Here is a 288,358-nt window from a genome sequence, read left to right as displayed (position 1 = left end):
TGGATACATTTTAGTAGTATAGGTAGCTAGGATCCTTTAAAATGAAGAAAAACGAATTTAGAGTGTTCCTTTATCCCAGGGAAGTACACTCTTCAAGTTCAGTCTTCAAAAATTTAAGAAAACAAACAGCCTGTAGCTGGTGAAGTTACCGACCTACCCTCCCCTCTGCTCACACTAGGCTTCCCTGAGGAGCTTTGCATTGAACTGGGGGTATGCTGCAGGGTAATGGATAGCCTCAATGGAGGGGAAGAATACCTCATCCGGTTCTGTTTGATCCAAAATTAATGGCATAGAAAATCCATTTCACTCTGTTACGAGTGGGAATTTAATGATATTCAAAGTATGTGGGGATTAGAGGAATTAGAGTAACCACTGTATTTTCTTTATGAGATATATTTTCAGTCAGGATTTCCAGAGGTAGAATAGAAAATTCATATGGCGTTCACAGAATCACAGAATTGTTAAGTTTGGACAAGATCACTAAGATCATCTAGTTTAATCACAACTAACTTTATTAATTCTGTATATGTAGTGACTGAATATTGAAGAATATTGTTATGAGTAAGCCATCCTTAACATAATCACTTCTGTCATTTTTGAGACATTTCTTTGCTCCTGTGTTTCATTTGTTCTTGTTCCTTGGGTATATTAAGCCACTCATCCAGGAACCCATCTGAAATTTCAGGCTTATGCCATGCAGCAAGTGGGTGGCAAGCATCCTGTAAAAGTTAAACCACAGGGAGAGAAGATGGAGCTATATATGTGGGGATTTGTGTGTGTGGCCCATGACTAACAGAAGGATAACAAAGACAGGTGAAGCCTTTGCATTTGCAGTCCTCCTCTACTAGGGCAGTCAGTGCCACTTAGCGCCCACTAAGTGCTGCTGCCTCATTTCTGGCAAGTCAGAGGAAGAAAGGTTGCTTTCAGCCTTTCTCCACACACACATACCTGCTCGTGGCAAGCTGTAATCTAGTAGTTTCTTTATTACAAAAAAAAAAAAAATCAAAAGCGCCCTGTGTTTTTTTACATGATAACTGCAAATGAAATAAATGAAATGCTCATTTACATCTCTGCATAGCATCAGAGCTTCACACTGCTACATGAGGTTAACACTGGGAACTGACTGGCTTATTCCTACTTTTCAAGCTAAAGCCCTGTCAAAGTATTCAGAAAAGTATGACTGCTGTCTATTTTTATTAGCGTAGCTTAAGCAAATGATTAAAACACTCTGAATTCTAATTAGACAATGACCAAATGGTAATCTGACAGATGGAACACTTGGATGGTTGGATGGTCATACTCAAAGAGTTGCAGTCAATATCTCAATGTCCAGCTGGAGATCAGTGATGAGTGGGGTTTTCAGAGGTCAGTAATGGGTTAGACACCATTTAACATCTTTGTTGTTGACGTGGACAGTGGGATTGCTTACACCCTCAGCAAGATGGTCATGACACCAAGCTATGAGGTAAGGTCAACATACTAGAGGGAAGGGGTGCTATCCAGGAGGGTCCTGACATGTTTGATAGGTGGGCCTGTGCAAACTTCATGAAGTTCAACAAGACCGGGTACACATGCGTTGAAGAAATTCCAAGCACAAATGCAAACAGGTGCACAGATTGTATCGACAGAAAAGGACTTGGAAGGGTTGGATGATGAAAAATTCAACACAGGACAACCTGTAGCCCAGAAAGCCAACCTGGGTTGCATCAAAAGCATGACTAGTTGAGCAAGGATGGAGATTGTTCTCCTCTACTCTGCCCTCATGAGATCCCACCTGCAGTACTGTATTCAGCTATGGGATCCCCAGCACAAGAAGGACAAGGAGCTGTTGGAGAGAGTCAAGAGGAGAACCACGAAGATGAGAGGCTGAAGCTCCTCTCCTCAAAAACTGGTTGAGAGAGCTGGAATTGTTCATCCTAGAGAAAAGATTCTAGGGAGACTTTATAACAACCCTCCAGTAACTAAAGAGGGCCTGAAGAAAAGCTGGAGAGGAACTTCAAACAAGGACATATAGTGGTAGGACAAGAAGTAATGCCTTTAAACTAAAAGAGGGTGTATTTAGATTAGATGTAAGGAAGAAATTCCACTGGGAAAAAAAAACACTGGGTGGTGAGGCACTGAAACAGGTTACTTGTGTAACATATTTGTTCAATTGAAAGTTTGATAGAGCTCTGGGCAACCTGATGTACTAGAAGGTGTTCTTGTCAACAGCAGAAAGGCTGAAACTAGATGATCTCTAAGGTCTCATCCAACCTTAACCAGTCTATCATTCTATGCTGAAACACCTAGTCACTAAAACAGCTTCAGCAACTAGATGGACATTTGAGCAACTTGAGGGAGCCAGGTAGGTGCACTTAGACTGCTCTTACACGGTTCTCTAAGTCATCAAAATTCTGTGAACTACAGATGTGGAGCTGTCACACAAAAACATAAAAGGTGAGACTTTTAATAGAGATCTACGAAGCGTATAAGAATTTTATTTGTAGTTTCAGCTTCTTGGGGCACATACTCTCAAGAATGATAGCTAATGATCCTGAGACCTGAATAATGCATTATCTTTTGGCCTGTAGGTAGAAGATCTAAAATTCGAATTTACTTCACAAGAGGCAGGACTGCAACTGAGAAATCAAGATACTGAAGCTTTGATTGCTAAGATAGGGTTTCAGACTGAGAAAGCAAGCCAAGAAAAGGCCATCGTCAAAGCAGAGGAGCAAAAGGTCAGTCTAATTCTCCCAGTTTAGTTCTGTTGAGCTATATTTAGCAGAAAATAAACCTTTTTAGGTGAATAGTTTTGAACAACTTCCTCTCCAGGGAGCGTGAAGTCTAAAGAATTATTATACTTACACATGTAACAGCATTTCACACCGTGATTACCACTTGACCTTTCTTTATATTATGCCTTTTCCCAACCTTTTAGCTGTTTTAATGAGATGAAAGAACAATAAATACTGAGCTCATTCAAGCATTTAATGGATGTGGACCTTGAGAATCAGACCTATTTGTAATACAGTAAAGGTCAGAAAGTCATCTCTGAGCATTTCAGATTTCTAAAGGCTTTGAGGCTCTTGGTGAATTGAACAACTCGATTGGTACAAAAGCCCATTCCAGTATATTGTAATATTGCAAGGTGCAAGCCTTGCATTTTAAGATCATAATGGAATTCCTAATTGTATGTGTCATCGATGTTGAATCTTCCTCCAGTTCAGCCTATAAATATTAGTTATCAACTTCTGTATTGGAAACAGAGGTTTAGTGTATTAGCTCTCACCACAAACTGGATAATAATGCACAGTTTCATCTTGTTTCTGAAATTTCTATCTACATAGTTTTTGAAATAAAACACCAAAGTGCTGAATGCTATAAACTGAGGCTCCACTGCTTTTAAATCTGAGACTTTTCAACTCTGGCATTTTGCTGCAAAACCTGATATCTGTTGTGTCACTTATCAATACTGCAGAGGTAAAATTTTAAAGGATGCACAGTAGCTGTTCACACCTGATTTTGAGCAACGGAAACTTCAAGTTGACAAAAACTTTGTAAACCATTTTCAGGTGCTGATGAACAGGGAAAGCTAAGTTGTTTAGGAGCAATCAAAACTTTGATTAATTTCTGTTCTGCTTTTTTAAATAATATAATGATTAGCTGATATTTAGTACATAGAGGAAGATGCATGGTGTGCCCTTGCCTTTTAAGATGGGAACCCTTCCGAAAGAAGAAACAAAGCAGGTTGCAGGTGGGTAGAGGACAGTGACATTATCTGGGGATTAGGAACAAAGATGAATCCACACTGACCAGTTTTGCTGATTTACCTCTCTCAGTTGAAGTATGCTGTTTGCATTGTGTGTTTGAGGTGCTGTGCTCATGGTCTGATTGTTAAGGGCACACAATGGAGCACATTTCTTCCAGCTTTTCTAACAATTTAGCCATCATTTAAGATCTCTATTGTGTAGAAATTATTGGTGTGAAGGGTACTAAACTTCTGGAAAAAGTGTGAAAATCTCTTTCATCTCTTTGTGGAGGGAAATAGATTTGAGAAATATATTTCTAAGCAATTTCTGCACCTTTCCTGTTTATTTTTCTCTCCCTTACTAAAAGTGAACTTGTCCTATATTTATTTTGGGCGTCAACATACAGTATGTAACTAAGTATAAGGGAAAACAGAGACAGAACTGTAATGGAATTTCTGTGACTTATATTAACTGTTTTAATGAAGAATACTGTCTTATGTAAGAAGCACTGGATACTTGAAGAGTGATACTTTTTCACCTCGTTAAATCCTTAATAAGTTTGATCAAAGGAGCATCTTGATTAAGTTTTAGATTTCTTCCTTTAAGTTCATTTTGACAACATGGGCCTCAAAGTGTCTTAGAGACCATGCAGACCAATGCAAAACTGCAAAGCTATGTAGGCATTATTTTATTTAAAAAATACACTGTGACTAAGGTGCAAACCAATAAGAATTGGAAACTTCATCCTAAAAACTACAGCAGTTTTGTTCAGCACTGTTCTTCAAGAAGAGACAAAGATTTTACTTTATTAGTAATAGTGTAATGAATATTAATTTTTAATCCTGGTTAATTCCATGGCTAATATCTGTTTGTGTCCTTTCTAATAAATGGATATATGGAAAGCACCTGAGACAGCTGTAAAAACAAATTTTCATAGAATGTTATCATATTCTATCCTATTTTGTAAGGATATTATATTCTTACAGAAGCTTACTATTAGTAACGAACAATGCTTGATTCAAATATTAACTTCTTGATCACTGTGATATCTTCTTTCTCTCTAATTAGACTTTGTTTAAGCAAGACCCAACAGGAAACATGCCTGTGAGATGAGCATGAGGTACAAGGATAGTGATGAACTTGTATAACCAACTTCAGCCCCAGGCAATTTATCCTTAGAAATATGCATGATAATTTCCCAAATATGCAATTGCAGATGTCACAGGATGCTCTTCGGGGAAGATCTACCAGTTAGATTTGCACCAATGGAACCATAATCAGCTTTTAAACTACTGGTTAAGTCAGTGCAGGAAGTTGTGAAGTGCTAAGATTTCACTTAAAACTGATGCTAAGTGATGTAATGTCACTAATCCAAGCTGCTGTTGAGCCAAAAAATCTGCTTACATTGGTATCTGCTTAATTTCCAAGCCTGAGATTAAATAAATACTGTTTTCATACAGGATATGTTCTTTTCTTTTGTTCTGCCTCTTGTTTGAGTACTATGATTTTAGATTTAGCACTGGAAGAATAAAAGAATGAAGCAAATTTACCAAAAGACAGAGGTTGTTTTGGCAAATCTGATGCATTTATCTACACCCGAAAACAACCACAGCTAATGTTTTAGTTTGTAGGGAACACAAACTAAAACAAAAGTATGACCAGAAGTGACTATTGGCTGCCTGCTGTTTTCTCTGATTTTCTATAAAGGAACCTTTTAAAAGCAAAAAAAATGGGGAGTAATTACACAAATGCTGAAACTGTCACCTGTTGTCAGGTTAAGGACACCTATATCTAATGAGAGCAAAAATAAGACAATGTTGTGGAAGCTGGAATCAGAGTAGCCTATGAGAAAGAATTTGAAAAGTGATTGTTTTGAGTATAAACTGTATTTATCAGACAAAACAGACAAAGTTTCTTGCTTTTCAGTTTGAAAAACTGAGCACTGGAGGATGACAGAGTACTCCATCATTATAATAACCCAGTTAGAGACTCTTTGTGATGACACAGGCAGTTATCTACAAACATAAACAAAAAATGATTTCAGGTATACTTATCCAAAATTATTTTGTTTCCTACCTGCTGTGTTTATGTATTCACCTCTCTCAGTCTCAGTTTGTGTTTTCTCTGCAAAAGGGGCAGTCAGCAGTATTTCCACCTCGTGCTATTCTGTTGAAAGGGCATAGCAACATGCAGAGATGCTTCCCGATTCAGAGCAGTAAGGGAGAAAGGAACCTCACATAACAAATTTTCTCTCTGGAGCAATGTGAATAAATGTGATCTAGCTACCAAGAATTTAAAATACTGTTTTAGTAGAAATACTATATACAATACAAGGCAATAAGAAATACAGAAACCTGTTGACTTGTGATTGTAGATAGTTTGTCAGCATATCCCTCTGTCTCCAGCTCTTTATCACCTTAGCTGTTAGGTACCAGACCTCCTCCTGAGCAGTTGTTTTGTATAAAACAAAATAATATGTTTTAAAATCTGCAATTGTAGCTTTCATTACAAATCATAAAATTCATCATTTTATTGGGTGGCAGCAGTCCAATCAGAAGTACATCAGAAACAGAGAGAGTGTGAGGGGATAGCCTGATGAAAGCTAAACCTGCTCCTGACACTGCTGAAGTAGCCTTAGTCCACACTTAAAAAGGTAAAGACTGGACATTCTGATGTCTGCAAAATAATTTTTCATTGTTCAAAGATAAAAAGTTGTTTCAGTGACAAGCTGCCAAACACAATTAAAATTCCATTATCTCTGTGCAAAAACAGGTACATGAATTGATGTTATGCTTCCCGTCAGCCTACTTTGTGCCTTACATACAGAATTGCAGAGGCTGTGATCATGAATATTTTGTTGTGCAATACAATTAGTGATAGCCTTCAAAATTACTGCTAATCAGAAAGTTCTGTTGAAGAAATCCACTATTGCTGCACAGACCAGATTCTCTCAATTTTCTTTATAGTTGTTTCATTACAGTTGGGAAATATTCATCTCCAAATGTGAGCGTTTAATTCAAAATGTCCATCCGAGTCTGGCTGTCTAGAGAGTAAGACAGAGTTCATCATCTATCATTCCCCTTGGCACACGGTAGCAGGATTCCTCCATCCTAGTATGATTGCAGGTTATCATTTAATTATGAGATAGTAAACAGATAATCCATTTAGAAATCTACTTAAACTTAATTGCTGTCTGACGTATACTTATATACTAAAATTATGAAAATGTTACATATAAATTAATTTCAGTGTGAGAATAGACCCACATGTGAATGTACTTAGTTCTGCTTAAAATATCCTTATGTAAGCTATAATTAGATATACTGTAGTCTATAGATAAATATTGAAATAAATCTCTACATGTTTTACTGATGTGTAGAAGGATGTTTCTAAAGCAAATACATGTAATAAAAGATTAACAGGATTATGTGAAAGTTTTTCATCAGAAGTTATTTGCAAATTTGATAATGAGGTGAGACCAACTTTCTGTCTAATGTATTTATATTGCATGTCTTTTCAAGGTGTACGGTGAAGTAGAGTCTAAATGTTGTGCACTGGTCCAGGGAAATACTGAATTAGCAATAGCTGGAGAGAATCTACAAACAATCAGGAAAAAGCTTACTGTAAGTAGTACTTTACTAATAAGCATCCTTCTCTAATGTCTTGAGACAATTCAATTTTATCTTTTTGTTTTGTTTAGTTTTTAATCGACTTTATTACTTCCTAGCTAAAGTATTAAGGATATATTCACATTAAGCATTGCTATTATTATTTCTTTTTTCCTACTGCACAACATTCTGTGGTTTTGGTGAGAGTACATGAAGCTGTTCCTAAAAAATGGCTGAGGATCTTGAAAGCCATCTAGATGTTATACCTAATAGATTAGTAAACAAAAATGAGAACTGGTACAAATAATTGGCTATGATTTTTACTATATATATATATATATGTATATGCCAAGTGTTTATATATGTTATGACCTACTGAGTTATAGGAATAACTACCAAGAAGGCCTGTCCTGTGGCATGTCAAGCTCATCTGTGCTCATGCTTGTCATTAAAATATCATCAAAACTCTTCTGATTTTTTGAAAGATCTCCAAACACATACACATGTGTACATGCGTTAGAAGTGAAAAACCTGAGTATGGACTTTTACTGACAATAATTGTTTCTATTAAAGACTGAACAGGAGACTGTTTACCAGCAAGTACCCATGGAAGGTTTCTGAGGGATTATTTGTGGTTGTTTGTTAATTATTCATTTGATGAAGTAACTGTAACACAAAGGGCTCTTGAAACAGAGACACCTTTGGTGTCTTGGGAGATGGTGGGTGAAAGGAGTCCCTTTGCTACAAGCTTATTACCCTGACTTATCAAACAAGACTTCAAATGATTCAAAAGGCGTGGCATTAACTGAATTTAGAAGGCTTTGGCTTGGCTCATTCTGATGTGATTGTTTAGACCTGGAATCTCACAATAAAAGTTATCAAGCAACAAATGAAGGCTAGTTGGTTTCATAATGTGGGGATTGTTCTCACTCTTTTCTTTAAAGGTATCAATTTAATTGAATGAAGAAGGCTTGCTTTTATTGAAACTCTTAGAAATCTGTGGATTACAGCACCTGAAAGTTTCATTCTATCAGCAATTCCCAGTTATTTCTTCTGCTATCATAGTATCCATCTTTTCCTGTTCTGGAGATGCAGATTTAATGGTTAAACAAAAATAACATTAATCAGTCTTCCTTTTCTGGTCCCCTCTCACCCCCAAAACCTCACCAGCTGGTACAACATGTCTTTTTGCCTCCTCGTTACATAGCCTTCCTGTGACCTATCCAGATTAAAGTACAGCTACCCTACCTAATTATTGTTGTATCTACATTAAAAAATATCTTGATTGATAAGTCATTTTTATTACTGCATTTTCCAATGCCAATGGATGTCTATTAAATGCAAATATTTTTGGACAGAATTCACCTTATTTTTATTATTAATTTTAATACACAGCAGTCACCTCTGAAACTCATAGTTGTTTTTTTTAAGTGTCCCTCAAAGGAAAGCACTAGTATTTCTCTGTTCTTTGTCTGGCAGTACCTCCAAGAACCCTGTCTTATTTAAGGTGGTCTTGCTATTCAGTAAGTTTCCAGCATTGAACCTAGTCCTGTCTTTTATTATTTATTTGCTTCCGCTTCCATCTCTTCATAAATTTTTTGGAGTTGATTAGCAGCAGTTTATTTTCTCAGCAGTGCTGAGTTCCTGGTAGGAAGAGTTCTGCACCACAGAAAAAGCTGCAGTTCCTCTGCAGTTATCTGTTTCCTGTGTTAGGCTAACATTCGTCACACTGCCATATATTATGAGTATTTTTTCTAACTGCTTCATAAACCCATATTACACATTCTGACAGGCTTCCTTTTGCAAGGTGAGAGAATCCAGATAACTGATTTATAGAATTGCTGATAACTTGATGTGTATTTTTAAGTAGGTCCTCAACTTCTTAAGTAACTCCTTAACTTGTGATTTTCCAGTAGGTAATACTCGTAAGAGTATGAGCTTCAGAGCTCAAAAGGCTGTTGAATGGAGAGCATTATAGCAGTTAAATTCTGTTGATGGAAAATAGTGCATATTGGAAAGAAAAAAAATGAGCTGTTCATGAATACTTCTTGATTACTTTATGTTGCTTATTAGTTGCTTTCAATCTGGTCAGTCACTGAGGCGTCAGTCAAAAGAAACAGATTTAAAGAAAAGATTTGAAAACGGTTAGAGAAACTTCCTTTTAATTACATGTTTAAATCAAGTCCTATCTGATTGCTCTGTGCCAGGAAATGATCAAAGTGCTTACAAAAGCATGGAGCATATCATGAAGAGGTGTGGATAAAAGCCATTGTTTTCCCTGAAATTAGTAACCAGAGGAAAACAAAATTTCATGTTAGCATTCAATAGAACTTAAAAAGACCTAGAAATCTTAGAAGGAAGTTGAAGCACCTGTAATTATAAGAATTCTTTGGCACTTACTTTGCAAAATTATCATTCAAGAAGTTTCAACTATATATAAACTGTATTACAGAGAGATGCAATTCCACTGGCATCTTCTCCTTGGTGTCAATTAGTACCTGTGAAGCACTGGAGGATGATAAGAGGCTGAGTCAGTCGTTCTTCAAGTTCAGCGGGTGGAAGGAACTCCACAGGATTTTTTATGTCTTTGCATTTCTGCTTTTTAAACAAATTCATATTCACCTATACCATTAAATCCAACAATATGCTTGGCTTTGTTTTAACCATGATTGTAGCTGCCATTTCATGGGACCTTCACTTCATTTTTGGGGCTTAGCTTTTTCTTCCATCTAAACGTGCATACCATTGTCAACAAGGAATAAGTTAGTCTGTAGGTTCTCATCTCTACTAAAATACTGTTATGTGACCTAGATGTGGACCAGTGTCCAATCTTATACTTAAAATCATCTTGAGTTCCTCAGCTGGAAACTTGCATTAATCCACAATTAAAAAGGCAGGATGTTCAACATGATGTCCCATGGTGAGGTCTGTTATGTACATGGACTTTTTGCAGACATCCATTTTTAGAGTTATCTGGAAGTACTGTGTAAATACTTACCAGTATCTTCCATTTTTCCAGAGAGTTTTACATCTAGCAAACTTTTAACAGCTCCATTTTTCCAGTGCTGGTTAACTTCATGATCTCCTCCACAGTATTTTGTTATATGTCCCTCTCCCCTATGCAAACTGTTCCAGGTGGCTTATATTAGCTATTTTAAAGGTGTGGTTTGTTATTTAGAGGAGCCTGTGAAACAAGTATAAAGAGAAGGCAAAATTGTGTTTATTCTGGGAAAGAATGTACATATAAAGTAGACATTTTTTAGTAACAAGTGCCTAGATAGAATTGACCTTAGCTGCTGATAACTCCATGTACACAGTCAGCATGTAGGACACTCTTCTTCCTTATAACAGCTGTATGCCTCCCTAGTCTGTAAAACCAAGAAGTCCTCTAATGCTGAAGGAAGGTCACTCCTGATGCACGGCCATTCTTGAGTTGGATACAGCCTGCAGGAAGGTTTCCTCTTGCCACCACTCTTCAAAAGTCAACCTGCTGTGCTGCCCTGTCAACTGTCTTCTGAGCGTCTAAATTTCTTCTAAGCTTGCACGAGGCCTCTACGTTCAGCCCACAGGAGAAGGTACTGCATCAGTGTAAAACCTTTCACATTTGCATCAAATCAAGCAGAATGGAAAAGAGAGATTCTGTCTGTCATTTATGAATGTTAGCTTGATAGTCCACTCCACTCTGGAGCTAAACAAATTCAGTAAGAGCAATGAATCAGTTATTCTTCTATCTTGTCTCTTTGGATTCAACACATTAAAGTGACATTCATGTTTTCTTATCAGTATCCGAACATCAATCCCTATGTTCAGTCGCTCCCTATCCTTCAGTTCTTCCCTTGTCCTTTTCCCTTCTTCTCATTTATTTGCCTGTCTCTTTCCAACCTTCCTCTATCTAATTTTCTAAAGAATAGACATTGAGGGCAGTGTATCAGTTGTCAGTGATCTCTGCTCCTGCACTCACTGATGTGCTGTGCTCCCTGACTCATAATTCAGTTTCTTTCTGTTGCTTGAGAAAGAGAGGAGAGTTGTGAATATTTTTCATATGGAAGTTTTTGTGGGCAGCAATTTTCAGTAATGATAATTGTTGCAGCTGTTGGCAATCAATAATACATCTTCTGCAGAGACAGTACAGTAAACTAACCTCCTTTCACTTTTCATGTCTTCCAGAATATATCTTTAAATGACAAATTAAATTCTTATCAAACATGGGCAATATTGTAATGAGTATTGTCACAGTAATTTTTTTAATGCCTAATATACACAAACCAGTACTAGTACTAATGCCCTATGTTTTAAATATTAACAGTGTTTTAAAGATGGTTGAAAAAATACTCCTTGGACGGTGATAACAGCAGGTCATATATTGTATGTATAAATTTTAATCTACAAGCATATACATTTGTCCATCTAGTTGAACAATTGCTATATATTTATATTAAATGAAAAGAAAAACAGATAAGGAAATGGATTTTTTTGTCACAGACAGCTATTTTTTAAGCATTTTGAGTGAAATGAAATTGAATTTCCATCCTTTGAGAGACTGCAGTTACCTTCTAAAATATTAGTGAAAATTCTGATTGTACATTCATGTATGTATTACAATAATTAAGATTATTACATGCAAAAGTGAAAGAGAACGCAAGGTAAATGTTATTAGTGTTAAAGCTAAAAAGTTGGGCCAAGTTCACTCTTGGGGGAGATGATGCAATTTACCCCATTTATCACTAGAATTCCTTTTCTACCAGTATTAGTGTGCAAGGGTACTTAAATATAATGAAAATACTCTGTGTAGAGTAATGGCTCTCTGCTCCGAATTGTGGGCGTAATTCCTGGTGCTAATCTTCTCACTAACAAGTAACAGTCCACATTACAGCATCATGTGTGAATTATCCCATAGATTACAGCAATTTCCTAACTTGCTGGGCTGGAAAGTATGGAGTTTTTATTTTTACAACCAGAAGAAACATATTATTCTTCTACTTCCATTGACTATTCTGGATTAATTTTTTTTTTTTTAGGACAAGATGTTGAAACTTCAATCACAATTAAAAAAAATAGTTCCTGTTCTAAGACTTCCAGCTGTTATAACTACATAGGTATTAACATAAAAAAATATATATATAAGATTTATTTAAGAATGCCATGTCATCCTACATGTTCTATAAAGAAAATTGAGGATTAACTAGAGCAAGTGTAGAGTCTTTCACCTAGGGGGGAATAACCGCATGTACTGATACAGATTGGGGTATGACCTGCTAGAGAGGAGCTCTGAGGAGAGAGACCTGGGTATCCTGGTGGATAACAGGCTAACAGGTCATGAGCCAGCAGTGTGCCCTGGTGGCCAAGAAGGCCAATGGGATCCTGGGGTGCATTAAAAAGAGTGTGGCCAGCAGGTCGAGGGAGGTGATCCTCCCCCTCTACTCTGCCCTGGTAAGGCCAGGTGTGTCCAGTTCTGGGCTCCTTGGTACAAAAAAGACAGAGATCTCCTGGAAAGAGTCCAGCAGAGGGTTACAAAGATGACAAAGGTCATGGAACACCTCTCTTACAAGGAAAGGCTGAGAGACCTGGGTCTGCTCAGCCTTGAGAAAAGAGAACTCAGAGGGGATCTGAGCCACGTCTATAAATATCTAAGGAGCAGAAGGCAAAGGGACATGGCTGTGCTCTTCTCAGCAGTTTGTGGCAATAGGACAAGGGGAAACCACCACAAACTGAAGCACAGGAAGTTCCACACAAATGTGCATGGGAACTTCTTCACAATGAGGGTGATGGAGCACTGGCACAGCTGCACAGAGAGGTGGTGGATTCTCCTCTGGAGACGTTCCAGACCTGCATGGACACCTACCTGTGCAACCTGGGCTAGGGAGCTGCTTTGGCAGAGGGTTGGACTCCATGATCTCTAGAGGTCCCTTCCAAACCCTACAGTTCTGTGATTCTGTGAAATCTGGAGAAATCTGGAGAAAACAGTACAGCTAAGTGAATTGTCAGTTATATGGCAGAAGTGGCTGATCCCGAGTTGAGGTGCATTCAGTAGGAAATGCCTGAAAACAGAGAGAAGGCACATTGTGGTGCTTCAAGCAGAGAGCAAAAGACAATGGTTAGAGTGTAGATCGGCACTCAGGATGTCTTCCTTCTTTCCTGTTGCTGGTAAAGCAATCCTGTCTGCCCAATAGCAAATAACTGGATCTTACACCACCAGGCTCCTTATTAAAAATTTAGCTAATAATTTTTCCAGCATTTTTTTTTCTTTTTGTTGCAATTTTAAATGATCTGGAGCACTCAGGAGATAGTTATAATGTTCTTGGTCATCTAGCATACTAAACATGATGTTCTGTGATGTCTTCAGTTCCCACAGCAACAGACCTCATTGTCACCAAGCAGAAACATTTATGTACTTAAAATCATCTTCAAGCACCCTTAATCTCTTACATTTAAATCAACTTTTGATAGGGGATTCTAATCTTATCATTTTCTTTTTTCTTTTTTCTTTTCTTTTGTCTTGTCTAAAAAAAAAAAATTATGTTTCCCAGAAGCTGTAGAAAGCAGAGAACAACAAAATCTTTCCTTAGAAATGTTAATCCTTTGAACTTAAAAGTTGCTATTTACCATTACTATTAATAAACTATCTTATTTGAAACACAAACAAATTAAACAGCAAAAAGCAACCTTAAGCTCTAACATTTAAATGGATCCCCTTACAGAATAAGTCTTGGATAGCAATCCATGTACACTCAGCTTCATTGGAGAAAGCAGTTACAGAGAAAGTTTGCCATGAAGATAATGCCAACCAAATATGCAACACTACTGAGATGGCTAACAAGTTGGTGTGGTTTATTTGAGGTAAGGGGACTTTGAATGTTGTAATTAGTGTGAGTTTTTAAATATTTGAAAAGTTCCATTAAACACGGAAGTAAACTTCGAAGATGTTGTGAGGACAAAATGCAGGGAGTGGCACCTGAGAATATGACCCTCATTAGGAATCTTTTGAACAAAGGGGAAAAAAACAGTGTAATAAAATCCCAAGAAGCAAAATGTGCTGCACCACAACTGAGGAACACTACTCTGCATTTCCTAAACTAGAAAAAAATATTACTGAATGACTGATACTGGCATGATTGCTAAGGAAAAAATCTCAATAAATAAGGCACCACATTTATCCATAACTGAGAACACATCGTGACAGCCTGGGCAGCCTCTAGTTAATGAGCAGAAAGACTGAATAATCCTCTAGGTCAGAATGGAGTCACCTTTCATCTGCCCCTTCGCTGCACTTTTGATTGTACGTAAACGGAAGGCACCAATCAGATATTTGCTGCTTGCTTCTGTTTTTCTCTTTTGCTGAAACCATTCATTTTTAAATCAGAATGAAAAGCATTAGAATTATACATATTTCATTGTGGTTATTACCTTTATTTGTAGACAAACATCATTAAAGCTAACGCATGCTTCTTCAATGGTCATTGGCCATTAAAATCAGCCACTGCTTTGCTGTGAAGTTTCTCTTCTCTCTTACACAAATCATCTGTCTTGGTTCATCCTCTAGAATTTTATTCATTCCTTTTTCACAAATAAGTGTAATTAACAGCAAATAGGAACTACAAAGAATAACTATAATACTGCACCAACGCCAACCTGAATAACTTTTTCCTAAATGCTTTAACTTGGAATTCATAATGTCATTATTACCTTTATTTACAGAAACACAGAAAAAATATTTTTGTTTCTGCAAATCTCTCAGCAGAATTTGGCAATTAAAAGGATTACATCAGTTTCTAAGAAATGCACTATTAAAATGTAAAACAAACAATAATTAAAAAAAAATCAAGAGTTCAATTGAAACAGATCTGTTTTTATTCCCTGATTCTAAGATTAGTATGCTTAGAAACATAGAGTGTGCGAATAATCTTTGCTTTGGTAGAACAACAGTGAAGTCAGTGATGTGTAGCAATGATATCTGCATATGGAAATTCTTGTTTTCCCCAAGATGCCTGAATCAGTCTCTGTAGACTAAGCCCAGCAGATCCTCAAAGCCTTTGGAGACCCTATGGAAGCCAATGGGCTTTTGGAGACTCTATGGAGTACAATGCCCTTTGGATCAGATTTGAAGGTTTATGCATAGTTAATTTCCTTTACAAGATACAAGTTTTTATTAGTGATGTTTTTGTGTAAGTTAAGGGGGGAAACATTTAAAAGGATTAATTGAGAATGTCACATCTTTTCTGCTGAGAATAAATTCTTTTTGACTAGAACAGAAGACAGTTACATTCTGAAAAGCATCAAGACTGATGATTTTGTCTATATAGCATTGACCTGGAAGCTCAACCATTCAGACTAATAAATCAGGCAATTTATATTTAATCATTAACTAACTCCCAAGCTGAACAGCTGTTCAAAATTAGAAATGGGTCACCCCGGCCAGGATGACATTACAGGCAATCTATAATGCATTAGAATAAAATTATAGTGATTTTTAACTGTCTGGAAATTTATTACACTGCATGTTCCAACTCTTAAACCCTTGTTAGCCAATGTCACTAGTGATTTATGGTGCTTGGGTGGTATGGTAAAATTACTGAAGATTTAAATAGACAATCATTCTATGTTTAGTAAATCTTCAAATTCCAAAGCTATTTTGGAGAATGAGGTGGGTGCTCTTTATTGTTTATGACTCTCCAGTCAGTGACAAGAAGAAGAGAGAATGGATAAATCAAAAAGCCCTCTTGTAAATTAATGGATCTTTGTCTTGTTGCCTTCATTTAATGATTTAAGGAAAAATCCAGTGACTTTTGTAGGAAAAAATGGCTGTCTAAAATACTTCAAAACAAAACTGTTACATATAAATATTGCTGTTATGGCTTTCTATAGAAGTAGCACTTTACTTATCCCTAGTTTGGTGGCTCATATTAATGTAACTGTGGCTTGGGAGACCTTCACGCACTGACTTCCTGTATTTTCAGTGTAAAAAATCTCAGTACTAACAGTTAAGCACTTACTTACAGATAATTCCATTTCCTCATGTCTTCTCGTTAACTGCCTTAGTCAACACTTCTGATTGTCTGAAAAACATTGAAGGAAAATACTTCATAATGTCAGCTTTAACAGTTGTTCTGTTACTTTGCTTAAGCATAGAAACTGATTTTTTAAACGGAAGAAACTATGGGGGATGCTGTCTGTTTATAAAGATTCTCTTTGATTTTGATTTTGATCAGAGCAAGAAAATGTCTGGAAAAAAAACCATTTTGATTGACATTATCACTCTGAAAAATAAGTGCCTGTACTGATAGTAGGAAAAAGACGGTTTGTTTCCCTTCTTTTTTGCTGGTCCTTAATTTACCTCAGTCATTCTGGTCTCTGAAGTATGGTTTCCTGATTTCCCTGATGCATGTGAGCAAAATGTGAAGCAGCTACTATAATATCCTGGTTCCTATTTAGAGGAAAAATGTTTCTACAGATATTTCAAACAGTACAAATCAGGTAGTCTACTCCAATTTTACATCTAGAATTTCATCAGTTTGAAGGTGACTCTAATATGCCTTCAAGAGCTGTGTAGATGGGGCACTGAGGGATGTGGTTCAGTGGGCAGGCATGGTGGTGATTGGTTGAGAGTTGGGCTGGATGAACTTAGTGGGCTTTTCTAACCTCCCCTCCCCTCCTCTCCCCTTCTTCTTTTTTTCCTGATAGCTTCCTTTCCTTACACTGCCTTTTCTGAATCCGTCCAGAAGTAATTACACTTGACACAAAGCACCACCACCTTGCTGTATCTGTCCGCACATGCCAGGTGCTGTCAGTGATGCAGTATGCCTGCCACACTGTACCTGCCCTAAGAAAAAGCACCAGTTACTTGAGGGGAGAGAAAAAAAAGGATAGGGAAAGGCACAAAAAGCTTTTAATGAAGAGTTCTACCCTAATTTTTCAGATTCAAGGGGTTCAAGTGATCACCAGAAAGCATGAATATTTTTCCAGTCTTAGAGCCTTAAGAAGTTTATCCCTCACTGGCAGTGCTTGTGTTCTTTTGTTGTTTTTTTTTTTTTAATGTGAGGATTAAATGTTCTGTCACTTCCAAGTTGTTCAAGAGGTGATATTTTCTAGTCTTGCTCTGCAGTCTGAAAATATGCATTGGAGCCATTCTGTTGAAAAACTCAAAGCATAGAAGAAAATTGTATGTGAGGAAGTTACGTCAGCATCAGTGTTTGTGTCTTTCTTCGAAGCCTTCACAAAACCACATAGTCAGGAACAGATGGAACACTTCTGGATTCATTTTCTAAGGTCACAGAAGGTGAAATTTTACTGTATAAAGTTGCAGTCTCCAGAGAGCTGTCTTGATTTGCTAAAGTCACAGTCTCTCAAAAATTTGAGGTGTTTGTTATTGGTTATTGATCATATTTAAAACTGGCTGTAAAATACCTGTTGCAGTGTGTTTTCCAGTGTATACATTCCAGTTCAAAATACTTTCCTCAGTACTTCAAGGGCAATGGTAATGAGGAGGCAAGGAAAAGAAAATTTCTTCCTTTTCCAATTCCGTGCGAAATTCTTGCTATTGTAACAGCTGTGTCATGAAGAGTGCTATAGATGCTGATAGCAGAGACCCAGTATGTTTGGCTTTTCTGCTCCAGGCAATGAATATACGACATAATCCCCTTTTCACCTTACACAGAGGAATCCAGGATAACATTCAATAAACACAGGGAGTCTCTAACCCTTGTAGTTGTCTCCACAAATCTTTCTCACTTGGTTGCTTCAGTATTTTATTCTCTGGCCTATTAAATAAGGCTCCTTGTATTTCACCAGATTATGCCACTTCATTCATTTCACAAACACTGCTCATACCGTATGGCTGTAGCATGATGTGGTGTGACAGGCATGAACTTACATCATGCATCTGCTGCTGTACACTGTGCTACGCTGTTCTAGTGTCACTGCCTTTTCAGTGCTGTCACCTTGTCTTTCTTCCTCGTCCTTCCTTCTTCCTACTGCTGTAGGTGCTCCTAACCTCTTCCAGCTTGCTCCATATTTTACATCTGCCACAAATCTCAGTGCTGTACCACAGTTAATGCAGCTGAAGGTGCATGTGAAGAGTGGAATGCTTTTCCCTATTTTAAATCACAAATCTAAGGTACAGCAGATGAGCTGAGTTGCCTGAGAACACTCAAGAAATTTACAGTTAAAGCTGAATCCTGACTTCCCAATGTCAGCACTCAGAGTTTCAATGCTACCTTTTTGCAGTTATTTGCTTTTTAGAGTTTAACCACATTGAGTTTGTGTGGAGCTATGTCTTTCTTGGAAAATCTCTCATCTTTCCAACCAAAACTTTGTGTGCAGATGAAGTCCTTTCTATTGAACTTCCTTCCACCTTGCAGCATAGCACGGTTAGGTACAAAAAATGTCCTCTTTTTATTCAGTTTTGATAATGGGGCCCTGGAAAAAAACTTAATCCTTTATTTTTTAAGAATCCTATGAATGAATGGAAACTTTTAAAAACTTAAATAGTTTACACTGTATCACTGTATTTTTTAAGACACTTTCACTGAACAGCAGTGAAATAGAAGAGCTTATTTCAGATTTGATTATTTTTCTGTAAATGGGGAAGAGCGGAAAAGAATGAAAAATGCATATAGGAGGTGATGTTAAAAATAGTTACTGTAGTTATTAATAATAATCTTTAGAAAGAACAACAACCAGTACCATGTCATGAAGTATACATTTTTATGTTAAAATACATTTATTGTATAGTGTAAAAATCTGTATTAGAAATCCTGATAACACTTTGTTTCTTGTTTTTATCCATAAGAAAGCAATTCTGCTCATGAAGGTGATTACGTTGTTTTATAAGCCAGAGATAGAAGAAATCACATTAAGCACATTTTGATACTTTTAAATAAATGTTATATGCAGGAGATATTTATGTTACATACTTTTGAGGATTCACGTCTGTCTGGTCCTTTTGGGCTTCACCAAACATGAAGTTTACTTTGGAATCAGGGTTTAGACACTTTTAGATGGAGGTATGTATTTTTCCTCCTGTGGCAACTGTGACATTTCTGTCACAGAAACTTCACTGGATGTATTGTTTAGTTCTTATTAATACCAACATGCAAAATCGGCTCAATTTACATCTATGTGATGATTTGTGTATAAAAATTTTGCATGCTTTTTGATGCTAGGGTGCATTTTTATGATAATCTCAAGTCTTCAAACCTGCACTGAGGACAATACATATTTAGGTAGGAGGAAATTTTTGGCAGAAGAGCATTTAAATATTTGAATGGGGTAGATTTTAGACAAATACTGATGATGCTATGATCTCCTTTGGTTTATGGTTTTAGAATTCAGTCTGGACATGAATAGGGAAATCTGGGATAATGTGGTAAAGAAATTGGTGGGAGTTTGCCCTGTATTTACTATGGAAAAATTAAATACTGATTTCAGAAATACCTGCTCAAGAGCATGCTTGAGCACTGAATTGGCAATATCAGAATCCGTACTCTCTAAAATTTATAATGTATGTGTTTCCTTTCTCAAATATAAATATATTTAATGAACTGAACAACTTAAATGAAAACACATTTTTTAAAACTCAAGATAAATACCATAAACTGATTCTTTCGCATCTTGAGTCAGCAGGGATCCTCTTTAATTTCCTTCCAGGAAAATCTTTAATTTTTTCAGCCCAGTTATCATTGCACTGAGTCATGCTTTCGTGCTTGGTAATCGTGCTGATTTGTTGTTTTTCACTCTGCCTCAAAGTTTGCTGTTTCTGTGATGGAGGGGCCAGACCCTGCCATCCTGATGGATGATGCTCTAAGTGCGGCATGGAGTAACAAGGGACTGCTTGGTGATCAGATGTCAGCATAAATGGTACCATTCTGACACACTGTGAGCACTGCCCTCTGATGATGTATCCCCAGAAACAGGGAATTAAGTGGACAAAGAATAAATGCAGAGCTGACTTTAAAGTCATACATCTAGGATAGAAGGGTTATGTGTGTGCTGAAAGGCTGGCTTTCATGCTCACTGAACTTCCTTTAAGTTTTGTGTTTACTGTGTGTTGGAATGCATTATTTGACTACTTGGAATACTAAAACACTGCTGCTTGTTTAGCCATAGTACCATTTTCAGTTTGAAATGGTGCTTAAAAGGAGGCATTTTGTTGTAATGTGTTCAAGTACTGAGAAGAAAATAAAAACCGAGTTGGGAAGGGCAAATCAATTTTCCATGGTAAGGTGCAAATCCTGATGGTATGACATTGCTTATTCTGTACAATGTAGTCAGAAAAACAGCACATGCACCTAAAGGAGTGGAAAATTCAATCTAGATTACTGCATTCAAGGCATGAGAAAATATCTGTTCCTTTGCAGATAAACAAGTACACTTTTAGTTCTTGTTGCTTTTACTGAATGACGCATAAGTTGACAGCACTTCCATGCAATTGAGCTGTTCATATCTTTTCTCATATTTACTTTGATTTAGGGAGACAACTAAAAAAGAGTTCAGAGAGATATCTGAGTTTATTTTACTGAATTCCAGATGAAACACAGAATTCTACAGCACAGCAAATGGTCACAGTAATGCTGCATGTTTAAAAACTGTTACTCATTTATCCTGTCTGCTCTTCTTTTTGTTCACCTGCCCCGATTATTTTCTTTACCCAAACTTTATAAATATTTGTGATTTTTACTCATACTCTGCAATACACTTCTGCATAAAGCTAGCTTGTCCTAATTACTTATCTTCCACGATTAACTGCTCCCTAATTGCTGCCTGTTGAAGCAGACGTCTTCCAAGTTATTCAGTCTAAACCTTCAGGAAAACGTTAATTGTGTAGATATCTACAGTACTTAAGTATAAAGTTAAAAAATAGTGTTAAGAAACTATCCTCCCTCCCTGGTTCCTACATCAGTTCTAGTATCATCAGTGTCAAGGTTGATCCTCATAGACAAATCATAAAATGGCTTGAGTTAGATCAAGTTCCTACCCATCTTCCACAGGCAGGGATACCAACCTCTTGATTTGGTACTAGACCAGGTTGACCAGAGCCCCATCTAACTTGGTCTTGAACATCTCCAGGGATGAAACTTCCACAGCCTCCCTTGGTATGTTTGCTTATATGAGAATTTCCAGCAATATATTTCTTCATAATATTAAGACTGATAAGAGTGTAAATGTAAATATGTTTAAATCAAAATTGTAGAACTCTTCAAATGGAAGTCTGTGAACTATTTTGTATAGTTTAACCAAGCTCTTTTAGAAAAGCTTCTTCAATTCTTTATAGAATCTTGTCCATATTTAGCACTTTTCTAATATTTGAGGGCTTTTGTTCCTTTTCTTAGAAGGTTTTATGAAGACTATTGGTACAGCTTTGGCTTGCGGAGAGATTATACTAATCAAAAACATGGCTGAATCTATTGATCCCATACTTGATCCCCTACTTGGAAGACATACATGTAAAAGGGGAAGGTATACTTGTGTAATCAGAATTTGTTCATGACAACAGGATCTACATTGCTTTGATCTGCCACTTTCTGCTTACTATTTCATAACACTCCATGAAATTATTTATTTCTTTTTAAAATGAAATAGCTAAAAACTGACAATGAACAGATATTAGTGTCAGTATTTGCATTCAACTGGATTAAAAAATCTTACTAATTCTTTAATTGGATTTGAAATACAATACAGATATGCATGAGATTCCTCGGTTAAAAGTGAAAATGCATATGTTTATATATATATATATTAAAAAATAATTAAAAAAAAGGTTAAGAAATAAAAAAAAATGTCTAAGAACAGAAACTGTCCCAGCCTCTCAATGGAAAGAAAGCAGTCCTCCAACTCAGAGGTCTGGAGATGGGTGTTCAAGTTGGAGATTCAGGTTCAAACCAGGTAATACAAGACTGATTACTGTGTCTTCTCTCTCTGAAGCTGCCACACAGGAATGGTAGACACCACCTGGTGAGCAGGCATACAACTTCTTACCTTTTTGGGGTGTGCCTATGGATCTCATCTTTCTACAATTCTCATGTTGTAAAACTCAGAAGTATTCCTAAAGCATTTATTGATGGGACTCAAATAATACTCAAAGAACATTTAGACTGCTTGTACAGATTTGGATTGTTTAGAGAGAATATATGAAAGATACATTAAATTAAACTGGACAGATCACTCAAGCTTTTTTCCCTCCTCCTCCTTCAAGAAGTTCAGGCATTGGTGTCAATACAGTAAATTTAAGTAACAGCTCACATCTCCTTGAATACATGAAGCTACTGGAGGACACATTCTTGCCCTGTACATAGTCTTCTTGAAATTATTTCTTATTGTTGCATTTCTGTGTGGTGTTAATGGCATTTGAAATAGTTAAGTAATAAAATATAGCTTTACTTTCAGAATCTATAGTGAAGAAATTAAAATAATAGTTGTCTAAAAGAGAGATCAGAGTCATATTGCATGGTATAACAAGTCCAAAGTCATGAAACAGAAGGATGTGAAAAATTGAAAAAAGATGGGTTGGAAAGGACTGGAGCCACAGTACAGTTCTGCATTCACTTAGAAAAGGTAGCACAACAGAACTGTACAAACGCACAAGCATGAAGCCATTCCAATATGAATTTAAGTTTTCTAGATGAGTATTTTAGCAGCGGTCTATGTGGTCTATGGCTTGCCAAAGATGTGGCAGGTCTCCTTTGTGAGGCACCACAAAGGAGGTATACACCCCCTTATTACCAAAGAAGGAGAGTTCTCCTTATTCTGGATTAATTTCTGTTATTTGTTTATTTTTGTAGTTGTGTCAGGCACTATTTTTTTTTCTTCCTCCTAATAAAGAAAGACTAGAAAGGTATTTGTGATAGATATGGTGCAGTCCAGCAGTTGAAGTCCATTAATAATTGGAATGTTGCAGAGTATGAAGTAATGAATACTAATTACTCCTTTCATGTCTGACAGTACCCTGTGGACCAATACATCAGTCCAGACTTTAATTTGGTTCTAGTAATGGTTTCATCAATAGTACATTAATTCTGTGTTTGAAAAGATATACAGTTGAACCTGACCCACACAGTAGATACCACTGTCATAAAATGGCCACATACTGACAACAACTGGATAATTACAAATAATTAAATCCACTGAGCTTCAGACAATCCTAATTTTAAGTAAAATATATCTTATCATATCAATCGACAGATAGCATAGCTAGGGAGATTTATCAGCTTGTGCTCCTTCCAAAGCAAATTTACTGGCCTGCATATTACAGAACTTGCTGTTCTGTGAAGCAGCTACATCAAATTCTGTTACTCCCCATATTGTTTACCAAGCTTGTCTTTGCATCAGACTCAGATATTTTGTACCACATCTGCCACTGTCTTTGAACGAAGCAAAAAAAACCTGACTCTCAGCTTTAGGATACTTCAAATACATGTATACATTTACATTTTCGTCAAAACTTTAGGATGATTACAGTGTGATTATTACTTGTTATTACTGAAAATTAGATTTCTTACTTAGTTAATAGTCAGAAGCCTAACAAGCTTATGGTGCTCAAGTTTTAGTTTAATTCGGCCTTCGGAGCTGCAAACCAGCTCAGTGGATCTTAATATATGTTAGATGGAATAGGACTGAAAAATGCTAGTATTTTTGTTATTGTAATTGTTTTATTTGAGCAGAGGGAGAAAAGTTAATTTCAAACCTTATTTGTTGCAGTACATGGTTCTATGTAAGCATAGATGACACACGCACACACAGAAGTACAAGTTAGGTACTACTTATTAGCAACATAAGCAAAAATGACTCAATGCACATACTGAGATTTACTGAAGTGAACAGCTCAAGGCATGGAAGTAAACAGGTGCTAGTTCTGTATGTTTTTTGGTTGGGTTTTTTTTTTTTTTTTGTCTCTAGTCTGCTAATTCCAGAAGAGAAGTGATGCCAAGTAATAGATTTGGTCTGGACAAACTTTGATATTTAAGGTTTATCTGTGTTATTTCCTATCCTGTATCCCCAGATCTCCTCTTTTGGAGATAATTATATGTAAACATTAACTATAATCATCATTATCATTTTGAATTGTAAGAGAGATGATAGAGGAATAAATTTATTGTTTGTAAGACCGCTGTTTGCATCCATATGAGCTGCTACAACCACTCAGATCCTCCCTGCCTTCACAAAGTAGTAGTCATGTTTCTTCAGCTGCAAGACTGAGCTATTCAGGATAGTTTAAGTTGTCTTGAAATTTGATCTATGTGCAAATGCAATTTGTATGAACAACTTTCCATTCTCATGAGGCATGACTATTATTCATGTATATGCTCAGCAAGACAGTTCCTTTGGTTTCTCTACAGGGATGATTTTCCTTCCCTTGAACGTCTCACCAGCTGTGCAGCTCTAAGGCAGCATTTTCCCAATGAACAAGTTTGACCAACTTACACAGCGTGCCTACTGAGATTGCCTAGTAACACCCCCCTTCTGCACTTGTTTTCACCTGATATGTTCAGCCACCTTCTCTACACTACTTATTGGTGTTTGCAAGTCTTTTCCAGAAGCATTCAATTTTAAGCAGCAGGAAGTGAAAGAAAGGCTTCTCTGGAAAATGTGTTTATCCCTCTTTCTTCATACCAAAAAGTACTGTTTCCCTTTCTTTCCCCATCCAAGAATTTATCAGTTATTTTCTGTTGTATTTTAAGCTGGCAAGCAGCTGAATACTGCACAGCTTTTTGCTCACTCCCTCACCTCCCAGTGTGATTTCTACCCAGTGGGTACAACTCATGGGTTGAGATAAAAATTATTTACTAAGACAGAAAAGAAAGAGAGAAATAACAGTAATGATAATAATAGATAGATTGTATAGATAGATCTATATGTGAGGGCTGCTCTGAAAGCCATGTCTCCTATTTTATTACATTGGCCCATGATGCCAGAGGCAAATGTTGGTGGTATGGCGATTGAGATTGAACCTCCCCATCAATATTCTGTTACATTTCATCACTGTGTGACAGATGGCAGCAGAGAGACAGTCTGACAGAATGGCATCTGACATGGAAGTGTATATGAAGCAAAGGTGTGGAATTGAATTCCTTCAGGCAAAAGAAATGAAACCTACTGATATTCATCGATGTTTACTGAACATTTATGGAGACAAAACAGAAGATGTGAGCACAGTGAGGAGGTGGGTAGTGCATTTCAGTATTGGCAACAATAACAGTGGATCACCTCTGCTGGTGCAGCTTTCTACAAGTGCTGCATGCACGCTCTCATTCATTGCTGGTGAAAATGCACAGCTAATGGTGGTGGTGACTGTGTTGAAATATCATGTTTTGTTGCTGATATTTCACTTTATAGTTATATGTTTTTCATTATTTTGAGTCGCACTAAAGTGTTACAAAATCTTTTTTGATAAACCTGAGCCACCTCATGATATGAATTTGTGATTGTACGCTCAACAAATTGTTTGTCTTCATCAAATACTCTAATTGAAAGTCCTTCACATTCTTTCCTTAGGCAGCACATGCACAGGGAAAAGCAGTTATTGTGCTGATAACACAGATTTTGGCAGGTCAGAACAGATGTTGCACTCATTCCTGGACCCTTCACAGATGTGATCTTGTTGCCTGCATTCGCTTCTGTGGTATATTCATTCTTAACATTTTTGCTGAAAATGAGCTATTCCTCAATATTTACACAGGATTTTTAAAGTGCTTTGGGAAACCCCTTTTGAATCCCTTAATCTACTCTTTCCATGAGAATCTCAGCAAGAAAACTATCTTTTAAACTAGCAGAGAGCTGGATCTTAGATGAATCACTCTGTATACTCCTGGCTAGAATGATGCATTAATATGGTCTTTTCAATCCGTCTCTGCTGGCGGAATAGTTTATGAAGAAAGAATTATCAAAAGTATAGTTTATCTTTGCTTATTTCTTTGGAGTTCATGTTTCACTATCCATTCCATCAAGGATTTCCATAAATGGTACCTATGCATACTGCATTTTTTTCAGAATCCAGTGATAACCTTTAAATGGATACATTTCATTAAAAAACAATTAAAAAAAAAAAGTAGTTCTACTTAGTTTCCCTATCCCTGTGTTTTTTAGTTGTTTATTATACACCTTGATCCAAGTGAGAGCAATAACATTACATTTATTTTTCCCAGATCTGACCACAAAACCTAGAATAGTAGTGGTAATAAAACTGAGTCATTATGTAGTTTTTACCTTTCAGAGATGGCAATCATGAAAATTGGTAATTTATTGCTCCTGTGAATTGAGAACCCATAAGGTAAGCAGTGTGATTCACTTAGTGAAGTTGTTTGTTGTTTTTTTTTTTCCACTGGCAAAGCAAATTGAAAGTCGTCTTTTGTCAGATTTTTCCTTCTGTCTTTTACCTCTGTGTGCTGAAAGCACAGTAAAATTGCTCTGCATCGAGCTGTAATGTTTTGTTATTTCCATCTGCAGACAATTTTGAAGGCTGTGAAGAGACGACAGTATTAGGACTGAAATCTGTGGAGCAGTACTGAGAGGAGAATACAGCTCCATCTAAGGAAGGCTGCACGTCTGTGTGGCTGGATGTGACTATAGTGCAGGCACAAGCCAGGAATGCTCGTCTCCAGTAATCTGCATCACATTAGTGCATACATTATACACACATCTAATGTTGTCCTGTAGAGTCGTGGGTTTCCCAGTACATTAAGTTATTCTTAGGAATTCAATTGCAGAACATCATAATTGGTTGCCTTTTCTTCCTGGTCCTTGGTGCAATGCAAAAGTGCTTTCAGAACATCGTTTTATTTAGCCTCTGTCTTCTGGATATGTGGATACCAGAAGTAGGCATGGATGATAAGAGTTGAAATATATACCCCTGACTCTGGAAGTGCATTTTAATATCCTAAAAAGAAATCAGTATTTATGTTTGTACAGATTTGCTTCATTCAGGTGCTGATATGGCTTTCACAAGTTGCACTTCAATATTCAGCCTTAGTAATACTGCAATCGCTTTTAAAATTGATTTGTTTTAACATAAATATGAATTCTGTAAAATTAGTTTCCATATACTTACATTCTGTTGCAGAAATGCTCTACAGATTTAGTTTTCATATTTGGATCTCCTTTCTTGGAAAAAATGTATCCAAAGCAACCATCACTGTACAGAAAATAATGTACATGCACTGACGTGGGCAGGTGACAGCTGAAGGCTACAATGCTGCTTCCTGGGCAAGAAAATTATAAACAGTCTTTCCATTCTTCTCAGTACTGTGCCATGGAAGTAAGAAGGTGAACCTTATATTCCTTCACAGTTACTGTACAGGACAGGTGGTACCTCTCCTTGAAGACAAGGGGTGAGGAAATGGCATCTCTTCAGTGAAAGATTCTTGTCCAACTGGTAAAAAGTGAACCTAGAACAACTCATTCTTTCATATCTGCTTAGTGTTGTGGGATTTTTTGCTAAACTGTTTCAAATTATAAAAACAAAACAAAACAGAAAAAACACCACTATATTTAGAGAAACAATTGTTAGAACTAACAGCTATGTGACAAAGAATTGTTTGGAAACGTTCCTGAGCTTATGGCAAGCAATGAAGACAGAAGTTTACCCCTGAGCCACAAACTCTTCAGCACAGCAGTGAATAAACTACTGATGTCTGCTGTATGTGCAAATGAAACTGACAATTAAGAAGTGCTCTGTGTATTCTTCATATAGTTTTGATGTCTTCAGTCATCATAATTTTGTTCCTTAAGCTGCAGGCACATGAGGTTTGGTTTTTGTCTGTTTCTTTTGCTGCCAAAATTATACAATACCCGTCTTTTGCCATTCAGATTTTTATGACTTTTCCCCCATTCTTGTGCAATTTATTCCTTCTCAAGTATATCCAGCTTGAAGACAAAATAAAATGTGAATTCTATAGGAATTTCCATCTCATCCTTTGCACTAAGCTGGCTAACCCTCCCTACAAGACAGAGCTGAAGACTTAGACTACCCCCATTATTTTCATTGTCACCCAGGTCAAGCTGGAAGAACAGCTGTAGACTGCAGTGGTGAGTGCTAAAAGGCCTGTCTTGGAAAACCAGAAGGTAAAACTTATTTCAATCTTTCTGTTGCTCCTGAGATTTCAATATGCCTGTTTCTACAGCTCTACAGTAATTATTAGTAACTTGAACATTAAAGAGATTTTTAAGATTTTTAATACTGTAAACTGTAGAAAGTGTTTCTATAGATTTGCTCAAATTGGTGTTCCCAGAGAACTGTGCTTGACCTAAAGCTCTACAAGAAATTAAATTCAATGTGGTGTCGTTCCCACACTTCTTTCTACTGCTCAGTTTGCTCTATGCATTGCCTTTAATTTACAGTACAGGATTAAAGCCCTCTGCAGTGCTTTGTGCTTCAATGATCTTGAGCCAGTAAGTGCAAATAAATTTCATGCCAGTCCATAGAGGATATGATGGCACTGTTAAGACCTGGGGCACTTGGTTAATAAATCATGATTTATTCCTTCAAATATGCAGTTCTGTGGTTGTTGCAGTCATAAGAAATATACAGTAATTTACAAATAGAAATACTTGTATAAGTAATTATAAAGGGGACATTGAGCAGATTGATCTATGAAAAAAATAAAAAGCATACTAATAGATATGAAAAGAATAATAGGAGTGCTTCCTATTTCTCTAATGCATCCAGTTAACTCATGCACTTCACAAACTTTACCAACAAAAATAACTGTGTTTCTTTGCTGCTTCATGCAAGGGCAAGCTGGTTCAGAGAGTTTAATGACCCATAAAAAAATGCTTGCAACCATGATGTGAAAACATCTGGCTATTTTTCTCTCCATCGGCACACTGCACACCTCTATCATGTAGGATTTTGGTGTGAGGGTAAGACTGGGGAAATCCCATGGAGGCCTGTCACGCTGTTGCTCTTTTAGAGGGTCTGTACAGCAGAGCAGATTACAATCATACTTCCCTGACCCTGCTTGCTGCTAAAGTGGGGTTCTTCAACCCGGAACTACTCTTGCTTTTTTCAGCTAAGACAGAAATTACTATTTGTCACCTCTGCCAATTTCCCAATCGTTTTGCATGGTCTGAGAAAGAAAGAGATTAGGAAAGAGCTGAAGTTCTATTCTGAGCTGACTGTACTCTCCTTGACCATGACCTTGACATTCTTGCTTTGGTGTCAAGGAAGCTCTCACTTTCAGAAATTAAATTAAATCAATGTGTGTCATCAAATGGAAAATACAGTGCACAAATTCTACAAAACAGTATTTTTACTTCTACTTTTTACTGCTTAAATGCAGTGCTTTCCTTCTCTCTGCTAGTCAGTACTGATGAAGCAGAAGAACCTCTTTGAAATCAAGTTCAAGCAGCTTGAGGACAACATGCTGTTCAGTCTGTCAGCTGCCTACTTTTGTAGGCAACAGTGAACTTTTAGAGCAATTCAAGTCAACGGCAGGAGAAATACAGTGCAAGGTAATCATTGCTGAACTGGTTTTAACAACTTGAATTCACCTGTAAAATGTGTATTATTAATTATTTTTAGCAAAATACTCCTATGAGACAGAAACATTCAAATTCCTGTCTGTCCAGCAAGTGCTGTCCACCCACATGTTCACAGCTTCTTAGTTTTGGTAAGGAATTGTCACGTAATCATTTTTTTTTTCCCTTTTGATAAGGTGCTTGAGTTAGTACTTGTAAAATAATAATCATTACGAAATTTGAACAAATGTATTCATACATTTTTACAAGGTAACAGGCGTGTTACTGAGGACAGTAATCTCCCTAATGTTTGTCCAAGCAGGAGGCTTCTTACCTTAAATATTTACTACTTTCTGAAATAGTTTTCTGGAGTACATCCATATTCTTTTTTCATGGAGATAGGAATGTTTTGTTAACTGTGTGTAATAATCATGGTGGTTTAAAAAACTGATGGGTTAGCTGTCATCCTATAGACAGCTAAAGCCAAGAAAAATGAAGCTCAAAGTAATATGAACAGAGGGCATTACAGACCAATTAGCATCTCTTTACTTCATTAGTAATAACCTGGACAGCATCAGTCCCATCTACCAGTACTCACTGAAGTTACACAATTTTCTCTCTCGATTTGGTTTCACATTGTGAGAAATAGAGTGCTGGGCCTCCAGCAGTGAAATCCAGTGTATTAATTATTATTTGTACCAGATGAATATGGTGACAATACTGTGAGTCTGAGAAAGGACAATGCTACACGACCTCCAGTTGGTTCACAACACACACAGTACAGTGCCTCATTGCTGGCTGCCTCCATTCTGATGAAGCTTTCTGACTGTTTCTCAAGCTTACCTGCCTTTTGTGCAGACATCCTGCAGGGTAAAGGAGGAAGAGTTGACAGGCATTCTCTGTGAACAATCCATTGTGGCTCAGCTTCCAAACTACTGATGCTATGAGAAATGGCTCAAAATTATTGTCTTTCTTTAGTGAGAGGGGTATGCCTGCTGAGTTAAATAAGGAAGAAGAGTGCTTCTGTTTGCAGCTCTCACTCCTGGATTGCTGAAAGTTTCCTCAAAAGCTTCTTGTCAGAAGTGATTCAACTGTTAGTACCTCATGTTTTAGTCTGCCTCGGACATCTCTTCTTAGAAGCCTATATTCATACACAAATTGATTATCTAGCATGCAGGAAAGCAAACAGAATTCTGACATATATTCAATTAAAGTGTGAAAACAACCAGAAGAAACCCTAGGAGAAATGGAAGAACCTTTTTTGATACACATTCAGTTTGCATGCAAGAACTGTTACAGTTGCAGTATTTCTGCATCTTACTTCTACAGTCTTTTTTTTTTCTATAATACTGATTCCATCCGTCTATCAATGTAAAAAAAACCTATTACCACCACCATCAAAAAAGCAACTCAGAAATGGCAAGTTTCCCAAAGGTTTGTGACAGCTTGCAGTATGAAGAGGGCCTAAAATGATGATGTTAGACAGGTGTGCATGACTTGTACTTCTTTATTTTGAAGCATAAAATGGATACATGAAGATCATTAGGTGGAATTCAGAATTATTCACTTTTTTGGTAGTGCAGTGTAAAATAATTTGTAGCCAAGTTTATGTAAAGATATTTTCAGTGCTCAAGACTTAAACTTTTGTTTATGTTCCCAGAGTCTGAGGAAAATAATCCTGATATTGGTTAGCTCATTTTAAAATTCAGGTGAATTTAGCATTCAGCACATAAATGTACAACAACTTTATATTATGCAAAAATCTTTGTCAGGTTGAGTTTGATTTTCAAGGTGATTTTAACAGTAAAAGTAAGGACAATTGTGTATGTGTGAATAAATGGTTTTGGAAAAATCTGTCAAAATCTTTTATAACAAATGTTTCTGAATACCCTTCTATGTGCAATAGATTTCAAACTAATGTTTTAAAGCAACCTTAAAATGAGATGCAAATTCTTATGTCAGAGATTCAGAAAAATCAGCCTTAGGAGTCCTTGCTGCTCTGAGCTCCCTACTCAATGAAACTTTGAGTGGAGAGTAGTTTAAGGCTGAAGTGGCTCTGAACCAAGTCTGATGGCCTTTTTCAATTTTGTACACTTTCAAGATTCTTCTAAGAAATAAAGAGGTAGAAGTGCTTGAATTGGATTTCCTTCTTTGATTCAGAGTTGAATGCACTTACAAGAGTCCTGTTGACTTCCTAAGTACTCAGTCATGAAGTGCCATTAGAGTGTGTTGTGAAAATTGCTCTTCAGTTCTAAATCATTTTGTGTTATTTCTGGAGACATGCTACAACTAGACAACCTCAGATAAAGTCATATATTCCATAGGAATTTGTGGTAGAAACAGCAATGCTTTCAAAGATTTGTCTTTGCTTTTTGAATGTATTTTTCCTCAGCCATTGTGTATTGAGATTTGTGAGGAAATCCTTTTATACTATAATTTGTCCAGTCTTCTAGAAAGATACTGCTAATCTTCATACTGCTTCTTACTATATTAAATGTTCCATACAATATTGCCACCTTCATATAGATTTAAGAAGTAGGTAAGTAATTTACAAAATTGGGTGATTGACCAGAATTTGAAATTAACTCCTGTGACCATTCCCAAACAGTTCTGCTGGTGAGAGTTTACTAGTGAAGAGGTGGTTTGTTGAAATGTGAGTTGTGGTATATTTGAATATATGTGTTTGTGATTTCTTTTTTAAAATTTTGTATCCCTTCTTTGGAATTCTGCTCTTCAACAAAGATTCAGTGGTGAGTACTTATTCAAACTTACCTCAGTTACTTTCTTGTTGTGCTGTTTTAATCTTTTGATCCTAAGTGGTGGTTTCACAGACCTGAACCTTCACACCACAGCATCACTCTTCTTATCCATTTTGATGCCTTCTGAGAAAGTAGTATTTCTGCCCAGGTGTTTATTGTGCCCACTGCTCTGGCATTTGGAGAATGAAAAGAGATCCGTCTCATTCAAAAAGCTGCCATTATCTGTCATGTGTTCTCTATCCCATTGAGAAACTGATCACCATCTGCAACCTCTTTTTGACAGCAGTTCACTTTCCTGACACTGTCACTAATGAAATTGCTTAGGCCATCACTATCAGCTTCTCCAGTTTAAGAACAGTATGGGCTTAAACTCTACATCAGGGAGCATTTTTGATTTAAGAACATATTTTCTGTACATTCAGGAACTTTGTGGAGGACGAGCACAGCTCAAGGAATGTGGAAAGTAAAGGAATGGACAGAAAAATCATGAGGAAAGCAGTTCAACCACTCCTTTGTTTTTCCTTCCATCTCCAGGAGTGAACCCTTTTGAAGTCATGGAGATCTAGGTAAGCTTCTTATTTGTTTCTGATGCAAGGATCATTCAGTCACACTTAACTAAAGAAAAAATGATCTCCCATCAAAAACAAAGCATACAGAGCTATATATGTAGACATACCAATATAAGATACTTATATATGTGTTCATATGTATATACCCATACATACATGACTGGTGTGTGAGTGTATTTTTATTAAACAGATCAAAGCCTTTTAGTACAATCTGGAATTAAAATGGAGTATGCGTTACCATGGAAAAGTTGGCCAGGGTTTATTTTCAGCAGAAGATGCAAGTTCTAAATTTCCTCCACCCCCACCATATTCATGGTAAATTGGGTGGATGAAAAGTGTAAGGCCGTAAGTGCTACAGTGTGAAGAAATGTTTAGACTGAGCATTCCTCTGCTTGGTATAATGCAGGTTTCTTTTGTACTGTTTTCTACCTTTTGACTAGATGAGGGCCAGAGGGCAATTTTCTCCATGCTCATGTAATCTTGTGCCCCCTGTGACTAAATAATGGTCATTATACAAACTATACTCAATTGTATAGAGTTCTGTCGCTTTATACTTAGGATTACTATTCCCTACAGACAATAGTGAGAATACCAGGTTAATACAGCTGTGACCTCACTGTGCTCAATTTAAACTCAGGCCTCACAAGGTGAGAGACTTGTGCATTTACCCACTGAACCAATCAGTTAAAAAACTGATGTGGTATCTACCACATGTTGCTCCCTTTTTTATAAGGGAATTGCTCTGTACCCCCTGTAAGAGTTTCTAAAGCTCAGTAACAATGCTGAGCATCTATCAAAATGTCAAAAGGTTCATTATCTTAAAATCAAGGGAACAGATTTCTGCAGGCTTTTTCTAATACCGGCAATAAGGCCACTGTTGAGAGCTTGCAATTTTGCTTGCTGAAATTGTAAGGGTTTAGTGAAGTGCTTCAGAAGAAGTAATACACATTGCACAAGTGATAGTGAAATTAATGGGGGCATTATCTTTCTTTTTCCTTTCTGCTCTGCTAATTTTCCTATCTCCTCCCCTTCTGTCATTCATTCTCCCCCTATTATTTATTTTACAGGCAAAAAGCTTCCACTATACACTCTAGAAGATTTCATATCTCTTTAAGACATGGACAGGAGATGGTCATGAAGGAGGACTTGATAAGCATGGCCATTGGCTTATTCTCCAAGTAAGTGTTAAATGGCCTCTCTGAAGGCAACTGTCCACTCAGTTGGAGGGAAGTTCTTGGGTTACAAACAAAATATGCAGGAGGTTACAGCGAAAGTTTTAAAGTGCTGCTAATCTTGTTCTTTTTTGATCGTGATTGTAACAGGATAAACAATACTAATGTACTAATAGATTGGATGCTACAGTTTTCTTAACATTACTCTTGCCCTTCCAGGAGGAGCAGGAGAGATAACTTAGACTCTGGTGTTCTCAGGAATATGCTTTCCACATGTAATTAGAAACTCCAATTCAATGAACTGTGATGGAGACCTTAATAAAGTAGGTCTGGCTCACTTATGGGAAGTTGTTTAATTACTGTTGAAGTATTGCTCATCCAAGATAGCAACAACAGCTCTTATCAGCTCTGGAGTGCTGCAAACTCTGCAGCAGATAAAAAAGAAAAAAAGAAAGAAAAAAAACAACCATGCCATGCCCTTGCAAACAAAGACTCCTGCTATAATGACAGTGTTGACAGGAGCATTGCAACTGTCACTGCTACTGAAAGAAGGTAGAACTAGGAGGAGAAGCAACAGGCATGAAACAGAAGACATAAAATTCCATCTGAACTAAAATAAGGAAAATCTTCTGTACTATGAGGGAGACAAGCACTGAAGAATCCTCCTTGAAGATCTTCAGGAATCTGAACACGAGTCTAAGCAACCTGCTCTAGGAGAGCTGCCTGAGCAGTATGTTGGACCAAATGGCCTCCAGAAGTCCCTTCCATCCCCAGCCATTCTGTGATTCTGAGACTCCGTCTCTCCATTTCATGCTAATGTAACTATTCCTTTGTCCTGAAATCATAGGAGAAATGCATATCCTAGCGCTGATATTTAGAAGGTGATTACAGGTGATTTTCTCCTCATCTGGATTTAAACTCAGCAACACACATTCAGTTGTCAGCAACAAATGAGGAAACGGGTTGGACTCTGGGTTGACTACTGACTGAAATAATATCACCAAAAGGCCTTGACATGCCAGATAGTCTGCAAACACATGCAAGCTGACTTCTTCATTCACACTGCAGTTGAAAATATTTTTTAACCAGATTTCATAGGAGTAAGCTACTTCAGATGGCATGAAAGTGCCCTGGCTTTTTCTGTTGAGAGTATAGAAGTGCCATGAGGGCAAGAACAGAGTCGATTTTCAGATGTATTACAGAGTTTTCCTGGGGACTAAACAAGAAAATGGGATATGGTAGAGATCCTAAACAAACGGCATTGCATATCTGAGGTCATAGGAATAAATGGGAAATAAATATATCACTTTGCACTTTATAAACAACTTCTCCTACCTGTCAATGACATTCCAATCTCTTAGTATATTGAGAATATTAAAGATTCTGAATTCTGTCGTATGACACATTTTTTTTATGTGGGAAAAGCTGTAAACATTTCCCTTTGTCTACCACTTCTTCAGTCATGCTCCTGGTATGTATTGAACATGTTTTATCTTAGGCTCCATGTTCTTCAGGGAATTGAAGTTACATTCAGGTGCTCTGCCACTTTACACTTATATTTATATATGAGTAATACCATCATATCACTTAAACCTAAGTTTATAATGATTTTGTTAAGTTCAAAATCAAGGCCTGGAACTTATCCTAAATATCTAGGTACAGATGTTTGTTAAGGCAGAAAAAAGTTATGTTTATTGTACAAGATGTACCCAATGGTGCATTCTTATGGAAACATTTGGCAACGCTCTTCCATTTGGTGATGCCCACTAACTTTACTCAGCACTTAATTATTGCTAGATTAGAACATATCCATCTTCCCACAAAGTGAGTTTGTGCATCCAGATATTCTGGCATTGCTTCAGTGCTCCTTGTATGAATTCTTGTAGTTAGGCGTAAAGAAGGGAACTTATGAGCAAGGGTCACTTACTGCTCTTGTCTTCTGCTCTTTTCCTGTGTGAGAATTGCTTGATTGGTGGGAGAAGTAGGCAAAGGAAGAGGTAGGAATGTGGAAGACAGAAGCATCCCTGGATGTGCTCTGCCTACTTCCCTCCAAGACCCTGATTTCCTTCTTCTGATGAACTTATAGACAGATCTTCACATTTGGCACGAGTCAGCTGTGGAGGTACTGGAGTAGCAAATTTTATGTCAGCAAATCATACCGTGATAAAAGCAAACAAAATTATCTGGGTTTTTTTTTTCATTTAATAATGCATCCAGGCTTCCCAGGACAGCAGTCACAGAACCAAGCTGTCAGAGTTCAAGAAGCATTTGGAGAATGTGCTCAGCAATATGGGTTGAATTTTAGGTGGTCCTGTGTGGAGCCAGATGTTGAACCCCATTATTCTTGTCGTCCTTCCAACCCATGAGATTTTTTAATACTATTAGCATGCCTTTATGTGTACATAGGATACACGAAAACAGAAGTTGGATGCAAGCAAGTTAAGAGTTACTTCTAAAGGAAACTCCATCAACCAGTACCTAAAAAAGCAGAGCTGTGCATTAAAGGAGCTGTGTCACAGCCGCTCTGGCTACAAAGGCATCAATGATAGCAGCACAAAGCGATCTGAAAGATTCTTGGGAAAAGAGGAGAATGGCTTTGGCTTAGTGACTAAACAGACAACTTCTACTGATGTGATGTTTTTCCTTGTTTTTATAACATTATAATAATGCTTTTAATGGAAAGCTGAAAGAAAAGACTAGACAAAAATGTTAATGATAGATATTTATAGATGTGGATCAGATCCCTTCTGAGTTCTCTTTTCTCAAGGCTGAGCAGACCCAGGTTTCTCAGCCTTTCCTCATAAGAGAGGTGTTCCATGCCCTTTGTCATCTTTGTAACCCTCTGCTGGACTCTTTCAACACTTTCATTAAATGTCTAACTTGCAAATTTTCTACCTGGAATAAAGTCTGTGGGTGGTTAATGCAAATAAACTACAGTGGTTTTTATTTTCAAGCCCTACTTAAACTCCCTACAATTATTGCTTTCTGTTGTGCAACAGTTGTAATTCCTAAGGGACACTTGTCAATAAAATGTAACCATCAACAATTTTGCTTCTGGGAAATACTGCCACAACTATGCTTCATAGTTGTTCATCTTTGTTTCTCTCTCTCTTCTGATCCCCAGGCCTGTGTGCACTCCCTTTCAGCAGCTGAGGCAGGCACAGCTATCAGTAACACTGCCAGGCGTTAAGTGGATAAATGTATTCCTTTTTTTTCCCTTTGGCAGGATACCCTTGAACTGTGTGGCAGAGAACAGGAATTTAAGAGCATCCTATTTTCTCTTGGTTATTTTTCACACTCATGTTGCCAGCAGAATCATTTGGCCTCCCAGGCTGCAATCAAAGAAAAAATACCCATTCAGTACTAGAGATCTTGCTGTTTGCATCAGTGTCCCCTGCAACTATTTAGACACTTTCACAGAGGTCAGACACAGTGGTCAGGTAGGCACACACCAAGGTTAGTTTGACCCAGTCAGCTCTTCATATTGAATAAAGGGGATACAGTTTTTCTCTGAAACTGTTATTTAAATATCTGGCATGATGCGGTTCTGTTGCTGAGCAGGAAAATAAAGCAGATCAAAGCTTTTTCTTATTTTTTTTTTCCTAGTGGTGGATGCCTGAACTTTGTAATATAGGTCAAACCAGTTCCACATCAGTAGCAAAGGGGGAAAAAAATGCCCTTCATTATGTTAACAAAAACAGTGGTTTACATGTGCATATATGCCAAATTCATTAGGCAGGTAATGAAGCATTTGCACAAATGTAATTACATAGAGCAATTCTGACAGTTCATAACACTGCATTAATAATCACTACAATTAGTTCTGATGATGGAAGCAATTTACAGCACGTCACATGTATAAATAATGGTGCATTTCCTGCATGTGTCATTATTATGTATTAAGGATGCCACCTTGTTGTGACTTTCTCAGTAATGTTCCCCTTGAGTTGAAGTTAAGGGTAGATGAGTGATTTTATTTCTGAGCTACAGCATATTTTACACTTGTATAGTTTAAATACTCAGTTGAGGTCATTTATGTAAGTTCCATAAATGCAGTGTCTAAATAATTCCAATAATTATTTATTGCTGAATAATGTGGCTAGTACTGAATAGGTCCTCCTGTGGTCATAATTTAATGAAATATAAGAGATATTTATAGCTTTAAAGAAAAAAAAATAAAGAAATATTACCCCTTGGTGATATGCTTTCCTCTGCATCTCCTAACTTATAATTACTCTTAGAAATTAATTTTCCTTTTTAATTTTTCCCCTACTGACCTTTTTTCAGCTAATAGAACATGAAAATGGTTTTCCTTTCTGCGGTACTTGGTGTCACATTGAAATAATTGCTTAATTTTATATTGATGATTTAATAATGTTTCCCATTTAGAAAACAAGTCTATAAAATCAGCTGATTCCAACCCTTAGTTTTCTTTGCTAATAAATCTTACTGCTCTTTAAGCTTAGTTCTTTTCAAACCGCAATTCATAAGCTTGATAATTAATTCTGCTAATTAAAGAGAGGGAGGATTCTGATGGCAGGAAAGACTAGAAAGGTCTGTAAGAGCAAGAATTACTTCAGCTCTCCCTTTGGTAATAACGCTTATTGGCCTTTTTCATTGTAGAGGTTAGTGATTCATTACACTTCAGATTTATCAGCATTTTTTAACATAGATATTGTAGAGAGAAGAGTGAGAAGTTTTTCAAAATGTAACTTCATATGCATATACACATGTATGTGTGTGCATTTATATATATCACTATACCTCCTAGTTTGCTACCCTTTGAGGACAACGCTGTCTAATAGATGTAGGATTGACCAGTGTAGCAGAAATGCCAAGTCAGGGCTGAAACCAGTGACTGAGCATCTGGTGGGAAGGCAGAGACAACCCAGGGGAGTTCAGGTGCAAGTGACGCACCTGAGTGACTGGAAGGGATGCAGCCAGGATCCATCCCTTCCCATACCTCATTTAAGGGTTGGCAGTGGAGGCAAGGGTATTTCACTGGAGATTCTTGTCTACCTGAAGCCTTCCAAAAGAAAGCAGATTTTCTTCTTTTGTTTCTGTGGCTGTGGCTGTTGTACTGGGGTTTGTTCTCATTTGCTACAGCCTAGGATTATGCTACCCTGCTATTATTGCTCTACTTTCCACCACATTATAGCATAACAACTGAAAATAATAAACTAGGAAACATTAGCTTGCCCATCATCTACTGCAGTGTCCCATCTCCATTGCCATTGGCATCAGTTTGTGCTGTGAATGAATATTTAACATTCTTGCATCTCAGTTGGGCTTAACACACTTTCCCATTGCAAAGATGAATTCCACCATACTCACCTCTGACAGCTGAGGTGAAGTGCAGGATGCCTGATCTTACCTCAGCGTCCCACACTTTCCCTCCCCTGTCTTGACCCCATATACACATCCATGAAGTTGTTTGGTGTTGAAGGGGATCGAGCTCTGGCCTCTCTGTATCCATCCAGTGAGAAATGGCTCAGGCCTTTCTGGACAGAAACAACTGCAGATATGTAAGCCCGAAGAATTTCTAATACAAAGCCCTGATTTTTCTCACAGTAGTAAAAATATCCTTCTTAGATCATGCACCTTGATTATCCCCGTGTAATCAACATTTCTAAGGGTGTGTGACTGAATGAGCCTGTATGGAGTTATAATACTGATATACTTTTCCAGAAGACAAAGGGAAACCATCATTCCTTGAGATAAATATATGAAATTTTAAAAGTATTAAATGTGTTTCTATTGCTGACAGAGAGGAGTGATGTTATTCTCACTGCAAAGGTGTTCCATTTTAAGCCAAAATTGTTGGGTGTTTTTCACAAGGACTCTCTGCTTTGGCTTCACATCACCAAGGTGTGGCATTGCTCATTACATCCTGGTAGCCTTTTTTTTTTCCCTTCATTTCTTTCTTTTTTTTCCCTTCCATTTTCTTCCAACCAATTTAAAAGAAAGATGGATTCAAGTCTCACATATTCCAATTGAAATAAAGTTGCAGCAAGCATATTGGAGTAGCTGCAGCTATTTTACGTGTTCTGTTCTGTCACATCATGCAATATTTAAAGCCTATAATTAAGTTTTTACTTGAACTGTTGGGAGGAAAATACTGCCCCGCAGGGCATAAAGGTTCCTGTCTGGAAAGGCTTCATCACAAACTGGCATATTTTGCAAACCAAAGGGTAGCAAAAAAGAAGCTTCAAACTCTGTGAAGCCAAATAAAGCAGAGAGACAGTAGTTCCTTGAATAAAATATGTTCCTACTGTTAATCACAAACTATAACAGCAACATTATGGATAGAGTTCTACAATAAACATAAGCATTATGTGATGTGGCAGTAATGGGATTAATATTAATTCAATTTTTACTGAAGTTTTTCAATACATCCCAAATTCAAACGAAGTAGAATTTCAGTTACTTGGTGTTTCCTAGTGAGGCAATATAAAAGGCTGCAATCAGATACAAGTTTTTTTATTTCTTCTCTAAGAAAGGCACAGTGGGTTACCTTCCTCTCACTCATGAGGATTATGTTTTTAAAGATCTGCATGAGAAAATACATTCACTTGTTAATGAGTTCTCTTATATTATGCAGTGTTTTGAAAATGTACTTTTCTCCTTAAAGCTTTTTATGAGGAATAAGTTAGAAAATATGACGTTAGGCTCAGATGATACTGCTTTACAGCATCAGACAACTTTAGTCATAAACTTGATATTATTGCTCAGGTATTTATAGGTACCTATTGCTGGACTGGGGAGAAAAAGAAAAAAAAAGAAAAGAAAAAAGAAAGCCAGGAAATCTGTGCTTCAGTGTAGTTATTTTTTAAACAACAACAAACTCCAGTGAGAATATTTAACTATGAAGCTTTTTGGAAGGAAGTGCCTTTTGGAATCCTTTTTGGAAGGATTTTATTCTGTTTCTCATAGTATTTATTCTGAGCAGATTTGATTTACTCTTTTGCAAACTGACGTTGTTTCAAAATCTAACTATCTTGAATAGATTCTATGGAACAACTTGGGTTATCTTTTTGGTGGCCACACCACCAATGCCTGAGACTGCAGGCTCTGCTTCATACGCTTGCCAGAATTCATCACCCTGTCTGTGTTAATAACTTTTAATATACCAAAACCTTTTGAACGTGTACATGAAGTTTTTTAAACTTGAGGTAAAATCATCTTTCAGGACTGGAGCCTTCTGGAGTACTCCACAAGCTTTCTTGTCACTGTGGTCCCACCATACCGAAACTTTGTCTGTATGTTGTGGAATAAATTACCTGACTTGAAATGAGCACAGTGATTCATCAGCCGAAGATTTTATCTGCAAGGGTTTGTGACTTGGCACATAGCTTCTTTAAATACTTTTGCAAGCATTTACTTGGCAACTTGGATTCAGTGTTTTGTAACACTGCTTAGTATAGCCAGCCTAGTCACTTTATGGTTCAGCGCATTTAGCTGTTTCCATATTTTAATTATTTTGTTTGAAGGTGTAACTATTTAGAAAAGTCTGGACAGATATAAGGATATGCCTTTTATTAAGCTGAACTTTAGTTGATAGATACCTCAGATACAGCAGTCCAGAGTGGCACAATCCTCAACACTTAGATTTAATTGCTTATCTGTCTTCTTCTCTGGATAAACAATAGCATGGAAACATTACACATTTGCTTCCATTTTCCTGTTCCCAAAACAGGGAGAACAGAATGCAAGAGTGTGCATCATTTTTCATGCCCCTCTCACACGCCTGTTTCTGGAGCTGCAGCTTTGTCAGATCACCACTGGCTGATGCATACTGTGTGATTTGAACTTTGCCTTTGAGTTTTGGCCCCAGACAACAGAGCATACGGAGCACCGGTGAGTCTGAGGTGCAAAACTGCCAAGTCTGCTTCTAGTCAGAAGCAAAGGGCAGACATTTTAAGGATACAAAAAGAATGTTCTAACAAAAATGTTACTTTCAGTTCTAAAAGCCTTTCACAGGAAATACTTTCATCTGTTTTCATATATGAACATTCAAATAGGTAGATCTCTATGAAGTGTGGATGAAAATACAGATAAAAACCAATGCTGGCTGATTTCCCTCTGCTGCTCTACTAGTCATTTCAAAGAATTTACTGCACACAATTTGCTGAAATCACTCGAGAGCTTTTTCAAGTGCCCTTTCCAGACTTGTTATTTTTCTTTCTCCAAAGGTAAAAAGCCTTTTTGGAAGAAAAAAAGAAAAAATTAGCAAGTCATGTAGGTGTAGGCCATTTGCAGAGCCTGACTAGCTTAGGGAAAGTGCACTTTGCACTGCCATAAGGTTCCGGGCAAAATGAGTTTGCTCGCATCTTCCCATCCCTAACGAGTAGGTTTTCATATGTCAAAGAGCCACATGCGGATTAACGCAATTGGAAGGAACTGTTCTGAAGAAGAGGCCCAAGAGGAAGTTGCCATGGAGATGAAGAGGCTAAACACTACTGTACTTGTGACCTCCACCAGGCTGATTTCTCCAAATGACAGCGGAGGTCGCAGGGGCACGCCGGGGAGCTGGCTCTGCCTGGCCCTGCTCTGCATCCAGCCCCTGGGTGAATAAAGAATGACTGCTTCCCGTTTAGGCAGTCCATTAACCTTCACAAGCCTGAACTTTCATTCGAGTAATTGTAAAATAAGTATAGGTGGTGAAACCTGAGGAGAATCACTGCTATTTGTGTGGCCTTTGGAAAGTTTAGGGACCCAACCCTGAGTGAGGATCTGCCGCTGTTTCAAGGAGTGAGATGATATCTTTCCACGTTCTCTGCTGTAATTGGAAAATGTTACAGCGCTGGTGAAAACAGAAACTCGTGCACTGGCTGATGGTCAAATGAATGCAAACAGGACAGATACACATCTCCATTCTGTGTTCGCTGGGGATATTGCCTTGCCTTTTATCCACCGGTGTTGCTGCTGAATTCTTTTAGCTGTAAACTCTTTTGCGAGGTGTGTTAGAATTAAGCAGTACAGGTCAGCTTTGCTGTACCTCATCTGGAGTACAACACAGGGACACAAGGGTGGTGGGTCCACCCTTGCATGCCCAGCTCCAGCAGTGCCAGCACAGAGTTAAGTGCCGCAGCCTGATCACATTGATCTTTCGCTTGAGGTGAATAACAGAGCTCTTTTCAACACCCAGGCACTGCTTCAAAGTGGTGTCTTAAGGCACAGCCTATTGTGCATGAGGTTAGTTGTGCCGGCTCCAATGCAGGTAAATGGCTGGTTGGAGAGCCAAGATTACTTCAGAAATAAGTGCTTCCTGGTATTATTTTGAGCAGCAGTTTGTTGTCAACTGTTCTAAATGCCAAAAGCCTTTAAACTTTATTGTGATTTTGTGGAGAGGACCCTGAAGAAAATGGCTCCTGTGAAAAGAAGCACTTACAGTCAGAAATAGTTCACAGCAGCAATAACTTTCAAGTCTAGCCTAAATCTCAGACAGGTCTGTGTCAAGTTCAGATAAACTCTGAATCCAATCCTAACAGCACAGGAGCAGGGAGACAGGAAAACAAGTATGACTGCTACAGCTTTTATCCTGCTCTGTCATCAGTCAGAGGGCAGGACCCTGTAGGGGACCTGCCTGTTCTATCTGAACAGCATGGTTAATAGCAGCTAGTTCAATACTGAGCTGCTTGATAACTTTGTCTTCCCTCCTTTGAAAGTCACCAGAGTCCATCCCATGGAGGAAAAGCAGTAAGACAAAACCTCATGCAAGACACCTGTGTTTGGAGAGGTGTAATGGAGTAGCACGCTTTTCCTTTTTAATCCAGCTCCCGGGTGTCAACATCTAGGCAGAAAAGAAGGAACATTAACACATAAAGAAATATGTGTTGTTCTAAAAGGCAAACACTTGTACAGAAAATGGATTGGGATCACTACTTTTGACAAGCCAAGCATTGCTCAAATATCATCACTTTGGTTTCTCTTCAGATCGTATAAATCTTTCAGCCCCTATTGAATTTTAATGTGCAGAGGAGCAACCACGAGTGCCTTGGAATTTTCTGAGGCTCCACATTGGTGAAATTTTTTAGGCAGAGCTACTAAATGAGTTTTTTGCCTTGGTCTTCACTGGTAGCCAGAATTCTTGTATTTCTCATGTCCCTGAAGCTCACATCCCCAGGCCTCTAGGCAAGAACTGGGGGAGTAAATACACCCCCCTGCTGTAAGGGCAAAGCAAGTCCAAGGCCACTTCATGAGACTGGATGTATACAAGGGAGGCCAGATGACATGAATCCCAGGTCCTAAAGGAGCTGGCTGATGTGGCTGCTGAGCTGCTATCCATCACATTTGAAAAGCTGTGACTGTCAGGTGAAGTCTCCTGGGACTGGAAAAAAGGAAATGTCACTCCCACTTACAGGAAAATGAGGAAGGATGACCCAGGGAATTACAGGCGGTGAGCCTCACCTCTGTGCCTGGGAAGATCATGTCACAGACCCTACAGAGGACATGCTAAGGCACATGATGGATCCGAGACAACCAGCATAGCTTTACCAAGAGAAGGTTGTGCCTGACCAGTCTGATGGCCTTCTGTGATGGAGTGACAGCATCAGTGGACAAAGGGAAGGTGAGTGATGTCATCTACCTGGACTTCTGCAAGGCCTTTAACACTGTCCAGCACCACATCCTTATCTCTGAATTGAAGAGATACAGATTTGAAGGGTGGACTAATTCAATGGATAAGAATTGTTTGGAAGGCTGTAGACAGAGGGTTGTGTTGAGGGGCACTATGTCCAGGCAGAGGATGGTGACGAGCAGTGTCCCCCAGGGGGGTCTGTCTTGGGACTGGTGCTCTTCAACATTGTCATCAATGACAGTCTAGAGTGCACGCTCAGCAAATTTGCATATGACACCAAGCTGTGTGGTGCAGTTGATGCCTCAGAAGGAAGGGAAGCCATCCAGAGGGACTATGACAAACTTGAAAGGTGGGCCTGTGTGAACCTCAAGAGGTTCAACATATCCAAGTGCGAGGTTTTGCACTTGTGCTGGAGTAATCCCAGATATGTGTAAAGACTGGGAGAACTCCTTGAGAGCAGCCCTGCAGAGAAGGACCTGGGAGTCCTGGTGGATGAAAATCTGAACATGAGGCATCAGTGCACTCCTGCTGCTCAGGCGGCCAATGGTATCCTGGGCTCCATCAGAACAGGATTAGACAGCAGGGACAGGGAAGTGATTGTCCCTCTCTACTCTGCCCCTGTGAGGCCCCATCTGGAGTACTTTATCCATGTCTGGGGCTCCCAGTACAGGAAAGACATAGAGATGTTAGAGAGGGTCTAGAGAAGGGCAATGAAAATGATCAGAGTTCTGAAGCACCTCTCCTACAAAGACAGACTGAGAAAGCCGGACTTCTTCAGTCTGGAGAAGTCTGCAAGATTTCATTACAGCCTTTCAGTATTTAAAAGATTATAAAAAGGAGGGGAATCAAGCTTTAAATGGGTAGGTAGAGATAGGACAAGGGGAAATGGTTTTAAGCTGAAGGAGGGAAGGTTTAGGTTGGTTGTCAGGGGGAAGTTCTTTACAGAGAGTGGTGAGATGCTGAACAGGCTGCTCACAGAGGCTGCAGATGCTCCATCCCTGGACATGCTCAAGACCAAGTTGGATGGGGTCCTGAGCAACCTGGTCTTGCACCAGATCTGGAGGTTGGTATCCCTGCCTGTGGCAGATGGGTTGGAACTCGATGTTCCTTGGGGTCTCTTCCAACTCAAGCCATTCTATGACTCCATAAAGTTATGAATGTCCTGGACAATATTCTGGAGATGCTTCCTGAATTTAACATGGCAGAAATCACGTGAAATAATATTTCCAGGAGACCCTTTGCCTCTGCTTGCCTTTAGGAGTAAGAGGATAAACCCCCTTCTTTCAAAGATCCAAGTCTCTTGAACAGCTGTACCTTGGTCTCAAGGAAACTGTCTTTTATTAATTACGTTGTTGCTGTTTCTTCCCTTTGAAATGAAAGAATAGCTGTTCTTTTTGATGCCAGTATGGTTTTTATTGTTCTCCAAACAAAGGGGGAGTTGATGCTTTTTCATTGCATGGAAGAGCTGCAATCCACTCTTCTATGATTCTGTGCCAGACACATGGCTAAGATAGCTCACTCACACACACACAGCCTTGTCCACTGGTTAACAACGGCTAACTGCAAACTGCATCTAGTAGCACGCAGTTATTCCAGTGAAGAAGTCCCATTCAATTTATTATTTGTCTAAAACTTGCCTTAATGCAAGTTAGTTTTACATTAAAGTGAGTTCTGAGGAAGTGCTTGATGTCTGGACAAAGGATCTTGGGCTGCCAGCATCAGGTGACTCTGGCTTGCTCAGTCCTCAGTTCTTTCTGACAGGTAAGCAGTTACAGTTATGAGGAACCAGGCACATTTTTTCAGTGCCTGATATTTGATTCAGCCTTTGCTCTTAGCTGTGTTCGTGCTGCTGACTGGAGTTTTAAGTGAAGTTTAAACAAAACTTAAGCTGAACAGAAAAATCAAGAAATGACCAAAAAAAAAAAAAAAAAGAAAAAGACAGGAAAACTAAGACTGAAACATCTTGGCTGTAATTATGTGCTACGGATGAACAGCACTTTTCTCCAGTAGCAAGTCTCTAAAGGGACTCCTCTTTAATGGGGGCTCCTAGGAGAGTTGTCTCATCTTCGAACTCCTATCGTCCAAGTTCTTTTGCCATAGATAGATAAACTCACTGGTCTCAGAATAATTGCGAACAGCACACTTCAAATTCTGCGTGGCTATCAGTGGCACCCACTCAGATAACTCTGCTATCCAGGCTGAAAGGTGACCAGGCTGCCATCATTCCCCCAAGATGTGAAATATCTCCCCTTATACACAGAGGCAGAAGAAAGTTGGGTTGAGGTCCTCAAACAGTGCTTTCTGTCACATCACTCTCCAAACATTCAGTTCAGAGCTTTTTTTCCTGTCAAGAGATTGGGGGATATAAGGACCATAAAAAAGTTAAGTATTTTAACACTGGCTTGTTCTGGGACTCAACTAGAGAGGAGCAGTATGCCAGACTGTAGACAGCAAGGCAGTCCTGCTCCCTTGACAACAAGCTGGAGGTTTGTTTCTTCTGTAGGATGCAGAACTTCATGTTTCTAAACAACTGCATTAATGCTGTTTTTTTGCATTATTGGCCAAAGGGGAAAAAAAGAAACTGATAAAAAAATCAGTCAGTCTTAGGCTTGTACACAACAGGCCTGAGAGGGCCACGTTAACAGTTCTGACATCAAGATACTGTTCAGTTATTGAACTAATGTGATTGCTATTTTAAAAGCTGTTATGCAGAGCATGACATGCAGGAGCAACTTGCCTTTGACTAAGATGTGCTTGACTGGAGACGGTACCAAAGAAGACTGGTCTCACCGGAGGAAAGAATATACAGCAGCAGGCAGTCCTTGGAAGAAAACCAAATTTAAATTGCTCGATCTCAGTAAGCAATCACAGGGACTGTAGTTCCCTTCTTTAAGTTCCACCAGGAGCTGGAATCAAGTGCTGTGGTCCTGTGAAGGGTGTCAAGGAATTTCACAGATAGTAGTGGATTGCTAGCATTGGTCTGTTGCAACTTTATGTTTTAATGCCACGTTGATGTCCTAATCACTATCTATAGTGCAAGCATTTACACTACTGTTAACTGAGACTAAATGTGGCTGACACTGTAGAAAAGCAGCAGTTTTGATCTAGTCCAAAGACTTCTTAGATTTCAGTCTCTGTTACTGATCACCTACAAATTTACTTCTGCTCTTATCAGATATGTTGGATCAAGCCTCTATTCAACGTTGGATTTGGCTTTAGGTTTTTGAGGATCTTTTTTCTAACAACTAATTGCAAAAAGCATCTTTTTTTCTTCTTTGGGCACAATGTTATCACTCTGCTGAGCTGATCTAACCAAATTCTTTTTGTTTGCCAGAAGGCAATACATACTTGTTGGGGAAACATAACAAGAAACAAGGAAATACTTGAGAATCCCTGTATTAGCACTGAGGTAAAATGGTGCAGCCAGATATGAAATGTATGTGCAGCAAGTATCGTTTTCATCTGTTTCCATGGAGTCAATTAGTGCAGTAGATGTAATGCAGCTCAAGATCTCCCTAATGGAAACAGTGTTCACCTGTGGAGCTCCCACATATTTTTGAACAATTTATAGAGGATAAACAAATAGTGTACATTGCACTTCTGGCATTGTATTCTCTTAATAGTGTAGTGCCTAGTTTAGGAATGATAATTAAGGCCTACAGCCAAAAGGTGATTTTAGTTTTAATCTGGAAAGGCTGTCAACTAACTTACAGCCAATCAGAAGAAAGGTGCATGACTTCAAAAGGGAATCAGGGAAACATAACCATTACTCATACCTTTCACTAGATCTGAATGTAATCAAATCACAGCAACTCCTTTGGAAGAGAATTACAGCTTCAGAAGGTAAGACAAGGTGAGGGTCTGGAGCAATGACAAGCATGTTAATTCGACTGCTGCTTTTAAAAAGATAAACTGAATTTTTCAGAAGATACTTTAAAAATACTCATCCTCTTCTGGTGAGCTGCTGTTTCTTTGTGTTGATATTTGCAAGCATAAGCTTTCCTTAAGTCCCACATAAACATTCTTCAGATCCACTATAACGTTTTCTATGCAGGTTCATGTTAGAACATCACAATAAGCAGCTGTTTAAAGCTCTACATTTCTAGTTTAGCACTACAGAACACCACTTAAACTATGTGCCTGCACTTGTTTATTTTAAGTCCTAGGTGTGACATTCAGCTGGGGACCACAGCTGATGAATTGATTCCATCAATACCAGCCCTTTTAGTAAAATTTTTTACCTTGAAAAACAAAGGAAAAAAAGGATGCTTATGAATACCCAATTCATAAAACCAAAATCAGAGGGCCAGCTTACTTTTGTACTTCTAATCTGAAAAGCAAACAGAAACCAACAAAAAGACAGGTGTAGCTTCTCCCTTGCCTGCTTAGTATTAATCTTTCAATAATACATGCTGCTCTGATTCTACTTCATAGTTAAAACAAAAGGAGGTAAGTAACTTTCACTGAGAGCTAGAGCAGCTGATTTGTCTTACACAAAAAAAACATCCCTTAGTATAACAATTAGGTATTATATGTTATTTACTCATCCTTCAAATGTTGTGTTCATGTGCTTTTCCATGTACTTATTACTCATCTGTTACCATTCCTCCATCATACTGATTAAGGGAAAGTAAACGGGAAACATCACGCTGCCTGACCACAGTTTGACTCATAAAATCTTCTCCTTGGTTATTCTTTATTACCTCTACATAAAATGAAATATATATCTTACATGAATTTTAACATAAACGTACAACAATACAAACGTGTTGCTTAAACTTGTTTGAAAGCTTGGTTGTGTGTATAAAAAAGATACAAATATGATCTGTACTTTAAAAAAATCCTCAACTCTGTGGTTTAAACCAGTTAACTAGATTTGTTATCTATAAGGTGGCTGGTTCAGGCAGCAGGTACATCACACAGGAGCTGCTACTAAGCAATTCATTTTCTTATGGGCTTGTGTTGTTTTTGTTGGGTTTTTTTTTCTTTTTTTCTTTTTTATTTTTACAAAACACTTTCATGTTTCAGTGGTTAATTGCACTTCAGATTAAAAAATAAAAAATAAAATTCATTTCCCCCCTGGTAGATTACATCAGCTTTGGCTGGAATATAATGGCATGTAGATCAAAATATCCTTCCCTTCTTCATAGGGCCAAGTTTGATCAACTACAAGAGGAAGCACAGGTTCAGAAAGCAAAGGCTGGAAAATTTAAACTTTATAGTCAAACTGAAACACAAGGGTTTTTGGAGTATTGCATATTTTTTGGATTTTGATTGTTTGTAAACAGAGTAAGCTTTACAGGTAGTTGTTAAACATCCTCTTTGCAAATTCACACAATTGCATAAATAAAAATTTTTACTCAAATCAACAAAGTTCTCCATCATGTAGTTGTATAGCCCTGTTAGAAATTAACTACTCCAACGTTTGAGAGTGTCATTCCACTTAATGTATAGGTCTGTGCACGTAGATTTCTCTACCAAAACATTTTCCTGAGAGATGTTTTGCATAAGACCACATTAATTAAAAAATTCCACACACTGAAATGTATATACTAAATTCTAAAATTCTATCTTTTATAAAACACAGCAATAACCTTTTGAAAACACTCGTCAACATATTAAACAGTTGCAGGCACAGCTTGAGTTCGGTGCTCTCAATTGCCTTCCACCAGTTGTTTCTGTAAACTAGAAGACACATAAGAAAAGAAGTGTTAGCACACTTTAGGAAACTCAGACTCCCTAAGAACAGATTATTCCCACTTCTGAAGACGACAGTTTCCAAAACAATCCCTCTATATGCTAAGAAGCAACTCACACTGATTTCAAAATAAAGAAAAGCGAATTAGTTGTTTACGCAGGGCATATGTCTCACTTCAAAGCTGATTTCAACCTAGGAGAAATCTGAAGAGATTTCTTTTGGAAAGGCAGAGTATCCATCCCTGGCAGAAGACAAGGACTAAAGGGCTTCAGCATTTTTAGAAGGAACTAGCACAACTTGCATCTTGGTTTAAATCCCAACAAGTGAACAATTGTTGTTAAAGCAAAATTACACATTGAGAATCCATAATAAAGAATTGTTTGCTATCTCAGAGACCAAACTTCATGCTAAATTTACTGTCACACTATGTAACAAGGATTTGTAAAGCTATTTTGAAGTGATAAAGTCCAAAAGTGGAGAGACGTTTACTCCCACTAGCTCTACAATGAAGACATTTCAAAGCGCTCAGCTGAAGCTTACGCAACAGTCTTGAAGATCTGAGTTCACAGGATGCCTACTGGGCACAACCCTCACCTTTCCAGGTATTCTTTCACGTTATCATAGCCATAGAACTTGGCCAAATGGATGAGCATCCCTGTGGCACAGCGACCATCACGCTTGCGGCAGTAACTGCAGTTACACACGCCACGACAAGGAGGACAGATCCAGTCCTGCAAGGAGGAATGGGGGTGCTGTTAATGGCCAGCTGTAGGTAGGGTTACATTATTGTTTGCACTGCTCTAACAGACAAGAGTATGGCTTCTTTTTGCATTGTTATTCAGGGCACTCAACAAGTCAGCCAAACTTGTTATACTTTCCACACTCTGCAGGATTAAAAATATGATTGCACTACTCTATTTGCTTGAATAGGTCTTACTCTGCAAGCTGACTTACTCAGTACTAATTCAAAACAGACAATATTACAGGTGTTCTCTGCCTATCACACTCAGGGTTTTGGACACTGTGATCTTGAAAGTACCTTTGAAAATGGAGCATGCTGACATTAGATGGGACACCACTGACAGAAGGGGCAAGAACATTCTGGGCACCAAGCTGACAGACAAATTAGCAGAACTTTAAACTAGATTCAATGAGGAAAGGTGATATACTTCTAAGAGCCACAGAACACTGTCACTTCAGGAAGCAGCAGCAGCAGGGAAAAACCTCAGATTTACCCCAAAGAAAGATGGGAGGAGTCAAGAAGGTAACATGGCTGACTGCCCAACTGAAGTACCTCTACACCAATGCAACAACAGGGGCAATAAGCAGGAGAAGATGGAAACCACGGTATAATTAGAAAACTATGACCTAATTGCTATCACGAAAACATGGTGAGATCAATCACACAACTGCAATACTACGATTGAGGGCTACATGCTTTTTAGCGGGGGCAAGAGGGGTGAGGGACTTGCCCTCTACGTTAAGAAGTGGATAGATTGTGAAGATCTACCTCTGAGAAACAGCCACAATCAGGTTGAGAGCTTCTAGGTTAAAATTAGGGATCAGACCAAAAAAGGACATCTGGTGGGTGGGGCTTACTACAGAACATCTGATCAAGGGAAGATTGTGGATGAGGCCTTCCTGCGTCAGCTACATAAATTACAAAATCATTAGGATTAGACTTCTGGAGATAATCTAGTCCAACCTTCTAGCTAAAGGTTTCCTAGAGTAGGTTACACAGGTGGATTTTGAATATCTCCAGAGAAGTAGACTCTTCAACCCCTCTGAGAAGCTTGTTCAGTGCTCTGTATCCTCAAAGGAAACAAGTTTTTTTTCTCACGTTCATAAGGAACTTCCTGTGCTCCAGTTTGTTCTCATTATCTCTTGTCCTTTCATGGGCACTACCAAAAAGAGCTTGGCCTCATCCATTTGACTCCTGTCCTTTCTTTATAAGCATTGAAAAAGCATTGATAAGGTCCCCTCTCAGCCTTCACCAGGCTGAAGAGATCCAGGTCTCTCAGCCTTTCTTCACGAGGGAGATGCTCCAGGCTCTTAATCTACTTTACAGCACTCCACTGGACTCTGTCTAGAAGTTTCCTGTCTTTCTTGAAATGAGGAGCTCAGAACTGGACGCAATACTCCAGATACAGCCTCACAAAGACAGAGCAGAAGGGAAGGACTGCCTCTTCCTAATGCACCCCAGGATACCATTGACGTTCTTGGCCATAAGGGAAAAATGCTGGTAAGTGGACAACCTGTTGCCCACCAGAACACCTAGGTCCTTCTCTGCAGAGTTCCTTTCCAGCAGGCAAGCAAAGTACACAAAGACTGATTCTGCCAGATATATTTGTATTCCCATGAGCCTCATTTTCTGGCTGTGGTCTGGGCACGCTCCTTGCTCAGCATATCACAGGACTGAAGGGAACTAATTCTAAAACATTCAAGTACCCAACTGCTTTTTTATCAGACTTAAAAACTTAAATCTAGAACTGGTAACCCATTTTGTAGGCCACATTACTGAAAGCATAAAAAGAAAGCACTTTTTGACCTTTTTCTGTAAGGGGACAGATTCCTTTTCTCAAAAACTCTCATGCTTTGTCTCTCCACTGTCCGGTAAGCAATTGGAGCTTCAAAGCACTAGGATAAATAGATTGTAACACAGGTCCAATACCTTTCCCTTGCACACCAAGATCAGTGTCAGTCCTAATGGTACTGCAGACTTTATGGCAAACAGCTTTAAACCACAACTTCACTACAAACATACAAGAATGAAAGATAACAGGACTTCTACATTCATCACAGCTTACTAATAAATCATATTATTTACACTTTGTTCCCAAACCTGAAACAACACTTACCGGATCAAGCAGTGCTGATTTCACATCTTCTCCATATCTATTTCGAAGGCATGGTCCACAGAACTGCCCCCTTACCCCTCCACAGCCCTGGCTGCGACAGATGGTCTTTGTATCAATTGTCTTTTGTCGACACTGGTGGCAAGTACTTCCCTAAAAAAGTTGGAAAGAAGGAGAAATAAGATGTTTGAATGGCATCTGAAATGTTTATTGCCTAACATTCCTAACGCACCTGCTAATAGCACAGACTTCAAATCAAAGCAAAATTCAGCAATGAAGATCTTACTAAGAACTGTAAGTTTTGCCATATTATCAAGTATATAGTATCTCACATGCTGGAGATTTTATAGAAATAGTGCCTGTCCTTAGCTCCAGAGTCTCAGACTACCTGAACCTCATGCTACAGTTCTGATTTCCCACCCCAATCTGGCAGTAAGCTAACGTATGGTGTACTCAGAAAATGATCATCTCTGCTAATACAGGAGTGGAACAAAATATATAGTAAGATGATCCTCTAGCTTTTGAGGACTATTAGTAATAACTAAATCAGATAAAGAAAAGAAAGGGTTCCAGCAATCACTTTGGAAACTAGCTAACCCTTATAGAAATGTAATTTCTAGAAGGTATAAAGAGAGCAGAGATCACTGGCATTTAGCTGTACAACCACAACAGTAATAATTAAATAAGAATGAAAGATAATAGGATTTGAACTCTTATCACTGAAGAGTCATAGGTGTAACAATTTCCATTTAATTCTGCAGTGAGAAAACATTTGCTTGCAGAGGAAAAAAGTTGCTGGCACTGTATTAACCAGACTGAGTAAGTTCACAGAAGCCTGGCAAAGCTTTCAAGTCATGCTTGTGCAATACAATAGAAAGAGCTATGCTCTCCAGAACTTCAGGAAAGCACACCTTATAGCAAGCATCAGATGAGCAGTTTAGAAGACAATGGACACCATACAGAAAACAACAGCCACTTACTAGAACTTTGTCATAGATTTTGTCTTTAACAGTGATTGCAATGTTGTCCAAGTCATCCTCAGTAATATCTTCTACTGGACGGTAAGATGAATACTTCGATGATCTCCTCCTTTTGCGTACGCCACAATTACCCTGCTAAACAAACTAATCTCAACACCCTTCATCTGCTGCCATGAACAACCACACATGATGACAAAAGTCTTTCATCTATAATGCATACGTAACCTAGTGGGTGTAGTCTACAGCTCGTGGATCAAAGAACAAAGAGTAGAGTTGAGCATCCATCCAACCCTCCTAATTCATCCTTTCTCCCCTACTCCCTCATCATTTCTCTATTCCATTTATTATTTAGTCTGTTATGGTGTTCTTCCTTCCCATTGTTATCTCCTTGTTACTTCTGCTCTCAAAAAAGTCCATTTTTTTCCCACCTTCTTTTCTTGCCATTCCCCACACACCTCTACTTTAATATCTCATACTCTATTTCTCTCCTCAAAAAATAAAATGACAGCCTCTTGCCCTCCCCAAGGTTTGTTCGTTCAATATCCTAGCACGGCCTCATATCGCTTTCTCCACAGTCAATCCTACTATCCCAATAAAAACCTTAAGAAAAGATTTTAGTTTATTCCAGCCTTTCATTAATATCCTGCTAGTTATACTGAGTAGAGGACTCTTTCCATAAGTGCTCTTTTTGTCTTCCAAATACTCACTACGATCCTGAATCATCATTATGCCTGTCAGGAGATTTCAATCATATACGTGTCTTACTTAATCCTCAGCCTCCCCCTACCCCACTCAATACCACCTTGGTTCTTCATTCTAAGTCAGATTCGCTCTCTCCAAAACAGAGGGATTCTCATTTCATGTTTTTTCATGACCAAGTTCCTGCTATGTTCATCTATGGACAGCGCAGTAAGCAGAACTGGGAATCCAACCCCTACTATGTACAGATACAAAGTAAGTCTTCCTCAAAAAGACTATCTGGTAAATAAAGCCGAGATAAATACAGATTATTTGTTGCTGCAGATTCCCTTCACTCTCAGTTCACCTATGTAATTCCTAACTTCCCTTTGCAATTTCCAGAGAAGAGTTTTTGCAATTTTTTTCTAAGCCTGAAGATTCAGAAGATCTGCCTTATCACTTCACTGTCTTACTACTCAAAAGCCTTACATGTTTTAGGTTCTAAAAATTTTCAGATAATAAATAAACACTAGAACCTAAGTAAACTGTCTTGTTATGCTTGGACAAGACAAGTCACAAACAGTGCCCAAGAAATAGATATAAGTTGAGGTAAGAATGCCTGAAGACAACTTCTATAGCTAATCACAAACCAAAAGGTTCTCATTAACTTCCTCCAGGATGTGATTTAGCCCTAAGCATTGGCCAACAGTCTATATGAATGTTTCCTCCCTATGGAAATCATCAAAGTCTGGCAAATACCACGCTCAGGTTCCTCTTCAAGAGGTTTTCTTGTTTATAGCTTCGTATGTGTTCAGCAAATCTGACAGCCGACATAGTAAATTTTTCCAAGGCAAATTTCTCAGGTGGGCGAGCATTTCTGGTTGGGTTCATGCGACGCGTTATCTGGCCTTCAGAAAACATCCTCCTTGGTATTCTCTTCTGTTTCTAGAATGAGAAAAAAAAAATCTAGTAACTGTAATTTCTAGCATCTTTCAGTTACATCTGTAGTGTGCAACACCAGAAGGATTTCAAAATGTCTGTTTCACACTAGCACTTCTATAAATATATTCTTCTTCCACTCCTTAACATTTAGGCCAAATGTGACCTATTTCTAGTAGACAGAAATTTTTCCCTACACGCTATACCTTTTTGCTCTTTTTAAAAGACCAATTTCCACAGTCAGATTATATTTCAATTAACATCACAGAACAGTATCAAAATTCTATGGATGGCATATTATGGTTAAAGCTCACTGTACATCAGCAGCTGAAGGCTTGTATGCTCCCCCAGTACAGACAAACCTTCAATGAATAAACCAAAGTCCAAGTTTCCTTTCGTATTTTTAATCTGAAAGGGCCACGGAAAGAGCAAGAATAAATCTCTTCTACATTCCTGTGAGAAACAAAAATATCTTGATACTATGAAACTCAGTAATTACTGAGTCTGAATGTCTGAATTCACGCCACAGGAGTCCTGCACAGAAAGGACATGGAGGTTCTGGAGCAGGTCCGAAGAAGGGCAACAAGGCTTGAGAAGGGTTGCGAGAATATGCCCTACAAGGAGAGACTGAAGGAATAGAGGCTGTTTAGTCTGGGGAAAAGGAGGCTGAGGAGAGACCTTATTGCTCTCTTCCAATAGCTGAAAGGAGCTTACAGCGAGAGCGGGGTTGGTCCCTTCTCACTGGTGACAGGACAAGGAGAAGTGGCCTTAAGTTGCACAAGGGTAGGTGTAGGTTGGATATCACAAAACACTTCTCCACAGAAAGGGTTGTTAAGCACTGGAATAGGCTCCGCAGGGAGGTGGTTGAGTCATCATCCCTGGATGTGTTTAAAAACCGTTTGGATGTGGTGCTCACGGATATGATTCAGCAGAGGGCTATTGGAGTTAAGGTAGTGTGGTTAGGTCGTGGTTAGACTCTATGATCTCTGAGGTCTTTTCCAACCTGAGTGATTCTGTGATTCTATGGCCATCCGCCGTAATAATATCTATAGAAGTCCCCCTACTAAATCATGACAGTATGAACAAGATGTAGGAATTTAAATCTGCTTGCCATCATATTTACTTAGCAAGAAGCGAATGACACTTTACAAGAAGAGAAGTTGAAAGTCAAAAAAAGAAAAGAAGAACGGTAGCTGGAATGTTCCTGATTCTTTTTTGACTCTCCTCAAATAAAGACACTAAATGGAAGTAACATGCTACAGAAATTTAACCATTCCTTGAATATACACAGCCACAGCTAAACCAAAGACTTTCAAAGACTTTGTAATCCTGCTTCACGTTACCACTGACACACAGCAGCATTTACATACTGCTTTCCTGAAGACATGGCTCTTCAATTTTACCCTACATCCCCTCAATTTGTAACATGTGAAAAAACATCATAGACAGTAAACTACAGAGATCATAGAGGGGTTGGGTGCTTCTGGCTAAGAAAAGCTATAGTATCAACACCCTAGTTTCATGTTGAACTGATTGAATTTTATCAGCATTGGGAAGTGCAGATTTTAAAAGAAAAGTCTGTAAAAGAAAAATTAGCTGGGAAATTTAAAAGGATCTAAACACAAAGGAAAGTAATTTTCCTAATTTGCACAAACACAGGTATTTGTCTGGTATCTCAAAAGAATTTCCGTGACAAAAATTGTAAAGAAGCATCTAATCTTGGTCTTCACAGTTCCTCACACAATTATCTTCTAAAATTCTATTTTCTCACAAGACCTTTAGTATTTGAACAATACCAAGAGCAAATCCATACGAAGTAATGAAAGTCAAACAAAACTTGAGGAAAGTGTTCTATCAAGAAGCACATTATTCAAAAGTCTAGCATAAGTATCCATCATCTCTAGCTTGTATGTGGAATCTTACCGAAGAAGTTGAGGCAGGTGTCTTCACTGGGAATAGGTCAGGTATGGAATTCAGTTCTGCTAGTAACTGGGCAAGCTGAAAGCAACATCATATGGAAAAGTCACTACAAACTTGCATATTTTTGACACACTCTCCGTATGCACTGAGTTAACCACTTGAACACATTAAATTCCAGTGCATGAAACCTTTCAACAGGCACTTAAATAAAGTGGGACTCATGAAAGGGCTCATCTATGCACGAGTGAAAAACATTTTGCATACAAACCTAACTTCATAGCACCCATTAATTCTTACTGGACTAAAACAGCTAAAATTACATTCAATCTTGTCAAAACAGCACTGAAAAAGAGTGTCCTCAACTAGGACACTAATGAAGTGGTAAAAGTTGGAATTGGAAGGGTGCAAGCAGAGAAGGAATTGCAGCAAGAATACAATAGCGGTGAAGAAACAGAGCAAGATTAGAAAGAGATACAAAATTAAGCCACGTTTTTTTCTTGGGAGCTGCAGGCCCACACACCCAAGATTTGAACAAAGACTGCCTGGACACTGCAACAAATCCTGCAACAAGTCAAAACTAAAGGGTTCACAAAGGATCCAAAAATCAACCCATGACTGTTTTGGATTTGCACACTACAGTGAAAATTAAGAGGTCCAGTGGAACTGTAGATAGGTGGAAAAGCATTCAGGAATCATCAGTATCACTTCTCCCTTATCTACATACACTTCCAAAGAATAAAGTATAACCTAAGCATCACATCCCACATAACTGAAAAGTTACGTTTATAATCCTTAGCAGTTTTGCAATCAGTGAGTGCAGTAGATCCCTCAGACACAATGGGAAAGTAAGAAACTCTACTGCGTAAATAGCAAGAACGACCTGCAGGAACCAGCTGTTTTCCTGGCAGGTTCCAAACATAAGCCTGTGATACGGATACCTGCAACTGTGGTCATAGCCACACACAAAACACTTGGTTTAATCCTGCTTTTAAACTTCAACTGGCTCTATTTAAGGCTATTTTATCCAGAAGTGTCTGAATGCTGATGGTCCTCTAGGGTCTTCCTGAGTTAAAAAAACAACCAGAAACCACTGTGAGATTTTCCTAAAGTCCCTGAATATCCCCAACGAGGACCCTAAAATTCCAAGAACTCGTGAAAATGCTAGAGAACAAAGTACTGCTCATAGCTCTTACCATGGCCTTATTTTCTTTAATATTTATAGCTCTTTTAAGCAGAGCACTGGAACTTTCTTCCTGTGTCTCCTTCACGTCTTCTTCAGATTCTGAAGCAGAGCCCTCTAGTTTGTCCCATCGCTTGCAATTTCTTTCATTTGAAAGAGCAGTGGAGGGTTTACTGTCCTTTGAAGGTAGATTAGAAAAAGCTTGTTCAGGCACTTTTGTCTCAGAAGACTTTCTAGCTGGAAACTGAAAGGCAACGCGAAGACCGAAGCTTCTTCTTCTGGGGGAAACTTTCTTCTTTACCTCTTCCTCCTCTTCTCCCTCAGTACCCAACAAATTACCACGTTCTTCATCACTTAAGTCTGACTCCATCACCTGCGGGCAGGAAGAACCTATGTTACATTTGCCACTATAACAAACAAAACGTCACTTTTAATCACTAATTCTAGGCAGCAGTATCACCATCCAAGGGCCACAAATTCACCCAAATCAACAGGTATTATAAAGTTAGCAGCATTCAACATCCCCCAGCACGAAGTCTGTGTATTAATACACAGATACTATAAACAAGGCTATCAGAGAAACAGTGTTAACTAGTAGTCAGAAAACATGGAAGGGGAAGAAGTTCTGATTTCTCATATGTTACACTGCACTAAATGAAGGTGTCGGTTTTTTTCCTCTTTCAATATAATACATATTATTCTTCAGTATAAATCATGAACAACACAGTGCATTGTAAACACTCTAAGATGGAAGTTTATACAGAAAAAAAGAACAGGAAAAACTATACACATACTGCCTTTCCCGGAACTGCTTTCTTCTTCACATTCTCCAAGTTTGAAGCAAAGCCTTCAAATGCATCAGTTTCAGAATCAGTGTCTTCAGTGAAAATCTTCTGCAGCTCTTCAGTAAGGTTTCTGGGCTGATATTGAACGCCCTGCAAAAATACCAGCCAGAAGCTATAAGAAACAGTCATACGCAATGTACTGACAGTTAAAATGAACATGCTCAAATCAAGTAGCAACTACATGGTATACACTGTGAAGACACTTGGCAGGCAAAGCTTGTCAGAAGAAGAAGAAAAATAGAAATCAATATTCAGAGTTTCAGCTCTGTGTTATTTTAACTTACTGAGGCTTTTTGGTCTTTTTGAGCACAAGAATGCTGAGCTTGGTCTCATGGCAGAAACTTGATTTCTTTGTCCTCCTCTTTACCACTACCCAATAAAAATAAATTACTGGCTTTCTTGTTTATAAATTATGAGTTTGTTGTTGGTTTCTCCTGAGTACAAAAAAAACAGGCCTTAAGTGGCTTTGTATTGAAGACACTGAAGAAAAAGAAAACTGAGCCACAAGCGCAGGAAGAAAGAGCCCTTTTTCACTTTACAGTAAAAACAGAACTCTTTTCTGTGTCTGCTGCACAAGTGCTAAAAGCTCCTGGAGGTGGAGTCTGTTCCTTCTCACATCGTTACTGAAGCAATAGTTATATACAAAAAAGCACTCAACAGTCTAACTAAAATCCCCCCACCATCCAACTGCTCAACATCCTCTTAGCAGTGCAGTCTACTTTTTTACTGTTCAAACATGTTCTAGACTGATCCCAGACTTCTACACACAGCCTAGGAAATGAAATGCCAGTCTGTGAAAAAATAAAATCCTATTAGAAGGCTTCCCAGGCAATACATGTTCACATACCAAACATAGGACAAATCTAGTGGTTTTTTTTGACATCCTTGAAGACAACTCATTTACTAAATCAGAAATGTACTTCCATACTTCCAAGCAGAATTAGTAGACCATCTGTCAACTGGTCCCTGTGATTCCCCAGAAAGACCTGTTCATAGTAGGAACATACGCATGTTCACACTACACCTGCTTTTAGAGAACCTACAACATTCACTCAAGTTCATTTCCCCAGTTTTCCTCTGCTGTTTCTTCCTCCCACACAAGATAGAAAAATGACCTTTCATATGATGCAGTTGCTAAATATCTCTATTCTTCTATTCTCTCCCGACCCTGACTTTAATTACATACTTCTTTACATTAAGATAGCATCTTGTGAAAAAGAGATACAATACATTAAGTGGAAATACTTACAGAGGAACGAGAGGGGAAAGCTACTGCACGTACTGTTTCTTTACACTTAAACATCTCCTTCAAGTTATTATGGATAATTAGAATGAGTTTTCTCTGAGCAAAACTGCTTTACTCTTTTGTTGATAGCTGCAGTGCAGCTGCTCGAGAAAGGAATAAACACAACAGGGAAGTTAAAGTGAAATAGCGTTTCTTAGAGGCAAACAGAAGTTTGTATGTATTCTGTGCTTTCTTGAAATTCCACAGTGTAGGTTAAGGGGTGGCTGGAATCTTAACCAGTTTGTTAGCCAAAGTGACTGAAAATAACACACCTAAAGCTATACCACATTACAGCCTGTGAATAATGGTCTACAAGCAGCAAAATAAGCACCAGGGATACCTACAGCAGAAACTGCTGAAAGTCAGCAGAAGCACAGAGATTATGGGAGCAAGAGTACAGAAATCCTGGAGGAAAAACAGAGACATTGGGCGATATTTATTAATGCATTCGTGCACTGACACCCAAAGGACTGCCTGATGCACAAACATCCCACTCCACCTCTGCGAGGCAGCTGCCTTGCCTCCTTCCAGCCACCATTGAGTTTTTTCTGACCTCACAATTTTTGCTCTTCACACCAAACTCTTTTGGATTTTTAATCTTTACTCAAGGAACCTAAAGGGAAGCCTCCTGCCTCTCTGAGGCATGGGCAAGAAATTTTACTAGAAAACTCATTAACCTGCTACAGCCCTCTGATTATTATCCATTAATGAGCTTTCATTTCAGTGAAGATGAGGTAGTAAAAACTCTAAGGGCAATCTGAAGGGACTTCGGGGGTGATCGCTTCAAGGATCAGTAACACAGGTAGTGTTTTCCTTTATCCTTCCAGCAGCAGGTAACACTATTGAAAGGCAACCTCACATGATCAATATATGGCTCCAAGGCTGGTCTACACAACATCAGGCCTGCTGACACCTGATGGGATGCACCTTTCTTAGAAGAGAAAAAGGATTTTTGTGCAGGAGTTAGCAGGGCTGATCAACAGAGCTTTTAACAAGATTGAAGGGGAAGAGGGATAAAAAAAAATCAGCCTTGACAGTGATAAACTAATGAATGGCACACCAAAATTTGAGGGACTGAGAGTTAGTGAGATCCTTCACTCTTCTCCATGAGGTGCTGGTATAATAAAGCACTTTCAAAATGTTTCTACACCAACGTATGCAGCATGAGGAAGAAGCAAGAGGAGCATTACAATATGGGTGGTGAAGCACTGGATCAGGTTGCTCAGAGAGGTGGTGGACGCCCCATCCCTGAAGACATTCAAGGTCAGGCTAAACAGCACTCTGAGCAACTTGATCTAGCTGTAAGCATCCCTGTTCATCTCAGGGGAATTAGACCAGATGATCTTTAAAGGTCTCTTCCAACTCAGATGATTCCAGAAGGCTTGGCTCAGTCTCAGAGCTATAACATCACTGGCAGAGTGAAAACCTGGTATGCAGAGCTCTGTGGCTGGTATGCCGTGATGGACAGCTCTAGGCCCTTTGTCAGGGGCAGGCAGGGCAGTACAGAGGGTGGCACTGTATGTAAGGGAGGGCCTGGGCTGTATAGAGCTCACAGCTGGAAATGATGCAGCTGAGAGCCTTCAGATAAGGATTAAGGGATAAGCAAATAAATGGATGTCATGGATGTCATTGTAGGAAATGGAAACACATGAAACACATCTATTGCCATGTATTTCCACTGTCCTACTTATGTAGAGCAGCAACCCTAGGATGGTCGGATTCTCTCTTACTTGTTACACTTGCCTATTCCATTCGGGCTCTCCTTCTGGTGAAACCCACTTTCCTTCTAATATTATGAAACAGCTTTTAAAAGCAATCACCAAAGCTTAGAAAAGATAGGAAGTTTATCTAAATTTGTTTTTTAGTATGACAACTGCAGATTCCTGGTTTTGCTGGGAGTTAATGGCTCGTGAAGCCTGGACACAGGCTTAGAGTAAAAGTGCACCAAAACTACCATAGCTGACTTCAGACACCAACTGAGAGCATCATCTGGAACCCCAGAAGATCTTCAGTGTCACTGAGGGCATTTAAACTAACAGTTTCTTCTTCGGGTATCTGTTTCTAATTCAAAACGAGACAGAAGATATGAATCAGACATGATGATTTAATAGGAAAACTCAAACTGGCAGCAGCACAACTTATTTTTACACTCCTATTCAAGTGCAAATACACATCACAAAATATGACATACATAGCAAAGCTGCATCACATTTAGCTAAACTCCAGGATGAAGTTGGTGCAGACTGTTTTAATCCCTAAATACAAACTTGAGATTTAGAACACTGGGGGATGTACTATGCAGACTGTTTAACTTTACACGGCAGCACTTATCAGACATAAATATATGCACGTACCCAGACCTTGCATGTGCTAAGGTTCGCAGCTTTAGCAGTAGAGAAACCATTTTTTTTTCTGAAATACTAGGTAAGAAAGGGAAAACACAGACTAATCAAGAATGTCTTGTCTGCTTGAAGCTCCAGACTTAGCCACCAAGAAACACTGCCAAAGGCTGGCAGTGACACATCCTGAACTGACTGAATTAACTTCTTAAGAATTCAACAAGTTCAGCCCCGGCATCTAAATAAACTGTACTCGGCATTGGTGAGGCCTCACCCTGAATGTTCAGTTTTGGGCACCTCAGTACAGAAAGGACATGGAGGTTCTGGAGCAGGTCCGAAGAAGGGCAACAAGGCTTGTGAAGGGATGCGAGAATATGCCCTACAAGGAGAGACTGAAGGAATAGGGGCTGTTTAGTCTGGGGAAAAGGAGGCTGAGGAGAGACCTTATTGCTCTCTTCCAATAGCTGAAAGGAGCTTACAGCGAGAGCGGGGTTGGTCCCTTCTCACTGGTGACAGGACAAGGAGAAGTGGCCTTAAGTTGCACAAGGGTAGGTGTAGGTTGGATATCACAAAACACTTCTCCACAGAAAGGGTTGTTAAGCACTGGAAGAGGCTCCGCAGGGAGGTGGTTGAGTCATCATCCCTGGATGTGTTTAAAAACCGTTTGGATGTGGAGCTCACAGACATGATTCAGCAGAGGGTTATTAGAGTAGTATGGTTAGGTCATGGGTGGACTCAGTGATCTTTGAGTTCTTTTCCAACCTGAGTATGAAACTTGTATCACCAGAGCTGACCATTTCCTACCATCAAGTACTTCATCAACCATTTCAGGCAAACCTCTCTACATCACAGGCTACTAAAGAAGCCCTCAGCCAGTTCTCACCTGGGCTATTTAGGATTTGATGTGTGGAAGGACAGCGCTAAGATACAGCCTTAAAAAATGAGGCAGAGGGCATTTCACACTCACTTACCTGAGTTTCAGAATGTTTTCACACACACCACTACCAGTCTGCCATTCACAGAAGTGTTTGAGGAGGTATGTCCAAATTGTTCATCAACATACAGACATTCATTTCCTATACACCAGGGCAAGCTCCGCATCTTATACACACTACTCTTGCTGAAAACAAGCCTTCCTATTGTTTGAAGTGCTCTATAGCCACTGCTCTGTGTAGATATCAGAACACAAGATAAAGAGCTGGCTGGCAAGGATGAGTTCTTCCTTGCCCATGAACTTGCATGTTGTTCATGACAGCATACCCAACTGAAGCTGGGAGCAGCCTGCACTTGCCCACTGTCACAGACATCCACAGTTGCTCATGAAGAGCCCCATATAATGATTTTGGGTTGTTTTTTTTTTTGGGGGGGGTTGTTTTGTTTTTTTTTTAAACCACTCCAAAGGTGGATCATTCTCCAAAAGAAACACTGCTGACAAATTTCCAGTTAGAAGAGTGAGCAGCATCTTGATTGTAGCTATGCTCTCTAAAATATGCAGTTATGGGCATACACAGGCTTCATTTCACTCTTGCTCTGCTTTTTTAGAATTGATGTAGACTTCAAAACAGATTTACTACTGTTTGAGCAAGAGCAGAATTCATCTCTGAACAACTGACCCTTACAGGCATATAACGGCACAACCCAATGTGCTGCCACAGAAGTCACACTGACTGTATTTGAATTCTCTTGGTTATTTCCTCACCCCCATCTCTTAAAGCAAACTGCCAGAATCCAGTCCCACTGCTGTGATGGAATTCACACAACACAGAGCAGCCTTAAAAATGAAGCACTGTGCATTTTAATGGCAAAATACGCAAGGAGTGCATTGTATGCCAAGAAAGAAAATACATACATGCCTAAATAAAGATGTTAAAATACGAATCTATTCTAAGCACTTGAAGGATGCAGGCATTTTAAGAGAGAATCATTTTGTTACTAAACCTCAAAAGAAAGAAGACAGGAAGGCTCAGAGGTGATGAACATTTCACGCTCACTCAGAAAAAACATTTCAACATTAAAAAGCCCACAGGTTCAGAGCAAATGGAAGTCTGCTGTAATGTTGCAGATTTTAGAAATACTGCCTTTTGAAGATAACAGTTATAGAAAGTACTGAAATTCTAGTGAAAGCTGAAGGTAATTCACAGAAAAAGTATCACCCCGATAAGTAATTTTATGCCTATTGAGTTTGGTTCTTTTAGCAAGCATTTCAAGTACCCACAAATCACTCTTCAAAAGCAGAATACTGCCCACTACCAACAGCATGCTGTCCAACTATTTCCAGAATTACCACTCCTCAGTACATTTTCCCTCAGCAGGAGATCAAAGTTCAAGCTATTCCCATCCCTCACTTTCCCCTTCTCTAGATCTGAAGAAAGATTGTGAGCGCATGCAGAACACCCTTGAATCAGGCAGCTTGCCATGAGAGGCACTACTGGGAACTGGGAGCACTTAGTTAATCTGTTACAGAGTTGTCACCAGAGGCAAAGTACCAGGAGGGAAAGCAAGGCCAAGAGGGATGTCAGATCTGCTGCTGGCACTCTGCACACAACCAACGGAAAGAAAGGCACCTGATGTCTCCCACAGTCCCCAGGCTGCTCTACTTGCTGCCCCCACAAATTCCACCTGTGTTAGACAGAAACAAGAAGGAAAGCCTGATGCACGATGTTTTACTTTCCACATCAACAGCAAGAATTTTGATGTCTCTTTTTAAAAGTCAACCAAACTGATTCCAAAAGCAGATGCAATTTCCCCTTCTGCAAGGCAATGTCCAGCCAGGTCAAAAGGAGAACATGCCTGCATGCATGCCTTCGCTTCTGGTGGAAATCTGTATGCCCCTCTCTGCCCCTTATCAGGTTTAAACATGGGTTTTGTTCCCACACTCGCACATTCTTCTGTAACAACAATGGATCAGAAGAACCATGGGTTATTACCATGGGTTAAGAGATGAGGGAGTGATCTTTGCTTCTACTAAGCAAAAAAACAAAACAAAACCCCACAATTAACTGGGCCGTTTTCCTGTTTGAAGCAGATGGATAATTTCAGTAATGCTCAAACTTCGTTTATTCATTTTAGTCGGACTGAAGTAATCCCAGTTTAATATCAAATGAATATTAACACAGACTAAACACGTGCAAACTCACACCTCCATCTCCTGCTGGAAAACCTCGATTTGTTCTCAGATAAGCATGCAGCTCCTGGAATGCCACCCAGGGCCTGAGATGCTGCATCCTCGAAGAACAACTGAAGAGTGAAGCACTTTCTAGGCTGACAATTACCATCAGCAACACAAGAATGGTGGGCCCCAGCCAGAATGCTGCCGTGTGCCAAACCAAACCCCAAAGCTATTTACAAAAGCCTCATCTTCCCATTGCAACCACAATGAGAAACAGCATTGCACGAGAGCTTAATTTTAAACATTATGAAAAAGCAATAGAAGGTCAAGTCCTGCATGCAGGAGAACCACACAGTCAAAAGAACTGTGAACACCGAACACCATCTGACCAGTCTTAGGTACGGGGACACAATTCTTGCCCTGGTGAGGTATGGGAAGATGAGGGAAGGACCAAATGATCTCTGTGCTTAAGGGAACCCGGGTGCACAGCATGCCCTTCCTCATGTCCAGACTACGAGGCCCAGGGCCCTGTGCGTGCTCCATCCATCTGCACTCCTGTAACCAGCTCCAGGAACTGAAGCTGCAGTGTCAAAACTTTTCTAGCCAGCCTCTAGGACAAAGAACAGTTGCAACAGCGCATCACAACTCAACACAATGCAGTACTACTGACTTATTTGGCAACTGCTTACCGCAGAGGCATGCATTTACTCACAGATGTACAAACTGAGCAGCCTGCAGAGGCCACATGAGCTCATAGACAAGGAAACCTTGACCACTACCTCCTGGCTCCAACAGAGCAAACCCACAGCTCACACTGGCAGGCAAAAAGTGGAAGCTATGGAGGCCTGGGCCAGAAGCGAGCTCACACGAGGATCACAAGCATGCAGACAGACTGCACCAACCTCCCCTTTGCAGCACCATGAGGGCGGTTCGGGGCCCCCTACTCGCTGGGGGACCTGAGGTCCTGAGCTGCATAGCAGTCTCACTCACCCAGAGGGCTGGGATCAGAGCTCGCTTCGGGGCACTGGGTCACACCTGCGAACGTCCCACTGCCTGCAACAGACACCCACAGCGTTCACATGGTGCAGCAGGGTCTCAAAGACAAAAACAAAAAAGGGCAGAGTTCTCCTAAACACACACAGGCACGACTTTAAAAGTTGCGCTCCCAGCTGCTCAGACTCCCCAAGGCTGTGCCCCTCGTTACACAAAGGACAAGCGTTTACCAGAGACGTTACAAAGCCCAAGGACACCACCGCCTTCGGCTCGCGGCTCGGTTCAAGCGCGGCGCCGGGCCGCCCTGGGGGAGGAGCCGGGGCAGGGCGCGGGGGCACCGCGCCACGTGGAGGGGCCGCGCTTCGGGCCTGTAGTGGCGGAGCGCGGCGGGCACACCTCCGGTCCCGGGGAACAAAGGCCGCCGGCGAAGCGGGAAGAGCCCTTCCCCGCCCGCCCACTCGTACACCGCGGCCTGCGAGGGCGCCTCACCTTGCCGCGGCTCGCCGCCGCCCGCGTCACCGGGCCCGCCGCCGCCGCTCGCCCCCGCCTCACCGGGCCCACCGCTGCCCGCTTCGGGCGCGCCGCCGCCCGCCTCGCCGAGCCCACTGCCGCCGCCGCCGCCGCTCGCCCCCGGCCGGCCGGACGGCCCCGCCGCCGCCGCCGCCGCACCATCGCGCCAGGAGCCGCCGCGGGGAGCGGAGCGGAGGAGGAGGGAAGGGAGGGAGTAGCGCGGGGGGCACCGCCGGCAGCGCGAGCAGCTGGAGGCGGACGGGCGGCGGCGGGGAGGAGCCGGCCCGCGGCGGCGGGAAAGGCAGGGGTGGGCCCGGCGCAGAGGGGCGGCTCGTGGGGCCGCCCTCTCCTCAGCCCCGATGCTGCGGGGCGGGGATGCGCGCTGTGGTTTCGCCAAGTGAAGTGCCCCGCGCACTATAAGCACCCCCAAGTTTTCGAAGTCACGCGCTCATAACTTACAGTCGTTATCCAAGTGTAAAGCTCGTAGAATCGTTAAGGCTGGAAAAGACCTCTGAGATAATCCAGTCCTACCACCAGGCCATCCCCACCACGCCCACTGACCGTGTCCCTCAGTACCACGTTGTCATGGTTTTATGATTTTTGTTATTGGTGTTCCACATCACAATTGTCGTGGAACCGGGCCGAACCTGCCCATTAAACCGTTGACACACATCTACGGTTTCTTGAACTCCTCCAGGGACGGTGATCCCAGCACCTCCCTGGGCATCCTGTGCCAGCGCATCACCACTCCTTCTGACAAGATGTTTTTCCTAATATCCAACCTGAAAAGATGAAACGACTGTGAGGCAGCGCTGTTTTCTTCCAATGGCGAGTCAGCAGTTCAAATTACGAATGTCCCAAAGGGTGGCATATAATCAAACTAGAGGCTGCTCTGCAGTCCAGCTGAAATAAAGCTACAATAATTGTCATTAGTACTTTGCACTGATAAAACTAAACCATATGAACCAACTGCACTCCCCCATAGCTTGCAGTCCAATCCAGTGGTGAATTACCACGCTAAAAATAAGCTTGTCCATTTTGATTATTTTAATACTTTCTGACCATCAGAGAATTACGTTCGACATTGTGTTTTCATTTGGGGCACAGCTTCAAAGTGCAGTGTGCAGTTTATCTATTGTCATGGGTTCCCGATCCTGATAGAGGATTTTAAATACTGTACTGTAAATCCTGACTTACAGTAGAAGTCAGATAAAAATAATTTTCTTGTGGGAAAGTGAAGGACAGATGAGAAACTGCCCCACTTTGAGCAGTCAAATATGTGGAGGAAGAGCTCCTCTGTGCAATACCTGATGCTCACGGTGGACTTTCCACTGAAGTACCTCCACGCCTTTACATTCCAGGGGAGGGGAAGGTATTTGTTAGCAATGAATATGAAGAAAGTAGTTACAAGCACACAGACCTGTTAGCCAAAGCAGGCCATTTAAATGCTGGTATGCATTGCAATATCCACTACAGAGGCACCTGCAGTTGCCACTCAGACTGCAGAAATCAGGAGCTTTGTGGATGAGGTGGGGAGGAGTGGGTTCAGTAGCAGACGAAATGCAGGAATTATGTATAATATCCGCAAAACTGAAATGCAGACTTTTAAAATACAAAAGAAAAAAAGTCTCTCGTGCAATATGGAGCTCACACATTCCCAAATAGACGTGTTTTATGTATTCAGTTGCTGACCCTGAATTCAGTTCTTTCACTTGTCTCCAGCAGGCTACATTATGAAGCACTTCACTTGTTAAAAGCCGTCAAGATGCTACCTTGCACTGTGAACAGCGGATTGGAAATGATTGTGTTGACTGTCCTGTCCTAAATTAGAGTGAATAAAATTACATTCTGTTACAATAGAGATGTGCAGCTATTATGCTGTTACAAATACATTATGAATTGCCTGGTAAGATCTTGTGCTATTTTATGCAATTTCTTGCTTTGTTTCTCTTTTTCTGTTAACTTTCCGCTTCATTTTATACTTGCACAACCATTCACAGCATTTTTCAGCCAGCTTGTGCTCTTTATTCTCTTCTTTTAGAAGTGAGGTTCCAAAAATTCCCTTAGTTTAATTTGTCTTCAGCTGTACCTCAAACACTTAGCAATGTGCATTTTTTGTCACTGATTTTCTGCCCATTTTCTTTACCTCTTTTCACATTACTTCAAAGTTTGTCTTTCTAACCCCAATAGCTTTCATGTTATTGCCCTGCCAGTGGAATCTCATCAGCTGCTCAGATGAGGTTCAGCCAGATTCCAGGTACTGTTCAACTTCAGCCTTAATATATTAAGCCTGAATTATTTCACAACGACTGGGTCCAGAATAGCTTGTGACCTTGCTCATCATCCTGCGAGAGCGTTGCTGATAATGCCTCAGTCCAGGACTTGGGACTCGTAACCTGGATAATGAAACTCATAACAATAAGTCCTATTTCAGCGAGACCATTACGACCAGACTATAACTTTCCAAACAGAACAAATGTGGATGAAGGAATTACTACCTGCTCTAACTATGCATCTGGAATAGCACATCTATCAGTTAACATCAACCGCCTCGCTACCATGCTGATGCACAGTAAAATTACAGGACAGGACTGCCATTTTTCCAAAGTGGCCTTGTAAATGAAGAATTTGTTTGCTGATAGTTTCAAATGAAAGGGTACCATTCTGAGTTATAATTCTGGACTTTCATGCTGTAAATTCACCAAGCTGGATAAAAGCAAAAAATCGGTCGTCACTCCTGAGCTTTGTTTTCACTGCTCACTCCAACAGCCTCTAATTTGGGGGCCATTGTAGTCACAACTGGGGGTTTTGCTCCTATCTTCCTGCCACCACATTTCCCCGAGACCTGTCAAGCATTTTAAGTAGCACACACTTTCCCACACTTCTCAATGAATGCTGACATACCTAACTTAAAAGGATTACTTTCTGCTGAGAGGAATTGTAATCCTCTTTTCCTGCTCTGCAAATCCTCTAGTAAGTGAAAAAGAAAGGCCAAGATCTGTTCTGCTGTGCAGGGCAAATCACCATCTCAGAAGGTATAGAAGAGAACAACAAATCTAAGATTTACTTGTGGTCACGCTTGTCCAGGAGCTGTGTGCCTATGTATTAACTCATTGGCACCTTTCATCACTATTTTTGGTGCTTTGATATTTTCTGTCTTAGTTTCTAATAGCTATATGAATGCATGCACAGTTGCTGCATGAATGGTGTTTGGGACAAAACAAGTCTCTCGGAGGTGTCTACAAAGAACTATAGATGCTGAATTGCCTTAATGCAAACACAGTTTTTAGTAAGTTGCATTCTCTTAGCAAACCACAGAAGCAAACTTTTAACTTGTGTACAAAAACCTGTAGTTTTCCAAACCACTTAATATCAGCTTGAAGAGTATTTTCAAAAGCCTACATGGAAGATGCTGGTGGAGGTGAAGGCTCGTAATCTGAGAGAAGCTGATGCAGGAACATGAGCACAAATGTTCCTACTACTTTGATTTCCACCCACCCATCTCAAAACATTTCCTAACACCTATACTGGTTGTTCAGCAAATTGGTTTGTGGGTGAAGATGAGGACAAAGTTTGGGCAATCTCACTATGCCATCTGATTATGATGCCTCAGGATATTCCACTGCAATAGCAACCTGAATACTGCCTATGAGAGTCTTCCACGTGCTCTGTCATAGTTCCCTTAAAAGAGCTGCACAGTGGTTTGAGGGTTGAGGGAGGAAGGGGATGAGATGATACCAATAACATTTTCATTACTGAAAATTTAATTTTATTGTTTCAAGTTGCAAGCTAATATTTTGTTTCCAGAGATAAGTAGATAAGCCAAGATCAGTACCACCTTCCCCCCCTTTCCATTACACCTGGACAGCAAGCTGTACTCACAAGGCTGATGAACTCCAGCTTTCACGTTCCTCACAGGAGGTATTGTCCTTTTCATCACATTACTGCTTCAGCAAATAAAATAAAATAAAATAATCCATTCTCCAAGTTTGAAGAGCCATCTTTAACAGTATTGTCTTGATCTAAATCTACAAGTCTCACTCAGGTCAAGGTAAGCAGCCAGTGTATTAGTCCTTGGTAGTATTAGTCTATTGATCCAAAAATTACTTGTTGATGTTGGGTGTGCTGTGTTTTTAGTAATATTTGGCTGTATTTCAACCCACCCTGACTGATGGCTTCTTCCAAACTGCCCATGGCAGGGTTGTGTTAGTAATAGCTAATTCCTCCTTGGTGAATTCTGCAGCATCAGCAGAGCCGCTCATTTCAGCTGGATATGGGAAATGCCCTTCTCTACACTACTTTTGCAGCTATTCATCTGGGACAAATGAGCCTTATTGTTTGAGAGAAATGAACTTTGGATTTTCACTGCAGAGGAAGTGTTGTTTTGTATGGTGTGAGCTGGGATCATCTGACCTTTCCCCTCCTCCTTTCCATAGATTAAAGAAAGGCCAGGAACATACGGCAATGCCCATTCCACCCACATTCTCTAGGGAGTTCTCTTCCTAATTCTTTCACCTATGATCTCTCATCCTTCTAACATCTTTTGGAGGCTGATTTGTCAGTTCTGTAAATCACAAGCACAACCTTGTCCACTTCCCCTGCCAAATGGGGAGAAGTATAACCATGGTCAGCGGGCTGGCCATTCTGCTATATGTTGCTGCCCCAGGTCTCCAGTTGCTTAGGGAACACATTGCTTCTGCCCATTTATGTGCTTTATTTTCTGGTCTACTCCTCAATAATTTTAATAATAATAAAAATAATTTTATCAATGGCTCACATTGAATTCTAGCAACTGGAACTAAATTGACTGTATGCAGTAGTAAGAAACATTGGCCCACATCCAACTTCTCTAATTTAGAGCACAGAAATTGTGCTTGTGCTAGTGCACCTTTTCCTCCTACATCTGTTTTGTGAGAACAGCCTTGTTTCTCTACTTCTGATTGTAGACTGAATTCTCAAGGTGCGTGCACAGCAGGCTGGCTCTAGCCTCTTAAAGCAGCATAGCTAACACTTTCTCTCTCACAGGTTGCCAGGATCGTCGAATGACATTCTGCCAGCACCACACATCTGCTCAGGGCATCATAAAACTTTAACTGAATGTCTGCAATTCAAGCTGCTCAGCATGCCCCAGTGAATCAAATGATAAAAAAACAACTACCTGCATGCAAAAAAAAAGCTGTATCTCAAGTATTATTTCATGGATTTTTGAAGCTGCCAATGGGTAAGCATCCATAAACCTCTCACAACCTTCCACCTGTACAGCATCTGAGTGAGGTCCTTCCTGCTGGGATTCTCCAGAGAGATGCAGATAATGGTCTCACATGTGCCTTCCTTGTTCCTTTTGCAGATTTCTGAAACCCTGCAATATTTTGGGAACACTGTCCTTCTTTTCCCTCCTGCAAATGAACCAAAGCAATAAATCCCCCCAGCAAGCATCCGTAACTATGGGTTTAGAAGCGACTTGCCAGATGCAAACCAATTAGCAGGGATCTGTAGCAACCTGGCTAGGCACCTTCCACTTCTGGCTCTGTCCACCTGAGCCTGTTACAACTATGTGGGCCAAAACAAGCTTCTTGTCCATCTCTAGAAGCATCATCTACTCACACAAAATGTCAGGGCTCATTGCCTAGCAGCCTGTGCTGGTGAAAAGGTAAAATACGGCTGTGGTTTCATGGGCATTCCCTCAGCAAGTACCATTGCCTAATTCTCCAGCTCTGCAAGAAGCTTTTAACCCTCCAAGAGCTGGCTAGACCCACAGCACCAAAAAAGCATTTACTACCACTTCCTATACCTTATCACTGAAGAGAACAAGACTTGTGTGACCTCAGTGTCTGGTAGGCATGGCTACCACATTTGCATTTTGTCGCGTTTGAAATGGGGAGTTGGGGAAGCAGGTGTCCAGTTCCCTGCTTCTATTTCCAGCCGTGTCATACTCCCTGTTTAAATAAAATGACTGAAATCTACTGCAAAAGGATTTTGAACAGCATCTTCCTAGAATCTGATTTCAAAATCTCATAGCTGTGATGGTAGAAACACCTGCTTACCAAGCACACATTAAGGAACTCTATCCTTTGCATTTGGAAGCTGCACAGGTTAGGAAAAATTATGTTCTACTACAGAAAACCTGGAAAATGCTACCTGCTGCACAAATTCTTTTAGATCTAATTTATACTCATGTAGCTGTGTCTCCAGTGATCAAAGCATTTTAAAGAAAAAACAAAAGGCTCTTACAAAAACACTATGAAGGTCTTTGTTATTTTAACAACATTTTAGTACTAAATTTCAGAAAATGTTCATAGTATTGAATCCAAGAAGCCCACACCCCTGCAAGAGTTTAAGTGATACCTAATGAGTGGCTGGTGTTTGGTGCTAGGAGTAATTTGGTTGCCCACAATCTGGGAAATAGACTATGATCAGTAATTGGGAATGAGAGGAGGAGTCACAGATTCAAGAGATGTCCTGGTTGCGTTTGTGCTTTCATACCACAAAGATTTTCCCTTTCTGGGGCAAAGTAATGATGAATGGAGCAAGAGAAATCTTTTGATACTGTCTGTTGCATTGCAACGTTAGTAACACCTGACTTTCTTTTCAAATCAAGTTGTACCTAGCCTGGGGTACAACTGCTCTGCACACTGGTGACTTCAGTGGTTGGCAGGATCCCGTGGGAAGATGAGTGGCTACTTCCTTTGACTAAAACAAGGGACTGCAGTTGGATTCTCCACCTTGTCTTATAAAGTATAAAATCACACTCCCCACAGTTTGTTGTATTTTTAAAATATTTTCCTGCCCAAGTCAGTATAGCACTGTGGCTTAAGGCCTGAAGAAGAATGCAAAATTAGAATCTAGCATAGGGATAAGCCTTTTTCCTTTCTTTTTATTTCTATCTATCAGTTATTGTCCTCCCCTCTGAATCAGTGCAAAGACTCACCAGATCAGATCTTATCTTTAGCAAATGTAAACAGTTAAACCATTAGTTGGAAGACTCATGGGTGTATCTACTGCAGAGGTACAGGTTTACACCAACGTACAATTAGGAGAGTACTGTATTTAACAGTCTTTCTGTCATTTGTTAAGAACAGGTGCTTTTTTGGTGTTGGCTTTTTTTTTCAGTTGTTGTAGGAGTAAACTCATTACAAATAAAGCTTGCTTTATACTTCAGAGGAGGGTAAGGTAGTAATTAAGTGAACTGCACACACATCTCACCTGTCCTTACTAAAGTTGTAATTCCAAGCACTGGTGAGGGAAAGGCTGCTTCCCCTAACAAACAGAAGCTCCTGTGCTCTGCTGGAGGGCCAGACCCAGACTTGAGTGCACACTAAAGTGTTCTAGCATCCATCCTTTCCAGAAACACCAGTTATGTAATTGTCACCCATAGCTTGAAGAAAGAAAATGTGCCCATTTCCCAATGAGATGCCTTAAGGAATACAGTAAGAACAAGGAAGATCTGGCAATTCAAGAGAGGTCACAATCTCATTTATGTTTCCAAATCCTAAAGCTTTCCCCTCATAGGAGCATGAGACAGATGCAGTGCCAGGGAAGACTTTTCATGCCACCAACTTTTTTCTTAATGATGCTCAGTTCATTAATAATGCTCAGTTGTCCTCAGAGGCCCTTCTCCCATGTGCATACAAAATATTGCACAGATTTATGAGCAATTTATTAGGCAGCTGGTGCTGGCTGAATCTAGAGCACAGAGAAGTACATACAAAGGGAATGGTTTGAGGAAAGCTCAAACACAAGCAAAAACCTGAAGAGAACAGTTACGTATCCCTGGTGTTTGGCTCATGCTTTGCCTACATGTTATAGCACTATGTATGTTGAGTTAGTCAGAGCACTTCTTATGACAGGGACAACACCTCCTTCATGTTTAAACAGAGCCTAACAAGATAAGGCCTCGGGGCACTCTGGCAGCACAGTTAAAAAGCATATATCCAGTGTGATGGACAGAAATTGAAGAAGCAAATCACTGCTTACACTTCTCTCAGGAAATTCCTGTTATAAAAGTGGCACATCAGTCAGGACAGAAGATGAGCCCCTTACTAACATGCCACAGTGAACAGCAAAAGGGAGTCTAATTCTTTTTTTTTTTTTCCTCTGAGGGGGAGCCATGGAAAGAGTGGTAATGCCTAGCATGGCTGATCTCCAGGACAGGCTATGCACCTGCTCTGCTCAGAGAAAGTGAGGACAAACATCTCTGTGGAACCCAAACACTTAGCTGATACCAAATATTTATTCCCAGGCATTACCTCTCCTGTGAACATGCAGAAACACAAAGGATAGAGTAGTCAGATAGAAAATGCAAGGACAGAGCAGATTTGTGTAAGCACAAGCTCTCTGCCTCACCCTCATACAGCACTGGTCCAGTTCCAACTTGGCTTACCTTGCTCTGCACAGCTGGCAGGGCACTAGCTCTCTCCGTTGGTAGGACATGAAAAAAGCAGGCTGGCCTGGTAGCTGGCTTTTCCCTCTTTCCACTGATCACCTCTTCCTGAAGCAATGTATCAGCCCAGCACCCCTCCTGTCCTTCTCCCATAGGTTCTTGGTAGAAGTCCTCTTTTCATCATTGAGAGGGTAACCAATAGACTGGAGAAGTGGCAGGCCAAGAAGATGAGTTCTCACGAGTCAGCAAAGAGGAGGTGGTAATAGCCACAGCAGAAGTAATACATCTCAGAACATACCAGCAAAACAGTGATTCGAGGAAACTCAAGCTTGTCAAATTTGTCTGAGGCATTGAGCTAGCTCAGAAGAGAGCCAGACAGGAAGGAAGATTCCTTCACAATAACCTGTTGATGAGGCAGCCATCTCTAATGCATACATTTTGCCTCAAGTGCTGAGACACTCAGTAAAGCTTGTTGAACAGTGAGGGCACAATGTGGTCCCTGGTGGCAAATCTATGCCATTTCTGCTTCAGGAGTTCAGCGCAACCCAAAGCAGCATGAGTTCCAGCTCTGCTGGAACTGAACAGGGTTCTGTGCATGCAACCTGCCTAATGCAGGAAAGCGTATGTTTAAACAGGATACGGTATAGATTAGGAGATGTTAAGGTTTGTATTGGCTTAAACATAAGCGTGTCACTAAAAGTACAGTTTCATTAGTGTTCTGATAGAGATTTTTCAGGAGCCTGACTACCCATCTGTTAGGCTCACATCTAGCCACCATCCCCACCTTCTGCCTCCTGCCTATATCAGAATGAGTTTCACTAGTTCATTAGTGGGTACCATTTCTTTTCAACTGGCATTATGTTTTTGTTCTTCTGATAACCCAGAAGAAGAAATGACCCTTTGTGGTCTCTACATCCAGTTGTTGTTACAGCTCACAAGAGATGAACATCTCATAAGGTGCAGCCCTGGCAAAGAGCTAGGTATGAGAAACACCTTCAAGGCTCTTATCAGGATGCTGTATCTCCAGCGTTATTATCCCAAAAAATCTTTTACTGTGAAAATAACCAGACCAATCACCCTGAAGCCAGTTCCGTACCCACACTTCGATGTCTGTACTGTACTCTGGAACATGGGTTACAGAGAAATGAGAGCATAATACATTTGCTTGTTCGGTCTAGCAAGCAACTACCTTGAGCCAAACAAATAAAGCTCATTTTTCGAAAAGCCTTTTGCTTCCTGTAGAATACTGCTTTGTTTGCCATCATTGTTTGGCAAATAGGAAAGAGCTTATCTCTCCTTCACAGAAACTATTACAGCTATAGAAGAGCTCCAGAAACTTGTCAGTCTTTACTAAGAAAAAAATATTGGTTTAACTGCATTTGCCAGGAAATTATCTGAACCTTCAGAAAGAGAGAAGGTGTAAAAATCAGTTTACCAGGCTATGCCATTCTTTCCAGCTTTTTAGCTTTCCATTCAGACTCAAGGATCTTAGCAGATCTTAGGTGACCTGTGCCATATTTATGTTTGATTAATTAGTGATTAAAATTTAAGTGACTGATTTCTAGCAGATGGAGTTAAAGGCGTAGCTTTGACCCTAGTTACAGTTTTGTTTAACCCCCTCTAGAGAAACATAGTTGCTGTGCATTAATATACAGCCTTTCACCACCAGGCCTGTTAGTGTACATTATGGACTAATAATAATAATTATATTGTCAAACAGTTCAAACTGCATAACAATACAAGCTCCTCTGAAACGTGAAGCGCTACAGGTAATGAAACCTACTTTTCTTTATGCAGGCAGCTCAAGCCTCTTTCTGAACAAACTGGCATTAAATAAACAATGGGCCTGGTTGCCCCCTCCTCCAGGAGAAGTCATAGGAGAGAGCAGAGTGGGAGGAAGCTCTAGGAAGTTGAAAACTCTCCTCGTTGAGACTGTGCTTGAGTTTTTCTCCTGTGAGTCAAGTTTTTCACACCCTGCACTGCCTTTTCCTCACGTGCACTTGAATGGGAGTGAAAAAAGGTGACCCACCTGGACAAGATGCTTGTGAGGGTCTCAGGCAAGCTGGGAGAGGAAAGGTGTGCTGCTCCTGGCACGCTGCTATGCTTGCAGTTCTCTGGGTACATGGAAAGGACAGGCTTGAGGGAAGTGGTGGAGTCACCGTCCCTGGAGGTGATTAAGAACCAAGATGTGGCACTTGGGTCATGGGTCAGCAGGCATGGTGGGGATGGGCTGATGGTTGCACTCCATGATCTCAGAGATCTGTTCCAACCTTATAAATTCTATGACATCCCTGCAGCAGCAGCTGTACTTTATGGGGCAACACCAAGGGGTGACAGCCTGCCACTGCCTCCTGTCAGCTCAGTGCTGTGTGTAGGCACCTTGTTGTGTTGTGCACTGGCACTGGGAACCCAGGCATTTCCAGAGCGCCGTGCCACACCACCTGTCAGATCAGTGTGCCCAGATGTTCCTGCAATCGATTTTTGTTCATTTAGTCCCTCGTTAAAAACAAGGGCTATGACAGCAGGCAAAGCCCACAGGCTCCAGCCGTTGTGGTTTGGTAGAAGCCGAAGGAACCTGGGAGCTGCTTTCCTAATTCCAGGCTTTCAACTACTTTTTCCACCGGCATTCCTCAGACACTTCTCCTATGAAACTTTCCCCTATTAGCGCTCCCTCTCACGTACATCCAGGTGAGCTCAGCGCGCCGAGTGAAACCTCCCACCCCCCGCAGCCATTCCGTGCTGCAATGGCGCCATCTGCTGGAGCGCAGCCGCAGTGCTCTCAAGCGTTGGGGCGGGACGGCTATCACTGACACCTGCTTGGCTGCTGAAGGCTGGGCAGGGGCACAGAGCTTTGGCCACCAAGTGAGAAAGTCCTCCACACCCGGCCTCTAGTCCCTGGGCTTCTCCTTCCCCTCCCTACGCAGCTGCCTGGCCATAGTAGTGCTACAGCAGGGAAGGAGGGTAGGCATTGATGTAACAGTGAAACTAGGTAAAAAAAAGGTTCACTTGCTCAATGCATGAGGCAGGTGGAACTGTGATCACCACTGAGGAAAGAAAATAACCAGGATCTGAAACATTTCTAAGAAAAATAAAAATAAAAATCCTAAAACAAACAAACAAAGAGCATAATTAGTTCATTCTGTCTGCCCCTGGCAGTCAGAGAAACAGCAAACAACAACTTGTCCCACAAGAACACTGTACAATGCGGTTCCAATTTCTCCTCCTTCTTATACTGGTATAAAACCAAGAAGCCAAGGGAATTACACAGGTATAAAAACATCATTATCTGCTCCTAGGTCTCTTTAAATATTACTGAACCCTACTGCTGATCCGTCTTTGTCTGCCTGTTAGAGAGACTGTTAAAAAGGCACATGCATTTATCCATAGCACACTGTATCATGTGAAGGGGTTCTTTTATTGGCTTTGATCTTTCTTTTTTTCTTTTATTATTTCTTTGAAGAAATGCAGGATTATTACCTCAATCTAGCCAGCTGGCCTGCTGGGGCTCCCTTTGCTACATCAGGGGTTTCTCTTTTTTCTAACCCTCTCTTTATGGATAGTACTTCTCTATCTTCTAACAACTCTTGGCTAACGAGTGTATTTTGTTATTACTACCTGTTGTTTAGAAATTCATTTTATTTGGTGTAGGTGTTGTTAATTGTTCACTAATGAAAACCCTACTACAATCCATGCAGGTCAGGATTATGCTGGTCTTCATAGAAATTAACCCTTTCTTCCATCCTGCTCTTACTTAGATTCCCTCTAGCACTTTTCAGTTTTTAAATATCAAGCCTACTCTACTTTTTGGAGGACTCAAGGTAGAAGTTATTATACAACTACATAACACCAGAAAGCTTCACTTCCCATGTGAGGTTTTAGAAAGATAGAGATGGATGTTTTGTAATTCACAAGATGTTTGTGCATAAAATACATTAACATCTAAGGTAAATCCTGGAGCAAAAGGTGCAGGACAAGCCTACAGTCTGACAAGAAACTGAGATTGTACTGTTGCAAAAAGGTGGATAACCTCAAGGCAAGGAAGACTACATACTCCTGAGGACTCTGAGTATTTCTCTATATTATAAATGCTACTTGGATGCAGTATTTACCCCTTTTACTTGTGCAGAATGAAGATTGTGCCATGCTTTGAAAAGTTTGTTACTTAAGAGAACAAAGACAGATCAACAACATTAGGAAGACAAAAAACAACAGCTGTACAATGTAATAGAAACACAAAGTTTGTCAGGTACCATTCTCTCCTCCATTTCATTCCCCCTGCATGACCTTATAGCTCATGAATTTCTTTTCATCCATGCCATGAAGGGGATGAATGGATTTAGGGAAGTGAATGTCCTCAGCCCACACGCTGCCCAGGCTGTAGGATCAGCGTGCATTGAGGAATACATCAAGGTCAAGGCTTTTAGGAAGAAGGTGCAGCATAAGACACATCTCCTGAAGCAAACGTACCCAAGCAGCAGTTCCCTTCTGTCTTTGGTTAGGAGTGGACTTTTGCGTGTACTTTGCAACTGCTGGAAAAAGCATGAAGCTCCAGCAGAAAAAAAGAGGAAGATGCCTCTGCCACCCAGTCTCCGTCCTTGTAGAAAGGAGAGGGGAGGCAGCAAAAGACTGATGTGGGACAGGTTCAGGGCTGCCTAGGAAATCAGCAAGCCAAAGCCTTGACCCTTCAGCCTTAAAAGTCCAGGGGACTAGTTGATGCAGGAATCATGTGTGTCACTTCCAGATCTGCAAAGGGCAATCATAGCTCAGCTATGGCCTCAATCACTCCCACACCAGAGTATCAGGGGATTTGTGAGTTTATGGCTTTTTACCTCAATCAGGATCTCTTTTTAAAAAACAGAGCCAGGATATCTTCACGCCCTTTAGTATTTTGGGTTTGAATAACATGGCTATGGACAGTCATGCTTTGCATGGCATACTCTGTGTTCACTTCTGTGATATATTGAAGAGTTCACAGGAAAAAGACAAAGAAAAACCAGGAATGCTGCATCAGTTTCTTCAGGAAAAATTGCTGCAAGCAAGGAAGAAATTAACAGTGGAAAAAAAAATAAGTACATTGAGAGAAAGGATCATATATGAAAGGCCACATAGCTTTTGTTTGTTTGCTTTGGAGCTGTCCTGGATGCTGAATACTAACGTGCTTTAGTTAACTCAAGGCCTCCTTGAGTTCCTTTGATAGCTGATTCTGTATGGCTAAAGCATTATGATATGGCTCTAGGATGTTATTCAGCTGATCTCTCCATAATAAAATTATAAATGTCTTTATTATTTTTCCAGCCACCACTGCCAGTTCTGCTGGGTGCCAGACAACCATGCTACTGTGCGTGATTGATGGCACCCTGCCAGTCTTGTATAACCATATTACTCATGTAGCCTCCAAGCAAAACCAGGTTGGCAGTGCATTTCAAAAGAGGCTTCAGAAAAGGCTCCTTTCTTTGAGCAATCAGCATGCAAGAGAAAAATGAAGGGTAGGAGGACCAGGGCAAACCAAGACCAAAATTAAGGAATGTCATCACTATATGCTTGGAACGTAACCTATACTGACTGCAAGTTCTTCTAGAAGTCAGAATGCCTTTAAAATCACGTTAAAAGGTTTCTCCCATCTTTCTCTCCTCGTTATTTTTGAGATTTCGCTCTCACTCTCTTCTGCCCATTCAGTTTGTCATTGCTAGGGCTCTCTTTTCCTGCCTGCACTCAAGCTCACCTCAGCCTAGTTTCAGGGTTACCACGTGTGTGCCCTGAGTCTAGACAGACATCCTGTTATGGTCTAACTGCTTCTAAGGGGGCTTCAAGGGGGTTCTGCTTCTTTAATTACACCTGGAGCCTCTTCACCCACTTCACTTGCAGCCTCAGCGCAACTGGCAGAAACCCACAGGAGAAAGAGCTCAGGGAAGCACCAACCTGTTTTCACTTGGAGCTCTTCTCAGTGCAAGCAACAAACCAGGGAAAGGCAACTCAGTTGAATGGCACGGAGAAAAAAAGTAGTACAAAGAGCCAAAGGCAAAGCTACACTAAGGCTCAATTTTTTTTAAAGATCATTGAAGCAGCCAAAAACTGTAGGTAGGAGGTTAATTCTGGCCTGATTTGCACACTGTTTCTGTATTATTGAAACTGTGGATGCTAATTTTGGCACTGCACAAGCAAAGCTGCAGATATATTTAGGTATCTCATCTCATCAACTGCTTAATGCTTGTTCTTGCGTTAGAAATGAACTATTTGTTTTTACCAAGACATGATACCACTAACAGGATGCTAAAGTCTTTGGGGGGATCAGTGGTTAGCTTTTTGTTGTTGCGTTTTAAAGAGTTTGCCTTAGGTGTATGATATGCTCCGCAAGGTCTAGAATAAATGCATCAGATCACGTTGCCACATACCTTCTTCCTGGCTCAAAACTGTTCTGTGGTGTCCATTAACATAGAAGCTGTTGTTGACTTAATAGACATTGGCTGGACCTCCTTCTAGTTCAGAGAATATGACCAATGTCATTTTCTTCAGATACCTTCACAAGAAAGAATCAAGTTAATTCCAGACAGAAGAACTGTGAAGCGTGCAGTACCTTTTGGGATGATCCTTGGAAAGCTGTTACATGGTCCTTACTGAGAAATATTTGTCTCAGTCTCTCTTTTTTATAGAAGAAATGTGTTTTGGAACTTGAGCAGTAAGGCCTGCTTGCACATTCATAGGGTCTGATATCTTTTTTTGCAAGATGAAAATTGATAACATTGAGTCAGTGAGCATAATCTATAGAAGCCTCTATCTTTCAAGCTAGTAAGGAGCTGCATGGCTTATCTTCCACCAGCCTGCTCACATGGAGTAACATGCTACATTAAGTATTTAGCATATAGGACCTGTAACGCAATGTAAAGCACATGACAACAAAGCAACAAGACTACAGTCCACAGCAAATAAGAATCTGCTCAGATACAACAACAGTAAGCACAGAAATAAGGGAAAGAAGGTGCTTACATTCAGAAGGTCTATAAAGTCCTCATTTATCTTCAAATGAGATACCCTCACCTTCACTAACAACCCTTAAATGAAGTCTGGGAAGGGGTGGATCCTGGCTCCACCCTTTCTGGTCAGTCAGGGGCATTGCATGCGCTTGAGCTCCCCTGGGTTAGCCCTGCTCTCCCACCAGGTGCTCAATCACTGGTTCCAGCTGTGGCTCTGCATTTCCACTACAGCATGTAAGGGTGAAATTCAATATAGATGTCAGAGGGTATTTTAGATTGTATGCAAAATAAAGCATGTATGAAATGAAGTAGGAGTGTCATCTGTGAATCCTAATTTCCAGGAACTTTGGAGAGACATATGGAGACAAAAATCTAGCAGTAGAGGTGCAGGTAATAAAATGTAGCTAATTTAAAATACCTTTTTCATCACATAGTTGGCTTTCCTACGTGAATACAAAGGCTTCTGAAAGGGGAGATTTTGTTTCCCAGAATAGTAATTTTTTTGCTATTAACTGCTCTTTTTATCCTTCTCCACTTCTGGACAAAATGAATGATGTGGAGACACATGACTGGCTTGGTGAAATCAGCCACTTAGCAACACTAAGACCAGATGCCCATGCAATAGAATGCCAAAGTAAAGCACTGGCATCCTCCATGGCTTGGAAAAATGTCTGGTTCCACAGCAACCTCCTCTGCAGAAATTTCAGGACTATGATCATAGCCCATGGAGAACTGCACCTAGCAGTAAATCCTCAGGTTGCAAGTCTGGAATTCTGCTGGCTATTGTCCAGCTGATATAAAAATGTTGAAGTTTCTTTGCAAGTGTATCTGACAAAAAAAAACCAAAAAAAAAAAAACACTGTAATGACCCCTTGTCACTAATGGGGTCAGTTAGACCAAAATTAGCATTAAAGCAAAACAACAACTACAACAAAAACAGTATGCCTGCTGTCATACAGGTACCAGCAAATAAGTTATATCATCTGATTTGTGCCAGTTCCATTATTTTACCATTTTGAGGATTTCATTGTTTACTCTGTACAATTCGCTTCATGTAGTAGCTCAGCAGCTTAATGAGATTGCTTAATGTGAACCACTTACTTTAATAAAAAAAACAAACTTCCAGCCTTTCCTTCTGAGGAGAAAAGATTGAAACTGTGACTAAATTAAATCCACATTTTCAAAGAAAAAAGTAAATACAAAAGCTCAAAGGATATTTTGCTTCTGAAGTCTTAGCTTTTAAGCCAGTTTCATGAGCCTTGGCGGTTGAGAGATGGTTTGTGATTACTAGGTGACAAAACTCTAGCATTAAGGGAAATTAACATATTGCTATATAAGGGAAATTAACATATTGATCCAGATAAGCCTTCTGCATGGAGGTTCTGGTTATCTCCATGGAGTGAAGCTACCTGAGGCCCTGAATAACCAACCATTTGATAGCAATCTTTGTCACAGATGTCCTGCCATAATCCACCTGGATAGTCACAGTTCATGTCTGATTACAGAAATGTTACAAGAGCATCTTTTTTCAGTGCATTTTGGTCAAAGGGAAAAGGCAACAGTGTGACACCCCCCAACACATTCATGCTAGGGGAGAGGAAAAAAAAAAATGGGCTTTACGGTTCAAGCACTTGGCTGGCACTGAAAATCAGGCTGGATTTCTGGAGTCTGCTTCAGGTTTCCTGCCTATCAGTAAGCAAATAACCCCAGGGAAATCTACATAGGAAAATCTTCCCTATATCACAACAGCCTTGTCAGAACTTGTGGTTCAGAACTTGGTCACCCAAAGAGGACAGCTTTGTCATGGGCAGTTCAGACATGCCTGGAAGCACCACAGGGGCTTAAGGACTAAAGGGACAGGACTGCAGGTGGCAGGAATCAGGGCTGGAAAAGAAGTGAAAGTGGACACTGGATTCAGAGCTGCCTACTGGGAGAAAATGCTCAATCCTGAGAGCCAGGCCTGTGTGTACAGGGAAAGCTGTGAAGAGGAATGTTGGAAGCCCCAACACCCGCCTGTCATTTACTAAACTGTGAGGAGAAACCTAAATTGCAGCTGAGCGCCGTTACAATGGCTGATTATAATACAGAGCAAAGTATTTCTAGCAACAAAGGCCCTAAGCATATTAATTCATTCAGCTAGTTGCATTGTGTGTAATTCTTGCTTACACTTGCTGTCATGCAATAGAGTTAAAATTTACAATCTTATTGATGTGAGAAGATATTTTTATATATACTACTTTGTTAGCCATTTTGCTTCCTAATAATTAATCAAATCCCCAAAGAAGAATCGTGTTGGGGAGTGTGGATTTATTTGTGTTATTAAACTATTCTAGCAGAGCGTTTCTGTGTGGTAACAGCTCTGCTACAATATGGCCCACTTGTTTTATGACAAGTTACAATTTTCTTGTAATGTTAGCTGCAATTCATCTCAATAATTATGCTAAATTAAGTACTCATGCACATATAGAAATAAACATTAAATACATTATAATAAAGTGAGAAACATAATTTAATCTCTCTTAAACTAAATAGGGCTGGGATTGCTTAGCAGACCTCAACTCATTCATCTCAGCCCGGCTGAAAAGCCCCATGGCTTTGGGGTCTCTGGGGAGATGGAGGGTCTGGGAAGGACTCTGTGGGCCCTGGTTTCTGTTGCCTTACAGGAAAACCTCCTGCTTAAATGTGCACAAGCCCTGCCCCTAACAAGGTCTGGCTGTACAGCCTTGTGGACCCTGGGGGTGGCTGTCCCAGAGCCACACTGCTCTGCTAAGTCTCCTTTGGATTCAGAGCAGACACGAGAGAGGAGACCCTCAGCCAAATAGATGTGTAATCCAGAAGACAGTAGATGTCATGGTCATGTCTCTGCTGAGTTAAACTTTCCCTGCTGCTTCTGCTTCTCAGTTGGGTGAGCCTGGGGAGAGTTCAGTGCTGTGGAAAGAGATATGGAGAACACAGTGGCTGTCTGTCCTCCACACATACCTGTCTTTTGTTCCTGGTCAAGACAGTTGATTGCAGAGGGAAGAAGATGCCATGCTTACTTTCAGTCAGAAGAGATTTAGTTGAATTCCTCTGGCTAAAAAACACATACTGTGTCCAGACAAGGACCGTGAGTTTGTTCAGTGTGTTTAGGGCCTGGAAAGCAAAGATGTTTTGGGCTCATTCCCCTGATCTGCACAGCCCACGGAAGCCACTGCGGCCCAGGTGATGAACCTTGCGTGGACTTTGCAGTTAGGAATTAGAGCTGCTGGTAACTGAGGGCTACTAAAGCCAGTGCTTCAGTGCTAGACACTCTGCAAAGGTGAGGGAGGACTCTTCTGCTGTGCCTCCCCTTGACTTATATGAACAGGCAGAGAATGCTGTCTATCTGGGGAAAAAGGGTGACAAGGAACATGAGAAGAAAACAGGGGAGACAAGTTGTCTTGTTTTGAAAAGCTGCTTAGTTATCAAAATAGGAACAACTTAAATCATAAAGGTAGTTTTTGAATCCTTTGTTAACTTCCTTACAAAAGGGTTGTGTGCTGTTATCTGCTTCTTTTTTTCTTTTTTTTTCTTTTTTTTTCTCTCTTTTCATCACTGTTGAAAAGAATTGTATTAAAAAACATTTCCAGAGAGCATTGTGTTCAGGATGGCACTTCCTTAAATATCCATCAAAAAGGTCACCTCTGCTGGGGAATAGCACCTCAAACCATGCACAATGTTGAGCACAACTCCATCTTCACCCCTGGAGAAGGAAAGTTGTAAAGGAAATGCACAGGAGACCCTCACCTGTGGCAGGTCTGCTGTGAGCCATTGTAATTAACAGCATGTTTTTCTTCTCTCTTGAAAAGAGGTTTCCCTAGAAACCATTTTCCTGGTAAATAAAGTCACTGTTCATAGGTGGATTTGCCTAATACTGCTGAAAATGCTTTAATGGCCTTAAAAAATAATGACAGATTATATGTGCCTCTGATTGTCACTATGGAGTGGAAACAGTAGCACAAAGGAAATAAGACAAATACCACTGGAAAAGCAAAACACTTGGAGGTAAAGGTTTTCCCAAGATCTTTTTCTTCATATAGGTTTCCATCATTAGAATTATGCAGTGGGCCAGCTCGGCTACAGTCACAATGCCATGTGCAGTGACTACATGGTCACAAGCTAAGGCAGAGCAGCATAGATTCATAGCTATGACTGGAACTACACTACGGCGCCAAGAGACACAGAAGAGAGCGAAGCAATACATGGCATGATGCTTTTCTATGATGCAATATGTTCTTCTGTCTGTAAAAACAAGCCATTATGTCTTTCTTTATTGTTATTCTTAGTTAAGTACGGACTTCAGAAAAAGACCAGCAGATGTGTTCAGTATCTTGGAATCATCCTTTTGTTTACATTATTTTTGCTATAAATCCACTTGTTGAGTGATCTAAAGAAATAGTAATTAAAAAAGAGACAAACATAACAAAATCTGTAAGAAGTAGACTGGGGAGGGAACTCAGCAGGGTTAGAACAAGGAAAAGTTCACAGATTAATTTTGTGATTGTTAACCCTCTTAAATTCTTTCTTTCCATAGGTGGAAAAATTGATAGCCCCATTCTGTGCTGTGCCCAAAAAATGAACCCTAAAGTGAGGAAAGCAGATATATCCTGGTATATATATATATATACAATCATCAGTCTGAAGAGATAGTTTCATTTTTTTCCCATGTGGGCAATATGATGGTGCCATAGAATTATTTTTGACCAGTCAGTAGACCACCTCTCTCCCACATCTTTATCTACACTGGGAAGTAGTTATTAAGATGAGAACTCATAGAGCATATGAAATAAATCAGGTCAGGTGACACAGGTGAATGATACAGATAGAAATCTCATCTGGGAGTCCCATAGCCACAGTTATTTGCTGCTTCAAGGTGTCTACCCCTCAGATACACTGTTTTTAGTGCAACACATGCCATGCACATTTCAGCTTTAAACATTTCTTGTATCAGATTTCATGGACCCTGTAGGTAAAAATAACTTTTCAAGGCTGTTGCTCTATAGGTAATGACAATACTACTTACAAATATCTCATTGTCTTAGAGCAAGTTGTTAAGTAATTTCAGGCTCTGAATTTTATTTTTATGATTGACTGTTCACCACTGGTGCATCCTATTCAGGAACTCCTAACTAAGTCCTCAGATCATTCACTTTTATTTATTGTGTTGGATTATTTTGTTTTCCAAACTGAATTTGGCGGAAAACTGAAGCCACCTTCATCTTAGAAGTGTTCAGGATAAAGGAGTTCTGAAACATTTTGAATCAATTGTGTTTAGCTTTGTGGTAAACTAGATTTTTTGCTGTCAAAACTAATTAAGTCAACTTAGAGAGATTGAATTTAAGAAATTATATTCCTTTACAACATTCTGTTAGAATCAACACTGTCCTGAAGTACTCCATGCTTTCCAAATGCAGCTTGGTTATTCAAAATTATTTCAGTAATTCATATTTCCAGTAATCTCTATTTCCCAGAAATCCTTTCCTTCAAAAGTTTAGAATGCATTTCAAATGCAAATCCAAGTAAACAAAACTATTAGGTTCTGAGCCTCTGCTGATGAGGCAGTTGTGAATTATTCTGATCTTCAGAGGCCATGTGCAATCTCTCTCCAAACAATAAAAGGCATATTGAGCTGCACACCAGCGGCTAAACCACCATATAATGCTATGCTTCACCAATCCTAAATACAGTAATTTGATTATTTCCAATGTATTTGGAACTGCTGATTGCTCAGTGCAAATGAGATGCTGAAGTTTACTATTTTTGTTGCAATTTACTCATTTCTTCAAGCTTTGCTCAATTATTTTCATTCTCAGTGCTTGTTGATGCACATTGTAATGAAACGCCAAAAATGGGTGTCCAAATGCTTTTTCAAATACTGTAATTAACCCTACATTCACATCAAATGCACTTGGTGTGCCATCTGTTACAACACACATAGCATTTGATGTATTTCAGATGACCACTTGCACTATTGCTTCACAGGCATCTTCACCCTTTGTTGTCCTCCATAGTAGTTTTAGCAACTTTACTAATTAATTCTTCCTTTAGCTCAGTGCAGTGTCTAGGTCTAGGTTTGGTCTAGTCAAATGGAAGACAACTCACTTTTAAGGCTTTTTATAAGTAAATTTTAGTTCATTAGTCACGTCTAGCTCTCTATATTCCTACTGCATTACATAGAATCAAAATCATAAAGGTTAGAAAAGACCTCTAAGATCACATAGTCCAGCTGTCAACCCCACCATGTACGCTGACCATGTCGCTGAGTGCAGCATCTACACAGTTCTCAAGCACCTCCAGGGATGGTGACTGCCTCCAATCCATCACCACGCTTTCTGAGAAGAAATTTTTCCTAATATCTAACCTGATGCAATTTAGGGCTATTACCTCTCGTCCTAACATTTGACATATATTCTACATATATTTGATACACTGTTTAATGTAGAGACTTTGCACAAAACACATTTTTAATGTAACTGCTAGCAGATATGATTTCCTATAGATAGCCATGTAGTGTGTCAGTTGACAGCTTCCTAAAACAATACTACTGCTATTGCAGACCTCTACCACTGTGGTAGTTTAAAAGTAGGTATAGAATACAAGTAAAAGACAGACAGATAGACAGAGAAAGGGAGAAAGGCAGATATTCATAAGTAATAGATATGTAGCTATATAAATAACCAGCAAAACTAAATTTATTTCATGTGATAATTTAGTTTGTTTGCTTTACTTCTTCTTCTCTTGCATCTGACATAGATGTAGAAAAGACAAAAAAGAAAAGATGTAGAGAGAGAAAGCAGATAAACCCACATTTACACTGAAGCTCGCCAGCAATATTCACATTACCCACCTAACTTCACATATTCCTAGTAGCACCTACATAATATTGTTTCTTCCACAAGCAGCTGCACTACATGCAATAAAGAGATTCTCAGAAGGATGGTAGCAGATCTGTATGGTTCTCTGAGTCCCTCACTGGGACATCTCACACCCCACAAACTCTGCAGCCCATCATGTAGGACCTTCAGTAATGAGCCATGTGGTCTTCTCTAAAAGGCCCTCCTTGAAGTCCAGAGTGGCTTCTGTGATGTGAAAGTCAGCTTGAATGTACGCTACCATAAAATACAAGGTAGAATTTAACTCCTGCTGATTCTCACAGGGACCAAGAAGGAACTGAAGACGCTCTGGTGTGGAAGTCAATGCTGAGGATGCACAAGGCTGCCACATTAGAGCAGAATAAAGATTTGTAACTGATTTTGGTGACTTTAAAACTATCTTCAGAAGGGAGGAAGGAGGGAGATTTTTCTTTAGACTAATTCTTAAAGGTGAGAATTTAGGCAGCTACAGAAGAAGGTCTTGTTAAATTCCCACAGTTCCAACTAATGAGCGAGAGTTAAAGAGGATAATGACTGCTTAGCCAACCTCTCGTGCAGAGCTCACTTTCCTGCTAGGCTGACTCACAACAGCAAGGCACCAAGAAAGGTGCTGCCGCGGGGACAGCTACAATGGAGCCATGTGATTCCTACAACCAATTTACTCTGTGGGAAAATCCCAATCTTGTAACTACTATTCTTTTCCTGGAGCCTTGTTTTACTTTTCTTTGCCACAGCAGGGGCAACTTTACCCTCTCAATTACTTTGCTGAAGCTCTGCCTGTGAAAATGAGGAGAATGTGCCTGTAGAAGGGGAAATGGATGCTATTGCTCCATCACACAGAAATGTTCCCTTGATGATTGAACTATCTTTTCTTCCACTACACCAATTTTATTTTCACAGTGATGCGTATATAGGCTGACTCTTGGAGGTGTTTAAGAGAGAAGGTAAACTGATTCAGCTGAGCAAATGCAGGGGCTGTATGAGTAGATTATTTCTATTTTGATCAAACTTTTTTTTAATATTTTCTTTCATTGAGACAAACTAAATAAATAAATACAGAAATCACCTGGCTGAAAACATTCCTTCTAGCTCTTAAGGAAACATGTCGGGTGCTCCTGAAGGAAAAGAAGTGCTGGATTAACAAAAATGAAGGAAACAATATCTCCTGTTTTCTTAGTAGCTCAGTCATCTGTGCACTAACACCAGAATTAAGGAAATTCAAATCTATTCCTTCTCCTCTGTCTGGGATTTTCCCCCACTTGTCTTACCCTTATGTTTTAGCTACTACTTTGTAAGATATTACAGTAGCATGCAAAGTTTATTTAAATTTTGTATTGCTACATAGAAGTAAAAATATTTGTATGAATAAAAGAATAAAAAGGGTTGATTTGGCTTCAAGCACCATCATAGATAGCCTAAGGCTGAGTATTTCAAAGGAGCAATGTTATTGTTTTTGTGGGTTTGTTTGTTTGGTTTTGGAGGAAGTGTTTTTCCTCATGTTAATATCAGGAACTTCTAGATATGTGCTAGTGTGACTTGCTATAAATGGCTGAAAGATACAATATTTCTTGCCACCTACCTGCTGGAGTGGAATCACTGAAATACATTTATCTCTTCTCAGAAGACCTTACTCTCTAGGGCAAGGCACTACACTCCTCTGTTGTGTAATGAATGCTTTATGCACAACAGAGTAGCTCTGTAGCTGTAACCCACTGGTTAAACCAGTCATGGAAAATGAATGAGTGGCTATAACCTTCATAATGATGTTGGTAAAGTGGAAGTGTTAGTAAGGGACGTTGTAATAGAATCATAGGAACATGCATTGGTATCTAACAGTATTTCATTTATTTTAGTCTAGTTCCAGTCATAAAGGTGGACAACCCTACCCTGACTACCAATCCTTCAATACCTCAGAACATCTTTTTATTTTCATTCACATCTCTGAGTTAATAAAAAGAGACAGTATTAACAAGCACTACAGGTGCACAGACTACCTTGTACTTTCAGACAGCAGTGTATAAACATCACAACTCCAGAGCAAGATGGCTCTTGCCTGCAGGCATCCTGATTGTAAAGAAAACCACAGTTTGAAGCTGTGCAGGTTCTCCAGTGGTTCACTTCCTGACCAGACTGCACAGTTACTCAGGATTTTCCTGTGTTGTGTTCAAGACTCTCCTACATTATGAGATGAATATCTTCATCACCCTGTGTCAGGTGGACTCAGGCTTCCCTGAGGTACTTGGTAAGATATATCTACATAGCTATAGAGTTATACTGGATATAGAAATACATATGTATAATAACTTCATAATTTATAATACATTCAGTGCTTGAGAGGTTTATTCAAATATCTAAGTTTTATTTTTCAAACGATTTCAATTACAATGGTACAGAATAAGGAACAGATGCAAAATATACTAATGCTTTTAGCTGCAGACAAAAGTGGCTTATAAAAAAAACATGGCAGGAAGCACTGACAAGCATGCAATTTGAGTATTGTACAGGAATGCCTGCAGCAGCAGTATAATTGTTTTTCTGTTTTTTGTTTGGTCTCCATGCTGGCTTGCAGAGTTAATCTCTATATGACTTTTTTTTTCTGAATCCAAGTAAATAAAAGAGAAACAAGGCTCTAGATGTACTCACTTATTTTACTTGTTTCTTTGTCTAAATGTGAGAGGAGGATGGGCTATAGGAATATGAAATTCTCTGAAAGTTGATCCGAAGCTATTTTGCTACTGCTTGCTGGTAGGAGAAAAGAATGTCACCATTTCCTGATGAGGAAAGAGTAACAACACCCGTATTAGAAGAAAACATCTTTTTCCCCACCAAATAGCCCAAATATCATTGAATGCTAAAATTTTCATTGTGACAATTAGAGAAAGCCCTTTCACTGTTTAATTCACAGCAATTGAAATCGAGAGAAAATGTATCCTAGAATCGTAGAATCACCAAGGTTGAAAAAGACCTCCAAGATCATCCAGTCCAGCCATCCATCTACCACCAGTATTTCCCACTAAGCCATGTCCCTTACTACAGCACCTAAACATTTCTTGAACACCTCCAGGGATGGTGACTCCACTCATCTCACTGTGTACTTTGGTACAGAGGTTAAGTGCATTTGTACCCTTAGGCATGTCTTGCTTTCCATTTCTTCATTCCCCACGTCATAATCTTTTTTTTTTCCCTGTCTTTGTATTTTCCAGTAACCTCAAAGTCTTATTTACTATTTCTATGAGTTTAATTTTCACATTCAGAGGGTTTTTGAGAAACTGAGGCTGAAAACTAATGAGGTTGTGAATGCCTGGCTGTATCTAAGTGAATATTCCTCTGCATCAGAGGAATCAAGTGTTAATCAAGCCCCAGAAATCTATCTCCAAATTTTACAACTTATATTACAGTCAGCTTACCTAACCAGCAAATTCTATTTTTAACACCATCTATTTACTTCCCTTAATACTCTCTCTGAAACGTTATTGACAAATCTTAATTATTTTTTCTTAAAAGCTTAAGACTTACAGGTAATTAAAATAGCCTTCCCTTGGAGAAAGATTATGACTGCAAAATTCTCTAGAACATCAGTTCATCAGATGTTAAGCTGTCCTTCAAGTGGCCACTTTCTTTTGCTGGCGGTCCCTCTATCACACTCAGTAATGGAGATAGGAATCAGGGATGATTTCCAAGATACCTTTGCATGTAGGAAACAAAATACACGTTACTGTTTGTCTGACTGGCACATGAACAGATCTGATCAAGCGATTCTCATTATTAGGACTTGAATTCTGTCTACTATTTGTGTTCATGTGGAGCTATGTGGCACACCAGGTTTTTGATTTTGAGTCCAATATTCCTGGAAAGTCAGGGGCTGAGCACTTGGAAACAGGAAAATAGTTTATCATGCATTGGTCAAAAAATCTTAGTGAAGATACAGATCTGGATTTCGAGGACTGAATGAGAGATTGATATAAAAATATTCAAAGACAAAAAGAGCCCTGTGTAGTGGACAGTTCCAAGTGGACTAAGAACAAACTAGAATTGTTTTAATATCTACTATGGGTTTTGTACCATTACATATGAAAGAGACAGAGTGCATTAACTTATTTTGAATTAAATGCAGATTCACTTCTGAAAAAAAATTTGAAACAAAAACATCAAAATACTTTTCCCCAAAACCTTCACACGTTATATTTTTCTTCCTCTCTTTTGATTCCATTTAACTATTTTGAAGGAAGTTTACAGATAGTTTTGGTTGCTTCCTACCTGAATTTTGGTGACCAGAAATAGTAGGAGAAGAGACTGGAAGCATCTTTCCTCAAGATTTTGAAGATGCTTTGTGGATACAATAGAGTTTGTTATTTGTATTTGCTTTTGTTTTGTTTTGTTTTTTTTTGCTTAGGCCATTGCTTTCTTTTAAAAAGGAACTCTTCCACTGGAGATATTCTCAATTCAATGAGTAAATAAATCAACTGTAAAAACATTTCTTAAATATGGGTCATTATACACAGGCAGCTGCCAGTGTGAGAGTTTGTTGCTGTCAATTAGGATGCAGGGACTGCACCTCACCATCTGAATACACGAAGCTCACAAACTCAACATGAGCCAACCTCAATTAAATATTTTACAACTTTCAGAACGATAACATTTGGGCAAAACAACCATTCAGTTAGCCAGATTTTAATAGAATTCACCTTGCCATACTTACAAATGCCCATCACAAAGACAGACTGTTGACATCGTTATAATTTTTTTTCTTTAAATTCAGATAGCTGAACAGTTTTAGGAACTACTTTTGAATGAGGTGCTGCACTTCTTTTCCTATCTGAGCACAGGTTTGGGGAGATGCTACTCTACTCCCAGGTAGAGACAGAAATGATTGCAAGCATATCCAGAATATTTAGCGTTTCTTAAAGAGTATTCAGCACTTCTTAAAGCAATAAGCTGAAATTCACTAGGAAAACCACAGTTCCAATTTCACAGTTACACAGTTCCCTTATGCCCTCCAAATCATAGAATCACTCAGGTCGGAAAAGACCTTAAAAATCATTGAGTCCAACCATGACCTAACCATACTACCCTAACTCTAACAAATCAAAATAAACATATAAGAATAAAGGACTGATTTTTAGTCTATCCATTCTGTAAATGTCCCCTTGTTTTTCTAACCTGTTTTTTTCTCTTCCCAGATGCAAATCCTGGTCTCAAGTTTTGGATATTTGTTGATCTTCTCTACACATGCTATTGTCTTGTATATTCTGGACTTACTGGGATAGCAGACGGTACCCAAGACACAAAGACACACTAGTTCACAGAGCAGCAAAATGATAGTTTCCATCTTGTGCTCCATTCCTTTCCTAGCAATTGCTAGCTGTCTGCTTTCTAAGTTCTCGGCTGTGGACTGATTACTGTGCTTGTCTTTCACCTGAGATCATTTGCCTAAATGTTTCAGCATCTTTACAGTGAAGAACAGATTGGCAGGTTACCAGAAAACAGAGAAATCTGGATTATGTAGACCCGTTGAATTTGAAGCTATCATCAACCCAACAAGTCTTCCAACAAGGGAAGTGTGGATCTATGAAACTCAACGATAAATTTTGATTTCCGTATAACATATAACAATTTTAGGTGAAACCAACCTCAGATACAAAGGTTTGCATACTGGGGTGCACAAACGTATCTCATAGTAAAGCAGTTAGCATGATGTTCTGCCTGTCAGGTGACATGGAAATCCTGGAGATCAGGCACATGCCATGTTGGGTGCAAATGGTCAGTGGACTGTGTGCTTCTGGCCCTGCACCATAAAGACCCCATCATTGCTGATAAACAGACAATATGAAGCTTAATGAAGTAGATGCCGCAAGCTGACAGGAGTGTTGGAAAGGGATAGAGAGAAACCAGAGTGATTGTATGCAGAATTGGCAGAAGAGGTGGCTGGCTATTAGGCAGAGGGAAATAGAGTGTAGCTGAGCATTCACTGTGGCCAGCTGGTGAGAACAGAAAGAGAGCACAAGGAAGTAGTAAAAATCAAAAGCTCAGGCAGGATAGAGTGTATTGGAGAAACCCAAGTAACTCATGAAGAAATAAACGTTTAGAATGAAGAAAAAGAAAGGGAAGGGAAAGGGGAAGGGGAAGGGGAAGGGAAAAGAAAAGAAAAGAAAAGAAAAGAAAAGAAAAGAAAAGAAAAGAAAAGAAAAGAAAAGAAAAGAAAAGAAAAGAAAAGAAAAGAAAAGAAAAGAAAAGAAAAGAAAAGAAAAGAAAAGAAAAGAAAAGAAAAGAAAAGAAAAGAAAAGAAAAGAAAAGAAAAGAAAAGAAAAGAAAAGAAAAGAAAAGAAAAGAAAAGAAAAAAAGAAAAGGAGAAAAGAAAAGAACAAGAACCAAGCTCACCAATCCTGCGTGCTATTGCTAAGATGGTGAGACAAAGAAACTCCCACGGCCTCTACATTATGTAAGAATGGAGAAGTGAAAGCTTCTCTAGGAACAAAGGACAGACATGAAACACAAGGAAAAACAAAATGCATTTACAGAAGATCTTTGGGTGGGAATTCTCACTGTTGTGTATTTTATTATCGATTACATAAAGTGAATTTAAAGTTCTGCTAAACAAATAGCAACATGCTTCAGCATAAACTGCCCTGCATTTAAGAAATTATTACATTTTCCCTTTCTATGAAAAGTTCCAGTCCTTCCTTTCACGATGTTTTTCTTCCTGGAAAGCTCTGCATCTGGCTACCAAAATCATTAGAAATAAAATAATTTAAAACTTGATATTTCTGTGCAACATGATGTCCTGCTGAAGCTGGTGGAAGCATTGCATGATGCAGAATTAGAAAACCTCAGACCCATGAATCTGTTGAAGGTTTTTGGAAGAGTACATTATTTCTTCAGGAGTGATGCTCTCTTGGCTCATGGGATTTAACTTCTTAACTTTATAAAAAGACACTTCTTGCTGATTCATATTACTTAACTGAAGGAATCCACATGCTCATATCTTGCTTTTTACTGATTTGGAGGGACGGTGTGGCAGCACGTGTGTGTATGCATGAAACAAAATGGATTATGAATTTGAAAATTGCCAATTATGTTGCATCACACAGCTCAGAGCACTGGCACAATGATGAACCACAATCCAGATTTTTCAGCTTAAATGGCTTTACATTCAAGCAAGCAAATTAACCATAAAATAAAGGAGGGGGGGTACAAAATATCCCAAGAAAGAATAAACTGCAGATAATAAGCACCAATCTGGTGTTGAATGCAGCCCAAGATACCAATTGTTTTAAGTCACGACAAAGACAGCTGAATGCTCATCTTGTGGATATAGAGCATGGATGATTGCTTGCCATGAGTATCTTCTCTCACAAATAACAGTTTTTTCGCTCTTAATTTTCTGCTAAATTGGAAGCTAACTGCTTCCCACATTGTCGTCAGAGCACCTGCAGCTGTGCTGGATTTCTGCGCACCATTTCTTTTAGGTAAAACAGCACTCCACTTCCTTGAGCTCATCATTATGTTTATGTCTTCCTTTCATTGCACTGCCGCACTAATGATTCAGGCAGGCTGGTCAGTCATTAAGTGACAAGCAAATGATACCATATGCAACGTGTGACTAATCGGTCTGAACAAATGAAATCACAGACTTGCTTTTCCCATCATTCATTTCACAAACAGTAGCAATGTGGTGCACAGCAGGTAGTTCAGTTAAAACCAGCCTTGTAAAACAAATTTCCTGCAGCCGTTTAAGTGTGCTGTGATAGATTCGATGCTTTAGCGTGCAGAGGATGCCCAGGGGAACTAAGGATGGTTTGGGCAAAGGAAAGTAGGGAGGAGGAGAAATGCTCGGTACATACATTACAGTAATTAAAGGTTTAGTTGTCTTATTGGTTTGGGCATTTTGTTTGTATGGATCACAGAAAAGACTACTGGATTGCCAACCCCAAAACATACATAACGTACACAATGCTTATCAAGAGAGAGTACACGGCTCTTTAAATAAAGTTCCCTTAAGATGCATATTTTGTGCAAATCTAAGCAATCCACTAGTTATAGTGGGAACGTAGCGTGACCTTTTTGTTTGCCAAGAAAGGGCTGTCACATAGCTCTAGAGAACTTATATTTTGGTGGCTCTATTTGTTTGTTTGTTTACTGAAACACTGCCTACAATCCTGCTTTCCCCAATTCAAGACCTGTAGTGCTATATTCATATGGTCCAAGAGATGCCCTGTGGTCAAATCTGCCTTAGATCTCCTTAAAAGTATACAAAGAACCAATCAGATGGAAACCTAATGTGGTACTCAAAAAATAAACAACAAACAAGCAAACAGAAACACCTTTAAATACCTACAAGAAATCAGTAAGAGCAGCCAGAATTGATCAAGGAAAAAAATATATCCTAATGTTTTCCTCTTCAATAGCGCCAGAAGTGAATGAGGGCATAACGACAGGCCAAATTTATGATGCTTCCCTCTAAAACTCTCCTACTACCAAAGAATTTTTAGTTCAGGCACTTTGGGGGCACTCATGCTGTCCCTGTGCATTTAACATAATCAACTGATTTTCCTTTCATGAATGTGCCTCTATGCAATGGTGATAATAAACAAGCAACCAAAGACAGTAGTAAGATCTGAAGAGGAAGCTCAATGCATTTAGAGTATGGAGAGCAACTAGTTTTCCCAGTTGGGCTAATTCATATTTGGAATGATTTAAGAAGGACTGTGCGGGACTTTACTGGGGGAATGATCTAAAACAAATCTAGCATCAATAAAACAGCTATTACTTGTTTTTTACCTTTCTTTTTCCACACAGTTTGGAATTACATGGCTTTAAGTCTTCCACAGGAATTTAAAACACTGCCTTCGATGACATACACTATCACATGCCCAAGAGTAGACAAGGACCTTTGTTTATATCGTATCATGGCTTACTGGGCTATAACAACATCCATAGCATCAACGTGAGAAGGAACACTCGTTTGATCCTGATCATTAATATCACTCCAGCACTACAATTTCCACATGGTACCTAGGTAGTGTTTACTCACCAGTTTGCAAAGGTGCCTTTTAGGAATCAAATATTTTTGCAACAGCTTTTTGTTTTGTTTTGGTTTGGTTGGTTTTTTTCTTTCTCCAGGGGCACTGTGAGTTGCTTAAGCCATTGCAATAATGAGAAATAAATATATTGCCTATCCCTGCTGCATCTTCTTCCTAACCATGCCAAAATCCAGCAGTCTCTTTCACAGGATGTCTCACTCAGATTTTTTTTTTTTTTTTTTTGTCTTCAGGGAAAATAAAGACATTCATATCCCAATTACAACACATATGGGATTTCACAGGGAGCCACATACTGTTCACAGTTCAATACAGTTTAGTGCTTAGCTGAATACACATTTATCTAGGCATTTATTGTCATGTACTCCAGGACACTTGTCCATATCCTGCAGCTCTAAAGAGTCATTCAAATCATGTGTTAAGTATAGCTAAAGAACAGTAAATGATGAAATGTGGGACAACACAATGTACAAATGAAAAAAAAAATCCTTCCTAGCCATTGCAGACTGAAAACCAATGCTCACATATTTCCTAGTGACTTTTGTTTTTTTCTCTCCTTTCTTTTAAATACTGCCATTAAAAAAAAAGAATAACAAAGGAAGACACCCCCTGTGGTTTTCTGTCAGATACTATCTTATTTGTATATGTTTTTTGTGGGGTTTAATTACTCTCTTTGTTGTTTTTTCTCTCCCTTACAGAACAAGTCACCAGATTGTTCCATGATCTTTGTATCTATGCAGATTAGATTTGGAAATTAAGGCAACCTCTATCAGCTACATAATTAAGTGCATAAAGAGGTCTACCATATTTTTGTTTTATTATTATTACTAACAAATAAAATGAGATACTTTGGGGATTTTTAGGGTTCAAATAAATATTTTCTGGTAAAGCCCTACCAAAATCACGTTGTTAGTAAATAATAAATTGCAGTTTTAATAGTAGAGCTTTCAGCCTTTCCTATCTCACCCCTCATGCCCATTTGGCATTATTCCTTCTGCCCTTCCACCTATTAATAAGATATGTAACTGTCACTACTTACTATTTATGAATGCCTTTGTATCATCATCCTTGAAGCACGCTGTACAGAACTGAGGTTATAAGCAAGAAGATGAAAAAAGAATAACACAAGCTATACGCCTGGGATGAGGTGTGCCACATCACTTGCTTCCTAACTGTTATGAAGCCTGCAGCACTCACAGAGCTTTGTAGGAGATTTGGATGCAGATCTGCTATTGCACACTGTGTCATAAAGTTACTAATGGTCTAATTCTGTAAACAAGTGAGAGTGGCAAAAGTCACGGGTTGATGTGCCTTTCTTACTCCATGCTCTCTTCCCTTCTCTCACCCTTGAGGAGTCTCAAGGGTGAAAATTAGCCTAGCTGACTCGAGAAAGACTCTTCTCCTCTGGTAGTTTCATCAGGAACTTGGCTTCTGCCTCCTCCAGCCAGCCAGAAATGTGGTTGGATGAAATTGTGTCTTCCTCAACGTGATAATAAAGAGGACCTGCAGCAATCATAATTCAAATTCTCAGTGGGAATAGAGATGGAGAACTGTTATTTCTAATCATTTGCCCACTTTGATCACAGGATGCTCAGGACACAACCCAAGTCTGCACAAAGGAAAGAGATTTTGAGGCCAGCAGTCCCCAGATGCAAGCCTGTAACCCCAACCAGCACAGCCCAAATTCTTTTAACTTTTCCCATCGTGAAAGAGCAATGCATTCTGCTCTGCTCACGTTAGAGGATGGGGGGAGTTCACTAAAAAGTTACCAGAAAGCTTTTTGCTTTTGTTTTCGTTTTTAATACTAGAATTGTCAGCTGCTGCTTGTGTGAATACAACTCAGCCAGCAGTCACAGCCCAGATTCTTGCCCAAGGAGCACCTCAGCCTCACGTACCTCACAGAGAAAACAACATAAAGGAAAAGCAAAAAAGTTTTGGCACAGACTCAAATCCCAGGCAGACTCTGATGCACAGGCTCACCTTTATTTTGCTACTGTGCCATCATCACCATATTTTTAAACCACTAATGAAGAGCTCAGCACTGTGCTCACCTTGTAAGAGGTGCACTTTCTGGAGCTGCTCTTCTCATCAAAAAGCAGCAGGGTGAAAGCGTGCGGCACTGACATGAGGACGGTGAGGAGCTTCAGCACTTCCCAAGTTCCTTGTGCAGCACTACATGAATTTGGAGAGGCCATTTAGAAAGTGATGAAAATAAATGAATTCTTAATATGACCACGTTCCTTTTCTATCCCTCATGCCACTTTTCAATCTCCTCAGGCCTTCTTCAAGACAGCTATTCCCTTAAGTTTCCTCACGTTACCAATGTCTTACATTGCCAACACTCCGATTTACTCATCTGTTTTCTTCACTCCACATGCCACCAGCAGTTCTTCAAAAGCTCTCTGCATGCTGATGTCTGCTCTGAGACTGATGATACTTTCCTTTAGCAAATTTGCTCTGCTGTGTTAAAAACGAATCATGGTACATTACAAGGAGCAGGCATTTGTTTGCTTTGGTCCTTTTATCCCTTGAAGATGTAGGCAAGTTTACATACTGCATAGTAAAATTCAGGTTTTCATATCACTGTATCTGATTAAGAAAGATCAATTACCTCTAGTAAAAACATATTTTTACCAAAATATTTCTGCATCTCCCAACTACTGGTGCCTGACTTTTGAAGAGTAGCAGGTTGGATCCAAGAGTGTGTAACAGTATTGGCACTGCATTAAATATAGAAAATAAATTTGAAGAAAATTTGCCTGGGCAAATCTTGTGGAAATGGGCAGAAGATACATTTAGCAAAGAAAATTCCCTTTGAATTAGAGAAGGCAGTAAAATATATTTTTGTTTCCTCCTCCTTAGAAAATGTGTTACCGCTGCTTTCCCTTCCCCTAAAAAGAAACGGCCTTTCTTTTATTTTTCCCTCTCCTGACATCCTTTAATGAATGCTCTTTTTTTTTGGTGACACTGCACATGATGTGTTGTGAGCAGGAGTGGATGCTGACCCCTGCTGAGCTATCAGGAGCCCCACAGCGCACAAACAAAGAGCCCCAACGTCTAACCATGCTGGCTTCTATGAATAGATTGCCCTTTTCTTTATTAAGATGAGAGATGTGCAAGTGCCTGTCTGGTGGATTAGGAGAAGAGATACACATATCTCAGTATAAATATAGCATGCCTCAGGGAAAATTCAGAAAGTGGTTGACTAAAAGGGGTTTCAGGCATGAGATATCTGAGGTGTTTTTCAAGGTGGGCCATCCTCCCCCCCCCCCAGAACAAACAAGCAAAAAGCACTGGAAAAGTTTTGAGGCTGCTACCAGTATTGGTGCCAGGGAGGCACCAGATCTGTCTGGCATGCCCTCCAGGGCAGCCTTGCACCAGTCACTGGAAATCCAAAATCTCTGAGGTAATGGACCCACAGACACAGAGACAAGGAGTGGGAAGAGGCTAAGCTTCTAACTACATTTCTGCAATGAATAGGTAACATCTGAGAGGTAGTGGAATACAAACGTGTCACCCATGTCAATGGTGATTTGGCCTGCAAAGCAGCTCACCCACACAAATCTGCATTTATGTTTGGCACTTAAAGATAAGGCAGTGTTAAATTTCAGATAGCAGCTACTGCATTAAGCTCCTCCTGACATCGCAGTTGATGTGCCAAGCATGGCATGCCATTCAAATAATGCCTTCCTCTCAGGTTTATCTCAGCTCAGTGCCCCCTCATACCTGGCACGCTGACGGGAAGGTAGGTTGCTGAGATCCAGCTGATGCTGCCTGAGGCATGAAGTGACACTTGGCTGCTTGGGGAGTAATGAAGCAGGGCCTGTAAGAACTTGAACAAGTATAATTAAAATTGTTAAATACTCTTCATTTCAATTGTGTAATCCTCCTGAAACTGACAGGCTTATCTGGAAGTTAATCAGGTTACACTGCAAACATTCCTGAGGATGCACGATGACAACTTGAGCCCGAGTTCTTGGACTAGCTCTCCTAAAAATAAGGAAACATTCATTGCCTTAACAAAAGTTTCAGCAACTATGGGCCAAGCACTCTGACAAGTGCATGGCAGAAATCCCATTAGAGAAGCATAGTGGTCCCTGCATCTCTCCACACTGAGCCCACTTGTTCAGTGCAGACAGGAACAATTGGTGACTAAGATTCTGGACTGAGGCTCAGGATGCACAAGCTCAGCTCCTAACTGTCCTACCCTGGCTGTGCCCATGGCCACCTCTTGTCCACAGGACTTTGTGCACCTTGGGCTGAAGTTGCTGTATAAACACAGAAAGAGCTCAGAGCAGAGGGACTGGAGCCCGGGCTCCTATTGCCTCTGCCCAGCAGACAGCCAAGAGCTTACCAGGATGCAGAGTCTGGCTCCCTCTTGTGCTCCATCCTTTTAATGAATTAATTTGGGAAATATGAAGCAATGGAGTATTTTTAGTGAGTGTTCTGTAAGTGCCTCTAGCATAGGACTGGGGCCGTCATGTGCACTGTGAACTTGAACCACTTCAGGTAAGCAACTCAGCTTTCCATTCGTTTGGATAAGGATGCTTTTAGATAGAAAAAATAGAATAAAATAAAAAGAATTTGAATAGGAATGATGAAAAGATTCTAACATTTCTAACATTATTGCAAAAGCCTTCCCTTTACCGCTGAGCTGCAGCTTGCGACCTGTCAACCTGGGGCAAGTTTGTGCCACCTGGTAGCAAAGCCACTTCTCTGTAGAGAAAGCTGCTTCAGGGGGTACATCAGCAGCTCTCTGCCAGCATCCAGGTCAGGAATTTCCGAGGCAGAAGCCTGAATGGCAGGACATGGCACTTCTGGTGTTTTACAGAAGGTGTCATTGTCGCGCTGCTGTGTTTGACAAACCCCATCTGACTATTACAGCATGTGGCAGGACTCCTCAGAAAATAAACCTTTCTCCTTCTCATCCAGGTACAGTCTGCTCCATGTTAAGCTCAGGACTATATGTTTCCTCCTGTAGGATTTAAGTACGCATATGGACAAGCATTGCAGGCTACTTCTCTGTTTCCTTGCAAAGAAGATAAACCAAGCATGTGCAGTCTCACAGAATGCAACCTTACCTTTCTGGTAATAAAATGAAATCTACTTTAACCATAAAAAGCATGTTGGAGCCAGTATGACCCTTTTACCACACATTATATGCACTCTTTTGCCATGTCTGACACACTGTGCTCAGAAGAGCTTTGATCACAACATGGGTGCAGGGAGTACAGAGGCACATGAATACAAACATGGAACGTATTTAGCAGCTGCCAGGAACCTGGCCACCCCTATTCAGAGACATCACACCAGTTAACAAAGGCACCCTAAATATCACTCTTCTCTGAAGAATGCCCTATTTCTTGCTCACAGTATGAGAGTAGGAAACACTGTTAATGTATAAAAATAACAAGAGCCTAAAATAGCTATTGCAGTTGAAGAGGAAAGGCATAAGATGCTTCTGTCTTACAGAGATGCTATATGCTCCTGTTTTAGTCATGATGACCCAGAGTCATCTTTGCCACCACTGTTGCAGTAACAATTTGATCTGGTACCTTAATTCCATGTGCACTTCAGACAACCTACGAGTATGACGATGCCTTTTCCCCACATCAAATTCTGCTATAGTCACTCACCTCACACATAGATCATTCTTTGACTCTCCATGTGCTCAAGAAAGCAATTGAGAAGCCAGGACATAGAGAAAAAATGAAAGAGAGAGAGAGAGAGAGCAAAGTGTCACAAAGGCTACCCTTCCTTGGAGAGAAATATGTCACCAATGCTCCACTACTGAACGGAGAAGGAGAAAAGTCTGATCAAGTTACCTGCCAGAACTAAGAATACTGTGCTTGTTTACATCTGAATTAGGGAAACAGTGAACATTGATCCACATGGTTTTCAGACGTGGACCTCTCAGGAACTGGAGGCGAGTGCCTGTATCTTTCAGCAGTACACTTCTGTTGTATGTTATGCTCTCCTCCATATGAGAAGGGTGAGTAATAAACAAGTACCATCCGTTTTGAGGACTACTTTCAGCACAGTGAGAGCTGCTAAAATGGACTACGAGTGGAAACTTCAGCATCCAAAGTCCTCTCCCAAACACAGAAGCCCCTAGATGGCACTGCGGGATTTTCTTCCACTCGGCAGCACAGAGCGCTAATTGAAGAGATTGATTTCTCTTTTGGTTTCTTTTTCTTATACAACAGAGAGGAAAGACAAGATGAAAAAGAAAAGAAAAGGAAACAGAACCATGCTCTATCCAAACATCAGTTCACGTTGTTTCAGACCTTTTTTTGTTTTACTACTTGAACTCAAGGCAGGAAACTGCACTGCTATCAGCTTTGTGTAATATCAGTTCTGCCTCAGATCAGGTTTGGCCAGACAAGATTTTGGATCCTTTCTATTGAGTTCCGTGGATCCTTTCTATTGAGTACCCTTAAGGCACTTTGCTTACACTCCTTAAGTGAGCTTCAGAAAAGATGCTGTAAGGTAGTCAGGCATTGGTCTCTGCACTGCAAAATACCATACCCCACAGAGAAATAGGACTGATCGTCTTGTCACCTGAATTGCTCTCTTTTCCATACTACATCTGAAGACACAGAAAGCTCACAAATGGTCAGTATCCTGCCTGAGGGACCGAGAGACAATTCATCCTCTTTGCAGGGTGCACAAAGGCAAGGCTGAGAAAAGGCAGGAGGAAAGCATTATGATGTGATACAAAGGAACATCAGCAGTAATTACTTGCCTGTAATGGTGAAAGCAGGAACTAGATCGTGCCCCTGGACGCATCCCTTGCTGGCTCCGCCAGCCATTAAACCTCCAGGACAAAAGGCAAGCTGTGTTAATGATGCCTTGATCCAGCGTGTCCATGCACTGGATCCTATGACCTGCAACACTTCCACCAGGCACGAGCTAACACAGCGTTGGGCAGTAGCTGGCTTCATGCCCACCACAGAGCACTGAGGGGCTGCTGTGTGATCCCCTCCCATCTCTCCAGCTGCCCTTCGAGTTCCCCACGGGTATAATAATTATTTCTGAGGCTTTCATTACACTTTCAGATTTGGTTGAATGAGTCTCAAGTACCAGAAAGTTAACAAGGGATAAGACAGGGCAAGCAAATGAGATGTTTTTTTCTTAAGAAAATAGGTTAAAAATGCTTCTTCCTTTCCCTCAACTGTACCAGCGGCAAATTCTTGCTCCCACAAGCACTGCGTGTTACTCCAAATGTGACTGCTTCATAAAGGAGAACAAAGCTCAAAAGCAGGATTTAACCTCATAGTTCCCTCTTCTGCCAATCATCTGATGGTACAATCCTGTGCACAAGACAGGACACGATTTTCAAGGCCAAATTCTCTGCCTTTCAGTCACAGTATGCTCTTGCTTGCACTCAGCCTGAGATATTACTAGCTAGAAATACAAAAGTAACCCCTTTTTCAACTTCTTTCAACAAAGGTGCTCACAGAAAAAAAAATAAAACCATTGCACTATATACTAAAGAAACTCAAACCAGTAAGATCTGGTTACTATTCAGCAGTACAAGAGATCCAGGGAGCAAAATGCTGCTAGCGGGAGGTCATTAAGAAAGACATCGAGGGGCAGCCCAGGGCCACATCTACAGCAAGCAGAAACAGGCCTCAGAAAGAAGGAGCTCCTTATCAGCCAAGGAGCATTTCCTGAGCAACCCTCCACCTTGGGACATGGAAGTGGGTTTGGAGAAGGAACAATTGTGGGGAGCTCACCAGCCAGGCCAGACTCTGCAGCTGAATTTCTAACCCTGAGGGGAAGACCTATGCCATCCCTGGAGGTATTTAAGAGATGTGTTGACAGGGCTCTTAGTGACATGGTTCAGTGTGTTCACTGAATGGCTGCATTTGACAGCCTTAAGGGTCTCTTCCAGTAAGCATTTTTACTTGCTTATGGATCCTTCTAAATGGCACTAAAGGAACAAGAGTTATCAACGTTTCTTTTAGCTGCTGCTCATAAGCACTCTTCTTCCTGAGTCCAGAGAAGACCATTTATTAATAGTCCCAGTTGCCACCTCAGGCTGAACAATGACTATCACAGTGACTATCACAGTGACTACAGTCACAATAGCACAGCAAATGAACTCTGGGGAGACCCCATAATGAGCTGCATGCCTTAGTGGTAGGGTAAAGCAGAGTTAGCGAGTTGTGTATGTGTTTGAAATGGGGGGATTATTACACAGAATAGTTTTGCCTTGGATGAGAACATCTCCCAGTTTGGTGGTCTGGCTGATCACACAGGCTCAAGAGCAGAAGTGTGCCCTGTGCCTGCTCCAGAGGACACAGCCCAGCAGAGCTTTGCCTCCTGCCAGGGTAGCAGTGACGCCTGAAAGATACCAATCTGGAGCAGCCCTTTTTCCTTTCCTAGTGTGATTCATTTGCAGTTGTACTTGGGATCAGAGCTTAGCACTGCTGCACAGAATGGTTTAACCTCCTCTTTTTCAAAGGTCAGGTGAATATAGCTGCAAACTACCACCAAGAGAGCAAGATGCACATGTACAACAGTACCTTCTGGGGAAAAACTGCTGCTCCTTCCCACAAAACCACTACTTAGATGAAACACTGAATTCAGCATCACACTATTAGCCCAGCAGGCAGGGAATTTGCTTGCTTTTGTCAAATGCACACAGACAACTCCGTGGTGTGTTTGGAGAAGCTGCCCTGGGCCAAATGCTCACACTGCAGCCAACAGCTTTGGATGAGACGCTGACTCTGGGGACTACTGACAGCTGAGGATGCAGCAGTCTTTATTCCCATTAGCATCTGTCCTAAGTGAATGTGCCCTCTCATCATAAAAGCTAGAAACTAAATCCAGGGGGAAATGTGCACAAAAAGGCTGAACAGATAATCCCATCAGCCCACTTAAATGGGAATCTGAGTCAACAAATCTAATAAACTGGAGTCAGTGGACCACACAGATGACAGAGGAGCCTCTCCTGGCTACATTATACCCCACAGTCTCTTGAGGTTGCACAGGCAGTTTTGATGCAGTACACTGACACAGGATTTCACCACTAGATGTCAATAATATCTGAGTTTTTGAAAGGGAAGCTTCTGCTAAGAGCAGGTTAGCTGCAGGAAAAGTTTGTTCTAGCTGGCAGCAGCTTTTGCTGGAAGAAACCATGTTAACCAAGCCTTCTGCCCGATCAAAACGATGATCTGCTCCTTGCAGAGACACTTCCCTTCAGGAATCCCATCTGTCTTTTCATAAGAAACAGCAATCACAGCTTCTCATCTAGTTCTTGATGGGAAATAATGGCTACCTTTGCCATGTTGGTATCACTCAGCACCCGCAGAAAACCTTAGCATCTGGTCCTGGATTTTTGTCATTTGCACTTGCACAAAGCCAGGACAAGTCTTCTGGAGTCATTCAAAGCCCTCTGAGGATTAATCCACATTTGCAAAAAGCACAGAGTTAATGTAGTTTAGCTAAACCACATTACATTCTTCGGCAGAAACTCTTGATTTAAAATTAATTACTTCACTTAAAATGAAGTAAATCACATCAGACAAGAGCATGTAAGTGAACTGCAGTCTATTTTGGACTCATTCAAATCACTCCCAGTTGGATTGTATGACTCTTTGATAGCTCCTACCAACATATCATCAACCAACAGAGAGGTCTCCAACCGACAATCAGTAGATCAACATAACTTCATGTTGTCCTTTTGAGTAAAAGAAGGGGAGATGCTCTTAACAGCAGCTGGGTTTGTTTTGATAGAAGTTTTTCCAAGGGGCTTGTCATAACCCAAGGACTTCAAACTTCCAGGAGATTAATGGCTGAAGAACCATCACCTAGGAGTGCTGAGCCAAATCCCTCAATGACATTCTGCAGAAGGATTGGGGGAATCTGGCTGGCAGCAAGTTGAACATGAGCCAGCAGTGTGCCCTGGCAGCCCAAAGGGCCAACTGCACCCTGAGGTGCCCCAGGCCCAGCGCTGACAGCAAGTGAGGGGAAGAACAACCTGCTCTGCATGCCTCACCTCCAGCACTGGGCACAGTTTGGGTGCCACAATATAGAAAGGACATAACGCTATTAAAGAATGTTTGAAGGAGACAAGGATTACAAAGATGATTGTCAAGAGGTCAATACGCATGAGGAAGAAGCAGCTGAGGCACCTTGGTTTGCTCAGCTCAGAACAGAGGAGCTGAGGGGAGGCCTTAATGGCAGCCACAGTTCCTTACAGGGCATTGAAGGGCAGTGCTGAGCTGTGCTCTCTCTGACAGGGCCCAAGGGAACAGCACAGAGCTGTGTCAGGGGAGGGTCAGGCTGGGTGTTAGGGACAGGTTCTTCACCAGAAAGCAGTGGGCATTGAATGGGCTGCTCAGGGCAGTGCTCATGGCACTGAGCTGCCAGAGTTCAAGGAGCATTTGGACGACAACTTTTTCTAGGTCTGAATCACCCCTACTTAACATCTCCTAGTAAATTCCCCTCCAGCAAAGCACAGCTCTGTGCTTTCAAGCCATCTATCACAGCTGGTGGTACCTCTCTCAAGATGCACTTTACCACTTAGGTTGAATGGATGAGCTGTGCCGGTGTCACTTCCCCACGTTCAGTAACACCACCAAAACGATTTTTCTGCAGAGGCAGCTCCTCCTCCTACTTTGGGCAGGAAAGGACTTGCACTTAGGAGAGAGGAAACACAGGAGACAAAGAGAAAACCCCCAAACTACTACATTCTAGAAGCCCTGACAGCTCCCTGCAGGACTTAGTTCAAGACAAAAAGAAAACCTGTTCTCAACTTTGTATAGTGAAGATATCTCCTTCCGGAGGCCATCATTTAAACCTATTAAGAGAAGCTTTGAGCAATTATCCTTGAGAATTCTCAGGTCATTTGGTTCTGCTAAAAGAAACCTTCATGCCTTGCTCGTTTTAGACATGTGCTTCTCTAAAATGAGGTAGGAAAAGTAAGTTTGGTTTTGCTATTAAATTATAACCTGAACCACGTTGATTCAGCATTTTTAGCACCCCCAGGGCTGCTCTGTCTCCTTGCCACAGAGATGACAGCTGAAACCTCACTGGAAGAAACTGCAGACACCAAAAATACAACCAACCCACACAAAAAAAAACAGCTCCTATTTACGTGTGAGCACAACACTCTACGTACGCAGGTGCAACAAATCAGACCCAAGGAGAGCACACGAAGGAAGAGCTTTCCCCTCACCTGTTGGATTTATGTGACCTCCTGAACAGTTCTCCTCTTTCCTGATCCTCCCCTCCCCCAATTTTTTTAATTATTTATTTTCCCAGTCTCACATACTTCCTCCCAATTGTTGTGCTGTTTTGTTTTTTTTGTTGTTGTTGTATTTTTCCTCACTGGGGAAGTAAGGACAAAGATTGCCTTTACCCTGAGGATTCCCACTGGGAAAGTGGGACCTGGAAAGGGTCAGCAGCACCCTTCATATACTGCTTGCTAAGACTTTCAAGATGATGCCTCTGACTTGTTCTCCCTGCTTTCTCTGGCTTTGTCTTGTGTGTATTCAGCTGCCTTCCCATGGAAGAGAGCATGACCCAGGGCAGGTGCCCAGTGTGGCAGCAAAACCTGCTGAGATATGGAACAGCAAATGTCAAGGAGGATTTTCCCAGGCTGGGCTGACTCTTACACGGAGAAGAGAGAATCACTTCTGCATTAGGCAGAGCAATTGTCTCTGTCAGTCCTGCTTTGCACAGAGGGCTGTGCAGTGCCCAACCAAACTCCCCACTCACTTCCTTGTGCCTTCCCACAGCTGTAAGCACCCACACTCAGCCCTACACATTTCCATGGCTCTGATGGGATGGAAGGAGAGTCCTTTTGTGCAAAATTACCTGTTTGCATGCAGCCACGCAGGACTTGAAGAAACTGCAGGTTAGGAAGCGCTCAAAACATTTCCTGAGAAGGATGTGGAGAAAAGATCTTGTGGGAGGGACTGTGATTAACAGCTGGGAACACAGCCTTCAGCACAGCTGGGCCCAGAAAAGGATGTCTGGGTATAAAGTATCTTCAGGCAACATTATAGAGCTGTGTCAACATTCTGAGCTTGCGCTGCCTTAATTATTCCAGTTAAAATTCATCCTCTCGCTGCAGACAGCTGAGGGAAGGGAAAATGCAGCAGCACTAGCAGGGGCAACTGAAGCGAAGGGAAAGCATTTACTGTACTCACTAAGAGGATCAAGTGCTGATAAGCAGACTCGGGGGGATTGGAAGACAGGTTTACTCCTCCCTCTCCCACAGGGACTTCTCACAGTAGCTCCAGGCCCCTCTCAGACTGCACAGTGATGATAAGGCACAGCTGAGACCCCATTAACATCATCTGCTTCTGAAACTACCTGGAATATATCAGCATTAGCAAGTCCCCCCCCACCAGAGCAGTGCTTTGAGTGGGGTCAGGCTCCCGACACACACTGCATCCTCCTTGCAAATGCCATAAGGGGTTTTGGGACTGTGTGACTGACAGTGTGAGTATGAAATACTCCAGTGAGGAAGAATAAGGGTGAGGGAGAGACAGGAAGGCACAGAGCCCAGCTTCATTAAGGTAGTCTTTATATTTTGAAAAGCAATATTAAAAAACACTGGAAAATGCAAGATAAACGTAACAGTTGCTTCTACAAGTTTTAACCTTGTATTGCTTGGCCATTTTGACATATAAATTATTGCTTACTAGCTCTCATAAATACACAACACAATTAATATGTACAGAGGCAGACAAGCGTGTAATATGAAAAGGAAAACATTGGTGACATTGGTTCTGGTAAATCAGATTATTTCATACATACCGAGTCTCATAGCGGTGGATAACTACTAGCTGTAGTCCCTGAGAAGTTAGGTAAACACCTTGGTTTGGGATTTTCTATTTTATTACTCTTAATGCAAGCTGACAGCATTATGGCACTCAGCGAGAACGTAACAGGCAGATGTTCTTCCTCAGCCCACTGACTTCATCCCAGTACTTCTTAACGGTGTAATACATTGACAATAAATAGGCTATGCAAATAAATATTACTCTGCTAAAATGTTTAGTATTTACATCTTTCTTTGTCAGTTTACAGCCACATGTCTTACTGTTTCCAATACCCCCTTTTATTTTTTGCCAGAGTCATGCAAATGCAGTTAACTTCTATCTCAGATGGGGCTAGAATTAAATGTGCCATGGAAGCTTTTTCCTTTGTTTTGTCTAATTATTCCTCCTAGCTACTCATGCAAATACGCTGAGTATTTAACCACAAGTGTGACAGTGATAAACTCGGAAGATTGCTGAATTTTACCCATGTAACATAAATGTGCTATTGGAGAGGGAAGAATGGTTTAAAACTCACAGTGTTACCTGTGCTGGGTCCTGGCAGAGACTGCATGGGGCACCCATCTCATTCACAGGGTTTAATTCTTGTCTGCCAACCACCCCTTCAAAGTGCCTGCCTGACTGCAACTCAGCTCTGTGATACTTCAGCCGTTGTAGGAAGACTCTATTTGTTATGGATTATCTCTAGATTTGAGCTATCTACCTTTCTTTTAAGGTAACAGTTGGAAGATCCATCTTTTCAATGTGAAACTGACGAAGCAAAGTTGGGCCTCCAAACCATAAAGTCATATTCGGATAAGAAAGGCTGCTATGAAAATCAGTTCATTGAGTTTTAAAGAATAGCCCAGTTAGCCAGAACACAGCTAATGTGCTTAGTGCTGGATGTGTGCCTTCGAACGGGTTTCCTGCCAGCTGTAAGGGCTGACAGCACCTGATTCACTGTAGGGTTGCAGTGTGCAGCAAGCCAATACGCAACCTGGCCTGGAGCCCACTGGTGCAGCATTACCCAGCCACTTACTTCAGCCACTGAGATGCCTTCAGGTTGGCTTCAGCACACTTTCCAATCAGTGCCTGAACAGTGATCTCTTTTTTTTTTTTTTTTTTTAATTTCTTTCTTTTTTTTTTTCCTCTTCTTTAATTTCCTTCATTTATCTCTGGCACTACTGCTGCTTCATCAGCTGTAATCACAACTATCACAGAGCTGAACGCAGTGAACCACGGTACTTTCTTACGCTCCCTCTCCCACACGTTCAGACAGAACAATTTGTGGAGTAGAGTGCTGTATGAGCTAGTGCATGCAGTCATGTTCAAACTCTTAAAAATAATGCCTCATAATGAGATTTCACAAGGGGGAGCTCAAAAACCAGCAAACAAAGCAAGTAATACATCAAGGCAGGGATTCAGGGAGTGCTGTAGCCAGAGGAAGAACTGCAACAAAACAAGAAGCAAACACAACCCATGGTTTGTGTTCTTACACTGCAAAAGGAGCCCACTGCAGCTAGCATCCTCGTCTGAACAGTTTTGGTCTGTTTGCACAAAAGAGTTATTTACAGTATGTGCAGTCACATCTACAGAAGAACATAGCAAATTTTTACTCCATGGCCAGCAAGAGTTTATTTTTTTGTTCTTTTCACTGGGTAAAAAGAAGATTCTTTTTCTAAAAACAAACAAACAAAAAATCATAAAGGATTTGATAATAACAAAGTACAAGCAAATACATTTCTGAAACATCTGTTTCCTTTACAATAGATCTATACAATATTTCACAGATGGGAAAACTGAATGCATTCTACAGATTCCCACACAGACTACCTGTTAAAGCTGTTCTTTAATCCCTTTAAACTGGAGATAAAACTATGATGAAGAGCATGCTACCTCAGTAGACCCACAATCCAGGAAAGCAGCATCTTCTTGGAAGTCTTCTTCATGTGGAATAGAGAAAGGCAAAGCAGTGCAATGCATCCACATCCCTGCTCTGCAAAGGGACTGTTACTACAAGTCTGTGTACAAATGAGTGCCAGAGTAGCACGCTGCCTATCGCCTGTGGCATACACCAGATTATTTTGGGGTAACTTCTTCACACCAAAAACCAGAGCTGTGGTGATGGTGGTGCTTAGGAGAGTCATAGATAGGACATTAGAAATGCCATCTTGGTATGTGCTCAGAAGAACTACTTTCAGCTGTGTGAAAATTGGCTTGGGCACGGGTGTGTGGGGTGCAGAGGTTGAAAAGGACCCTAATACTGAGAGCCTGCTGTGTATGCAGGTCATTCCCTGGTATCCTGTAAGAGGTGCCCTGCTGCTCTTTATTATCCGGAAATGTGTGCCAGTGAGGTGATATTTTGCCTGCTGAAGTAGAGTATTTCCAGAAGGTTGGTTAGGAAGGTGGGAGAGCCTAGGCATTGCCTTGGAATGAACACAAAGAGGCTGTAATCCAAGCTGGAAAAAAAAAAAAGCTCCTGCTATATTACACATTACCTGTAGGAGCTGATACTATATCTGAGATAACTGAAAAGGAAGAAAATTATGTATTTTCTGTGTACAAACAATTGAGTCCAGGATCTGCAACAAAAGAGGATTGGCTCCTATAGTGTATTCTATAAAGCAGATGCTTGAGGGGCCATAACAGTATCAACTCTTTACTTCTGACCTCCAGATTATGAGAGGCTCTTGAGATTCCCCTGGTGCACTGCCTTTTTATGTTCCCATTCCTGGTTGTCTGCACTTCTCTCAAATAAAATGCTCTGGTGGGACCCAGGGGAGCTGCACGGATTGCACAGTATTTTTGGCAACCTTGAATTAGTGAGGTACATACTGTGGTGAACTGACAATCCCCTTGCTGCATGTTGCCTGCGGAAATGTTTTGCTGCTGTGACACGACGCTTCCTTTCTTTCTAATACTGGCAGAATCTGCATTGAAAGCTACACTGGACCAAACAATATTTTCACAGAAACCAAGCTCCTGAGCTCAAAGAATGCTGCTCCGTTTGGTGACAAGTGGGAATGGCACCAAGCTTGCCCTGCAGCTCTGTGAGCAGCTCCTTTGCTTGCTCTGCCTGATTTTCCTGTGCATGTTGTGTGAGCTACTGATAAAACTCAGTAAACTGTTCTCATATAGGGAAGCAACATGCTTAGCATAAACATTCACTTAATTCAAAGTGCTGCAGTTACAAGGTTATAGGAAGCTGTGCACGCTCACGCTCGCGGCTCTATCCTGTGAGACAGCTCAAAGAGAGCTTGCTGGTTGTCAATGACGTGCAGGTGGTGGACGTATGGCTTCAGTTCGTGATGCTCTTTCGAAGGAACTTCATTGCCTGCAAGACAGAGAATGGGTCAGAAAGCCAATCCTTGCCTGCTTTTCACTTCTGTGAGCCATCGCAGCACCTCCAAGCCCTCAGTGTGCCACCACGTCGGGTGCTGCACAGCGGCTCAGAAGACAGCTGCTCTTTCATGGGTGCTTAGAAGGCACGAGGAGTTAGCTGTGCAACACACAACTTGAAGGGTGGCTTGAATAGCAGATACTTTCTGCCACAGTTGTGCCTGGCACTGGCCTGTGGAACTCACTGCCTGTGAAACCTTCCAGCAGTGCTGGTGACCAGCATAAGTGGAACAGGAAGAGCTAGGAAGGCAGCTGAGACCCACTGAGTCAGGCAGACAAAATGATGAGATACGTTGCCCTCTGCTGCTGACTGCTGACAGGCTGTTGAAGGTCAAAGAGCTCTGCTCTAGTCCATGTCCTCAGAGAATTTTTAATAATATTATCATAAATTAAAGAAGAAAACGCTCAAAACTCCCAGAACTGATGAGCTCAACCCACACGCTCCCCTCCCTCTCTTTTGTTTCATTATCATCCTTTTTTCCACACTCTCCAGCTACACCAACAGCTTCCCAGGAACCAACCATCCTCCTTGACTCTAATGAGCAGTATTTGAGGCAGTGTAAGTAACACTGAATGTCAAAGCAGCAGCTTCTGCATACAGCTGCTAATGGTGCTCCTGGGCAGCTATTTTCAGGAGCTATTTCTAAGCACCTCTCTGACTTCAGAAATGTGGGAGAGAACATGAGAATGTGATAAATCTGTGTCAGAACACATCGGTGACCTTTCTGTTCTCAGGGAATAGGCTTGCAGCAGCTTTGCTGCACATACCGAGGAACATTTGTATTTCTCATTAACACCAGGAATTACAAAAGCTTGAACTATGTTATTTGTTCAGGCTGCTTTGCCTGATTTTGAAACACTATTATTTTTTTTTTCTTCAGGATTTAGTACATAAAAATAAAATATTATTTCCATTAAAAAGGCATTTAAGACTTGCTTGGAACCTAATCAGCTTCTAATCCAGAAACACTTTGGCCTGCATGCTTAATTCACTTGATACAGTTCATAAGCAATAATAATATGCCATGCTTGCTCTTGTTTGACTTTTTTTGCCTACAGTAAGATGCCTGCCACTCTCAGGCCAATCTGGGAGTTGATGCAGTAGAAAGATTCACAATCCTGAGAGCAAAATAAGCCCACTAGAAAAGGAAACTGTCCATAAAGTCTCAATAAATATTCAGTGAATTCATTTCATGCCTAAACGAATATAACAAAAAATAAAATGCCTACAGGGATATCCGTAAAAGCTGTTTCTTAAATGCCAGCTTCACAATAAATCAAGTCTGCAGTAAAATGAAATAACAATCATGCACTTCAAACTACCAGATTATATGATAAATCTTGGGTATTAACCTCAGATTTATGTTGCAGTGTTTACAAAACCACTAAAAAAAAAAAAAAGAAAGATTTGCAGAGAAGCTGTAAAAAAATCACATCATTAAAGGAACCCATGCTCCCATTTTATAATGGCAAATAAGAGACATTCTAACTTGAAGAGGTACAGTTTGGATTAATCACTATTTCCTTCAGCACTTGGTTTAATGGAATAAAAACAAAAAAGGTATGCTCTTTTCCCTCTCCCATTCTTTCTCTTTATATATATTTATATAACACAAAAACCATAATGGTAAGCAAACTTTGTTTAATAAATATTGTGCATACGTAAGGTAATTTTATAGAACAAAGTGTTCAGCAAAGCTCTTAATAGTACCTATCATTCTCCAAGGTACATTATTAATACATACACATTTTTAATATTCTTTTTGTCAGGGTCTGTCTCTATGCTGACAGCTGCTGAAAATACAGCTTAAAGAAAAAGATTCAAATTCTTTTTCCCCAACCATGAAAATCCTGCACTCAGGCTACAGCAAAGTTCTGAAGCTCTTTGGAAAAGAGGTTTTAGTGTCCTTAGTTTTAGTCATTACATGTGTAGTGTTTCTGGCTTAAAAACAATAACCACTTCCTCAAGTAGTGCTGTGTTCATCCCCTTCCTGCATTTAACCTCTCCGCAGAGAATGAGAAATGCTGAGAATGAGAAAAACAAAGTTTTTCCTCTGTTAGCAAAAAAACAAAGCAAGCTAGGGTCTTCTGGCACGGGTCCTTAGGGTCAGATTCTCTGGTGTCTAATAAGGTGGAAAGCAGAAAAAAAGAAGCCTTTTCTGCATAAGTTTTCCAGTTTCAAAAACAAGCAGAGCACAATTTGCAGATTTTTCCTGACGGGGCACAAACATACCCAACTCTCTTCCACCTAGCCAAAGAAACCCAGAAGATCTTAATGTCTTCAAGACTTCAGCCGCTGCAAGAAATGCCCATAAAAAAAAGCAAACAAATACTGATGGCGGAAATCAGGAGAAAAGACATGGCAATGAATAACATCTTTCAGTGTCTGAAAGTCAAGACACCTCATAGATTCATGGAAAATACTGAGGTAACTCAGTAATGGCTGGCAAAGTGAGAACCAGTAGTGTACGTCAGAGGCCTCCATTACTAAGTACAGTTTGCACATCTGCAGTTGTATCTTGTACTGTTGTTTCTTGTGCAATATTTTGAGAACGTGGTAATTTTTGCAGGAAAATCGTATCATAAAAAAATCTGGAAATGTTCTACAAACATTTTGTAAAGAAAAACTTTGTCCACTTGTGGTTACTGTTACTTTGATCTTTCAAAAATAGCATCCCCTCTTTCCAGTTGGTTAAATAAATAAATGGCAACAACATTTTGCTGCTGAAGTAAAGCCAAGAAACCAAGCAAGTAAGCAAACAAAGAAGAAAGAAAGAGAAGAAGCTGAAGAAAGAAAGAAAGAAAATAACAGCCAATGTTAAGGCTGTAAAAAGGCAAAACAAGTAACAAATTCTGGCTACTCACCAAACTGGTTATTTCTGCAATGTCTCAATGATCGAACGGTGTCTGCAATCATGTGCTGCAAAGACAAGACACAAAACTTCAGTGCAAAAAACTGAGAAGGATTCATTCATTATAAAATTCTGAAAAAAGCTCCCTGGCTTGCACTGTAAAGCAAACAAATCAACTGCAGTAAAGTAGAAAACGAGGACAGTGGGAGAACAGGTCTTAATTGATACTGCACACTCCTTCTATGCTCATGGAAAGCAGTATTGAAAAACAGTCATACAATTATTTATTTTTGTTCCTGTGACTACTATTAAACTGAAAGCCTACGGATGGAAAGTCTTGCAGGTTGGATGGATGTTTCTGATCCATCTCCTGCTTCTTGCTCATTATCCAGGTTTTCCTGTATTCTGCAGTCTCTCCTTCTGTCTCCACGTGTTTTCCAACTAGGCTGGAAGCCTTCTGTGACACAGATAACATCTCTATGTATATCTGCACGCTGCCTATTACAATCAGGTCCCAGATCTAGGCATTTTTGTGTAGTATGATAACCAACACACAAAAATAACTTCCTGCAGCCCCAGATTGAGTGAGCACCCTGACATCTCTGTAGGTATGTACCAAAAAGGCAATAGTGCAGGTACTCCATGTAGAAAAGGTTGGCACTAACAGGGATACGTAACTCTCTTGCCCAAAACAGAGAATTTTGTCCCATTTTGACAGGTCAAAGCATAAACACAGTAGAACACTAGGTACCTTCCACACTCACAAGATGACTGCAGAATATGGAACAAAAGACAGTCCTAGGTAATTGGAACAGCATGCTGCATTGCAGAAGAAAAGAAATGATACTGAATCAATCTTAAGCCTGTGTGGCTCTAAGAAGGATGTACTTTTCATTTTCCTGGGCTTTCCAGCCACAGAGGAAAGATTTTCAAGTTTTGAGAAAACAAAGCCTTGGAAAAATGGAATGTAAACTCAGAGTACCACTAGAAAAAAAATCTGACTTTTGGTCTTAGCAAAGCATTAATTATGGCTTTCCATGGTTCTTCAAGATTTGCCTCAAGAATTCTCCTACAATTGATGCTGGAATAAAAAAACAAAAATAAAAAAAAATCTCTAAATGTGAAATTTGATTCTTCTTTCCAATGCAAAAATCAGAAGTAAGAAAGATCAGGAAGGTCCATTCTCAGTTGTCAGCTTCTCCCAGTTTACTGTGGTGACAATGTACATGGTTTCAGCAGCTGCTCATGCTCAGATTCCCTTGTGGTAGAATAATGAAAACCATCTATGGATCACTGTTAACAGAGTCATTATTGATTTGTAAGACTACTGCAATTGCCATATAGTAATGCCACAAATATGGTGGGGGAGAAGATGAGAAAGGGGCCTGCCTTGAATATTCACTGAAACAATACCACAGTAGTGATAGGGGAACTTGACACTAAGTAGGAGATTTCTCTTTGATATTTCATAATACACATCAGCAAACATTTCTTCTTTGAGTTACAAATGTTTGCTCATTTTTATTGTTTTAACAAGTCATAACTAATGATATATTATCTACTTTGATGAGCCAATCATTAAAAACATTTTCATTTTTCTGTTTTTCTGAGGTACAGTAAGTTTTGGATGTTCCCTTAGAATATGCGTGTTGTGGTTTAACCCAGCAGGTGGCTCAGCACCACACATCCACTCACTCCTCCCCCTCTTCCCAGTAGGAAAGGGGAGAGAATCAGAAGGAAAAAAAAAAAAAGTAGAACTTGTAGATTGAGATAAAACTACTTACTAAGACAGAGAAAAGGAAAAAGATAATAGTTTTGACAAAATATATATATATATATATATGAATGTATATAACAAGTGATGCACAAACAAGTGCTCACCACTCCTTGACCAATGCCCAGTTAGCCTTCCAAGCAGAAGAGGGCAAGATGAACTCCCACCCCCTTCAAAACTCCTTTTGCACGATGTCATATGGTATGTAATATCCCTCCAGCCAGCTTACAACAGCTGTCCGAATTCTGTTCCCTCCCAGCTCCTTGAGCCCTTTGCTGTGAATGGCCTTGGCTCTGTACAACACTGTTTAACAGCAACTATAACATTAGAAGTGTTATCAACATAGTTTTTCTTCTAGACCCAAAATATAGCAGCATACCAGACTCTCTGAAGAAAACAATTCAGTCCTAGCCAAAACAAAGACAACGCAAAGGAAATAAAAAGGTTTAAGATTGGTTTCTTTCAGGTCTTCAACTTATGAAAACTGGGATTGTTCACTATAAATCAGTGAAGTATACTCATTTTGACTAGAATTCATCCACGAATGTGTTGAAGTATTGCTCCTTTTATTTATTTGACTACTCCAGTGATATTAAAGTGAAAAAATATAATTTAGCCAACAAGTCTTCACCAAATCTGATATAGCAAATTGTACCTAGCACTAATAATGTAACAGCTCATGTGAACTGCTCATAATCTTCTCACATCTCCCTCAAAAATAAGCAGAGGTGGAATGGATTAGTTGTCTTCAGCAGATTATCTTTAAGATCAGAATGACATAGAACAGCTCAGCTCTCACCACCCAGAGAGCAGCACTTACAGGACCTCTCCACAGGAGAGAGCTTATCACAAGAAAAACAGCACATCTTTCTTGGAATCTTCTTCGTATTCCTTCTATCAGTGAATCAAATGTGGTTTGGTGTGTTTGTTCTTTCCTATCTGATATGCTTCATTCACCCTGCAATCTTGGCTAGCTATCATACTGATGTACTTGCACTGATCATAGTGAAGTTCCATTGCAGTGTCCTAGACTTCACTGTCAATAGTGTGAGTACTGGGAAAGCTACAGCTTCCACTAGTACTGCTGCTGTGACATTTTCCAGCTGCTACTCTTGTTATTCACTGTGGGATCCATCTCAAGACAGCTTCTGGAGATGATGGTCTGGCAGTGAATAATCATTTTGTGTAACACTCCCTTGAAGCAGAATCCAAATCTCCCTTCTTTACTAGTCTAATTAAACTGTCTGTCCATTACCAGCTCTCTGGGATTCAACTGTAATACAAAAAATCAGCATATTCAAACACCATTTCCTCACTGTTTAAACAAATGCTTACATACCATTAGTGTGATAAATAACACCTTTCTTGCAGGCTTTCAGCCTACCATCTACCTTGAGATCATTAGCACTTCTTCAACTGATGAAAGTAGAAAAGAATAGGCTTAGGAGTTGCATAGATATTTGGAGTGTGCAGGAGGTTGAATATCTTCAGCTCAGTACTGAAGGTACTACGTAAGATGTCATTATCTAAACCAGTAATGGCCACTGACCTGTATTAGAGTTTGCTGGAGTGTGGCTAAGGCATGTCACTGTTAAGATAGGGGTGATGGCTGCCCACTGAAAAAGGCTGAAGAAACTACTTTTCAGTGAAGCAGCTCAGTAAATACAGCAGATATATCTTGAGATGAAACAGTAAAAGACCATCTTTTCATTTATTCCTTCAGATTTAGTATAGGAAGAGAGTATGGAACTAAATATGGATCTATTGTAAGCTAGAGTTCACCCAACAAGGAGTTAAGTATACCATTGCAATCCCTTCAACTTTTGCTATTACTGAGTAACATTCCAGAGACAAAAGATCATTTCTTTTTAATTCTCTTAGCAATTTCACTTATTTATATTTTGAATTAACTTTGTCTTCGCTAAAATCATGTCATGTCAAATCAAGTTCACTCACGGTAGGATTGTTGTGGCCATGACGGTCTAAGAATATAAAACAAGTGGGGATTGTAGTAAAAGATTATATATATTTTATTAAGCCAGCTGATATTATTGTAAAAAAACCTAATGGTTCAAACAAATTTCCTTCAGGTCAGGTGTTTAATGCAGACCTGAAATATTTCAAAAATACCTACTCAAATGAAGATATAATAAACCATCTTTGCTTTGAAAATCATAAGAAGAAACTCTACACATTTATGACAGTGAGTAAGTTTCTTCCCCAAAGCAGTGATCTGCTATGGTAGAATAATTCTTTTCTTCTTTTTCTGCAACAGTAAATTTGCAGGTGAGGTTCAATGGTTTGATCCAACTAAGCAGGAGCCAATGTCAACTTTAATTTTTCTCAGAGTCCAGAAAGAGCTCAGTACAATGTAAAACACCCAGGAAGGCTTCCTTGGGACAAAGCCCTTACAACTAGAAAAGAAACATGAGCATATACATGGTGATGTGTAATGTATCTTGTTAAGTACGCTCATGCCCATAGACCTTAGCAAGTGAACCACTGTGATACATATACTATCTGAGTTTCAATTACACCCATAATAAAATGTCTTCCAAGCCTTCACTTCTGTTGCTTGCACTGTTGCCTGCATTCAAATGGATACAGGCAGTCATGAGACAGCAGGTTCCTCAGGGCGTGATCTGACTAACAATTTAGAGGATGCATCAGTGTCACAACACTCTGCCCATCAGCATCACAGGGCCTCTCCCCCGTCTAAAATACCCATTTATCTTTTTGCATTGAAATGGTGAAATCCAGGCTCACTGAAGTCAATTAGCAAAGATCCCACCACCTCTGGAGACACAGTGGTGACAGAAAGTATAGGAAATCTTACCAAGCAAGTCCAACACACACTAAATGTATACACAATTGAACAACAAACAAGGTCTGACTAAGACTCAAATAAGAATCAGATCTTTCATATTCACTAAATTAATATATGGGCCGGTGGTGAGATTTTAGTAACAATTACTGTGCATCAAGGGCTAGTTTAATTTACATGTTAATTGGATGAACTTCCAAGAGGCAATGAAGAGGAACATGCTAATGAGTTTTATGCAAACACCTAAAGGTCAAACAGTTAATGGACTTGGGACAAGAAAACCTTTCATTAAATGCAAATCAGTGTTCTCTAATTCTGCAACAAGATAAGGTGCAGAAATCAAGTAGAAAACAAAAAGAGGATCTCAGGTTCAAAAGTCAAAGTCCACATCTGCTTATGAGTTGAAAGGCAATGTACATTATGATGGGATGTGGAAAAAAAAAAGAAAAAAGCTCAACATCTGGTTCATGAATAACTCCCTGTTTGAACGATCATTCTCAAACAAGTGTAAACACATGAATAAAATAGTTAGAAACAACTCCCCAGCAACAGCCATCTGGACTCACACCCTCATGGCACATCCAGAGCGATCAGGAAGAACATTTTGGTTTCTTGATCAAATATACCAGCCCAACACAGTCAAAGTTGCTCTGTACCAACTCTCTTCAGATACATAAGCGATGGCTTTCAGTGCTACAAAAATGTGCTCAACAAAGACTTGGTGCATATCAGACAAACCAAACATTCATCGGGAATATCATGCCAGCATAGAGGTCACATCATGACTGGCGCCCAAAGATATTAAGTGGCCTTCCATAAAAGAGTTGGTATAGTGGTGCGTACGTTCAATTTAATTTACACTTCAGATATTAATTTATTCATCATCTAACCTACATCATAAATTTGACTTCAGTCACAAGTGGTTAAACCAGAGATACCTCTTCTTTAGTGCCTTGAGAAAACAGAAGTCAGAGGAAACTGGAGAATGTAACTGAAGAGAAAATATCTACAGGGTGATGCAAGGGAACAGATCCCCCTGGGAGTAAACTGAGCTGATTTTATGGCACAGATGCTGGGTACCTCTGGTTTAACCATTTTACAGAGAAGTGGGGAGGAAGGAGTAAGAGGAGGAGCAGAGGAAGAGGCAGGGAAGAATTCAACTGTCAGCTGATTTATCCTGTTTGCTCTTTGAAGCAAAGTGAGCCTCTGTTTACTTCCTCCTGATTCACTCAGAAGAAACCCTTTTTAGTCATATAAGAAAAGAAGGGGAAAGGGAAGAAGAGAATAGAAGAGAATTTTTCAATTTCTGTGAAAAATGGGTACGATAAAATCAAGCTTACCAGCTTTTCAAAATTAACAAGGTTATCCAGAAATGTTTTATTTCCTTCATGAATGAATGTTACATCTGAAAAAAAAGATATTAAGGGAAAAGAATTATTTTTCAGGACTTCATTCTTCTGTACATAGAAATGAAATTACTAAACAGCAACTAAAAGAAATAGAGAGGAAAACATCCCATTAAAGATTATCAGTACCTTACAAAAAGGGAACAAAAGCTTAGCATAATGATAGGTACTACATAGACATCATAACAAGAGGATTTTAAAGTCAGAGCTTAGACTTCTCGTTAAACCTGCACTACTTATGGAGTGCATGTGGTTCATAGAATGTTTGGGAGCAGGAGAGGTACCCAACAAGGCATATCTTCTCCACACGCTTGCAGGATTGATCCAGCCATGCTACCTGGGACTATGCAAGGGCTGAGACCGAGTCCCTGAGCCGTGAGCTCTGCATGGGCACAGCCGTCAGGTGTGGGGACAGTTCTGACCCCCCTTCCTCTTTCTCCAATGCATCTCTCTGAAGTACCTCCAGAGACATGGGCTACGGCAGCAGCCAGCTGGTTAAGGTTAAACATGAGCCACCAAAATGGAGTTCAAAGCCTTGCATGAGGTAAGCACTATGGTCAGGGACACCTTAGGGAATCAAAACAGCCTTACACAGCATTGCTGGGGAAGATTTGCAAAGATGAAAAAAGGTCAGTGAGAGGAAAGGGAAAAGGTCTATATTTAGCTCTAGGATGGGAACTGAACATGCTGTATTGAACAGGAGGGGAAAAAATAATAATTAAAAAAATCAAGTGAAACAAGCACTGCTAAGATAACTATTAAAACTGTAACTGGAGGTCATTTTCTCTGTTTTTCTAGTGCTTACTAAAGACACAAAGCAAGACTTGTCTGGTACATGAGATACCGAGGACACAAGCAGACTTCGGCAGTCCAGATGGCACAGAGCTGCACTACCACCATACCCCTCATCTCCTGCTTTGAGCATGCACTACATGGATGTGTGTGTGCCTGTGAGGAGCTGATGAGGTGGCACTGACACCATTCCTTGGTAAAAGCCACAGCTCTCCTTGCTGAGGTGCCAGCCCCAGGGACAGCAATGTAACTGCACGTCTGGATCTCTCTGGGCTCCCTCTCACATCTACTTGGTCCCCCAGATTTGGGGGATTTTAGATCTTGGAACCTGCAGCTGACCCTGGGGGTTGCTTTATGTCTCTCTCATCCTACCCCAAAACAGCCAACCTGATTTATTTCCTTTTGTTTTAAAGATTAGCTCTGTGCCTGAGGGGGATTTTGTAATTGCTTAGAATGGAAATGTTAATGGCTTAATATCAGCCTGGAAACCCAGGGCTGGGACTCATTAGGCAGAGCTCTGCCTGAGGGTGTTGGAGAGCTGGGATCTTCTCCGGCGCTCCTGAGCAATTGGGGTAAGCGTGGGGACATGCAGGGCATGCCACCACCACCTCCTCCTCCTGGGAAGCACTCTGAGCATCAGGGGTAAGCAGAGCACAGGACTAACTGCACCTTCTCCATCTTTGAGCACCCAGGGAAAGGGACAGGGAACAGACACAGCTTCAGGACCTTACTGGCAGGCAGGCACTACTTGTCTCTGTATCAGTGCAGTCAAAAAGTGTCACTTGTAATGAAGAACTTCTACTGGAAGCAGAAATTCACAGACAGCTTTTAAAATCCATGACTGCAATGGATGTCTCTGAGGGTGGAAGAAACAGTTTTGCTTTGTGGCCAACAACTAAGAGTCTAGATAAATTCAATGGAGCAGAAAATTGCATCTGAGCTATGTTGTAAGGATACAACACAGCATTTTATTGCATATTTGAAAAATCTGCCTGACTTTCTAATGCTGTGCTAGTGCTGTATGAGAACCCAACATTTAAATGTAATTAACTTTAAAGGGACACTCTGAAGTTATTTCTCATAATTAGAGCAAGATTCTTATTTCTTTTTTTACTTGAAATTACTTTAGTTCCTCTTGTGCTGAAATATAGGAATTTGTTTACTTATTAATGATTTCTGTGCTAACAAGAAGGAATCACCTTGTAAATAATTTCAGTACAAGCATGCTTGATGTAGAATAAAGTCACAGAACAGCTTGGGTTGGAAGGGACCTTAAAGATCATCTAGTTCCAACCCCCAGCTATGGGTAGGGCTGCCACCTATCAGCTGAGGCTGCCCAAGGCCCTATCCAACCTGGCCTTGAATGCCTGCAGTGCTACAAGTTACTTGTACAGGTGTGCCTTCCTTTGAAGCCTTGATGACTGTATCCAGCTGAATTAATGCAAATGCCTTTGAAGCACGCTAAGAGAAGAGTCTTGTGGCTACCTAACTGTCACTGGCTTATTTGGAGAAATGTCTCCAAACGTCACACTTGCAGCAGTAGCAGGTAAGCACAAACAGCCTAACGAGAACACTTTTGGAATACAGGAATAATCAGATGAATTTGTCACGTTCTAGACAAGGTGATTAATAGTTAATCACACTGAGATAATAGAACAACCAAAATACCTGCCACTGAGCAGGTCCAAGTCACTGTGCTAGCAAGTAGTTTTGTTACTCCTTTCAGACTGCAGGACAGTGTGGCACATCCCACTGTCTCAGCTTTACAAAATGAGTGACACCAGCTTGCTCTGCTCTGACGAGGCCAGGCCAACCCCTTCAGACTGCAGTGGGGCACGGCTCTGCCCAGGAAAAAGCCGTGATAATTCTCACTTTTCTCCTGCCTTGAAAAGCAGCTGTGTTTATTATTATCTAGACACACCATTATCTTGCAGACTTCATTGCATCTGCCACATGTTTACTTCAATTCCAAGTGAAAGAATAATCTCCTTATGAGTATTTTAACTAACCTCCACAAATTTTTGCACATGCACTCACGTGACAAAGAAGAGCAGACAAGCCTTAGCATTACCTTTCAGAAGTAAGGGCATGAACGGAATCTTCGGAGATTTCATTTTCTTGAATGCATCTCTGTAAGCTTTATGATTCAGTGAAGGGTCCTACAAAACCATTTGGGTAACAGAGAGAAAAATCAATAGGCTATAAAAAGAGCAATTCTAAATCCATTATCAGCTTATGATCCGAACACAACTTAGATATAAGAGGTTTCTTCAGGAAATGAGGTAGGTAAAGGTTTTCAAACTAGGTAGCTTACTAAACTGAACAGGAAAGGAAAACAATGAAAAGAACAAAGGTAATTATGTTCCTTTAGATGAAACAGTTCTAAAACTGGAGTAAGCTGCAGAACCGATTCACCCCAACTGCTCTATAATTTCCCCTTGATTTTCTATTAGACAAATTTCTTCAACTTACTTTCTAGCACACAACATATATCACAGAATCATAGAACAGCCTGGGATGAAATGGACCTCAAAGATCATCTAGTTTCCAACCCCCTGCCATGGGCAGGGTCACCAGCCACTAGACCAGGCTGTCCAGAGCCACATCCAGCCTTGCTTTGAATTCCTCCAGGGATGGGGCATCCACAACCTCTCTGTGCAACTTGTTCCAGTGCATCACCACCATCTGAGTGAAAAACTTCCTCCTAATATATAACCTAAATCTCCCATCTTAGTTTAAAACCATTTCCCCTTATCCAATCACTAACAACTAATGTATCCCCAGAACATACTGCTGATAAATTTCCTCTTACAAACAAAGCAATACCCACACCCCCACTGCACTCTCTCACACAAAACCAAAGCGAAACAACAACCAAACAGAAACACCTATCCTCAGATCAACGAAAGATGCTGGACATTTTAAAAGAAAATAAGAGAGCATGCTTCAGTGGCGTTATGCAATCCAAAAACTCATCTCAATTTCCTCTCTAAACAAGTAGTTTTGTACAGCAGCTCACAGACCATCTTGAAAACACATTAATTAATAAAGGACTCTTAGTGCAGCAGCATGACAATTGTTAAAGGCTGGATTTCACGCTCCCTGCACTAGGCAGCGATCTCACCAGGCACCCAGCTCCCTGACAGCCAGAGGAAACACTTGTTTACTTAGCTTTGTAATGGAGACAAAGACCCTTAGCTTCTGACTTTTTATTTTAATTTTTTTAATTATTATTTTTAAAACATCAGCTGTTCTCATCTGAGGTCTGCAGCACATTTCCTATGACACAAAATGATTAACCTGCAGAGCAATAGAACAGTTTCCAAACTGATGATAGTGGTGAACGGGCAAGGTTTCTTCTCTCTGCCCTTCCTCCTGCTGCCAGGAGCACAGCCTGTTTCTTTTCTTGTTATTTCAAGACCACCTCTGAGCTCTGGAGGGCTGCATGGCCTACAGCAAGTCTCTCATCTGACACAATCAGGTTCTAGCTCCAGACAGTGACAGGCAGGCTCAACATAAATTAGAAAGAAGTATAGTAGGTAAAGACAAGCAACTCTGTTTTGCTGCCAGTGCTGTACTTACTGTCAAGCTTTCCAGTTCTGTGAAAAGTTTCTTGAACTTCCCAGGAATTTTCTGAAGTGGAGAATGCGGGGGAAAAAAAGCAAATAAATAAATAAAAGAAAATAAAAAATTAGATTTGGTTTAAATTAAAAAATAAAAACAAACAAACAAAAACAGAAAAATGCTGCTCTTCTTTTTTCCACAGAAATGAGCTGTGAAGTGCCTGCTGGCAAGATGCCAGAGCTGCACTACACCTTGCAGCCTCCATACCTTGAGCTCTTTTACAAAAATAGCATATTAGCAACTGTTTTTATTTACTTCCCGTGCTGGTGTCAGAGAGCTTTCATAAAAAAAAGGAGTACCTCATCTCTGATATCTCATTCTAATCTCACAGGGAAGGATTCCATGAGAGCCTAAGCACAAAATAGCTTCTTCCTTCATCCCCTTTATGCTAACACCTACTCTATTTCATAAGCATCTGCTCCCTGTATCTCTCAGATGCTTTAATGAATTTACATCATTATAGTCAAAGTGATTTTTCTTTAATTTGAATTTTGCTGCTGGTATTTTAGAAGAGTCTGTGGGCCTGAAAACTTGTCTATTTTTTCCAGCTGTACTGGATAGTCCAGTAGAAGATATCCCCTTACTACAAATCCTGCCTCATTCTTGTACTTAGACCCCAACAGCCACACTGACACTACCAGGGAAGAGAGATTCAGAACAATTAAGTGGATGTGTGGTATGATTACAATGCTAGAATAACTGGATGTGGGAATTGCAATTGCACATCTTTAATATCTTCTATCAGGGAAAGTTAAGGTCACTGAAATGCTGCATACTATAGAAAAAAGAAGTAGAATATTTGGGAATACACTTCTTGCTTAAGAATTCAAGTACAGAACCAACATAATTTAGTGTGTAAATGGTTGCTTAAATTTAGGTGGCTTCATTTACATGTGTAAGTAATGATAATTAATTTATAAACATTGCTCTACTTTCTAGAAGTCACATTACTAATGCAAATAACCTTCTGCTTTTGAATTTGCAGTGCAGTGAAGTTTTTTTTTTTAAAAAGCCTGTGACTTCATAAATATTTTATACACAGGAACTTGACATATTTACAGCAATACATATGCAGAGACACTCCTTGTTCAGACAAGCAACACAGTTTGTTCTTCCTAGAAAAGTTCACCAGCGGCACGTGATCCTCGGAGTCTCACCATGCAGGAGAGTTCCCTGTTGTGTGGGCAAGGGAATCACACACTGTTGCCAACAATACTTAGCCTCTTCCAGTCTTCTACCACAGTCCAGAGAAAAGGGATGAAGACAACCCACAGAGTGGGCAAGGTGTTTCAGAAGCAAGAGATACAAGATTCTGTAACGTATGTATTTCTTCTCTAAATTGTTTGCTTTATCTGTTATTTGAAGGTAGCCTTGACTACCTGAGTCTCTGCAAACTCAAAGCTCTGAAAGGACACACTTACTTATATTTGAACAGGTATGCATCTAAGGCTTCAGGTCACAGTAAAGTTTCTCTACTGACATTTATTCTCCGTTTTGATGAAAACTAAATAATTAGGAAGAAAAGGCAATTCACCAGTACACAACACAGGTGAAAAATGGTTTTGACGGGGTCTAAGAGATACAAAGATGTGTCTTACCTCCCAGGTCTGAGACAGCCTGCTGACAGATGCAGTGTTGAGACCCATAACAATAGCGAAGAATGAATTCAGATTTCTTTGGGCTTTACAGCTGTGGAATAAAAATATGAATGCTGTATTCTGATTTTTTGTCCCCAGAATAAGAGATAAATGGAAAGCACAGGTATCCTAGGTGACTGAGTCCAATTTCAGCTCTCAGCACTAACATACAATCATCTTCCATGTAATGAACTCATTAAACATCCTACCACGGCCACCTGCAGTCTAGGTGATGGGGTCTCTAAGAAGTTTTTTAGCAAGTGTTCCATGTTTCATCAACCCTGTTGTTGGCAGGTTATTTTTCTTCCTTTGCTGTCGGAAGTAATTTTCGCTTTTCAATGTTCAAGTTACTCTCTGCTGTCCTCTACCATATAGAATAAATCTTTGACCTCTATTCTCTTGTACTATAAATATTTTCATCCCTTTTTTCATTTTTTTTCTGCAAATTGTACATCACTGGTTCCTTCAATTACTCCTTGTGGTCATGGATTGCAATCTATTTCTCCATACTGCTATTATCTTTCATTGAATTCTTTGTAATTCATTTTAACTTTTCTTCCTTCTCTCCTTCTTACCAAGGAGAGGTAATGAGAAAGTGGGGAAGGAAGGAGGAGCACAATTACTGCTCTCCTTCTTAGTCCTTACATCTTTCTCCTATGCAAGTATAAAATAAACATAAAATATATCTACTTGGAACAGCATCACACTTTGTCCTTGTCTTTAATTTGTCATCTATTATCACCCAAGGACCTTTGTCACAGTACTGTTCTTTACAATCATGCATTTATTTCTTCAGCTCAGTATTAGAATTCCCCAGCTGAATTACTTTGCATCTATCTAAATTAAATCTTATCCCACTGTTGTTTGCACATGCCACTAGACTCTTTAGATCATTCTTTTTTTTTTTTATCCTCCAATGCATTTGCAATCCCTCATCATTTTTATTGTCTGAAAATCTGATTAATGTTCTTTTTACATATCCCTATAAATTAGTTGTAGTTCACACTAGTTCCAGTACTGATCTCTACGGAATTCACTTGATACCTCTATTCTTTGACTTTTCACTACATACAGTCAGCTTCTCCTTATTTCTAGTCAATTAGAAAATATGAAATCCCAAAATAAAGAGCCACTGTCAAAGAAGATTCCACTTCCCTAGATTCTTGAAGACTGCATGTCATGGTTTTATGATTTTTTGTAATTGGTATTCCACATCATAACATCGTGTAGTGCACTGGGTTAATTAACAAAGAGTTAATACTCCAGTTACATGGATTGTTGATAGTTCCAGGCATACTTGTATCAACAGAGAAGAACTACATACCCCAGAGCACTTTGCATTGCTTTGTTCTTTTCTGTTTTCCATTCAGAGGGAGAGAGAAAACTTTTGACAGGTCATGAGATCCTTCTCTTTTCCCAGCTGCACGTGTACCCCTTAGCCACCTCACCTTCAGTGTTAGAGTAAGGCCTTTGGTTTCTGGACACTAACACTTTATTTGATTTATCAGCTTCAATTTCAATTATATTTTATTATATAGTGTTATTTTGCATTCCGATACCTTATTTAGTAACTTAGTTTCCCTCCTCAGATCGTTGCCACCATTTTGTTCTTTGCCCATCTCCCCGCCCTTTTCCCCTCTCCCTTTCCTGGGGCATGGGTCTGTGGTTCCCCTTGCCCCATTCATCATGAAACCAGGCCAAATTGGCCCATAAACCATTGACACTGCAATAAACAGATGTATATTTTTGTCAGTGCAAAAAGACAGAATCCTAAGTTTAATATGAGTGAATCCACTGTCCTCACTGGGATTAATCACTGGGGAAATGTATGTGCCAATGCTCCAAACTGGAAACTCTCCAGCCCTTGTTACAAGTTTGCATAAAGCTTGCACTCATCACTGTATACCATCTTTAGATGGTGCCTCTCACTTAATTTCAGTTATCTTGAAGTTAATCCTAACTGTCTTGTTTGAGTTCTTTTATCATTAAAGTCAGGCAGCTCTCAGAGGTAATCCTCTGCACAACAAGAAAGGAGTCCAACAACCTGGATAAACAGCTATCAGAGGACCCAATTCTCTCAAGCAACTGCAGAAGGTACATATTTCAGTCAGCCACCCATTGAGCAGCATGAAGGCATATGTTACAATCCATTTATTCTAATGTCATGCTGACTTGCTTCTCTAACTCCTCTAGATGCTCATTTCTAGCAACATGCTAACTCACTTTCTCTATCAAATCACTTGTTTTCTATTTTAGACTAACTCACAACAAAAGAATAGACATCTGTGTGTCAATAGCTGTCTCTCAAGTACTGACACAATTGTATAAAAGCCTTCCATCTTCTGCAGGTGGAGTTCCTCAACAATGAAGCAAACAAACGTTTAGCATGAGATCTTCATCCTGGTATTTTGCTGACTAGGTGGAAATCAGAGAGAGCCTCCTTGCTGATTCTGAGGGAACAGCCAGAGCTGCTCACAGCATCATAAACAAAGCAGCAGAGCTGCTTGGATTGTGAGCATCATAAACAAAGCAGCAGGGCTGCTTGGATTGTGCCTCTGCTTAGAACAGTATCCCTACACCTTAACTGTTTCTCCTTCATCAACTCTTCCAGAATTAATAAGAAACAATAATATTTTCCCTTGGAAACATGCTTTTCAAAATTAAAAAAAAAAAAAAAGACCTCAAGCAAACTACACTTTGTTCTCTCTGCATATCTGTTATGTGAAACTCTACATGCTGGGTGATGGGTGCTTCTCCAGTGGACTGGGAGAGCCTATCTATCAGTTACTGATAACCATATTTAGTTCCCACAGATTGGACTATTCACTTCACAGAAATGGAATTAATTCAGATAGAGCACCATTCTAGTCTGGAAGCAAATATATCTATATTCATGTGGGACAGAACCATTCGCTTTTGATGCAATTGGACCAATCATGGCCATTGATAAGGTAGAAAATGAACATATTACTATATACCATAGAACTTGCAAACTAAATCAGATCACATTTATGAGTTACACAAAATTAGATTAGGAGAATTAATTTTGCCAAAGGCACTGCTTCAGCAGACAAAGGGCTTTTGTATGTAACTGCCTTGCAAATTAAATCAACCCAGTCGATGAGGGGAACAAATTATACATTTTCCATGAATATGCATATTCAAATATTCCAAAAGGCCAACAAGTGGAAAAAGAGGCAAGGAGAATGAGTGCACGTATTTAAACAGCTCCATTTCCTTGGTTACCAACATAAGAGTGATTTCAGAGAAAAGAACTCTGTATATATATATATATATATATATATACACACACACCACTCTGCTCCAATAAATTAAAGAGTACTCCAGGCACAACAGTATGGGGCAACAGATTACTGCAGCCAGTTTCTTGCCTAGTTAGAACTTTTAGGTTTAAAACAGAATTTTCTGTTTTTCTTACAGTCTTTGGTGAATAACAGTGCTACTACTCAAATAACTTTATACTGGAGTTCCTCAGGTTATCCCTGCAAAGAAAGGAGGTATTTCTGCAACATCAGGAATTTTCCATTTGATACTGCAAATACGTTAACTAAACCACTGGGAAAGATTTGCACATCATACATTGCATCACATTTCATTTCAGCAAGTGTTTGCTGTTACTGCTTATGGACTGTTTTACCTAAGTATGTTTACTGCACCACAAATTGTTTTTTGTCTTTGTTCTTACAGCTATCTCTCCTTTCCCAATAAATGTATACATAAAGCATGCATATCCAAGGATTTTTACTGTAATTTTAGAAACTTACTGGGCAGCAATCTTGATGAACTTTTTGACTAGCTGTACACGTTTGCAGAGCTGGCTGCAGAGAAGTATCTCAGTGGCAACCCAAAGCTGGACCTCGTTGCATCTTTGAAGTAGAAGACTGAGATTCTCAGTGTTTTCAGCACTGCCCTGTCTGCTGAACGTGAAGTATATCAGCTCTTGCTGGAGGACACAGACAACAAAGAAGAACAGTTTAAATGTAAATAAGGTATAAATTACTTAAAATATTTTTTTGAAACAAGATTTAGTAACAAATGGCTATTTTTTATTATCACAATCACAAATGATTCAGGTTTCAAATTTGGCTTAGGTAGACTGAAAGTCCTGCAAGATTCTTTGAGAGATTTCTTGCAGTTCCACATGTAGTTACACCAATCTGTCTCATTCTGTGTTTCATCACTCCTGCTTTAGTGTGAAAAAGCAACCACATCAGAGCATTGCAGAATCTGAAAAATTTCCACCCTTATTTCTTTCTAAAAATGACCACGTTTTCATGAACAGAAGAGATGCCTTTGCTTTCTGTGCAAAAAGACTTGACTAGCTCTAGCTTTTGTGTCTAACCTGAATAAATGAACATGAAATGAAAGATCAAGGAAAGCATCTGATGAGAGGCAAGAGAATTTCTTGAGTCGTTTTCCCAAAAAGCCATCACGCTTTTCAGTGATATTTTCAAGTGACATTTTGCACTGTGAGCTATGTGTTTTACTCAGCATCTTACACCAGAACCTATCAAAGTTGTTGAAACAATCAAGCAGACACTGAAGCAGGCTATTATGCCACCTTATAAATCTTGTCTGATAATTTTTATCCCATTGAAGCCGAACCAGAGCAGTATTATGAAAATCTAAAGTTTCTGAAATAGTGTATTCTGTTGTGATTAAAACCATATCAAGGATGCCTACCTGTGGAGTCGTGCATTTACTGAAATAATGCTGATTGCAAAGTACAACTTGCATAGACAACATGTTAACACAGATAATTTTTGAGAATGATCATGATTTTTTATTTTCTTCAGGCACGAGATATACAGGGGACACGAGATGCTTCCACAGGGAAGATACAAAACTTTGACAAGCTTTTTCAGTATTAAGGCCTACAGCATATTTCTTAGATCTGATTCAATTAACATCACTATAGGGAAATCACACTGTCACGGTGATGAGCCAGGAATCAAGGAATGCTGATGCTCCAAAACAGTGGTGCAACCTCAGAACCCCGTAACGACATAATACTTTATGACAGTAATATATTTGGAAGTGGACATGGTGCTGCTCACCTCATGAATTGCATTGAAGAGGCTCCAGTCGAAATTGGTTAATTCTAAGGCAAGATCCCAGGTGTTGATTCCCAAAATTCTCACAGACCGTTGCTGCAACTCTTCATTTTCAGCAAATGGGTTCTGAATTTATAAACAAGAACAAAAACCCCTGAGCCAGTGCCAAAAGGTTCACAATACTAGATACTAGACCAAGGTACAAAGCTGAGTAAGTAATGTTCTCTAAGTGCACTGAGGGCTTTTTTCCACATTTATTAAAATTGGTGAGGGATAGCCTCTTTAATAAATAGCTTGAGAAAAGAAATGGGTCAGTACTGCCAGTTATGGCCTATTGGATTAGGACTTCACCCTCTCACTCTAAACCTTGACTATAAAAAAAATGACCAAACAGGTAATTAACATAAAGAAAATATGGTTATTTTTGAAGTTATCAGAAAGTAAATTTTGAATGAAGACACCAGGAAATTTCTCTATCATTCTGCAAACATACTGGATTTAGAATAAGTTCTCAAAACTTGCCACCAATCAACATATGATTAGAAACAACATAAATCCATCTGTTCTATGATTAATTTACTCCAACTGCAGTTGCCAAATACTGCACATAGTGATTCACAAGTTACTTGGGTTATTACTGTGAAGTTCACAGGTATTATGGTTTTAAGGGTCATTTGACACTGCCATTATTAGCTCTGATTTTCAAAGGTTTGTATTTCTCTTGGGTTTTTTTACCTCATCAGTCTGAAACTTGGCACAAGAACCATCTGTCAAGATGAAAGATTATTCTTATCAGTTAAGCCTTTACTTCAGTATTTTATTTTTGACAGTTACAGCAAGTTTTGCAATTTTTATTATGCAGCTAATGAAACTAGATTGGCTGTCACCTGTCCACACTGGAAACCTTTCCTTAATGCTAGCATTTTTAGAGGAAGCTAAAATGCTGGAGATAATGGGGATGACGGATTACAATGATATCAGCATGTCAGCTCTTCAGGGCACATTGATCCAACAAAATGTAAATAGACATTTCTCATAGCTAGGGTGAATGCACAAATGTTAGTGCTGACAACACATGAAAGTCAGCTGCAATATTGTCCCCACACTTTCCCCAGAGCATCTGAACAATTAGCAGGAAAGACTAATTACTGGAGATCCCACCTCACTGAGGTTTTAGGAAATCAGCAGGGGGAGAGATTTCAGTCCCAGTTTCAGAGGGTAGCAGGAATGAGAGAACTGCAGTCCTCCAACCCATTCCCCTCTCTAGCACCAGCGGGACAGAAGGAAGGGGAGATGACACCAGCAGCAAAATAACCATATAGATGCCATAATACTGTTCCCACAGTGATGCTCAGTAATTTGCATATAACTCAATCTACGCGCATACATACATGTAGTGATTCCATGTTCATAGGTTATGTAGAGTTTACCACTTCCTATAATTCTCTACCAGCCATTTTAAGTATTGCAGAGGCACACAGGGAAAAAAAAAAAAAAAAAAAAAAAAAAGAAAGAAAAGCCATGTGAGCTCTGAAGTAATCCTCATCCCACTCAGTCCTGTACAAGCACAAGCCAGCTTTTCCAGGCTGACGTAGATTGAAAGATTTAAGCTCCACAGAAGCTTTGGTCTATTTGAAATTGATGAACAAATTCCATTACTGCTCAGTCAAATAACTGCTGTTAATGTAAGATTTTTTTTCCAGGTATAGAACAGCTCAGTAAGCTCCACTAACTAAAAAATAAATCGTGTATTGAGAAAACCTTCTTAAAGGAACATTAAGCCCTTGATCTTCAGTCAGACATACCAAAAATGTTAATATAAAATACATATCCTTACCAAAGAATCAGTCAGGTCTTTTCGGTAGACAAACATACGACTGGAAGACTCATAAGATTTTGAGATGGCCAAGTCATTTGGTTGTAGTTCATGTTTTTCTTTAAAAATAGAAAACAAAACACAGAAGCTTCAGAAAAGGAGTATAAGGTTTCTTAAGAATAGTAGTATAAATATGAGAAAAACATTGCAGTTATATTTGAAAAGTCATGTCAGCTTTTTCGACCGTAACTCAGGATAAAACACAATCCTTATGCAATGCCAGGCATGGGTTCATCATCTACACACTACTCAGAACAATATAAGTAAGATGTCTCTGATGTTGGACTACAGCACAAACAAAAATATATGCTTTCAACTTGGACTTAGTACAGGAAAGAACAAAAATAAACCTTTAAATTTTCTAGCCTAACCTCCTAGGCGTTATTGAACATTTCATTTCAACTCAATGTATCTACCACAAGCACACCGCCTTTAGTTAGTGTAATGTGTCTCACCCTCAAGTGACAAAGCTGCTGTGTGTCTCAGGCAGCAAAGAACGGGGGTCAAGATGTCATCAGTAACCATTCAACCCATTGAGTATAGCAATGGGTGGAAAAAAATGATAAACTCAACTCCTTGCTGATTTGTTTACGTAGAGAAATTTCTCTAAACCTATAGCAATTTATATAGTAACTATCTGAGCAAAAGAGCAGGACTGGCCAGACAAGCAGCAAGGTGAAAGGACTTTTTTCCTCCAATGGGCAATCTTCGAGGCATCAGAGAAAGGTGAAGTTAAAAACAAACAAAACCCAAAACACAGCTAAAACATCCACGCCATAGGAAAACTGCCTCTTCCTGTGGGCTTCAAGTAATCTTCTGGAGAGCTGACATGTTAGATTTGATTTCTATCACTGTATTAATGTAGACCAAAAAATACTACAAGCATGCTAACAGCCACCTTGGACTGTTAATGGCCCAGGAGGGAAGAGTAGGAATAGGCATTCAAGGGCAAAGTATCATTAGAAGCTACTCAGTTTTGCCATTTCCCTTGCTCACACTGACACCAGATACATTCATGCTGACTATCAGTATGTCTTTTCAAAATAATTTTGAACAGAAAGACCTCGCTTGTTCATTTTAGGTGCATAATAAAAACAAGTTCTTCAGTGCTCATCCTGCTGCCCTCTAAGAGGATGGCAGATGACAGTTCTGAGTCACGCAAAAGAGAAAAACAGGAAAAAAATAAAGAAAGCATGGCAGGCTGCTGATTAGTGCACACTGTGCACAAGTGACAATTCATAAGCACAAATTCAGCACCCTTGTTCTATTTCCAATTAATTCAGTCAATAGAACCAAAGAGCATTTTGGGAATTACAATAGTCATGTACAGATGACAAATCTATTGTACCAGCTTTTTAATTATTATTTCTTATTGAACATCCAAATGGCAATTATTTCTATTCTGTGGCTTTCTCAGGAAACAATGCAGTTTAGAGATGATATTGTTTTTCATTATTTGTGAATTGTTGGTTCTCTTTAGATAAGTAGCAGTTAGCACCAGATTTACTGCTAGCAGAGCAAAACTTGACCCCTTGTGGGAATGAAAATGTGGCCTTCCACTTCTGAACTGGGTATGTAAGCAGAACAACTCAGCATTTGTCTATATTTCATTCAACTACACTGACAAATATATAAGAACAAGTGAAGTGTATTTAAGGGCTCATCCTTTGCCTTAGAGGATTGACATCCACTAATGCTGGCTGAGAATAGGGCCCAGGTGCTCTAAAGGCTTACCCCTACTTTGTGGGCCCACTTGTCCTTTCTACATTTCTACATAGTTACATTGATTTATTTTCAGTAAGAACCAAAAAAAGGTATCACAAAAACAAACTTGACCAAAAGATCTTAGGACCTGACAGCTTGGCAGTTCCCTACTATCAGCCTACCCTCAACTCTGATCATCCTCAGAAAAAGAAAATAAGCCTCCTCTGTTAAACAAGATACATTAAACTAACAGGCACAAAACGTCAGTCATAAGCAAGTTTTCTTACAGAATACTGCTAGGTCATGCTCAGTATCTAATCTGTGCAAATATATGCCACCCTTCCCTCTAATGGATAATATTCACTACCCATCCTGTAAATAAGGAAACAGCCACATATTCAGAAGCTGTTCTTCCCTTCTGTATTTTAAAAGAAAATCTTTCCTCAGCACTTTCTAAATTAATTTGATGTGAAAGATGTGAAAGTTGAAGATTTATCCATGAGCAAAAAGAAAATCTTGTAATACCAATGGATAGGGAGAGTCCTTTGCAGTCCATTCCCAGCAAGGGAATGCCTCATCTAGTGTTCCTCAGGAATGAGCTGTTTCCATGGAAACGGCTCTGGGAAGCAGCTCTCATTGTTCCCTGGTCATCCAGCTGTGGGCCACAGCTGTATCCTGCACCAGAGAATCCCAACCCTCTCTCATGTGCTGCACTAAGAGGTGAGTGGTCGGATGAAGGAAGATTATTTACCACCAGAGAACGTGATGATCACCAGAGCCAATTCCTCCTCTGGGTACTGGATCTTTTCTGCAACAATCTTCAGTATCTCCTGTGCTGAAGTGGTTACTTGAGCTTTCACACTGACATAGGAGTGCTCCGTGATGTACACGCGGCAGAAAACTGCACAAAAGAAGAAAGGCAGGCTCAGTAACTGCCAAAGGGGAGAACCTTGCACGAACAGGGGAGAGCCTTGCAGCCTCAGTCCCAACTGCAAGACAGGCCACTCCTGCACCCTGCCCAGAAGTGTCATGAAACTGAGCTCAAACATCACCATTTCCCCACTTCCAACCTCTTCTCTCTGGGAAATGACAGGGACAAACAAATGTATCTCTATGGATACATTTCAGGGAAACCTATTTAAGAGTTCCTATCCTGAGGACTCAGCATAGACAAATTCCTTTGCTGTGTACCTTCACTGCAGCCTTAGTGGTTGTCATATTTTATCCTTACCTTCTAGGACCAGATAAATCAGCATTCTTTCAGTGTGTCTCATACCTGCTTTGCTCCTCCACTTTTACCTGGAATAGCATGCTGCTCAAGAAGCATGCTCTGTAACCACTCCCACTATCTTATCTGTCTGGACACCTAGTGACATGCATCGCCAGGGCATTTTTGCACCAGCAGAGGATGCCTGAACAGGGCAGTGCAGTGTAATCAGGTCTGACAAATCTATCCTGAGTCACTTGCAGTACACATAAAATGACAAAGTTTGGAGAAACTCCCTGGCTCATAACTTCCACTGAAGTGCAAGAACTGGTTAGGCTCTGGGGGGGATGCCAATCAGTAATGCTGCAGGAAGCTCATGTAATATTTTACTTCTCCTTCAGAAGTGAGGTTCGCTCACTCTGCTTCCCAGAATTTTAGGTCTGCAGTCTTTTTGCTGAGTTTGCTGTAGCCAGTTATTAGAAATACAGTATGTATTTCTAACACAATATGTGCTGGCGTCATACTTGAAAGAGAAGAAACAGAGCTGTAGACTTGCACAGATATTTCAAAAATGACACTTACTAATGAGAATCACCACAACTCTGGATTTCATACTTCCGTGCTTAAACTTTCAATTTTCTTCTACTTTTGTACTTCTTATTGCAGATAGGTTGCTACCGTGATGGCATAAAACAACACTTTTCTTCTCTAGAAATGCTGTATTTTTATTGACAGATATATCCAGCAATAGCTCCTTGCCTGTCCTACAAATCTTTACAGCTTCAGGGCACTGTCATTAACTGTAACCATGCCAGAAATGGTTAACAACTCTATCTTACTGAGTATCTCTTTTTTTGTGTTGTAGAAGAGAAATATGAAGATAAGAAGGAAGGAGGAACTCAACATTTAACCTTGGGGAAGAAAAGCCATTTGATTTTATAATTTTTTTCTTAGCCTGTCTGTGCTGACAGACAGTAAATCAGGTGCTCAGCATGTGTCAGAATCTTTCTTCAGAATACATATAACTTGTGAAAAAACAGATACATCAACTGCTCTCTAAATAAGAAAATAAATAAATCTGACATAAATATTTGCCCTTCTGTATGCGAAGCACAACACAACTTGCCTGCAGTGAATTTATTTTAAATCTCCACTTCTGTAATCTGGGAGAGGAAAGTGACAGGAAAATATTAACTTACAGTTGGGCTCTTGACATATCCTTTGTTTAGCACCAAACTAAACCAACCTACAGGTCACGTTCTTGACAACAACCATCATGGTGATTATGCCAAAGCCCCCTCCACAACACACCTTTCAAATGTCCTACCTGATCTGTCTATGGACGTGGGCCATGTCATCCCTTCCACGAGCCTACACAACTGCTCAGTGAAATGCAGGAGGGAACACAAACAGGAAAACATGGGCATGGGCTGTAAGCCACCCTGGAAATGCTCACATTAGGAGGCAGAATGCTTCTAGTCTGATCTCTACCACTGAGGACAGGAGGCATTAGACAAATCCATTCTCCATAAGCACATCTCTTGGCAGCACTCCACAGCCCATCCCATTTCCCCCCATCATGCCCAGGTATCTGCCTTTCCTCCCCCGAGCCTTCTGTGTTCTATTTCATTCTCTCAGTCCCAGCACGTTCCATGGCTCATGCTCACAAGAAGAGAGAGCAAAGCAATTTATGCCCTTGCTGAGTCCAACCTTTCCTGTCCCCATGGCCATTCAGCCTGTGCACTCTCTTGTACCAGTACACTCTCTATGAGCTGTGTCAGATCTTTTAAAAAGAAAAATGAGTGCGGGCATTTTCATCCAGAAATTTTTAGAAGCAGCCTCGTCAGCCTAAACTTGAAATAAACTTTAATTTCAGGCACAGAAAGAGGCTATCTATCTACCAGCAGTACATAGTGTAGGGAGAGATGTGTCACTACAGGAGCTCAGTTCTTACTGTGTCACAAATGAGCACTAAAAATACCCAGACTCAACCATCACTTTTGGAGTTTTGTTCCCATCAAGAAAAGAAGATATACTGTTTAAAGGGCAAGATGTCCCGGGAGGAGGCCTTTCTGCCTGCTCTCTGCTGATGTGCATGCTGTTCTCCTCTCTGCCTCCTTCATCTTGCAGGCATTATGGCAGGGTGAGAGCTTCACTTCATCATTGCTTTAGCAGCAATGAAGGGAAAAATGAAATGGTTGACATTAAAGCATAGTGGCATCTCACCCGCCACACGGAAATGTTTTTGTTGTGGCAACCTACACAGGCTCTCAGTTAGTAGATCCTGCCCCACTTAACCCGACAGGTGCATTCACCTCTCACACCCAGGATCTAGGTCAGGAGTCTATTCCTGCCCTGTCTTATAGTTTCTGTGAGCAGCATAGCTCTGTCATGGGGCCACAGAGGAACTGGGCAGGTGGAAAGCCTGAGATCTCACTCCACTGCTGAGGCGTTTCAAAAGCAGGAGGCAGACAAGAAATTTCACACAGCTAAATCTCTCTTCTTTTGGGGTCCCAGAGACCTGTTCAGAAGCTGCACATCTGCAAGAAGACTGTACCCTAACAGGCAGCTCTTACTGAAAAAAAAAAAAAAAAAAAAAAAAAGTTTGCCCTGACATTTAAAGTATTGTGCCAGGTTTTTTCCATTCTTAAGTCATACTTACTTTCTTCTGCTTCATTCATGGTTCCTCTGTGCTGCAGCCAGTTCTCCTTCAGACTAAACTGTTGGAAAAAGGTTTTGTTCTGCAAGGGAGTGGAGAGGAAAAAAGAAAACAACAATGACTCTCTGCATTCCTGCCCTTCACGAGGCACCAATTGATAAAATATAGCATTCAACACATACATCTGGCCAAAAAGGTTGCAGTATAGGAAATCCACCCACCCTTCCTGCATCAGTAAGCTGGGAGTTGCCTTACTAAATAATGGTAAAGGTGGGAATTTCTGAGGAAGTGAGATGTGCCTATGCCAAGCAGCATCCACATCTCAAGGTTCTTTGTAGTTACGTGCAGAGGTCATTTCTTACGTACTTTTCTAATATGCATTTCCTATGCACCAGTCAGCCTATTAAGCAATTTCACTACAATCTCATGTTCTGCCTCCTGTATTTCCACTGTAACATTTTAAGCCTTTTACATGCTTTAGCCCAGAAGACTTCTCTAGGTCAGCAGTTCAGCCCTGCACGATTCATATGTCAACGTTCTCCAGTAGCATCTTTTCCTTCTGCTTAAATAGATAAATCATGTTCTTCTTTCTTGTTCTCTTTCTCTGCCCTGTCACAACAAATCCCCCTTTACTTCGTCTGCTTGACACCTGCAGTTGATGTCTGTGCTCAGACAGGTTTGCCCAGGTTTTCTGCATCTATCCAGCCAGGCAGGACGTGCTCCCAGGCCACTGTTATTCAAAACATTCAACACTGACATCTCAGGACGTGTTGTTAGAATGATAATACTGTCACAGCCACTGCAGGTTAGTTCACCCAACTGATATCCAGGTGACACTGCCAGAAAAAAAAAAACTTCCTTAAGCAATGTTGCAGGTCTAGCCTCACTGATGTATGCTGTCATGTTTTTGGTCACACATCACTTTCAATTGAAATGCCAAGAAAAGAGGTGAAAGTGGAGAGAGGGAAAGAAAGAAAGATTGTAAGTTAGCTAGCAATGAGAAAAACAAGGTTTGTTTTACCTTTCGGTGTGGTGAATATTCATCTACAGTGCTGAAACAAAAAGGAAAATAGAAATTATTATTTCAATCCAAACATTAGGAAATTTTTTCTATGTAAAAAAAAAAATCTCCATGGAACAGCTATAGAGATCATTCAGTGAAAGTTGAGGTCATTTCACTCAACCATAAAACTTTCCTAGGAGTTGTGAAGTCAGTATAGGAAAAAAAGTCTGGGGGCTCCTGGAGAACACCAGTATCAGTGTCAGCCACGGTCTTTCCAGTTCCCAAAAGGACAAACCATAGAAATAAATTCAATTTGTTGGAAAAATGTGCCAAGAGAATATCTTTAAAGATATCTTCAGATTAATAAAATAATAACCCTGACACAACCACTGAGAAATAGGTTTGCTGCTCAATATTGCACGAGAAAGATAAGACACATCATCTTAAATCAGAGATTGCTGAGTGACATTTTGACAGTTTTTCCACAAAATTTCACACTACCCAACAAATATCAGATAAAATGGAATAATCTAGCTCTACTTTAAAGAAAAGATTAATTGCAAAAAGGAATACAGTACTTGTATCGCTCATCCCTTTATCTTTACAGAACTACAGAAAGATGCCAACAAAAACAAATTGCACTCTAAGTAAATGAGATCTGATCACAAAGATAATCAATACTTACTGACGGCGATGCATCCCAAGTATTTTCTGAAATTCTTTCAGCTCCTTCTCAAGAATGGGGTATTCGTACACATCATCTAACACATTCCGGTATATTGTCTACAAAGTAAAATAAATACCTTATACAATCATCTGATAACTCAAAAATAAATCTTGTCCCAACAATCGTCTAAATCAATCAGGCGTTAGCATACTGCAAAAAATTTCATTGTAATTTTTTTTGCAAGATCCACGAACACAGAATGTACCCATTTATATTTTCAGGCTAGTCAATGCTCAGTTTTTCTTAGAAAAAACATTCTGCATCAACACCAAATGGATGAGCAAAATGTTGATACTCATTAGCCTAGAGACAGATAAAACTTCACTCAAGCTGTTGCACAAAATCCAAGTTAGTTCAGAGGAATCCATTCTGAAGCTTGAGAACACAGCACACCATCATTCCTCATCCAAAATGGTAAACACAGATTAATCTGATTTAGATTTTTGAAATTATCTTCCTCATATCTTTAAGTCTAGTCAATAACTCTCACAAACAAAGAACAACTTACTCTTAAATTTAAGCCAATAAATAAATAAACCTTACTTTTTTTTTTCTGGAGGAGGCATTTTCTGACTATCCTCAACTAGGAGTGAATTTAGACTCTGTGCTGGAAGACCAAGAGCATTGTGTTCAAGGAACCTCCACATATTCATCATTTTACTTCTTACCTTTCTATTTATTTTTTTTTTTCATTTTCTAGGCAGTGTGTAGTTTTAGAAGTTTTGCATTTGAAAGAGATGTTGAACGAATAGACACTATAGATTTTACATTCAAATCGACTACCTCTAAGGCATTAAGGAAAGACACATGTAAATCACTTTCTGTGATAGATATCAAGGACAAAATTTAAATACGAAAAATGATGTTTTATACTTCTTGCTGCTGGAGCTTTTTAGACACTATATAGTAATTAAACAGCACTGAAATGCATCAGGAAGTGGTGCAATACCTTTAAAAATTGTTTTAAATGCTCATCTTCATGTAACCAGTCTTTGTAGAGAGAAGTCCATTGAGATACCAAATGCAAGACCTTTCGTTTCCTGCAGGAAACATCAGAGTCATCTTCTTTCCCTTGATGGTTCTTTGCACAATAGGTACAGTAAGTTAAGGAACATAAATACCAAGAATTCACTGAAGCTTGAAAATTCAGCAACGAAGAAGACTTTATAATCATTTTGTTTGTTTGTCGATTAAAGACATTTTTTTTTCACAACAGCGTTCAGTTTTAAATGTATATTTATCCTGTTTGAAGCTTTGGGAGCTTCATCAACTTTCTGAAATGAAATGCTCAGTAACAGAAATGTTCATGCTCACTATCAACAGAACTTTTATCCTTTCTAGATTAGAGAGAAAAGTCTATAAAAAGTAAAACCCGTTTAAAAGGAATTATACAATGTTGAGTCATATCCTTCCTGTAGAAAACGGAATTAAATTTTGTCCCTTTGTCCTGCACACAGATGCCATGAACGTCTGCATGAAAGAAGAGAATGTATCATTACAATGACAAAAAAAAAAAAGAGCAGAAGTCAGTATCTTTTCCCCTGTGCAAATCACACTATAAGCTGAAATAACACTATTAAGAAAAAAAAATAAATCAATTTCCACTATTGTCCTCTATTCACACAGAAGAAACCGCAAATGATAGAAGATATTCACATCATGCATTGTTCCTTTCCCTTCACTATTCGTTTTTCAGTAAGTGAAATGACATTCACAACAAAAAGAAAAAAAAGTTTCAATTCATAGCTCCAAGTTCATTCAAGCAACACTCTACAGCTTAAAGAAATAACTCGAAATACAAAATGAGTTATAGACTCTATCACATGACAAAAGGTGCAGACATTGTAGAAAACCTATTCTTCATATTTTTGTCTTTACTGAAGTGCATTACACAGGTATTCTAAGAATTAAGATTTATGTTCCTGAGAGGTTTTAACCTGATTTTAAAAATCGTTTTGTAAAAGTTGGAAAGATTTATATAGCTTTCAACAAAAACAGCATTTTAAGGCTTGCAGTGTTGTTGAGTTAAGCCTGGCAATATACAAACCAAGGTGTCACTACGTGACAAGTGTTAACACAACACTCAAAAGGATATTGCCTCAGAAGTGCCTGGCACAAGTCATCTGTTGTCATGAAGACTGTGTATGTGAGAAGGAAGTCATCCAGGAGAGTTTCTGCAGAGAAAAACAATAAAAGTCTAAGGTACAATATATTTTTGAGAGGATGAAGACAGTACCTATTGCTGTTAGTATGCATAGCAGAAAAAAATGCCTGAAGAATATATCACTGATTTGAAGACTATGTTTGGCACAGTTAACAATACATTCACACTGCAGAGATGAGATCCTTATTTAATAAGCACATCCTCAATTCTCAATGAACCAACAAGCAGAACTAAGCACAAAATAAGCTGCAGTTCAGGAATGAATATGAGTTCTTATCACAAACATCACATTCTGGTTGGCTCATCTGGTTGGTTCCTGCCACTCAATGTTTCCACCAGTAAGCTGTTTCAGAATTTCAGAATAGAAATTTCTAGTAATAGAGAACTGAGATTGCCACGTACTGTGGTGAACATCTAGGCACAGCATTTGAGAAGCAAGAACTAAGCATACTCAAATGTTTAGCTAATTAAGATTCGTGTGCATCACTAACTTTCTGGTTTAATTCATTACATTAGTTGAAGTTATTTTCTGCTCCTGATATTCTTCCACTTGGTTTCTATCAGTAAAACTAAAGGCATCAGCTGAGAGAACATCCTTCCTGCACCAGAGCACCTCAGGCTGTCAGGAAAAGTAGCACTGCCAACTCAGATCTCAGCACAGTTTTCCTATTCCTCATTCCCATGCCATGCTAATTTTAGAGTTTATCCAAAACTTTACCACGCACATCAGGTGCAAGGGGAAAAGCTGAAAAAAAAATGGTTTGCTCTAAGATGAGAGCTCTCAGGGAAACTTTGTGATGGCCTTCAACAACGCAATGACACAGAGAGGCAAGACCAAGCTGGATCTTTCCCAGAGGCAACACAATGGCACAGGCAAACATCAGAGATCGCAATAAGGGAAAAACTGTCTAGATAATTTTTTTTCCTTGTGAAGATGTCAACAAAACAGGTTGCTCAGGTAGGCTGCAGAAACTCCAGTACCAGGGTTATTCAGAGCCCACATAGGCAGGACCTGAGCACCTTGACATACTGGACCCACTCTGAGCAGAGCTCTGTGCCAACCCACATTGTCCTGAACTCACACAACTAGGCTTCTGATTTTAATTACTCATAAATTATGTGTGATGTAGGAATTAACTCATACTTCATTCACCAATGAAACAATCTTTATGATGCAATTACTTTGCTTTACCAAACGAGAACGAGAAAACAGACAACAGTAGTAATTCTGGTTATATATATACTGATAGATATGTAATTGAAGTACTTTAGAGCAAAAAACACCTTGGAAGTATTACTAGTTGTTACTAGTTAGCTGTTACTAGTAACTGTTACAAATTAAGTAGTGACTCATCAGTGGACTTACAGCTGCTAAGACTGAAGGATAAACCACTCCTTACAGTAGAGAGATAAGGTTGTGCCCTCGTTTCCCAAACCTTGCCTCCTCACAGTTTGTCCCTGATCTTGTCCAGTTAGTGCATGTGTATGCAACTGGGAGCATCCCAGAGGCTCTTCAGAACAAGACTGTAATTTCACAACTCCATTTAGGCCAGTTTCAGTCGCAGCTACCTTGGGCCTTCTTGTCTGTAAATCGACTTCACAGACAACGTGTAGAACGGCAATAAATTCATCCATGTATCATTCAAAGCCAGATATCATATGAATATCACATGGATGGATAGCTAATGATAACTCATCCTGTCAGCATGGGACTCAAAACACTTCTGTTGTCATTAACAAAAGCAAGGCAGCTAAATCAGTGACTTTAGCACAGTTGGCGTCGAAAGACTCCTGATCTGAAGGGGCACAGCTGAAGCCTGTTGCTTTCACAAATAAGACAATTAAATTCTTTTTATTTCACAGACATTGTTTTAAAACTGTGGGAAGTGTTATCTTTGTATAAAGAGAACATTTTGTCTCTGCAAATGAAAAAAACATTGTGAACAGCTTGTTCTGTATCCAGAAGGTCAGCAGTTCATTCTGTAGCACATCTTTGGGATAATACAATGCAGCTATTAAAGTTAGAGGTTTCACAAACATTTATTTGGAAACTGCAGTTCTAGGAGCCAACAACCACATCTAATCTCCTATTTTAGTTCTTGACCAAACTATGTGCAGAGGTGCTCATCAAGTCAAAGATACAGTTATATTATTTCCATTGAAACTTTCTATTCTTCTTAGGTGATACCTTAGTTCAGCAATATGTAGCTATGCATTCATTAAAGAGATGAAGTATTTGCTGAAAGAAAACTGTAAAGCCTCTCAATAAACTTTTGCAATTGTTCAAAACAGTAACTATCATACAAGCTGGTGTTAAAATACCAATATAAAAGTTTATTTTTAATACTTGATCATCTTTGCCCATCATAGGCACCCGATCAACAGATGTCTACTTAAAATGCTTCCAGGATTCCTAAGTTTTGGAATAGGAAGAAAGGTTGGGTTTACTATGACTTGATTTTTTTCCTTAAACATTTTTTGCAGTAACTAATGCAATTCTTTAAAAAAAAAAAAAAAAAAAAAAAAAAAGGTGAAGATAAAAATTTTTGTTTGTTTTTCATTTTAAATGGAAAGGAAAGGCTAAAAAGAAAAGCTCTTAAATACAATTTCATGTAGCATGTATATGGACTGGTTCTCTACAAATTGCCTCTAAACTTGTTTAGAAATTTATACCCGAACAGAATGTTTTGAAGAAAAAAAGGTCTAGAATATACATGTGGACCATTAATAGCACCAGACATCTGTTAAACTGCTTTAGCAAGTAAGCAATGAAAGTGTTTTTGCTAGATTTAGTATCTATTGCCAAAAGTCACCTAAAGACTTTATAGTAATATTCACATTTTAAAATGTCTCTAACAATTTTTATGTACTCCCCAAAGTACTACTTATCATTGTAGTTCACTCTAAGTTTTCTTCTCCAATGCATCATAGGTTATATAATTCCAGAATGGCTTTATATGCCATAACAAGTGGACAAAAACTGAATATGAACTAATTCTTAAAAATAATTAGTCCTACACAAACAAATGCTCACTTCCCAAATGCTTTTGAAGATGTGCTCACAATTAACTATTTCCTGGTCTCAATCTGTAAATAGAGAGAAAGACTACACGAGACAATGTATTTACAGCAAATTATTCACCCTGGCTACTAATGGACACTTAGAGGAGTAAACTTCAATGAGTTAGAGTTTTAAGCATAACAGTTCTTAATAATTTTGACTAGAAGCTGTCTTTGGGTTTTCCTGTTTAGTGTTGGTTGACTTAAGAGCTAAAAAAATAAAAATAAATGGGAAGGGAGGGAGAGGGAGAGGGAGAGGGAGAGGGAGAGGAAAAAGGCAATTCCAGTCATCATTCATTATTTACAGTGCACCATATTGTCATACACAATAGGGGTGAATATCTCAGCTTTTAAATTTAACGTCCCAGTTTCTGCATAAATTTGTGGCCACTTTCCCCATTCTTCTTATAGAAAAAGTTTTTCTGGTGTTTACAGCATTCAGGGAGAATAAAAATACAGTAATAGTTGACAAAGAAAAAATGCTTCCTATGGAGGAAAAGTATTTCTTCATGCAGAAGACTGTGATGTTATTTTTTAATTTCTCTTCTTCATGAATTTTTTATGTAATCATTTTCTCTTAGCCATCAATCTAATTTTTCTTTACTCTACACAGTTTTCCTTTATTTGGTTAAGCAATTATTACGAAGTACATAGTCAGCTGGCAGCTATGGAATATTTCATTCCAAAGACAATTTCAAGCATTTTAAACTTCATTAAGACATGCAACAGAAACAGCATGAGTTCAATGGACTACTGCTCCTGCAGCTCTTCAGGGGAAGCCTCAGGCAGTAATCTCAGCACTGAACGTGTGCTCTCAGTATCGTATCGTAGACATAAAAATAACAAAAAGCAAGCATTGTGTTTCTTTGTTATTAATCAATTCACGTCAGTTTCTGCTGAGGCAGTTTCTCATGAGCTCAACCTTCACCCAGATGAAATAAAGTAGTGTAGACACCAACTTCACTGACAGCTGTTAGTACTACATTTCCAATCTTTCTGCAGTGTATGGGTCCTTCTGCAACATACATGCAGAATGGGTGAAAAATGGAAAGAACACTGTTTATATATGGAATTTCTGAGGCATGAGGATTTCTCAGGAAATACTTGCTTTTCCCAGGGAACATTTGCTTTCAGTCAGCAACTGAAGGGCCCAGCAATGCATGTACAAGAGAAACTGCAGCTGAACTGCATGGGCATGGTGATGGGAGCCAATCGCAACAAGGGCATGTTTGACTGAGAACAGGGAACTGGAGTATCAGAAAAAATAAATGACCATATATTTAAATGAACACCAAACTGCATATTACCAAGTACTTTAAAAATCCAGAGGATTTCCTGCTGCTTTCCATGTGCTCACTTACCTAATCAGATCACAACCCTTTTCTCTGAGGGAGTAACTTCAAATATTTTGTAGTTTGTCCTCAACATGAGGGCATATCTTTATATATGCACAATTTTAAATGACAGGAGTATAGAATAGGATTGTCACAGGGGTTTACACACTACATTTTACTTCTCAGTGGTTAAACTACTCTCTCCTTCACGGTCTTCTCTAGGCAGGGTATCAATTACCAGCACCTAGAAAAGAAATTAATGAAGAGCTACCTGACACCTTGTGTTGTACATTTTTAACTAACCAGGACAGATACGTTCTATGTCATCACTGTGTCCAAGACCTGAGAGCTATTCTCAAATATGGACGTTCCCTTAAACTAGCACAGTGGTACAAGGCAGCAAGGGAGCACTGTGACATTAATAACTTGTTATACAGAAATACGGAAAAAGACTTAAGCTAAAGAAAATGCCTTTGTTAAAGGAAAAAAAAAGTTAAATTATTTTTATTAAATTAATCTGTTAGAGAGATTTTTGAAAGTAAACATTCAGTTTGGCCATCACATAGAATGAGGAAAGAAGGAAAATAAGCAGAGAAATATTCCAGTGCTGCAAATAGTCACACTTAACTACCTTTCAAACCATACATCCATTACTTATTAGTACCCACATGCATCATACTCTTTAGACCACCAAAGCTAGAACAACGTTGTATACATATTTGTGTTACATGTTCAATAGATCAAACTGTTCAGAGTACACCTACTGCTCTATTCCTAGTATTAGACACCCCATCCAGCTTAGCCAGATATAACTGCTCCTAATACCAGCACTGAGTCATCAATCCCTTTACACCAACAAGAAGAGATAACTTGAAGACAAATTCCAGTTTGTCCTGGATTTCTGATCACACTGTAACACCCAAAATAGTTCTTGTCTTACTGCTTCTCAATGGCTAACAACAAAAAAATAAAGGTGAAAAATAAGCCAAACCAGTCCTCCCACTTCCATCACCAACCAATTGTTCAGATGACAAGAAACACTTATTTTCCTCTCATATCTTAAAAAAAAAAAAAATGTTTTGCATCCTATTCTCACTCTACAGTATTTCTGTTTCCATTCTCTTTTTTTCTTTTTGGCATTAAATGCTTATTTAAATATTAAGAAAAAGCAAATTTATGCAAATCAAGCAGGCCAACAGGATTTCAAAATTCAATGCACAATTTTTTTCTTATGTGATCTATAGAATGTAACTTCCTTTGTATAGGGGAGCACAGGAATACAGGTTCTGTGCATATGACTGTATTCCTTTATCTGCTGATTGTCTACATCACATGCTGCCAGTTGATAAAGAGGACAGTAGTAGTGAAATCAGTTAAACTGTAAAGAAAAGGAACTAATCGAGCTTTGTAGAAATTTTATTATCATTCTGAATCCAAATCTTTTTCACTTTGCACTCTACAAATCCGGTGTGAATGGTTGTGCCAGAATTACAGAAAGATTTGAGGTTTTTTTAGGTTTGTATTAAATCGGATTACACAAAAATATAGATAAAGCCTTTTTCCACTTTATGCAAAGTAGATATTCAGCTTTCCCTGAGGATTTTCTAGGGGAGGCCAAATCTGGATGAAGAAGGCAAAAAGAAAGCAGTTGTCATATACTCATATTGAGTATGTATATATTATGTGACAAACAAAGTAGAAGGGAAAGAACTCATGTGCTGAACTAAAAATGTCACTCTTCAAACTATCTTCCCTCCAAACCAAGGGAATCACTAAATGCTCTCAGTTTACCTCTCATTCTAATAAATGTACGATATAAGAGGAGATTGTAAGATCACCTTTGCCCTCAAGCATGTTAAAACCTGAATATGAAGTATTTGGTGCGTGGGAACTCCAGCAACATGAACTGTGAATGGTGGTTACATACACATCTCTCAGACATCAGTGCAAAGTCTGGTTTTGTGCAGGAATTAATTTCTTTGGTGCTCTGGGGAGGATGGAGGGAGAAAGATGTGACAACATACAAAAAAGCCCACAAAATTATAACCCTTCAGGCGTGTCATTTCCCATTAGCAGTTATGGCAAAGACAATGGTATGAACATATGGTTGGCTTCAGCCATCTCTACGTTAATGAATTAAGCAGCACTGTGAATTGAAAAATGACCAGCAACTTCAAGTTTGGCTCTAATTTGTGTTCACTGTGTCATCCTTACCTTTAGGACCAGCCACTTTTCTTTAGCAACGAGCGAGGCTCATCCCCCAGAGTATATTTGAAAAACATTAACAAGTTGGACTTAATAATGCTGATGTAGATTGTGAATTCAAGACACGCATCAGCAAGTTGTGGGGTTTTTTTTTAATGAATTCTTTAAGGAAAATACTAGTAGATAGGGTTAGCAATGCCACAGAGCTCAGAAACAGTTAAAACTTGCATTTCATTAAGCATAAAAGCAGCCCTATGGGATAGGGTTACAGCTGGGCAAACAGACAGATGAGATCCCTGTGCCTGAGTAAAATGGATGCTGATTGCTTACTGTTCTGTAGGGAATAGATACTTTTTTGCTATTTTGAATATGCACTTGCTGACTTCAAATTAAACTAGATGAGAGCTACAGCAATGCATTTGCAACTTTTCCTGCCTCTCAGCACTGAAAGCTCCCAAGCTTGATAAATTCTTTGTCACTCCTCTTAACTCCTTTCCACAAAACATGAAAAATTATAATCACACCTCAAGGCTGCTACACAGAGCCTTTCTGGTTCACGTAATACTATGCAACGCTCTGAAACCTTTCAGCAATGCAAATGTATGTCCAGTAGTTGTAGCTAGTAATCAGAAAATTGCTTGTTCTGCAGAAATGGAAAAGCGATTTGAGGGCAACTCCTTTCAGAAATAGAAGTTTCTCAGTAATCTGCAATTCCACAGCAATTTACTAAAAATGTCAGGATGTCTCTGAGTACCAACAGTAAATGCTATCATTCCATATCTGATCCAGCAAGATATCACTTGTTTCGGAGAGGGTGCTGAGTGGTCCCAAATCTCCCCTGCATTCATTCAGCAGATGGCAACGGCACTCAGGACCTCACAGGATTAGCCCTTAATCTAAAATCAAACGCTCTGAAAATGCTATGCTGCCATGGACATAGCATGAAGCAAAAGCCAAAAATTATGCTGAAGAAGAAAGGTCAACAAAAAAAAGGAACATCAATATATAATTTGCTGCTGATGTACTAAAACAATTATAGTAGTTATGTCATCTAGCCGCTGAAGCACCGAGAAATCAATGCACAAAGGAATAAAGAGCAAGACATTTATTTCTGCCATTAGGTTAGGAAAAGAAAATATAAAAGGGTGAGACATTTAACCTGTACAAATAGAATTTTTATTAGAGCACAAAAATCAGAAGGAATAATTTCTAAGGTCATCTCCCAGAGAAATCTGGCAATGTTTTAACATCTGCAGAATGAATCAAACACATTCTGTCTGGTAAGGTCAAAGATCCTCCTAAAGTTGCATTCCAGTTGCTGCCATCACATATACTGGAGCGTTTCATATTTTGTTAGAAGAACAAAAAGCCCTGAAACCACAGGCAGAGAGCAAATGTCAGACTCGTCTACCTTTAATGAGGCACTAATTTTTTCACATAGACATCTGAAGCTCTTTTTTTTTTTGTTCCTTTTTTTTTCTCCAGGTAGGATGGAGCAGTGATTAATGTGCAGCTATAACAGTCTGGCCTACTTGAAGTTATTGGACGAATTCACTATGCCTTATACATTTTAAAGCATTAAAAATAGTGCCCATAGCTGCTACCCTAAGATATTGCTACTTTTTGTTAAAAAAGCCCTTGACTATTGCAAGTAAAACACCCAAGCTTTCCATGCAGTGAATCTTTGATTGACAGAAAATTTAGATATTTCAAGTGCGAGGTACTCAGGGCAGCCTAGCTGCAGAAAGCAGCCAGTCCTTTTCACATCAGGAATCTCCCAAAGTACTTTAGAAAAAAAAAAAACAACAAACACACACCACCCTCTCCTTCCATCAATCGTTTATAATAACCCAGCCAGGCCAGGAGTGCCTGCAGCAGCAAGACAGAAGATAAAAGATTTGATGGTTCTCTTTCATCCCTCTGTCCACAGCCAGCTAGCTGCCTGTGGGGCAGAGGAGATAGGCATTCAGCAGTAACAGCTCAGTGTGTGCTACACCTCCAGCAGGCACACAGCCCATCACCCCCATCCCAACGCAGGGCAACTTCCTTCTTTTTCTCTTCTTTTACCTTGACTTCTTTGTATCCCTGTCAACACCCCCACCTCCAAGTACCCAAAGGGTTGTAGTACCCTCCAGTCCAGATCCCAAATGCAACCATGTTCAGGTGACACTGAGAGCTGTCACTGCTCCAGGGGGGCAACAGGACCTTCTACTGCCTGTAAGCAGCACAGCCCTGCCCAGGCAGCACTCACCAGCAATGCAATGAAGATGCTGCACCACCTGACCCTGCCAGCACAGTTGTACCCAACGGGTGCAGTAAGTCTCCCATGCCTTCTCCCAAGGTCACTGGCACAGGATGCACCTGAGTTTAAAGGGAATGCTAAAACTGGATGAAATATCTGACTTTCAGAAAGTTAACAGAAAGTAAAATGTACTTAATCTTCATTATTTTCATCTCTGCTGTCTAAAACTCATTGCACTGAGGAAGAACGAAGTTTCAAGTTCAATGCGTTCTTCTCTTTGCTGAGTTGGAAAACCTCCTAGGAACAGCAACCCTCAGATCTGATACCCTATACAAATAAATGAACACTGTCACCTCTTACTGCCCATTCTTTATTTCTGGTCTCCAACTTGAGATACTTCAACAGGACTTAAACTGCAGAGATGTTTCTAAGAACAAGAATCCAATTTTTCTGTTGCTGACTCCCATAATTTAAAAAATCTTAATGACCAACATCTTTATATGCAAAATATTTTAAAATTGCTGCCACCCAAATTTTTTAAGTAGTGCCTAATGGCAGGCCCAAAAGAACACTGCATTCAGACAACATCCAGTCCAGTGGATTGCAGTGACAAGAACAATATAACAACAACTTAAATGCTGGAGCATCCTTTGGATAAAGGACAAGCTAAATGACACACAGAAATGCCATATCTCAAGCTCTGCAGGTCTGTTCAATGCCTTGGATTCAGCATGCAGCATTACCCTCATCATCCACTGCTAGCTGCTTTCCATACCAACTGGAGCACTAGGTCCCCGGAGGGACAGAAATGTACAGATCTGCTCTGTGTATTTTGAAAAGTGTTTAGCAAGAAACTTTGATCCATTATTTTTCCCCTACAAAGAAGCAAGGGGAAATTTCTTTGTGCTTCAGCCCGGGGAAGGAGATATAAGAAGAATCTTGTCTGCCCCTGGGACCCGAATTATCATAAATATGCTAAGCAGTGAGCTCCACTACATGTGGCACTGAAGCATGTGCTGCAAACATCGCACATTTCTGCTGCCTGCCTTCCTCCCCCTCCCTAACACATCCGCACGGGATGAAACCCCAGAGCACCCACTGGGCAGCTGTGGCTTGCCTCCCCACATGGCAAATGAGCTCCAAAAAAACCCATACATGTCATGGTGGTGGTGGTGGTGAAATACGCTGCAATAATTGCAGACTTACCTACATTACATATATGTGCCTAAATTATGAACCTGAAATTGCACTTGCCATGCCGAGACACTCAAACCATTCCAGTGACTAGTTAACATGTAATTAAAGTCAGCTTTTCTCCTTTGATCACTGACAATTACAATACAAGGCAGCATGTTTTTTTAAGAACATCTAACAACTTCAAACCAAAGGGTTTGTCAGTACAACCTTGTCCTGACAGCAGAATGAAAGAAAAAGAAAAGGTTCCTGCTTGCACTCCTTAAAGATCATACAGGACTAAGACAAAAGACAAACAGATGTTATCCGACATTCAGCTGCTCGTGAGCATCATAATACCTCCATGGCTGTTTTATTCCCAGCAGCAGCACCTGCTGTGCAGCGACCTCTGGCTGCTTGCATACATGGTCATTCAGCGTTGCAGTTTTGAAAAAGAACATCTTTATTTCCATGCATTTCAAATAATTTCTCTCACTGGGGAGTTCAGCATTAGGTCTTTGCTGCATCATAATTACTCAGGGATTTTACTTGATGGCTTTGCTTATTTCAGTTAAATAAATTTGGGACATTAAGCTATTACTGGATGAAAGCCCAGTAGGATCATTTTCTAAAGGTAACTACTCAATTTTGTCATTATTCAGAATTTTCTTTTTTGCTTCCTCATAATTTAATTCTAAAAAATACACTAAGAAAACAGTTCTGGGATAAATATAACTTTGCACTCGGACGAGAAAGAAAAGAGCTGTATCATACACGTCTTAACAAGGCCCTGTAACATTCATGCACAACCAACTACAAAAGATACACTCTGCATCCTGTAGAAATCATTTTATCAGTATTCTGCCTCATCCACCCTGCCAGCTGGGGCACAAAAGAATCTCCCTGGCTTAAATGCAAACTGTGCCTTCCTGGACTCATGGACTGTGTCCCACCAACACAGACCTGGCAGTGATTAGTGCTCAGTGCCACCTCCCATTTCTACAGCTCATCGATCCAGGGTAACATGCACGAGACACCAGAGCCTTCGCCTTCGCGCCCCCCCCCCACCCCCCCCCGCCAGTGAGCCAAAGCCATCAAATGTATTAAGTTAGACAGAAAACCCAATGCAAAGTCCCTTTTGCTTTTAAAATTCTAAACCCTTTTCAAATCAGGCCAAGAGTGGCACAGTTTCTACAACACCTTTATTGTTATTATTAACACAATAGTTAGCACCTTTTATTCAGAATGTCTTGTTTTCTCCTGTTCCTTATGGGAATACTGCTCATAGTATTGAGCTGTCAACCCAACCAACTGCCAGCCTTGATTTCCCTTACCCCTGGAATCTTCAATTAAATTTGAGGCAGGGGTAGAAAATTCTCAAAGATGCTTTCATTACTTGTAGAAATTACTACTTGCAGAAAAACAAATTACTCTTTCATTCAAGTAAAGGCTGCACGTGAGCAGTGTTATGTTTTCAGACATAAACCAGCTCAGCTTTGTCAGAGACAAATCCACAGTACCTCGAGCTGCTCCTGGCAGGACTCTTCCTTCAATCAAAATATACCAACTCCAACACTGGGGCTAGTAACATCTCCATTCCTACTTAAAATTCTGCAAACTGTGTTCATGCCCAGATCTTCTAGCAAGGCATCTTGTTGCTTCTGTTCTCATCTCTGCTGCAACACGCTGCTCTGCGGTGTCTTGGTGGAACACAGGGATTCTCCAGACACAGCACTGCCTCTTACACTGTGCTTGCACAGAACCAGACAAGGGCTCTGTGACCACTGAATTGCCATATATACAGAAAATGACAACTCACAATGTCTTTCTGCATTTGTTTCTGTTCATTAAACTACTTTGATTATTCAGTTGCTCATTGAGGCCAATTATAAAAATCTTGTTTTAATTTTTCCTCATATCATCCCTAACTGTTCTAGAGAAAATGAGCAATTACATGATGACTGTCTCTTATATTCACTGGTCCATGGGTGCAGCCTGGTAGCCTACAGCTTCTTTCAGCTTACGTAGCAGTGAGCGTGGATTTAATTTTAAGAAGAGTCCCTGCAGGAGAAGGTAGCAAGGCATCTTAAAGGAAGGCTCTGAGGATTACATACAACTCTTCAGCTAGCTAAGTACCTCCTGTATAAGAGCATATATTTAAAAGCAATTTTCCCAATCGGCTTTTAGAAGCACATCAGCAACTACAGCAAATATACAGGAGTCGGAATCAATTCTATTAGGAGCGGCTGTTTCAAAGACACAGCAGCCCACATCCCAAAAGGACAATGAAGTACAATATTTCAAGCTCATTTAATCACTGTATCCAATTACATGTAGGAATAAATCATCACACACACGCCTATGCCTGAATTTTAAAAAGTAAATAAATCATGAATAGTCATGCTGAAAGCTGTGCGCCTCTGGATTCACAGATTAGCGGGGGAAGTGGGGCATTTACTTCCCATTTGAAATGAAAATACCCCAAAAGCACCAACGCCACCTAATTATTTTAAGATAAATACAAAAGCTGGCAGTTTTTGTTCAGTTTGAGGCTTGAAAGCATAGGCAGCCATTCTCTGCAGTCAGATACATACACTGGGGGTTTTGTAGATGATATCTTTCACTACCATGATGCTGGCTGAACAGTTTCAAAATGTCCTTCACTTTGAGACCAGCCAATCTGCTGATCTGTAACTGTAGGCACACACGTTGACTCTCTGCTTCTGAAAATGAAATAACTTTCTGACTGTTCTAAGCTACAAGTTCTGCTTTATTTTGATAACCAGAAGCACCACTACAGCACACTAGAATCCACAAGCCATGTGCTGAAAAACGCTGACTTCAATGTACATGGACTAATGAAAGTCTTCCCCAGCCTCTCTGCCCTGATCGATGCCCAGCACCCCCACACAGCTCAGAGCTTTGGAAGCGAAGCAGGCACTCCTCCTAACACTACAAATAACAGGACTACAGGCAATAGATCCCTCATCCCATACTTACATGACAGTACTTTCTAAGAGGAACTAAATTCTCTCCATATGTCAAGAAAATCCAGTACAGCAGTTTCCTGTAAAGTTGATGGCATTTTCATGTCTTTCAAAGCTTTTAGAAAACCATTATTAAATATTTATCACTCTTTGTAATCAAGTATATAGTTCTAACTTCCCAAAGTGCATCTTACTAACCTGCATTCCCTGAACAGATTTGCAGTCCTTTAAAATGAGACATTAAATCAAATGCCCTATGGCCCATCCGCATGTCAAAACCCTCAACTGAATATGAAGATCAGACTCTCATTAACACCAGCAGAATCGGCATGCACACATCAAAGAAAAAAAAAACCCACAAAACTGTTTGAAATATTTGCATAAGCTCCTCATAAGATGTGCCAAAAGTTTTGCCTAGGGAGATGGGTCACCAGACTGAAGACTGTATGAAAATTTGGTTTCAACTGGAGACACCACAGAGATCTACTGGAGGTTTGGGGAACACCTGGGAAGGCCCCATTGCAAAGTGTCCTTTCCTCCTTAACCCTTTCAGGACCCACAGCCCATATCCCAAAAGTTGTACATATGTTCTCTGAGGCTTCTGCCTACCTCAAGCTTTGGGTGGGATGAGTGCAGGGAAGGAAGCTAGGAGCCTGCAGCACACAGTGGGATGGCAAGGAGATAAAGGAGCACAAGGAGAAGCTGTGGTCATCTTAAGAGGCTAAATAATTTTATTTACCAAACTGAGGGGGTTCCATGTTTTGGGACATGCAAAACATCACTGCACGCTCACTGCTGCTGTAAGAGTTTGAAAGAAAATGCTGTCACAACTGAAATCTGATAAATGCTGCTGTTTGTTTGCTTGCCGCTTCCAGCTTGTGGCTGTGCATCCTGTATGCTGTACCAACCGCAACAACAAATAAAATTCCACAGACAAGGCTTGCATTGGGATGGGAAACAAACCCAACAGAGGCTTCATTATTGTATTGATGCTGGGGCTCTGATGTCATGGCTAAGAGCAAAAACAGTATCTGCATTTCTGTTTGTAGCTGCAGCATTTCCTAGAGACAGGTCACAGAGCCCTAAATCCTAAGAAAAGGAGTATATAGAGGTTAAGGGGAGGCAGGATGTTGGATCGCAGAGCTGTGTGGGCAGAAGGAGGAGAAAGGGAAATAGCATGGAAGGGTACAGGGGACAGGAAAAACTGGAAGAAACTGAAAAAGCAATCTGAAGGTGAGGTATAATGGCCTCTGGCCATCCTGGGTCAGACAGCATGATTTCTCCATGATTGCATCTCTAATTCTGCCAATTTATGTCTTCATCAAAACTCAAGTTCATGAAAAAGAATAAAAATCACAATTCAACCCAAGTGTTGTCATGAGAAACCGTAAACTTTATATTATAATCTTCCATTCAAATGAGATCCATCAGAGCTGCCACTTCATTTTCATTGATCAATTTCCCCCACCCTGCCACTCTCCAATGTCTCTGCCCTCAGTGCCCTTGAAAACAAGGCAGCGTATTTTCACTTCAGAGGCAGAGCACTGATTGGGTTTGGGGAAGATCCCACACTGTTTCTGAGCTGAGAAAAGGTCATCGCCTGATCTCAGTCCAGTCCTGAAGACACTGAGCTGCTGCCACAGCGACCACTCACACAGGTATTTTTCATCTTGTCTGAGAGATGGGGCAAGCAATTTACTTCATTGCAGTAACTGATGCTGTTCTGAAAAGTGTTCTGTCAGCAGTAGCTATAGTCCATGAGGGCTACTGACATGCCATAAGAAACCTTCAGCTGTTGGTGATGTAATTCAATTCCTATTTCAATCCGTGAAACACTTAGAAGTGACTTAAAAAACATGAAAGACTTCCTCCGATGCCAACCACACAGACTCTCCCAAAAGGTGCTACACAACCCAACAGATACTGAACTGGATAAAGCCTTCCCTTCTGGGAAAATAAATAAATAAATAGCGATTTAAAGCCTTTCTGTGCACCAACTGAAATCTGTTAGCTCATAAAGTTTCTGGATTTATGCAAAGAGCACTTCAGATCATTATTTCCTTTTTAGACAGGCACCTGAGCTCTTACAAAACTATTCCCACTACAACCATCTATTCCTATATCCAACAGCAGAGCTTCTGACTTGACTACTGGAACCAAAACCCAGCAAGACCACATTAACCACAACAGAATCCCAGCCAACCGCAGCCAGCACAATATAAATGTGGCTGTGAGTTGCTGTTGCCACAGCTGCTCTTCCCTTTTTTTAAAGTCAGACATGGTAAGAGAAAGCAGCATCCACAGCTAGTGCAAGGCACAGCCAAGCTCCATTGCAGGCAAGAATCCAGAGCATGCTGCAAATGGTAGTAACAGAGACCATGACAGGTAGCTTAGTAAGGTAACTATAATCATAGTTTGGCTATAGACAAAACCAGCCCTGCCCCTGCATATTAAAAGACCGAGGCTGCTACTTCTGGAACATCATGAGACTGTTTGAGGAGAGGGCATGCACAGGAGGATTGTAGGGGAAGAAGGAATTAATAGCATGAGAGTGAATTTAGTTCACAGGAGGAAGAAAGCAGCACTGAAGAACAGATTTCCTTGAGATTTTTCATCCAGAACCTCAAAGCACAGGTCCTCAGCCTGCAGTGGCTCCAGCTCACACCCTGTGGGCGAGGAATGAACACGCTCTTTATATTCTTCAGAAACTGTGGATCTCACAAAAAAATCATTGTATTGTAGCAACACTGAGCATTGGAAACACAGCAATTGAAGCCCCGAAGACAGTGCACAAACTGTGTCCTTGGACTCAACGATGCAGCAAGTATTCCAAGACAGTTTTATGTTTTCAGCATTCCTACATGGAAACTCGCTCACTGTGCAAACTTCTTTCCCCAGAAATGTTTCAGAGCACCATACCCACAATTCACAACATAACAGAGCTAGCTTTCGGGAAGGAGCACTTCGCTCTACTCTGCAAACAAGTTCACTCCTTAGCAGCCACGGCAGAGTGCTATCAGTGTGACAGGAGTCATTAACAACAAACAAAGGGAGTATTGCAGACAAATGTCCAATCTGCAGACTGCAGTAGCAAGAGGCTACATATCAGGCTTTCATAGTGAGAAGCCTGAAGAAGGAAGGAAAGGAGGACAACGCTAAGTGTGAGGATGAGTAAATACTGAGAAAAGATGTGATGAAGGGCACCGTGAGGCCATATGTGAGGCAGTCCTCTCCCTTCATACATTTCACATTCCGTTGTTTAAATCCACTGCTGTATGAGAACAGAGTCCAAGCGGACAGGAAGCCAATACGAGCACAGTTCAGACTCATTTCAGGATCTGGGTACCTCTTTGCGTTATGCCCACCACATCAGGGTTGACTTTCTTGGCTTCGATAATTCTACTACTGACTATATCATGGCCCCATCTCTCCTGATCCTGTCCTGCCCGGAGGATGAGGCTCCATCCCCCTTCAGCAGACAGGGTTTCAACAAGTTGTTGGCACTCCAAGCAAAGGAACAAATTTAACCTCACTCATTTTCTGCTCTTTGCCGAGTAGGAAATGCAGCCTAAACATGCATATGAGCATGCCACAGAGCAAGGAGAACAACGTTGCACAATGCTGCTTACTGTTTGCTTAACAGAGCTGAACTCTACTCTGCATCTGCAAGGTGCAACACAGGCTGCAGTGGAAGGGATGTAGTCTTTGGACTTTGTCACCAAATTTGCAGCTATCGATCTGAGTAGACTTTCTATACAGCATTTAAGCTGGCCAGAGACACAGCTGAAGTGGTTGGCATACTTCTACGATGACACCTCCCTTGTCAAGAGACATTTCATTGGTACCAACACAGCAGCAATTCATTTCTCATTTTTGACCTTACTACTATCAGACTTGAGAACACTTTATTTCTCCTAGACTTGACTCTGACCAGCCACACTCAAATGACTAAAAGACTCAGACTAAGGAAGAAATTAAGAGTCAATATTTGCTACTCTCTCATCACTAAGCACAAGCACTTTCATAAACCAAAACCTTGCAACGTTTCATACTCACTTTTTGGCTTAACAACACAAGACAATGAGCAACAATCAAAAGTATCATTCTGAAAAAATTCCAAAGGGATTATTTCTGCAACACACCAATATGTCTCTCTATAATCTCAGGTACTTAATGCACATATTAACTTAAAGATACATTACGACCACATATTCTTCCACACATTTGAAATACTTATTCCTAATGCTTTGGCGATTGATTCCTGTTATGTAGATTTCCCTTGATATTAAGGCAAAGGTGATCTAACAAATAGTGGATTACAACTCTTTGGCACCACAATGGCCTTCCAGAAGTCTTACCAAATTCCCAGTGTCACAACAACCTGTCTCACAGGTACCTCGTCTAAATATTCACATCATCCAAGTGCATACCGTACAACAAACTTATTCCACCACTTACAACTTAAAAGTCCTTTTCACCATCAGAAGAAAATTATTGATCTTCACCCTAAAAATGCCTCCTCCTAGACCCACAATTGCCAATTCCTTTCCATTTAAATCACAAAGGTTATCAAATCACATTACCTATAATGAACATCTCCATAACAAGTAATTTCACACTAGTCTTTCATGTCTCCTTACCACTTTCTCACACAGCAAAACGTGACAACTAGACATAATAAACCATAGAATTATGGGAGAAAGACTGAGGAACTAAGAATGTTGTGATCGAATCGATTAATATTTGTTGGGTAGCTTTTTCCTCTGCAAATTTGACTCAAAAACAAAGCATGAAAAACACCTGGGACCTTAACACGTCCTATCAAAGCTATTCTTGCATAAGGTATGAAATGTATATTTATGGTGCCTGAGGTGTCAAGGAGACAAAATATTCCTAATTGTTCCTAGGCACACTGAAACCATGGGCCTGCTGGCTCAACCCACAGGGTGAGCTCGTCCCAAGAGAAGTGTTTGAAGTGATGAACTGAAAAAATATCACCAGTATCTGTAGAGAGTGCCCTGAGCAATGAGACCACAGGATATTCGTGGTTCCTGTGCTGACTTCAGGAAACCTGCAGCAGGAGCACCAGTTCATGAGAACACAACAGTGCCTGCACATAGCACCGTGGACAGGACATGTTCCTGCAGGAGTGGGGGCTGTCTTGCAGAGCTCTCCAGTCACTGGGTACAATGGTGCAGCATCACGGAACAGTGTTGACCATTCTCCACCTTTCCAAGAAATTGCCCTAAACTAGTGCATGAGTACAAAACAAAACAAACAAACAAACAAAAATCACAAAACCTTTTCAGGCTCCGCATCCTCATTTCCCAAAAATAACCATCTGAGCTCCTGCCAGGAGACAGCATCACAGACACATTCCGCTTGCTGGCATTTCCTATTAGCTTAGGCACCACAGCGTGTGACATGCTGTCGGTAGTGAATCCCAGACACGGCACTCCTTCTGCAGTCTGATTCAGCTCACTAATGTGACAGAAAATAATCCCAGCAAAGGAAAAAGACAGTTTCCTACTGAGATAGGTAGATCTACTTGGCACAAGGTCAAACCAAGTAAATAAGGGGGAGAAGGGCTACATGGTGCTGAAGAGGAGGACCAATGGAGGATGTTGCTATCTTAGCAGAAGCCAGTGCCTGAACTCAACCTAACCTCAAGCTCTCACGCTCCTCGCCCCTGCTCTAGGCACCATGGAGCCATTGGCAAAGCCATTTAGTCCACTGCTGCCAGCTGAGCTGCTAATTTGTGCAGTTGTCCCCATTGAAGAAACCAAAGCCTTATACCATACATAACCTTAGACTCTGATTAACATCTTGCAAACTGCAGCATGCTGCAAGCAATGCATTGTCAGATCAAGGATCCTCACAAGACAGGATCAGGTCTTGGGCAATGGTCAATAGAGAAGGCCAGAGAAAGAAACAGAACAGACAAACACCAAGTTGTCTTTCTTCCTCCTTTACACCCTACCAACTTCCAATAACAGGCAGTGTAAACTTCCCAAACTGGAAGTTCCATCCACATCACTACAGTGATGGAATTTCTGCCAGGATTACAATGAGTTTGCTTTAAAATCATTCCAAACTTTGGTTTCCACAAAATGCTCACAACATTGAGTCTCATCATTTAGCTGCACATTGTATATATTGTATAGCATATATTTCCCAGTTATAAAACCCATGCTGTCACTGTTGCAAAGCACTTCCTACATATAGGAAACAATGAACAATCTTTCCATATTCACCTTCCCCACAGAATTCATGGTCTTATAGACTGCACCATATCCCTTCTATACAGATATTGCTTTCCTATGCTGAACAGATCTAGAGTATTTTGTCTCAGATCTATTTAATCTATACTTGTAATCAACCTTGTTGCCCTTTTCATGCTTTTTCTAGTTCATTTATAACCTTTCTGAGCCACAGAGAAGAAGGAATCATAGCATACATTATGTTACAGTTACACAATGGTGTAACCATGGCTCATCTTCATCTTCTTTCCTAACTGTCCCAAATACCATTTTCCTTTTTAATCAATGCTTAACAAAATTTTCCAAGAACTATTTACACCGTCTCCAAAGACCTAATTTCTGCATGATATTTGCTAATTCAGCATCTCAACTGAATATGTATAACAAGGATTCCTTTTTCTCCATGTTAGAGAATTCATTACTTTGCATTTATCAAACTCAGATCTCATCTGCAATTTCATCACCCAGCCGTGCAGATTTTTGCTCCTTTTATCTTTCTTCAGCCACAGGGTTGGCTTGAGGGGGCCTGCTTCCAGCTCATATTCCCAGTCCCATGCTGCCCGACTTTTATTCCTTTCATGAGGCTATTTTTGTGTTGGACCAGCTTCCCGATCTGACCTACGTTGCATAGACACCCCAGTAAGGCCTGTCAGTAGCATGGCAGGACATGACTGCTCAGATGGGCACTCAGAGGCTGAGATAACAGCGTGTACAGGAACATAACCTCACATGGCCACTGGAGATGAAGCCACGGCTTCATTTCTCACGAAATCCTCAAACAGTACTATCAGCACATTCTGTTACCTCTGTCTCCACCCACACTCAGTAGCATCCTAGTCTTTTCTGGCAGCTTCTCTCCATTTTGACTGTCAACAGTTTACTATAATTTTCCTTCCTCTCTGCACTATATTCCTACATGCATTTCTTCCTAATGCTTTTACTGTAATACTACGAATCTTCCAGCACAAAATCATCATTTGAGGATGCAGTTTTGCACGCTGTTCCGGCTCCTTGAACAATTACAGCTGCTAGAGGGACTGATCCCTCTGTCCCTCCATTTCCCACTCTGTGCCACCATCTCTCCTGGGACAGGGGCAAAGAATGTCTTTTGGTAAACTGATCAGTCTTAACACTAAAACCAATTTAGTATTTCTTGGGCCAGTGCCAAGCAAGACCAGCTCCCTGCTCAGGGTGAGCACAGAATGACACAGCAGCCTGGACCAGCACAATCACAGGAATGGGCTGGGGAAAGCTGAGCAGTCACCTTCGACTACAGTGCCAGCTTATGCTGGAATAATGCATCAGTTAAATGACAGTCTGACTGCCTAGACGCTCTCCAAATAGAACCATTTCTTTTAATTGGCATCACATTTTCCACCTTCCTCTACCACGGAAGCTGATTTATATGATAGATTATACGGCACTGTTAGGAGTTCAGCAATTTCATATCTCAGTTCCTTTAGAAATCTTTGGGGAGTAACATCTGATCCTGGTGATTTGTAACTATTCATTTTATTGATTTATTCTAAACCTGCTTCTACTGACACTTCAATATGAGAAAGCTTAGACTCATTGTGCATGAAGAAACAGTCCTGTGTGAAAAGCTCCCCACGTTCCAGCATACTGAGCCCTGAGACAAATGATTATTTTAGCTTTTCTGCTGTTGTCACATCGACATTGCTCTGTGTGTGCTAATTCTACCGAAGACTTATTCCTATGTACAGGGCATGGCAGTAACACGTACTTTGTCTACTCAGTTCACCAACTTTTCCCATGACTTTGGGGAAGAGTTTACAATGTTGGTCAGAATGACGACAGAAAGCATTTCAGTATGGACGAGCAATAGAAGGTAGGACTAGAGGTATTTACTCTCTCCATCCTGAAGACTGGAAAATAGGATCACAAAGTGTTAGGCAAATATTTGTTCTCCTTAACATGAGTCCTCATGAATCAGACATAATCACGTTGACTTTCTGGCCATCACCAGAGCGTGCTTTTAACATGTTTTACTCATCAGGAACAAGACACAGTAAGCATGAGTCCTAACAGCACTCTTTACGATGAAGAAACAATGTCAACAAGCAATCAGATCCATTTTTTTTTTTTTAGTTTTTCTGTCGGATTGTTGAACAAAAGGTAACACCCAAGAGAGGCAGAAGTGTATCCTTTTCAAGCAGCGCCATTCAGCAGCTATCTGACTGCATCTGCTCACACAGAACAGCACTGCTGTCCTAATAGGTCACACGCAGCTTCCCAGTGGGTGCCACCACCCCACACCAAAGCCCTGTCTTTGGTGCAAGTGTAGGAGGAGAAGGGATTAAGCAGAAGTAGCCACTACTTAAGTAGATCTTACAGTACAAACAGACATGGTCTGAGTGCACCTCCTTGATGCAAGGGTATGATCCAAAAGCTAAAATTATCTGTATGTATGAGGGGAGAATTCCTACTAATCTTAGGACCATTCATCCACAGTCCCAAATATGACACATGGAACAGTGGAACAAATGTCACTAGTCCTTTATTTTCCTACTCCAAAGATAAGCAGACGACATCTACATCTTTCCACATCAATTTTAGCCGCGTCATGAGAATTCATCCTCTGCACGCTTTTGGCACAGAATCATGGAATATCCTGAGTTGGAAGGGACCCACAAAGATGGTCCACCATCCTAATTTCTGTAGCAGCCTGTGGGTGGGATGACCACTCTGTCACTCCAGAGGTGGTCAAACACCAAACGTTGCCACTGTGAGGCAAGAGGCATGCTCAAACAGCAACCAGCCAGAGACAACTCAAAGACCAGACCAAAAATAATATCCAATGAAGGAATGAGATACTAAGATTTGGCCTCTTGGAGATTACTCATTCAAATCCTGATCCTCAACGAGGATTAGCCAGGAGGCATACCTAGCATTTTCTGCCTGGCTATTGACTTATTTCAGGGGCCTCACTGTTCAATTCTTAAACTGTGCACGCAGCAGGCACCCCAGTGATTTCAACAATCATAGAGATTATTCAAAAAAGTTGACAGTTATAGAAATGGAAGAATTTCCAACTGTCTCACAGCAGGAAACAAAAAGAACAGTTTTCTTGAGAAGTGGTACATGACGGACGACAGCAACCCAATGAGAAGGAAACTCCCTTTGAGATGGAAGGCTGCAGGATTGTTAGCAGCAAGTCCCCATTTACGATGCTGCCACAAAAGCGTGTATTCCCAGTAGAGTCATTACCAAAAATTCCTGTCATTAAACAGTTTTTAAGTACATCAGCTTGAAGAGTATTGCAAAATTCGGGCTTTCAAGATATCTTTGCCCACAAAAGTCATTTGAGCTACAGGACAGTTCAGGTGTGCACATGGTAATGCCCCCTTTAGCACCCTTAGCTGCTGTAACAGCATTCAGTCACAGACACTGGAACTCTTCAGGATGGCTGAGAGAAAGTGCCCCCAACTCTCTATTACAGCAGACACTGTGAGAGCAGAGTGCTTCAGGTATCTTACTATGGGATTAGCAGCAAATGCAGAGTGCTGTGAGGCCTGGGCAGGGCACTAGTTGACTTACTGAGAAGCCCCAAGGCTCTCCTTTTATTCTAAGAGCTACAAACAGGTATCTTCTGGCTGAGCCAAAAGAATAGAGAATTGGATGTACTGACACCATTCAGCCATGTCACTGGTTAGGAAGTGGTATTCCATGGCCACTCTAGCCCCAAGAGAATGCAGATATTCTCTGTAATGACCACTGAGGGCTTCAGTTACAATTTGTTAAAGAAAAGGTGAGAATGAAAACATCCAAAATGGTCCTTTCTGTGAATCCATGCTAAAGATCAAACAGAACAACAGCTCCTGTGCAAGGCTTACCACGCCTCTGCGCTGGCAAAAAACTGCAGCCACAGCTACTTTGTTCCAGACGTGGGACCTAGTGAGCCCTGGCCACAAAGCAAAACAGTTTCTTTCTCAAAGGAGATGTGGTAAGGCAAGATGAGGTGAGGAGAATCCAATCTACCTCTAAATACTTAGCCATCTGCTAAAAACTAGTCAAGCAGTGGCTTTAGCGTGATTTTGAGGGCAATTTACCAGCCCCTCTGTAACAATAAGAACAGGCTTACAAACCACCTCCTGCTGATGGGAGGGAGAGCAAAAAGGGAAAAAAGAAAAAAGGTAATACACGTGAGGATGTATTCAGCACCTAATGCTTTGTGTAAGAAGTGCTTTGTACTTAAAAACACTTAAGTACAATGCAGAACACTAGTGAAAGTCTCATTATTTTCCAGCAAGATTATGAGCTTATAAAAAACAGCTGAAGCAGTCTACAAGGGTGGGTTGCTTATGTCCCTCAGACTGAAGGCAATAAACATTAATGGGGAAACTTTATTCTAGATCTAACATTTGATCTCAATCGGCGAGCTAAGGACCCTCCCCACAGTGCCTATAGAACCAGGCTGACAGCATCCACAGAAGCAAAACAATCACAGCCTTCCTCTGCACTAAATATTAATGTCCAGGCAGACAAAAGCAGCACCACGAATATCACCATAATACCGTCACCAGACACTCTATATATTTCTTCGGGGCATTCATGCATCTTCACTAGGAAGATGTCCATTGTCCACATTAAACTAATGACTTGTTCCAAGAACCCAATCCTGGGGCTCCTCTGGGAATCACAGATGTTATTTATATTTGCAGTCACTTAAAAGGATTAAAGCATGTTTATGCTCAGTAATCTCATTTGTAGAGAGACATATGCAGGCACCAGGAGCATGCACGTGAACCCTGCTGGGGAGCGACGGAACGCCGGGCTTCATGCACACTCAGTGCCTCTTTTGGCTCCTGGGATGTGGGACCTGGGGAGCTCTCAGCAGCCCCTCAGCTTTCATTAAGCTCTATGGGAATTGCAGGCACTCCTGATGAACCACCTCAGGAGCTCCGGTGACAGCGAGCCATACATGGAGCCAGGAGATCCCACTGAAAATTAAACTGCATGTCAAGTAGCCCGATCAATATAATCATTGCTCCGGGCTAGAACAAATCGCAATATCTGGTTGAAGACACACGAGTACAGCATCAGCTCCACGGCATCAGGAGGAAATTTATAAGCCGCACTTAAAGAACGTGCCAAAGCGGAGGCAAGCCGAGCGGCAGCGCTGAGGCTGAAGCCGAGCGCGGGGCTGCGATTGGGGCTGCAGGCCCGGGGACGGCACCCGCTCCGCACGAAGTTGCCTCCCGGCCGCCCGCTCCCCAAGGCCGTGTGCCCCGATCACCGCACGCTCTCGTTTCGCCCGCCCGGTGCCAGCGCCGGGAAGCAGCCGGCTTCCAGTCGGTGTGCCCGCATCGCCCCCCGCCCCCTCCCGGCCGCCCGGGACCCCGCTGCCGGGCGCGCTTCTTACCGGTCTCTTTGTCCTGCGCGGTTTCCAGGTGCAGATCGCTCAGCAGATGCTCTAAAATCCTCTCCGGCGTCCCCGACACCACCACGTACCTGTCGGAAAGCAGAGAATCCCCGGAGTCATCCTCCGTGGACGACTGCGAGCGGCTGCTCCACTCGTCCTCCTCGTCCTCTTCGTCGATGTACTTGAAGTACGGCACGTCGAAGGTGGGCAGCGGCCGCTCCGCAGCCAACGCCTCGGGCACCCGCGCCCGCCCGCTCCCCATGGCGCCCGGCTCCGCGCTGCCGCCCCTACGCGCACCCCCCGGGGGCCATCGCCCTGCCGGGGCCGCAGCCCCGCCCGGGAGCCGCCGCCGCCGCCGCCGCCGCCGCCGCCGCCGCCTCACACGGCGCCCGGCCCGGCCCCGCGCAGCCCCGAGCCGCGGTGCCTTACCTCCCGCGCCGCTCGGGGGCCGGGCTGCGTGACCACACCTTCCGCAGCACCAGCGCGGGGCCGGCCTCCTCCCGCGGCCGCTCTCGGCCGCCTCCATCGTCCGCTTGCTGCTAGACAGACACACAGATAAGACAGACAGCCGTCAGTAGCCGCTCCGCGAGCAGTTCCAGCCGCAGGCCGGGGGCTCAGCGGTAAGTCAGAGCGCGGCCAGCCCTCTGATAGCTTACGGCCGATGTACATCTATAGAGCTCCGCTCCCGCACTTAAACAAAGGCAGTAAGCCGCTGGGGTAGGCACGCAATTAAAGCATCTCTGGAAATGTTTTGTGCACAGATCTCCCTGCTTTGCAAACAACTTCTGAACTCGGGCAGCGCGGCGGCCGCCCCAGGGTGAACCCGAGCTGAGCTGCGGAGCGCGGCCGTGCCCATCCCGCCCCCCGCGCAGGAGCCGAGCTCCGGGGCAGGCTGTGTCCGCATCCCGGCTCTGCCCTGGTTTACTTTGAGCGTTCAGCATGTCAAACGCACGTTTCGAGTCTTTGATTTCTGCCAAGAGCCGGCCGGTCTGACCGCTGGCACGCTCCGAGATGCTGCCCTGCCCTGGAGAAGTTTTCTATCTCAGCAAACAACGTGTAGGATTGTTCTGCGGAACATCTGCAAGGGCGGACATGCAGGCACCGCGCCGCTTAACGTCAGATGCTCCCTGTAACGCTCCCAAAGGACATCACTGAGGAGCCACGCTGCAAGAATACCGAAGTGTAATTGCAATCTTCCATCTCACAGCCACGGGTTGGTGCTGCCTACATGTACAGAAAGCCGCGCTGAGAGAAGCAGCAGCAGAAGAGCCCATGAGCAAAAAAACAGGCACGGCAATAGCACTGCTCAGTAGCAGGGAGGTTTTTACACATTTCTCTGTCTTTGTTCCCTGGCATCCTTTGAGCCCTTATACTCATTTCCCTGCGCTCACCAACACTGCAAGATGCAGCGTGAATGGGGTGTGCACGTGCTTCCACATCTATTTTACACAGTTGGAAATGGCCCTTAAGCTCAGCCATAGACTTGACACACATGAGCAGCGAGCGAGCACGGAGTAGCAAGAGAGAGAAAGCTCTGCTGTACTGAGCAGCGTCTGTTCCAGAGGGCAGCACTCCTGCTACAGCATCCCACAGGCAGCATCGTGTCCAAAAAGCCTTTGGATAACTGTATGCAAATTCACGGCATGCAGCACCCCAGTGGGGAGATTCTCACACTGCGCTTCTTTTTGTCCTTGCCCTTTTCATCAATTGTCAGGGAAGAGTAACAAACAACCCACTGTATCAGGAATCATTATTTCCACAAAATAGCGAGGAGGAGTAGTGAATTTCTTCATTTCGCTCTCCTCTGTTGCAAATAATTTCACTCGAGGGGAAGAATTATCGCTTCATTACAATCCCACTTATGCACGACATAACTCTGTGTTCAGCCAGACCCTTTAATCACACCGCAAGCAACAGCAATTAACCTGCACAAAGGAAAACCCAGAGACAAGTGCTGTGGATTCTCCCACTATTCACAAGTTCTGATTTCACAACAGATATTATTCTAAAATGACACAAAGGCACGCTCCATTTCTTGGAATCTGAACAGTCTGTGAAATAACTAATCTCTCTGGCAGCCAGCCGGGCTGCTCTCAGCGTGCTCCATCCAGCAGCGGATGAGGACAGGGACGCCAGGGCCCCCAGGTGACAGCAGCACGTGCTGAGGAGGAGGGCAGCACCCAGCTGAGCCCTACAAGTCAGCATGCTGATTCCAGCGACGTTTCTACCACGCTGAAAATGAACAAGATCAGACCATTACACAGCCCTCACTAGGGTACCCTGCATGAACAACACGCAGCTCAGCACTGCCATCGCTCCCATCGCATCAACTGAACTGTTTCTCATGCTCAGGTGGGTGATGCTGCCCCTCACCCTGCAGCCCGCAGTGCTGCCTGCTTGATGCTCTCCTTTGGATGTGTGTTTGTAGAAGCATGACAGTACCCGTATGCAGCCTCAAACAAACCACTTGCCCAGACTCTCTGTCCTTCAGCTGCCTCTTCAAAAGCACCGCTTGCTCCTGCACTACACAAGTGCTAGGAATGTCTATTCCACATGCATTAAGGCTTTTAATGAATCCTCTCATCTCCTGATAGCTGAACACCATCAACCTCTACACCTTTTCCCAGCAGGCGTTCCAAGCCAGCAGCAAGGCCCTCCACACTTGGCAGCTCTTTTGACCAATATTATGGTCAAGTTTCCACCGCTCTCATCTATCTTTCTCCTACCAAGATAAGCCATTTATCTCCCAAGTAATATATTATAACAGCAGAAAGGCAGTGCCTTTTTTTTTTTCCAGTGTGAATGCAGGCCTGGGGTGGTATAAATATTTATATGCTTACTGGAATGAAACATGGAACTCCTTGCTTAGCGGGCCTTAACTTGTGCAGGTTATGCTTCGCATGAGTAGAAATACACCCGTCTGAGTTACTGCTGGAGCAGAAGGATGCAGAGGTACATATGCTAGTGCTGCACACAGCCCTGGTGTGCCAGCTTTGTTACAGAGGACAGCTGGAATCATAGAATATCCTGAGTTGGAAGGGACTCACAAGGATCAAGCCCAGCTCCTGGCTCCACACAACACCACCCAAAATTCAAACCATATGTCTGAGGACACTGTCCAGATGCTCCTTGAACGCCATCACCTTGGGGCCATGCCCACTGCCCTGTGGTGAAGAACTTTTTCCAAACCCCCAACCTGACCCCCCCTCTTGTTGCACTTGGTTTCTGCATTTTCAGCAATTGGCATGGACAACTTCCAGCCAAAGCAGCCAATAAATTCAATATCAGCCAGGGACACTTCCATGCCTCTTGAATTCCTCAGTTAATTGAATTAATTGAAATGGGAACAGCACACAGAATGTGCTGCCTCCCCACTAGCTGCTAAAAACATCCACTGCTGGAAATGGAGCTGAAAAGCTCTGCATGTCCCCGCAGCTCTTGGCAGCCCATCCCTTCCTAAAAAGAACAGTGCTCTGCAAAGGATACAAAATACTCAGAAGCCTGTTTTTTTTGAGAACAAATTTCATTTTTCACATAAGTCTTCCTCAGGACAGGATATCTGTGCAAATGTTTTGCTTTAGCCATCAATGGAGCACCTGTTACGTTGAAATACCAGTAGCTAGCAGTGCACTCCCAATGACAGAACTTTTCCTCAAGATCTCTATGTTTGCTTTTCAAAAAAGGGAGTCAGGGCTACCAAGATCCACACAGGCTCTCACGTTACTGACCTCAGTGGGTAAAGTAACACAGAAATTAAGTGAGAATCTGAATAAAGACATTTGCAAACAGAGCTCCAAAAAGCCAGCCTGCATACCATTTTCCAGCTGCCAAACAACTGAGCAAAGGCAAAGAGAAGAAGCCTTGAGCAACATGCAACAAAGCAAATCTTATACAGACTATCTACTTCAGAATCACATTAAATAACAAGGAACATAGCTCCTTCCCTAGGAGCTATGGAGGGCAAGAACATTTTGTTTTCATAGTACAGTTTGGTAAAACTGACTCAACACAATCAGATAATGCTGATCACATCTGCCTCTGTTGATGCGGGTGCCAGGACATGCCCTTGAACAGTGGGGAAAAGGCTCAGACAGAGGATTCCCAGGGTCATCAGTGTCCCTGAGAGGAGCCTGCCCCACTCAGGTAACTCACAGAGCATCCCCACATCCACATCCGTGGGCATAAGGAAATATTTCTCCGTAAGAGGTGTGAAATGCAAAGCTGGAGGCTGAAAGGTGCTTGGAAACACAAGGGTAAAGCAGTGCTCGCTGAAGTGCAGGGAAACTGCTCCAACAGGTGGAAAAGCAGGACAAGAGACACGAAATAACAAGATTCTCATTGCAGAAGTCTGTTTTCTTGAACAGGTATATTTTTGCTTGGATGTGGCATGGATATTTATGAAGATTGAAAAAAAAAAAAACAAAAGAAAAGAAAATGAAACCACAAAGACTTCCCCAAAGGGATTTAAAATCCCACTTCAGAAGTACAAGGGCATAGGAGCTTTTCAGAGAAACCAGTCAGATATTTTTTTAACATAGCAAAACAGTATTTACATCTAACTTTATTCTTAGCAGCCTCTGAACCATGTTGGCTCTATTTTTCATTAAAGCTGAGGCAGACACCTTTTGGAACAAGCAGATAAGATTTGACAAGCTCACACACAACCAAAGATGGATGTTCACAATGTGAGGTGTTTGCAAAAGCTAATAGTAGACAACCAGATTAGTCCTAGCTATAAAATACATATTTGTATTACACATGGCAGAAAGCAGGAAAAGTAAAGCATTCAATTAGCAGTGTCCCCTATAAGTGACAGTCCTTCAGACAGCATCTATCAAAAATTAAAGATGATTACCTGCTTACATCTTGCTGTATTTTTCCTTGAAATCTGTAAGCAGATTTAGATTTCAAGTCCCCTAAGTACACATACCCATAAAGAAAAAAACAAAAGGCCCCGTTCTTTCCAGGATATCCCTCATTTTTTGACAAGAAACTGGAAATGAACACACCACAATGAAAGTGGAGATGGACTACAGTATCTTTGATTTCTGAAGATAATACATCTCAGAATGTGTTATCATATTTCACTGGATTTTGAGAGAGACCAGTATCCACATTAACAGGCTCAAGTCACTTCCCACTGTAGGAGAAAAGCATTTCAAAGTCACCAGCACAGCTGAACTGAGCAACGTAAGTAGACTAAATATTCCTTTATTCTAGAAAGGCAGAAATAATAATAATTTTAAAAAGTTACTATTCTACCTTGACTTAAAATATTCTAACACAAAACATTTTAAATGGGATTGCCTTTTTTGTAGTCAGTCGCATGACCACTGCTTTTTGCCAAATTTCAAGGGAAAAATTACCTCACTGGGCAGCAGGATCATCAAAAGCAGCTTTCCTTATGGCAATTCTTTAGAATAATAACAAAAAAGCCTCTCAGAAGGTTATGCTATTTTATGTCACCATAAAGTACAGCCCATAGAACACTCACATAACATTTCATTATTTTTCTCATTGCACAAACTTTTCTCCAGTTCTTCTTGATACTCAGATATTTCTGTTTCTCTGTCCAGTATTTAAATCTACTCATACACTTGTGCACTAATCCAGAGAATACTGGGAGAAGCAGATAGCCACTAATGAAAAATTCAAGTGGCTTATACAGTAATTTCATTTTGGCTCTCAGTGACTTCTGACCAGCCTGTAAAACTACAGTACATTTGGAATTATTCAACTGCCATCTCCAAAGGGAATGCAGGGACCACACCAAAACTTCCCGTGTCTCACACTGAGCTCTCTGTCTCAGCAATGCACAACAAAGAGTCCCTGCTACGCTGTTCAGGACCTGCTTTGAATTAATCCACTGCACACATAGGGCTAACACAAGCACAAGCCACATCTTGACCAAAAAAATAATCAAAATTTTTTTGAATATCACATCCAGTAATGTGCAGAAAAAGCCCTTTTGCAAAAACTGTTGGTGCTGTCATCTGCATACTGAGTGTCTGCTGCAAAGGCAACGTTAATAACAAGTTACCCTTGTAGAGGGGTCAAACGGATACTGCTGGTAAGACAGAGATGACAGACAACAGGCATCAGGGAAAAGATTAATATCCCTACACAGTCATACATCAAGGAACTCAATTTTTGCCTGTAATCCCAAAACTGCTGAGAGTAGGATTATTTCTGCTTTCCCTATTACTAAGAAGAAAGAAACCACTCACGGGAACAGGGCACTGCTAAACACAGTCCTCATGTGAGCAGAAGGCAAAAGAAACCTCAGTCACATATTTTTCTGAGCTACAGCAGTGATCCCATTGCAAACTGGGGCTTCACCATACAGATCACTTAAAAAAGTGAAAATCGCTATAGTTCTGGAAAGAGAAGAGGAAAAAGAGGAGAGCTTTCCACTGCACTCCACAGTAGGTTAGTGACAAGAGAATGCTCAAGGCCAGGCCCCTGTCTGTCCCCCCATTCCCTCTAACTATTGCCATCTGAAACTAAAGCATGTTTATGGATCGGAGTTCAATGAAAGGAAGCAAAACGTCTAATGCAGGAAAAAAAAAGCACGCTTCCTAAAATAACATGAAAGAGAGCATTACTGGTGTCACAATCACCAAAGTAATGACTTCATAGCCTTAGCCCTCCACACCTCCTTGTTGGATAATGACAAATGTCTTTTAGAGACAACTGAAGGCTGTGCGTTTCGTTTTCCCCTGTCTTTGAGCACACACTCTTCGCAGCTCTTTGGAGATAAGTCTGACAGCCTGACAGAGTGCTGCCACCTTGGCAAGGACAGCCCAGGAGCCCCCCTCCACCCCACTCTGAAACCACACAAAAGATGAGGAGAAAAGGAGGGGGGATTGGGAGAGAGACAAAAGACATGAGGACAACATTAATATTGTTATCATTCTCTCACAGCTGGCAGGGCAGCACTTATTTCAAAAACACAAGAATATAGAAGAATTGGAGGCCTAGAGCATTTGTAAAAAAATCAAAATAAAACCTGAAACAAGTCAGGACAAATTAATGTAAGTGGAGAACAAAAGGGGAAGGTACTAACTATCTCTTTCAGTTGCCTTGGGATTAATGCATCAGTGTGTGGAGTTGCCTGGAGATTTTCCAACAACGTTTCTTTTTGCTTTTGAAAATACGTGGGTTCCTGAGAAATGACCTTCTTCCAGGACACATCAAGCTGAAGGAAGGCCAAGCTGTCAGGCTCTCCACATGCCTCGAGCTGCCAGGGCCTCAAGGTCCCAGCCCTGTTCCTGGGCATCCAAGTCCCTAGGCCTCCAAAATAGGTGGCCGGAGAACTAAATCTGTACTTCTGCTCTAATTTTGCATCTGTATTGTTTTCACCTGAATCAAAACTTTCTCCTCCAAAGACGACCTCCTATAGGACAAAAATCCTAGAGATAGATTCAAGTGTCTGCCTTGAATATAAAGAAGCTGTTCAACTCCCCAGCCACTGACAGGATCAAGTGATGTAGTGGCAGAGGGCCACAGAATCACAGAATTGTAGGGGTTGGAAGGGACCTCTAGAGATCATGGGGTCCATCCCTCCTGCCAAAGCAGCTCCCTAGCCCAGGTTGCACAGGTAGGTGTCCAGGCAGGTCAAAGGATCAAGCCTTAGCTCAGTGAAATGAATGAAGGAAATAACAGGATGACTACAGGACTTCTTAGTTAGGAAGGGAGGAAGACTGGAGACTTCACACAGATACCTCCAATCTGACTACACTAACTGCTACTGTCATATGCCTAAAGGAAAATAAAAAACAAAGATGATTTATACGCAGAAGTTCTACTTGAGAATAATCTTGACATCAGAAGTACTAAATTCTAGAAATCACTGGAATACAAGAGGAAATAGATAAAAAGTCAATTAATATCTGAAAGAGCTGGAGCTCAGCTTCCAAGGCAGCCTGCACACAGCTCCCCTACAGTCATGAAAACTGCAAAATGTAACTCACTAACAATAGTTGGTTTAATCTATTAACATATTCCAATATTCACCTTGGTAAGGACACGTGCAAAGGCTTTACAACCTCTATAATGGACATAGCAATAAATAAAGTCTCCCAAAGGAATGGAAGAAGGGCGGCAGTAAATATATGACACTGTCAGTCTTATGTTGTTCTAATTACCTACATTGGGCACCTACAGCTTCTTAGTCAAACAGACAAGGCTGTTAATCTCTTCTTCCTTTTTATTTTTCCCTTTCACTCCAATTTATGCACGGTATGAAATAAAATGTTATTTTAAAACTGACTTGTCCTGTCGCTGCCAGGAAACCCTTTGTCTCCTACCTTAGGTCCACAGTACCTCTGAATGTTGAAACTGCCATTACCCAAGTACAAACAAAAAAAAAGGGGGAAATAAGAGTATATATGCTATGCATATTATAAGCCACAAATACAAATTTGGAAGATTAAAACCCAGCTACCAAACTGAGATGCTGTTCGCATTTATCCCTGAAAAGCACGTATCTTTTCCTGACGACCCTATGCTCATAGAAATAAGGAACTGATTGTTCATAATCAAATTCTGAGCAAAGAACCCTGTCTGGTTCTGGCCTCACAAAAGGCTTAAGATAAACTCTAGATGCAAGAATACTATAGCTATACTATAGCTCAAGTTCATTGCAGAGAACTCCAAAACCAAAATTTCTCAAGCATACTAACGTTTAACTGCAGCTTCCAGCAGAAAGTGTGAACAAGCACTGAATAAGGCAGTAAAAATACATATTCCAAAGCTAACATTTAAAACAAAACCAAGGTACTTATCTTCTAACCAAACAGCAAAAGTCACAAACTAGAGTTTACCCTGTGTTTTGATGAGTTTTTTTCTGAGTTGGATGTAATGCTGTGATTTTTTCTGAGACAGATGAATCACTGTGAATATAATTTCTTTGGGTTTAGATGATGGTTTTAACTCCCTCCAAAATAGCCTGAAATGACCAGTCTTTTTCTAAACCATACTAATGGTTCTTTTCTTGCTAATTAATTAATGCTTCTAAATCATTCAAAAATATGTAAGCCACGAATCACTTACAGACTTGATAATGTATCCTAAGTAGACAGAAAATGAGGCTGCCAAAAAGAAGGGAAAAAAGGAGTAGAAGGAAAAATAAAGCTCACTCCCTCCATTTAATAGTAGAAAATTTGATTCTGCATTTATTAAACAGCATAAAATGCACACTAAATCCAAGAAATAGTCTATAACAGAAATAGGAAATTTTTAATTGGAATTTGGAAATAAATTGGTAGATTTGTTGTCTACATTTTGCAAGAAAATGAAAGAAAATAATAAGAAGGTGGGGAAGAGCATGTTAACAATCAACCAGGTATTTATTGACAATAATCCATCCCTAAGTGGAGGCTAAAACACATAAGACATGAATTTTATTGCAAGATTACAACAAAGAAAAGAAGAAAAGGGATTTGTTGTATACTTATATAAAGAATAATACCTTACAAAATTAAATTTTCAGATACTGAAGAAAACCAAATGTCACCAACAATAACAATCATAAAAAATATACAAAGCCAGTCAAACGTGGCAACAATTTATATTTCTCCTGTTCTGTGAATTTAAATAATCTCATATTAAGATACTTCGATTTTTTTCCAGAGAGATGAATGTATCTGCTGCTTAACTAACTACATGATCTAAATGATCTATATTTCAGTATGAATGCTGGAAGTCTCCTCTCTGTTTCCTTTAGATAATACAATCGTATCCAACTTTAAGAGGAAGGTAAGTTAGTTATAGCAAGGGCAATCTCAACATTCATACAAGTTATGGAATAGAAAAATGCATAGTTACCATGGCAACTGGTAAATCACATGGTATCTCCAATGAGATGCAAGGCATCTTGAGTAAACACTCATATGTATGCTTGCGTGTCCTCTGCGGTGTTCCTTTGTTGAGGAATGCACACAGGAGTGCCATAGTTCAGACTGCACTATCTCTTCCACAAAAAGTTGGTACGAGTGATTCAAAATGTTATTTTTGGATGGGATCTTTTAATTGGACCCATCATTAGAACAGGAAGGAATACTACTACTACTACTAATAATAATAATAATAAACAATTGTATGATTTGCTATGATTCGCCTCAGTCAAATTGTGAACATTTAACACTGACAATGTACCTCTCAAGGTCACATTGGACCTGGCACCAGACGAATTTTCACAGCAGCACTAGGGAAGTGCTCCTGGTGGATGAGGAGCTGTTGGATGTGCAGCAGCACAGCATGCCATGGGCAGATGGAACTGCTCCCATCCCCAGCCACCTTCCCCACCCATTAGATGGATGTTCATTTACACAAAGCAAGGACATCTGATCTGCCCTTGCCTCAGTCCCAAACCATGCTGCTGCATGTTTTTCCAGGTTATATCAGCAGCCAAAGTTCAGCCTCATTCTGAGAGGCCTCCTGTCTTCCCAACTCTCTACAAAGATAGCTCTTCCAGAAAATTTTCCCAAGACTATATTCCTTTCCTCCCAGTCACATCCACAAAGCACCAAAATGTCCATCACTCTCTGGGCTTTGACTGTTCTTTCCTGCTGCCCTTTTCTAGCTTTCATTCAACCACTATCATGTCCGCACATGGCTCCCTCCCCATCCTTTTATTCACTCCCAGGAGCAGCATCAACACAGGATTCCCCAGCAATCTTCCTTGGATTACCACCTTTCTCCTCCCTCAAAATGTCTCCTCCTTATTGGACTCTCAAGCAACCTGACACAGTGCCACCTATAAGAAAAGACAGAGAGCACCAGTGTGATACCACTTGGCAGTAGCTGATATCATACTGAACACATAGGGGTTTCTGTGGACACTGGTGCAGATTCTCTTCTGACCCTATTCTCTATCCCATTCCATCACCACCAAACAGCAGAGCACAGGCTCCCTGAACACTGCCAACACCTACAGTGATGCCCAAGAAACACCAAAGCTCTTCCATATCTCTGATCCTCACCTCTCTTCCCTCATTTCTGGCTCAGACTCCTTCCTGACTTTTATAGCTTTGTACAAGTTATAGAGCTTTACTCATATTCATATTCTTTTCGTATATAAACTTGAGTTCTCACCTAACTAAACCCTTCATCTTCATTCAGGAAAGCATTTTTACAGCTGTATCTCTCATTTACACTACGTCATTCCAGTAATAACTTCTTAAACCTATTTGCTTTGCCATTCCCATCCCACTGGCCATTTGCTGTTTGACCTGAACTTTGACAGGTAAGGAGATGTCACAGCTGAAGAAGAGACAAGATCTGGAATTCATCAGCTGTCAGAGAGCATTTGAGCAAAGGAAGGATAAAATAAGATGTGTGAACAAATGACCAGGTCTTACCTCCCTAATAGAACCCTGTGGAGAGGGTTACAATATCCAAGTACTCCAGGGAAATAATTAATGATCCTTCCTTCAGTTCAGTCATGTTTCAAGAAGCAATCGCCTGAGTTACTAAGTGCTTGAGACTGCCTCTGTAATTGCAATGATTTATTTTATGCGTTATCCTAAGTACAGCACTAGGTCAGGAGGACTTGTGCCTTACGGATGCCTTGAATTTTAACACAGCCATAGGAGAATTAAGAGAATGCAGTCTGAAAGACAGAGACTACAATAGTTCAGCTGGAAACAAAGAAAAACATCTATAAAATTTCCAGCATCAGAAATACTAGGCTTGTTAGCTTTTTAATAAAATTAATCATATTTTCAGGTGATTTGAAACAGAAGTGGTTTATGTTTTCCTCTGCTTCCTTGAAATGCAAGTGATCATAATCTAATGTTCTTAAAGATCTGTTAGGATTTCTTTTCCAGTATTAGTAATGAATGCGTAACTATCCACTCACATAACAATTCACAAAAGGCAAAGAAGCAAAGAAAAGCTTTTCTCCCTGTCTTATGCCCCAGTCTGTCCCAGAGGAAAATATTCCTCTCCAAAGCTCAATTCTTCTCCACCACCTTGGGTTCGTGTGGGCTCTGTGCACAGCCATAGGCTCCTGGGCAGCTGTGTGGTATACGGGTACAACCTTGCTCATAGCTGCCCACCTGCCCTAGCAAGATGCCAATGTCGTGCCAAAGAATATTTTATGAGGACACACCTCCATACTGAATGATCCAGCTTATAAGTCACTTTGGGGCACCCACTCTCTGCTCCCTTTACTTTTAGCTGTGTAAGGCTCCAATGAGAAGGATGTTGCTAGGATAATGAAAAATTAAAATGCTGTCATCACCAGAACTTTCAAGGCTGTTTGGAGACCTTGAAGGCAATTCCCCTTTGCCCCTATAAATTGTGCCCCCATGATCAGTGTCACAAAAGTACTGCTAACCTGCAGTGCTATTTTGCCAACTGCCGTGCCTCAAGGTTAGCAGTGCAGAGAACATGAAGCTAATTTTCAAGGTCAAAATAAAGAACACAGCGAGGATAGTCCACAGTAACTTCATCTCATTTGGTATTCAGGATGCATTCTTTCAGAATATCACATCACAAAATCAGTGCCAATTCATCAGGTTTTAAGCTTTGCCTCATTAAAAATTAGACTATGCTTTAAGTAAAATACAGGGTTTTTTTATTTGATCTGATTAAGATGTTTCTGTACAGCACGAGCTAAGCCTCTAATTATCTATATCTCTATATTATCTCAATTGTTATTTAAATATAAGCAAATTCATAACAATCCATTTTGATGGAAAACATTCATGTACTAAAAAGGGGTAAAGCAATAGAAGTCGAGATGCTGAATGTCAAGCTGCTAGGGTCTAAAAATGAAAATGTTTCCCTGCCCTGAGTGTGTCAGGAAAGTAAGAGCTCCCACGACATTTGGCAGTGATTTCCCACGATGAAGCAACTTTCTGTGGCTTTCATTTTTATAAAAGCTCCAGTCAATCTAGAGTTAGCTCCTTGCCCTTAACAATGCAATACAGATGAAGTTCATTAAACATACTGTCCAAGGTAGCAAAGGGAAGTTTTGCTATAGCAAGCACTTAGCGTGCATGTGGAAAAGCAGAAGGGAAAAAAAATAACATAGAAAGGATTGGAACAAATTATTTGCTATAAAAGCAAAAATGATATGGGCATTTTGATATTATGTTTTGTGCTGCCTTAGCAAAATGACCGTGTAGACTCCATACCATGGTAAGAACTATTAGGATATTCATCAATAGGATTTTTTTTTTAGCAGGCTGGGCACCCAGCTATTTGACACAGATCTTTTCCATGCATGAAAGCACTGGAATACAGGAAACCTCAGCTTTAGTGAATTACAAGGAAACAGCAAATGCCTAAGAGATTCTAGTTAATTTTCACAGTATCATGGTAAGGCAGGTCTTACAGCTTGTTGGTATATCTGCTGGATTGCTAAACCTTCATCTCTTCTTACTGCAGGTAAGGCATTCTTTTCTACCATTCTACTGTAATTAAATGACTAAATTGGCTTTTTTTTTTAACCATTTCCACTTTTATGGGATCCTTACAGCATACTGAATGAACATCAGACAAATTAATAGTGTTTTAGAACAACATATATTTGCACAATTTACTGCATAGCTTTTGTCTAGTGCAAATATTTACTATTTTCATGTCACTGCAATGAAAACAGTAGATGTCAATTGATTAACAGGTAAATATTAACCAGAAAGCACTGTAGCAGCATTATAATAGTAGCAGACATGGAAAATAGTGAAGATGAACTGTACCCTGCACAGTAGAAATGTAACTTCTGTAACAGGGAAGGAATAGCAGTATCTGTTTGAATACATCAGTGTGCCTGTAGCAACTGAGGGTGGGAGTGGGAGCAGAGGAGTTCCTGGAAGCGTACAGCCACCCAGTGCAAGAACAGAGCAATTCCCTCCTGCAGATGGCTATGAATCTCACACAGCTTAACACAGATACCCACTGCTCTGCTATGCAACAGGAGTATTTGGTGCTGGCATAGCTTCCTGCAAGGAAATGTCCAAAGCAAAATAAAATATGTTGACTTTTAGAGCTGTCCTGCAATGAAGGCTGTCCTCTGAAAAAAATAACCAAGGTCACTGATGCACCTGATCTGCCAATCCCCACCTAATGCCCAGGCTCCAGCACCAACCCTTAGTCTTTGGGGAGACAGCTACAGCCTGCATGTCTCTCTCCATCAGTGGGCACCAGATGGAGTGCAGGGAAGGTGACATAGCCCCGACATCCCTGAGAAAGGGCACAGAAGTCTATACAGGGCTCAGACGCAATCCCTGAGATTCAGGCTCAGCTTTGAAGCACTGAAAAAGAGACTGAAAGTTTTCAGAAACTGATAGAGGAAAAACTGATACAATCTGAAGAGATGTAGAGGAGAGGGATGTCGGCACAGATGGACCATCAGCAGAAAGCAGCTTCTTTATGTTACCAGCTGAGGCTGTGTGCAAATGGCTGGTTATTTCTCCAACACGGAAAAAGGTTCCATAAGTTCTCCGTGTAGGCGATCAGCTTTGCTTTTGGCAGGCTTTGCAATCTACTTCATGAATAAGCACATTCAGCATGAGCACACATTGGCACTTATCTCTAGAGAAGAGAGAACTGGGGGACCACGAGAACCCTGAGCTTCTCAGTGAATCTTAATGAAACCCTGGGAAAGGCCCCAGATGCAGGATGCCATCACCTGGTTTCTTAGCAGGGGCATTTTTCACATTGCTCAAACTTATCCAGAAAACCTTCTGATGGCAGCAATAAGGCAGGATAGTTCTCACCCCACCCACACCTGATGAGCCTCTACTTCTGTGGGGAATGGTAGTAGAGGACTTAATGCAAAGAGAATTTTGGTTAGAAGCTACATATTTCTTTTACACAGGTCCATCAGATTTAGGAAGCCAAAAAGAAATCAACATAGTGTAACAATTATCTCGCTCTAGGTACTGTGTATGGTCTGACAATTTAGACAGACTGAATCAATGTGTTGATTCAACTTGCACACAGGGAGACAAAGCCAGGGAGTCAGTATAGGTTTTAGCTGTGTGCCATTCACACAAGGAAACCTAGGCCTGAATGTGGTGGTTCTGTAGTTCCAAACCTAAACAACAAGGCTTTGCATGTGAGAATTGAAATCCTGACCCTTTCAGTCCAGCCAGCTCTGAGTTGCCTTCCCCTCACCATAACCACATCAATTCTACTAGCTTGCTAAATATGATCAAACAGCATATTTGTCAAGCACTTCATTTAACTGCTGTAGTTGTATCCACAGGTATATTTTTAAAGTTTCTGTGGTGAAAGATCCCCTATTTGCAACTTCAAAATTGTTTGCTCAAGAGGCCTAAACTTAAATTATATTAATGTAAAAATGGAAGAGAGAGTGCAATATTTCAACCAAACCAAGAGGGCAATGCATATTTGAAATTGGTGGTAGTTTCCCACATTAAAGAAGAACAAGTTTTTATTGGTTCCTTCCAGCCCTGGGCTAAGCAGAAATGCTGCTCCAGGTAAAGCCTGTCCAGGTCTGCTCCCATCATCTACCAGAAAAAATGGAGAATTAAGGGCTGCTGCTCTCTGTCTGCTTCTGCAGGTGACACAGTGTCAGCCAGACTTGCAGGGGACAGAGCTGATGCATAAGACAGCTGAAACAGGGATTTGGGCAGTATGCCCTTCCCTTGACCAAATGTGACTGGGTAATTCAGTACTATCCCATCCTCAGGGCTTACAGAGTTCGGAAATCCATCTGAGATTCGCTTTCCAGCAAGCTGCTAAAGGAAATACCACTCTCTGTTCGTGATCTTCCTGAGTTAGGTCACTATTATTTTCCAGTGTACCAAATGAGGTTTTTTCTTTCAACCAGCACCACCTGCTGCTCCCACACATCAGAGCATTCTCTGCTCCACAGAGTGACAAAAAAGCTGGGAACGGTATGCCACATGCTATCAGAAAGCATATTTGAGGACAGCCGCAAGGTCACTGCTAATTTCCAATCCTGTTTCATGCTTCCATGTGAAACATCTAATTAAAACTTTTCACCGAGTCGTTAAGATGAAATTCATGCATATGCACTTGAGATGTTATTTTCACATGCTGTGAATTAGAATATAGAAGGTGCTGCACACAGCAGTAGGAACGCTAATCGAGGAAGGAAAGGGGAATACCAGCTTTGATTTAGTGGAGGACAGTCAGCAAAAATCCCCTAATCACCTGGGTTTTCATTCCTCTGCTCTTTGAGCTGCCACATGCAACCAAGAAAAATGAACGCAAGTGGTGTGTTAACTGCTACCAAATCAGCATTCTCCACAGGTGGCTGTGTGCCAAGCACATCTTGCAAAATGCCACCACCTTCCGAGGCTACAGCACGACAGAAGCATTAGACCCCAAGGGCTATACCCTGCTCTTACTGAATAATACCTATTAACATCAGCAGGAGCTGAACTAAGCTTTAAAATGCAGGCAGGCACAGTGAGTGACAGAATGGCCATAGCAGAAATGCAAAGTTGAGTTGTCTTCCTTTTCTTGCTGTGGCAGAGGCTTCAACAACCTTAGTTGTTCAACACCTTAGTCCAGGTGATCTTGCCTGCAGGAGCAAATGCTGACAAATGCTGGTGACATTTATTCCAGCAAGGACCTGTCGCAGCCCATCAGATGTCAGCAGAAAGGTAAGCTGCCCGGGTAGCTGGGAAGGGTCATGATGTCAGCACAGCAATCCAAGGAGATCCCACCTGATGCAGAGCATCCTGCCACAGGGACCACACTGTCTATTGCAAGGGCAGCTCTTATCACTCCTAATGACTCCTATTTATTTCCATGGAAACTACAACATATGCAAGGAGCACAGCAACACCATTTGATAGAACAAATTCTCATGAATTATAATTATGCAGATGATAGGCAAAACTTCAGAACAATTTGTAAAAAGATGTTTTGGAGCGCCTAACTCAAGGGCACAAACCTGAACAGAATTAAAAGTATTTAAGCTCTGCATTATGAAGAGAGAGCATGCTGTCACCACGAGGGTCAGCTCTGTCACCATATCTCATTCCCACCTCATACCCACACCTTGTACCATGTAGGAAACTAACCCAACTGAAAAACAGACCCACCAAAAGGGTGTACTTTTTTGCAGCAGGATTATCTTGTGTCTGTTCACAAAGCAGCACCAGACAGGGCTGGGAACCAGGTGAAGGAGCTGGACTGGCTCCTACATCCTTCATCCTGCTGGGATGCCCAACCATCTCTCAAGGATCCCAAAGCAATTCAACAACATAACTACCCCAGGTTTTATAGCACTCCTTCAAGGTCCTGCTGCTCAGAAGCCCATTTTATACCTGGATAAACAAAGATGCAGAGAAGCGATGGGTCTTGGACGATTGGTCTTGCTACATATTAAACAACAAATGGGGTCAAAAATAAAATCCACGCGTTTGGACTCCAACGCTCAGTTTTAGCCTGTTGCTAAACTTGCCCTAAACTGTTACCACTTGCCCTTTTTACCCCCTCTACTCCATTAGCTAAGCTATTGTCACATGCAGGAATGAGTCATTGCCCCACACCAAAGAAAGCCCAGCAGGCAAAATGCACATGTGGAATTTCCTTCCATACAAAGTCGTTTAACGTTACAGAATAAATCAAAGAGTAGCAAATTGGGCTTTCTTTTCTTTTAAACATTAGGCCAAGCATCTGGAGGAAAGAAAGTATTATGGGAATACAGAACTTGACTCAAAGAGCGAGTTCTGCAGTATCCTGCACGTGCTTCTAAACTGCAGTCACAGCACGTGCTGTGAGCACAGGAATGACTTGACTCAATTGTATTTTTACAGGAATAAAGACTTTACCATCTCACTGCTATTTTGCACAGCTGGTAATAGAGCATTCTTCTCCAAACCTTGGGCCACATTAAACAGATTCAACACAAAGAATAGTAAAACCTCTTAAAAATTATTAAAAGGAAAAAAGTATTTTCCTTTACCATAAGTGTTTCAAGAGGTTGAAACAGCTTTTCCAAGCAGCCAAACAATCCCAGATCTACATCTGAGCTGGAGACCATTTCCTTATCTCTGTTCAACTTCTTCCATTTCAAAAAGATGCCAGTGCCTGTACCTCACTGAAAAAATCCTAGGACCTGATGAAGCCTCTTCTTCTTGAAAGATAAGGAGTTCGCTTACCCAGAGCAGCTGATCACCTAGGGCTACATATTCATTCCAGCACATGAAAGATCAACCTTTGGGATCATGGCACTCTTGGGAACATGATAGAACTAATCCCAGTCTCTGTAGTTCCTCATTCAGGCCAGAAACTTGAACTTCAGGTTACCTCTGCAGTACACATGAACCTTCCTCTTAATTACTTATGCTTTAATCAACACAGAGTGATAAACTGACAAACTCACTGATAGACTCATTTTTTTCTTGTCTTGTAGTTGAAGACTATGAAGTCAAAGTTGCAATCATCTTACCCTGGTATAGTTGCCTGGCTAATATTGCAGGACCTAATAGACAAAGGGAAACAGCTTAATTTCTTCTGCTCCAATGACCTCAGACAGCTGTCTATCCAAGCCACAAAAGTTTCCACGAATGCTGTCCGTGCTATTGCTGTTATGTGCTTGAGCCACAGTTATGCTGCAGATACAAAGCAGCTTCTGATATAATAGGAGGGAACTAAAAGCAGTAAATCTGCTCTCAAGGCACCCCGTAGATCCATCCCAGCCACAGCAGAGAGAACAAATGAGTTTTGTAAGAAGTGAAGCACAGATTTCAGTCACCAACTGCATTCAGACATCATTGGACATCATTTGTTTTAAAGAATATTTTTCCATCAGCACCCCAATTACTGACGATCTAAGCAATACATCAGTGCAAGGCTGTTTGTCAGGGTAACAAATACCACAGCTCTGGGCATGTCCTGACACTCGTTCTTGTCTCTGTGTGTGTGCAAGCGTCCCAGCTAATGAGGGGGATAGGTGCACCCTAAAATAGCCTTGATGTCTCAGGGATGGAATTTCCTCAAGAAATTCTTCAGTTGTGAGTAATCTATACAACCCCAGGCTCTAAATCGTTAATCTTCTTTTGTAAGCCTTTTCACAGCCTCAGCCCGACCACTAACCTGCTTCAATGAGCAAACCATCCGTCTCCTTAATGAGAACACTGATTACAAAAGTTAGTAGCCAGTAAATTAAGAAAACTGTTCTTAAATACCTGCTGTCCTTCAGAAAGCGTACCTCCCCTGCTATGATATAGCTCTTTCATCTTGAATTAGCTAAATCACAGCATCGATGCTTTCAAGCTCCAGATATGTTCATGCTTTTAAACAGAATGTAACTCTTATTAATACATACATTAATCTGTAAAGGGATTACAAGGTGGATTTGGGAAACAGTTCACTACTGATGCACTGAAGTGTTGAAATAGCCCCAGACTAGAATATAATTTATGCAATTGAATAAATGAATCTGCATTCTTCCAGCAGTCTCTACGCATCAGAGGATCTTAAATTTCCTTTGAATATTAGTGATAATTTGTAGAAAACTTTTTCGGCTCATCCGATTAGGAAAAGACAGTATAAACTAAGAGAATCTTTTCCTCCTATTGCTGAGACAAAAAGGCATTTGAGTTCTTTAACCATTTTTATAAAACAGTGACTCAACAAATATATGGGATTTTCTTACTAGGTGCAACATTTCACTGAAATAGTAACTACAAATACTGCACAAACAATATCAAGTCTCTTATACAGACATCATTTAATGCTTAAAAGACATTCCAGAAAAATACTGGCATAGAGCAAATATGCCTCAAATGCATCTCAGATGTGTGTTTGAGCAAAAAGAGCAAAGGCAAATTACTTCAAATAGCCTTATGTACAGAGCTTGTTTTCTATAATTGATGCTAAGCAAACTTTTAAAAACATTAGACACTCTTTACAGCCAAATATTTAAATTCCAATTTTTCATCTATTTTCTGTCAAAACAATTGTTTTAAAGGACTGAAATATTAAAATAACATAAAAATACAAACACTCAATTTTACACTTCCCTAGGCTTATGAGCACAGCTTGCTTGTAACAATAAATTTTTTAAAGTTATTTTTAATCTAGCCAACATTTGAAAATGAAATAACTTCTGTGCACCTCAGATAACCATTTTCTTTTACTTAATTGTCAGTATGTATTTACCTTGTAGGAATGAGACAGCTTAGATAATAAGCCAATCTGCCTATTTAGAAGCTTATTTACTACCGCTTACTCATTAGCAAAATTGAAATTAAGGAAGTCTAACACATATGCCAGGTTCAGTGCCTTAATTAAGAACTTTATTGTAACACATTTAGAAGTGAGAATGGGAAAAAAAACACTATAATTCAGTTTTGTTTCTTTTTCCCTCAACAAGTCTGTAAGCGTTATTACTGTTGGAGCATTTTGCAAACAGTATATTCACCAGAGAGGAGTTTGGCACTGTGCTGCAAAACTGCCTTAAATTCCAATCTAACTCTCTAACCTGTTCACAGTAAGCTTGCAGTGCCAGAAACAAATAAGCAGGTGACATATGATACAGCTTGTGAACAAAACTTTAAATTATAAGATTTTTTGAGAGCACTTTTTGAAGAAAAACATAAATCTGAAAAAAAAAATGATAGCATACAGCAAGCTTTAAACCAAAGAAGTATAGGCTTTCTGACTCGGGTAATTAAGGATGAATTAAAAATGTATGCATGTACAAAATTAGTACATACACAGCCTGATTTTATGCCCTTCACACCGCATCCAAACTCAAGGAATCCATTCTTTTTGACACCTTAGCTCCTAAATGAGCAATATCCTCCAGTGAACCACCCAGCTGACATGTATTTCCTCTCTCTCAGACCATCTGCTTTTCCACAGAAAAAAAAAAAAAAAAAACTATTTCACTTCTTTCTGAACCAGAAACCCAAATTAATCCATGCTTTGCCGGCCCATTGTAGGTCATTGACCAGAGCCCCTAACATTACATCTTGAAGAAGGCAGACAGGTATTTCATCTGCCCCCAGACCTCTACAGAAAGGGATACCAGACTCTCTTGACTCTCCACTTGTCCCATGTAAGTCAAGAAGCTCTGTCCTCAGAATCAGGTGAGGCTGCTCATTAGACCAGGGTATATTGGATACCCATAACACTCAGAGTGCTAGAGATACAGACAAGTAAAATTTCTCTAAGCAGCACATCACTCTATAAGGACACCACATCTTGAATTGAGCACATTCTTCCTCTAACATTTCAGTAGAACACAAGGGACTGGGCACTAAGTCAATGCCAATGAATCACTCTTGCAACAGCAGGACAGGAGGAAGGTTGAAAGCCCACATATAGGCAGTGCTCACTGCACAGCCTGCCCTTCAATAGCCTGCAACACTGTTCCTCAGAGAGAGAGGGAACAGCTGCAGGGAGGAGAAGGCTGCCCAGAGCTGACTCCTGCCAGCACACACACGCCAGAGCAGTCTCAGATGGGAAGGGAGGAAGGGAGGGAAAGGAAGGGATGGAGCCTCACATCTTCCTGAACGTTCATGACCTGAGCTCCCACTGCCACCACCTTGCAAAGCATAGGGTTTGTTGTTTCTTTTTTTTTTTTCCTTTCCTACTGAAAGCAAAGTATTTGAGTAAGCTAAACGGCGAAGCTTGTGGCACAGCTTGCCCACCTTCAGCTGTGCTTTCTTGGTGCCCAAGCCCAGTGAAAGCAGTGAGCTTAACAAATAAGCCCAGTGAAAGCAGTGAGCTTAACAAATAACTCATGCAAGAAATAAAGGGTACACGAGGAATGACCTGTCCTTTGTCTATAAAGGCTCTTAGGCAACTTCTCAGGCAATTTCCTGGCACCTCCTAGGTCTAACAGCACACACCGTTGTTTAAGAGCAGTAACTGCTGCATTATACCACTCAGTTAGCTCGATAGAGCTCCTGCTAAAAGCCATTCACCCCTAAATAGCAGCAATTGCAAAGTATCATACTTTTCAAATGAGAAGAAAAGCTGAGCACTTCTTTCCTTTCCATTTATAGAGCTGTGCTGTAATCTGCGTAGCTGCAGAATTGCAGCTGACACTCTGCAGTGACTGGGGCAAGCAGCAAAAACACCACCAATGTTTTTTTGAGTACCAGTCCACCTCTCCCCTATGCCTCAGGGCCTGTAATCTTGCTTCAAAATCCCAAAACACAATTAGAAACCTTTCCTGGATTAAAATCTATTTTGCTTAAGCTTCTAACCTTAAAAGGTTACTTAAAAGCACTTTTAATTCAACCTTAAAAGGCACTTTGCTGATACAGTTTGTAAATATCTGGAAATTCTGACAGCTGTCCACAGCTAGTGCATTGGTAAGGAATAATTCAGTCTCAGGGATCTGAGCCTGACTAAGTACACTTTTCTTTTGTGCACCCCTACTGATACAACTACATTTTTAACTACACAAGACGAGAACTTCTATGCTGCTGAACAGAAAGGTGTGAAGCTCTGAAATATGACTTCGCTCTTTGCTTTTTCTTTGTACAGTCTTACTGCAGTAGGAAGGAGCTCGTAGATGAGCTGAAAGTAATTATTTTCTAAAGCATAGGTCTTTCTTCTGCTGTCTAGTGAGTAGAAAATGGAAGAAATTACATATATATTACGGTAAGATACGTGAGGACAAGGTAGGATTTTTGTTGTTTCTTGAAGCCTAGGATTCTTCAGTTGAACACGGAATCAGAATAGAATTTTTTTACCAAGAGAATAAAATTAGAATACACTGTGCTATAAGCAGAGCAGTCTTATTTTAGTGCATTTTCAAACCCAGTTATTAACATTTGAATAAGTGCTTTCGGCAGCATTAAACAGAATAGTACTTTCTTCAGTGTAACTCTTGGTTGAAGGCACATATTTTTATGAAACTTCTGAATTCCCCACCCTTTTTAATTCACACTGAAAAGTACCAGTCAATACGTCCTTCCAAAGCAGCTAAGTAATCTTCTTTAGGACAATTTAAATTGAATACTTAAAGCACTTATTATTTAAGCACTCATATACCTTATCCATTATGTCAATACGTCCTAAAAAACCCCACAAACGTTTCACATTCACTAGCAGCAGTTTGATGGAAAGCATCCTGAAATAACCTGCTATTTCATCACACACAAGGTATTTAGAATCCTTACAGACTTAAAGACAATAATTTAAATGTGTTGAAAATTATTAAATTCATGCACTTCAGAGAAACATAAATGACAGAAGAGAACTGCTATGATTCCATGACTAACGCTATGATTCCATGACTAACGCGTGTCCTGGAATCTGACCATCAAGCTCCGCTACTTTGGCTTCCTAACCTAAATCTCCCTCTCTACCAGGAACAAACAAGAAAACCCAAACAAGAAACATCTTACTTGTTCAGTCTTCTCTGGTTGTTTTCTATCCGCCTGCAAAAACTGGCAGTTTTCTCGTGCCAGCTTCTGAACCAGCTCAATTCGTCCAATGTCATCTCTCTCCTGAAGCTTGCACAAAACCCCTGCCTTAAGGGTCGGAGAAAGAGCAAACAGATACTTAAATCCACAGTCCCAGGACATGGCACTGTCACTAAATTTTAACCTTAAAAGAAACGCATCTGTTTGATCATATTTGCTGAACTCAGTGCTGCTTGCTGAGCACAAACAGCTGCTTGCCTCAAGAAGAGCTGGGGCACATCTGAGTCTGCAAATGTATCTACTTAGGAGGAACAAGGCAGGGCTAACTAAATCAAGTGCTACTATGTGTGTAACTGATATGCTGTATTTTGTTTGTTCCTGTCAGCCTGTTTCCTGTTACATCAGAGAACAAGAGCAAGAGGTTAAAAACTCATGGGAAAGTTAGCCAGGAACGGCCCTGGAAAATGAAGGAAGAGCAACACAGTCACTCCTAAAAATAACAGGCTGCAGCTCCCAGTGCTCTGGCTCCAACAGGCTTTCATGCATTCAGGCTGTAGGAGTTAAAATAAAGTTGTGCAACACTTATTTATTCTCTGTGTAACAAATTATGTAGTCCAATTCTGTTTAGGGAGGAAAATTGAGACTTTCTTTTAAAAAAACATGATAGAACTACTTTTTTTTTCCCCTAATAGTCTGCCAGTTACTCGAGCCATGCTGATAGCATAGCACCATAATATTCAGCATTGGTTGTTTTATAAAAAATGCTGCATATATAAAGACAGATTCATGCTTTCATACAGGCACACCAGACCCATTCCTCAAAGGTAGCTGACAAGGGCTAAACTGTTCACTGCAGAGTCAGTGGCTGACATAGCTTTTGCTTCGAGAGCTGCATGGCTTTGTTTGCCCAGACATTTCCTGGTGGAAAAGCATATGCCTTGGAAGGGCCAGGCATGCAGTATGGCTACATTATTGCTATACAATTTGAGAGAGAACCTGCAAATAAACTTTTCCTCCTCTCTTTTCTTTCTGCTGCTCACCCTGAGTTTTACTAAATCAGTATTTGCTCAAAAGTCCATAAAGCACCTTGCAAGTCAAGGCCAAAGCACTAGGGTGCTCCACCAACACATAGTGCCACATAGGCTTTGGTCTGCTGGCCTTGAGAAACTCATTCCCATGACAGCTGAAGGTGTCAAAGTGGCCATCCAAGCCACTGATCCCACAGCCCATTGTTTTCTCCAAGGAAGAGAGAACGTAGAACATGGTTTCAACAGCTGGTGCAGGTAACAAATGCACTGTTTTGATGCTGATGGAACGTATAAGGCTCCAATCCTGAATCCAAAGAGCCATCCCTACCAAATTATTTGAAAGAAAAAATTCACATGACTTTTTTTTTTTTTTAATCACAGACTTGGCTGAGGTCAGACATCTGCACTACACAGCACTTTGATTTTGTGAGGACATCAGCTAAAGCCAAACCTGCTTATTTCATGGCTGAGGGATGCTTCTAGTAGAGTGTAACATCTGCGTGCTGTAATCCCTGCAGGCTAAGGACTACTCTAAGTGTCACAGCCTATCATGGCTTTGGGTCTATGAAGATTTACAGACTCCTTGGATCTGGGCTATAACTACTGGGGAGGCACTTTTCACACCTTCCACCCAGACAAGTCAGACTATGATCTATGAGAAGCAGAGATGGTTACAAGTCCCTGCCCATCAAATGTCAGATGGACATCCAGCAGAAACGCCCTGCTCACTCTGCTGAACAAATATGTATCGATTCCCATATATGAAATGAAGCCCAAAGGTTAAAATCACATTTTTAAGCTGAGGAAGAGGGATTACTTTCTGGGAAGAAACAACTGGCTTTGGTATGTTCAACTGGAAGGAACACTGTGGAGAAGGGTAACTTTCTGAACTCACTTTTCTTCATACGTTCAGACAGAAGGTGCAGTTGCTATGTGGATGAGCACCCCAACAAAAAACTAATACCCCCAACAAAAAACTAATACAAAAAACTAAAATACTGCCTGTATTCAAATGGGAAGTTTCTTTAGAAAATCCTATTGTCCTGTTTCAAATAACCACCAAGAAGAAATCATACTTTTTAACATGCCCCTCCTGCCCACTCCTCAAGAGATTAAAAGGTCAACTAAAAAATTCCTGAGAAAGATAGAGTACTATCAAGTTAAATGTACATGCTAGGCTCTGGGAGTAAACTGTGCACTTGAAAAACAAAATGCTAAATGTATTTTTTTTTAATAACTAAGGATAAAAATACGAGCCCTTCACTTTCAATTCTTATTTTCTCAATTATATCAATTTTCCACTATAAATCTTTCTGCTAAGTAATATGAGAAAGCATCCAGATCAACTAACTAAGTAATTGATGACAAATTCTATAAGATGGTTGGGAAGATATTGTTAGAGTCTCATACTACTGGTCATTTTCATTTGTCAATAGAAATCTAATTTCCAAGAAACACCTCTAAAGTTGTTAAGGAAAAGGGTAAAGACCGTCCACTCTACTTTTGACTTGTCTTTTGTGCAGGCACACAGTCTCCCAAATCCTTCATGCTGAAATATTTCTGTTTAGTCTTCTAATTCACATGTACCAACTGAGTTGCAAGTACTAAGTTATTTGAAGGTGAAAATTATGAAGTTGTATATTATAACTGACATCAGTTCAATGAATGATAAAAAAAACATGTAAAAGCCTTATAAAAAAAACCATCACTACTATTTACAGAACAATATTACTATAATTACATGTGTTTCTGGAATATTTGAAGTAGACTAACAAAGTTTAACACAAAGAAAAATGAATTAGTCTCTACTTAGGCTCAAAAAGGAAAGATGCTGACAACACTTTTCTTTTTTCCAGCACAGCCATTGGAAAATATTCCCTCTGCAAAATCCTTAAATGAATATGCTGGGGGTGACATGGCAGTGACTTAAGGCATCCCTATGACACATTTAAGAAACAACCTGTTTAAAAATCTCAGTTTTTTTTTTCCAGGCTTCCACCAGCTTTGTGAATTACTGAGGCAAGTCAATTCTGTGTCGAGCAGAGCAGTGTTTAGAGCAGGCACCACACCTTTAAACTTTACAAACAGAAGAGATGTGCTTTCTTTGAACTGTACCTCTATCTCCATTGCATCTGTTGAAAACATAATTATTACAAGCTTCCACTTTGATCAGCCTGAGAACTAAAAACCAATATGCCACTGTCTTGACAGATCATTTACTTTGCTCCAGTCACTTACACGGTCTAAATAAAGTGAAAACAAACATGCACAGCCTTAGCCCAAATTGTATGCAATGCCATTTTTGTGGGACTAACAAACAAATTAGAGCAACAGCTGCTTTGATAATGCCACCGTTCTACTCCCAGTTGAGCCTTTCAACACTTTTCTTAACTGCTCAGTTAATAATTAATTGTAAATGTGTTTCAAGTTCTTTCAAACTTTAGAAGCTGATTTGCAGCCGAATAAGAGCTGAATAAATCAGTATTAACAATTCTTTTTCATTATCATCTGCCCACGTAATCCTACTAGCTTACTAGCTCTCTACTTATAAGCTTTGAGCAACCTATGTAGTCTTTCCTTTTATATCTCTCATATAAATGTAAAGAAGCATTTCCCAAAAACAGCAACTACTTGGGGTGCTCCAAAAGTAATACCTCTTGTTTTATTATGTTGGCCCACAATCTCAGAAGTGGATGTTGGTACTATGGCAGTAGAGGTTGAACCTTCCCACGAATATCTGGTTACATGTTGTTGCCATCTGACAGAACAGCATCTGACATGGAAGTGCAGAAAAAATGGCATCTATTGACATTAATGGATGCCTGCTGAACATTTATGGAGACCAAACAGTGCATGTGAGCACAGTGAGGCTGTGGATGGTGGATTTCAGCAGTGGCAACGGTGGTCACCTCTGCTGGTGCAAACTTTCATTAGTGCAACATGCAAGCTCTTGTTCATCACTGGTGAAAATGCAGAGCTAATACTGGTGGCTGTTGAAAAATCATGTTTTGTAGCTCTATCAAAGAGTGTTATTACACTCTTTGTATCTGTTGTAATTTCTATGGAAATAAATAGGAGGCATTACTTAGATGGCAACCTCCATGCAACAATCAAGCACAATACAGTATATCTGAAAATAAATAACAAAAGAGCAAGTAGTTTCAGAGCACCTTACTCAAGTATTACTGTGAAGAATGTGGCAAATATCTAGTTACAAGTTGACACAAGGAGGTGCATACAGATGGCCTCCATTCTTCTCATGCTCTTGAGGTATCTGCCATGATCCAGGTCACCTACAGAAACTTCCTGTAGACTCTCCTGTGCTTGAGACAGCCTGCATCTCTAGAAGGGTACAGGTACTGCTAGCACGGCTGTGTAGAACAGGACTGCTCACAGATGCCTTTACAAATCCCATCTCTTTTACACACAGCTTTTTAGCTGGCAAAATGTCAGGAGATAAATCAGAGTCAAGAACTACAAGTTGTATTCCTCAGGAGAAGAAATGGTGACAACAGGTTGGAAGCATAAGATTTTCAAGAGGAACAAAAGGAAAAAAATCTACAGTTAACAATGGAAGAAATCACTTTTAAATTAAAAACAATAAACATTACAATTAGCAATGTAATTATGCACAGTTCGAATATGTGAACTGAATGAATGAAGATTAAACAAAAAGATTCACAGAATCAACAGGGGTAAGAAATCCCACAATAAATTACTAAATAATGTAGTTTTATTTCTTCTGAGTAATACCTAAAAGTATGTGTTGTCTGTAAATGGGGGCAGTTAAGGAAGGAAAGAAAGTGGTTGTTGCTTACACTCAAGTGCCTCTTAAGTATCTTCATTTCATTGCATGTCTACTTACAGTGATTAAAATTCAATCAAAATGTCATATGCCCTTGCCTCTTAAAACACATCTCATTTTATTTTCACATCTGGTATGTGCTATGTGCTTCATCTAGAAAGAGCAGAGAGACTTTAAAAATACTGTCTGATTTCAACATCATGGGATTAATTCCCAGAGTGATAATCAATCTTATTCTAAATAGCCACATAAGACAAGATCCAGCAGACTTCTACTTCCTATGGCTTCCTGCTCAGAACATTGAGGGAAATCCATTTTCCAGTGCTAAAGAGCCATCAAAAGCAGATCCTTCAACTTGCAGACCTGAAAAAGTCTCTAATATGCCATTAATCTTACACATTTACCTGAGCATCGGAGGAACCCTTGAGCTCTTCCAGCCCTCTTATTTCTTGACTGCTGTTTTCTTCATTTTGATGAATTGCTAAAATAAGAAAGAGAATATGTTGGAAGCGGGCATGTTTAAATCACAAGCAGCACCAAAGTATTCTAGATCAAACAGGATGGCCATTCAACCAACATGTTTCTAAGTTTAGCTTTCTAATCGAGTTACTGAGTAGTTTTGGAAAAAGTTCTGCATAGATTTTTTTTTTTACCTAGGCAGTAAAATGCAGTACTGAATAGTTATATTTCTGCTACTAAGTTACTCCTGATTAAGCAGTGGAATTTAAGGAAACTCCCATCTTTTCTATACATTATAACAAGACCTGGTGATTCATAGAGAACAAAAAACAGAAATCCCTTTATTTTCTTTTTAATGCAGAAGGTCAACTCAGTCTAAACAAAATAAGTAGATTTATATTTCATCTCAGCCTTGGAAAATTCTTTGTAAGCAAAGTGATCTCAATCTCAACAAACACTACCATTACTCATGAAAGTCACCTCCCCCATCCCAAGATACCTGAACCAGGCACCAGTCTGCACCTGAGCTGCCACCACTTGTTTGAAGGCAAGCACCACCAGTCCTGCTTTGCCTTAAAATTACAGCTGTAAAGCGAGGCTGCCTGGGACCTGACCACTGGACAAATCAGTGTGCAGACAGCAGGAGAAGGGTTGGCAGGCAACAGTTGGAGCCTCATCAGCCACACTCACCCAAGTTCTCCTTAGCCTAACCCATCAGACACAGCCAGGTTAGGGCAATCAAGCATGGAGCAGGAGCTATGAGATCTGGCATACTGAATCTTCTGCAGGCATGAGGCATAGTCAGCCCAAGCCTCAGGCAGCATCCAGCAGCTAAAAAGAGAAGTAACTTTAGACTGTTCTTGAGCTCTACCTAAAGAATATGGATTTATTTTCTTTTTTTTAACTACAGGAATTCTGCCAACATTGCTATGCCAAATACGGTACGATGCTTCTTTCTCCCCACTCCACACAATCATATTATAAAAAAAATAAAATTAATATAGAGGTAATTACAAAAGGAGGAAAAGTCATTTTATCAATACAGTTTATTCTGTTCATGAATCTTTTTCAAACAATTTTCAAAACAAAACAAAATAACGAAAACAACAGCAACAATCAGAAGTCTGGAACAACTCTTCAGTGGGTTTGCTGACATCACTTCACTCTCTACAGCTACCCAAAGGGAGGTTTTGGTGAGGTGGGGATCAGCCTCCTCTCTCATGTAACTAGCAGTCGGACAAGAGGAATGGCCTCAAGTTGTGCCAAGGAAAACTCAGGTTGGATGTTAGGAAATCACTGAGAAAGTGGTCAGGCACTGGAACAGGCTGCCCAGTGAGGTGGTGGAGTCACCATCCCTAGAAGTGTTCAAGAAATGCCTAGTGTTGTACTGTGGGACATAGTTTAGTGAAAAACATTGATGAGAGGTGGACAGTCAACAGCTAATCATGGTATTTTCCGGGACCAGCTCAATGTAAATCTGTGAGTTCAGGCAGCTTCTCCTAGGCATGCTGCAACCAGATGTGATGGGGAAATGATAAGCAGCCCACAGCCAGCTTCTTGTCACCGTTACAGGTGCCCCCTACCCAATACCAGCTCCTGGACTTACTCTGAACAAAACAAGTCAGCCAGAAATAGAGGAAGGCATACACCACTGCTGCCCTGGGTGGCAGAACAGCAAGGGGACAGCATAGGAGCTACCAACAGCAGGCATGGAGGGCTGCAGGGGAGTGCATCTTTCAGCCAGCACAGAGGAGGAGGGTACACATCCCCAGCCTTCACAACACTAGCATCTTGGTTGCCAAACAACTTTAGTGTGAGAAATTTTAAAGCTGAAGAGAAAATGGCCTGGATTAGGACATACACCAAACAAATTCATTAAAAATAAATAAAATAAAGTAAAATAACATATTTTTGTCAGCAGTTTCACAGCTCAGCTCTAGAAAAGCTGGAAAAGCTGATAAAACAAGCCTAGCTCTCCTTGGCTGCAGTGTTGTTTAGACTCTGTAAGGAATGTAGGAAAGAACCAGTAAATATTTTCTTAAAGGAAAAAAAGGAAAGTCCCAGACCTCACATTGACGTGCTCCTAGCCCTCTTGGGAAGGAGGGAGGACTCAACCTCTTTTCCATGAAGTTTCCATCACAAAGTCAGTTGTTGTGTTCTCTCTGCCTCTTATCCAAACACACGAGGACGATCCATGGTTTGAGCCCTTCAGCTACGTTCAGGGGGTAATACTTAAGGAATCACACCATCAATATATTTTTTCCACTGCAACAATATGGCCCCTTGAAGGCTGAAGTGGCCACACTGGTGAATAATGATCTTTAATTCTATTTTCATGGTTCCAGTACAAAAAAAGTTACTAACCATTTTGTCCATAAAACAAAGAAAAAATAAAACAACATAAATCTCTTAAATATTCCTATCTAGTTCAAAAACGTACGTTCACATGGGTCATCAGATGCACGAAAGAAGCAAACTGCTGTATTTCCTCACCCAGTGTCATCTCACAGACAGCCCTTCAATTCCCATCGAGGAAGCCTATCTATGGCAGTGGCCTCAGTACTGCCCCAGCAGGCTCTTGTGCATGAAATACATATTCACCCCCAAAAATGTAAGAATTCAAGGATAATTTCCCACTTATGGACAGCTGGCCCTATATTTTTGAATAAAAAGGCTTGACGTTGCAAATTCAGCTGTAGGAAAAGCGACAGGAAGGTTAGGGTGGGATGGGAAAGCATTTCCCAGGCAAGTGTTGATTCTGGGATAGTTCCCTAAAATTGTAGCATGTGTACACAAAGGAGTTGTGAATTTTGGAGCTGGGCCAACCACTGCCCTCTCTGCCAGCATAAGCCCTGCTTCTCTCCCTGCAACACATACAATCCAGCACATCTGACAAAGCAGCAGCTTCAGGGAAAGGAAAAGGCAGTTTACCTTATGCTATCGGCATCTGCTTAACATTACATTTGTTTTCAGCATTGAAAACACAGACAGAAAAAAATGCAAATGAACGTGGAGTGACCAGCTCCCTTTTCTACCTGCAGCACTTCTCCTCCTTTGGTCAATAAGAGAGGTCACCACAAATGAAATAAAGAGATATTAAATGAAGATTAGCTTGTTAATGTGCAGATCAAATGTGTCCATTTGCAAATTAGCCAGGGAATTTGGGATGTTGATTTTTTATGATCGTTTAAGGATCACAAAGGCCAACCCCTGAGCTGAGTCCCTTAGGTCCACACGGACCATAGCTGAGCTCTATCTAGAGTATTCTTTCATAAAACTAATATTGGAATAGAGAGTACTTGTAGGAGAAAGCTTTGCCCTTTAGCAATTTGACTTCAGCTCATTAAACCAGCAGAAAAAATAGCAAGTAAAATCATGCTGTACTAGCTATATCAGCAAGATCAGACATCACAAGGGGGGTTAGAAGTGAGAGTGAACATAACCATGGATGACATGGGAACCAAGCACAACCTTTGAGTCAACAGTACTGACCGCTGCTCTTCCCTGCTTTCACAGCCTCACTTAGAAGTTTAAAGTAGATTTAAGACACAGGAAGAGATCTGTCTCCCTTAACAGTACCACAGAACACCAAGTGGCTCTGCAGCTGGACCCAGTGTGCAGCACTGAGGTTGTCCCAGCACCCAGGAGAAGCACCCCACCTGGCTCTGCTGCATGTCATGCTGCCCCTAGGTGGGCTGATCTTTGTGGTCCCAGACCTTAAGGTAAACGGTATTTGATTTCTAAAAGTCACATCATACAATTCATATGACCGAATTTTTCATACTTTGTTATTTAAATAGCAGCATCCTTCACCTAAGTGAAATAGGAAAGGACAGTTCAAAAAAAAAATAAAAAATGAAAAGAATAATCCACCCATAAAGCAACTCCTGGAACCTAAAGCATTCCAATCTTCCCAGAGGCTTTGCTCTATTGTGCAGCAGCCTAGCATTCTTCCTCCACTGTAAATGAAGTTTCTTCTTTCTGCCCCTTCTGGCAGCCAAGATAACCTCCCTGAGACAAACCCCTGCACTATCGCACGGGCTCTGCAGCCAGCCTGCCAGAACAATAACACCAGCAGAGGTGTGAACTTCCTCCCTTTGGCTCCACAGGGTGTGAACTCCAAAAGCTAATTATTTAAATGATTCAGAGGGGACTGCCATCCCCCACCAAACATTTTGCTGCAGGATGGAGTAGCACGGCAGGCATGGACATCTGTCCTCCATCCATGGTACTCCATAGCCAGCTCAGCTCCCTGCCCTGCAGGCTGTCCTGTACTCCCAACCATATTGTATTTGGGGTTTGTGCAGCTGGTGATGGATTGCTGTAAGCTCGGCCGTGTTTGATGTCCTGGTTGAGACCTGAGCACCCTAGCAGTAGGTAGCAGTGAGGACAGGGCATTTCTGACAGTCTATAAGCTCACTGTGAAGCCCAGACACAACACCAGGACTGCCTGCCTTCTGTGAGCTCATAAACCTTGCTTTGGTAGATTCACTGCTTACATTACACTGCCCTAGGCTGCTCTCAAGACTGAGCCCACTGAGCACTGCAAACCCCCAAGCACAGCCTGGCAACACCTGCCAGCCAGGACACAGATGTCCCCCACAGTGGAGGCAGCTCTGCCTATGCACTAAGTTTGGTCATCCCTTGGACTACACCCTTCATACTTCAGCAGCACACCTTCATTTCAAATAAGAATGCTCATTTATTACTTACTGTTGTTCTTTAACTTGCTAACATCCTCTAACATCAAACTACTTTGCCCTTTGTAAGGGTATATATGATTAAACTTCATGTGTATATGTAAGACATGTATATACATGACATATAGGTGCATGCACATATAAATACAAACAGTTGGACTAGGTGATCTTAGTGGGCTTTTCCAACCTTAATGATACAGTACACATTCATCATTCATACCTATTATTTCTTCTAGCCAATGAGGCACCAACATGCCCTCTGCAGATGTGAGGCACACAGCACCTTGGTAGAGATAAAGAGCCTAATTCTGAATAGAAGTGTTGTATATTTGACAAGCCAGCAGATTTACACTGTAGCATCCTGCTGAATGGTTATAGGCTATTTTTCTGCTCCTGTTCACTGCTAAAAAGACCTCGGGAATCTCCAAGAAAATTCCCTGGGGAAAGCATTCAATGCTCTGAACTGACAACAGCCTGCACCACTTGATTTATCATCTGCTCCTGGAAAGTTCACAACTTCCAGCATTCTTCTTATATCCCAAATTTTTCAGAAGCATACTTCCCTCTTCTCCCCCACAAAAGGAAGTTCATAGCATGAAGCTTTACAGAAATAACAACAAAAAAAAAAAGTGTTTTTTTGTTTTTGTTTTTTTTCCAAAGAGAACATAATTCTGAGCCCATTTCATGGTTTCTGAAAACTTTCTTATTTGAACAACGGAGCTTGTTGTTCTTCATGGAGGAGTTATAGAGAGCTCCAGAGAGGTTTGTTACTATGGCAGCTCTGAGCTGTTTGACAGCATTATAATGTTTGCTGATGCTTATTAATTTATCAGGGTGGGAAAAAAAAAAAAAAAAAAGAATGGCTTGTATTGATTCCATTGGGGAAAATAAAAGCCACATCCTCTAGCTTACATAAGGCACCAGTGCCGAGTGTTGGAAAGGAGCTGAGCCATAAATAAATGCTTCACACAGACCTCAGATTTGGGGGAACATGTTAAGGCAAACCAGGTCCTCACACATCCATACTGCTGCATTTTTGGAGTCTTATTTCCAGATAAAAAGAGAAAAAACAACAAGCAGTGAACAACTCTGAAATTGCCAAAAGCTGCATATACAGCACATTGATAATCCCAGAAATAAAACCCTTTAACTGAGAACTGGCTCCTTATTTACCATGAAACTGTGATCCTTTGCTGGAAATTACTGAAAAGAGAAAGCTTTTTAAACTCATCCTTAACATGATTCCGTTTATTAGCAATACAAAATTTGCCTTTGAGCTTTCTCATTCCTTCCCATTATGTCTGCATATATATATGCAAATTATTGTGCAGATTTCCCTTCTCTGAGTACATCACATATCTCTGAAACAGTTGGCAGCCCTTGGGGGGTGTCGCCCAGACAGCTGTGCAATCAGCTGAGTAAATCAGCTAATTAAAGAAACAAAGAAAATGCAAAAATTATTAAAGAGACGCCAGTTTACAACATTGTTCAGCACCTCTGTATCTAAAAACGCACAGCAAGCATGGGATGGAATAAAGGTGCTTGTAAATTTGGGAACAAACTACTGCTAAAATGACAGTGATGCCATTTTCACTCAAACATCAATCTGTCATTCACAGTTTTTATTCTTATTCATGCTTTGTAGTTTAAATCAACTTAATATAAATTAATTCAGCATTTTGTTTTAAACAGATAAAAACATGAAAAGTAATGTTGGTTCCATAACTGATTTCAGTATGTTAAAAATGGTCATTAACTTCTCCTTGACCTTAGGTGTAGAACTAATATTGAATTTGCACAGAGGGTCCTCATTATGCTTGTCTAGCTTCCATCCAGAAGAAATAAGTTCCCAAGGGTCTTAGTGCTACAAGCCATTCCTCAGATCTGAAATAGGAAACAGGACCCCTTAAAATTATGCAAAAAAACATTTCCTCTCATTGCAGAATTTATCAAAAGGAACAGATAACAGAAAGGGTTAGGAATCTGAAATCTAAACAGAGCAAAGCCGGGCTGGTAAGAAAGGAGGCTGACAGATGTAGATTTGGTCTGTCTGATCCACACATCATTAAAGCACCGTTCCTTTTCACTGCATCTGAACAACCACAGGAAGGGCAAACCTCATTTTGAATGAGACTTCGGTCCGCCTACGTTATATAGCCATTGTAAATTAAAGAATGAGTAAAGCAACCAATATTTCCCAATTTCTGGCTCTTAGCCGAAAGCCCTGACTGCTGTTCTTTCCACATTCTAGTACAATGTTTCTGCTAGAAAGTTCTGTTTATTTTAACCGACCCTTTCATCTGGTTTTGAAGGCCCATATTTCATCCAAAATGGCGCTGCACTGGAAGAACAGGATTTCTAATCTCTGGCTAAATAAGGGGGTGTGCTTCCTACTGGATAACCAACCACCACCAATTCACCTAGCCAGGTTTGGTTTTCATTGCCTGACACACTGTGATACATACAAAGGAGAAGGCATATTTTACACATGCCTTGTGAATGTATGGGTTCATATCATTTTTTCTTTTTTTCATCATGGAGAAAAGAAGTGCAGAATGAATAGCAAACAATATAGGATTACTACAGGAATATACAAAGGTGATATTCTTCATAGCAACAGCAGCTCAAGGAAAACAATTCAACGGTTGAACGCACAAAGCTTTACATTTTATCCAGTGCATTTAGACAGCTATTCTCATCAGCGTATTTAAATAAAAATAATAATAATCAAGCAGTAATTAATGCATCTCTAACAGTGTTGCTTGAAACAAGATGCTGAAAAAGTGGAGGAGATCCCAAAACACGATGAGCAGGCATGGAGAGAAGCTGGAGGCAAACTGTACGGATGGGGAGGTGCAGGTATGCACAAGACACAGTGATAGAGCAGGCTTATGCAAAGTGTAACCCTGCTCTCTGCTCCATAGAAATATCCTGCTGGCATGGCCAGGAAAGGAACAGGAAACAAAGAGGACTCTGAACAAATACATTCTGTGAGCTCTACAAATACCTCTCCCAATGGGCTGAAAACAAAGTATTCACCTAGGGACTGCATTTTGCACAATTCTTGTGTTTTTGACCTTAGCATGCAATCCTTTTCTGTGTATTTGCAAAACATCTGTCATCTATGCCACTAGTTTGCATTTCTCATTTCTACATGCAAGCACCTTGTAAATCATGCAGAAATAACACCACCCAAATTCTGAAACAACTACAGAAGAATTGGCTGTTGACTTGCCAAATCATGGGGTGCCACAGTCCAGGTGATCACCAAGCCAGCCACAGCACAGCAAAGCATAGTAGAGTGTGTCCTGGCTGCACAGCACTAAGAGTAACACTCCGCAGTGCCAGAGGCAGCCTGAGCCCATCTTCTTGGTATGCCTGACTTCAGGGGCAGTGGGAGAGAAACCCATAGGATGCACTGTGCTACAGAGACGGGCATTCCCTTCAATAAAGCATGAAACTTTTAGAAAGGATCATTTAAAGAAAGCAAACAAACTACCTCCCTTAGTTTAAGGCATCATATCCTTAAAATATGATGTAATTTTAAAAATATTGCTGTTTTCAGGGGACAAATTTTATGCTTTTAAACCCCATTTAAATGGGTAAAGATGAAGTTATTGAGACCAATCTAAAGCATGACTCTCCTGTACCTTTGAGTGGCTGGTACTCCAGGATAACTTATCAACACTTGCAGAAGATCTCCATCTTTTTCCAGACATTTTGCTAAGTTTGACCCTTGCTTTCACAAGGGATCTTGGAGGAAATGTTGTAATGAAATACAGCCCTACATAAATGAACCCACTGCAAAAACACACAAAGGGACATAAAAGAGCAGTACAGTTACTGATATCAGTGTTGCATGCTAGCTTTTTCCCACCTTTCAAACTCTCTCAATTTTTCCACAGGGGAAAATGCACACCTCTGTGGCACAACTGCCATTTCATTCTGTAAATAAAAACAAGTTCTTCAGGTCCCTATAGTTTTTCAATGGCAGAAAACTAGTGATAATAATACATGACTGTTTCACACCAGAGATACTGTACATTCACTTGTTTACAAGACCTGTGCATTCTAAGGGTACTTAACATGTTCCAGACTCAAACACAATGCTGAGTTTCTCTATTCTTCAGTGACTTTCATCGTGTATTTGCAATCTCATTGTTCAAGCATGTGTATAAACCTAACAAATTCTTAAGGATTTCTGGGTCAATACAACAACTCTACTACAGGTAAGTAATAACATAACATAGGATATTCATACAGCATGGACTGATTAATTATTCTAATTCATTATTTTAATAATTCTAATAATATGTCTAATTATTATAGAGGAATGTTACCAGAAAGTCTCACACAGATCTGTGCTACTTGAGGAAAAGGGCTGAATGGGAAAGACACAACTTCCTGAGCAAACAAAGCTGATAAAGCAGCAGAATGTTGCCAGAATGTTGTCCCTGGGCTCCTTCCCACACCACTCCCCACCCGCTGATAAGAGCAACTATCCTCGCTTTGCACTGGTTCCAGCTCCTCTCAGCCCTGTGAGGAAGGATCTAAAGATATTGAGTACCTGAGAGAAAAAATTGCTTATAAAATCCAATATTGGCAAATGCAAACTCATTCCCATAGGAAAAATCATATGAAACTGTATGCAGGAAACAAGCATGTCTCAGTTACAGCTCTGAGCAGTTTCATTTTCTGAACTTAATGCTCAGTAAGGATCAAAAAGGAAAACACACAAAAAAAGAAGAGGATTAGTAATTAATTGATAAGTTACCAAAAAGAAAACAATCAGAAAATATCATAACACTCCTGCATAAGCTGGGGTGTTTCTGTGTTTTAAATACTACATACTGCTCTGGTTGCCCCATCTCAAAACAACATAATGGAAGATGAAGCAAAGATGATCAGCTTTAATGGAAGAGATTTAGAATGAGGAGCAAGTAGTACTCCAGCCTGGAAATGAGACAGCTCACTGAAAATATGACAAAAGAGCACAAAACAGAAAAAAAGATGGATTGGGGATGGATTGTTGCATAACCTAAGAGTAGTTCCATAACACATACCATCGTGGGGATTGTGTTTAAACAAACAAAAAATGTTTTCATGCACCTCAGACTGTGGGACTCACTGCCACAAGATGGTCTGAAGTACCAATGGATTCAAAAAGTGATCTAACAAATCAGTGGTATGAAAGCTCACCAGGGGCTACCCATCACAGCAGCGTGGGTACAGCAAAATCCCTCTTTCACAGACTGGTAGATGTTGAGTGAGCACATCAGGACTGTTTGTACTTGTTCTGCTTCCCCACCCTCTCCTTCCCCATCCTCTGCTCATCACCTACAGTGGAAGCAGAACTGGATGCACTTTTAACCTGACCTGGCGTGGCTGCTGCTGTGTTTCTAACCTGGTGATGTTGCTTCAGGTGAGCTCAAGCACAGCCATGCTGCAGCTCCAATGGCACTCAGAAGGTGGCACAGCTGCTGCTGGGAGGGAGAGCTGCTCACAGCCTGCAAGGCTCAAGCCCCACTGGTGAGCTCACACCAAATATCCTGCCCTGTTCTTCACAGGACAGAGAGAAGAAAAAACCTGTTTGTTCCTTTAAAGTTAAAGGAATTTGCTGGGCATTGCCATGGTGTGCAGTTCTTGCTCAGAGATGCCTGACTTCTTACTTGTGGACAGGATTAACATGAGCACAGAGCATCCACCTGACAGACTTTGATCAGTTGTGATGTACCCGTGTAGTTCCGCTACTGGCTAAACCTCCAGCCTGAGGCTATTTGCTGCATTTTCTCCTGCTTTAGCTGCCTTCTCTAACACAAGGAACACGTCACAAGCCATGACAAGCAATTGAGATAAATGCCAGCCCTCGTAAAGCTTCAGAACAGAGGCTGCCTCTCTGTTCTGCTCCAGCACACTTGTGGTAGCAATCACAAACCAGCAAGGTATAAATAAACACAACTATTTTAATTGCCAAGTGCCTACAATTAAAAACAAAGTTATCTTCTGCTCCAGTTATTTGCTTCCCAAGACCTGTTACCAAACCAAGGATGACAGCATTTAATCTATTTATTTCTGATGTTAAGCAAGAACAATTTTAATGCATTTTTATATGCCACAGAGAAGTTCACAGGATTGTTTTCCCTTCTTAGGTCACCTTTATTATGAGAGCTTTATTCTAGTGAAATATATATATGCTTTGTAGTCAGCAGTGCAACTGAAAACCATCAAAACTTCAGGATTACATGCATTAATTCTACTTCTTTTGCATTGCTCTGTTAATTTGCAAATAAACTACCAATGTTAAATTCTTTCCACATGAGAGCTCTCAAGCACCTATTTACTTGCTTCTTTGCTATCAGAGTGCTATGGATGCAGCATACTTTTGAAATATGAAAGGGGAGATCTCCACAGCATACAGGTTGTTCATTTCTCAGGTTCTGCATTTTTCCTTCAGCCATCTGACAGCATTATGCTTGTTCTCATATTCTTCCACTCCACAAAAAAGACCAAAGAACACCTCTGGAGGAAAAGCATTCTCACCCACACTTTGCAGACTTCACTTTCTGCTAATGCTCTCCATCAAGTCAGACCAGTAAGAATTTGATGCTCTGCCCTACCCCTCATCAGGCTCATGGCTCTGTCTTCGTTCACAGAGCATTTTGTCAGCAGATACAGACAGCGTCTAAGTCCCTGATCTGAAACAGCTGTTCCAGCCCAAGAGCTGAAATAGCTGTAATTACTGCTTTTCATACACTGAATTTCTTTGACTGCTGTGTAGCAGCCTAAGCTTTATTTCACTACTTGTTCCACCCTGATAACCAAAGGCAATGCTTCCCCTGTCCAAGCACAGCAGACCTCAGAGGCTGGAACCTATTCAGCTCTCATGGAGGAGGCTGCAGTTCTCACGTGCTCGTGTAGCACTTTTATGCAACATAACACAGTGACTGTCACAACAGCCCTAGACAAGCAGTATTAAAGGTTTTATCAGCCAGTTTTCCTAGTACAATTAAATCACTGAAAAATGCCTCTCTGAAGGCAGAGTTATATCCAGAAATAAGGTAATCTAGGAACAAACTGCAAAGTCTCTATTTTAATTAAAATATATATATATATTTTTACTGGTAGTGGTAGCAAGATGCCTAGAGGAAATATTTCAAAACACTGTAATTTAAAAACCACCAAGACATCAAAAGCAGCATGTAAACATCTATACAACACCTCTTGGATTTGCAGTGTGGACCTCGAGGACAGCTCTCGGTGAAGGCAGGTCCCACCACAACACCCAGACCCACCCAGCATGCAGGATGAGGGCTGCAGCTCACTCTCAGCCTGGAACCAAACCAGGGCTACCAGCCTAATAGCCGTGTGCCTCAGTTTTTAAGCCAAAATAAACTCTTTGTCTGAGGTTTATTTCCTGGAATTATATAGAGTTTTGGACAAGGTTAGAAGAACAGTATCTTAGAAAGATCCTGTGGCTTTTAGCTCCAGAAGTGCTTTCTGTGAAATATGCTTCACTTCAGTAGGCACAGCTTACCACAGCCCGACTGCTCACAGTAACTGCTATGCTGTGAACCTAACCATCAGCAATAAAATAAATAAGCATAATCAACCACCCTAATTTACTCTGCTTCTATTGAAGTAAAGGCATTAACATAAATTAGACCTTACAGTTAACCCTGCTCATGTAGCCATTTATTTTTTTAACAGTTGTCCAAGATAAGGCATAAAGAAATGAAAATTTCAAAAACAAATGTGCCTGGTTTTGGCTAAAGAGTTCTTTCATTCAGATCAAAACTGATCTTGCTGGTGTTTCCATTAACATATTAGGAAGGGCTGGTCAGCACATCAGAGCACTGCACGGAGCTTTGTTTATTTAAGGCTGAGATTTTTAACTAAACCATTTTTATCTGCTCAACATGGGCTGCCACTCTACCAGCACAAGGGAGACCGCAAGAGCTGCTCTCCTTCCTCATTTTATCTCCTGCAGCTCATTCCCAATCCAGTTGCCCCCATCACACATCGCAGGGGCACAATTTATGGAGCTATCCACTGAATGGAAATGAGATGCTAATTCAGGTTAAAACCAACTCTTATAGAGAAGGAAGCTTTTATTCACAAACAATTGCTGTAATAACATTTGCCAAAAAAACTGAAGATGAGAAGCAGGGACAGAGATTTCTTGATGCTGTATAACTGCTAAGTAAAAGCTTCATGGAACAATCCCCTTGATATATTTTACAGCAAAACAAAAGGGAATCCTTCTATCTCCCCTTAAAATACCCTGTTTTTCTCTGCACTGAACCAGAGCAGAAGTATTTCCATGATCAACCATCATAATTCAGGGGGGACTGGGCCGGCTCCGTGTGAGGACAGCAGCTGAGGGCTGCTGACATTCTAACTACCACAGCAGCTTCAGAAGCCAAGCAGTGATTCTCACAGAAGTATTCAACTCTGAATTCACATTTGCATTTAATTTTTTTATTTTTATTTTTATTTTTTGTGGATTTATAGGTGACCATGGATGTAAGCTATGGATATTCAATTTCTGGTCAAAGACGCATCACACTATCTGAAATATTTTTGTAATACTGAATCGTTTGCTGATGTACCAAGCCACACCTTATGGTGCCTTGCATTTAAAGTGTCATCTTGTGTGTAGTTGTGTGTTGTGTATAATAACTTTTTGCTGTACTTGGAAGCAGCAGATAGACAGACGGATACAGATCCTATGACACCATATTATTAGCAAGTCAGAAAATAGCTTGAAGTGCAAGATCTATTACCTCAATCTAATGCAAAATCACTGAAGTCACAAGAGATGCTCAGTGAAATTACTCTCAAAGACCTCTAAGGCTTTGGGAACGTGCCAGTAATTTAAGTCAACTCCCTCTCTGTTTTGCTCTGGCAATACATTCATCTCTCCCTTTGCCATAGGCAGTTTGCCCTGACTGCACATTAACAAGCAGAGGCACCTGAGAGTTAACCCCATACAGGGGCAGGTCTGGTCACGTAGGTTTGTTTAGTTCACATACAAATCCAGGAAAGCGGCTGTGCTAATAAACCTTGACAGAGGTGAATGACCATGGATTTCAGTACCTTTATACTGCATCAAGAGCACATGCTGTAACGCTCATATTCTCAAATTTTCAGTTACCCTTCTCCCCTTCTCCGGCCTCACAACAGAATTGCTGCTACAGTCATTTGGGTGCATCAGACAAGTTCTCAGGAAAGAAAACCCTCATGCACAAAGTTGGCCTTTTGCTTAGCATAAGCAAACACACCTGATCAGGCAAGTAAAACATAGCAAAGATGGCACAAGAAACTGTGCCATCAACAAACACAGTAAAACTATGAACTTACTTGTCTGTTATAAAGCTAGAGGTAATAGCATTATCCAGCAAGAGATCTGTGTTCAGTTCAAGCGTAGCACTTGGATTTTACCAGCAATGCCATTAGATGTGACAGGAAGAGAAGCAAAACTTCACAGTAATTGCACGGTGCCCTGTATGCAGATTCTCCAGTGAGAGGAGAATGAGATCCACCTTTGCTTCCTAATCTTATTAGGACAGTAACAAAAATACAAACACTTCAGCGACAAAAGGGAGCAACCTTGTACAAACCTCTCCAAAGTCCAGTCTGACTCACCTGACTTCCTTGCTTTCAAGGCAATGACAGCAGCCAGCTCTCTCTGAACCTGAAATACCAGGGAAAGGAAACGATGGTTATTGTTACTGATATGCAGTGAAACAAACAAGAAAAGCAACCTTGGTAGAATACAGAGTATCGGTATCTTGGAACAGTAAACTGTACGTGGCATTACACAAAGTTTCGAAACTGAAGTCACTTTTCTGGGAAATCTATTTCTTTTTTCAGCTGGGAATTCTGAGACAATGATTTTGTTTCAACCTTAATTTAATGTAAATACTGCACCTTCCTCAGGGAATGGCTAATTCAGTAGCTTGAACTGCAATTTATTCGTGCAGCATATGTCCTTCACAAGCACGCACTTAAGGCTTCTTCCTTCCCTTGTTAAATGTTTATTTTAGCCCTACTAAGCATCCTTGTAGCCTTGGACTTCTGCGTGACTGCAGCACAGGCACATTCTCCATGCTGGGGTTTGGTTTGGTTCATGGATATAAGTGACATGCACTTTTGCAGCCTTCAGGAGGGAACAGCCTATCCTTCTTGCATGGCTGACATTTCAGGACCAAAATTCAGCTCCAGGTGAACCCGCAGAAATAGGAGCTGTCTGGTTTCCAGATTTCCAGGCTACCTTACCAGGCTGTGGTGAAATGACTCTGCCATGCCAGCCAACTCCCTCTCTCAGCCTCTTGTCTCTTATAGAGACTTTCCTGCATTCTCTCTATTTTCCATGTAATCTCTATGCTACCAGACACAGACTCTTTGGCAACCTCACCCCTATAATCTTTTCCCTCCATAGAGCTTCTCCTTAAGTAGATTTCCACATTATGTATATTTCATTTATGTTGTATACTTCTCACTGCCATCACCTGTCTCCCTGCAGCTGCCTCGAGTGCTCTGCACTTGAGGACACACAGAACCCCAGATGCTCTCCTGCATACAACACAACCCTCCTCCCCCGCTGCTGCACCCACTTCTCCCAGCTCTCCTTGTTTCCCAGGGCAGCCCATCCTGAAAATAACAAAAGGACCGTGGGACACTGGATTATCTTATCCCTCTGCACAAAGTCTCCCACATGGCATGCTGGCTGTCTTGTCTAACAGACCCGTGCACAGCTCAAGGCTATTCTGAAGTGGGAGTTTTGGTATATGATGTCTGAGAGGATGTGAAATCTAAAACATCATTACAAGACACAGAGTACAACCAGAACTATGGCCACGAAGAGCTCCTGTAGTAGCACAGTCACAACAGACAATATCCCATCCACAACTCTGAAAAAGAGTTTAAAAATGTGAAGGCAAAATAATCAATTTTATATTGCTCTGACCAGAAAGACTGCAGGGGTTATCAGGACAAGACAAAATTGCACAAGACATCTCAGGACAATGGTCACCCTGCATCCGCTAATCGGATACACAGCTGCCACCCAACAGCCTGTTTCAGGTGGGGCAGAAAACAGTCATGCCAGAGGCCACATCCTTCCTCCACTTGTATCCTTCCTTCCTTTATGGCGAAGGGAGGGACAGCTTTTTTGCTGTCTTTGCAAGGTACAAGGGTCTTTTCTACTCCTTGATACTGCCCCATGGAAAAAGACCTACTTTTCTGCCACTCTAGGCAGGAAAATATAAATGCAGTGCCACAGATCTCTTAAATGCTGTCCTGTTTCCAACACAATTGTGTAAGCTGGCAACATCATATTCCCTTCCTTCCTTCCTGAACACTCATTCCCATGTCTGGAGAACTGTTAATCATGTTTAATATAAGCACAAACTACAAGCATGATAGCAAAGAACACTTTTTTTTTTTTTTTTTTTGCCAAAACAACTTGCATGCTTACTTGCAACAATTAATAGATAGAAGTAGTAACACACACAAGCTATCCAGAGAGATTTTCCATAAAAGCCCAGGTCACTTCTGAATAACCTCACCAGCACTTCTCTTGGCTAAACTGCTCAGACCTTGCATTCTTCAATAACCTCAGCAGGAGGTAATAATGTGAGTGCCCCAGCCCCAGACTGCTCGCCCACATGCAGATGATATCAACTAGTGCTCTGATGTCTCATCTTTATCTTTTGGTGTTTAAAAAACACATTACCTCAAGATTAGCCTTAGGAGACATAACAGTCTTCAACAGTCATAAACATACCAATTAATCCAATCAAACAGAATTGGTAAAATGCAAATATCTTCATGAGCATTAAAAAACAAAACAAAAAAACAAACAAACAAAAAACAAAAAAACAAAAACACACCACCTTCCCAGAAACAGGAAAAAAACCAGCATCTTGGCATCCTGCTATTCTACGTACAGTATTTCTTTCACTTACAAGGAAGAACTTTCTAAGTTTGAAGGACAGTGTTATCATCACAGGCAATAACAGCACTACTTTTCTGTATTTTCTCTCTATTTAGCAAAACATCTCATTGGTTGGTGTGTGCTAAGAATGCACCAGGCACTGAATTTAATCTGACCAAAACCATTAAGTTAAAACAGGGAAAAACTGTTCCTCTAGTCTTAATATTAAGTAAATGTTCCTTCCTCAAAGGGTTTCATCCTGTCTGTCTGAGCTCCCTCTCATAGGATTCATTCCACTCACAAAGAATTGGCACTGCTGAACATCATTCTAGATCTGCCTGGTGTCCCTAGATTTCATAATCTGTATGCTTCTGTCTATTTTAGCATAAATGCACTTGACATCTCTGCTGGACATGCAATTCCTATGCATCATTACACCAATGGAAATCAGTGTACAATATTCATTCCTCACTGCATACGTGCCACACATTGTCATACTTCTTCCTAATAGGATTTCAGTTACTGCCTGTTTGACAAAAATCGATAGTAGCACTTCACATTGCAGATAATAATCTAGACTCAAAAGTAAAATATATATTCAAACAAGAGCTATGCTTACTGTAATAAATTGAGATATTAAATACAAAAAAAAATGTTTATACACGTAGATTGTCACCCACTACAAAGTGAACAGTATCTAAATAGTATCCCATTTTGAGTAACAACGCAGATGTCAAGACTGATTCAGCTTAAAGACTAGCTCACCACACTGTATTTACCGAAATATTATTATTACAGTCAAAAGAGAATGTTTTGTGCATGTTCTAAGCACCTTGCCACATCTTATTTCAGTTTTCCTTTTGCAATATGAAAGAGCAAGAGTATTCATATGGAATGGTACCCATTTGCATGTCTGCTTCAACAAATACAAGTGGTATATTTATACAGTTAATATTCCCATCCTCAAAAGACAAAGATGGCTAAAAAAATGTAAAGAGTTTAATTCACATTTTTATACCTCAAGTAATGACAGTATGACGGACTCCAAATAAATGTTGCAACTGGATGACTTCTTAAGGTTCCTGGAAACTGTTTCCCAGATGCACTCCATTAACACCTCAACATGCTCTTCTATCTTACCACAAGGTGATGCAACAGAAACATTTAGAGACATCTCAGAGTGCTCTGGTTTTAACAGACATTTTAGATGAAGCTTCTTTTTGAGGACATGATGTAGAATCCATTGCAGCTCTGGAATGCTTCTTTAAACCCAGCAGTGATCTAAACATTTTTCTTAAAATGCTCATTGCAATGGACTATACAATAAGAGCATAAAGTTTGATAGGCTCCATTCAGTTACCTTCACTGACTCTGCTTCTACTGTAGAGAAGATCATAACTACTCTGCCCTGGTAAGGCCCCACCTGAAGTATTGTGTCCAGTTCTGGGCATCCTGGTACAAAAAGGACAGGGATCTCCTTGAAAGATTCCAGCAGAGGGCCACAAAGATGATAACGGGCGTGGAACACCTCCCTTATGAGGAAAGGCTGAGAGAGGTAGGTCTGTTCAGCCTCGAGAAAAGAAGTTTCAGAGGGGATCTGATCCACGTCTATAAATAACTAAGGTGTGGGAGGCAAAAGGACAAGGCTGGACTATTCTCAGCAGTGTGTGGTGATAGGATGAGGGGAAATGGCCACAAACTGTAGAATAGGAAGTTCTGCACAAATGTGTGTGGGAACTTCTTCCCAGTGCAGTGACGGAGCAGTGGCACAGCTGCACAGAGAGGTGGTGGAGTCTCCTTCTCTGGAGATGTTCCAGACCCGCCTGGACGCCTACCTGTGCAACCTGGGCTAGGGAGCTGCTTTGGCAGGGGGTTGGACTCTGTGATCTCCAGAGGTCCCTTCCAACCCCTACAGTTCTGTGATTCTGTGATAAATTAAAACCAAAACATGACCAAGTTAGTTTCTTGTATTTTGTACCTGACTGCTCCTAAAAGAGGTGCATTCCTTTTTTGGATTATGCACAAATTAAGATGAGAAAAAACCCTCTGCAGTTTTCTCCAACTGCCCTTCTGATTTGGTATCATTTGCCACAGCCATCACTATTATCTTCTGTGATCTTCACAGCCACTGTTTAAAACAAAGAGCGTATTTCCTTACCTAACCATCTCAACTGGCTGAATCGTCCTAAAAAATGCAAATTGTGCAGTAAATGTGAGAAGTAGAGTTATGCAAAATAAACAACACCTGGTAACAAAGAATATTAGAGAATAAGTAATAAGAGAAAGCCAACAAAAAAAAAAGCCAAGCTAAAATAAAAGAGGTGACGTGGAATTCACCAACACTGTGCAGGTGTCTGTACCAGTTACTCTCTACTCCCTTTACAGAGATTGAATACATCACCATTACAACTTAAGGCATGATTGCTTTTTGAAAAAGCAGACTTCCAAAATAATTCACATATTCAGCACCCTAAAAACGCCTCTCTCTACTCCCTGGTTCTGTGGCGTGCCTGGGGAAACTAGCTCCAATGCAGATGCACATGGCCACTTATATTTAGGTGAGGTGTGTTCTACCCTTTGCAACAGAAAAGCTTTAGTAGGAATACAAAAGTACACAATTAGACCTTAAGTGCATCCACACCTACAAGTTCTCCTTGTGCCTTCTGACACTAAACTGGTGATTTGTATGTTAGGCACATAGACTCCTGGGTTGAGGAGATCCTCACAATCATTTTGTACTTTTAAATTTGGGAATTCAATCTTTAAAAAAGAAAACCCAGCACAGAAGCATCCTTCCGACCTCACACAGAATGTTTTTAGTCTGTTACAAGAAAAGCAAAGAGAAAGCAGAAGAGACAGCAGTAACATCTGCAGGCTGCCTTCCCCCATTGCCTGATGGGATTTGAACCTCTCTATCTAGAAATGAAAAAGTAAAATCTAATCTCCAGCTGCTTTATTGCTGGGCTGGAGGCAAGGTTTTACACTTCTGAAGCACTAATCTGAAGAATACTGTGTGCAGATTCTGAAGTATGGACTCTTCAAGTAAGAGTGGTTTGATTCTGTACAGAATACAAGAATATTCAGTGAACCAAAAATGAATACAGTGTGAACAAAGATCCAGTCATGGCTAAGACCCTCACGTTTGGCTTCTTGCTCCAGCTCACAGGGCTCTTTTCCAAGACTCCAACAGAAATTCTAAGTCTGTCAATAAAAAAATCACTGAGGACCTACATCCTGACAAAGACAGCATCCTGCTGAACAGAAAAAGCTGAGGGTTCAATTCCCCTTGAAGTATGTGATGGCTTTCCATGAAGCCTTAAGAAGAGTTTTAGATGTCAGACTACTGGATGGAGGAAATGGAGTAAAGCAATATTTCAGGTTATATTTCAGATTCCCTTACAGGGAGAAGTTAATACACAAATACTAACATTTGAGGAAATCTGCCCTGTTCTCAGGCTATTTGTCCAGAGTTTCACTAGATACAGAGAACCTGTACTTTTTTCTAAAGAATAAGGATCAGTTGTTTGGACACCATCATGCCAGTGAATGGGCATCAGGCCATCTGGAAATGCAATTGCCTAAATTTTCTTCAGTTAGCTGCAGTGGTAAAACAGCTCATTAAAAATAAAGCAAAATTGAACATGCGCCCTATTTCTGGAATCACCAAGGATGTAGTTCAAAGGTGTGACCTTGCAAGATCGATGAGAAGCACTCTGAACTCAATGTCAATTACTCATGTGTTTAGAGATGTGCATTCTCCTCCACCATATCCAGCAACAGCTTGAACCAGTGCTCTCAACAAGTTTTGATGAGGGAAATCACATTATTCTTTTCGTTTTGCGAGAGGAAGTTTTTGATGGATACTGGCAATGTTCCATAGAGAAAGTGGTTTTGTGGGTTTCGTTTGCTTTGTTGTTGTGTTGTTGATTTTTTTGGTATTTTTGATTGTTTTTTTAAGAGATGATTTTGCAGTGTGTTTTTCTATTTTTAACTCGCAGTAAAAGTAAAAATTGAGAAAATCAAGTTTCTGAGTTACTCATTCTTTCATTTTTAGTGTCAGACAAAAAAAAAAGGTAGAAAGCAAATAACAAATATGAATACGCGGAAAATAAAAAATAAAGAATAATTTATAAACACAGAATTCTCTAATTTCATAATTTTGCACAAGGTGTTGAGCATAGAGAATCACTGTCTTTCCACATTTTCATAAACAACTCCTGTAAAGACATTCATCTTTTAAACGCTTAGCACAAATTCTCCTTCCTTTCAAAGTTTTCCACATACCACTTGATGCATTTTTGTCTTCCTTGGTCCCCCCAGTCCCATTGCTGTGTTCCACTTGACCAAGAGGATCTTAGTGCACACTAGCTGGCAGAAAAATCAGTGTGATTCTCCAAATTGATATTTCCTGGGCCATGAATAGCATGGATTATGAGAGTGCAAACTACAGTCCTTCCCTGGACTGATTTTAACAGCTGTGTAATTACACACTTAAGACTCTAATAAAGCTTCCTCCTTTCAGGGCCAAAAAAAAAAAAAAAAAAGTACTTTGCATTACAAACACCTCCTCACTAAGTCTTGGCTCTTTAATTTGAAAAGATCCAAAACATGACAATATTTCAAACATGATCAGTGCAAACTTTGATGCAGTGACCTTACCGCAGAAGTGAGACGAGCAAGAATCTCAGCATTGGTTTCTGCTGTATCTTCTATTTTTTGATCAGGCCTTAAAAACAAAAATAAGATTATATTATATCTTTCATTCTGTTTCAACATCTTTTGATTCCTGAAAAGCACAGAACTATGTGGCCAGAGGCAGCAATGTAAAAGGGCTTTTGAGATTCCACATCAAAAAGATGACTGCAACGTGACAATAATTAATTGTGTCAGTAACTACAGAGCACACCCTTTGTACCTTGCTGTCAAGAACTTTTGTGATTGGATTGACGTAAATCAATGAGAATTCTTCAGCTCGAAAAACATGATGAAAAACTGAAGAACACAGGACACTCTTAACTCAAAGTTGGTTATCTGAATGCATATTTTGCTCTGCTAAAAACATATGCCTACAGTGCAAGGTTTTCCATTTACCCACCGACCAACTTTGCTCAAGTGTGGAGAAACGCCTTTAATGGAACACCCACTCACAAAGATAAAAGCAGACAGCATCAGAATTACTATGGGGCAAGTGCAGTTGGATACTTATGAAAAAGTGAAAATGAAAAGAAGAAAGATAAGAAGCCATAAATTAGCAAACTAAAGCAACAGCTGAGAACACTGTTAGGTTGCAATGACAGTAACTCACAAAACACAAAGACTTGATGTGTCTGCACAAAAATGGGGCAGTGCACAATGAACCCATTAGAGTCTGTCACAGAACTTGCCCATGTGGAAGAAGCCACACTAACACTAAAACTTCGTCTTTAAAACAGTCTAATTCTCACAAGTAAACTACCTATGAGCCTTTCATAAGGCTTACAGACAACCAGTAGATCATCAACCAAAGATACTAGTACATAGGATTATAACTATTGGAAGAAGAAAAGAGTATCTTTTATTATTGACAGTTTTCAAGAAGCAAGTTGAGCAGATATGCAAAACTGCAGCTGCTGTAATAAACATAAATCACAGGTATTAGCAGTTCCTTCTGCCTTTTGCTAAATTATTTAATTGCTCATATGCCTTGATGTGTTTAGGGAAATTACTGACAAGACGTCTGGAATACACAGCTGGAGAATTTGTGGTTCTTACATTCCATGTCCAAAAATTTCTTTCCCTTATTAAAAAATTGAGGTCAGAAAGCACTGAATGACACATGTATTCATTCTCCAGCAAGAATATTGAAATCAAAACAGTAATTTCGATTAGAAAGCACCATTTGTATCACAACTGCTTTTCCCATTCAAAACGTTATTTAATGTTTTAAATGTTATAAATAGCCCAAATAAATAAATGTTTGCATTTACTGATTTATTCGATCTCTTTCTTCCTAATTTGGAATGAGATGAAAATAGCTGACCACTGTTGATGCCTACATTTCCCTACACTTCAGATCTTCTCTGGTCTCCCAGAATCAGGACAAGATGAGGTTCTTCTAAATGGGAGGCAAAAGACAGCAGCTCTATACAAAGCCACAGATACAGTCCATCAGAAAAGCACATAGCACAGCTATTTCCATCTTGGGCTTGTATCTATTCATCTTTTATTGTAAAATATTCTCAATATTCATTTGCATTTGAGCTACAAATTCTTATGAAAATGTTAACGCACTAAAAATTATAGTCATCTTCCCAAGATCTGAGAGGAAGATTGTAATTTGATAGCCAAGCTAATGAAAAAATAGTAGGACTGGTACTGAGCAGAAGCCACAAAGACCATGGAAACAAGTCTAATGCCTATACTGCCCAGTCTTGGCATACTTGAGCAGAGCAAAATGCAGGGATGCTTACCCCAGATCTGCAGACAGGGAGGTCATATTTGCACAGATACTACTGTGTACCACCTGGAAGCCGCTGCTGACAGAGGAAGCAATACAGTTGCGCCCACGATCCCATGCCTAGACAGTACCTCAAATATCTAATGTTTGGCCACAACTTATGGTGTATGCTAGCTTTACAATCCACCTACCATGCAAATAAAAGACCCAGCAATACCTGAGAGCCATCTCCATTCAGCAAAAGCTTTCCAGGAAGCCCAAAAGGCACTGACTAAATGGATAGCCCATCCCGGATGTCTGCATTAAAACCAATTAAAACCAACAATTACAAAAGTATTGTTGATTTCAAGGCATCCAATGTGTTCTAGAAATGTCCCAGTGGCACTGGGAATTAGGTGTTTTTATAAACATCTTTATTTGCACAGAAGGAAATAGAAGCACATAAAGATTAAATGTCTGATACAATTCCATTGCAGTCATTGGGAAAGAATTCAGGAGGCATTGAATGAGAGCCCAAGTGAATGCTCAAGGCTTCAAGGAAGCCCACAGCACAGCTCTGAATACAGATCTTTTGTTCCCAGATTTAGCCAATATTCACTTCTTTTCTATTCAAGTAGAACTTGGCCATGATTAACACTGTGTGTTTAATGACTCCAAGAGGCCTCGGTATCGGTCCCACGTCAACTGACAAATTCTACAGTTGCTCAATGCTGAGAATACACGCAACAGTATGCTCCTGGGTGAGCAGCTCCATGGTGCTCCTGGGACCCTACAGTGCATCTGGCAACCCAGGCCAGCACAGGACCATTGCTCCCCATCGGCCGTGCAGAGATGGAGCTCATTGCACACCTGGGCACCCTACAAGAAGCTTAGCAATGTCCCCTGGTGCACAAGCAGGTCACTTCATTTCATCAAAAGCAGGGAATATAATTAACACAGTAAGAACGGCTCTCTCCCTGTATACGTAGGGAAAGCCAAACAATACAGACTATGACAAAAAATAACAGAAAAATGAATACAAAAACTTAAGGTTCAAAAAGACAGCACTAATGGTATGAAAAACAACTATACGTGTATTTGTAAGATAAATGCTCACTGAAAGAAAAGCTTTTCAGAATTGCCCTTCTTCATTAAAAGAAATATATCAGTTTATTTAACTTGGTGAGATAACTTTAACACAGATCTCATCACATCTATTCACTTTCAGATTGTGTTTTAGCAGTTTATTATGCACATCAGGCATGGAGAATTTTGAAACTGGAAAATCCACCTTTTCCTTTTAATATCACCTTCCCTAGAGACTGTAACGCTACTTAAAATTCAACTCCTTCAATATGTATTTAAAAAAAAGCACCTCTTCAATCTGACAGGTAAAATCTCCAGAAAATAATTCTTCAGTGACAACATTCCCAAAAGGAATCCAGCTTCGACTAAAATTTGAATAACGTGAGCAGAAAGGAGCTGGAAAGGTACATTAAAGAATAATTGTTCAATTCATATGACAGGGTGCATCCTCCACAAGAAATGCCAGTTACACTGAAATGATGAAAGGGCAAAGCAGGCAGTAAAATAGAGGAACTCTCTGGCCAAGGTCAGCATGCCTGGCACATTTCTAACTTGAACATGAAAAGCCTTGGACTCATTCTCTTACCCAACATCCTTCATGTAACATGTCAGTATGAACTACCTGGTTTGCCTTTTTGAGTCAAAGCCTTTCTACAAGTAGTCATGAACCATGACAAGTGGCCTCATTTGCAGTGATAATGAGGAATTCACAATTCCCACTGAAATAGCCCAGATGTTGAAGGAATAGCCAGAGTGTTTACTACTCAAGTGGCCTGGAAGACAAGAATTTCTGTTTCCAAAACTATTCAAAGGTTTTGTTCCATATGAGTCATCTGCTTAGAAGATCACACTCAGCCCCTGCTTTAGCCAATTTATGGGCTTTGTCCCTTGTCAACACTCACTCAAGCTGACCAAATAAATGCATTTTCAGAGGAAGCCTCAGTCTAGAACTGTCATTTTCTGGTTGGTGAGGGCAGTCAGCAACAGGAGCAGTGATAGAGATTCTACCTTGAGCCATACATAGAACTTACGGAGTTCTTTTGCAACCAGCTCACCACATTTATGACACAGACTGAACGCCTGAATTTCAGAAAATAGGCTTGAGACGTTTCCAGGCACTCTGCACTTCCTGATCTTTTAAATTATTTCTGCTAGATATTTATTTAGAAGAGTGCATTTTTAATGTCTACTACATAGAGAAGGAACGTTTTGTTAGAAAAAGTTTTGTAACTGGCATTAAAGAGGGGAAAAAAAAAATCATTCTACTGCCAAAGTAAGAATTCTCCACAGCATAAGTATCATGATTGAGGCCTCATCACACTAGGGACAATGAAAGAATTTAACCCAGCTCATCTATGATGGCCAGCTACTGCAGCTTTGCCAAGGCATGAGGGGTCATGAGCCTCCAGACCTCTCACTGACGCCTTTTTCAGTATTTTGGCCTCTCACCGTGGCAAAAACAAGTATAGTTTTTTCTAGCTGCTGTAAACAGACAATGTTTAGCAGCTGTTTTAACACAGAAGGTATGTTAGCATTCTGTGGTGAATTCAAGGGCTGCTGAACTTTCCCATTACCCCTCCCTCAAAGGAAGAGAGGGAGAAAATAAGGTGGAAAAGTGCTTGAGGATTGAGATAAGGACAGGGAAATCATTCATCAGTTACCATCAAAGGCAAGACAGACTCAGCACAAGGAGATTAATAAAATTTATTGCCTATTAATAACAGGCTAGAGCAGTGAGAACTAAAAGGAAACCAAAGCCACCTCCCCTGATCCACTCCTTTCTACTTCCTCACCCCAGCAGCACAGGAGAATGGGGAATGGAGGCTGCAGTCAGCCTATAACACCTCATTTCTGCTGCTCCTTCGGAGGTATCCACGGGCTGCAGCTCCTTCAGCCATACCTACTGCTGCACCGTGGATGGAGAAGGCCCCTCCTCGGGCTGCAGGGAACTTCTGCTCTGTGCCTGGAGCACCTCCGGCCCTTCATCTGTACTGCCCCTGGTGGCTGCAAGGCTGTTTCTATCACATTTCTCACTCCATTCTTATAGCAGCAGTGCAGCATTCACCTTTTCTTAAATACGTACAACCAGAGTTGCTCATGGCTGAGCCCCAGACAGCAGCAAGTCCCATTTTTGGAGCAACTGGAACTGGCTCTGAGCTGACATGAGGAATTGCTAGTCTTTGCTCAGAGGCCATCCCTGTGTCTCTTCCACTACCAAATCCATGTAAACCCTATACACATCCATGAGTCAGGTGAAAGATGAGATACAGGACAATAAACTCTTAAATGGAATATACAAGGGATAAAAACATGAGACTACAGAGCTCTCACAATCATCCAACAGCAAACTATAGTCAGGTGACTGAAGCTACCACACTCCTACTCATCCACTCTATCCACCTGATAGCTTACCCTCACACAGGACAAGGGTATCTGTGCTGCTAATCAATCATCTCCACAGCATGCCTGCTGCCAAATTAGTGCCAATACTCCAAATGCAAAAGGAGGCACCTCAAAAAAATAAAGCAACTTGTGTAGGTAGTATAACAAGCTACAGTCAGCAAGCTAATATATAAGAACCACAGTAACTAAACAACACCAAGAGGAGTGCTGTCATTTATCTAGCACCACTGACTTTCTCAGATGCTGCTCATGGTGCAGATCATAGATAAGCCCATCTCTACAAAGCTTCCCAACCCTGAGTAGTAGAAAGCTGGTTCATTTGCATAGTGGTTTGGTGGTAAACAGTGTAATTGACAAGTCAGCTGTTTACAAAACAGTCATCATAAATTCAAAACAGCTGTATATATCTACTTACAGATTGCACATGTCGATCCTGGGAGGAGACAATGGCAGAAGCTGAAGTAGGAGCTTTACAGCATTCTTCCAGCCTCCCTCTTTCTCAAATTCACAGAAAAGGTAGGTACATTCATCCGCTGAGAATTGGTAGAAAGCATAAGTGTCTCGAAAATAGAGTTCTCGGTCCACTGTTAGAAAAAAATAACATTAGATTACCTTTAAACTTATACCACATAAAGATTCCGTGTTTCCAGTTTATGCTGTATTACACCTGGCTTTAATCCTGAATTGCACCACCACACAGGTCAAAAGGATCACAAACAGCATAGAAGCAATCCTGCCTTCTAGCATTAATGTAGTACATTCAAACAGAATCCCAGAATCTCAGCACATAGATCTTCAGGCTCCTGAGATTGAAACATTAAGATTGCTGATTAATCCGTTTTTTAATCCATTTGGAATGAGGAGATATGGCTAGAAGAGAAAAACCTTTCATTTGTCAAATTTCTCAGCCTCAATTTCCATTAGCTGCTAATCTGCTCTTGGTGAGGCACTGGCAAACAAAGTTCAATAACACAGATGAAAAGACTACACCAGGCTAAAAAAAACAATAAAAAATTCTAAGTTAAAAAAAAAAAAAGAGTTCAAATGGTCTCATGATTAATGCCTTCACAGCACATTCAGAAACTCACAGCTTTTAATGGTAATAAGCTAATGCTCAGCCCACCATCATCCCAGCCCCTGCTTAGAACTCAAGGATACCAGTTCTGTAGACGAGGCTCAAGTAGGAAAATGTAGCAATACAAACAGCTGTCATCTTCTCTGGCATATCTGCAATTAAACAGGGCTCAAATGACAGCCTCCACAGCCAAAAGAGGGAGTTTCTTTCTACTCAACACTTGCCAAGGCTGCATTATCAGACATTCTGTCAGTGTAGCTGGAGTAGGATAAAGCTTTTAAGCATATACTGAGGGTCAGCTTATATATGAAGAAGTTGACCACAACACCTCATCCTCTTGCAAGGAGGGAAAGGAAGTGTCTAGCACAGATCCTAGTGCTGAGAATGTACCAAGCTACCCAAGCAGTGCCATCAGCAGTGGAGTCCCTCAGGTTTCCAAAGGCTGGCTACCAGTGCTATTATCACAAACCACATAATATGGACCAGACGTCTAAATTGGGAGGGGAAGGAGAGGCAGGTGGGTAGAACCTGGCACCACAATTGTCTCCAGGAGCTGAATCTTTTCACAACCTGTTGTATTCTAATCTGCGAGAAACAGAGAGAGGAAGGGAAAATTACTGTCAGAGAAGTCATCTGGTGAACTGGTGATCTGCAGTGACAAAACAGCTGCTGTTCTGTGAAAAAAAAACAAAAAGGATGAGGAGAAAAAAAAGAACTAGGCTGGAAGAGACGCACACTGACTGCAACTTGGCAACAGGCAGTTATGTTTGCAAAAGGATAAGTAAGGAACTTGCCTGAAAAGAGAGATTCATCTTTGGTATTTATGAAATGAAAAGTCACAGAGGCAAGCCTACGAAGAAGGTAGTAAAATAAGCAACTAAAATTACTTAAAATTGACCCATCTGCTTTTTTATTCCCCCTTCTCCTTCTCCCATCAAAAAATGTGATTATTACTCTATACAGAAAAAAACACCTCAATAACGTTCCTTAATTAGAAATACCATCACACTGACCTGATAATATAATGCCCATATCCAGAAGCAGCTGCCACACTCCAACCGCAGTAGATCTGCACTTTACAAAAGGGCAGTGCTCCAACAGCCAGTCTACCAGCTCTGATCCAACACAGCTTCTCCTGAAAATAGGACAAAGCATCACCGCAGTATAAAAGGCGATGTTAAAATGCTGTTCTATAATACAGTGCTTTCTTTAAGTTTTATAGAGGTAATCCTCTTGTTCAGCAGAACAAACCCTTTGTCTCAATTACTGCTCTTTGTAGCCCTATTCACTTCAAGGAAAGAAATTATTCTGGCAAGTCTCAACAGAATGCCCCCAGTTATAATGAGGAAATTTGTGTTAGATTGTTAAGTTCCATTACATACCTAAATCATGTGGCAATTTTCACATTATAGAATATTTTTATCCATTTGTGCAAATACAGACAGTCATCTGAAAATGTGTAAGAGCTACATAAGATCCAGATTTTAGCCTCAGGATTTTATTTCCTTTCAGAGCATAGTCATAAGCGATACAGCTACACAATATCTGCATAAGACCTTGAGTATTGCTCTAGGCTGTACTTCATCTTCCACGTTATTGGTAAAATTCTCATTTTAATTCTTTTTTTTTTAATGTATGCCTTTTTCTTAAATACATACAGATGAATGGTGTTATAATAGCAACGTATATTTTAGTATAATTGAAAATAGGAGGAAGCAATTATTCTGTAGTGTAACACAAACTGAAAATCACTTCATTACAGAAATACTTCATAAATTACATGTAAAAATCACAGTGTAAATAAATCAATAAACCCTAGGAATCCAATTAACCTCTTCTATAACATCAGATCAGGGTTGAACCTAGCATTCATTTCAGCAAGTAAAAAAACAGAACTGTGTATGAAACTATAAGCAATTAAATCAATTGACAAGCCAGGCCACTGCTGCTTTCTGACAACTGAAAAAAAGTAACATGAAAAAAACTGTTAAAATACACATTCTTTTTTAACATTTAAATATATATACGTGTAACTTCTTGGTAAAACATACAAGATCTCTACTCAGAATGTAGTCTCTTATCAAATCAAGACATAGACAAATGCAAATAAAACCCATCCAGTTGGATAAAATGAATGACCTCAGGTTACCTGCAAATTCCAGTAAGGTACACCCTGTCTTTAATCAGATCAGAAGCTTGTAGTGTAAAAATATTCCTGAGAGCTCTCCCAGCACAGGAGGAACTTTCTCCATAAATCTGAATGAAAAGAGAAATTGAAAAGTGTGACAAACAGGGATTTATTCCCATTGTAGCAAATTTCGCCGCTGTCTGCTCCCTCCCTCTGAGCAATGCCTTCACTCTGGATAAACGACAAATAAACCATCAAAGTTTCATAGGAAATGCACCCCAACTTCTGCTATACTCAGTCTTAGTAGTCTAAGTAAGTAAGTCTAATAGTCTGCCCCTATGAACTGGTGATATGTTCAGATTAAAATAAGCATTACTCTAGAGAGTTGGTCAGACTATTAGCCATTGAAAAATCACAAACACAATTAGTTATTCCAGATGTATTTGTGTTAAATAATTTAGTACACATTAAAATGCCATTCCTTTGTAGTATTTTTTTCCTTTTGTATAGAAACTTCGAAGTTACAGTGTCAACACTTCCAAGCTACAGGTCAGTTCCCCTTACCCTGACACAAGAATGGATGCAAATTTGGGTTCTCCCATGCCTGATTTTCACTTTACACCTTAAGGCTGCAGATAAGTCTATCAAAGCATGACCTAATTCCATCTTCCATAAAAGCTTGTCTTACCTGTGTTCTTCCTACTACCCCTTACTAACAAATTTAACTTAGGCTTATGTGGTCACATTTCTTCCCGGTCCCAACAAAGCATTGCAGTAACACAAATAAGCAACTTAAAAGAAAATCAATGTCATGGTTTCAATTTTTCAGTTCATACGTTCTAGAATCTTTCTAAGAACATAAAACAACCCTGAGACAGTAAAGTATTGCGAGATGCAAAAATAGAGCTCTCACTCTGAAATACTACAAAACTAAGTTAAGCCACAGAAGTAGCTTAAACGGCTAAGAAGTAAGTGCACACCAGACTTCATGACAATTTTGCAGGAAAATTCAGTAATAGAAACAAACAATTTCTAAAACACACAGATTATATCACATTAAATGGATTTAACAGAAGGCTACATCCACAAGTGTCTTCAAAGCTACGATCATGGGGTTGAAATAAAGCAAAGACATTCCTAATATGTTGTTTTATGAAGTGGAATTGCAAAGAAGCTTGACCAATACCTTGTTTGAAGGGGTTTCCAGGTATGGGTTTGAAATTCTTCTGGACAGTGTCTGTAAGACAGTTTGGTAGAATTTTAGTTTAATTCTTTTTATACAAAGGTATTTTAGCTATTGAAATCTAAATTAGAATTTATCAAATCATCTGAACAGTCTAACAGAAGTTTCAAATTGAGACTTTTCATATTAGGGAAATGGACAGGTAAAGTCACTTCTGTGTTTTTTGCTATATTTATTCTGGATCTGGAAAAGAAAATAAGCAATAAGAAATTCTGTAGAAGAGATCCTACTATTTGGGTCAGAAACAGACAGAAATGACAAGGAAGTTTTTCCAAGACAAACCTAAAAATTGCTAAGTGAAAAGACCATTTTGAAAGCAGCATGTAACAGACCGGGGAAAGTGTAATTACATTTGCCCTAACGTCTCTTCAAACAAACTTTATCAGTTCACTAACAACACCTCAGGATCACAGAAGTTCTCAAGGAAGATCACTGTTCTTTAATTACACTCTTAATTACATGAAAACACTGCCTTATATTAGAATAAACAAGGAATCAAAAGGTGACTAACAGAGAGATAGCACTGCTGTAACACACATCAGCATTATCTCTGCTGTGCCACATGCTGCACCGGTAACAGCATCTCAGAAACAGATGCTCCAGGGTAGGAGGGGATTCAGACAATGACATTAGTAGAAATAATGAAAGATGGACACATTATAAGACGAGATGAAAAAGACTATGACCTTGCAAAGAAGAAATTACAAAAGAGATGCGATTACACAAAATGATGAAACAGCGCAGAGAAAAGACAGAATTTCTGTTCTCTATATAATGTGATACATATAATGCGAGAACATCTCACACAGTGAAATTAGAAAGGTTTCATATTTGAAAATATAGAAAGGAAGTTGACAAGTAACTCTTTAAGAAAATGCACTTGCCAAAACCTTACTGCTGTTCAATAAGGACTGTGGATTTAAAGAGTCGATTTCTGGAAGGTAAATAGGGATAAATACAGGTTATCTCATCCACAGTTGCCACTTTACTTCCATATCTTGCCAGCGTGAAAAGACAAGATACTGCCTACTCTGCTGTTCACTGGCAACTTCGATCTCTCTACAAGACATACAACACAAAAGTAAACACTGCCTAGAAGAAGCCTGGAGCTAGAACAGAGAAATTGTGCAGGTGCACTGGCAGAACAATAGGAGGACTGTGCAGTGCTTGCTCACATTAGCCCAACTTGCAGGTCAGATAATCAATTCCTCACTTTGAGAAGGATCCAATTCACTTGTCGTATACTGTAATCACAAAAAAATCATCCTTCTCACACTGTAAGAATTACAGAATCTATATTTCAGTACCACCACCTGTTTTCTGACCTCATATTTCTGGTAATGTGTTTTTAGAAAAAGAAGGGAAGCAACAAGGAATGACAGCATTATCTAACACTTTTTACAATTCCAAGCCCATCACAAATGTTAGTGTAGTTCCATGCATAAACAGTAGCTCCATACAGAAATACTACAACATAAAAGCTTCATTTACCTTGCCCATATATAACAAATGTGTTGTAAGAGCACAACATTATCTCCAGTCCCACTTAGTCTTCCTAGTAGGCATATCATTAACACCCCAATGCAGCAACAACCTTACATACAAACACTTCAACCGACTTGTGTGAAGTGTTTCATTCAACGAACCTCCCTTATAACTGCAGCATAGCCCAAGTTTAGACATTGATGTGCCCCTTCCCACTCAGTCCCCAGGATGGGGTTAATGCTGGTATCATCAGAAAGCCAGTTCCAGTGAAGCTGGTGGGAGTGTAGGACTTGCCTGATTCCAGGGCGAGCAGCACATGGAACAGCATTTGCCTTTTGGCAGAACAAATTCAGGGGTGGCTTGGCTCCTCAAACTGGCTTATTCCATGAGGGAAATACAGGTACTGGGATGGTTAAGGATAGATATGAAAGCAAAAGGGAATGACAAGAACACAAGACTAGAAGTACTGGGTTGAAATGGGAACCCTGCAGAGCTGTGTTGGCAAGCTCTAGTTCCATGAGGTGAAGTGAGTAAAGTCCTCTACCAGGCTCCCGTTGCTGCCACCCTGCTTGACTCCAGCTCAATAATGAGGTAGGACCAACAAACTCAATAAAAAAAACAGACTGGAAATAAAGTCCAGTGTTAAACTGGCTCTCAAAGGGCTGGGTGAGCTCCAGAGCTAGTATAAGGTTTGACAGGAGAGTCAGTAGAGATGAGGAGAGACAGAGAAGAGCAGCACAACCTCCTTGGCCTGGCACTGAAAGCCTGACCAGTTCAAAGCAAAATCTGCACAGGCACCAATACACAGACACATACCTGCCCAGTGATGCCCCACAGGGCTAATTTCAGGTGAAGCTGGTACACCTGAACTTCAGCAGCTCAAAACAGACAAGGAGCAGAGACAAGGCATACATTTCACATCTTCCAGGGTTTGCTGCCTTAGCCACCAAGGTCTTGCTAAGGCAGCACACCTCAGGGTGACACTAATTGCATGCTGTGAAGCGTAAAGGCATGAGGCTACAAAACTCTGACTTTCAACTCACAGTGAAACATTTTGTTGGGCTACACTTAACTAAGCCCTCACACATAACTGCACACACACAAAGCAAAAAAAGGAGTAGGTTAATCACAGCATCTCTTTTTCTTTAGACTACAGAGAACCAGGACATAAGGAAAATCGAACTCACAGTGCCCACTTTGGCAGATACTCAGCTGTCAGATGATGGCTGGAGCTATGAATTACTTCCAAGGAGTCTCTAAAAGGCCACTCAGGCTGAAAACTAGTAATGCAAAACATGTTTCTAGTTTATCCTTCAAATCACACAGAGCTCTGGTGCCTGACAGAGAGAAGGATTCACAGCTCTGATGGAGGGGAGGAAAAGACAGCATAACAGCTTCTTCTCCAGGTAGCTTGAACCCAGACAAGCTCAGAGCAAAAATAAAGCTTGAGAGAACAAGCTTATGCACGCCAGGTGGGGATCTACATACAGGACGTTTCTGCAAATGTAAGAAAATGGAAATTGCATAGGAGAGCCACAAGTCCCCTCAAAAAATGTAAAGTTGTGTTCTTGAATTGAAGAGAAAAAATGATTTTTCTCATTGATGATGAGGAGAAAGAACCACTCTTCTCTGAAAGTATTTGGTAAATACAAGCTGTTCCTCCCTAGTGATCACCCACTTCTACCACAAACACAAATTCAAAATACATTTGTAAATAACTCCTGGAATGAGCCATAACATGCTTTTAAAGCAAATTCATGTCATCAAGCAAACAACTCATCTCTACTGAAAACCACTTTGGAACGGCCACTGCAGCCCACGCCACAGTTCCAGGCCTGGCTTCTCCCATGCCTCTGTGCCAGTCTGAGGAGGGGCTGTGCCAGGACAAGAGGTGGGTGAGGAGTGGGCATTCCCATTCAGCCTCAGGATGGGAAAGGAGCTGCCCCAGGGTACTGGAAGGGCTCTTCTATGAAACACAAGTGGGGCATATCCCAGCATGGGGACATTAGCTGCAGGTGACAATAGAGGACAGCTGAGACAGAGCCCAGAAGGAGGTTTTGGAACAGCACTGCTAGAATTCAAATCTGTGTACACTACAGATAACACAGTCTGAAACTGGGAAAACTATAAAGGATTTTACTGCAATATTTTAAACTCCTAGAAACGGAGGGAGTGGAGCAATGCTGTTAACAGAATGAGAAGATTCATATAAAGTGACTGGAGATTAATTTAAGAAAAACAAACAGGACACCCTTCTTTCCAGTTCACATGACCAACTCAAACTCTCCAAGCTAGCCTTTTAAAAGCAGAATCTACCCAATGACTGATACTTTCGAGCAAGGTCTGTACCTGGGTTTAAATTAGTACTGCATCAACTGGACAATTACTTTTAAAGTTATTGATGATCTCTTCCATTACTTTAAGACTAATACGCAAAGCTACTGCTGATATTTTAATGGGAGAGCACAATTTGATTTCTGAAAGGTTCAACAACAGATTTACCCACAGTATGCTACACAACACACAAAGTAAGCTAATGAAGGCACTTGGGTCCTCATTTGAAAGAACAAGGATTACATCACTTCGAGATGCTGAGTTAGTTTTTCAATTAGCAGAGCATCAAGTTGGCTCTACTAAAGCAATTCCATCTGTATTTAATAGTAAGTGGTTTACATTCTAACCAAGGGATAAGGATACTATAGAGAGTGTTCTCAGTCATGCTTTCTGGAGATCCATTTAAATTTTCTCCTGGTTTTCAGATCTGGGATTCTGATTTGGCTTCATCCCTACTTCAGATGATGTTGCCTCCAAGTTGCTTGTGCTCACCCTGCCCAAGCTGTTCCAACAACTGCTGATATTTCCGCCACTGCCAGCAGTGCAGTCATAGTAGCATCAGTGATGCTCCATACATCTGCTAGCAATTTAATCTCCATCATGCTCAGAAAGACACAGAGCAACAGTGCTTGGAGCTCCAATTTAAGTGTTTTCCTCCATGGGGATTTAGTACAGTGGCAGCAGCCAGCAACCTGTCTGCACTAGAAGTCACACTGTAACACCACAGAAAAGGCCTTAGAAATAATAGGGAAATAATAACTTCAAATACAAGATTCAGGTGTTGTTTTTTTTTTAAGAGTATCAAGTATCCCTGTGCAGCTAGCAAGAGAAAAGAACTTTGGCACAAATAGGGAAGAATTGTTTGGGTTGGGTTTTTTTGTTTGTTTGTTTTTTGTTTTTGTTTCTGTTTTAAACTAAGATTGTAAAATATTTAAGGAAGGAATAGGGGATTTGTTTTAAATATCAAAGAAACAAGAGCAGGCAGAACCAGAGATCTCCCCCTCCAGCAAATTGCTTAAGCTTCCATTCCAAGTTTTTCAAACAGTTAGTTTCTTAGCTGGCTGTGTTACCAAAATCATGCATGATGCTATGTCAAGAGCTTGCAGTGTACAACCAAACTTCACCTGTTACAACACATTTATATATGTTTGTCCACTGGATTAGAGCTTAGTTTGCAAACATACCCATGACCATTTTCACACTGATAAAAAGCTCTCAGTACATTTTTATGTATAAATTTAAGAAAATAAGTGCTCACAGTTTCAGAGCACTACCACTGCATCCCTAAAGAATTTTGTATAGTACCACATGCATTCCAAATTGGATTATTCGGTATGCTTAAAATTAAATAAATGTTCCAGCACTGTGCTCTACCAGGGCTTATTTCCCCAAATACAAATAGCCTGCAAGAAAATCATCAAATTTTGAAAAGCACGTGGTTCAGCACAGGCTACCTAGTAATGAGACCATCGCAATTCCCCGACAGGAGGATTTCTGCAACTGCTCAGCACCTGAATTCTAAACCGCCTAATGTAGCCACAAGGGAAATCACGCATTCGGATGGATTCCCAAAAAGCATCTAAGTATCCAAGCCTAAAACACACTTTCACAAGTATTCATGCTGGAGAGCTCTCATCTTCCAACCACAAGAGAAAATGTCTGTAAAAGGATCAGAAACGAAGACGAATCCAAATTCACATTCAAATGCAATAAGTTGTTTGGTGCTTTTCTCCTCCACTAATCATTCAAATCTAACAGTGCAGTTGCACAGAAAAAATAATAAAAAAAAATAATAATAAACCACCAGGGGTATTTACTTAATTTCCCTCAGGCTTCTCTCCCACTCCACACAAACGAAAAAGTAATTATTTTTTCTCCTAGATAGATTTCTTTCTCTCATTATGAACCCTGAAAATGATATTGCCCTAATAACGATAGAAATGATAGAAATGACTGAAAACATTACAACTGATGAAAGTCAGTGAGTTTTTGAATTAGATAAAAATTTGCTTGATTTTCTACAAGCAAGCAGCTGAAACAATTAGCAAGTTTCCATTCAACTCCTGATCTGAAAATTAATTCTGGCACAAAGCAAGGCTGCACCTTCCGGGCACACCCTGCCCAGCATACAAGGTGAGCAGGCAGCAATCTCTGCACAAGTAAATACTCATTTATTCCAAGATCTTGGTCATGCCAGGCAAGGAGTGGAGGAAGGGAAAGATAATCAGTGCACAATTTGGGTTACTGCTTGGCCACCCTCAGATTATTGCATTTGACACTGGACACTTCTGTAGGATTTTAAAGCAGAAATAAGATATAAGTGCTGTGTTTAACAGATGAGTTGCTACTGCTGTTTGGCAGTGGCTGCATTTAGGGAGTATTTTCATGAATCCCAATCTGTTTCCATGTGGCAGCAGATTTTTGCTCATGGTTGCTAAGGCGCAGTGAACAGAGTTGGTTCTGCAGCTAGCTGACTTTCAGCACAGCATTCATATGAAATGTAGAATACATCTGACTTCCTGCCAAATAATATTCATAGCAAGCAGCCTTCCCCCACTGCTCCTCTGAAAACCGACCATCAGAATCCATATGGATAATAAAGAACAACCAACAGAACAGCTCCCCACATTAATATTTATTTAAGATTCAATATAAAACTTCTTATAAAGGAAATAACTTTGATCTTAAATTTCAAATACCGGGGAGTAGCAGAAGAAGGTCAGAAAGCTATAACATGAGAAATTTGCATTCAGCAGAGCTTGGAATTTATAGAGTTCCCAGGTGAGACTAAAGAGCTCTTTGGAGACACCCCAACATGTCATTAGGAAAGAAAAACAAGGAGTTTGCTTTCGTCTTTTCTGTATAAAAAGAACTTGCAATGAAGCTGAATGAGTTATTTCACTAAATGGAGGCCTACTAATCACAGCTCATTGTTGCCTCCCCCAAAACAGAAAGGCAACTGAGAAAATGGCTGACTTTTATAAAGGCAAGCAATGTTCTTCAGGTACACACTTATTTCCGAGACAACACACATTAAAGCAATGCGTTTAGAAGCATCTTTATACTTTCCAGGACACACTAAACTAAACACAGCTGAACGTCTTTATGCTTCAAACAAAACTCTTAGTTAATATTGCATAAGACCCTTTAAAACTTTTAAAGCCTCCATATTCTAGCAAGGAGTGTCATTCAATCCATTAAAGGCAGTTTTGTCTGCAATGCCTTTTTCTCTACTCCATAAACTTAAGAATGGGGCAGGAAGGAGAAACAGTGACAGAAGATAGTACAGAAGGATATGTCAGCTGTTCTTTTCCCTCTTGCCCAGTCATAGCATGGGAAAAAAACCTCGGAATAAATCCAGCTTCAGAAAGGATCTACACACCCAGGCCTCTGTATCACTCCAGTGAGTGCCTCAAATGCACTGCGGGATGCTGACTCTGAAACCAGATCAGCCACTCTGAAACAGAGGAGCAGTGGATTGCTGGGAGGGAGCAGCTGGGTTGGACAAGCTTTATAGTCCTTAAAGAAAGGAAATGATCACTCTTCTGCTAATGATGCATTTCCACTACCAGACTAAGGCACAACTGAACAAGGCTGCTGACAAGCTGGTCATGCCTCTCCTACATCTCCAGCTGCTCTTTCTCACCCTTGTCACTCCTCCGCCTTAGGCCATCTCTTGTGTTTGTGAAGCCACACACTCAACCAAACCAAAACACCCACAGCTTAAAACTGGTTTAATGAGAAATGATTGACTTTAACCCAGATTATTCCCTGCTGCTGATGCTAGCAAGATGGGTGAGACAGGCACAGGCTGAAGCAGTGTGATGCAGAGGGAGGCAGGAAAGGACAGCTGAGCTCAGAGGAAGCACTTGTTTATGCCACATTAAACTGTTCAAGGAACTATGGCATGACATATGTCTAATAAATCCTTACTGTCTTTTCTCTGTTAAGGCAAAAAGGAAGTTAACTATACCAACAAAAAATGACCAGACAAAATTCACAGGAGTTAGAGTGCTAATAATGGGGAATGCTGCCTCCCACCCACAAATTCACGAGTACATCAGCTTAAGAAAAACCGAAATCCCATCTCATCTAACTCCACAGACCAACTGCAAACTGAGCAGGCTACAAGCATAGCTTACAACATAGAAAAAGATTTTAAACATGTTTGCTGCTTGCTTTTGTAACAATATTATGGATATTTTAAATTCATATGCTAATAGAATGCTTAGGATTAGAATGGCTTTTCAATACAAAAAGCAGAAATAATCAGAATTTTACTGCTTTTATCATATTTTATTTAATGTGAAAACATGCAGAGCATTTTTAGTTGACTATTTGTGTTCCTCCATTAAGCTAACTAGCTTGCAGTTTCAGCTACACCTTGCTGAAGTTACCAAAAAAGCTTCTGAATGCATTCCACTCTTCCTTGCTGCCAACACATCATGGCCAAGCAGCATATTCCCTTTTTTCAGTACAAAACAGGCACTGTACAGTAAAAAAAAAATAGCCATATTGCTGTATTTATTTTTCTTTAAACGTCAGCACTAAGTTCAGTAGATGTTCTCTTTAATCTATCACCATGTTTCCAACCATCGGCATCTGGTTTGGTTTCAATTTGGAGGGTACCACAAAAGATCAGGTGGGTATTTTCTCAAGATTATTAAAGTATATCTTTAGAAATATTAATTGTTGCATAATATGCTACAATTTAATAACAGATTATTCGGAACTTCCAAAAGAATACACACAATAAATAAACTACGTTCTGAGCTACAGGTTACAACTTCTTTTCATATATATCTAAATGAAGATGTCAACAAAACAGTGAAGAGAGATGAGGAGTGGGAAAACATGGATTGTCTGCATATGCAAAGCTTTTCAAAATCTCTCTGCTGGCACATCTCTTGGGCTGCCAGCCAAATACTTTCTCATGACACTTCCAAAAAAGGAAAAGAAAAAAAAAAAGAAAGAAAGAAATCAGGATAGCACATCAACTTAGCAAAGAAATACTGTGAGGCAGGCAGCGTGACTCACAAGCATTAGCAAAAATAAATGTAGGAAAAACAAGGTGGAGGATGCCATCATTAATATGGCAAAGTGACACCATGGAAGAAAAATAGTATGTAAAGATTGCTCCCCAAAAATATAGCACGGCTTCCACTTTTGCAGAGGTACAATTTCTCTGCGCAGCTCTTATTTTCAATCCAACTACCACAGACAGTATATCATTTAGATACGAGTATCGGATTTGCTCTTTCTTACTTTGTACACTACTCGATTATATGCAAGTCATAAAGTAAAAGTGTCAAATCCATTATATTTTCAAATTAAGCATTAGCAGAAGCAGAGGAGAAGGACAAAGGCTCACCAACATGTATAACTTACTACAAGCATGTTCTGCATACACTTCCCAGCTACTCTCACTGCAACTTGAGCCATGTTTTGCTACTTACTCCATCTGTATAGCACTCCCCTTACCTCATCTTACCTAGTTTAAAGTCCTTTTTACCAGGCCAGCCAACCTGTTGACAAAGATGCATGTACCCTTGTTAGCGAGGAAGACTCTATCCTGTCCAACTGCTTACCTAACATCAGTGTACCCTTAGTACAGCATTTAAATGACACTTGGTCTTGTTGAACATCATCCCATGGCTTAAGCCCAGGGATCCAGCCTGTCCAGATCCCTTTGTAGGGCCTTCCTACCCTCAAGTAGACAGACAGTTCCTCCTAGCTTGGCGTCATCTGCAAACTTGTCCAGGTCATCAATAAAAATACTGAAAAGGAAAGGCTCCAATACCAATCCCTGAGGAACATCACTCATGACCAGAACATATCACCCCATGTGACAGATCTCAGCCACTGACTACGCTGAGGTGACTATAAAAGGACATACCTCTGCTATCAACATTATTGCAGGCAACACTGGTATCAGAGCTTGGCCTTCAGTACCCCATATTTATTAAAAAAATAATGAAACTTTCAGAGCAGATAACCAATTAACCAGGTGATTCATCTCACCCATCACATAGATAGAACTTCTACCACTCCCTCTACAACACGAAGCACTTCGGCAGGCAGCTCGTTTTCTTCTGTACAGACCTATGACCATTCCCACAAATTGCCCTGATGACCCTGCTCCTAGGAGGCTCACCTCTGCTGCACTTGACATGACGAGCAGCTGAAGGGCAAAAATATCTAAAATCACTGCTGCTATTTCAGAAAAACCTGTCCATGGACAGAGGAGTAAGTCTTCAAATACTGGCAAATACTCATCCAATTACTGTGAACAAGCATGACAGAATAAATAGCTGAAAGTGTCCATACAAATTACGTATTATTGAATAAGAAAATCCATTAAAATCTTAATTTATTCAAAAACAGTTTACAAATAAAGAAACAGTTCTATGAATTTCAGTAGTAGCAGCACATTTAATTCATCATGTACATAAAGACAGTTAAAATTCAATGCTTTCATTATGATTTATGAAAACACCTTTCAGTAAATTGCATCAGTTTAGCTTATTATTTGAAAAATGACTATATTTGAGACTTACTTTTTCTGCATGAGCTGCACATCAACATTCTACGAATTACTTTACAAGTGTACAAAGGCATGTTTTAATGTTATTTACTATTTCAGGGAGTTCCACTTTTACCACTGCCTGCATACATCAATCACACAGTAATTTCCCAAACCTTATTTTTTAAGTAGAGTGCAATTATTCCTTTTAGGTACACAATGTGCACTGTGCTTTTGATGAGATACCTGAACAAAATGTTCAAGCTCTTTGTTCCTAGAACAGACTATCTGATTTTGCAGTGTCTAACTATTGGGTTTAGCACTCTGGGGGCATCTCTGTTTCATTCCTGCATCTCTCACTGGTTTGGTACCAATCTTCTGCACAGGAAGGCTAATGACTTCCTGTGGAAGGACAGCACTCTATCAAGCACTTTGAGACTTGATCATAGAATGGCTTGGGTTGAAAGGGACCTCAAAGATCATCCAGTTCCCCCGCCACAAGAAGGGTTGCCAACTACTAGGTCAGGCACTAGATCAGGTTGCTTAGGGCCCCATCCAACCTGGCCTTGGACATCTCAAGTGCTGATGGTCAAGATAGGCTGTGCTGATGGCTTGAATGAAACTGTTAACTTCTGCTTTTCTTACATTTTAGATTTTCAAGGAGTGGGGGCAGCCTCCAAGATATATGAACAAGCTACAATAAATTAAGTTCTTGCAATCTTAATGGTTTGAGAATCTGCAGTCGTGTTGTTTGTATTGGCAGCACTCCACCACATGACCTCGTGGGAACAATATTAATTTCACTGACAGTAGCTCTTGGCAAAAGCCTGTGCCAGCAGGCTATGGACTGAATAGTGGGAGTTCTTAACCACTTCCAGAACAATTTACTTGTTTGTAGAAAAACTACTGAAGTTTAACTATTTTAGATTCATGAGGCAGTAAAGGCTTCACCATGCAAGAAGCTTAAAAAGAATTCAATTCTCAAGAAAAACAAATAAATCAAGAATTGTTCCCCTGAGTCACCCACACAACTTCTAGGAAAAATAGCTCCAAGAATCCCCCACCTGCCCTCAGCAGGTGCAACTCCATTGCAGATTTGCACACTTTCAAACACCCTGCAGAACCTAGCCTTGATAACACCTTGTGCTTGGAAACCTTTGGTCTGGGTGTTGAAGCAGGAACAAATGAAAACTCAAGTGCATTCCATCTCCAAAAGGAGAATTGTTACTACTAAGACGCAGAGAGACTTGAAAAGTAAAGACAGTTTACGTAGTATTTAATCCTGAACATTTAGCATCTAGAGTGGAATAAGAATGCAATAACAACTAGATATAGGATTAGAACTTGAACAGGAGTTTAACATACACGAACATACGCTAAAAGTAGCTTAGATAAATTTAGCATTCAATACACTGAGGTGTTATGAAATCATAGAACTGAATAGATGCAAGACACAGAAGAGTCTTGTAAATTCTTATGCATGGAAAAAAAGCTCATGTGCCAAGTACTTTGTAGACACAAGTTTTACTTGAGTATGATAAGATCATATCCAAATAACATAAATGACTATCTTGTGCAGATTAAGATATTAAGAAATAAACAGATGAGCTCAGCATCCCCACAAAGTCATAAAAGCATTTCAGGTATTTTTAGATGGAGATCTCCTTCATGAATACAAGTGCAAGGACAAAAACAAAAAGACAAAAAAAAAACAAAAAAAAAAACACACTGTCTCAACTTTAGCAAGATTTCTGCCCCAAAGAGGCAGATTTCCCTGCTGGTATTCTTCATCCCTAATTGTAATTATCTGCCTTTCTTCTGACATACTTCTTTATGTTTATGCTTCGTTCATTTAACAGTTGTTTCCACACAATTCATATTAATAAAACACAGAGATCTCTCACATTATACAAACGCTGCTCCAAAAGAAATGCTTCCTATTTCATTTTATTTGCCCATGACATCAGAGGAGGATGTTGGTGGTACGGTAGTAAATGCTGGACCTTCCCACCAATGTTCCGTTACGCATTGTTGTCACACAACAGATGGTAGCAGAGGAAGAATCTGATAACATGGTGTCTGACACATAAGTGCATAAGAAGCAAAGATGTGGAACTGAATTCCTTCACAAAGAAAAAATGGCACCTATTGACACCCACTGATGCTGAACATTCATGGTGACCCATCAGTGGATGCGAGCACAGTGAGGCAATAAGTGGTACATTTCAACAGCAGTGACAACAATGTGAAAGACAATCCACATTTCAGGCATCCACACACAACCATCACACCATGAAAAGAAAAGCATCTCAAACAGGCCATCCATGCACACTGATAGATTATGACCAGGGAACTGTGCATGGAGCAGAGTATCAGCTTCAGTGTGATGGAAATGATGGTGGAATATCACAAAGTTTGAGCCAGGTGAGTCCTCCACAGGAACAGAAAGAACACTGCAAGAGTGTCAGGACCTGTTGAACTAAAATGAGGTAGAAGACGACAGTTTACTGGTTCAAATTATTACTGGTGATGAGACAGGCTGTTACCATTATGAGCTACAGTCAAAACATCAGTTCATAGAGTGGCAGCACGTGAATTTCCAATCAAAGAAGATCAGTTAAAGTGGTGTGCACTTTCTTTTGGGATAGGAAATGAGCAATCCTTCTAGATTTCCCGGAACCCAGACAAACCATCAACTCTGACCACTGCATCATTACGCTGATTGAGCTGAAGGCTCAAACTGCCAGAGAAGGCAACCTTTCTCTTGCAACACCATACCTCCTGGCCCCATACCAATTTGAAGACCAAGTTGCACACTGAAAATCTTGGCTGGACTTCCTACTACATCCACTGTGTATTCCAGATTTGGTGCTGATTTCTATCTGCTCAGGACAATGAGTGACAGGCTGTGTGGGCAACATTTTCCTTGCAACAACGCCATTTTAGCAGCTGTGAAAGATTGAGTCTCTTCTACTGGTGCAGATTTTTTATTTTAAAACAAGAGCAGCACATAGGCTTTCTTGGTCATCACTGGTGAAAATATATAGCTAACAGTGATGACTTAAAAAAACAGTTTCTTATAGCTGAGAATTTGCTCTATCAAACAGTGCTACTGAGCTCTTTGTATATGCTGTAGTTTCCATGGAAATAAATAGGAGGCTCTACTTTCAGAGTGATGTACTTATTTGTTATGTTATTATGAATTTATTCACCGTAATGCATAACTAAGTCTCAAAATAAAAGTCTTGCTGTAGACTCTCTCTGTGTGAGAGCTAGTGGTTTCTTTATCACCTGACCTTTTCTAGCTGGTAACAGGGATTCAGCACCATAAAGATTTTCCCTTTCATTGTGCACTTTTGAAGGGCAAGACCTCACTCCAGCAAGAGCCATTTGAAAATATAAGGGTTATATACCTTATGAGGGTTCTCCAGGAAAGCACTGTAAGAGTTCACTGCATTCGTACCATTTACCTTCTGCACAGCATGGACCAGATCAGATGAGGCCTGTACACATGATCCTGCACCTCAGATTAGGCTTACAGAACGTAGGTGTTCAACTCAGATGAAAAAGTCACAACATTTGATAAGCTACACTTTTGAAATTAATGCCTTCTGTAATGAAGCCCCACTCAAAGGAAAAGGAAATATTCAACTTCACTGTGCTAAACCTGCCCAGGACACAATATATATAAATTATTTCAAAAGGCCTAACTCTAAAATAAGTAAATAATTTAGATTTTCCTTCAACTGGTCTCACAACAGTCTCTTTTTCCACATCAGGTTATTAAACCTAATGTTTCCCTAGCTCCTGCAACAACTCTGGCAAAATAAGACCTGTTGCGAGCAGAATTTCTCTTCATTTCATTTGTTTATATTTATTAGGAATCCTTTAAACATACTTAAAGGCATCATAGTTTTTCCTTTACAAGAAAAATTCTGTTTCTTAATGAGGAAAAAAAAAACAGTTTGAAAGTCAGTGGATTAGAAGATTTTTCTATTTTTAAATCTGATTAAAAGATCTGAATTAATTAACCTTTAACTGCATTTGCAACTATTATCTGGTTCTGCATCCCAGCAGAAGTTCCACCATATGATGAATATGTCCTAGTCAATCTTATTTCCCACATTCTAATGCATATGAAAGAAAAAAAAAAGTGCTACAGTCTAAATTAGCATTAAAAGAACATGTATGTAGTGAGGAAAAAAGTCCAGGATAAGATATCGATGAGGGAATCTGAGGTGAATTGCACTTCATGAGTTTGAACATATGTACTGGCATCAGATGTGTCTTGACACAGGCTGCACGTCCTATAATTTCAACACAATCTCACTGTACCAGGTGCTGCAAAGAAGATTGCTTCTGTGGAAGAACTGTTTGGGAGTTACTCATCAGACATCACTCAGATACGGGGATAATTCAGAAAATGTATCAGAAGATCACAGTAAGAATTTAACTGTAGCTGGCATAGTCCAACAGAACTTTATTAAGCAACCTTCCTGCTCAACTGATAGTACACTGTAGTTTTTAAACACAAGTCTCTTGCCTTGAAAACTGTAGATCACCAATTAAAAGCTGTTTCAAAACAGTCGTGAGGTAGTAAACAGAGCCTGCATATGCAGAATCTGAAATAACAGCTCAGAGATATGTCCCATCCCTTTCCTAAAGTTACCAGTGGTAGCAGTATGACTATTTTTAAGGAAATTATATTTATTAGAATACACAAGAGAAAAGCAAGACACAACACGAATGTAAGCACATTTATCAATTGTGTAAAACATTATGTAAGAAACAAAAGTGGAATAGGCTCTGCGTTACTCATAGCCAAAGGGTAGCTGAACATATCCTCAACAGTACAACCTCAAAGAGCCAGCACACTGGCCTGCTTATGCTGACAATCAGAGGAATGAACGCATACATCACCGCCTTTCCACAGGGTCACGTTTCCACCACCTGAAGAGAGACAGGCCTGGCAGACAGTGCAAGAAAAAGCAAATCTGAAGAGCTTCTGACCATCAGACTAAGCAGCAGCTCAAGTGCTCCTTGTACTACTCGGTCTTGCACCCTCCATGCCCTACGCACTCAACACTGTTCCTTTCAAGACCCTCCTATACATATGCACGTGAAGCAGCAACTCCAACCTGAGCCACAATCTTCTACTTCACCAGACTGAGTCAGAGAATCATAGAATCATCATCATTCGTTGGAAATAAACCTTAAGATCACCAAGTCCACCCATCAACCTGACCTACTGAATCTCACCACTAAACCACATCCCTCAATGCCACATCCATATGTCTCTTAAATGCTTCTGAGTATGGAGACTCTGCTACTTCCCTGGGTAGCCTGTTCCAGTGCATGACTACACAATCAAGGAAGAAATTTTTCCTGACAGCTACTCTAAACCTCCTCAGCACAATTTAAGACCTCATCAAGACACTTTCCCTCTCACCCTATACTTAAGAAACAAGACCAATCCAGTGTTACTTGGGTTTGGATTTGCTATACTAAAGCCAGTATGTTTTGTCAGCCTTTTCGAGGCATTAGAGAAGATAGCTGCAGAGGGTCTCAGATACCATTTCTGGCAAGCAAACTTTTGCTTTGGAATTCACATCAAACCAGATGCAATCAAAAGATCAGGTGGGTTCATCAACAACAAAGCAACAGCAATAGGAGGGCTCTGGGGTTTGGAAGATTACATGGGAGGCCCAATTGCATGTTTTTCACATGCCTTAATGTTTGTTGATGTTTTGAACCGCCACACTTGTGCCAAGAGATAACAATGACTAACTTGGGAGGGAAAAAGTCACGTTACACAGAAAGAAGCATACACACACTGAAACTGGAGTTAGTTGGCCCAGGCTGAACAGAAGATGACTCACAGACCCTCAGTACTTAGCTTTGTTCCTAAAAGTCAGATAACACCAGAAACTGCTACAGCAACGGACAAAGAGCCAGTCTGTTTTTATCCTTAATTCAAGATAAACAATTAAAAAAGAGCAATAAAACAAATTTCAAGTTTTGGAAGTCTCACAAACCTTACCCTCAGCTCTTCATTGCCACAAGGTAGTTTTTGCCTCAGGTTTATAAAGAGTAATTATTGCTGCAGCTTCTTTGAAATTAATTTTATTTACAGAATGGAAGAATGTAACGTTTCCTTATCCACCCCCATTCTCTTGCCATAAGTTTTCCTGTAACATGTGTTGCTATTAGTCAGCAACTGAAATAAGTCCTTTCCTACTACTACAAGAAACGGGTAATTAAAGAGGGTAAGTCCTAAGAACACAACTTTTATTCAATAGCAAGGTAGCTCTGTTAGCTATGTTTTGTGCTTAAATGCAACAGTCCACTGCTGAGATACTGTATCTACAATCTTAACGAAGAAGCTTACGAGGCTCAGAGAACAGATTGTAACCCAATGTAACCCAATGTCCTTCCTAAGTCTTTGTCACTGACTTCAGTTAGATAGCTTTGCTCAAAACAACAATTTTGCCCCAGAGTTGCCAAAGAAGATAAAGAAGAAAAAAAAAAGAACACTTTCTTCCTCTCCTCCCCATTCCATTCATTCTTCTTTACCTATTAGATATGGAGCTAATTCTTAATAAACATACTCTCTATTCCATCACTGAAGCTTTTAAAGAAATTTCAGATGTCAGCAGAGCCAAAACATGCACTAGTATGTTATAGTTCAATGATTATTCGACAAAGTTGATGGTTACCAGTCTGCACAGTGCCTTCCAACCAGCTGTGAACACACTTCATAGGAGTTTCACTACTCATGACCAGTCTTTTCTGAGGGGTGGTAGGAGAGGAGCGGTAAAGGGATTATTTCCTTGTTTTTTGTTTACAAGAACAATAGGACCTTTGACATAGTATATTGGTAAAACTGGCATGAAATTAGCTGGTTTTCTTGCATGTTCAGAGAACATCTACACTGCAATACTTTATCATTGTATCTCCAATAGCAATAGCAGGCTCATCTTAGCATGCAGCAGTCCCTTGAAGAAGCAACAGCAGTCTTTTCTGGCAAGACGAAATACCATAATTGATCAAGCAATAGCAAACTAATGAAGGACAAGTACAGGATTAAACGGTCTGATTTTCTTCTGAACAGAAAAATATGAAGATGCCCCAGCGTTACATCCTCAGCTGAATGCTGTTTAATAAACTATAGTACTGTGATAAGCAAATTTTGCTCATATTTTTGGTCAGCCTCCATCAGAAATCTATAAACAAGTTCAGACAGACCAAATCAAGGCAAAAGTGGATAGCTGCATGTTAAATTATCTTTAACATCAAATACAAAATAATGTCCCATGGAAGGAAAAAAATGCTGACCTCTTATCTGATTTAAAATCAACTTTTTTAACATAATGAAAGCAATGTTAATAGCTGTGAAAACCTAAAGACCTGTGAATCTATGCCACCACAAGCTCTAAAAAGATAACAAATGGTTTGGATGAAAAGCACGCATGATGGAGAGAGGGAAAAAAATGTGCATGATGCATAGAACTCAGCAGGATAGTACCATCCAGATTATGTTCAGCATAAGCCATTAAAAGCTGAAAGGGACATTGCTAAAGCAGATAAAGTTCAAAACTAAATGTAACAGAATGGAAAGCACAACAGTAACAGCAGAGAAGTGAGACCCCAGGCCACAGCAAGTGAGAATCTGCTCAACCATGACAGCAGTGGGTGCAGAAATGAGGAAAAGAGCAGCTTATCTTCAGAAGGCCTGTAAGGTCCTTAGGCATGCAGGGATCTCCAACAATATACCCTTACCTCCCCTGCCAACCATTAAATGAGGTCTGGGAAGGGGTGGATCCTGGCCCCAGCCATCCTGTCACTCAGGTGCATCACTTGTGCCTGAGCTCCCCTGGGTTGGCCCAACCTTCCTACCAGGTGTTCAGTCACTGGTTAAAGCCATTTCCACTACACTAGGTAGCAAAAACAGCCCTGAAAATGGGACTCTGATGGGGAGTCATCTGGAAAGACTGGGATTTATTGCTTTAACGGACTGCCATAAAAGATAAGAAAGAACACTTAAGAACAGATTGTATAGAAGTCAGGAGCTTCCAGCCTGATAGGAATAAATGAATAAAGGTGTCACGGAAATGAAAGGTGGAATATTTGAAACTGATCAAAAAGAAAAGTTTTCAGAATCAACACAAGAAAACAAAGCAGTGCTCCTTTCCCTGTAACATCACTATCATCAAACTTCACAAAACTCTGTAACTTTAAGTTTTGAGATGAGCCTGAATCCAAACTACTAGCCAGGTTCATTTCAAGGCTAGATTTCTATATGAGTAGTGTGAGCAGCTGCAACTACCCGTAAGCATCAGAATGTAAGGTATGTCCAGCTACTTGAATCTAGAAAGAAACCATGTACAAGGCAGACTATATAATATTTGCCCAATGTTATCTGTTATTCTTGAAAAAGCAAGAAGCTTTTATTTGCAGTTATTATCTGTTAAGATTAACCTTTAAAATTTGTGGATGTATGAACCAATACCTTGATATGCTACAATGTTTTCTATCTGCACGAGCTTCCTTGGAAATAGATATTTTTTTTAATAAAACCTCTATCAGCATAATGTAAATATTTATTGCCACACTGAATTGCAAATAATCAAGTCATTGGGACTTTTAAAGCAGGATTTTAGATAAATTCTCAGTTTATTCACACATTGTATGAACTGAGAACAGATGTCCCAATGAAAAGAAAAACACGAGCATCACTGCTGCTATTGAGTTTGGAGGCTCACCAGACCTAATGTAAGTCCTGGCAACCTAAGAGACCTATTGATTTGCAACCATTCATACAAGTGCAGTAAAAGGTATAATTAGATAAATAGCTTAGGTAAAACAAATCTAAAACTCATTTGTTTGGGGACTGTCTGTTTAATGAGATAAAACAAGAAATTAAATATCTGCTGAATGTTCTTCTTCACATCCTTGAATGCAATAATGAAAATATAAATAGATGTACTCATTTAACTGCCACTATTATTTGCGCATTTTATATATTTTGTTGCAGCAATTGCTGTCAAAGATAATGTTTAAAAATGATTATGCTTTAACAGGCTGATTAGTTCTACCAACTCAGTGGATACAGAGTTAGAAAGAGCAGGTCTTTTCATCACCTGCAAATGCTGGGATGACAGAGGTGTCTTTACAAAGTTATGTATGCTGTAAGCTTACGAAGTATCTGAGTTCCATTTCTGGACATGATTATTTTATTCTCTGTAAACAGAAGTCAAATTCAGGTTATGTTTTCTAAGTTTTTATAATAGATCTAGCCAAGACATACAGGGAAGCATTGGGTATACTGTGCTCACACCTTTATACTTTGGCAGCTAACTGCTGGATTCTGCTTTTGTTCACTTTGGACTGGTATCTACCATGCACTTGACCTTCCCTCATACACTCAGTGACCCTTGGTTCATCCCAGAGGACAGATTCAGCAATAGACTGGCAACCCACACTCCCCAGTTTTACTATCACTGACAAGGGCTTCAGACAATGCAAAAATGACCTACTGCAACAAAACACTGGGCTGTGCACAAGCAGGGATCCAGATCAGATCTAACAGATTCCTCTAGCTCATTCCTTCAGTCAGCCAGTACACAAACAGCTCCACAAGTTGCACAGACAACCATGCACGCACGTTGTTTTTCTCCCCTACTTTCCATATTTAAATAATCAATTTATGCATCAGTGAAGCGCATTTACCTATGGGATGAAACTGAGCATCTGCTTAACAGCATGATGTAGCAGTCCATGACAGTAAACGATTAGCACATCCAACTGAAATCACCCAGTGTTTTAGAATCATTGAGTAACTATCTGAGCCAGAACTTGGCCAGAAAACCACAATTAAATGCTTATCTTCTTAAAAAATAAACAAGAAAAACTCAACCACCTGCTCTCTCTCCCTGTCTTCCCACAAAGATACATAATACATTACTGATGCTCACAAGTGGTCTGGATCTCAATGTTCTGTTGTTTGTTTTTAATTAAAAAAAAATGCAGTACTTCTACTGGTTAATGCAGTAGTTCTACTGGTTGACTGCTCCTCAGCACTGATCTGCAGACTACAGTCCATCCACTGCAAGGGCATGGTTTGCCACATACATCTTGGGCAGTGGCATCTCTGCAGGAAACCATCACCTTTCTCCTTGGTGCTGCTTGTTCTGAGGTCCCAGTAATGACACTGAGAAGCAATCTGCAAAAACACATAGAAGGACCAGCAGCAGGAAACACTACCAGCAGATGAAGTGCACACATAGACAGAACTGATTCTATAATGAAGCAACAAGACCACTGGCCTCTGAACTATTTGTTTCCTTACTTCTCCAGACCATGCCTCTCATGGAAGTATGGGTTCTGGTATGAGGTTCAGGAAGCAAGGATAAAAGGCAGCTCCCTTTGATCAAAGCCAAAGAGCACTCTCAAAACAAAGCAGCCTCTCCTCAACTCTCCAAATATCTGGTGTCACCTTTCCAGCACTAATCTGCTTAGAAAATACAATCCATGAAGAAAGATTCCTTCTGAAAAAGAGTTAGATACAAAAAGTTTAGTCCAAGAAGAATGCAGAAATTAACGTTCAGTTTACTGAGGGAACATCCAAACTGCACAGTGTGAGCTGTGACATCTTACTCTTGATACGTTGTCATGATATTACTGGTAGTATTCTAAGGAATTTCATATTATATGTTATGTTAATGATATCTCCATTCTGATCTGTTAAAAATATGCATAACCAATAGATGCATGAATTAGCATCCACAGAGTAAATATTTAATAATTATTTTCATTATTTTATTATCCCTGGTGTAAGGAACCTGCTGTGGCAGGGGGGTTGGACTCGGTGCTCTCTTGAGGTCCCTTCCAACCCCTATGATTCTATGATTCATTTCAGTATGAGTTTACTACAGACGCTTGTACTTATTACTATGAAAACAATGACCTAAAAATTCTTCTGTTGTGGTCTGACACTACACAGTATGCGTGAAGTGCTCAAGTTAGAAGCCAAAACAAAGGGGAAAAAAAAAAAAAGAGTTGCATTCTTCACAACCAGCATTTTTTGAAAAGACAAGTTAGAAACTGTGTGGCACTTTAAGCCTTAATTGATTAATTCTGTTCTAAAACTGAGCTCAAAAAGTTATTAGTGATACTATGAATACAGCTCTACTGGGACAAATTCATAGAGACTGAAGGGTTTTCTCCTAAGCTAGCAGAATATTTTCACACTGCAGAAAGTATACTGATTTTTAATTGGTTAATCAGCTGTCTTCTCTCCAGGAAAACACCTTGTGAAAAGAAATTCATCAAAACAGAAATTACATTGTAGAATTTTAGTATTATAATTTACACTGGCTTAATACAATAGCTGTAAACAGACCATCTTGAAGGTCAGACTAACCCAAGTCAAAGCATAAGTTGACTGAGATAAAAGATACTGTGACAATTATGAATAAGCATTGCCCTTTATGCTGGGAGCTTAACGAGGAAAATATTCAGAACCCGCTCCCACGGCTTTTAACTTCAGAACCTCAATGACTTCATTTTTATCCTTCAACTCTTGGCAAAAAACACAGCTACAATAGGAAAGTTGAAATTGAAAGGTGTCACATATATAACATTTATACAGCCAATACTAAAAACATGAAATACTCCACTGAAATTGATCCATACATATGGACCCTAAGAAACACGCAAGACTCAGAGAGAGGTTTCTGAATTTGTGCACAAAGAATTGCAGCCAGCTGCCCTCAGCAGAGCAATGTTATGGATGACCTCCCTAACCTAGCACAGGGGCAACAGGGCAGGGCACTCTTACACTGCCTAAGGCTAGAAGGCATCCTGTTTTCTGTGCTATACTGCAGCTCCAAACTGAGCCTTGACCGTGCTAAGGCTCATTATCCAAACATGAATGTGAACCCCTATAATGTATGTGCCCTTCTTCATACATCTTGTCCTCCAGGCCATTCACTATCTCCATAGCCTCCCTTTAGACACTCTCAAATAGTTTTCTGTCCTTCCTATATTGTGGCACCCCAACTCCTTTCAGTGCTCAAGACGAGGCCACGCAGCACAGAGCTGAGCTTGTGCTGCCCCTCCCTTGCCTGCTGGCAGCACTGCACCTGGGGCACCCCATGGTACAGTTGGCCCTTTGGGCTGCCAGGGCACACTGCTGGCTCAGCCAGAATGCCCAGGTTTCCTTCTGTGGGGCTGCACTCCTGTCTCTCATCCCCTAGTATGAACATATAAGCAAAGTTGCCCTTTACCAGGTGCAGAATTCAGCACTTGCTTTTGTTAAAGTTCGTGTGGTTGGCGATTCCTCAGTCTTCTAATTTGTCAGGTTCTAGTTGAATGCCATGCAAACAGACCTACACTGTTTGTTGTCCCAGGGACCCGACACACAGATGTGGAGAGACATTTCCAGGATCTTAAGGCATTCAGCTGAGCCAGACATAAAGTCCACAGTCCGAATCCATTGTCTCATAGATGGCAGCCACACCACCTGAGACCTGGTCAGAAGCCATGGATGGGCTTCAGATGCAGCCCTGTAGGTAATGTTTACCCATTAATTGGGCTGCCAGGTGCAATAACTGCAGAGGTAAATGTTTCACCTTTCGGAGGCCAGCTTTAAACCTAGCTCTTCCAGAGAAACACAAAAGCAAACATAAACCATCTTAAAGATACAGAATCTTAAGTCTAAGGCCCATAGTTTCCATTAAAAAACAACCAACTTCCTGCCCAGTATGTGAAATATTACTTTAATTATATATTAAGGGATAAAACATCTGTCCTATTGCAATGGCTTTCCGTTGAGTTACATTGAAATGATGCCATATTCTGCTTTCCTATTTTTTCCCTTTTAAAATGCTATCACCTCTTATTTTCAGCATTTTCATTAGCATAAAAATGCACAGCTTGTTTTGTTATTTCTTCTCGGAAGAGAAAGGCATTCAAATCACTGGGGCTATACAAGTAACAACAGTTGAATACGAACCTTAACAAGGTTTGTCATAATTGTACAGTGTATTGCTTGTTCATTCATCTCAGCATCTGGGAAATCTAGTGTGAATTAACCAATAATGCAGGTTTGTAGCCAAGGAAATTAAAGAATACTATTCTGCAAAGTGACTGTTGTTTAGTTCTGACTAACAAACACCATCAGCTCACAAGTAAATCAAGCCTTCTCCTCAAGGTGCATAGATTTTGCAAGAATTAAAGTACTTTCCTTTTAACTTCAGCAGAGCTGATCTTATTTGATACACAGATTTCCTTGATAGATTTCCAAGCCACACATCACAGCACCCCACCCAAGAATCTAAAGGCCATGTCTTACAGAAATAGGAGCAGAATCAAAAGCGAAAGTGGGGATACCTTTGTTCAGGCAGAATTACAAAAACATGCAGAACTGACTCGCTTTAATCAGTCCCTAAGTGATGATTTTATTCTTAACAGACACACACAAGAAGAAGCACTCAAAGCATTTAAAAAATGGGTAAAATTTACTAGAGGTGTTTTCAGCTTGAGCTCAATTTGCAGCAAGGCACAGGGGTTAAAGGTAAGGCCATGTTTTCTAGCAGTTGATTATGGATCAGAGAGGGATTTACCAGGATGTACTCCAGCCAAAAAAAAAAAAGGAAACTGAGAACCTACCCTACAGCCTGGAGCAAGCTCATGCATTTTCTACAACAAGAAGAAATGCTGTGCATCTCCCATGAATGGAAGCCACACGATGGCACCTCTTCCCTGTACACAGACAGCAGCACCTGCCCCTACCCAGGAGCACCAGAAAGCAGTGGAGATGCCAGCCCAGCACTGCCAGCCACTGCTACAGTACTAGAGTAGCCACAGGCAGCAGCACCATTTGGCAAGCAGACTAGCACCAGCCCCAGGTACAACGACTAGGGGTTCTGCAGAGCTTCCTGACTTACGTGGTGGGGCAGAGGGGTGGGTTTGCCTTAGGTCTCACTCAGCTGTAGTTAATCAAATTCAGGCATAATTCCTCAGATGTCACAACACATGGGCTAATTAAGAAGTATTCTCAATTTAGTAATTCACTGAACACTGACTATGAAACAAATTATTATGCAAAAAAACACAAGAGACATTGCAATTCCCCATCAGCTACCATGGTCACTGTCGCTAAGCTATTTTACTCATTACTCAACATTTCATGTGTCACCAGTCTCAGCCCTGACAAGCTAAAGGATACTTTTAAAGACAATTATCTTAATCAAATGCATTTAGCAGGAATATATAATAAGCCTGATTACAATAGGAAAAACTCAAGACTACTTACTGAGACTATTTTTATTCCCATAATAACCACCAAAATGATCAGGGTATTAAGTTACTAAGTAGAACCTCAATGGCAGGCTGTAAAGTAAAATGTCACCAGTATAAATCAGCCCACTTCAATAATGGCTGTGACAGTAAAACTTTCGATTCACTCAGCCAGTCCAGTATTCCTGTGTTCTGATTTCAATCAGTGTAGTGTCCATGCATGACAACACCACATCTTTTTAATGCAGGAAAAACTCCAAAGGTAAATCCTCTACAGCATATATAATATATATATAAATATAGGCACCAGGGTAATTGTTCACCTTTTTTTTGTCTACTCTTCTCATTAACACCAGTCAAGCACGAATAAATGTGTTAGTGAAATGTGTTGATGACACAAAACAGGAGACATTGAAACAAATGGAAACAGAATGGCATACTGGAAGATGAGGTGACTTCAAGGACTGGAATATAAGGAGAAGGATGTATCTCAGCAGCTTGAAATACAAGGTCACTCCACCAGTAACAAGATGAGGAGTTTCAATGAAGAAGAATATGGACTGCTGTGAATTTCAGCCATGGGTGGGGGATTGAGTATGAGGCAGACCTATATGCTTGGCTCAATCAAAAGGTATCTATGAATCACCAACATACTGTAGCCATGAAAAGAAGTATGGCAAATTCTGACTATTTCCAGCAGGGAATTTCTGGTGTCCTGGAAAAACCTCATTTACAATACTATGGCTTCTCCAATCGCAGCATGAACTGAATCAAGGAAAGTAACTTGAATGAGGTAAGCAACTGAAAGCTTCTTATGAGATATGGATAAAAGTTTAACAAAAATGTAGGCTAAGAGGGGTTAGGATACTTCACTTAATTAAAACAGATTGCATATAATTTGACTTTTCTCCCTGCCAACGAAGAGTTCTCTGCAATAGCACAACAGCTGCCAGTGCCAGAATATATGACAGATCTCTTTAATACCCTCCAACCCTCCAATTATTCTCAGCTCAGGAACTTTCCAAGCCTGATGAGGATTATCTATGTTCAATAAATTTCCCTACCATGAATTTCCCCAGTCTCCTCCAAACTCATGTAAACTCCCAGCCTTCATATCCTAACTCCTTGATCTATTTTCAACTTGGAACCTTACCATTGGTTAACACACTGATTTACACACAGGAGTTATCACCCAAAGAGGGACAGGTTCTCTTGGTGTAAGAGCACCTGAGAACATGTACCTGGCTGAAGACCTCTGGGAGCCTCACAGAAGTCATTACAGAATCTCAGAAGAGTAGACAGTATCTCATCAACCAAGCAAGTCAAAAGGTCTGGCCCAAGGTGAAGATTTGTACAGATCAGCAATATCAGAATGACAGAGTATCTGAGCAGCACTGTGATACATAAAACGTTTTCCAGCAGCATTATTGTGACAAAGAGCAACTATCCTCACGAATATTTAACGCTATAGCCAGAGAGGACAGCAAAACCAGTTAACAACGTAAATACTCATGCATGCTGAGCGTATACCTAACACAACCTCCAAGGAGGCAAACTGGAAAAACAGAAGGCTCCTACACTGCAAAGGTTGTGAGAAAGCACACATAAGGGGAACAGCTGCACAAGGCACACTGAGCCAATGAAACGCATCCCACCTCTGCTCCTGCGTGAGCCCTGGTGGGCTATGACATGCTTACAGGCCCCATCAAGGAGCCAAGCTAAATCCACCCACCCTCCTAGAGGCATTAAAAAACCAAAAATGAATAAAACCAGCACAGCAAAAAGTTGGATCATTTTCTGCTGTTTTATCTGGCAGGAGCAAAACACCAAGCAGAGGAAGAAGAATAGCGCCCATCCCTCCCTCAGCTCACTGCACCCAAATCTCCACAGCCACCGCAGACATCTGTGCTAGACCTACCCTTAGATCAAACAGAAGGAAATCCACTGTAAGGGACAACGCCAACATCCAGTTCAAAGTTCAGGAGCTCTAAAAAAGTGTCGGGCTTCCCAGCAGAGGGATTAGAGCTTTATCTAAACAATGGGAGTAGAGCAATGTATTGCTATTTACCTGGGCCCACCAAACAGGAAAGTACAAGCAGGATGGTTGCTGCAAATTTCCTACAAGTGTTCTTCACATGTAATAAAATCAGCTGTATCCTTACACAGGTCAAAATGCCCAATGGTGTCCCTGCCTTTGGGTTCACTGAACAGAGATAAGAATGCTCACTTCGTTTCACCTCCATTTTTTTTTTTTTTTGACATGTTCCAATTATCCCCAACACTGGACATGAGTTGTCAAACAGCCTGGTGTTGAGGGTCAAGGCCCAAACTGATTTAAAAAAAAGCATTTCACACCATTCTGGTTTGTAACATTTATTCCATTCTTTGCATACTACTCAGTGCTTTCCTACCCCTACACCACAGGAAGTATTCTAACAGCATGCACTGAAGTGCATCCTTTAAATAATTATAGCACCCTTAACACTTCCATTATATTTTATTATCCATACTCTCCAAGCATGCATGCATACAGATTATCCTTGTTTTATAGATGAGGAAGCAAACTGCACTGCAGGCAGTCCCTTGGCAAGTCAGCACCAGAGGCAGACCCCCCCCTGCTCACAGGTCATCATATTTTTCTAGGAAATCAAACAAACTGGAATTTCAGCTGGTCAGCAGTTACTTGAAAACAGCAAACCTCCATGAGCAACATTCCTGGTGAAACCAGCTGGACAAATAAAGCTCCCAGCTTGGTGTTTGAACAAACAAAAAAGCACAAAGAAAAAGTCACCAGACACTTAAGTTCAGACTGAAATTTCGGAGGAGGGGGAAATGGTGATTTCATAAGCAAATGGCACCAAATGTTAAATTTGGATTCACCTGAAATACATTGTTGAGCTGGAATTGAGAGATCTTTGTTTCATATTTGTGTTAATCAATCTTTCCCTGACCTTATTTTCAGGCTTTAACAATGTGACAGTCAGGTTTAAAAGTATATCCTAGGACACCCCAGCAGGCACCTGCAGGAATACCAGCTGGGTCCTGGGGAAAGACAGAACCTTGCAGATCAGGAGGTGGCACAGCAAGGCAGTCCCCTGCTCACGTAACACTAAATCACTGGCCAAGAAGTTTTGCATGGTATCCCCAACATCCCCACGCAGCATTGCCCACTGGCCCTAGAGCTGCTGGGTTGGCTCTGGACCAGCTCACAGCCTCACTGTCCTCTCTCCAGCCCTCTCCCTGTGTGAGTGAACAAGTTAAGAATAACTTCAAGACAAACCACAGGGTACCACCACGAGACAGGAGCACAGATGACAACAGCACTGAATCTTTCTCCTTGCCTGTGCACATCGGCTCTTATGGGCAGATCCTCAGGTGTCAGGAAGCAAGATGGGACCAAGGCTTCAGCAAGGACAATCAAGGAACTATGTGGCCCAGGAGCCACTCTGCCTTCTCACCAGGGCATGAACTTGCACACTCCAAATATTTACAGAGTAAGAACTGTAGAATCATTAGGGTTGGAAAAGGCCTCCGGGATCACTTCATCCTGCCGTCAGTGGATCACCACCAAGCCCATTGAGCTACATCCCCAGGTGCCACATCTACCCTTTTCACACTTACCAAATGCTTTCAGTAGCAATAAAGAGCAACCACAATGACCTGAGCCTGCTCCACACAGCATGTCGCTGAAGTGCCATGAATCATCTCTACCAAAACTGTGTTTAGACATACTCCAAACAAGCCAGACAGCTGCCCTGAAAACTCCTTGCCTCCCCACGGGCGGCTCAGCCCGCTGCTCCTGCAGTGTGCTTTAGAGGTGGAATAAATCAAACTCATTTCAGAATCTAGAAACTGTCTCATCATCACTAGAAGATGGATACCTGCCGTAAACACCCTGCTAGGGCAGAGCGACTTGGCTATTGAAAACTGACTAAACCCCCTTAGCCCTGCCTGGGATGGGCACTCGCCAGGTTGATTACAATTTAACCTGAGCAATAAAAACCATCGGTAACGTCCATGCAGACTGTTCTCTATCCTGTGTATTAAGACTCGATTCAGAAAGAACCTTACTCTCGAACAGGGCTCCGAATCGAAACAATACTCAGAAACAGCCATTCTGACATAAATTGTGTGTTACCTTAACCCTATACACCCTCCTCACTTCCAACAACAAAGCAGGAAGTTTCACTTGCAATTCACGCTCTGCCATATTTCACAACAACTCCTTCTTGTGTGTATTTCCACAGGTAAAGCACCACAGCACCGATCCGGGCACAGGCGCACGCTGATGTGGGTCAGCACACCGCTGCCACAGGGCAGTTCACCGCATTCCCTGCACGGATGAAGCCAGCCCCTTCCTTTTGGCTGCGGGTCGGTGGGGCTGAGGCCGGGTTTGGCCTGTCAGTGAATTTTCTGTGACATGACAGCAGTGCCAACCCCGTACGGCTCCAAGCAGGAGAGAGAGGCTCTGGTGGCGGCTCGCAGACGTGGAGGCCGTGCCACGCTTCTCCAGGGAGCTGCAGCCACAGAGCCGGTCTACTGAGCCCGTGCCACGAGCCATCCCCAAACCCAGAGTGCCGGATCAGGGATCCCTGCAGCGTCCCCGGCCCCGCAGCCACACTCTCCTTCGGAGACGCGGACGGCACCACGGAGCCGCTCGCTCCAGCTCGAGGCCGCGCTGAACTTGACGGCTCCGGCCCGCGTCCCCACGCGTGCCCGTGGAAAAGACGAGCAGAGCACGGAGCCCCGGGCCGGCGCTGCCGGCGCCCACCCACTGCTCCGCCAGATGCCGAGGGTCGCCCCGCGGGCACCTCCTCCCGGGGGCCGCCCCGCTCCGGGCACCGCCCCGCCCGCCCGATCCCCGCCGCGGCGGCCGCTGCCCGCGGGCTGCCCGCGCACTCACCCGCTGCCCGCCGGCGGCCGCGCTTTTCCTCCGCAGCGTCAGCCCGCTCCGCAGCAGCGCCGGCAGCTCCCGCAGCTTCTGCCGCAGCTGCACCGGCGGCGGTTCGTGGGCTCCGCCGCCGGGGCTCCAGCTGCGGGCCGGCTCCGCGCCCTCACACGGCGGCGGCGGCGGCATCTTCACGGAGCCCACGGCCATGCCGCATCCCGGCCGCGCTCCGCCGCGCACGCCCGCCCGCTCCGCCCGCCTTCCCCCCGCGGCGCCCCGGCCCCGCGCCCACCCACGGCCCCGCCGGGCGGGTGGCCCCGGCAGGCGCAGGAAGCCCCGCCGCCCGCCACCTTGCCCGCCCGCCGCCGAGCTGCCCCCGCCCCGCGCCGCCGCTCCGGCAGCGGTGGTGCGCAGGTAATGGCAGGGCGGAGGAGGCGCGGGCGGGAAGCGGCAAAGTCCAGTTAACTCCTTTGCGCTCGGTGCCGGCTGCGGCTGGAGGCTGCCGAGGATCGGAGAGAGGGCTGAGACGCGCGGGGCGATGCTCCGCCGCGTCCCGGGCTCAGCGCGCTGCCGGAGGTGCAGGGCGGATCGTCACAGGCGTCCAGGTGCTTATCCTAGAGGAGCTGAGCAGGGAGCCCTCGCCACCAGAAAGCGCCTGTATAGAGAGAAAAGAAGCACTCTTCTGCCCAAGGCACTTATCTGGAACGTGGTACCTTGCTTTCCAGGGGCTTTCTTTCACCTCTGGAGTCTGCCTCGACCACTTCAGTGGCACAGATGTTTCCATCCTTTCTGCTGGGCTCCGGTCTTACCTGTGTAGTTCAGACACACTATTCTGTGTCTGATGACACTGATGACATTCTCCTTACGAACATTATCTGCCACACAGCCACAAATAAAGCTGACCTTCTCCTCTGTGTTAGATTCACCAGGTCCTAAATGTCTCAATAAGTGACATTATAGTCAAGACAATCTCAGATATTGTGGAAAGCTGTCCCCCTGTCCCAACCCTGATCAAGTCTCAGGAATCAGCTTCGCCATTCAACCAGCACCACAGGGAGCTGGCTTCACCAGCTAAAATGGATGGGATGGGATGGGATGGGATGGGATGGGATGGGATGGGATGGGATGGGATGGGATGGGATGGGATGGGATGGGATGGGATGGGATATTTTTCTTCACTAATTCTTCCTAAACCAACTCAACTGGGATCTCAGAGGTACCCGTACTGGAAGTGAGGTGGTAGATGTGTCTGGGGTGCAGAATAGCCCCTTCCAACATCAGTGTGGCAGTGGGTTGTGTGGATACAGTAGCAGTAGTCTGGCCTTTCTCAGAATTACAGAATCATAGAATCGTTAAGGTTGGAAAAGACCTCCAAGATCATCTACTCCAACCATTTGACCCATCACCACCATGCTCACTAAACCATGTCCCCTACTGCCACATCTACATGGTTCTTGAACACCTCTGGGGATGATGAACCGACCACTTCTCTGGGCAGCCTGTGCCAGTGCATCACCACTCTTTCAGGGGAAAAAAAATTCCTAATATCCAACCTGAAGCTCCCTTGGTGCAACCTGAGGCCATTACCTCTCATCTAATCAATCAGTCAATCAATGGCATCCCTCATTTTAGCCTCCACAGACCTGACAGCAGGCTGCTGCAAAAAAGGATGATCCTGCCTGCAACCCCTGAGCTAAACCGGGTACCCATCTGACTGCAGCCAGCTGGTCAATCTGGTGGAAAAATTACACTTCACAAAATAATGAGTTTTCCATTGGCCAGAGCTGAATTGATCCACCTTGTGACCACACAGGTGCAGGATCAAGGCAAGCAGCAACCTGCAAGTGAGGGAAGGCAGAAGTACACCTTTCAGCAGCCATCTGTCATTAAAGAGCTGTGTTGCATCCTGTGCGTGCGACTTAGCGAGCAGTGCAAAGCGCTGAGCCAGGTCCTGCTGAAAGGGCAGGGTCTGTGCAGCCACGTGCTGCTGCCACCTCCTTCCTGCTAGTACCAACAGGCACTGGCCATAGTGTGAGCCAAAGCAGGCAACTAATCCGTCTGATAGGTAACTGTAGAACATTTTCAACCATTTTACCTGCCTGCTATGGCCAATTACATGAGACCTATTACTGACATAAAAGCCAGAAACAGAGCAGGAATGTACTCTTCAGTGTCAGACCTAACTTGGATGAGGTGTCCCACAGACACCCCAACCCTCATGGAATTATGCCCCATACATGCTTTAGCTGAGGCTGTGCTGCGCAATCAGATATGAGGATCACGAAGAGCTGTACTGTGCAATGCCTCATGTCCCAAACATTTCTATTATTTCCTTCAACTTGTGCTCTCCAACTGCCCTGCAGTGTGTTTTTGACAGCTGTGTTGCCTGGCAGCCACTTTGTCACAGCTCAGGATGCAATTATGAAGAGAGATGTATCTGCACCCAAAAGAATAATGGATCCTCCATGTGTAGGATTTACGTAAGGCCCACAGTCTTTGGCTGGGTCTGTGGACACTGCTACATTATGAATAGCAATAAGGTAAATCAGTAAAGCATGACTTAATGTGACAGACTGGGGTATAAGCAGAAGTAATTTGATTAACAAAGAATAAAATTATGCCAATGCTCAGAACTCTTTTGTGTTGTTTTTTTTTTTAAGCCAAGCAAGGTAATTGTACCTTGTGAGCAGTATCTGAAGAAAAGTAAATATGCTTATATGAAATGTTGTTTTCAAAGTACCTTGATTTCAGTGAACTCTTGCTGAATCTAGAGCATGTCACTGGGGAAACTGGCCTACATCCTCGGCAGGCTTGGTCCCAGATGACTACAGATTTCCTGTCCCTCACAGACATCAGCAGTAGCATAAAAGGAATTTAAGTTCCATCTGCAGGCGCTCTGGAAATTTCAATTCTCCAGAAAGTTTAAACTCTTAATTTGGTGCAATATACACAAAAACCAAGGATATATGCCCTACATTGCTTCTGCTTGGAAGTCTGGGTTTGGATATACTTCCTAGAGTAAGGCCCAAATAGAGTTTTTTTCTCTCACTTCAGAGACTTAATATAAATAAAGGAACGTGTCTGTTTAAATCAATACATGATGGACTCCAGAGGCCTAAGCAAATCTACTGAAGCTTAACAGATGTGGGGCCTGAGAGTGTCTGATTTTTTCTGGATGTTTGTTTTTCTTTCAGATAACACAATCAAAAGAAATGCTGTGAAAACAATACAAGCCATTTCATGCCTGTTTGTGGTTAATATCAGTTTTTCAGTGGATGATTACAAAAAGAATTAAATGGAATCAGATAGTTTGCAGCAAAACATAATAAACACTTGTTTTAGACTGTAAATACCATGACTTCCTGACTTCATAACAACAGTAGGTACCACTTTGTTTTTTGCCTGCACAAAGTGCAGATAAATGGTGCAGGAGCAGAATTAGGAGGTATGGGGATGTAGGGGCCAGATGTGAGGAAGCATATCATGCATAAGACCAACTGTGATCCTGATCCAGTTGCTTGCAGCAGGCCTTTTGGAATACCTGCTCTGAGCTGGAAGGAGAAATTCAAAAGAAAGCAAACTTTTCCAAAGCAACAACACCAATCATACTATTGCTCCCTCTTCCCCAGGTGGTTGGTCCTGCTGGAGTGGAGAAGGAGCCATTCAGAGAAAGAGTCAGCTTTCTTGTTCCCATCCCTTCAGAAAGCAAGCGGGCAGGCTGCTCCTCATAACATCCCCTCACCTTTCACACAAGGGCAGGTGACAGCCAAGCACCAATGCTGTAGCCACACACAGCAGGATGCTGGCACTTCTTCCTTCAACATGTCCTGTTTTGGAAAGTCTTCTCCAACTTGAAAACCAAACTGTTAATCTCTCTGAGAGTTGCTCAGACAACAGAGACAGAGAATAACTGCAAAAAAAAAAAAAAAAAAAAAAAAAAGAGGAAGAGGTAAAAGATAAGGAGATATATGAGTAGTTTCATGGTTTGTGTGACTCAGAGATGGAAAGGCTGAGGCTGCTGGTATTTACACAACCCCCAACTTTCTCCTGACAGCTCATGAATTCCCTCGGCACAGTGCTCAGCCCGCTGTGCAGCACCACACAGGCCTCTCTCCATGTCCACTTCAGGCTTAAGAGCCCAGTGCATCTTCAGATGACATCATAACCCGTTCCATGTCAGTCACTCATGCAACAAATCAGGCCCCATTCCCCACTTGTGACCCTCTGATGCTCTGAAATGAGAGAGCTCCTGAGCACCCTGAGCTTCAGGGCCTGTCACTGCTGCAGCTGAACCCAGAGACAGTGGCCGTGGGGTAGGCAGCTGGGGCAGGGGGTGCTTGTCATGCAAGAAGATATCTTCTTGCATTTCAATTTGTTGTTTGGTCCTTTTCAAGGATCCCAGGGCACTGGCGACAGGGGGTACGCTAATGTAAATACAGCCCAAAGCATTGTCTGGCACATAGCAAAATTTTTGTCTCAGTACAAATAAAAGGAGAAACGTCTTTGCTTTGGTAATTGTGATTGCCAGAGCTAATGAACCTGACTTGGCTCTTCAGTTTGATTTGTCTTTTTAACATACTTGGAAGCAGGGGACCTTATGACCCCTCTGGGAAATTAAAACTCTTAAAGCTCTCATGTTGGCCTTTTCTGTCAAAGCAATGTCATTGAGCTATTGGTCTTACTGGCCAACATTAAACTCCAAAGCCAGTAAGATTCTCAATGGAATTATTCAGTACTTCTTTTCTTTTGATTGTTTACCTAAACACAAATCTCAAAGCAACAAATCAGTATCTTTTAATTAAAATTAAAAAAAAAAAAAAAGAAAGTAACAGAAGAACCCATGACATCTGGATGTCTTCCTGCAAGCTGCAACCAAAAGTCAGGTTTGTTTACTCTCAGGCACCAGAGCATATGCATGAGGGTTTTTTAAAATAACGTAATATGTGAAAAGTTTTATGTACTTTTACAGCAGAGATTGTGTGATTCTGAAAGATGCAAATTACAATTAAGTGCTAAAATCTCATTGCAAGTTAGTGGAAGACCTCCCCTGAGTGACTGATTTTTATTCTGCATATTTATCTTCTCTTCCTTAGCCATTAAATTCCATATTTGTGTTTAAAATCATGTTTTCTGTTTTAATTCACATTTGTTTTTCTTTTCCATAGCTGTACTCTTTGTACACCTGAGACCTCTCTGTGTATCTTCAAATGCTTAGGTCCATATCAAGCACATTTGGCAGAGGTATAAAAAAAAAACACAAAAAAAAACCTCTTACATCCTTAAAAGTATTCTGAAACTAGGCAGTCAGCTAAAAGCTCTGGTTAGTGCCTCACTGAGGCAAAAAGTGCAGCATCTCATATGAGACAATGGAAAATCTGGATAGGGTCACAACATCAGGGCACAAATCCATAGAAAATCAGGCTCCATTGATTCCCCCTGGTCACAGAACCGCTACAGAACTGTGATGTATATGTCCTTGTTTCTACAGTATATACATCCCCACAGTATCCACACAGCTTTCCCATTAACCAGCTACCTTAATGTGACAGTAATTACTTTCTTGTGATTATACTATCATCTGCAAAAGGGTATTTGCATGTATGCACACATATTTGTAAAAGGGCTCGTTTTGTTTTGCTAAGCACACTGTCAGTGTCTCTCACTGCCTTCATGTGAACAGACCTTCACCCCATATAATCTCTTTGATGAAGAAAAAATACAAAAGCACATGCCAAATATTTTGTTTTCAGCATTAACCTGGGTCAGTGTTGACAAACTGTTCCCAGGGATGGTAATATCAGTAAAATATTTTCATTCCAGTTTCTTGAGAGGTTGGAAAAATCAACAAAAGAATATCACGAGACCAGTTGCCAGAAATAATATTGCAGTTTTAAACACATGACCATCTCACATCTTGTGAGTGCTGAAATGCTTTTAAACATTTTCTTTAGTTTGGTTAGTTTGCATTGTGTCCTGTTTTTTGTTTTCTTTCAAACATCTTTGCTTTTTCCTGCTGAATAAGAGCACCACAGATATTGAACAGAGAGAGTGAGGCAGAAATTCTGATGGGGCTTCAGAAGAATCTCTGCTTGTATAGGGGATGCTGTAGGTTTGCTCAGTGACTTGATAAGCTTCCCTGGTTTTGTTAAGGATAACATTTCCTGGATAACATACTTCCCATTTAAGGATAACATACCTCCTGGTAGAAGTGGTTAACTAACACCAAGGTAGCACCATCCAGATGGCTTTGCCATTTGCAGGCTTTGCTCCAGTGAGTCTGCATGTCCACGGTGGTGGGCAGTAGCTTTGAGGACACACATGTGATGACAGGAATCAGAGCCAAGGTGGGAGCAGTCCTGTTTTTGTATCTGTCTATAGCAAAAAATCAGGAACAGATTGTGTCCCCTGCATCTAGCAGTGTTGCAGCACAGGAGCTAGTAGCAAGTATCCAGGGGCAGCACAACCTCCAGGAGACCAAGCGCTCACAAGATGAGCATGTACCTGTGGTCTGCTGAGTGGCTTTTGAATGGACCCACACGAGGGTACTTTGAACTTTGCATCCAGATTTCTGCCCTGATGAGCCCTCAAATCTCAATCCAATAGCCCTCCTAAGATTTCCTCATAAGCTCTGGCTGTTCAGCTGTCCTTAAGGGATAACATTTCCTTATTAGAAAACATGTTCAAAGGAAGCCTTCCATTGTTTTTGCAATGACCTGTTCAAGGAAGTAGACAGCAGGGGTGGGGAAAGATAGGTGACTGACCAGAACAGCTCTCTAATTTCTGAGATATCCAGAGTATCCAGAGAAAGAAATTAGCTTTGTCCTCCCTACCTCAGTCTCCTGCTTTTCAGCTTCTTCAATTTATAGACACCCTGGATATGTCCGAAATGCAGTATGAATCAGAGTTAAAGAAAGGCAAGCCAGTGTGCTCTAGGACATGAACTGCTTGGTCCAGTGGAGAGAGACCATGCATGATGGTTATAGATGTTTATTTGTACAGAGGAGTGGGTGTCAGTGAGAGCATCAGCTGCAGAGGCTGAAGATGTTTATGCTTTTTGATCTTGCCAGGTGTACTTCTATGCTGGAACAGTAGTAGCTCTGGGGTGTGCATGTATTTAGCTTTCTGGAACATGCAAAGGTCAACTGGGAGCACCCAGAACCGTATGACAGAACACCTACAGGCCAGGTCCCTGACAAACCACATCAGCAGCCATGCAAAACCAGCCAGAGCAGTAAATACACAGCATTCTTCTGGACCTATGCACAAGAAAGGCATAAGATGAATTTTCTTTGCCCATGAGAAAGAACTGTTCTTTCCCGCTTAAGCCCTGGAAAAAGACCTTTTTCTGTACTCTATGACACTCTGTCAGTGTATTCTGAGCTTTGGATACACTGGTTTGCAAACAGTGTTATATCTGTAACTGTAAAGAAATAAAACTATGAAGTCATATAAAGGTTAAGCTATTTCTAACAATGTACCAAACCAAATTAGTTTAATTGACTAAGTTGATGTTAAACTTATTAACTTATGAACAAGCAATTCCTTGGCTATCTAATGATGTGTTTAGCTAACCACACAAACAACAGCATGTATCAAGGTAAATTTAAGACATTCTGCCAACAAGAGGACTTGGCTAAAACAGTACATTAGTAGCTGAGACTGATTTTTGAATTAGAGCTTCAATAATCTCATGGCAGTCTGCCTAGATGGTTGTGGTTAGACAATAGTAATTCTTCCCTTTTCCTCTAGTATTTTACTCATTTGAAATATAATTTGTGAAGAATATAAGTTGAAAGCTAGCCCAGCAAGGTACATCACAATTAACACTCAAACCTTTAAGATAATTATTAAGAGAAAAAAATTACTTCTCAGCCATATATGTGACCTCATCAACAAAGTCAGATGTTTACAACCAAACACTTATCTCAAAACAATGTCCACAGCAGCATTCCAAAAAAAACTTAACAGGCATGAAAAAAAAGCAAACCGAAAAATATTTGATTAGGTATTTGAATTTCTACTTCCCAATTCTTACAAAACTGTGTTTGTTTCAGGAAGACTGACTTGCTGTTTTGTTAATATGTAAGTATCTTTCTGGTAATGACAGAGCAGTAAACTATTCTTACTGGTTTGCAGTGGTTCTGTTTCTAGCATTGCTTGATTCTTCCAACCTCCTAGAAATGGAGAGAGTAAATAAGTGGTTTCTGTGTCTTCCCATGAAGTTTCAACAAGCTTATACAAGGCACCTTTTCCAGCTAAATTTTTTAGAAGTGAAAAAAGAAGACTGTAAGTGGCTAGTGAAAGTTGATAATAATAAGATGAAATAAGTGAGTCCTTCTAAGATTATATCTTAGGTTTTAGTAGGCCTCTACTGCAAACCAAGAAAATCTTCCTATTAACTTTTATTGATGCTTCCAGTAAGTACTGATTACTCATTAAGTAATTTATGGAAAATTCTATTCTGGCAAGCTAGAATGCTGTCTGAATGTGAAATTACTACAACTAAGTGGGTCATGCAAAATCATACAACTTGTCCTGTGAGTTCCACAGACAAAGGCTGAACCAACTTTTAGAATGTCTGAGAACTTCTCACTTTATCTGAGAGCTCCCAAGCACATCCTATCTCATTAAAAATAATATTAACAGTAATTTCAGAAGTGACAGAAAATGAAACAGAATTATTTGTTGTTCAGATTGCTCCTATTTACACCTAATGGACAAAATCTTTCAGAGGTTAATTTCCTGGTGGAACTCATCTGCAGCTTCTTACTACAAAATTAGCTGCTTTCTTTCTTTTCTTTTTGGGTGACTCTATGCTGACTTTTCCATGACTCTAAACGTTTTACAAAAGTATTCTTTCTCTGCAAAGGTCTGGTGGTTGAAGTGAACACAGTGCTTGCAGTCAATGCTATAGCTACAGCAGCCTGGTATGGACGCAATGACTGTAGGTTCATAGGTTCATAGGTTCATAAGGTTGGAAAGGACCTACAAGATCATCTAGTCCAACCATCCTCCTATCACTATCCCTACCCAACTACTAAATCAAATCCCTTTGCACCTCATCTAAACACTTCTTGAACAGCGCTAGGGACGGTGCCTCAACCACCTCCCTAGGCAGGCCATTCCAGTGCCTGACCACTCTTTCAGAAAAAAAATGTTTCCTCAGGTCTAATCTCAATCTTCCCCGGCGCAACTTGTGGCCATTCCCTCTCGTCCTGTCATTAGTTATCAGGGAGAAGAGGCCCACCCCCTCCTCACCACAACCCCCCTTTAGGAAGTGGTAGAGTGCAATAAGGTCTCCTCTGAGCCTCCTCTTCTCCAGACTAAACAATTCCAGCTCCCTCAGCCACTCCTCATAAGACTTGTGCTCCAGACCCCTCACCAGTTTTGTTGCCCTTAGAGGTAGAGTTTAAAGTAGCTGGTAGTGGATAGCATCATCCTTTTCCTTCGGTGTGGCTTTTGTGGTTGTGCTGGACATATCCTTTTCTTCACTTCCTACGTCGGTATCATGCCTCCATCCATTTATTCCCAATTCTATATGACACAGCTCAGTGTGTCATACAGTCAGGAATAGCCTCCTTCACCCTTTTTTTTTTTCTTTTCTTTTCTTTTTTTTTTTTTTGTAAATTGTAGATTAATTCTACCCTGGATCACTTCAGTTAATTATGGCACAAGAGTAGGACTACACACTAGGGATGCAATCATTCAGTGCTACTTCACCATCCGGAGCATCTAGAGATGTAAGCACCAGGGGCTTACATCTCGAGCAGGAAATCATTAATTCAACTCCGGAGATACACTTAAAGGTGAGGGTCTCAGGAGAAACCTTCCTATCAACACAACTAGGAGAAGGAAGAGAACAGTTTTTAACATGGGGTTTGGTATCTTCACGACGTGATGTGGTCACCTAACCACAGACAGCTCCTCTGATCCACAGTGGGCACTTTTAGTCCACTACCCGATTTTCAGAGATCCCCCACGTTCCTCATACTGATTTTCTACCTTTAAAGCTTTGTTTATCTGTAGTGTATCTGCATGTGAAGTGATCAGTCAGATTCCCTTTACTGTCAGTGAAGACAAACAGGCGTTTGTAGTTTGGATGAAGTACGTCTTACAAATAACTTTTTCTCTACTCATTATAAAGCAAATCAAGGCAAGCAGCTCAAACCTAGACAGCTGCACTGCAGACCCTCTGGGTTATCATTTACAATTCTCTAAATGGGCATAAAAAGTAACTAAGGTAGGCAGGAACACTTACATTACCTATGGCAATGCAGACTGATCATGTACAGTGCAAGGATATTGGTAAATGGGCACTGCAGGCTGTTCCACAGTCATTCTGTTCCTACCTAAAGCTGCACAAATGTGTAAAGAGCAGAACCCAATTGTATTGCTGTTTCATTTTATTGGTTTTTTTTTCTTTAGCAAGTCTCAAATTCCCTGCCACTGAGTGTTCCATCATACAAATCCATAGGCAAATACATTTGTTATTTCTAATAAGGATCATACTGATTTCATACAGATTGCATAAGAACTGTGGTCGGCAATTGTCAGCATATCAGTTGTTCATGCAAAATAAAGTTTTTGAAAAGCCAAAGTAAACAAACCTCTCAGGTTATTAGAAGTTACGCAGAACTTACCTGTTCATCATCTTGGAGATCCATTGCGTGCCTTAATTAAATAAACAGGGCTTATCTTTTATTACATCACGAGAAAATGATACATCTGCCTGTAAAAGTTTTGTAGGACACACACGACAGGCTCAGACCTGAACCCCCCTGTTCTACCTAAGTTACAGGAAAACAGTAATTTTCAGGAAAGCCATATATAAGTGGGTCATGTGTTGTTTAACCCATTCCCCAGTGGCTATATTCCTATGGATGAGCAAACAGCTTGCAGTCTGAGGATACTGCCCTGACTCGCTGCATTGGCCACACAGCAGGAGCAGAGGAAGGGGGAAATAAGTCACGCATTTGTGTGCTGCTGCAGACTCCCAGTTTAGACAACAGAAAGACTGTTGAAGTAATGCCACCAAACACGTCCCTCTTTCTTCTTCAGGAGTGTCACAGATCATCTGTGGCCAATGTAACTTGCCAGATCCCACTTGCCAGCTCAACTATCAACATTACAGACATCACAACCACAATAGCTACAGACCACCATTTCATTAGGACATTCAGCATTAAGTCCAGAGCCCCTGTCTTTACCACCAAGGCTTCAACAGACACCAAGGTTTGCTAAAATGCATGCCCTCTTTCCCAGACTCTGTAGGACATTATCAGGCACACCAATGACAGCCAGCACATTGACTATCAGAAGGCTCTTGTCTTCCTACCAGCTACATACATCTCCATAGCCTTCTGGCGCTGCACGTGTTCTCCTGTCAGAGGCATGCAACGTGAGTGCCAAATGGCTGAAAATAAAAGCTGAAGCTGTCCCACCCTCCCACAAAATCTTTCTACCCACCCCTCACCACTGATGCTGCCAAATCTCTCCCCAAGCCACCCTGTGATTCACAGATGGTTTAATCAGTTCTGAACGGTTAGATCTTGTGATTGAATGAGCACTCAAAACACAAGGCACTGTTACAAAGGGTACCAAGCATTCCCAGTGGCCCAGCTAGACTCCAAGGGCCTGGTACTTTCAACCAGCATCAAGTTCTACATGCTCAGGAGTCGGCATGAGCCAAAATCAGTGAATGTAACAGCTGCTTTTCCCCTACCATGATAAGCAAGCAGGTGCCACTTGACCAAAATAGCTGAGGTGGAAACCATATGAAAACTCTTCTTCAAAGGCCTGATTTGGCATGCAGAATGTCCCAGGTGCATAGGTAATGGCCTGCTATTGGCTGTGGTCAACCCTTCTCCACTCTGTTTCTGAGCTCAAAGAGAAAACAATGAAAGATCAAATAGAGCCTTTTAAAACTGAAGCCTTCTGTCTGTATTTAGAGCCAAAACATGGATGTGAAACCATTTTAGTAGATGTTAAATGTCCAGTGCTCAGTGGATAGACAGTACTTTCTCACAGTCCTGGAACTGCCTAAAACATTCAGTGCCTCAGACACTTAGCCCCTTTCCCTGAGAGAGAAAGGCCTGGCCCAGGGTGACAGTCTGAAATCCTCTGATCTCCATCAAGAGCAGTGCTTTTAAGATTAAGGATAGAAATCTGCAGCTTTATCACAAATGAAGCCACCAGTATTTGTATGAGATCAGTTCACAAATAACTGACTCATGAAAACTACATGCAGTGAGGAGGAGATGGCAGGGGAATGCGTTTAGAGAGACTGCAGCCACAACTCGGTAGTTCTAACTGGAGGTGCATTACACTTGGTCGGTGCAAACTTGCTACTTGGAAAATCTCTTGTGTTACCTTGCGGAAACCAAGGTCTCACATAACATCATCTAACAGTCATTCCTGGCTGGCTAGGAAACTTGTCCCCAGTAGATGATAATTGATTTTATTAAGTCACGCCTTGATCATTTGTTGTCTGATTACAGTGTGCAGCATGTCTTGGCAGGAAACTGCAATTACTATAGCATACTGCTGGTTATCTTCTCAGAAACACAGCTGTGCCAAACCTTGCTACCACAAGCTGCTCTTCTGTACACAGCTCTCCCCTCTGGAAGAACACACACTGAAAGCACAACAGAGACCTGTTTTTCTCAGCACTTCACCAGAAACTTCAGTGCAGTTGCCCCATAAGAATCCTGTGTAGGTGGGGAGCCGTATGTGTTTGTGAACATCCACACTCAGCTGAAAAACTGCAAGTGATGACAAATTGAAATTACTTTTGAAATTGATTCCAACAGTTAATTATGCTCACAGTTAAAACTTTGCTCTTTAGAACGATATTTATAACAAGTGTTTTAGTCATCCAATTAAACTGTGATTCAGAATATGCAAGCATGGGAGCTCAAGTTTTCTCTGTGTCCAAAGGGAAAGATACAGTTACAAGTACGTGGCTGGGAGCACCTGAGTAGTCTCACAGAATCAGATAGTGTGAATGCCTATCTTAGCCCTTTTTAGGTTAAGATAACCTAAAGCCATGTTCTAGCTCAGGTTTATCGCCTTCACATAGCTACTTTTGATATAGCAGAGAAATATTAAGACAGAGCTTGTGAATATGTTGAGAATCACAATGCTGCAACATGCAATCAGTAGCACGGTTGGAAATTCAGCCCACGCTTCTGCACTTTACTAGCTTGAGATAGGCTTAAGTACGCACTTATGTCCTGCTCATCAAGGCCTGTAAGAACAGATCTCAGCTGTTATAACAATGGTTTTGACTCTGGCACACATCCGTCTGAGGAATTCCAGCTTCTCAGATTTCCTTAGAATATTCCTCATTTCCTGGAACATTTGGAAGGGTCACAAAATCTTTTCCATCTCTCTGCCAACCTGTCTTACAGGGCAAAGAGTTCAGGCTTTGTTTGATTCACTTTTTCCTGCATTTCTCTCAGTAAGGCGTGTGGGATTAAAAACCAACCAACCAACAAACCAACCAACCAGCTAACCAGACAGATCTATCAACTGAAACAAAAAAAATAATAATAAAAGAATAATTAAAAAAAAGAATACCTCTATCATTTATTTTCTGTCTACTGCCCCATAACAAAAGCTAGTGCTACAAAATATCTGGTTCGTGTTCACCCTTTACTGACTTAAGTGGCTACTCTTCTAGCCATAAAACTTGTAGATGTTTTCCATCATATCCAATACTGTACAACTTTGGGGCAGCCCTATAGGCTGCTCTCCAGACACACACTGCTGCTGTCTTCTAGCAGCACAGCACTGGCTTATGCTGGTGTGAACAGACAGACCAAGAGGCATCCAAAAGTTGCCGAGATTCCTATTTTATTCCTGCTGCAATGGCTGTGTCCTCTCTCCCCCTACCCTTGTAATTCTCCTGTTTTATTCCAGCACAATTTTTAGCATAATAAACTACAGACTGGACAGAACGATATCAGAGGTTTGGTTTTACCTTGTACCAAAGACAGCACCACTGTTTCAGTTTTACATCCCACTGACAAGATTAGGAGCTGAACAATGTGGAGCTGCCCTTCATTTCAAGAGTGTCTGAGCATGCACTCAGCTCCCAGGTGGCGTGAAACACAATCATTGCCTTTTGATGGTGGTGTTTTGCTTTCTGAAGTATTTAAATCTACATCCTGGTTTTCAAAAAAGAAGTTCAGAGTGTTCTGCACTTACCTGCTCCACTGATTATAGGAGGAGCAGGAAAATACCAGATCAGGAGTCAGCACAGTGTGCCTGCTGCAGTTTTCTCACTCATCCATACAAAAGCCTTTGGTCCCTTCACTTACACTTTCCTTCTGGAAACTCTTTACAGGCTGTGTTTTTCCTCACCTGAAGTCTTTATAACTGAATTGATAACAAAAATCTGACTTCCCTTATGCTTCTTCTAAGCAGCTGAGCCAGAAAATATTTTGTATTCAAGTCTTGATGGGGGAAAAGAGATTAAACTTAAGGCCTCGTTGACAGGCATTTAGAAAAGCATGCTGTACTACAATGTCACCTTCCCTTAGCTTGTGAGGCTGAAGTTTCTGTGAAAAATGTGCAATGTACATGTCAATAATGCACAGATGCACTCACAGAACTTACGTACATGGAAGTGTGTTAAATTTTATTTACTCTTACTTGGCTCTTCTTGGCATGTTTGTTTATATGAACTCACTCTGTGCAACTCTATATATGTTTGCAATGCCATTATGTATCTTCCTCAGTGGTGTCTCTAAATCATTCAGCAGACTACCCATTACAGTCCCTGTGAAGTGTCTACAGAATATACAGAGACACTGCCTTTTATACATGCATTAAAGTGGATTATGTCACCGGGTCCAATCAATCTTCCATCATAAGCAACTTTTTAAAAAGATTCTCCATTTCAAAGCTTTATACAAAATAGTAAGTAGAGAGGTTAAAAACAACCGAGCTCCCATGGCACAGGCTGTCCATCAGCTGAATCACAATAATTGACCACGAGCACATTCTTAGCATGCCCCAGTTGCAGGGTAAAATGTGTTAGTTTAAACCACCATGAAGGTGCCCGCACTCTCCAATAGTCAATAGACAGCAATGTGGCTATAGCAGTACTTAAGGCAGGCTTAATTGTCCCATTGGTTTAACTTGGAATCTTCCACTGGTACATCCCAGGCCATAAGAGACACTACTCATTTTTATCAGATTAAGCTAAAGAGAAAGAGCAGAAATCAAGAACTGCCCATCAATATTGTTTCAAGAAATAAGGCATAATATATCTCTGCCACCACTTTGGGCTGGTCCAAACGGAGAAATCTCACCCTAGGTTCATAGGTACATTAGGTTGGAAAGGACCTACAAGATCATCTAGTCCAACCATCCTCCTATCACCATCCCTACCCACTAAACTACACCCTGATGCGGACTGTGAGTTTTAGGAGCATGTAGTCCACCTCAGATCTCAGCAGATTCCTAAAATTTTAATGCTGACTGGAACAAAAAAAATAATATTTCAGAAGACCTCAGTGAAACACTATTATTCGCTTTTTGTTTATACGGTGTAAAATTATTTCATTTTGGCTACAGATACTGTTTATCAAACAGACAGATTATGATTTTATATTACAGTAATGCTGCTACTATTGTTTTTCCTAGCATTCATTAATACAAACCTCAACAATACTTATTTATTCATTTATTGAACCAAGTTATTTGACACTAGTGAGAAAAGCTACCTAATTTTGATGAAACAAGCAGTCAGGTGATGTTTTCAACCTGATCAAAAGCTATAGCAAAATCAAAAGGATCCTGTGAAAAAATTTGATTTGAAGAAAGGATGTACTGCTGCAGGGGAAATGTCTCCTTCCTTAGCCAAACAGTGAAGCTATATATAGTGAGTAGTAACAGTGTTTATAGCATTTACTAGCTACAAATACACATAGGACAATGCAGGTCTGATCCCTGTAGAAATCCACAGTGGCATACTCTTACCAGTCTTGGCTTCAGTCCCTTTTCTTTAGGTCTTAAACTTTCTCACACCCCACTTCCTCAAAGTTGTCTTGCAACCCAAAGATTTAAACAAGAAAAGTAAACTTCCATTACTCTTTAAAAAATAACTATTTTCCAAGGAATCTCAAAGTGGAAAACAGTCTGAATAATCAGAATTTGATCTTTACTTAGAGGGCTGGTTACCATATGCAAATCCTGAATATTCTGCTCCAAGTTATCTCCATCACAGAGGAAAAGAGCAGCAGTAGAATTTACTCAGTTCTGTATCAGAAGAAATGAAAGAGGAATCTTACTTCTGGCAATGATAACATCAGACCACATTGACTGAAAAGAAACAAACACGGACAACAGACATTTGAATACTGTTGTGCATATGTGGATGTTGTTCAGATTGAGTTTTGGCACAGTATCCTCATATTCAAATTGAGAAGTTACAGGGGATGTAGACTACAAATGATGGATGTAAAGCTGAACCACTAGGTTCAAAGGATAGCATTCAACAACCAGTTTGGATCTGGTTATGAATAGCAATATGAATGCTGGTGCTACTCAGGATCTTCATCAGCAGTTTGAATAGTGGGATGAAACATATCCTCAGGAAACACACAAATCAAACCAATATTGTCAACATATTGAAGGAAACATTTTTTCCTCTTGGTGCTTGTGAGGCCATTATGCCCAATTTAGCATTCCCCAGTACAGGAATGAGCTCAAAAACTGAAGGGAATTCAACAGAAAGCCACTGAGGGGATTGGGGTTTGGAGTACTTGGCCAGGAAGGAGAGGCTGAGGGAACTAGACTTGTTCAGCCCAGAAGTAATAATATGGCTTCATGGAAATCTAACAGTCTGACAGGGTCTCAGGTGGATTATATAGAAAATGAAGCGGAGTGAAGGGACAAAAGCAACAGGCATGAGCTTCAACAAGGGAAATTTTGACTGAATGAAGGAAAAACAACTTCACTGTGATGGTGGTTAAGCAATGGATAAGGTTGTACAGGTAAAATAAAAAGCAATCTCCGCAGAGATATTCAAAATTAACTAGAGAAAGCTGTAAACAACCTGGAGTAACTCTGAAGCTAGCCCTGTTCTGAGCAGGAGATCAGACCAGGAAACTTTCAGAAGTCCCTTTCAACATCTCTGTGACTCTACATTTATAAAGCAAAACTAATTTCTACTCTGAAATGCTTCACATGAATTTAAAAAGAAAGGAAAGTGAAAGCCTGAAGATGTAACCTTTTAATTCGTACAATCAAGTAAAATGAAATCATTTATGATTAAACATAGAAGTACTACACAAGCCTTTAATCATGCAAATGTCAACTACGTTTTTCTTCTATACAGGTTCATAAGCTGTGCTTATCAACATGGTATCTGATCAGCTCCTCATAGTGCTGCTCTGAGCAGCATAACATCTGGCGTTTAGTTTGTTTCACGGTTACTGGCATTCTCTTCTATCTGCTTAGATCTTGACTCCTTTTGTTAGGGACGTTCACATAAACAGGATGTTTCTCTTTCTGCCTGTACTGATCTCACATTGATGTGAGTTCTCCCGCAATAGCCATTTTTAGCAAGGTAACATTAAAGGCTGTGATTACCAGCAAACAAAATCAAACCTGCATTCAAAATGACAAAATAAAATGGAATCTTGTCCAGCTCCTGCTAAAGAAACTGCTCTCTGTCTCCACTTCGTCTGATAGCAGCAAATGTAATTTGCACAGCTGTTCTTCAGGGACTTACACAAAGGCTTCAGGCTCAGGGAAGACCTAACCTTTGTTTCTTTCTGGGTTGATTCTATCTCATTTTTATAAGGTCATAAATCAAGGCTAGAGAGAGAGAAAATATATTTGGGCTATTGAATGCAAAAAGAATAAGAAAAAAAGGCTGTCATTTAAAGCAAATTCCTCCTCTCTCCCTCTCCTTTTTCCTGCCAAGTGTAAGTTCCCTGCTGTACAAATCAAAAGTATGCACTGAGATAGTTCCTAAATCTTTTATGAAAAGGGCCCTTCACTTGCACTTCAGTGGAGCTTGCTGTGCATTAAAATTACTTTTAATGGCAGAAGGAAATAATTCTACAGTTACAGTTCTGCGCTTCCTGCCACACCTGATATTTGGGCTGAATGTGGGACATTATGGAAATTAAGGAAGGATAAGAGAAATGGTTTTAGCCTCCTTTCTGCTATGTTCTTACAAACTATAAGACCTGGAGGTCTCTAGTCATGGTGGGAAGTAAGCCAGCATGGGTGGCTAAGGTCAGCATCATCAGCTCAGTGGTCCAGCTGTGTGCCAACATTCTCCCAGGGAGAGAGTGCAAGTGCCCTTGGGAAGGCACGACCATCTTCCATGGATGAACACCTCCTAGAGTGTCCTCAATCCACTGGCATGCACTTGTGGCTTGAGGATGAGTGGAGAATTAGACACAAGGTACCTTATGGACGTGCATCAATTTTCCCAGCCATGGACAAGCATGTTTCTTCCTCTTGCTCAGCCCCCTTGCCGTTTGTCACCTGCACAAAAAGCCCCACACTAAGCACAAGGCAGAGGACATACAAGTACTACCTGAATTCCTCAAATCCTCCCACTTGCATAATATCCTCCATCCCATAGGAGGCACCCCTGCAGTTCCTCACCCTTGTGCAGTCTATCGAGGGCCGAAAGAATTGATCCATTCTTTCTTAAGTTGTTGACATTCATACAGACTAGACAAGACTAACTCAGATCAGTGCAGCTCACAAGGGTATGTGCTCTCAAAGGTACTCATCTCCAGCCTTCAAAGCAACCCCCTCAAGCCCAAAAACAACAAAAAAGAAGACTTCAAAGGAGCTACCTAACCCCTCCACAACATAATGTCCCATGCTCACTGCAAACAATGGTAACAGAAAAATCTGCCCTAACAAGGTTCAGGGAAAACCTTGAAGTAAACTCAGCTGGATTCCCTAGGAAGAGCAGATTCTTTTACCATGGAAGAGAGATTTTTTTGCTTAATAGTAAGCATATTTAATAATACAGAAGTTGTAGTACCATCATCCAAATATTTGTTTTTATCCGTGTGCAGGCAAGTCTGACTCTGTTCAACAGTTAGCTCCTGCTTTACTGTACACTTCCAGTGTGGAATCCTTCCTTACAGGTTTTTCAGTTTTATAAATACATATACTACTACCTCAAATACACCCTTCTACTTACTGTTTAGGTACAAACTCCAATTACAGACTTATGGGCAGAGTAGAGAAAAGCCCTCATTTCCTTATACTCTAACCTAGCATATTTTAGTGTCTCAGTTGTTGCTTTGTTTTCACTTGGCATCAGATATGAGATATAAATTGTGCTTACAATAATTCTTCATTATTGCTGTTTGCTGCTATCTGCCAGTGAGTTTATTAAAACCTGAAAAATTAATACCACCTTTCTTTTCATGTATGTTGTTTTCCCCTTGCAGTGCCTTTAGTCTGAATGAGAAACCATTGTATTTAATCAGTTTTCTAACTACAAGTTTAAGGAAAGAGAACTAGATGTACAAGCAATGATAAAAGTATTTTCAATATCATGTTACAGTTTGCTACATATCTTCCCATGCTGCGTTGGTACATTCTGTTATCCTATTTCATTTCAGCCTGTTTCTCTGAGTTCAGAAGTAATTGGTGCAGTGTATCAGTACCAGATGTTCTTGTGAAGACTTGCACAGCTAAGAACAAAGTTCATTCACGCTTTCTAGGTGCTCCTGAAATGAAGTATTAGTTTTGGTACTGATAGTATCAGGAGTTTTGTAATGACAGAAAAGATGCTTTCTTTCTTAGTGTATATTGTTTAGAATACTATAACAAGAAAAGACTTTGGGAATGGCACTGAGTATCTTGAATTACATTTGTTTTAATCTTATCTAGTTGCTGCAAAATCGCTGAAATCTCGCTTCCTTCTTTAAAAAATAACAAAGTGCCTCCACACCATCTTTGGAGGCTTCATGCCACCACCACTCTCATTTTTATGCTATAATTTACCCCAAACTCTGCCTGCACAGCTGAGTAGTGAGTGCTGTACATACAGACTTAAAGATGAATAGCTCTCCCACGTATCTTTTGATTTCCTTATCTATCAGATTAAGGACTCACAACCTGGAATGTCTTTTCCTATAATCTTGTTCAGTAAAACGCTTTTCTGTTCTAAGTTCAAAAGACAACAAAATATATCTTATATCTTCTGGCAGATGGCCATTATCAAGTACCTACCATTCCCTGAGTGATATTTTTCAATGCTTCATTGATGCCATTCTCTTTTTAGTGTTAGAAGACTCAAGCCTGCAAAGTAGGGTTTCTTAGTCGGAAATCACATTCTGTTGTCTCTGCAATCATTGTCTGTTCTCATCTTCACAGAATTGCTGCTTCATTAAGTAAAGTATTTAGAAAACTCTTCCCGAAATCTTTACACTGACTGCTTTTCAAAACTTAAATGCTAACAGAACAATTTCTCTCCCATCACTAGAGGACCATCTAGCAGAAGGGCTGTTTTTCTATTTTATTTTAAATCTTCTCCCCTCAAAATTGCATCTGATAGTTAGACACCATAGCGACATGGGTGATATAAGAGCTAAAGAAGAATTAGAACAGCACAGTACAGGATAGCATGTTGCTTGTCTTAGGGTAGGCAAGATACAGCAGGAAGGCCACATGAAAGAGGAAGAGAAGAAAAGGAAGGGAAATTTCAGAGTTTATTCTTTACCTGGTCTTGCACATTCCTGCTGCTGGGGCCATACTCTACAGATCAGAACCCATAGCTTCACATGGAACAGAATTATGTTGGAAGTCAACAGAAAAGCCAAGCTGATAGTGATGCTGTGTCAAGTAAACCACAGGAAAATGTTCACATATTCAAAACTATTGTTTTACCTCACATAGGGAACTGAATATTGTAGCACTGGAATTCAGAGACTTATGCTGATGTTCTGCTTGCTCAATCTTAATTGCAGGCAGACAAGCCAGGAGCACGCACAAAAAATAAAATCTTGGTTGCAGAGGCTGGAGTTCAACTGTTCCAGCAGCAATCACTAACAAGAGACACCATTATTGGAAAGACAGTATCACTCTAAAGAAGCTGGAGTCAAGAGCCTAGTAGAATATCTTGCAATGGGAACATGGGCACAGAGAAACTTGGATGTTTCTTCCACACAACTCAGGACAAACACCACTCCAGAAAGATGGTGTTTGAGAAAGAGGTGAGGTAACTGAAATCTGATGGTCCACAGAACAAAGTCACATAGTTTGTTGATGAGGACAGATGTCCTGCCATGTATTGACTCACACAACAGCCCTGGAAAAAAACAGTATGTACTGCTTTTACTATCTCACTCTGTGCACGTTGTTCAGTATGTACTGCAGCTATTGGCTAATGAAATTCTGGCAAACAGATATAATTCTAAAGTGTAGAACGTTATCCATTCAGAATATTTCCCTTGACATATCTGTTGCACCTTGCAGGCTCTGCTGGAGGGTTTAGGTAGAGGAAAAGCCACAGCTTCACATTGAGTTGAGCTCAGATAATGCTTAAAGGAACATTATGAAGATGATAAAAATATAATTTACAGGTGTATTGCAATGTACACTTAATAAAGAACATGGTGAGATTTCTTTGACAGTAGAAGTGTACTGCCATAAAAAGAAAATATCCTTCCAACACACTGTGGATGTTGAAAATAAATAACCCATCTCACTTCAAGCATTTGACATACTGCCAATCTTGAAGAAGTATTGCTATCCCCAGTGCTGTATTTTCTAAATATTTTTTTTCAAAAGCCTATTGCCATCACACTGTCAATATTCACTGTTCACAGAATCACAGATCTATGAAGGTTGGTATGGACTTCAGAAGGCACCTAAACAACTTCCTGCTGAGGTTTCTCAGTTTTACCTAGTCAGATCCTTAAAGTTCCAAAGACACAGATTCCACTGCTTCTCTGGACAATATCTTCAGCTATAAAGGTTTAAAGTTTTCCTCTTAAGAAACAGAACAAACAAACAATTCAAAGAAAATCTTTCAAATTCTAGGCAGTGCAGAATATTTTTTCTCCTGATTTACTGACATAGTTTCAATAGATCTGACAAGTGATAACCAGTCAGGAGAAAATTCCAGCAGCAGTTATATAAATGTCTCAAAACAGTCATGTTTAGAGAGGGAATGCTGATGCTGAGACATGGTTGTGTTGCTACAGGCATTGCTAGACATCAGAGAAAGCACAGACTAACTCTCCTCTGAATGACTCCAGGTTGATTGTAGTTGGATTACATGTATATTTAAATATCTTCATGTCAAAGAAAATGGAGAATTAATTACACCTACATCCACCATTTTTAATTTTAAATTGATTTATACATTGTAGTCCTCCCTATTCAAAGTATTAGCACCAAAAAGCTTAGTATCAGATATATTTTTTGTATCAGGCAGAGCAATCCCTTTCTCCTTCTGTTGTGAAGGAACAGATCGTTCAAGACAGGAGGCTGGGCTGTGCTAAAAGCAGCTAAAATTACAGCCAGTTCCCAAAATAGATGTCAAAACTCAGCAGGCTCCTCTTCCCTCCATGGCTACCCACACTGTGGGAACTGTTCCATCAGCTCATTACACAGCTCTTCTCCCACCTTTCCAGGCCCAAAGAGGAGACTTTGCCTTCTGTCTCCACATTCCCTGGTTTACATCAGAATTTAGTCTTGCAGAGCACCTGCAAAATCAGGTAGTTCATTTGCATAGAAGTAAGAAATAACATAGGCTTCTTTTTGATTTCTAGGCCATTGCAGGCTGAGGTCAGGTCTACGTAGGGAAGCAGATTCTGAACTATTGGTTTGTGAGCAAGAAGGTAATGGAATTGAGGCTCCCACCTTCAACAGATGGCAGCTGAAAAGCTCCTGCATTCATCCAGGCTGGCAATAAACAAAGAGGCTCTCCTCATCCTTCAGTGGGCACAATTTGTGTTGGCACAGTCCTCCACAAACCTACTCCCTCTCTCCACTTGCAGTAGTTTGGCAGGACTGAAATCATGCTCATATACATAGAATCAGACTCATCTATGCCAGGAAAGACCTTCACGATCATCAAGTCCAGCCACCCACCTAACCTACTAAGCCCCATCACTAAACCACATCACTTTCTGCCACATCCATGTCTTTAAAAAAAAAACAAACAAACAGGTATACATGCAGCCAGACACAAAGCAGAACTTGTGAAGGAGTTTTCTTCTTTTCACCCACTCCAAGTCTTTTGCCAGCATTGCATGGCTTGCTCCAAGGAGAGAGCTGGGAGCATCTGATGGCCTCTCAGGCTGAAGGGGGTATGCCCAGCAGGTGCCAAAGCCTAGCAAACCCATCTGCAGTAGCAGCTTGTTGCCAGGGGACCTACCTAATTCCCATTGGGCTGAGATAAAGTCCCTCTCTCTCTCCTTTATCCATTTCAGGATGTTTTTAGAGCACAAATCCTGAGGCCACCCACACCCAGGCTTTCTCCCCCAACTCTCTCCAAAACCACAGTAATGAAGCAATCAGGACAGTTCAGCAATCAGCACCTTGTTATAATCCTTCCTCTTTGATAGTTGGTGGGGAATAAATCACTGGCTGCAGCTTGCTACAGATATGCTACATAAGCACTGATAATATCTCTTAAAAACAAGATGGGAAGTACAGAATAATCAGGGATTCTGCAGCAAGCAAACAAAGGCATTTTCTATGGTAGAGAAAATGCCTTATTTTCCTGAGTATTTCCCATGCAATTTTACCTTCCATCAGTCTGGAACCCAAGAGTTCTCTAGAGGTTCTGTGAATTTTCAACATGACCAAACTGAGGATTAAACAAAATGGAAAGCAAAATATAAGCTTTCTGGTGCCTGGTGTATAACAACCCTACATGCAAGTTAGACAAGATGAAGGAGAGAGTAATGTGACCATGTAAAGTTTCATCTTTTAACACAATCTAAATGGAAAATCTGATATGGAGATTAAAATAGCAAGAAAGCAGCCTCAAAGCACCTAGTGATTGCAATAGGTTCAGCTTAGAAAAGGATTCTTATGCTTCAAATATTTTTACTGATGAATGAATGCCTTCGAGCACTTGTTTTGACTTTTCCATCAATACTTAGGAGAAGCCTCAATAGACAATGGATCAAACCACAGAAGATCTGAGTCAGTGTTAAGGAAAATACTGAATATTTTTTGTGATGTTTGAATATGAGCATTCACAATTGCTTTCTGGCTGTTACCGGCACCTATTGGAGCTTGACACAGACACGTTCACATTTAAATTCCAATTCAGTAGCATTACAAGTCTATCAGAAGAGCCCTCTGTCCAAGTATGCTACCTATTGCTGCTCATTTCTGGAGCATACATTGATTTTAAAAAGCTAATAAATGTATTCTTCAATTTTTAACTGCTTCACTCTGCAATTTATTTCATCATTCCCCTAAAAGAGCTGATGACAGTGACAGCTCATTATTATTTTTTATCATCCTTCTAGTGATAGTAGCATTAGAATTCATCATCTTGAGAAGACAGAGGGCTATTCAAGTTGCAGGAACTTATGTTTAAGGTTATAATTTTGCTTTGAAGTCCCATGTCCTGTGACTTCAAAAAGAATTTTTCTCTGCAGCAAGGAAGGGTTGGGATAGAGGAAGATAAAAGACAGCTGCAGCATTGGGAGTTAAGGTATCCAATCTCCAATACGTATAAAAAGGGCTTGGAATCTGAGCTTGAATTTATCTAAGTATTTACAGAAACCAGACCCTCTACTACCAAAAATTTAGTAACTGCAATTTGCAAATGACTGCAGATGAGTCTTAGATCACCTGCCATACTTCTTCATACTTGTTGTCATTGTGCTGTTGCGCTCTGCTAGAGACAAGCCAATTGAGATGTTACAAAAGAATCTGGTAAGACTTTCTGCTCCCCAGGCTCTCTGCTCTTATTCCCATCAGCTGACTAATGAACAAGCAGGACAACCTCAAATCAGTCTCCAATTAGCCTAGTTAATTAGTCCCAGTAAAATAAAACTCAAACCTTTTCACTACTGCAGTGAAAAAGAAAAAAGCTAATTTTGTTTCCTTCTTCTTGATCCCCCAGTTAAAGCTGAGCTCATCTCCTGGTGTTTGCACACCTTGTAGCCTGCCAACATTCACACCCCCAGGGAAGTTTAACAGAATCAAGGAAGTGGGGAGACCCATGGGCATGAAATAGGCAGCAAACATCCAAAAGGGATGATTTTCCTTTACATCTAAAGCACACACATGTGCCTGTAGCTCACCTATTAGCTGTCTGATTCTAATTCCTTTGGACGTAGAGTCTATTGTTCTGATAACATTTTTAATGAAACCAAGCCCTTTTTTTTCCTACATTAAAAGTAGACAGAAAGTGCTTCAAAATTGAATGCTTAAAGTCAAGCTTTCATTCATTTCTCAGTAGTCAATTAAAAATAAAAGGTGTAGAACATCTGGATATTCTCAGGAATCTTATCCCAGGTAATGTGCAATATGGTCTGTGTTACATCAACCCTTCCAATTTTCACCTTTCAAAAAAATAAAAATAAAAATCCCAAAACAGGTGGATGGATTTCTGACTATCCCAAGACTACCCAAAGGACCCCGAGTGGCACCTGAGCAGATGCACCAGCAGGCACAGCAAAAGCTGGTGTATGCAAAGGAGGAAGCTGGTACAAGTCCAGTGGAAGAGCAGCAGTGAGGAGGAAGCCTGGGAGATGATTGATCAGGTCAGACCAGGTCTGACAGGTGGGTAAGTGGATGCAGACAAGAGTGTCAGGCAGGAGGTTGTCTGGTTGGTTGCAGATAGCAATGACGCCTTCAGAAATGCTGGGGAAGTTCCCAGAGCGTGAGCTTGCTCCCAACTGCTCCCATATCCTTTGTGTTCTATGCTGCAGCCCAGTGAGGTCATTCCTCCTTCCTTTCTCCTTTTGTGGCGAAGAGACATCTTTGGTTCCAAACCGGATGAGGGCAGAGCAGGCGGGAGTTCACTTCCTTCCCAAGGCAGGTCAGCTCTCTGTCACGGAGTGCAAGACCAGGGCTGCCTTAAGATTTTTCAAGGCCTCTGGCACTGAGATAAGGAAGGACCCACAGCTCTCGCAGTGAAGCAGCTGCTGTGTTTCTGCTAAGCCACTGAGGCAATTTTCATGTCCAGTGCACAACCCCGCAAAAAGGAAAAACGTCTGCTCCCCACTGAGCAGCCCAGCCCCAGGCTGACAACCAGCACATAAAAGAACTAGACTAACTCTGTTTTGAAGTAAAATAGGGAATTACCTACAGTGGAGGTATAGGGGACCTAGCACAAACATATTTGGTCCATGGATTCACTCCTACCACACACATGCCCTAAACTGGACACATCCTTTCCCTCTTTGCCTCTGATTTTTTTTTGAGTTACTACCTTGAAAACATATTCAGACCATCTTGTGGAACCTGGCAGTAGAGCAGTTCAAAAGCCAAATGTATGATACAGGTAAGCAGAAAATTCTGGTGCAAGTGACACTTAACTGACATTTAGTCAGCAAAAACTCATGGTTAAACAAGCAAAAAGGAGCAGGGATTAGGGAGAGAAATTAAGACCTGTTGCATCCTGTAAACTTGGGTGCTAAGTCACTGAGGGTAAACACTAAAATCATGAAATAAAAACACAACTGTTCAAGTCAAAACAAGACCTGACAATACTTTTGGTGTATCAGAGAAGTGTTCTAGAGATTTCATTACATGAGAGGCAAGGGGAAATAAGCATCAACAGTCATAAGCTAATATGCTTCCAGAAGATGCGATACTGCTTGCATCCAGAAACACTTTTAATCAATCTCCCCCACATTACACATTTATAAAGCCTCTAAAAAGCTTAGCAGTTCCATGATGAAAAAAATGTTCTTTTGTAACTATAAATCATGAGGTGTGTCAGTGGCACTTGAACCTCATAAACCAACCCTCAACTGCTAAATGAACAGGATCCCAGCTGATCCGATGTGCCATTTAACTTGTCTGGTGAAAACTTACCATCCATCTTGCTCTCAAGTAGCTTGTAAGAGACTGCTGATAACTGCAGCTACAAACAGAAAAAAAGCTCTCTTCCAAGCAGGAAGGCACAGACAAGGATTTTCAGAGCTAAGCAGAGATGTGTGCAGGAAGGAGCAAAGACTTCAGGCCTGGGCAGCACCAAACAGGGACAAACCCAGTCTGGAACAAAAGCTGGGCTTAATCAAGCCAAATTTCAAGCAGACAAGATGCCAAGGTGATACATCTGACACACTGCAACAAACTGATCTGACCTGAGACACTATAACTTTTCACAGGACCAATGTTTTTTTTTAGTGGCGTCCTTTTCTTTTTTTTCTCTTTTCTGTAAGGACTCACAGAATTTTCAACCTCATTTAAATGTAAATTTCCAGTACTAGCATACTGTATTTTGCCACTTAACACTGTATGGCACAAAGCTGACTCTCCAGCACGTTGTGACACGCAAACCCTACGGCACTGTAGGAGAAAAGCAGTAATCAATAAAGCACTACTGTATGTGGTGCTCAAAACAAAATGCAGTATTCTTCTGAGAGCAGCTTTGAGAACAGACATCTT

At 40.7% G+C, this 288,358-nt stretch overlaps 2 protein-coding genes across 5 annotated transcripts; both read right to left on the bottom strand.

The window, feature by feature from the left end:
* Window positions 1–50,469: 50,469 nt before the first annotated feature.
* Window positions 50,470–68,351, bottom strand: CDCA7L (cell division cycle associated 7 like). The gene is made up of 9 exons (XM_065753520.1): window positions 68,169–68,351; window positions 59,903–60,043; window positions 59,122–59,481; window positions 57,932–58,006; window positions 55,829–56,014; window positions 54,392–54,523; window positions 53,415–53,564; window positions 51,151–51,287; window positions 50,470–50,543 (listed from the first exon to the last, which is right to left on the bottom strand). Exons 1-9 carry the CDS (start codon window positions 68,349–68,351, stop codon window positions 50,513–50,515), a joined length of 1,395 nt encoding a protein of 464 aa, XP_065609592.1. The 3' UTR covers window positions 50,470–50,512.
* Window positions 68,352–112,547: 44,196 nt separating this feature from the next.
* RAPGEF5 (Rap guanine nucleotide exchange factor 5) lies at window positions 112,548–261,029 on the bottom strand. Of its 4 annotated transcripts, none has more exons than XM_065753506.1 (26): window positions 260,786–261,029; window positions 231,183–231,233; window positions 230,018–230,124; window positions 228,882–229,003; window positions 227,209–227,377; window positions 221,549–221,615; window positions 214,597–214,645; window positions 200,197–200,273; window positions 194,942–195,067; window positions 172,044–172,153; window positions 171,615–171,703; window positions 146,902–146,980; window positions 145,756–145,900; window positions 144,765–144,862; window positions 144,098–144,128; window positions 143,080–143,158; window positions 139,962–140,111; window positions 137,468–137,565; window positions 135,634–135,756; window positions 134,341–134,519; window positions 130,517–130,607; window positions 128,877–128,927; window positions 127,366–127,453; window positions 124,437–124,501; window positions 118,512–118,566; window positions 112,548–115,581 (listed from the first exon to the last, which is right to left on the bottom strand). In XM_065753506.1, the coding sequence occupies exons 1-26, from the start codon at window positions 260,978–260,980 to the stop codon at window positions 115,463–115,465; spliced, it is 2,613 nt and encodes an 870-aa protein (XP_065609578.1). In that variant the 5' UTR covers window positions 260,981–261,029; the 3' UTR covers window positions 112,548–115,462. The 4 variants fall into 4 exon arrangements, with proteins under 4 accessions (XP_065609578.1, XP_065609579.1, XP_065609581.1 ...); XM_065753507.1 differs by having other exon boundaries at window positions 172,044–172,150; XM_065753509.1 differs by lacking the exon at window positions 194,942–195,067.
* Window positions 261,030–288,358: the final 27,329 nt, after the last annotated feature.

Source organism: Cyrtonyx montezumae, unplaced genomic scaffold (genome assembly GCF_038088225.1).
Source record: "Cyrtonyx montezumae isolate F1298 unplaced genomic scaffold, pur_monq_1.0 scaffold_8, whole genome shotgun sequence".
NCBI classification, from domain to species: Eukaryota; Metazoa; Chordata; class Aves; order Galliformes; family Odontophoridae; genus Cyrtonyx; species Cyrtonyx montezumae.
Note: the sequence above shows the minus strand (reverse complement) of the source record. Positions and strands in the feature narration are given on the sequence as shown.

What these genes read in the sequence shown, in the direction of transcription:
- RAPGEF5 (XM_065753506.1), bottom strand. Translation starts at nt 260,980, where the DNA reads ATGGCCGTGGGCTCCGTGAAGATGCCGCCGCCGCCGCCGTGTGAGGGC. An exon ending in TCTTCAATGCAATTCATGAG is followed by an intron (nt 134,520 to 135,633) that starts GTGAGCAGCACC and finishes TGTGTCCTCCAG; the next exon opens with CAAGAGCTGATATACTTCAC. An exon ending in GGCTGTCTCAGACCTGGGAG is followed by an intron (nt 128,928 to 130,516) that starts GTAAGACACATC and finishes TCTCCACTTCAG; the next exon opens with AAAATTCCTGGGAAGTTCAA.
- CDCA7L (XM_065753520.1), bottom strand. Translation starts at nt 68,351, where the DNA reads ATGGTGCGGCGGCGGCGGCGGCGGGGCCGTCCGGCCGGCCGGGGGCGA. An exon ending in AAGCAGTTCCGGGAAAGGCA is followed by an intron (nt 59,482 to 59,902) that starts GTATGTGTATAG and finishes TCCTGCCCGCAG; the next exon opens with GTGATGGAGTCAGACTTAAG. An exon ending in AATCAGCACTGCTTGATCCG is followed by an intron (nt 51,288 to 53,414) that starts GTAAGTGTTGTT and finishes TCCTCCTTGCAG; the next exon opens with GACTGGATCTGTCCTCCTTG.